Source organism: Camelus bactrianus, chromosome 30 (assembly GCF_048773025.1).
Source record: "Camelus bactrianus isolate YW-2024 breed Bactrian camel chromosome 30, ASM4877302v1, whole genome shotgun sequence".
In the NCBI taxonomy this organism is placed as follows: domain Eukaryota; kingdom Metazoa; phylum Chordata; class Mammalia; order Artiodactyla; family Camelidae; genus Camelus; species Camelus bactrianus.
This window is the reverse complement of record NC_133568.1, coordinates 29,886,753-30,155,321: the sequence shown is the minus strand read 5'-3', so window position 1 is coordinate 30,155,321 and position 268,569 is coordinate 29,886,753. Positions and strand designations below refer to the sequence as shown.

General features: G+C 51.3%; 8 protein-coding genes and 2 long non-coding RNA genes across 40 annotated transcripts; 4 read left to right on the top strand and 6 right to left on the bottom strand.

Moving 5' to 3' along the window:
* Positions 1 to 5,030: 5,030 nt before the first annotated feature.
* On the bottom strand, positions 5,031 to 24,615 carry ADNP2 (ADNP homeobox 2). Of its 10 annotated transcripts, none has more exons than XM_074355425.1 (5): positions 24,465 to 24,615; positions 20,076 to 20,196; positions 13,588 to 13,677; positions 12,960 to 13,097; positions 5,031 to 9,758 (listed from the first exon to the last, which is right to left on the bottom strand). In XM_074355425.1, exons 2-5 carry the CDS (start codon positions 20,181 to 20,183, stop codon positions 6,483 to 6,485), a joined length of 3,612 nt encoding a protein of 1,203 aa, XP_074211526.1. In that variant the 5' UTR covers positions 20,184 to 20,196; positions 24,465 to 24,615; the 3' UTR covers positions 5,031 to 6,482. The 10 variants fall into 10 exon arrangements, with proteins under 10 accessions (XP_074211526.1, XP_045377949.1, XP_045377952.1 ...); XM_045521993.2 differs by lacking the exon at positions 24,465 to 24,615 and adding an exon at positions 22,611 to 24,179; XM_045521996.2 differs by lacking the exon at positions 24,465 to 24,615 and adding an exon at positions 23,855 to 24,179.
* Positions 24,616 to 52,322: 27,707 nt separating this feature from the next.
* RBFA (ribosome binding factor A) lies at positions 52,323 to 63,284 on the bottom strand. The gene is made up of 7 exons (XM_074355455.1): positions 63,071 to 63,284; positions 60,511 to 60,553; positions 59,597 to 59,773; positions 58,901 to 59,013; positions 56,602 to 56,686; positions 54,477 to 54,550; positions 52,323 to 53,541 (listed from the first exon to the last, which is right to left on the bottom strand). The coding sequence occupies exons 1-7, from the start codon at positions 63,223 to 63,225 to the stop codon at positions 53,166 to 53,168; spliced, it is 1,023 nt and encodes a 340-aa protein (XP_074211556.1). The 5' UTR covers positions 63,226 to 63,284; the 3' UTR covers positions 52,323 to 53,165.
* A 1,052-nt stretch (positions 63,285 to 64,336) lies between these two features.
* On the bottom strand, positions 64,337 to 81,033 carry LOC105074099 (ribosome binding factor A). 8 transcript variants are annotated; one of them, XM_074355459.1, is made up of 9 exons: positions 80,773 to 81,033; positions 76,260 to 76,333; positions 75,244 to 75,373; positions 74,774 to 74,838; positions 72,361 to 72,745; positions 71,397 to 71,568; positions 69,868 to 70,046; positions 68,593 to 68,689; positions 64,337 to 64,807 (listed from the first exon to the last, which is right to left on the bottom strand). In XM_074355459.1, exons 5-9 carry the CDS (start codon positions 72,740 to 72,742, stop codon positions 64,651 to 64,653), a joined length of 987 nt encoding a protein of 328 aa, XP_074211560.1. In that variant the 5' UTR covers positions 72,743 to 72,745; positions 74,774 to 74,838; positions 75,244 to 75,373; positions 76,260 to 76,333; positions 80,773 to 81,033; the 3' UTR covers positions 64,337 to 64,650. The 8 variants fall into 8 exon arrangements, with proteins under 8 accessions (XP_074211560.1, XP_074211557.1, XP_074211559.1 ...); XM_074355456.1 differs by lacking the exon at positions 75,244 to 75,373; XM_074355458.1 differs by lacking the exon at positions 80,773 to 81,033 and having other exon boundaries at positions 76,260 to 76,445.
* A 30-nt stretch (positions 81,034 to 81,063) lies between these two features.
* Positions 81,064 to 89,752, top strand: TXNL4A (thioredoxin like 4A). 6 transcript variants are annotated; one of them, XM_074355474.1, is made up of 4 exons: positions 81,064 to 81,214; positions 81,581 to 81,749; positions 87,403 to 87,506; positions 89,319 to 89,752. In XM_074355474.1, exons 2-4 carry the CDS (start codon positions 81,597 to 81,599, stop codon positions 89,431 to 89,433), a joined length of 372 nt encoding a protein of 123 aa, XP_074211575.1. In that variant the 5' UTR covers positions 81,064 to 81,214; positions 81,581 to 81,596; the 3' UTR covers positions 89,434 to 89,752. The 6 variants fall into 6 exon arrangements, with proteins under 6 accessions (XP_074211575.1, XP_074211571.1, XP_074211574.1 ...); XM_074355470.1 differs by having other exon boundaries at positions 81,065 to 81,214; positions 89,260 to 89,752; XM_074355473.1 differs by having other exon boundaries at positions 81,070 to 81,214; positions 89,350 to 89,752.
* On the bottom strand, positions 89,343 to 104,234 carry HSBP1L1 (heat shock factor binding protein 1 like 1). Its single transcript, XM_074355475.1, has 4 exons — positions 95,631 to 104,234; positions 94,617 to 94,683; positions 93,537 to 93,631; positions 89,343 to 91,508 (listed from the first exon to the last, which is right to left on the bottom strand). The coding sequence occupies exons 1-4, from the start codon at positions 95,679 to 95,681 to the stop codon at positions 91,503 to 91,505; spliced, it is 219 nt and encodes a 72-aa protein (XP_074211576.1). The 5' UTR covers positions 95,682 to 104,234; the 3' UTR covers positions 89,343 to 91,502.
* A 333-nt stretch (positions 104,235 to 104,567) lies between these two features.
* On the top strand, positions 104,568 to 146,628 carry SLC66A2 (solute carrier family 66 member 2). 7 transcript variants are annotated; one of them, XM_074355463.1, is made up of 9 exons: positions 104,568 to 104,811; positions 104,948 to 105,075; positions 105,478 to 105,816; positions 110,794 to 110,927; positions 117,739 to 117,792; positions 125,937 to 125,982; positions 126,332 to 126,426; positions 131,506 to 131,722; positions 144,116 to 145,897. In XM_074355463.1, the coding sequence occupies exons 3-9, from the start codon at positions 105,614 to 105,616 to the stop codon at positions 144,321 to 144,323; spliced, it is 957 nt and encodes a 318-aa protein (XP_074211564.1). In that variant the 5' UTR covers positions 104,568 to 104,811; positions 104,948 to 105,075; positions 105,478 to 105,613; the 3' UTR covers positions 144,324 to 145,897. The 7 variants fall into 7 exon arrangements, with proteins under 7 accessions (XP_074211564.1, XP_074211567.1, XP_074211569.1 ...); XM_074355464.1 differs by lacking the exon at positions 104,568 to 104,811 and adding an exon at positions 146,313 to 146,628 and having other exon boundaries at positions 104,940 to 105,075; positions 144,116 to 144,218; XM_074355466.1 differs by lacking the exons at positions 104,568 to 104,811; positions 144,116 to 145,897 and adding an exon at positions 146,313 to 146,628 and having other exon boundaries at positions 104,939 to 105,075.
* On the top strand, positions 131,729 to 142,464 carry LOC141575671 (uncharacterized). The gene is made up of 2 exons (XR_012503371.1): positions 131,729 to 134,090; positions 141,273 to 142,464. It is a non-coding gene; the product is annotated as an uncharacterized LOC141575671 (long non-coding RNA).
* A 2,347-nt stretch (positions 146,629 to 148,975) lies between the features above and the next one.
* LOC123618810 (voltage-gated potassium channel regulatory subunit KCNG2) lies at positions 148,976 to 197,708 on the bottom strand. Of its 2 annotated transcripts, none has more exons than XM_074355453.1 (4): positions 197,586 to 197,708; positions 180,931 to 181,023; positions 170,933 to 171,631; positions 148,976 to 149,950 (listed from the first exon to the last, which is right to left on the bottom strand). In XM_074355453.1, exons 3-4 carry the CDS (start codon positions 171,593 to 171,595, stop codon positions 149,159 to 149,161), a joined length of 1,455 nt encoding a protein of 484 aa, XP_074211554.1. In that variant the 5' UTR covers positions 171,596 to 171,631; positions 180,931 to 181,023; positions 197,586 to 197,708; the 3' UTR covers positions 148,976 to 149,158. The 2 variants fall into 2 exon arrangements, with proteins under 2 accessions (XP_074211554.1, XP_074211555.1); XM_074355454.1 differs by lacking the exon at positions 197,586 to 197,708 and adding an exon at positions 196,890 to 197,244.
* A 26,755-nt stretch (positions 197,709 to 224,463) lies between these two features.
* CTDP1 (CTD phosphatase subunit 1) lies at positions 224,464 to 255,093 on the bottom strand. Of its 3 annotated transcripts, none has more exons than XM_074355438.1 (13): positions 254,500 to 255,093; positions 249,140 to 249,223; positions 248,400 to 248,493; positions 246,815 to 246,943; positions 245,085 to 245,235; positions 242,706 to 242,796; positions 240,917 to 241,083; positions 239,038 to 240,015; positions 237,868 to 238,009; positions 236,956 to 237,159; positions 229,354 to 229,516; positions 225,435 to 225,619; positions 224,464 to 225,339 (listed from the first exon to the last, which is right to left on the bottom strand). In XM_074355438.1, exons 1-13 carry the CDS (start codon positions 254,949 to 254,951, stop codon positions 225,195 to 225,197), a joined length of 2,985 nt encoding a protein of 994 aa, XP_074211539.1. In that variant the 5' UTR covers positions 254,952 to 255,093; the 3' UTR covers positions 224,464 to 225,194. The 3 variants fall into 3 exon arrangements, with proteins under 3 accessions (XP_074211539.1, XP_010953354.2, XP_074211540.1); XM_010955052.3 differs by having other exon boundaries at positions 254,255 to 254,713; XM_074355439.1 differs by lacking the exons at positions 224,464 to 225,339; positions 225,435 to 225,619; positions 229,354 to 229,516 and adding an exon at positions 233,582 to 236,436.
* A 401-nt stretch (positions 255,094 to 255,494) lies between these two features.
* LOC123616883 (uncharacterized) lies at positions 255,495 to 267,735 on the top strand. Its single transcript, XR_006724904.2, has 2 exons — positions 255,495 to 255,842; positions 267,369 to 267,735. It is a non-coding gene; the product is annotated as an uncharacterized LOC123616883 (long non-coding RNA).
* The last annotated feature ends 834 nt before the right edge of the window (positions 267,736 to 268,569 follow it).

Sequence of the window (268,569 nt, the reverse complement as noted above, 5' to 3'; positions counted from 1 at the left end):
TACTGAAACGAGGCAGGTGCAGCCCCCTCACATGTTCTAAAGTATTCAGATGAACTCAGGATGATACAAATAACTCAGCAATTGAAGCACTTCACTGGGACATAAGTTGCCCTTTTCCATTAGCATCTTCGTACTGCTGCACATGACATCCAAACTGATATGAGCTCAGACAGGCAGACAAGCGTGTGTAGCACAAACCCAGGGAAGTCTGGTCCAGGGACCCTCGACTGCTTTCAGAAGAGAGGTCTGCAGCATCATCCCTGCAGAGAAGTACTTAGGAAATGGTGTCGCTGCTGCTGCTGCTGCAGGCACACACACAGCGGTTCAGCAGTGAGAGGTCAGTGCTGGGAGGTCACAACAGCACCACTTGTAGGGAGCAGCTTAATCTTTCTAATAAATGAATATTAACTTCTAACTCACAGAAAACTAGTCATGCCAGCACCGTCTTCCCACACACCGCTTACCCCCATCTGACTACCGAGGGTGCGTGGAAGGGGCTAGGGAGAGACGATCTCAAGACTTGTACGATAATCTAAGCAGTCTGAGTTGCACATCCAAACGATCTGGATTGAGGCAGACTTTATATTAGGAAGCAGAAAGACCGTTGTGGTCACCTGCAGGAATATACTATTTTCTGAATGCTTTGAATCTGTCCAGTTTTCTTTTTAATTGATGTATAGTTGATTTACAACATTGTGTTAGTGTCAGGTGTACAGCATAGTGATCAGGGTTTTTTTGCAGATTATATTCCATTGCAGGTTATTACAAGATGCTGGGTGTCTAGCCTCTCTTTTGTAGCCACTGTGGCAACCCTGTAGGAGAGCAGACCTGTTCTTACACAGGTCACTGCCAGTAGGCCACTTGCCAGCTAACCGTTCAGGAAGTGGCAAAGATCCACCTCTGTTTCTAGTGCACTGAAGGTAAAACACGTGATTACACTGAGGCCACTTCTGATGATGCACAGAAGGGATCTCCTCTCCCCACTCCCCACATTGCAAGTGGAAAAACCGGCAGAGCAAGACCAGAGCTTGGTGGCGGTTCTCAGATGGCACAGAGCAAGGTTAAACAGTTCGTATGCAGAACCTCTCAAGTGTTGAGAAAGCAGATTAGGGATAACCTTTAAATCACACCTCACCCCTGATATTATGGGTCAGCTTTTTTTTTTTTAATACAGGTAGATTTATTTAGAGAGATACATACTGCATAAAGTGTAGCCTTTTTCAGAGGGCTGTAAGTATTTTGATCCTGGAAATAAGATGTTTCATTTGGACAACAGTGTGCAGTTCCAAACAGCTAAAGATGTACTTAAAAGATTCATTTCTACGTGGGACTCAAATAGGTAAGAACTTGTAGACAGGGTAACATCCCCAGTCAATCTAATCTGTTACCTAATAGACCTTGAATTTACCAAGTTTTTCATTTTCATTTCTAAAATACTTAATTGGCGGGGAGGGTATAGCTCAGTGGCAGAGTACGTGCCTAGCATGCACAAGGTCCTGGGTTCAGTCCTCAGTACTGCCCATTTAAATAAATAAACAAACAAACAAACCTGATTACCTCCCCCACAAAATAAAAAAAAAATTTTACATAAAATACTGAATTGATGCCATGTTGTCAGTAAAAACACACCTATTTTTAGTATCTCAGCTTCACCTTTAGTCATCAAATCATTTAACACAGAATGTTATATAGAAGCAAAAAAATTGGCAACGTCCACAGCTAGGAGACAGAAAATTCTGCGGTACTGGGTGTTGGGACATGTCTGTTCTTCTTACTTCTAAGTTATTGGACCAAGATGGTCACCACCACCACTTGTGAATAAAAACAAGGTCAGTCGTGAAATATGGTGACAAGGAAACAGGGCACCAAGAACCATGTGGCGGCATGTGAGTTCTGGTGTGGGGCTGTTGCTTCTCTAGCGAGTGAGGCGAAGAGCACTCACCTTAAAGCCGGATACAGTTCAAAGGGCTCTGTTAGCATCCTTGGAGTGCGGTGACTGGAGTGGGGAGCCAGCCACCTGCAGGGGCTGAGTTGGGTCTCCCCGGCGCATTTCGGAAGTCCCTGCATCAGTTCTGCACCCCCTTCTTTGGTGTAAGTTGTCTGGTTGATGTACATAGTCACTCCAGTTAGTTACTTGAAAGCAGGTTGGCAACTTTAACTTTCATCAATGTTTAGAAACTCCTGAGTTTAGAATATGAAAGAAAGTAACTACTGGGCACTGTTACAAGTATTATGTTCTTAGGGCACATTCACTTAATATGAAGCATTTCCCTCTGTAACATCTTTATTGCTAAAATGATTTTTAAACTTAAAATTTTTAAAGACTAGTAATTAGGACAAATTACCAAAAATCAGAAAAATTCTAAAGCTGAGCTCTAATAACTACGTAACAGAAAATACAAATTCCAGAACAAATTCCAGAACATGTTTAGATATTTCCTCTCATCACCCACGAAAAGATAATTGGTTTGAGAACATTAAAATTATAATCAATAAGAGAATGAAATAAAGCTTAAGTTTTAAAACTAAAGAAAACTTTTCTTGCAGTACATGATGGATGAAACTTTTATTCCAGTTGATAGAAGTTTAGTAGGGACTCTGTTTAGTAGCATGGGGAGACATCCGAAAATATCTAAATAGCACATCTGTATTTCTTTTATTGTTGTTCTAACTCAACCAGGACGCCAAGTGAACTCTGAGCAGGGTGACCAACTTGCCTGGATGTTCCTAGCATTAAAAGTTCAGAGAAATCCCTCAGTCCTGAGCAAATTGGGGCAGCTGGTCACTCTATCTTGGAACCCATTTCGTCATCTGTAAAATGCAGGTTAAAATGTACCCACATCACGGGATTATTACAAGGCTTAAATAGGGACCTACACGAACAGAGGAAGGTATCAGATCAGCTAAAAGCATGAAGCTAGGCCCCCGTTACCACCCCAGCTCTTTCCACCTCCCCAGCTCCCTGCCGTGGGCAGCTTACTAACCTCTCCACGTCTGTTTCCTTGTAGGCAAAGGGAACACTACCATTCACTTTGTAAGACTGTTGAGTTAAAATGTACGTCAGCTCCCAGTGCAGACAGAGTAAGCACTAAGTCAATCACCAAATGTAAAGGGCTGTTGGTAAAGGGTAACAAGAGGTGGGCGCCTGCCCTCCCTGGACCCGCAGCCCTGGGTGCACTTCCTATGCTGACCGGCCTCAGGGAACACCTGTGTCCTGCAAGCCAAATCGAAGGTGGGAGATACCAACTACAGCACAGCATGGAATTCCCAGAGGTCTCACTTCAGCACTGAATGAAGAACCAGAAACACACAGCCTGAGCTTGAGGGAGAGGATGCTAGGTCCCCAACACCTGGGAGGCCAGCTGACAGGTCTTGTGTGAGCAGCAGCCCTTTCCCCACAGCCACCTGGACCAGCGGCTCCTGGAGGAGCCCCTCTGCCGGGGTGGCGACACAGTGAGCGTCACGGTCTCCTGGTGGCATGTGGATAAGGGTCTTCTGGCCCTTGTCCTTTTCGGGGCTGGTCTGGCTTCTTCACTGACCAGCTGTTTTGCTTGATCTCATTGATGAGCAGGAAGGACGGAAGGGTGGGGACACCATCTACACTGCAGCCTCCTGCCACCGTGGTGCCGGAACTGTCGTGGGACCCATGCTGTCCCTGCAGCACCTGCCTGCTATCAGCCTGGCCTCGCGCCGGCCCCATGGCCCAGACAGACCCTGGAGGCTGGTACTCCCGCTGCCCCGAGGAGTCACCTGCTTCCCACACTTCTGGTCTGGTGCTGTGGGGGCCACACCCTGCCCTTCTACCTACCTCACCTGCAGCTCCTCAGAGAAAATATTCACGGGCCTTAGGATGACGTGAAATCAAAGACATGCTTCTCAGCTAAGTTACCAAGGCTCCAGGACAGACTGTGATCTGAAGGAGTCGTCCCCTCTGGAAGCAGCGTGCTGCACGGGTAGGGGAGCAATGATCAAAAGGGAAATGAGCGAAGGTGGGGGTGGCCACGTGCTCATCCCGTCACTCTGAACAGGCAGCTTTCTGGGGCTCCTGAATTATCATCTCACTCATTGTTCACTGTCAATGAAGTGGGTTCTAGTCATTAAAAAATAACACATCCCGAAAAAGAGTAACAGCACTCAAGCTAAAATAGTAAGTTCCATTCTCATTTGTCTTCAACCAAACAGACCTCGAATATGTAGTATTTTTAAAGTTGTTGCTAACTAGGTAAACATTTTCCAAGCACACTTTTTGCAGCCACCATAAAAGCCTCCTCCCCTTCTCAACTTCTAATCATCTTTTAAATGATAGCTTAAAAACGTCCACCACTCAACTATTAATCTGTAGTTTTTCATTTTCAAATAAGTTTACTCATTCTTTACAAGAACACCCACATGTACATTTTGACGCTTCAATTTATATCAAATTTTGATCTTTAAGCCTAAAACAGTTTTGTTTAGTAACTAGAGTAACCAGCATAATATAAAAGGGTTTGACATCAAAAGCTGAACTACTGCTGAAATACAATTAGGAATCAGAGCTCCTGCATCACAGTGGTTCTCCTCAGGGCTGACTTGCCCCCAGGACACGTGGCCGGGGACATCTGGTTGCAGCACTGGGTCAGGGTGGAGGTGCCAATGACGTGGAGGGTAGAGACCCGAGATGCTGCTCCAGTCCTGCAGTGGACAGGATGGTCACCCCAACAAAGAACAATCAGGCCCCAAACGCCAGCAGAACCCCTAGTTCAGTGCATGACAAGAGCAAGTGGACAGCGGCAGGTGCGCTGGTGGGACAGACACAGCCTGGAGAAAGGCCACTTCCAGCCATCCGACCTCTCTTTGATGGCCGGGGCCACCGTTAGACATGACAAGTCCAGCTACATCTATTTTGTGACCCTGTAATTAGTCAGCCCTTTGGGGTTATGCTTATTTTCACAATGACAATGTTTTTTAGAAAATAAACATGATTATTTCCACGTTTATATTCTTGAATCACTGTGACATTTTAACCGTTAAAAAAATTAAACAGTTCTACATGCAGTGGTATAACAAATTTTAATTCAAAATAGACACTCTGAAAACAATAGGTAAAAAAAAAAAAAGTGAACAAGCTCTGAATTTACAGGAGAGCACACCAACAATCACACACCAGCTTCACGACTGCCTCAGAAATGCACATTACAGCAACGACATGCAAGTGTTATATTTTAAAAGCCCATATGGTAACATTATCTTACTTCCCAGAGACGGTCCTATCTGCTGAGGAGGCTGCACAGAGGCCCTGCTCTCAGTCACCGGCAATACGACTTAACAACTTCAGGTATAAACTGGCTGGTCTCCCTTAGCGGTTCTGGTGCTTTCAGTTATTTTATACTGTGTGAAAAGGCCAAGGCTTAGGCTGTCCAAAGGACAGTAATACACTTGAGTTCCTTAGCAATATCTCATCCCACTAACCTGGACAACTGGGCTATGGGAAAGCCCACAGGAAACTGTCTAGGACACTGTCAGAGTTATTAATACACCGACCACGAGATTAGCTCTTGGTCTGGTCATTTCACCTCATCCCCTGAACACCTGTGTTTAAATTCCAGTTAGTATCCACACTCAGGGGTCAATACTTTATTCCTGAGCAACACAGTCCTTCCCTTGTACTGGTTTATGAACAGTTAGGTTAGGGGAAGAGCTTGTGTGTGTGTTTTCAGTTCTAAAGGCACTAAAGATTCATTGTTTTCTTTGAATGGAGAAAAGACTTACCACCGTATCAAAAAGAGGGGGAAAGTTTACACTGAAACGTATTTCTGCACCTACAGAATTACTTTAGTTGCAAAATGACTTTTGACTTATGAGCTTAAATACCAGACTTCAGGTCTGGTGTATTTTTAACAAATGAAAACATTTGGTTTTCTGAGTTATAATCAAAAACAGCTGTCAGGACAAACCTGAAAAGCTGTAAATCAAAATTACAATCTAATAAGCAAATACTTTACAAAGAAGAAATCAGCTTAAGTTAATGCAGTGCATCTTTAAGGAACCACACATCACAGGGGTTTATACTCACATCTCTAAACTTTTACTGTATCATTTGCTGTTAACTGAGGGAGGTTAATGTTTTAATTTGCAATTAATCAAGTATTCTGAAACAAGCTGAAACTTCCTTAAATGAAAAACAAACATATAGATTTCAGTTTTTCTCGTACGATACTGACAGTACTGAGAAAACAAGGCGTGCATGAAATATTAAAAGATTTAATTTACATGACAAAAATAACGAAAAATAATTGTTATAAAATCAAACTGCAGGAAACAACAAATTTGAAAGAACTATTCACTTCTTTATACAGAAGTCTTTCCGAGCACCTGAAATAAATCTGAAGAGCAGCATAAAGACCACTGAATTGATTAGTTCAACATACAGTGAAGAAAATAAGTTTTTTAAATCTCAATTGAAAAAACTACTAATTATCAGTACTTTAATTTCCTATTTTTTTTTACAAGTTTTGTGGTTCATACTCAAAGTTCAATCTGTGTTTAACATTTTTAAGTTCAGACATATCAAAGCCTAAAAGTACAGAAGGCTTGTGATTTTTTATTGCTTTCATGCAAATGTATCTTCTTTTTCCAAAGAATGAAGCCACATCAATTTTCCACACCCATAAGAGTGAGGATAACAGCTCTATTTCCTTTCTACTAGGATATGGTCTCTTGTGAAAATAATCTCTAAGAAACTGCTTTTTTTCTTCATAAGAACGGTCTTCATATTTCTTAGGGTCTAATGCTAAAATCTGAAGAGCATCGTCACTAACAAGTGGCCCCTCCGTCCGGCTTTCATTCCTCTGTCTTTTACAAGGCACAACACTCGTCCCCTTTTCTGGAGCCGGGTCTGTGGCAGCGTGTGTGACAGGAGGCCTCTCCTCGCCGTCCCTCTGGTCTTCTGCCCCAAAGTGGCCATCAGGCAGCTTTCTCTTCACAGAAAAACTGGAGTCCTGGATCACCTCACCGTTGACTAAAAGCAGCTCACTGTTCTCGATGAAGCTCGGCTGGACCTGGACATCGGAGCTGCTGTCCTTCGGAGCACTCCGACAGCGCAGCAGGTGGATGGCGATGGCGGCCAGGGTCATGTTGCCCGTGTAGACCCCACAGCAGTGGATGCACTTGAACGCCGGCGACTTCAGAAGCGTGTGGACTGTGGGCGTGATGTGGTGCCTCTCCTTCAGGTGCAGCTCGTACGCTTCTGCCGTCACAAAGGTGCCAAAGCAAAAGGGGCAGGTCAGGGCCTGTCTGCCGGGCCTCCCAGAGGCGCCCTCGGTCTGGGGCCGCACCTTGATGTATACAGGCACCAGCGACTTGGAGTGTATCCCAGCCAGGACTGCCAAGTAGACTTCCCGCTCCCCCAGCTCCTCCTTGGGCAAGATGGTAATGAAGTCGAGGTGGGGGAACAGCAGGTTGCCGTTGGCATCAATATCCAGCTGAAAGCCTTTGTTACTGTAATCCACGGGCAATTTCTTCTTCCCCAGGTGCATGGTCCTACTGTGCTCCGAAAGGCCTCTGATGTCATGGAAGGTGGACGGGCAGAACAAGCAGCCCAGGCCGTGCATCAGCAGGTGGTGGATGAGCTCCTCCTCCGAGACTAAGCACTTGCAGGACAGACACCGCACCGTCTTCTCCCGCATCCACTTCAGAAATGGTGCGCACGCCGCCAGCTTCTCCGGCTCCAGTTTTTCAGCAGACTTGGACTCACTGTGCTTGTGCGCCACTTCCATGTGGACCTGGTAGACATTGGAAGGGAAGAGCTCGTTGCACACTGGGCAGGTCTTCCACTGCTTCGCCTGCTTGAGTGCCTGATTTGACTCTGACACTGATGAAGAGGCCTGAACCAACACATTCTGAGCGGCATTCACCACCACTGGCGGGGAGGGCATGCTGGCCACGGAACTGGCCATCTGTGCAGCTGTGCCCGACTGCAGCAGCTGGATGGGCATCTGGGGAGGGGCAACAGTGGCAACACCCCCAGGTGGCACAGGCAAAGTGACAGAAACCGGGGCGAGTGTGTACGTGGGAATCCCATTCACTTGTTTTCCTGTGGGTATCAGTTGTCTGAGGATGGAGCCTGATGTCAGGAAAGTGGTGTTTTGTGAAGCACCGGGTCTGACAGGCTGATTTGCAGGCAGAATGCTGGTGTTCACAGCCTGATTAAGCTGCAGGACCCCTGGCCTCACTGGCTGGCCCACAGGAAGAACCCCTGACACAACAGGCTGGCTGAGCTGAAGAACACCAGAGTTAACACCCTGGGTCACCGGGAGAACACCTGATGAGACCGTCTGGTTGGGAGGAAGGAGCCCTGGTGGGACCACCTGGCCGGCAGGGAGAACCCTCAGGGGAACTGTCTGGCCAGGAGGGAGAACCCGTGGTGGGACCGTCAGCCCAGTGGGGAGCATCCCTGATGGAGCCGTCTGGCCGATGGGGAGAACCCCCGACTGAACCATCTGGCCAGCAGGGAGGACCCCGGAAGTTGCTGCCTGTCCCGAAGGGATGACCCCAGCAGGGGTCATCTGTCCTGCAGGAAGCACTCCTGATGGGACCGTCCGACTCACAGAAATCACCCCTGGTGAGACCGCCTGAAGCACCCCAGGGGTGACAGAGGGATTGACAGGAAGGACACCAGACCCAACGGGCCTATTTACCGAAAGAACTCCAGGCCCCACTGGTCTGCTTACAGGCCCAACAGGCTGGTTGAGGGGCAAAACCCCTGGGCGGATGGTCTGGTTTATGGGAAGGACACCAGTTCCAACAGACTTATTTATGGGTCCAACTGGCTTACTCAAGGGCAACACAGGAGAGTTTGCTGCTTGACTAAGCGGGACTCCGTGGGAGAGAAAGACAGGCTGTGGCGTCGAGGGTGGCAGAGCGAGGCTGTTCTGGCCCACGGGCAGAGGACTGGAGACCAGAGTCACGTGGGACTGGGCAACGGCTGGCGGAGAGTGGGTGAGGCTTCCAGAAGCACCCGAGGCCACGGTCGCCGGCGGGGCTGCACCCTGAACTGGCTGTCCTGAGGTCTGGCTCTGACTGGCCTGCGGCAAGGCAAGGCGGAAGCACGGAGGCGTGGCCGAGGCGCCCACAGCGCTGCCGCTGGCAGGGGCAGCCGTGTGTGCAGCTGGCTTGGGCGCAATGTGCATCTGCTTCAGAAGCCCAGGCTTCTTGATGTGCTCTGAGATCACGGACCTGAGCTTGTTCTCCAAATCCCTGTGCACATCCGAGGTCAGAATGTGATACATTAAAGCATCCTGGCTGCTGGCGTTGGCACTGCATTTTTTACAGTAATATCTGTCAGAAGGGGGCATCTTCTCCGTACAAAGGGTATCGTCAGCTTTCGGTTGCTCACCCAATTCCTCAGTTCTCAGGCCAAAGTAGGAGTTAATTAAATAGTGAAAATGGGCTACCAGCACATGCTTCTTCATGCTGTAGTACAGAGTGTTTGAAAAGTTACATTTTAAACACGTAAAACTTATCACATCACTCCTAGACGATTTAGTTTCACCTAAAATATTCACTGTGTAGTTCTGGACTTTCCGAACAGGTGCATGAAACATTCTGAAGTGTCTTCCCACAACTTTGGGTTGAGAGGAAAACACACAGTTTGGGCAAGGGATCACCAGCTCTTGGTCAATTTCATCTTCGTGATAACGATGTAAATGATTTTTGAATGAAGTAAGCACTTTTGTGGAATATTTACAGAGGCTACAACAGTATGGTTTTGTTCGGTATCTCTGTTAAAAGAAAAGAAAATCAAGCATGGTTTAACAGAACTATCAGATGCCACACCTTCTACAGCTCACAAGTACGCAATTCTTTTTCTTCTAACTTGCTAGATTATTTAACGCTGTCACTCCTCAGAGAACAATGTTTTTTAAAGCCAAAATACGTTTTTCCTTAAAGGGCCAGAGAATAAATATTTTAGGGTTTGTGGACAACCAGCAGCCTCTGTGGCCACTAGCACTGTGCTTGCTGGAAGGGAAAAGCACCCACAGATAATGGGTAAACAACACTATAAATCCTAATTCAAATGTTCACATGTCATAAAGCAGGATTTTCATTTTTTTCCTTCTCTAATGTTTAAAAATTTAACAACTGTTCTCAGAATGAAGGCTATACAAACACAGAGTTTGGTCTGAATATCGAGTTTCCTGAACTCTGTTCCCAAGCCATTCATTAAACCACAAATCGCATTACTTAGTCCTACACTTTCAATTAACTGCATCAATTAAAATAAACTCACTTAATTCTCTGGATGAGAACTTTATTTTCTCCCTTTCCCATCCCATTTCTCTTAGCTCCAATGTTGTTTTTACTCCAAATTCTAAAGCTTCTGGAATGTATCTACATATAACCAAACTTGCAAATTAAACCCATCACAGCTGTCTTTTATTTCCCAGACTCCTGGAGAAGGCAGGAGACATGGACAGTGCTCAGCACATTCAAGTGTTCAATAAACCACGTGGTAGGCAGCGAAGAAAGAGGGACTGTGCCTAAACTTACTGGGAATAATCCTGAGTAAGTTTCAGGCCACAGGCTACAACTCTGACAACATAGTGTTTCGCTGTCAGGCAAACGTGGGAATTCAACAAGCTGGGGCCCAGGAACACCACGGACACAGCAGCAGGTCAACTGAGGATTAAAATCTGCCTGATTCCCAGAACTCTTGCCGGTCGGTGATGACCTGAAAGCAGAGAAGCTCTGGTCCTGGGGCAGCCTCCAGAGCCCAGAGCTGGTGCAGCAGAAAACACAGGCCCAGTTTCACAAAGGAGGGAGGCAGGCCCAGACAGAGGATACGCGGACAGACATCTGCTCACTCTGCAACACCCCTTCCGACTGCGCCCGCCCCGGGCTGCACCCCCATGTCACTCTCCTCACACGCACACACACACGCTCCCCGCCTGTGGGTTCTGTCGCCCTTTCTCTCTCCTGGTCATGCACAGGTCACAGAAATCACCTGAGCACACTCAACAACATGCTACCACTGGCTTCTCAGCAATTAGAAATCCCAGGTTCTGGCACTTCTGGGAGGGTCTACAATAAACCTAGGGGAACAGCCAACCACCGATCATAGATTTAAAAAAAAAAAAATTTTTTTCACTGACTCCGACACACTTTTTAACATGTATTTTAGCATCTCTGAAATCTGGGAACAACTTACAACTGACAGTTCAATGGTACAACACAGTTTAAGGAAAGTATTGCTTTAGTTTCATTAGTGGTTCATTTTAAAATGGTGCATGTTATACTCAATGAAATACTGCATTGGAAAACCAGATCCTTAATGAAAACTACACTCAAGAGAGTCAACATCACTTACTAACAACTGCATGTTACTATCTGTTAGTACTGAACAGATCTCTGTGTTAAGGAAAAGATTTTTTACCCATGACACCATAACAGAAAAAAATGATAAACTGGATTTCATCAATGTAAGAAATCTTCTTCTCTTTGAAAGGCACCGTTAAAAAGTAAAAAGACCAGGAGACAATATTTGCAAACCACGTATCTAGTAAAGGACTTGTGTCCAGAATACATGTTGTGGACATGTTCATGTCTCAGTAAGAAAACAAGTGACCCAGTTTTTTAGAGAATGGGCACAACATCTGAGCACTGAGTACTTTAAATAAGGGACCCAAATGCCAAATAAACACACGGAAAGGTGCTCAACACCATCAGTCATTGGGGAAACACAAACAAAGCCAGAGAAGACACCACTACACGCCTATTAAAATGGAAAACAAGCAGTAAGTCCATAAACAAAAAAACCCTGACAATATCAAGCCTGGTGAGGACACAGGGCAGCCAGGACTCACATCCCTGGTGGGGAAGTGCAAGGGTGCAGCCACTCTGGAAACCAGGCTGGCAGTCTGTTGCAGAGATAAATCCGTCCTTATTTACCATCTACGACCCAGCTATCCCACATCTAGGCACATGCCCAGAAGTGCAAGCCAAGGGTCACACAAAACCCTGTCATGGAAGTCCTAAGACAGTGATCAGTCAGAAACAATCCTAGTGAGACGCTGGTTCCCTGTATCAGAAGAAGAAAAAATAACCAAGGAGAGAAGCAGAAAAGAAGTGGAGTCACGGTTCTGGGTGCTGGTAGAATTCCTGTCCCCCCAGCCGTCTGCCGTCTCCCCTGCAGACCAAGGCTGCATCCTCCGGTCCCACAGCCACTGGGCTCCACCACCTGACCTAGCTGAACCATCTCCATCCCAAACCCGCAAGTCCAACACACCTTGCTTCTCCGCAGCAGAAGCACACGTTTCTGCCACAGGGCCTGAAACTGTCCCGTTCATACACCCTGTCTCCCACAGACAAATTAGAGCAGGAGGGCTACCTACTGGAAGAAGAGCAGTAAGGTACTAAAACTAGCAGACAACACAGCCTCCACCACACCAGACAACAGCGAGTTTCTTTCTGAATATGGTCTCTATTTCACAACCTCAATCTCTGCTATTTCATATTGTTATTTAACATTTTATGCCAGGCTTATTCACCCCAACAAAAACATAAACTCCATGAGTAAAGGAACTCTAACTTTCACCTCTTTTTATCAACTACTCTGAAAGTTTTACCTACGTTGAAGCAGGAATTCAAAAAATGTTTCTTGATGTAAAGCACATAATTACATATTATAGTGCATATTACATTACAGGATCTTTTAAGAATTCAGATGAGAAAAATCAGTGAAGCCCAAGAAACTATTCATGAAGCCAAGGTCTTCAGAACAAGGCATATTTGAAAAGCCATCAGCTGTTCTGAGGAGAATCACTAAATCGAAGCAGTTTTAAGGAATCTCGTGTCTGTTGGTAGAGAGGGGCATGCCAGGTCAAGGAGGGTAAGAGACGCAGAACAGTGGGGCTCAGGAGGACGAGCTGACAATAGAAATGCTTTTAAATAAAATTTTAACAAAAAAACGACTGAGTAGTTACAGGAATCTTCTTTAAAGTCAAAATTCCCAAGGCCAACGTATTTTGGACAAACGCAGTGGAGGCCGAAGCATGGTGGTGCAGGGAGACAGTGTCATCAAATCTGGGACCCGGCGAGTCTGATGTGATGAATGTGCTAATCTAGTGGCAGGGCGGGAGGAAAGGTTTTCCAGAAGAAAGCATTTCAGTAAGGAGAATTTGGCAGTGTGTCACATATTTTAGCTTGAATCTGCTTAAGCTTAAGATTTCAAATTATTATAAATAGCACTTGATTCAAAGACCCATACTTTTTATTTCAGTTTCTGAAAGCAGGATGTACTTCCATTGTATCAACTTAGCAACATAACATTTCTTTATACTCAGAAGAGTCATATAAACCAGAGGCCCTTCTTACATCAATTTCACTACATCAATTTACCAACTTCATGTGCAGAAAACACTCAAAGCATCAATAACCCTACATTACAAACATTTATCTTTGTTTTTCCTTCTCCTCCCCTGAACATTGACACCACACCTCCTCTCCCACTCACTCTCTGCAGCTCAAATACATATCACGTTCCTCAGAACTAAACTGACCCTTACCCCCAACTTGTGAGTAAACATGAAAATCAAAATTAAAAATTCATACCACTTTCTTTCCAGAAGGTTCCCAGAGAGAAATATCTCCCCATGATGTGTTATAAAAGTACTTCTCTCCTGGATCAAAGCCTTTAAGGTCCTTTTAAAAATAAAGAAAACAAGAGAAATCATTATGTAATTTCAGAAGACACAAATATTTAACTGGAACCTGAAGATACAGAAATATTTAACTGGAACCTGATGGGGTTACTTGGTACCTAAGAAATCTATGCAGGAAAAGCGAAATGAAAACTCAGTCCAGGGCAAACTAGGACAGAGCTCCTTCCCAGCAGCAGACCTGGGAAAACAGCTGCAACAGTCCACGCTAACATCACAGTTTTACACGAGACTCCCACAAATAACTTCTCCAAGAGAGAAACTGCAGGAGCAGAACCTATCTTCCACCAGCAGTGAGCACTGTGGAGCAGAGGGCTGGGAGGCAGGCCACAAATTGGGGGCTTTAGCTGTGGGGCTCACACAGCAGGGAGGGGCAGGAAGACAGAGAGGGAGGCAGAACGAGACCCCACAACCAGATGGAATGGGTCCAAACAGAATCCTGGTTCCGACAAAGTGAGTGTGAAAAATATTGGGGGGAGACAGGAGAAATCAGAATATGGACTGGGTATTAGAGAAGACGAACATTTAATGACACAGAAAGATGAAGATAACTGAAAAGAGCAGGAGCAGTATGAGCTCACTGCAGAGACTTATGGTTATGGAGGAGGGAGTGGGGAGGGATGAACCGGGAGTGCGAGATGTGTGGATACTAACTACTACACATAAAACAGATAAGCAACAAGTTCATACTGCACAGCACAGGGAACAATATTCAATACCCTGCAGTAGCCTACAGTGAAAAGGAATATGGAAACGAACATATGTATGTTCACGTATGACTGACGCACTATGCTGTGTGCCAGAAATCTGCACAACATGGTAAACTGACAGCACCTCAAAAAATGCAAATAAATATACGGTGCCTAGACAACTGGATTTCCACATGCAGAAGAATGAAGCTGGACCCCTGCCTCATACCACATACAAAATTAACCCCAAAACAGATCAATAATCTAAACAAAAAGAACTACAACCATAAAACTCTTAGAAGAAAACACAGATCTTCTTGACTTGGATTTGGCAACGGGTTCTTAGATATGACATAAAAAGCACTGCAAACACAAAAACAGATAAATTGGATACCATCAAAATTTTAAACTTTAGTGCACTGAAAGATATTAAGAAAGTAAAAAGAAACCTACAGAATGGGAGAAGATACCTACAAATCTAATCAGAGTTTAACATCCAGAAATATAAAAACTACAACTCAACAACAGAAAGACAAACAACCCAGTTTAAAAGTGGGCAAAAGACTTGAATATAAATCTCTAAAGACGTACGAACAGCCAATGAGCACATGAAAAGATGCTCTCCACCACAGCGGCCTCAGTGGCAGGAGAAGGAGGGAAAGGAAGAGAGAGAAGGAGAGAAAAGAGGACAGTGGAGGAAAAGAATGGGCCTGGGCACGGCTGTGGGTAAACTGGGTCCCGCAGGCCTGGCTGGTGGGAACAGACAAGGTGCAGCCACTGTGGAAACCGTTTGGTGGTTGCTCAAAAAGCTAAACAACTGCTACATGACCCAGCAATGCTCTGAGGCAAATATCCCAAAATTGAAAACAGGGGCCCAAACAGATACTTGTAAGCCAAGTTCACTACAGCATGATTCACAACAGCCACAAGGTAGAATCAGCCCAAGCGTGTCTCAGCAGACGAACTGATAAAATGTGGTATATTCGTGTAATGGAATATTATTTAGCCATAAAAAGGAACAACATTTTGACATGGGGTACAACATGGATGAACCCTGAAACCATTAATCTAAGTGAAACAAGCCAGTCACAAAAGGACCAACATTACATGATTCCGCTCATATGAAGTATCTTTAACTAGCAAATCTGCAGAGACAGAAAGCAGAGGCTCTCAGGGGCCGAGGTGAGGGATGGGGAGTTATTACTTAATGGCGACAGTGTTCTGTTTGAGGTGATGAATATCTAGGTGCAAAACAGTATGAATGTAATTAATGCTACCAAAATGTACACTTAAAAATGCTTAAAATGGCAAATTTTGTCTATGCCCATTTTACTGTAACTAAAAAATTCTAAATACACTTGAAAGATTTAAAAGAGGATAAAACATTTCATTACTTACTTTATATCGATTATATACTGAAATAATATTTCTAACATATGAAGTTAAATACACTGAATTATTTCGGAAAAAAAAAACCAAAAAACTGGGAGGCTCTTAGAAAAGACCGATGAAGGCACTGCAACCAACCAAGGCGGCTGCCCAGAGCCCTGTGCTAGGAAGGGCTGGTGCTGGGGTTTAGCCTCCATTGTAACTATACTGAAAGCGTTAATAATTTAATCTTTGAATTTGTTTTATACAGTGAAGTCTGACAGGACACTGGGGCATGTGTCAGGGGCTTTCCTGCTCATGCCCGGGACAGTGCTTCTGGGACAGATTCTGTTCCTGCTCTGTCCCCCACAGCCACCAACCTCCCCTTGCATGCTACAAGCAACCCTACTCTTGTCTACCACCTGCGAAAGTAACCAAGTTGTCAGGGGTCCACATTCCTTAGCTGCCCTGGTGGGAGACTGGCACAGAGTCAGGGAGAGGAAGAGGCAAGGTGCTAACCTGCCCAGCGCTGTGTTGGCAGCACACCTCAGGCCTTAAACCCACCCTGGATCCAGGTACCACAAGCATCCTGGCAGAGAGGTAGCAACCTCTTGGGAGTCACCCATCTCCTGTGGGTTGGGACAGCGGGCCTATGGGGCCTGCCCAGGGCCCCATATTTTCATTTTGTACAGAGCCCTGCAAATGATGCAGCCAGTTCTTAATTTACCTGATGAAATGTTAACTTCTTAAAAAAAACTCCTTAAGAGACTATGAGGAGTAGCAGGGTTTAGATCTATTTTTAGAAAAGGAGATAAGGTTCTTAGAAGAGCCTCTTTTCCCTAAGGTTCACTTCTCAGCCAGGCTTTTGACAAGAACTGTAGGGTCTACGATTTGAGGTCCTAACTCTTAGGATGAGTGGAATCATACACACTCTGGAAATCAGAGAAGGCAGAGTGAGTTATCCTGTGAAATCAGAACCGCTGGGAGAGGAAACGGAAGGACCACAGACAGGTGTTCCCAGCACGGACTCTCTGTAAGCCCCCAGACTTCCAAGAAATTCCCTCTTGCTTGACTTGGTCAGTGTTGGTTTTCCTTGCCTGAAACCAAGGAACTCTAGATACTACGATGGATTAAGAATAAATGCATTTGACATGGAAAAAAGTTCTTAATATGAGATTCAGTGACAAGACAAAGCAAAGCTAGTACAGTATCTTATAGTTACATCATGTCCCATTTCCAAAAATCCGGAAAGCTATAACAAGGTTAATGATGGATATTCTGCAGTAATGGCTTAAAAACAAGTCATTTTGTTCTCTATGTTTCTGTGTATATTTTCTAATTTTTCTATAATGATTGTTACATGGCTTGAATTTTTGAAAGTTTTGCAAAATATAGGACCAACTATATATTGATAAAAACAAAAATTCCCCCACCAAAAAATTATTAAAGTTTAACCCGATACTTAATCTAACTTAATAGCTGTATGCCATTCTAATCTCTTAATTCTCCCTTGTGAAGTATGTGCGTATCTGTGTCAGTATAGTCTCAGAAAGAAAAAGTGAAGTCTTGAACAAATTCAGATGAGTAAACACATTCTCAGGCTGACTAAGACAGCAAGTTACTGAGAAATGTTCAGTTCTATGCCATGTCAAAAACACGACCCCAGGATGAAAAGTTTTAGTTACTGACATTTCATCTAAAAATAAAACAAAACACATTTTATAACAGAATTTCATTTAAAAACTGAATTCACATTAAAGGAGACCAAAGGACATGATAACCAAAGGCAATACCTGATCCTAGACTGGGTCCACACTGACAGGAAAAACGCTATAAATGACCTAAGCTGGTAACCATCCTGCGGCAATAGAAGAGACTATTGTTATTCTTAGAAAACACACTTGAAGTATTTAGGTGATGAGGGTCATGAGATATGCAACTTATTCTTAAGTGGCTCAGGGAAAAATACACAGCACAAGCAAGAGCAGGCAAATGTTAAAGTAAACGGGAGAAAATGTTAACAGTTGGTAAATCTGGGTAAAGGGTGAAGGGTGTCCCCTGTACTACTTTCATTCTTGTAACTTTTCTGTGAGTTATTATTTCCAAGCAGAATAATTTTTTTTAAGCACTGAATTCACTCAGCCTGGTTTGATGGGGGTTAATCAACTGGGTTGTGGTTCTGAATTCCATGTTACTAGAACACTCTAATTCCACTGTTGAGTCCTAGCCTATCTTTAAAAACAAAAACAGTTCAAATCTCACCTCCTCCACAGAGGCTGCTTTAGCCTGCCCAGCTAGAGGTGGTCTTTCCCTCTTCCTCACGATGATGTTCCAAGTCTGTCTCAGCCCCAGCAGTGGTCATTCCCTCTCTCTGACCAGCATGAGGACACTGAGGCCCAGGGAGAAACGATCTGCCCGAGGTCACCCCACTGGCACCAGCCAGTACAAAACTGAAAGTTGCCCCCAGGACCCGAGAGTCTCAGGGTCCTCGCTTAGGGCACTGCTGCTCCTTCAGGGTGACCGCGTGTCAGGAACTATCCCAAAAGTTTCCCATACATTATCATTTGAAATTTCCTCAGTCTACACATACTGTGCTCTTAGTCTCTTATTTTTACATTCTCTACAAATAGTACTTAAACTCACATACTTATCTATTATTAACGGACTGTGGGTTTGCAATCTACCTTCTCAAACTTGTCTCCAAATAACTACCCTGGGAGGGCAGCGGGGGGAGGGCATAGCTCAGTGGTAGAGTGCGTGTTTAGCATGCATGAGGGCTTGGGCTCAAGCCCCTGCACCCCCAGCAAAAACAACAACAAATAATCACCCTGCTTCCCTCCTCGTGCGTCAACCATGACTTAAAGACAGAACTACAAGAACACTGAGGGGCCTCGGTCTTGAATACGGTTCTTGAGCATCTAAGGGTTTCCACTTCAGTATCTCCCTCATCCTATTTCCAAACAGACTTTCAGGCACAGTCTATTATTAAAATTATTTCTATATTTGGGTTTTACTTTCATTCATTCATTTAAAAAATATTTGTTAAAAAACACGTGTATTTGTTAAGCACGTACAGGTAATAGAGTAGACAACAAAACAATGTGGCCCATGCCTTCTTACATTCCAGTGAGGGACACAGATAAACAAGTAACACCAGCCTTGTGGTCGAAACCTTGAAGAAAAACAGAGCAGGTAAGAGAACAGAAATATAGTGGAGAGGGCAGCATTTTAGAGGGAAGATCTCTCTGGGGTGGTAACATCTGAGCAAAGAACTATCTGAAGTCTTCCAGAAATTTTACTTTAGAGCAAAAATCAGTTCTGACTATTAATGAGAATCCTAGTAATTATTAATCTTTCAGTATCAGAATGCCTTTTTATAAATAGTCAATCTAGTTCAAAGTCTGAGATTTGAAAATTAAGAAACTAAACTCTTCCCAGGCCAATAATATTTTGAATCGAATTCTTCACAAGTCTGAAAAATTCAAAGCAGACACGGTCCCTATTTCGACAGTTATGCATCAAACATGCACAGAATTGTAAGTGGTTATAAAACTTCAGAGCAAACCTTATCTAACAATTTTTATTTCTCTCCTACATATGCCAGCCATATATTCTCAAGTTACAAGAAAAGATAAAATTACATGAGAACATAACTTATCAATAGTGTGACTGTGACCATAATTTTTAAACGTCTGTAAGACAGCAAGTGTTAAATGCACAAATCAGAAAAAAAAAAAACAAACAACCCTATCATATCAAGTACGCATCCCCGTTTACTGATTACTTTAACACCACCGGGAAATTGAGTTAGGATCTTCTGCTAAAATAATATAAATAATTCAACACGGTCTCCTCAAAGATCAAAAACAAATACATTTTGCAATTAATTACTATAAAAATTCCCTCCTAAAAGTAACTTTAACAACTGGACCAGATTAAAGCATCCCATTTAAGTCAGAAAGACATGAATAAAAACAAATTCTGCAAATGGCATTATTTTGTTCTTTTTTATGGCCAAGTAGTATTCCATTGTTTAAATATACCACAACTTCTTTATCCAGTCATCTGTCGATAGATATGAAAATGAATATATGTATGTATACGCATGACTGGGACATTGTGCTGTACACCAGAAATTGACACATTGTAACTGACTGTACTTCAATTCAAAAAAAAAATTCTTCTCTCCTGCCTCATTTCAAGTGTCAGCAATTTCCATTCTGAGGCATCTCACCCATTCTTCAAAACTCCCAGTTCAAATCTCACCAACCCAGCATCTCCAGGATTACTGTCTTCTCTTAATCTGTTACTTACGCCCTCTTACCTTCAGCAACTCCTTGCAGCTGTCAAGTCCAATATCCACAAGAATGCTTTTCACCTTTTTTCGTACCTTCCTGATGTTGTCAAGATTCTCCACAGGAATTTGAAACATTTTTGAAATTGTTCTTAAAAGGGAAGAAAACAAAACTGTAATAAGTGCATATATATATATATATATATAATATATGTATAGACATAAAATTTTTTAAACAGGGTTGGTAAAACAGAGTAATTTTCAACAAATTATTCTGAAACAATTAGATATCCACATGCAAAAGAATTAAGTTGGACTCTTTCCTTATAACAGACATAAAAATTAACTCGAAGTGGATTATACACCTCCATACATAACTAAAACTTTATAACTATTAGAACAGGCATAAATCTTCATGACCTCAGATTTGGCAATGGATTCTTAGATATGACACCAAAAAGCAATAGCAAGAAAAGAAAAAAACAGGGAAGCTGGACTTCATCAAAATGAAAAACCTATGTGGCTTCAAAGAAAAACATCCAAAAAGCGAAAAAAGAATCCACAAAATGAAAGTATTTGCAAACTGTATTTCTGATAAGAAATTCATACCCAGAATACATAAAGAACTCTTGTAAGTCAATAATCAAAAGAAATAACCTAACTTAAAAACGGGCAAAGGATCTGGATACTTCTCCAAAGACATATACAAATGGCCATTAAGCACATAAAAAGATGTTAAACAACATGAGTCACGGAGAAATACAAATCAAAACCACCATGAGATACTACTTCACAGCTATTAGCATGGCTATAACTGAAAAAAAACAAAAACAAACAAACAAGTGCTGGCAGTGATGGGGAGAAACTGGATCTCTTACCCATTGCTGACAGCAATGTAAAATGGTAGAGCAGTTTGAGAAAGTCTGGTAGGTCCTCAACAGACTAAACATGTAAGTACCATATGAACCAGAGATTCTATCCTAGACACATTAAAAACATGCTTCCAAACAAAACCCTGTACAAGAATGTTCACAGCAGCATTACTCATAATAGCCAAAAAGTGGAAACAACTCAAATGTCCACCAACTGACAGAAAAATAAAACGTGGCAGAAAATAAACTTAAGTCCATGGTAACAAATGATTAAATAAATTGAAAGTTTAGTGAGGAATGGTGTATTTTACATGGTTTCCAAGCACCTCCCCACAAACTACTCATTAATAACCAAGGGGAAAAGAGTAATCCACAAAAGTCTGGCAGACAAGTTCAATTAAGAGACACTGTAATAATAACTAAGCTATAATATAACACAGTAGTAGTATAATATAACCTAACAGAGGAGCTGTCGAACCACATGATGGCATTCCTAAAAATTAAGCATAAGGTCACTTTCAAGCCCAGATTGGCTTCTTTGGCCAGACCAAGTCCAACAAAAATGTGTTTGATGTTTGATGCCCTCCAGCACTTTGCTGTCATTTCCTCCTTGAAGTTCCACTACCCTCTCCATCCTTTGGGGGTCTTTCCCCACAGCTGGCTGATAAACAGAATCATCCAAGGTTAAGACCATCAGACCATGATCCACATACATCTAAAACAAAGACGCTAAATTTGTTGCTTGCAATGAAATCTAGCCTCACACAGCAAGTGCAGATCTTATCAAAGAGATTTGAGAAGCATGGAGAAAAAGGGAATGGTGGCCTCTCGGAAGCAGGTTAGGGACTGGCTGATTGTCACAGGCTGGTTCCTGGAGGCTGCTACTAACTGGCTGACTGCAGGAGGGAGGCGCTGAAAAAGAGGCTGCCAGTGACTGGGCAAGTCTGAAAGGGCTCTGGAGTCACCAGTTTAAGGCTTGGAAGGAGGGTCAAGGAGGTTATCTTTTTGAATTCGGAGAAGAGGAGCTTTTTATTCTCAAATCTAAGTGCTCCCATTCTCTCATCATTGTTATTGTGCCCCTCCCCTAAAAAAACAAGATCCATTCTTAATTTTTTTTAAGTTTCCCTTTTTTTTTTTTTAATAGTTTGCAAGCTGTTTTCCAGAAGTAAAGATAACAAAAAATAAAACATAGGTAAATCACAGACATTCCATAACCTTAAAACAATTCTTTCAAGACCTTTGGTCTACTGTTGCCAATCACTTTTGGGGAAAGAAGCTGACTTTTACCATAATTTATGCATTCTAAGAGATGGAGGATTCCATACAAAAGGCCCAGTAGATTAACTAGGAAAGATACCTGTCAATGTTCTCACACTTAAGAGATCTTCTACTGATGCCATTCTCCATATACTCCCAGTACTCAGTTAAATCTGTATTTTCACCATTAGGAAACAGGATGCTAACACAGCTGCACTGATTTATCAACCTCAGTTCACAGTAAATTTCAGTGTGTGGAACTACCAAAAATTCCACTGATATGCACAAGAAAATATTATCTCCCAAGGGGCACTTAAAGGGTTTCTTTTGTTGCTTTTTAGTATCATGATCAGTTAAGAACATTCCATTAATATAAAAATACACTACAAAAAAGAAAGTCATTCAAGTAATAAATAATACTTTTAAAGCCACAGACCTTTCTTTTGAGTTTCAGTGAAACCTAAGTCCTACAAAGGTTTCACATGAGAAGCAACCCTGCACAGTCCTCACAAGCAAGGATTCTGGAGCTGCAAGGCCTCGGTTCACATCAGCTCCAGTTTATTAGCCGTGTGATCGTTGATAAATTACTTAATCCCGGAGCCTCAGTTCCTTCCAGTAAAACAGAGAGCACAGGGAGCCTCCTCTGTGAAGCAGCTTTGAGGATGAACAGTTTAATACAAGAAAAGCACTTAGAACATAAGACAGTGACTCTGCTATTATCTAACTCTAAAAACCTAAATGAAATGTCCCATTTATTGGAATACAGGATTTTTTAAAGCAACTTTAAAAACACATAATATTTGTATAATGCACGAAAGAAAGATTCAAGAGGGTCTGGGTTCAAACACAAAAAGGTCGCTTCCCAGACGTGTGGCCTTCAGCAACTCACCGCCTTTCAGTCTTCTCACCTGTAACACACTGCCCTAACAGGTGAGTGCCAGTCAGAGTGGAGGCCACAGCAGAATGCTGGGGTGCAGCCCCTGGAAGTGACCATCGCCGTAAATTCACCGATAGCATATTGAAAACCTGGATTCAAACTAGAAAGGTGTCCAGGATCTCTTTAGCTTAGTATCTTGCCACACCTCTACCCTCATCTCGCACAACCGTCAATTCCTAACCCTAAATCCAGCTCCCACACCCTAACCGCTGCTCAGACGACTGAACGTGTCCCTCCCACTCCAGTTCATCCTCCAAGACAAGCAGCAGGTCCCTTCCTACATACAGATTTGTCACTTCCATGCCTGAAGACCACTGGCTCAACAAAATCTCAACTCCAACCGAAATACCAAAGTTCGTTCATAATACGACCAACTCTCCAGTAACAGTGCTAAATAAGCGCATTACTTGACTTCCAACCAAAGGCGAGCATGCATTTTCCACAACTACTTTTTACGTGGTCCTCTCCCCCAAAATGCCCGCCACAACCCCAACTGCCGCCCAGACTCCACGCCCTCCTCGGCGGGTCTAGGGTCTTCCGCCTCCGGTCTATCTGCATTGTAAATCAGCTCCGCACAGAAGAGCCCTTCAGGTCTCAAGAGGCTGCGACTACCCATTCTATTCAATTATAAGGAGCTTGAAGAGTATTCAGACAAGTATCCAATTGAAATTCAAAGAAAATATACTTTAAGTACTGAATTATTTATCATTCTGCAACTGTGCACTGTAGGAACTGGTAGTTACAGTTTCTGCCGTTCTGGGGCCAATGGTTAGCAGAAACGTTGCACACAATCCGTCAACGCAGTAAGCAATGGCGAAGGAAAGTTAAAATCTTCACGTCACATCAAAAGCTCGATGATGGAAGAACAGGGGTTTGCTATCTGCTGTCCTCTCCTCCGGAAAAATACCCGCCACGGGCAGAGAAGGGGGCGCTCATCCGCCCGGCCCGCGTCGCTCGGGGCGGCTCGGGGAGCAGCGCGGGGCCGCGGGCGGCCCTCCGGTCCCTGTCCCGCCCCGTCCCGTCCCGTCCCCCGGCCCTCGCCCGACTGCCCTCCGCGGCCCGGCCTGCCCCGTCCCACATCGTCGCCGTCCCGCCCCGGACTCCCCTCCCGCGCCGCCCGCCCCGCCCCCGGGCCCCTTCCCCGCCCCTCCCCACCCCCGGCCCCCACGTGACGCGGAGGGACGACGGGCACCCTCGGGCCGCGAACCCCGCGCCCCGAGAACGTCGCGGGATTCGTGAGGCGGCCGCGGGGTGTGGGGTGTGGGCGGGGCGGGGCGGGGCCGCCGACACTTGGCGGGCCGGGCCGGGCCGGGCCGGGGGCGTCGCCGCGGGCCGGGCCGGGGTCTTACCTACCTCTGGGCGCCCACAGCGCCGCCCCGTCCCCGCCGCTCTCGCCGCGCCCGCCGGGGCCCCGCGTCCTCCCACCTCCGCCCCGCGCGGCGGGACCCCCGCTCGGCGCGCGCCCACCCCGCACGACCCCGTCCCCTCCTCCCAGCTCGGCCAGAAAGAGAAAATGGCGCTCGATTGGCCTCCGGAAGTGACGCGCGCCCTCATTTGCATGCCAGTGCAGACAGCCAATGGGGGGAGAGTGTGCATGGGACCCCTGGGCACTGCCCCACAGGTCCCCTGGGGCCCCTGACTTAAGCTGGACTGGAGACTCAGCAATGGGAATGGGGGTCCAGTGTTAGAGCCCCTACCCGACCCCCTCCTGCCACAGTGGACTGGCCTGCTAACCTCTGACCAGCATCTGTGCAAACTCTCGTGAGAGTTTGAGTAGGTGATGACGTCAATGGAGGGGGTGGAGCGAGTTGTCGCACCCCCACGTGACCAATCACGTGGATTCACCAAAGCTTTGACTTCATTTGCATGGGATGGGGTGGAGCTAGTGGCAGAACCAGAAATGGCTGACCCCGCCCACATCTCAGAGCCAATAGGAAACCAGCTATGAGGAGAATCCTGCCCCGCCATTGGAGGATAGAACTTGGACTATCAAAACTTTGACAAGTATGCCCTTGATTGACACATCTTGAAGAACTAATTGTATAGGGTCTCCTGACTTCAAAATTATTTTCTAAAATTAATGTCACACCTTTTCTTGAGAATTCTAATTTTTTGTAAAAACTCTTAAATGGCCTAAAAGTTCACTTTTGCCCACGTTTTTTAAAATGGTGAGTCAATAATATATAGTTCTCAAAATGAATAGAAACATCAAGTAGGAGCTTTCAAAATGCCTTCCGGTCTTCATCCCTTGAGTCAAGTGCCCAAGAGGGCAGAGAAGGACCACATTGCCCTCAGGGAGCTTGCGCTTTGATGAGAAGCCTGTTGCGTGTGTGCAAACAACGACTAATTCATCAGGTTCCTGCCCTGTTCCCGCTCCTCAGTGACTATTCCAGACCTTTTTCACTTTGTTGGAGCTGCCGGAGCAACACCTGCCCCTAATCAACTTCCTTTCCCGCAAAAGACCACGTCTCCTCTTTATTGCTGGACCCCGACAATTGGTCTCCCTTGATCTCCTCGCCCCGATGCGCGCCCCGTTTTCCTCAGCAGCCATGGTGATGTTTCTGCTCACGCTCACGGCCAGTCCCTTCTTCCTGGGGCCTTGTTTGCCCTGCCAGCCATCTGATTGTCCAGGCATCCTTCTCCAATGGTTTCAGCTTCTCTCTTTCTACTGGTACCTTCTGCTCAGGCTAGCCCAGCGACTAAAAACATAGCAGTCATTAAATAAATGTCTGAATTAATTTAAAAATTGTGTTAAACGCTGGGCTGGTGTTACTTGACCACAGGAATACAGTCATAATTGAAGTAGTGTTTGCTCCCTCTATTTATTTATGAACTGTGATTTAATTTGATAACAAATCACAGCAGTAAGTATGTATCATTTTTCAAGAAATTATGGGTGTGATAAAAAGTTAAAGCCCTCCCGTTGTCCTTGATCCAGACCAAGGTGTTCCAGTGAGGGCAGTGTGTCACATTCCCTCAAATCTCTCTGCTGCCTCCACTCCTCACCCTTGTGCCATCTTGTCCCGTGATACTCACCACTCTGCAGAAGTGCCTTGGTCACCAATGACCTCCCAACTGTTTTCTAAAAAAAATTTTATTGAAGGGTAGTTGATTTACAATGTTAGTTTCAGGCATACAGCAAAGCGATTCAGTTATACATATACATACTTTTTTTTTTCAGATTCTTTTCCATTATATATTATTACAAGAAATTGAATACAGTTCCCTGTGCCATACAGTACATCCTTATTTATTTCACACATAGTAGTATGTGTCTGTTAATCCCCAGCTCCTAATTTATTCCTCCCCTGCCCTTTACCTTTCAGTAACCATAGTTTGTTTTCTATGTTTGTGAATCTGTTTTTGGTGTGTAAATAAGATTTGTATTTTTTTTTAGATTCCACATATAAGTGATATTATATGATATTTTTCTCTGTCTGACTTACTTCACTTAGTATGATGATCTCCAGATCCACCTATGTTGCTGTAAATGGCATTATTTCATTCTTTTTTATGACTGAGTAATATTCCTCTGTGTGTGTGTGTGTGTGTGTGTGTGTGTGTGTGTGTGTGTGTGTGTACACACCACATCTTTTTTATCCAGTCATCTGTTGACAGACATTTGGATTACTTCCATGTCTTGGCTATTGTAAATAGTGCTGCTGTGAACATTGGGGTGCATGTGTCTTTTTGAATTATAGTTTTCTCCAGATATATGCCCACGAGTGGGATTGCTGGGTCATAGGGTAAGTCTGTTTTTAGTTTTTTAAGGACCTCCATACTGTCCTCCATAGTGGCTGCACCTACACCTGTTGAACCCAAGAACAAATTTTAGTCCCCATCTTTTATTTGTACCCTCCTCCCTTTCCTGAAGCCCTTCCCTGTCAAACATGCCCTTTAATCTTCTCTACACTCTGGTTGGTCCTGGCACCTGTATCAGCTTCCCTTCCTCAGCCCATCCTTGAATGTCTGTCCCAGGGTTCTGCCCACTTTCATTCACATTCATCACTACTTCCTGTGAGGCAAACACTGTTCCAGGTATTGGAAACCCCGTGCCTTTGGTTACGTACTCTGCATACTCTCCCTTGTTAATCTCAACTGCAGACTCAAAGTCCATTATTTTAATGCCAAATCAGCCTATGCACCTCTTTCCTAAATTTCAGTTTTATTCTTCTGGCTGCCAATTGGGCAGCTCCTCTTGGGTGTCCCACAGACACCTCACATTCAAAATGTTCAAGCTGAGTCCATCATCCCTCCTGCACAACCCCTCTAGCAGTGAGCAATGTGCTTGCCTGTCCTTCATGTTTCCCACCTCCAGTTCCCCAACTCTACGTAAAATGCCCCTCAGATCTGTTCCCTCACCTGCAGCCCTCCTACCATGTGTGCAGCTTCTGACCAGAACACCTGCACAGGTGCCCACCTGACCTCCAGGTCTGGCCCCGCAGGTGCACTCTCCAGTCAGCCATCTAGAGGTCCAGCTAAAAGCAAATCGCACCCTGTCAATCACCTTGTTACCTTCAGCTATTTCTACCCCTATAGGAGCAAGCCCAGCTTGTCAGCAAGGAACACAAGCTCTCCAGAGCTGACTGGTCCCAGCCCATCTCCTGCCCCGGCAAATGCTACAGGTTTGTTCATGGAATTCTTTCCTTCCTCACTACCTGAACTAATTTCTATTCTGTTGCCATTCAAGACTGAGTTCTGCTGACCTCTCTTCCAGGAAGACCTCCCTGACCACCACCACTACCACCACACACAAAAACATGGCCAAATGTGGCAGGTTCTTCTTGATGTTCCCAAAGCATCTGTGTGTAGCTATCGCTGCACTCACTGTGCTGTTTTGTCCTTATCTGATAACATATCTGCCTCTCAGGGAGTGCTGCACCAACAGGGACCGTGTCTTCTTATCAGCAGTGTAACCCTGATGTCTAGGTTACTTCAGTAAATATACTATAATAAATATTTTGACAAATATAATAAAATTTTAATAAATGTTGAATGAATTAAGTTTTCTCCCAACATCTTATTATGAAAAATTTTGAACATACAGGAAAGTTGAAATAAATACACAGTGAACGCCATCACCTAGATCGTGCAGTAAACGATTGTGCTCTATTTGCTGGGTCACCCAGCTCTCCAACAATTCATCTCTCGATCCACCTTTTTTTTAATGCATTCAAAGGAAACTGCAGACATTGGTCTACTATGTCCCTAAACACTTCAGCATAGGTATGTGACAAATGACATTTAAAACCACCACAACAGTTTTGCTGTTGAAAGGACTGTCCCACACCCCCGACAGGAGGAACAAGCAATAACCCAATGGGACTCAGTCATCACATCACTCAGACTCATAGGTTAGGCCTGAGGACGTACACGCTGGGCACGTCACAGCACACCTGATGTCACTGGGAGAACAGGCGCTCAGTTTTAGTCGTTCTGTTGGGTTAAAGACACTGTGCTGAACCGTTCCTGCTCTCTCATCTGGTTCCTCCTGTAATCGGCATCAGCTTTTGTAAAATAATTGTCCACCCTAAAGAGAGCAACCTGGGCGACCGCAGAACCGGGAAAAGTCTTAGCCTGGCCCCACAACCAGCTGTGTCAGCCCACAGGAGGAGGAGCCCTTCCGGTGCATGCAGCTTCCAGATAAAAGTGACTTCTGTGTTTAAAAAAAAGCGTCCCTTCCTTCGGGCAGACAAAGCTCCACAGCAGGGAGCAGACTAGGCGAGGAGAGTGGGCTGGAGTTCAGCTCCCACCTTCCCAGCTTCCTTCACTTCCAGGGCCCAAGGCAAGCTCTCCAGCTGTGTTTGGCAACCTTGATTGTTCTGCACACAGAGACAACAGTACACGTACATCTGTGATAAAAATTAACTGCTAAGGTTAATCCAGATCCACCGAAATTTCTACGTTAGGGGAGACAATATTCTCTGTGGACAACCATCGTGTGTTCTGGCCTCTCTTGCCTTTGTTCTGTGTTTATTTGTGTGTGTACTAGATGCCAGGGAGACAGTGATGAGCAGAAAACAGAAGAAACTCAATCCCTGCTTTCACAGAGCTTAGAGGACACTGAGGGAGAACGTCCTTGGTGGAGCAGGTACACAGTGAGTGTTACTATGAGCGACGAACGCTCCCGAGGAAGGTAGCCTTTCCAAGCGTCAACAGCCCAGAGCCCTGATCTTGGTCTCTTTCAGGTGGCAGACATTTGGCCCATTGCTCTATGATGGTTGTTAAATTCAAGTTCATAATTACCTAAAAGCTGGTCAATAGATTGTAATAATTGGTCTTTATTTGAGAGAGAGGCCCGTAAGCAAAGTCACAAGCAGATTTATTATGCGGAATGGGCTCACACAATTACGGAGGCTGAGAAGTCCCACAGTCTTCTGTCCATGGACTGGAAACCCAGGAAAGCCAGCATGGAACGTCCAGTCTAAGTCCCGCTGATGTCAATTCCCAGAGCAGGAGAAGGCAGGCACCCAGTTCAGCAGGCAGGCAGGAGGAAAAGGGGGCAAACACCTCCTTTCTTCTCCTTTTGTTCTGCTCAGCCACTCAGGGACTGGATGGTGCCCGCCCACAGCCGAGAGGGCAACCAGCTGTACTGAGTCTACCAATTCAAAGGCTGATACACTCACAGACACACCCAGAAATGACGTTTAATCTGACACTGTAGCCAGTCAGGTTCAGACATAAAGCTAACCATCCCAGCGGGACATGGCCGGGAACTGAGGCCTCCAGTGCCCTCTGAGTACCTTGGATGGACTCTGCAGGACTTCCTTGGGATTTGAGTATGTCTCAGTTATCATATGTGTATTTTCAGGATAGGTTGAAGCATTTCCTTGCCAAAAAGCTGCAGCCCTTACAGTTGCTAAAAAGTGATTGTTTCCAACCTGAAGTATCCCAACTTTCTTATCAAGCGATCAAGTCACACACTGTGCAGTGCATGTCAGTTGAAAAAAAAAAATTCACAATCTAAAAGTTGCAAGTGATACTTTATTTGGGGACTTTACTAAGGAATATAGCCTGGAAGACAGCCTTTCAGATAGCTCTGAGGAACTGTTCAGAAGAAGTGAGGAAAGAGCCAGGATATACAGAAGTTTTTGCTGAAAAAAAACCCATGTAGTTGAACATCAAAAAAATTACAGCTAATCACAAAAAACAGAAATCTCAAGTTTATGATTTTAGTGTTTTTGTGTACAAGGGAAGTTGCACGAGTCTGGGCTCATTAAAATTATTCCTTTGACATGCATTTTACCTGTGTAGGGCCATATCCTGTCTTCTCCGTCCTGAACTACCCTCAGGGCACACCAGTGGGGTAGCTGCAGTGGCTGAGGGCTGCCGCTGGCTGAGGATGGGCTTAGTGTTGTCAGGGCTGGTATGGAGCGGGAGAAGCCTGTGGACGTAAGGCCTTTAACCAGAGGTTGATCTCTTTCCTTCACTTCTGTCATCAAGGAATATTGGGGAAGTTTAGGAATGGTTTGGTAGGGTCTAGTTGAACTTTTAGAGGTTCTGGTCCAATTATTTTTCCTATGTCAGTGGAATTTTTACCCCTGTGGGGAACTGCATCAAGATCCTTACCCAGGGTCTGCATGCATGAACACCACGGAGGAGGCAAAGATATACCCAGGGCAGACACAACTCAACTTTGAGTAGAAGAGTCCCATGGGATGCAAGCCTCGTCCCCACGGTGTCCATTTCCTCTCCCAGTTCCATCAGCAGAGTAAGCCTTTCCCCAGTGCGTCTGCTGGCACAGTGCTGCAGAGCAGGGAGGATGCCTTCCTAGTCAGTGGCACAAACTTTACAATTAATGGCTGAGACATCTGGAAAACCTGGGGGCCACTTGAAATACTTCCCACCTGTGGTGGTGTGCCCTGAAGGTAGCAGAGTCTAACAGGGTGAGTAGCACCGTCTGGACCAGGAACTGGGACCAGGAACTGATGAGGCTGACCATCACCTCAAGGGACGGCAATTGAGTTAATTCACCTTGAGTGTTTAAGAGCACTGTTCCCTCCTTGGAGTGCCCTCAGTGATCTGAATCAGACATTTTCCTTTGTGTCTGTCTTTCTTTCTTAAGACGGGACAACCTGGGTACTAGTGGCCCCTCTGCGTACAGTATCTACACGTGTTCTTGTCACTAGATGGTTGGTGGGGGGCTAGCTGGCTGTTTGGTCTGCAGGGCCACAGGTCTGCTCGAGTCCTGTCTCATTTTTGTTCTAAAGCCAGGAGCTGCAGTTCAGGTGAAGGGCTATTTCCTGTCCTAACTTCTGGTTTTGAATTAGGCCTCCAGTCTCCAGTTTAACTCCGTCAACAGGACGAGATGAAAAGGGGTTGCTGTTATATCAGCACCTTCTTTAACTCCAGAATGTCCTTAACATCTCCTACGGTGTCATCTTTCCTTGTTTGTGTGATAAATTTAGTCCAATTAAGTTTTACAAGAAATGTTTTGTGTATGGCTTTTAGGAAACTTTGACTTACTTTTCTAGCCTTTTTTGGACCCTCAGGTTTGTTGTGGAAAGAGGCATCCTGTAGGTCCCTCTCCAGGTCAATCCAAACAGCTCTTGCCATCCAGGATTTAAAATCTGAGGCTCTGTTAGTATAGGTCAGGTAACCCTGGGTCATATGGATCCAAAAGAATCTAAATTCTATGAATTGTTGCTGGTCCTTTCTGGGCTCAGAGAAATCCTTAATTATAGTTCTTAATTTGGCTTGGGTCCACAGTTTAAATTCTATAGTTGTCTGAATATCTGGGTTATGGGAGGAAAAAATGTCCTTAGAGGTAACTGCCAATTTGAGGTTTTAGGAGAGTTGTTGCGAAAAGGCAGGGGCTTTGGACAGGGAGAGGGCAGGAGGAGTGGAGGAGGTGTGGGAGGAGAGTGACAGGAGGGAGGGGGTGGGGAGACCCCATGCGGAGACACTGCAGGGTAAGGTGGGAGTTTCCTAGGGAAGTGAGTCTAGTTGGTGTTGCTGAAGTGTGTTGAGTTGTTCATTAGCTTTGGCCAAATAATCTTTTGGTGAAATAATTTTTTATTAAGAATTTAATTTGGAAGGCTCTATGTACAAATCAACAATGCTGTCCATTTGGGCCTGGGAAATCTTATTCCCTTTCTTTTCTCAATGCCTCTCAAATGGACTTTTTTTTTTCCCAAGCCGGTGTTCCCCAGAGTGGCCACTGAAGGCCCAAATCATCCTTGGTGAAGTGATGCCACTGAGAGAGAGAGGCACATTGTAACTCATGTAGTTATAATGAGAGAACATATAAGAAGCAGGAATCCTCCTGGAGAGAAGGGAGTTTAGGACAACCCAGGAGGGCTGGTGGCATCAGGCAAGAGTGTGACCCTCATGCACTGGGGCCTCGAGCCCCTACATGACCGCTGACCCCAGCAGGTGGAAAACCAGAGAGAACGGTGTCTCTGGGTCAAAGCCAGACTCTCAGGACACAAGCTTGAGACAGAGGGACACTGGTGACCCAAAGCAGTCTGTCCAAGAGGGTGCCAGTCCATGGGAAACACAGACCCACGGTCTGTGAGGCCAGTTTGAGCCACAGGCTCAAGACTAACAGCCAATTCTCATCAGAAGCCAATGAAGCCAGTAGGCAGTGGGATGATATATTAAATTACTGGAAGAAAAACTTGTTAACTAAGAATTTTATGTCCAGCAAAATGAATGAATGAGAAATTAAGACATATTCATAGAAACAAAAGCTAAGAGAATCCATCACAAGTAGACCTGCCCTACAAGACATGTTTAAGAGAATTCATGGTGAAACGAAAGGAACCTAGACGGTAACATAAAGGCATACAAAGAAATAAAAATCTCTGCTAAAGGTAAATGTATAAATAAATATAAAAGCTAGTATCGTCCTGTTGTCTGGTTACAACTCCTTTTTGTTTCCTATATGATTTAGGAGATACACACGTAAAACATTCATTATAAATCCGTGTTAATGGGCACACAATATACATAGATATAATTAGTGACAACAACAACATAAGGGGGCAGATGACATTGTACAGAAGCAGAGGTAATATTCACTGTTGACGCAGTGTGTCTCTATTCAATCTAGCATCATACAAATTTAGAATTTACCTCTAATCCCCATAGTAACCACCAAGAAAATAACTAAAAATTATTTAGAAAAAAAAAAGAGGAAACCAGAATCAATCCAATATAAAAGGAGGCAGTATTGGAGGAATTAAAGGACAATAATAATACTAAATATAGAAAACAAATAGCAAATTGGCAGAAGTCCTTCATTGTCAGTAATCACTTTAAATGTAAATAGATTAAATTCATCAGTTAAAAGGCAGAGACTGGTAGAATGGATTTTAAAACATAATCTAACTATGTGCTGTTTACAGGAGACTCACTTTAGACCCAAAGATAAAAATAAGTTGAAAGTGAAATGATGGAAAAAGATATTCCATGCAAATAGTTACCAAAAAGCCAGGGTGGCTATATTAATATCAGATAGTAGATTTAAGTCAAAAATTGTTACAAGAGAGGAAAAGGGCATTACATCTTGATAAAAAGATCTATTCACCAAGAAGATACAAGTTATAAATATACGTGCACTAAAAAGGTGGAGTGTCAAAACATATGAAGCAAACATTGATGGAATTAGAGGTGAAAAGAGACAGTTCTACAATAGCAGTTGGAGACTTCAACACTCTACTTTCAATAAAGGATAGGACATCTAAACAGGAGATCAATAGGGAAACAGAGGACTTGAGCAATGTTAAAAACCAATTAACCCTGACAGACATATACAGAACACCCACTCAACAATAGCAGAATACACGTGCTAAAGATCACATGGGTCATTAAATTTTGAACAATGACTGTCTGGGACATCACAAATCTCCTAGAAGAGAACATAGACAAAATATTCTCTGACAAAAATTGCAGCAAAGTTTTCCTAGATCAGTCTACCAAGACAATAGAAATAAAAGTAAAAATAAACAAACAGGACCTAATTAAACTCCTAAGTTTTTGCACAGCAAAGGAAACCATAAACAAAACAAAAAGACAACCTACAGACTGGGAGAAGATATTTGCAAATGACACAACTGACAAGGGCTTAACTTCCAGAATATAAAAACAGTGCATACAACTCAAAAACAAAAAAACAAGCAACCAAATGAAAAAAAAAAAAAAATGGGCAAAAGACCTAAACAGGCATTTGTCCAATGAAGATACACAGATGATAAACAGGCACATGAAAAGATGCTTGATACTGCTAATTATCAGAGAAATGCAAATCAAAACTACAATGAAGCATCACCTCACGCAGGTCAGAATGGCCTTCGTTAAAAAGTCTATAAACGATAAATGCTGGTGTGGGTGTGGAGAAAAGGGAACACTCCTACACTGCTGGTGGGAATGTAATTTGTTACAGTATGGAGATTCCTTAAAAAACTAAAAATAGACTTACCATATGATCCAGCAATCCCACTCCAGAGCATATATCTGGAGAAAACTCTAATTGGAAAAGATACATGCACCCCAATGTTCAGAGCAGCACTATTTACAATAGCCAAGACATGGAAACAACCTAAATGTCCATTGACAGATGACTGGATAATGAAGATGTGGTATATTTATACAATGGAATACTACTCAGCCATAAAAAAGAAATGAAATAATGCCACTTGGTGGCATTATTCATGGATGGACCTAGAGATTGTCATTCTAAGTGAAGTAAGCCAGAAAGAGAAAGACAAATATATGATCTCACTTACATGTGGAATCTAAAAAATGACATAAGTGAACTTACTTATAAAATAGAAACAGACTCACATACATAGAAGGAAGCGGGGAAGGTGGGGAGGGATACCAAGGGGGAAGGTGGGGAGGGATAAATTAGGAGTTTGGGATTAGCAGATAATATATACAAAATAGGTAAATAATAAGGTCCTACTGTAGAGCTCAAGGATCTATATTCAATATCTTGTAAAAACATATAATGAAAGAGAATATATACATACATATATATATAAAGCTGAATCACTATGCTGTGCACCAGAAACTAAAACAATACTGCAAATCAACTATACTTCAATTTAAAAAAAGTATACAGGGGACAACAGGGGCTTGGTCCTGAAACCGAGTTCCCCTAGAACAGAGTTCCCTGCCAAGTTTATGACTAACTCCTCTATCCAAAAGTTTATTCTCTTTCTTGTCCTGCCCACATTCCCTTCAGAATTGAGGCTTAGCAAAGAAAAGGGGTGACTGAAACTGACTAGGACCCTGTGGGGCCCTCCTGGGTACAAAAGCCCCTCCACATCCCCCGTTTTTGTTTATAGAAAAAGCTTTCATCTCTAGGCCTTCCCTGAGTTCCAAAGGGCAGGCACAAGATGTTTAACAATTAGAGAAGCGAGAGAATGCAGAAACAAAGGAAAAACAGTCAATCCAGAAAAGTAAAGTTAGCTTAAACAATCGTTCAGCAATAAAACAGAGTCCTAGCTCTTCCTCAAGGGGTACACATAACAGTCTCACCCCCCAACTGAGTTGTCCTGAGAAGCTAAGACTCGCCCCCACCCAGGTGGAGCATGGTGACTGTATGCTGACCAGAAGCACCAGAACCCAGGCTGGTGGGAACCAGAAGGCCGATGACTGAGGTTCCTGAAACATCTCCCTGTTACCTCCCCGCCAGCCAGTAAGAAGAAAGTCCACAAACTGATCACAGAAACACTCCTCTGTTTAAAAATAATAAACAAACAAACGAACGAACCAATGAAACCTAATTGCCTCATACCCACCAAAAAAAGTATAAAAAAACAATTACTGCCTGTTCTTTGGATCAGTTGGCTACTGGTAAGAGAAAACAGAATCATCCACGTGTGCCTTTGTTGCTACATGCCGTGCTTGTTTCTAACGTTCCAACACGCTTTGCACACTCAGCTTCCAAGACAGTTTCAAGCACAAACAAGGACTTTCTTAGGTCTACAGTTTCCTGATGTGCATGAAGCCCATGTAGAATGATTACTGATAAATTAAAAACTGTATTTGAACTAAAATTATGCTGTTGCTCCCCAACTTGCCAATTTTTTCAGGAGGAGGAGACACCGCTCACATGAGGGGCAGGGAAAGTCAGTCTTTAACAAGTTCTCTGTCTCAACTGATGCCAGAAATTTTACCACAGAAGTTAACATGACAATAGGAAGGAGGCTAAGTTACTTCTATGTTGCTCGTGTTTTCTACTCTATAAGCGCAAATTCAGACTTTGGTCTGCTTCTCTTTATGCAAAGTCTGCATTAGTAGAAAGCAGGTCACAGGGACAAAACAGGGTTTGTTATTCCTTTATTCTCTTTTTATTGCCTTTGCAGTCATCCCTGTTTATTAGTTTCCAATAAATCTATTTCGGACACGTCATATCTGAAACTTTTGCCCAAATAGTAAAGTAAACCCCCCCAAAAAACAGCATTTTGCTGAATTATTCACCTCTTTGTAGCAGTGACTTGTTATGTCTTGGTAAGCTTTCACCAGCAGCTATTGAGCATAGTTCTTGTCTTTGAGAAGGCAGTCAGCTGGAGGGATAGGCAAGAGACTCCGTGTTATTGACACACAACAGTCATGTTCTGACAGGTGCTTGTACACATCTTCTGGGAGGAGGGTGGACAACGGATGCATAGGAAAATTTATTGGAGAAGATGAGGCCGACTTGAACCTTGAAAAAGACGTGGCACTTCAGACCATCAGAGAGGAAGGTACAGGTCTTCTAGGCAGAGGATTAGCGTGTGTAGAGACGCATGGGCTGCTGGTTGTCAGTGACCACACACATGCACATGCATGCACACACCATCACTATGGTGTCCGCTCCCTAGATTTACAAGGCATTCACCTGCATCTTAAAGAAACTTTCATCTTTTCTCCATTTAGTGTGTGCAGAAAAGTGTCACTACCGTCTCCAGAGTTCCTGCTTCTCAAGGACAAAGCACGCACTGGGCTTGGCTCTGGGATGCCAGCCAAGAGACACTTGCCCTGGGCCCACGGGCTGGGACAAGATAGGCATCAAATTGGGCGTGTGCGGCAGCACCCCCTCATCAAGCACCAGTGGGCAGGTGAGCTCTTCAGGGATATTGGTATTCCCTCAACTGATGTGTTTCTCCATGCTTGGGGAAAAAGACCGTCTCAGTGCCTTCCTAGCAGAACCCAGGGAGAAAACATGTAAATGGGTCTTACTGGACTTGTCCATTCCATTATTTTTAACTCCTTAATCCTAGAGATTCCTTACCATACATTAAATCAAGGAACTTATGGATCTCAGATTTACTTAATGTGGCCACCAATTACTCCAGCTGTCAGTAAACCAACTAAGCACATTGTGACAGTCACTCCCAGCTGCTCATGCTAACACACTGAACCTGGAATATCTGCTTAAGTCCACTGTGTTAATAAATTCAGGTCAGTCCAACATTGTTTTCCTCCCTGTATAATATCAGCAAAATCCATTAGCAAACATTTTACACAGATACCTGTTGATCACAACTAGCACAGATCTTTGTGTACCCTCTCTCCCTGGCCACCTGCTGGCCACCGTCCCATGGTGTGCAGGGTCTGACTGTGGTAGTGGGTCTGGAGGGTCTTGAGAACGGTATTCTCTTGAGAGCTAATTGCCTCACTGAGAACATTACGAAGTCTTCAACGAGGGGAGGCTGGTCTCCTCAGGTGGGAGTGAGACAGGAAGGGGGCAGGGCACAGCCGTTCAAGGAATGCTGCTACGGCAATTAACATCAAAATGGTGAAAGATTCAACCCGCAGTGGGCCTTGAGGCTCAAGATGATGTGAGATTTAACTTCTAGCAGATCTGGAGCTTCATTATACAGCCATTGTAATATAATAACATGATGAATAACACCCCCACAGGCACCACGGCAGTCCCAAGGCTGGCCACAAAAGGTCAAAGAGTGGGATATGGCCAACTTCCTGGGAATCCCAGCCCCTTCCCCAGGCTAGCTAGACTGCTCCTTCCTCTTGTTTACATATGAAACTACCAAAGCCCATAAAAATGGGCAACACTGCCCCTCACTGCCTCTCTCTCTCCCTCCCCCCCTCTTTGGAGACAGCCCACATTCTGTCTATGCAGTGTGTACCTACTTTTAATCTGAGCACCCAACCCCCACACTTCGTGGCCTTTCTCTTGCCTTGCAATGTAGCTCTCTGAATAAATCTGCTTTACTCAACTGTGGCTCGCTCTTAAATTCTTTCCTGCGCGAAGCCAAGGACCCACACTTGGCGGGGTATATCCCAGGGGCTCAACCGAAGTCTGAGACACAGCCCTTCTCACACCCCACATCTGTTTTCCTGCATCAGGAGGAGGGTGCTGGATTCTGGCAGCAGGTACAGTGGGGCCAGAGGTTCAAGCTTTTCATATTCGTCAGAACCCACCCAAGATTCCCACTCCAATACTTAGGGCTCCACCCTTCTCCAGTCAAAGTCCTGACTTTGGGGAGAGTGCCTGGAGAGGCTATGACATCAACCTGTGTTGTTCTTCAACAACTTGAAGGCTAAGCTTTGGATCAAACACAGAGAATGGGTTCCTTTATAGCTTGGGGTCCAGCCCACTTACTTTTGACTCTAAATCAGAACAACTGATGGAAACTTAACAAACCTGGTGTCCTTGGGCTCTGTGTGCAGGAGGCCCATACCCAGCCCATCGGCATGTCCGGGCTTAGCTCCTTATTGCCGACCAACCATTGGCTCCCAGGTTCCTAAGAATTACTTCACCTCAGCCACCTCACCGCCTGGTCCCAATGCACCTGTGGGCCCTCTACACCCCACTCTTCCTAGGCCGCTGTTTCTCCCATGTGGCTCGGGAGGGAGGGGTCCTTTCCCCGGGAATTGGCGGAGGAGAAGCCGAGAGCACAGAGCATCTCCCGAAGATGCAAAATCAGCGCAGGCACGCCCTCTTCCCAGAGGAGCGAAGCCTTCCGGGGGGGGGGGGGGGACCCAGGCCGCTATGGAAGCCGCCACGGGCCTGCAGAAGAACCTGAACCGGGCTCTTTCGGATTTGCCTGCCCTGAATTCTGCCCTCAGACCCCACCTCTGTGACTTCCTGGGGAATCTCTTCCTGGAGAGGAAGTGAGACTCATCAGGAAGATGGGCAACCACCTGTGCAGACCAGCTGTTCCCCGGCTGGGCTGGGCCAGCATATTTCTGAAGGGCTCACTCTCAAGCATCTCTAGGAGCCTCTGAAGCGCAGTGGCCACGAGCAGCCCCTCTGGGTCCCCCTGGTGTCAGGGCTTCTGCCTGAAGTCTCTCTCTGCAGCCACTAGGCAGCTGTTTAACCACCCAGGAGCCCTCTCTACAGCCTCAAACCAAATGGAAACAACACAGCTTTTTGCAGCAAAATAACGTAAATAAGTAAAAGATAAAAATTAAAATTGCTTTACACACATGATTCCCAAATTAAAAAACAAACACAATTATTATATAAGGTAGGAGAGGAGAATTAATACTTAATTCTCAAAAATCATAGAGCTGTTATTGTCTCATTTACAGATGAGGAAAACTGCAGCTCAGCAAGATTAAGGGGGGGCCGAGTCCACACCAGCAGCGCGCAGACAGGCCATCCGACTGCCCGCCCCTGGCCTTCCACTCTCCCGCACGAGTGCCCACGGGCCTCCCAGCCACCCTCCAACACCCCGCAGGGCCTGGCACCACGCGTGCACACCCGGTGCTACCCAGGAGGGAGTCGGAGAGAGATGTTAACTACCCAAACCAGTGTCAGCCAAGTTCGCGCTGAAGCCTTCCGAATCTCATTCTTGGTCCTCTTCCTCCATATCTAATTTAGCTTCGTTTTCTGGGTTCCTTACAAGTTCACAGGCACCACTGAACGACCCTGGAATTTTGTCTACCAAATCTTTTCTCTGTGTTCTCCCCACTGTGATTGAAACAACGTTACTTCCTGGACACCTGCGTCTCGACCCAGGCTCAGGGCTTAGAGACCTGGGCGACCCCTTCCCCTGGCGAACCTCTCGTCCGGTTCGGGGGCAGAGGTAGACTGGAGGAGCTCACGCCCCGGCCCCGCCGCTCCCAACTGCAGTCCCAGCCCCGGGAACACCTGTTGCGCGCACACGCACACGCACACGCACACGCACACGCTGTGTGTGGCCTTGGGGTCCGCATCCCCCTGCCCCTCTTACCTCCCCCACCCCTCCTTCCCGCCTCCCACACCCTTCCCTCTCTCCCTCCGGGCCGGGGAGCAGCCCGCGTCCCTCGAGCCCGCGGTCCTCGGCGCCCCGGTCCCACCGCTCCGTCTCCGCCCGCCCTTGAGATGGTGGGCTTCCCCCGGCTCCGCAGCTGCAATTTTGGAATAAATAGCCGGAACCCTGAAGCCTTGCCAGCTCCGAGGTCTGGAGCAGCCGAGCCCAGTGGACGACCTTCGCTCCAGCCCTTCGTCCCCGCCCTTTTCACCTGCAGCGCAGACCCTGGAGGTCGCGCAGGTGCCGGACACAGAGGGTGCGCCTGGGCGGCGGGTGCGCGGTTGCGAGGTTAGTGCGGGACGTGGCGGAGGCTGGGTTCAGTGGCAGCTGTGGGGAGATGTGTGCGGGATGCAGCCTCTCGCCAGGCCGAGTGAGCGCAGCTATCGGCCCCGCCCGATCCCCGGGCTGTCCCCCTCCCGCAGCCACTGGCGGGTACCACCGAGCGCGACACGCGCGTACCGGGTGGGTGCCGGCGGGAGCGAAGGTCTCCAGCTGTTTGCAAGCACCTTCCACCTGCTTTGAGCCGAGGAGCTGACCTTCCCTTTAGCTTGGATGGGGTGTTGGAGGGCGGGGGTCGTGAACAAGAGTCTCTGACCCGCGACAGTGAGGGCTGACGGCGGGGAACCTTCTCTCGGGGTTTCCTGCCCGCGAGGTCGCAGCTCCCGCCCAGGTGCGTCTGGCTTCAGCAGCTCTGGGTGGGAAAACCGCTCAACGTTGTTCCGCAAGTTGGTAAAGCCGAACATGGTGGCAAGGTTGACGGGAAAAAACATAAATTACTTGTTTAAAAGAAAATCTAGCAAATGGTTTTCTCCTGCCTTTTGTGACAGTAAAGGGAGTCAACCCTGGACCACCTGCTAGAAACCCGCAGGCGTGAAGCTGGGTCTGTGGTGCTTTGGCCGGATTCTGCTGTCTTCTCTGAACTGACGACTGCAAACAAAACATCCGTTTGCGGACTCCGTCTGAGAACCAAGAACCAGGAGCCCTCTGCCCGGCTCTTTCTGAATCCCACGAAATGGTCAATCCTCAGACCCAATCAAAAAAAAATTTTTTTTCCTTTTTAGTTTTGCCTAATTTTTTCAACTGAAAAATAACTGACCCACAACATTATGTTAGTTCCAGGTGCACAGCACAAAATTATCACCATGACAAGTGTAGTTACCATCTGCCACCATACAAAGTTATTTCAGTTAACACTGGCTGTGCTCCCACTGCTGCACATTTCATCACCTTGACTCACCTACTTTGTAACTGAAAGTTTCTGGCTCTTAATCTCTCTCACCTATTCCCTGCAACCCCTCCTCCCGCTGGCAACACCAGTTTGGTCTCTGTGTCTATGAATCTGTTTCTGTTTAGTTACGTTTGTTCATTTGTGTTGTTTTTTAGATTCCACATAGAAGTGAAATCATACTATACTTGTCTTCCTCTGTCTGACTCATTTCACTTAGCATAATACCTTCTAGGTCCATCCATGTTGTCAAAAAAGGCAGGACTTCATTTTTTAAATGGCTAATATTGCCTTGTATGTATCGCCACATCTTCTTTATCCACTTAGCCATTGATGGGCATTTACATTGCTTCTATATTTTGGCTGTTGTAAATAGTGCTGCAGTGAACACAGGGTGCATATACTTTTTCAAATTAGTGTTTTTTGTTTTCTTCAGGTAAATACCCAGAAATGACTGCTGAATCTTACGGTAGTTCCATTTCCAGTTTTTAAAGGAATTTTATAGTGGCGGTACTAATTTACATTCCCACCAACAGTGCACAGGGGTTCCCTTTTCTCTACATACTCACCAGAACTTGTTATTTGTTGTCTCCTTGATGAGAGCCATCCTGACAGATGTAAGGAGACATCTCATTGCGGGGCTTTTTCCACTGTGGGTTTAATTTGCGTTTCCCTAATGAATAGTGATGTTGAGCATCTTTTCATGTGTCTGTTGGCCATCGGTACACCTTCTTTAGAAAAATGTCTATTCAGGTCCTCTGTCTGTTTTTTAACTGGGCTGTTTTTTGCTGTGACGTTGTGTACGGTCTCTCTGTATGTTGTGTGTTAGCCCCTTATCAGATCCACCGTTTGCAGGTGTCTCCTCCCTCTCAGTAGGTGGCTGTTTCATCTTGATGCTTTCCTCCCCTCACGATTACTGATTTTAACATTATAATTTACATCTCATTGTTCTGTGCATCCCTTAGCTGCTTATTGTGGATACAGATGATTTTACTACTTTTGTCTTTTAGCCTTCCTACTAGATTTTGTGTATATGACTTACTGTCTTAAGTATATATTTGCCTTTACTGATGAGGTTTTTCTTTATATTTTTCACATTTCTCGTTGTGGCCCTTTCTTTTTTGCTTAAAGAAGTCCCTTTAACATTTATTGTAAAACTGGTTTAGTGGTGCTGAATACAACACAATATTAAACTTCATCCAGTAGCAATATAGATGGCAAGATGTTGACAGCTGCTGAAGCTAGGTGGTGAGGCTTCCTTATGCTATTTGCTATTATAGTATTTTCTCTATTTTTGTATATGATTGAAAATATCCGTAATTTTTAAAAACTAAGTTTCAACTCCCCCCCAAAAGCAAAAGATATATGCAGCTTGGCTACCTAAACAATTTGGTACTGATACTGCTCAGAGCCAGGTATCCTCACAGCAGCTGTCCTAGTGTGGGATGTCAGACCCAAGTTGGGTAAGGAGGGTGTCCGTGTGTGGAGCAGTTCAGCATGCGGTGAACTGAGGCTCCTGTGGAAAAGGAGGCAGCCGTGATGGGAGACTGGCCACATGTAGTGGGATTGGAAACAGGAGTCAGCTTCTCAGGGAGGAAGGCGGCCACATTTCTCACTGTCAGAGAATGGAGTTAGAAATATGGAAAGGGAGAAACTGGAACGTTGGACTGGAATTGGATGTATCATGGGTGTGGACCCATGGGTTTCAATAAAGAGATACCATCCCAGCCTCCCCTCTCCCCAGTGCTACTTCCTGCTCTTCCTTTCAGAGACTGACCCCTGTGCACCTCTTTCCCCACAGGACAAGCATCTCAGCACCTGCCTCCAAAGACACGCACTGTCTGTCGTGGTAACTCCGCAGAACATCAGACAGAGTCAGTGTGTCTGTGTGCAGCGTCTACAGTGGAACTTCAGTCAAATGGCGGACACTTCAGACCTCCCGGTTTCTAGCAGTAGTTCCGGGGGTGGGGAGGGGTGTGACTGAAGCACCCAGAGCTGTAGCAGCTTCTTCTGCTGCGTGGGGCTGCCAGCACCAGCATCCTCAGGCTGAGGTAGGAGCACCGAGATTGTTCACAGGAGGCCCGAGGTGAAAGTAGCTGTTACAACCATCATTGCCTCCTTTGTGTCCCAGGGGCCTTCCTCTACCTAAGCTACTTAGTGTGAATATTTCAATAATTAACTGCAGAGATGCTACTGTTTTGATATGGTGTGTTGCCTTAAACATTAAGGGTTTCAGACAAGGGATCAGGGACCTGCAGGTATTTTTCAGAGGTGTTTTACATATAAATAAGATAAAAATGTATGTCTTTCTTGAATCTTTGTATGTGAGCTATTTTACTTTTTCCATGTTTTTTTCTCAGTTTTTTTTTTATTATGGTAACATACACATAACATCAAAAATGCCATTTTAACCATTTTTAAGTGTACAGTTTAGTGGGATTAAATAATTCACATTGTTGTGGAACTATCACCACCATCCATTTCCATGTCTCTTCATCTTGTAAAACTGAAATTCTGTAAGAATTAAGAACTAAATCCCCAGCTCCCTGCCCTTGTCTCCTGGCAATCACTATTCTACTCTGCCTCTGAGATTTTGACGACTAAATACCATATGTAAGTGGAATCATACAGTACTTGTGTTTTTGTCACTAGCTTATCTTACTTAGCACACTGTCCTCAAGGTTCATCAGTGCTGTAGCATATTGCAAAGTTCCCTTCCCTTCTAAGGCTGAATAATATTCCACTGTATGGGCATACCACCTTTTGCTTATCCATTCATCTACCGATGGACATTTGAGTTCCCTCCTTATTTTAGATACTGTGGATAATGTTACTATGATTTTGAGACTTTGCTTTAAATTCCTTTGGGTCTATGCCCCAAAGTGGAACTGCTGCATCATACAGTAATTCTAGTTTTAAAAACTGTTTGAGGAACTGTCATACTGTTTTCCATAGTGGTACCATTTTACATTCCCACCAACAGTGCACAAGGGTTCAGATTTCTCCATATCCTCACCAACCCTTGTACTTTTCTGTTACTTTTAAAATAGCACCTAATGGTTGTGAGTTGGTGTCTCATAGTTTTGATCTCCGTTTCCCTAATGATTAGTGATGTTGAGCATCCTTTCATGTAGTTACCGGCCATTTGTACACCTTCTTTGGAGAGGTTTCTATTCAAGTCCTTGGCCTGTTTTTGGATTTTTGTTTTGTTATTGAGTTGTAGGCATTCTTTACATAATCTAGCTATTGATTTCTTATTAGATTTATGATTTGCAAATGTTACCTCCCATTCTGTGGACTGACTGCCTTTTTACTTTGTTGTGTCTGTTGACTGAAATAAATGCACAACCTAAAAGTTGAGAGTTATGCTTTATTCAGTGAACAATTCTGAGGACTCAAGCCTGGGATGACAGCCTCTCTGATGGCTCTGAGGGACTGCTCAGAAGAGGTAGGGGAGGAGCCAGGATATATAGGAGTTTTACAACAAATACCAGGTAGTTGGAACATTAAGAGATTACTTGTTAACTAAAGAAAACCACACACCTCAAGTTAAAGAGTTTATCTCTTTTCTATGTATGGGAGGAAGCAAACATTTGGGCTCCTTGAATTCATTCCTTTGACAAGCACCTAGCTATCTAGGGCCAGTGTCTTGTCCTTTCTTACTCTGAGTCCCCTCAGAGTGCACCATTGTGAGTGGCTGCAGAGGCCGCGCTGCAGGCTTGTCTTCACTGGGGGGTGACGGCAGCCGCTGATGACTTGATGGCTTCAGCATTCTTTGTTAACTGACATGGCTTGCAGTAATTTTTGCTCACATGTCTTTGCACAAAACTTTAAGATTTTTGTGAAGTCCAATTTGTCTACTTGTTCTTTTGCTGCCTGTGCCTTCTGTGTCATAGCCAAGAAACCACTGCCAAATCCTGGGTTCTGACACTTTAGTCCTGTTTTAAGTTTATAATAAGTGTTAAGTCTTACATTTAGGTCTTTGATATCTTTTGAGTTAATATTTATATTCGGTGCTAGGTCATACTTTTGCACGTGCATATCTAGTTTCCCTGCATCAGTTATCTCCTTCCCCTCTGAGTGGTCTTGGCGCCTTTGTCAGAAATCATCCAGCCACATAGATGAGGGTTCATTTCTAGGCTCTCTATTCTGTTTCATTGGTCTATATGTCTGTCTTTAAGCCAGCAGCACAGTTTTGATTACTAAAGTTTTATACTTTGTTTTGAAACTAGTTTTATACTAACGTTTTGAAATTTGGAACTTTAAGACCTTTGGTTTTTTCCTTCTTTTTCTGGAATGTGTTGGCCATTCAGGATCCCTTGAGATTCCTTATGAAATTTAGGATGAGTTTTATTACTTCTGCAAAAAATTTCATTGGGATTTTGATAGAGGTTGCATCTCTATCAACCTGTAGATAGAGTGCTTTGACTAATATTGATGTTTTAATAACAGTAAATCTTCCAATCAGTGAATACAGGATGTTTCCATTTATTTAGGTCTTTTTAAAGTTTTTTCAGCATGTTTTGTAGTTTTCATTGCACAAGTCTTTCTCCTTCTTTGGTTAATTCCTAAACATTTTGTTCTTTTTGATACTATTGTAAATGTAATTGTTATCGTAATATCCTTTTCAGATCATTCATTGTTCATATATAGAAATGCAACTTTTTTGTGTGTGTGTTGACTTTGAATCCTGCTACTTTGCTGAATTCATTTATTAGAGGTAACAGCTTTTTTGTGGTGTCTGTAGGATATTCTACACATAAGATCGTATCATCTGCAAACAGATCATTTTGCTTTTTCCTTTCTAATTTGGAAGACTCGTTTCTTTTTCTTGCCTAACTGCTCTGGCTAGAACTTCCAGTACTATGTTGAATAGAAATGGTGAAAGCAGGCATACTTGTCTTGTTCCTGATCTTTGAGGAAAAGCTTTCAGTCTTTCACCGTTTAACATTGTTTGAGGTGCGTTTTTCATATATAGATTTTATTATATTAAGGTAATCTTCTATTCCTATTTTGTTAAGTGTTTTTTCATGAAAGGGTGTTGAATTTTATCAAATGCTTTTTCCACATCATTTGAGATGATCATGTGGTTTCTCCCATCATTCTGTTGATGGGAAAAAGACTGACTGACTTTGTGTTGAACCACATTTGCATTCCAGGAATAAATCCCACTTAACTATGGTGTATAATCCTTTTAATATGCTGCTGACTCATGTTTGTTAGTATCTTGTTGAGGATTTTTACATCAATGTTCATAAAGGATATTGGTCTTTAGCGTTTTTCTTTTTTTTCCTTGTAGTGTCTTTGTGTGGCTTTGGTATCTGGGTTGTGCTGGCCCCCTACAACAAACTGGGAAGTGTTCCCTCTTCATTTTGGGGGGGAAAGTCTGAGAAGGGTTGGTATTAGTTTTCTTTAAATGTTTTGTAGAATTAACCAGTGAAGCCATCAGGTCCAGGGCTTTTCTTTGTGGGAAGGTTTTTCATTATTCAGTCAATCTTCTTACTAGTTACAGGTCTAGATAGATTTTCTAATTCCTTTGTGATTTAGTCTTGGTAGGTTTTGTTTCTAGGAATTTGTCCATATCAGCAGCGTTGTCCAATCTGCTGGTGTGAAACTGCTCATAGTACTCTCATAAATCCTCTTTGTTTCTGTAGAATCAGTAGTAATTTCTCCATTTTCATTTCTGATTTTAGTAATTTGAGTCTTTTGTCCTTCATCTAGCTCAGTTTGTCAATTTTGCTAACCTTTTTGAAGAACCAACATTTAGTTTCATTGATATTGTCTACTGTTTTTTTATTCTCTATTTCCTTTATCTCTGCTCTAATCCTTCTTTCTTTTCTTCTGCTAACATTGGGTTGTTTGTTCTTTATTTTTCTAATTCCTTACATTGTAAAGCTACATTGTTGATTTGCAAAAAAAATTTTTTTACATCTTTTTTTAACAACGGAGGTATTGGGGATTGAACCTAGGACCTCCTGTATCCTAAGCATGAACTCTAGCACTGAGCTATTCCCCAACTCCAAGAACTTTTTTATTTTTTAATGTAAGCGTTTATAGCTATAAAGTGAAACAGTGTCCCGTAAGCTTTGGCATGTTGTGTTTTCATTCATCACTAAGAATCTTCAAATTTCCCTTATAGTCTCCTTTGATGCATTGGTTTTTTTTTTAAGAGTGTGTTTAGTTTCCAATTGGTGAATTTTCCAATTTTGTCATTGATTTCTTACTTGATCTCATTTGGTTTTAGAAGATACGCTGTATGATAGCTATGTTTTTTAATCTATTGAGACTTAATTTGTGGCCCAACATATGGTCTATCCTGTAAAATGTCCCACATGCACTGGAGACTGTGTGTGTCCTGTTGGGTGGAGTGTTCCGCGTATGTCTTTTAGATCTATTTGGTTTAGTGTGTTAAGCCCTCTATTTCCTTATCTTCTGTCTGGCTGTTCTAACCACTACTGAGAGAGGGTATTGAGGTCTCCAACTCTTATTTTGGGACTACTTCTTCCTTCAATTCTGTCAGTTTTTGCTTCATATATGTTTAAGGTCATTAGGTAACTAAATATTCATAATTGTTATATATCTTATTTCATTGAAACTTTTATATAATTGCTTCCCTTGTCTCTTGTAATCTTTTTTTTTTTTAAGATAAGTTTTTATCTGATATTATTATACTCACCCCTGCTACCCTTTGGTTACCGTTTGCATGGAGTATTTTTTTTTACATCTTTTCACTTTCAATCTATTTATGTATTTGGATATAAAGTTAATCTCTTGAGACAGCATATAGTTTGATAATGTTTTTTATTCATTGTTTCAATCTCTGTCTTTTCACTGAGGAATTTAATCCATTTACATTTAAAGTAACTACAGACAGGGAGAGACTTCTGTCATTTTGCTGTTTGTTTTCTATATGCCCTGTAGCTTTTTTTGTCCTTCATTTCCTGCATCAGTATCTTTTGTGTTTAAGTTGATTTTTTAATAGCAAAACATCTAAATTCCTTTCTCATTTCTTTTTATATATATTCTATAGCTATTTTCTTTGCAGATTTTATCTGACACTCCACAGTTATAACACTCTAATCTGAATTTATACTAGCTTAATTTCAGTAACACAAAAACATTCATTTAACAGCTCCACCCCACCCCTTCTGGCTGTTGGTCAACATCACAAAAATACATCTTTATACACTGTGTGCCCCTAAGCATACACTAGTAATTCTTTTAAATGCATTAGTCTCTTAAATTATGTAGAAAACAAAATGTGGAGTTACACTAATACTAGCCTTTAGACTAATAATTTTTTTAATGTATTAGTCTTTTAAATAATATAGAAAACAAAAAGTGCACCTAAGAACCATTGTTTTTGCCTTAAAAAGTTATACTTGCCCCGTGTTAACAACCCTGACTGAGGTCTTCATTCCTCCACACAGCTTCAAGTTACTGTCTCCTGGCCTTTCATCTCGCTTGCAGGACTCTTAGAGCATCTCTTGCAGGACAGGTCTAGTGAGTTCAAGTTTTCTGGATGTTTCATCAAATTTGGGCAAGTTTCAGACATTATTTCTTCAAATATTCTCTCTAGCCCTTTCTCTCTCTTCAACCTCTGGAACTCTCAGAATGCGTATGTTGCTTCTCTTCATGGAGTCCCACAGGTCCCTTAGGCCCTATTAACTTTTCTTCAATCTTTTTTGTGTTCCTCAGACTTAATAATTTCCATTATCTTCAAGTCTTCTGATTCTTCTGCCTCCTCACACCTGCCTTTGAATCCTACTATTGCATCTCGGTTAATTTACCTTTAGGCTCCAGATTTCTTTATGGTTTCTTTTTATGGATATTTCCATTTTGTTCACCTATCACTTTCTCGGCTTTCTCTGTATCTTCCTTTAGTTCTTTGAACATCTTTAAGACAGCTGTTTTCAAGTCTGTCTAATTTTTCTACCATTAGATCTTTTTTCAGGAACAGTTTCTGTTGATTTTTTTTTCTTTTGAAAAGGCCATACTCTCCTGTTTCTGTGTATGCCTTGTGATTTTGTTGTTGTTGTTGAAAACTGTACATATGAATCCAGAAACATGTAACTCTGGAAATCAGATTCTCTCCCTTTCCCAGAGTTTGCCATTTTGTGGAGGTTTTATCCCCTTGTTGTAGGTTGTCTCTGCTGAAGATCAGCAAAATCCTTCTCCCAATTCTCAGACACCCTTCACACCCACCACCTTATCACAAATGGACAAGGGCCAGATCCTCATGAGACCCAGGGGCCAGGGTAGCCATTCTGTCTAGGTCTGGATCCTAGTTGTTACCACAGCCCCAGAGAGGGATCCAGACACTGCTGCTCACCAGGACATTCTTGAAAGTTATTATTTTGTTATGGAAGAGTAGAAGCCTCCAGTGTGTTTCTACAGTTTTGCAACAATATAGGACCCCACCTTCAAGCCCTGTTTTCTCCGACTTTTATGGGTTAGGGTCTGAGGCTTCCTGAGATGGAGCCAAACCCACTAGACAAATACTGGTGGCAATGGCGAGGCAAGGATGCCTGTTATGAAAGTTGTGCCATAAGACCTTGGTTGTGCACAGGCACTCCCACAAGCACACACAAAGGCACACAGACACACACACATGCTTGCATATGGGCACTCACACAGACATGAACACCCAAGCACCCAACAGAGGTTATATGTAGCACAGTGTCAGGCTCTGCAAGTTTACACAGGTAGCATTCAGGAAGACTCTGCAGTGCATCTTTTGTCATTTCTCACTGGGTCTTCCTCTGCGGTTCCCTTTCTGGTAACCAAGATACACTCAGACACAATTACTCCTTGCTTTGTGACCGACATTAACGTACTCTAATAAAACTGGCCTAGAAGACCCAGTAGTTGAGTGTGGGAGCTGCAGGGGGTGCTGACTCCCCTGAACCCTCTTTCCCCAATGACATGTGATGCAGGCAACCAGCCCAGTGCCAATCTGCAAGTCATGGGCCTGAGCAGGGACTGACATCCGGAATTCAACTCATTCAGATGGAAAGACCAGCCTATCCAGCGCGGTTGCCACCATCATGCCAGTCACCATGATACGAACACAGTCGGCTGCTCTTCTGATGAGGTTCTCAGCCCCTGGAAGGTGTGCCAGCTGCAGAGGCATCTCCCTGCTGCATTTCTCTGACTTACCTCTGCAGAGCCTGCATCAAGCACTTCTCCAGAGCCAGTGAACAAGCCATCTGCATGCAGAGTGGAGGCACACAGGGGAATTTCATGTTTACGGCTGATTGAAGAGGCTTTAATGGACATTTGAAAGTCCCTTCTATATGCATTCTTCCTTTCAAACCCCGTACCTAATAACCTCATGCTCTGTGTTGAGATGCGCTATGCATAATGGAATCTGAAAATCCTTACAGAAATCAGTGTTGCAGGGACACTCATTCTATAAAACTGGGGAGTGTTATCCAGAACTAAATGAAATACTATAGGCTACAATTTTCTCCCTTCAGTCACTGAAAACTTATTTTTAAAAAACAGATGGAAACTAGATTGCTTCCTTATTTACCAGAACACTTGGGTTCTGATCTCAGCAGCAGCCTCACAATGACTGCACATCACTGGGGTTAAGTGGCAGGAGGTGTCCCCATCCAGCTTCCACCAAAGGTTCCTCAGAGCTGTGAAGGCAAGTGCAGTCTCCTACCTGGCCTGATCACCTGCATGCACCTTGTGGAGGGTAAAGTGAGGTGCCCAAAGGCCGTGAGTCAGAACCGCTTCCTGCGCCAGCATGTCCTGCAAAGTGCCTGTTTTTCCAGGGAAAGAAGCTGAGTACAAGCTGCTGCTGCTTGGATGTTTCTAGAGGAGAGGCCTCAGGCACCTGCAGCACCCAGGGGACCTGACACTGCCTCCCATCTGCCCTCTGCACCTGGCAAATGGACTATCACTCCTGATATCATGTGTGGCCAAAATCTTGGAAGGAGATGGGCCAATCTGCAGAGTTCCTGCCCCCAACCCTTGTCTCACCAAGATTCAAAGTTTCAGAAACCAAGGTCCAGTGGCAGGGGAGGCTATCGAGACAGCTGCACTCACACACTGCACGGGGGTGGAGGGGGAGGTTACAATGGGAAGGAAGGTGCCCTGAGATCTTGGAGAGCTGGAATTCTGCTCCTCCCAATGGAAGCAGCAGAAGATACACGTTTGGGGGAGGGTAAAGCTCAAGTGGTGGAGTGCGTGCTTGGCATGCACAGGGTCCTGGGTTCAACCCCTAGTACCTCCTCTGAAAATAAATAAATAAATAAACCTAATTACTTCCCCCCCAACAAACTTTTTTTTAAAAAATAGAAGACATATGCTTTCTTTAACATGAATGCCACTGCAGTGCTATGAATTTTCACGTAGAACTGAGACGTCTTTTCTTCAGACTCTAAGGGCGTGTGTGTGAGTTTTGATTTCAGCCTGGCAAGACAGGAGAACCAGAAACACCCAGGAGGCATCCAGAAAAACAAGGCACTGTATCTGAGCATGTGGGGCTGGAGGACTGCAAGTGAGACTTGCTGGGGAGGGGTGCTTGGAGACTAAAAAGTCCTTAGTGGGACCTGATGGGTCTTCTGTTGGCCGCTGGCCTTAGGCTGTGTGACGATTTGCTGCCTCTTTCCATCTCCTCCATACCCCAACCCCAGGGTACCTGAGCCCCATCTCCCCCTAGATCCTACAGCCCTCGGGACAAGTGGCAGCTCGGGACTCTCAGCACAGGAGGTTAAAAGGAGCCTGCTCTGTACAATCACACTAGGCTTCACGTTTCAGGATGAAAACCATTTGTGTCTCTTCAGGTTCCTGTTCAAGTTTTATTCAAATCCAGAGCCATCTGGTACCCACAGTAATGCAGACAGCCACACAGGTGTGCTCAACCCTAAGAGTGGAGGACTGCCTACTCTGCCTTCCCAACAGGACTTACTTCTGGACGCAGAGCTGTCCGCACGTAACCTCTTCAGGTTTACCGCTGGCACCCCAGGGTACTGATGAACACATTCTACCTCAAACAGGCAGGACTCTGATCTGCTCCTGTCGTCTGGGACGTCACGGGACATGAAAACCCAGCCATGTGCACAATTCTGCCACGTCTGCAGGGCCACCAGCTTCAAACAGGAGCACCTGCGTCCGGCTCTGCATGGCCTCACAAAGCAGGTTATGCGCACATCCACCAACGAGTCAATTACCCCTCCTTCCCTTAGCTTGTCACAGAAACCAAATTCCTAGGAAGGCGGCGTCAAGATGAGGGCCCTCTGCATGCAAGGCTCTGCTAAGTGCTTTCACACACGTCACCCTGCAACCCTCCCAGCAACCCCTGAACAGATGCCATTAGTATCCAGACCACCAGGAAATGGAGCAGAGAGGTCATTCAGCTCCAGCATGGCGGGGTAGGGCCGGGTGGCTGCAAAGCCCTGCTCTGTCACACGTAAGCAGACAAACCTTCAAATACAAAGCCCGGATAATGAGGACTGACTGCACTGCGTGGATCCAAGAGCTATTTACACTTTCCACAGCCCATGCATCTTCTCACAGTAACACAAGGAAAAGGGCTCAGACCACCCCTACATGAGGGCTTCCAGGCCAGTTCCTGCCCTGTGCACACGGGCATCTGGTCAAGACCCTCTCCCTCCATGACCCCTAACAGTCACCTCGATCTTTTCCCTTTGCCTCCAGTTCCTGCTCCGCTCCCGGGAGCCCCCACTCGCACCCCAGGCCGTGCTCCTCAGGAAGGGCCCTTCTGCCGTCCAGGGGCTCCTCACCCTCCAGCCCCAACAGGAAGCTCTTGGGAGAAAGGTCATCGTCCACAGGGGGGTGGGCCCTCCTCTTTCTCACTTGCTTCATCAGCACAGCCACATGCTCTGGCCGTGCTGGGCTGGTGCCCCCCCGGCCCCGGCCCCTCTTGTACTCCAGGATCTGCTGGTTGAGGGCCTCGTGGTCAATTCCACACAGACTGGAGGGCACGGCAGGGCCCGGGGTATCACACGGCGATGCTGCATCCAAGGCCTTGGGGTCCCTGCAGGGGAACAATGGTCTTCACACCAAGCACAAACACCCCTACACCCCAACATCTGTCCAGGGAGACTGGGGAGATGGACGAGCTGGCTTGGCTGGGTGCTGCAGTCTAGAACCACTCGCCAGCAGACTTCCAGTGCAGCCGTTCTGTGCTGTCATTAAACACACTGTCCTTTTTTCCCACTGGAATGTGGCCAGTGCACCAGGCCAGTTAAACAGAGGTATGGGTGGGGTCTTTTAGATCCATCACACAGGCTACTTGATGAGTTAGAGGTATTCTGAGAGCAAAACCAGAGCAATCCTTTTAAAACCCAAACCTGGCCACATCATACCTCTGAGTCCTCTAACTCTGCTCCGGGAGGGGTCTCCACCTGCCCCTTACCACTGACCAGTGCCTTTGCTCCAGCTCAGAGGTACCAGGCAGGCCGGCTCCTGTGGGACCTCCCTGAGGCCCTGATGGAACACAGGCCAAGAACCCGCCACAGCTGTTCCCTCTGCGGGAGCAGGCCCTTACACACATGCCCCAGATCCTCACGTCATCGTCTGAGAGGCCGACGCTGATGTTTGCTGCTTCCAAGCAGAAAACAGGTTTCAGAGACTCTGCCATGTGCTCACAGAGGTGCCCAGTGGTGAGGACGCAGCCCGGCTCCCAGCAGGAGCCCAAGACAAGCATGCCGAGTGGACGGCGAGGGTGAGCAGCTACGGCCAGCACTTGGAAGTCAAGGCTCAGCCCTGCTGGGGGGCCCACTGAGGCCACCCGACAGCCTCCTGGGGTGCTGGGTGTGCCACCAGGCTGCCACTGGGGCCTGCTGATGCCAGCACCGGCGGGGCTCCAGGGCAAGACCCAAGGGCACAGTGCGGCCCCCACCCCAACCAGCAATCCCACACCTGGGTGTCTGTCCGAGAGAATCAGAAACATAAATCCACATGTGTTACCTAAAGTCATCTTGCACCAACTCTTCTTTTTCATCACGGGGTCCAAAATCAGCAACTGCCAGTAACCGATCAACCTGAAAAGGAACAGAGGGTAATCTGGCAAGCCATGCCTCTCCACACCTACGTCCAAGCCTGGGGCCAGTGAGCATGGGCATCATGCCACCTGTGCCAGCGACTGCAGGCCTCACCCTGCTTCACATGGGTCCTTCCACTGATGCTCCGACACCTGTCACCTTAATCACATTTGCTCTGATAATGAATTGAGGCTTTTTGAAAACTACCCTTAAAACTTGTAAATGTCAAACTTCAAACTTACAAAGAAACCAGTTAAATATTAGTTGAATTACTAGCACTTACTCGTTAGTAAGATGCTTTAATTTTGCCACAGAATTTGTCTGGGTTAAAAAGCCTCCCAGCATGGCAACATGAGAGTCACAAAGTCTGGCGTGTGAATCCAGCTCCACGGTGGCTGATGGACCCAGGCTGGAAATGACTGCTGCTCCTTAGCGGGGCCACCACGGGCCTCTCCACCCCCACCTGCCTGTACTGACTGCCTGCGGATCGTCCTGCCCGGCTGTGCACTGAGACCCAATGTCGCAGCAGGGGCCACTTCTCTGCAAGCCCAGGAGAGCCTGGACCAGAAACAGGACCCGTCGCTCCCAGCAACTGAAGCATCATCACCAACCACTGAGGTACCAAAAAAAACTACAAAGGTGAAAAGCAGCAGAAGCAGAGAAAAACCAGTCCACAGAAACTATTCACAACGCATATTTTGCCAAGGGCCCTGTACCAGGCACGGAATGAACCTGCATGGCTCGATGATAAGCAAACCTTATAAAAAACGGGCAAAGGTCTGAACTGGCCACAAAAGAGGGACCAACCATGGGCACAAGGAAGACGCCCGGCGTCACTAGTTGTCGAGAAGATGCAAGTCTGAATCCCAGAACGGCAACCCTGAGTGTTTACTGGCGGTAACATCAACATTGCTGAGTTACTCAGGGCTCAGTCTGGACAGAGCTTATTACTGCTCCTGCTTCCCATGTCCAGTCACCTGACCTGAAGACTATCCTGAGGCTGCAAAGTAAGCTGAAAGTACCGTCACAACTCCCTGTGATTATTCAGTACGGTGCTGACCCTGACTACGTGGCAGGGCAGACGCCGGGTGGGCCTGAGGGAGCTTCCAATGGCATGATCTCCAGAGAGAGAGCCACCCAAACCCACAGAGCCAGGCAGGAACTTTCGGCTATTAATTCTTCCTCTACAGAGACAGGGACAAGTCACAGCACAGTGAAACCAGAGGGCGCACTGCTGGACAGATGGGACTCCATCTGCCAGCTACCCCATATGCTCACGGGTGAATTCCATGCCGAGTACCCGCACGGCACATGCCTGACCTAAACTCCACCTGAACTGGAAAGCACCAGTGTACTGTCACCCCTCTGTTCCCCGTTCTAGCAAGGAAAACCAGACACCTACAAATGTTATTATCTGCATAATGTTTTTGGTATTGCTTGTATAATAAATGACAAAAGACAACAATGTAATTAGATTCTTTCCCCTCTGTGGAGCTAAAGACTACCTAGTCCTACAGTGAATAACAGCCCCCTCATCATAATCTTGTAAACGCCACTTTCTGGGTTTTCAGTACACTTTTTAAAGGTATAACGTACCTTAATAACCACCAAGTAACCATCACCTAGATTAAAAAATACGTATTTTTTAACAGGTTTTAACTTTTGTAATTAACCTACAGCTAAAACAAGGAACATAATCATGACAATTGCAGCTACAGGACAGAAGGTAAGTGTCAGCCTTGTTGGTGTGAAGCAGCCACAGACAGGGGGAAACCCGGGAGGTGGGAGGAGCAGGCAAGCACAGGAGAGACTGAGGGCTGGTTCACTCGTTAGGGCTCTACTGACAAGCCCTCAAAAGTTAAAGCCACAGAAGTGGTTACCAGGGAATCAGGCAAAGAACAGGGCAAGGGAGCCTAACTCTTCATTTGCACCCTGCCGAGTGTTACCTGCAAACACTGTGTACATCATCTTTTGAATATTCAGAAATTAAATTTAAAATCTTACTCATGTGAAAGTTTACATCATAAAAAGGTCATAATGTGAAAGCTCACCTCGGCTACTGCTGCGTATTTTTTGTCCTGAACAAACACAATCGGCGGCATGTTCCTCAGGATCTGCTGGGACATCACAAGATGCCTGGGGAGACAGAGGTCACAGGTGACACTCAGTGGAGGGTGACAGTGACAGAAACGTCACCTCACAAGGAGGCATGAGATCTGCTCATCACATCAGAAAGTCTTCTTTAGCCAATGCCATGTTATGAAGGGGATACAAAAATGTATCACCAAATCCTTGTAAGTAGTCTTATCCGAATCTGGACACACCCTTGAGCATAACATGGCCGTGGACTCCGTGGTCCGGGCACCAGCAACAAGCCAGGGCTCCGTCCCTCTGTTCAGAGGACACTCACCAGTCAAGTGTGACTGACAGTCCTCAACTACCCAGGTGCCAGATGCAGAAATGAACTTTGTGTCCTTCAGTCATGCAGTACATGCAAGTTCAGGTGCCAGAGGTATCCAGTGAAAAGACTGCTGTGACACGTGGCATGTCTGCTCAGTGACAGCGGACCTTGGTGCAAAGTTATGGAAAAACCTTTACACTAAACCTTGGGGAGAAAAAGAGTTGGGAAAGGGACATTCTGTTCAACTGAATTTTCTGACTAGCTAAAAACTGATCAGAAAACAATACTGTCACCTCAATACCTGTTGGAAATCTCTCATTTTATTTCCGTTAAATATCAAAAATGAAATTAATTGCCCATTCTTCAATATACAACTTTAGAGACTCAGGGTTAGTGTGATGTGTCAGTGATCGCCAGCAGGTGGGGAAGGAGATGGCTTATGAAAATGCCACACCTGTCCCTTCCAAAGGGAAGGATGGCGACAGGGAGGCCAAGGAGGGACAGAACGGAGGGAGGTGGGAAGGGGGAACCCAACGTGAGCGCTCGTCAGTTGGGTCTCTGCATTTTAAAGACTGACAAGAAAACCGAGTAACCTCTTTAATATCACCCAGCTCGGTGGTTCTCAAAATTCTTGGTCTTAGGACTGCCTTTACACTCTTAAAAGTGACTGAGAACAACAAAGACCTTCTGTTTATGTGGGTTCTATCCATCAATATCTACTGCAGTAAAAGTTACAGCTGAGAATTTAAAAAATACATACATATTAATTCACTTAAAATAACAAACCCACTACATGTTCACAGATACTGAGTAATCAGTAAAAAATAACCACTACGTTATTTTAAAACTAAGCAGAGTCGCACTGCTTATGTAGTTCCAAACTTCTTCAACACCCAGCATAACAAAGACAGCTGGGTTCTTATCTCTGTCTGCGTGTAATCTGATCTATCACTTTGTTTAAAACATAAGAAGATCGGGCCTCACATAGACCTGTAACTGAAAAGGGGGCATATGAACAGCCCTTGAGAAAAGTGTGGATTTTTGACGCTACACAAAAACCCAACAAATAGTCATTTATTAAAAGTCAGCAGCAAAGTGAGATCTGCAGGCAGATCACTGAACATGTCACTCTCTGCACGCTGGAACCCACTGGTCGGCTTCCCTTTGAGCCGCCCTCTCCCCGTGCATGACTCTGTAACCTCACCAAGTCACACAGATTCTCAGAATGAAGCCAAATGTTACATCACCACCACCCGCATCAAAGAGGTCTTCTCTGCCGCAAGACTGTCAAATTCACGGTGCTGGATACACGTTTTCCAAAACCCTGATGTTCACTGAAAGCTTAAATTTTATCACTGGCAACAAACACGGTTTCCCTGACGTGACAGGTTTTTTGCTAATTTTGGAGAAAATGTCAAATCCCACATCTGAGTAACGGTGGTCATTTCACTTGTTCTTTCAAGTGAAGAAGTGTCCATTTTGGTTCACGATCCACAACTGCAGTGTTTTTCCAAGACAATCATCAGTTTCATGCATACTTCCCACCACACAGAATAATAAATAGATGTGCCCAAGGGTCGAGACTTAGTAAAATTAGTAACTTCTGCTTATTCATCAAGGATGTTCTTAAACAAAGCTGACAGCTTTTTACTGAGAGCACATGGCTGAAGCTACAACGACCACCAGGACATCTGACACAGCCCGCCCCGCCCCTGTGGCTTCAGTGCAAACGGAAGACAACACCTCACCATAAGAACTTTAACTCACAACCTCCCCGCACAAAGGACGTGGGACCCAGGACCAAACCCTGAGAACTGCTGACCTAGATTATGGCCGACAGAAAAATGTAAATTCTGCTCTGAAATCCAAGAAAACGCTCCCCAAATTTTCCTTAAAGGCAGAAATACTGGACAAACAGGCTGAGGGTCAGGGTCAAGTGGAGGCCTCACCTCATGTGTGCAGCGCTCCTCTGCAGCACGGCCTCTGTGTGCGCATTCTGAGCTGCAGAGAGACTGGCCTTCCAGGACACTCGGCAGGCGGAGAAGTCTGCAGTCAGAGAGACCTGAGCCCCAACCCCACCCGTATCACTCTCCACTCACGTGGGCTTTCCGGGGACAGGTCCGCAGAGAAGCACTAACTCCTGGGCTGTTGTGGCTTTGGGCACCCACCGCCAGGGATAGTGACCCAGCGCAAGAGCCACAGGCCACCTGCTGCCCAAGCTTGCATGGTGAAGAAAGCAGCTCCCAACCAGACCCCAGCCCCGCTCACAGAAATGTCTCAACCTGGGCTGCTCCCACTCTGGGGGCAGCAGCAGCAGAAGCTGCCGCCTCTGTCTTCACACGAGGCAAGGGCAGACATGTCCACCGCCCATCTGACCCCCAAGACTTCGGACGCCCTATTTTGGCACTCACGGCTCTGGCGCTCTGGGTGCTGTCTGGGCAAGGAACCCCCCACCACCTCATCACCCCCCCCAACCGCTGTGCACAGCGAGACCTCTGCTCTGGCATCCCAAGTGCACCCTCCTCTCCTCAGGACCTAAATGGCCACACCCAGCATCCTTTCTGCTTTTAGGTGACACAAAGGACCGTGGACCGTGACTGAGGCCTCAGCAAGGCTGTCCGTCCTCTCTGGCCCCAGCGGGCTACCTTGGAGAGCTCCACATTCAGGTCGCAGACCTCCTGGCTCACTTCAGGGGTACACAGCAACCCCGTCAGCGCTTTGTGGAGGAGGCCGTTCAGGGCCCTCAGGCGCACGTGATCTTCCTTCCTGGCTCTCTTGGAGGTACTCTTCACTAGGGATTCCAGCTGGGATGGCTTGTAAGTCTCCAAGAAGCAGAAAAGCAGACAGAAAGACCAAGCACTAGAGACACTGCAGGTTCACTTTCAGACCACCATAATAAAGCAAACACTGCAATCAAGTGAGTCACATGAATTTTTTGGTTTCTCAATGTACATAAAAGCTATGGTCACCCTGTGGTTACCCTATACTGTAGTCTATTACACATGCAATAGAAATACATCTAAAAAACAATGTATATACCTTAATTAAAAATACTATATTCCTGGGGGGGGAGGGTACAGGTCAGCATAAGAGTGTGTGCTTAGCATGCATGAGGTCCTGGGTTCAATCCCCAGTACCTCCATTAAAAAATAATAATAATTTTAAAAAATACTTTATTGCTAAAAAACACTAACCATTACCTGCCAATGCAGGGCAGCCATCAAGCTTCAATTTATAAAAACCAGAGCTTCTGGGAGACGCAACAAAACAAGCTGCGTCTATGTACCCACACATTCACACGTACTGTACACACACCACAGCGAAAGCTGAATGAACATCACCACGTTAGGGTTTGATGATACATGTGACATTCTGGGAAGCCTGACTGTAATTTTTCTTAAAGATAAAAATTCCATGTTACTAGTGCATCCAGTCCCACCCACAGACCCTGTGCCCCCCAGTCCTGAAGTGGAAGGCTGGCCAGGCCAGGTGTGGCCGACTCTTGGAGCCTCAAGCCCATCAAGGCTCTAAAGGCCTGTGGCTGCTTCTGTATACGTACCAAGTGAGAGCCCAGGGAAGGACCTTCATACCAGAACTTCTTCCTAGGGGGAGAAAGTGAGAGTGACGCTGAACAATGATGGCAGATCAAGTAAGAAAAAGTTACAAAAGCTAACTCGAGGTTGTCATAACATAACTGTTTCTAAGGAGCTCAACCTGGACATAGAAATGGTGTTACTGGGGGTCTAAAAGATTCAGATGTCCAGACAGCACAGGTTGTGGGAGAGAGACAGAAGAGAGTCTTAATTCAAGCTCGTAATTTTGACTAAGGTCTACTTCTACTCCCAAAGGGAGAGAAGGAGAATCTTAAAAATACAGCTACCAAACTGCCCTCTACTTGATAAAGCCGTTTCCCGGGGTATAGGGACCGACACCACCACACGTCAACACTGGGATGGAACAACCACGCAACAGAGGGCAAGTGGGGAGCCAGGCTCCTCTCTGTGCAGACAAGCCAGGGCAGGAAGGGAGGATGGCCCGTGTGCCAGTGGGTAAGAGACGAAGCCTAGTGGCTTCACAGCTGCAGTGGTGACAGGTTGAGTGTGTACGGATAAGCACACACAGAAACCAGCGTCAACACGCTTCTGTGCCTGGTCAGCTGAAAGGGCCTCCGAAACAGACAGACACCAGCAGCAATGACAGAAGCTCTCAGATTGTGGTTTCTAATGTCACTTTCCAATCAAAGGAACAAGAGCTCCTTGGAGAAATGGCTGATTCAAGGCTAAGGCATGCTGTAGTGCCAGAAAGCAAGGCAGTGCTGAAGAGCATTTCAATTTAAAAACCACTTCAAAACTCCATAGTGATGAGGTGTGTCAAAGGGACAGAGGAGCCACCTGAAAGTGCTCCCAGTGGCCAAAGCTGGAACAATCTGAGCAAAATTATAACCAGGAGTCCACACTGATAGGAATTAATTAATAAATGGAGAAAAGACACATCTCCCATGCAGAATTCCAGGTAATTCATAAATATAACTCCCCACTCCCTAGGTGTGGGCTGCATATGGTGACTTCCCCTGCAAAGAAGACAGAATGGAATGGGGAAGGGGGACTTTACAGTGGATAAACCTGAGACACAGATGACCTCAGACAGTGATTAAGACTGACACCAAGACTGAAAAGCCATGTTGACAGCATGCCCCTTGGATATAAGACAAAAACGGCACTTCACAGGGGTGGACTTCCTCCCCAAAACCAAGACCGCAATATAATCACACAAATCCCAACACAGGGGCAACCTACAAAATAGCTAACCAGTACCCCTCAAGCTGTCACGGTCATCAAAAACAGGGACAATCTGAGAAACTGCCATAGTCAAGAGGAACCTAAAAAGATGACAACTAAATGTAATGTGGTCCCCGGATGGGATCCTGGAACAGAAAAGGACATGAGGGCAAGACTAAGTAAACATAAATAAAGCACGGACTTTAATTAATAATAAGGTATCAATATCCATTCAGCAATTGTAACAAACACGCCACACTAACCTAAGATGCTAACATCGGGGAAACTGAGTGTAGTTAATGGGAACTCGGTACTGTCTTGCTAATCTTTCGGTAAATCTAAAACTATTTTTAAAAGGTCTATTAAAAACATACCTACAATAGAACTAACAATGATATGGAAATCAACTTATTTCACTATACTTTTCTCTCATCATTAAAAAACCTATCCTGACATGCCTTCTTTACTCTTCAAGTTAACCCCAAATAGAAAACGTTAATATACAAAGAAACACTTTACATATTTCCCTTCTTTCTCTCTTTACTTGATGAGAACTACTCTCCTTAGAAACCCTTCTAAGTAACAAGAATCAACATACAGTCTCCCCTCCGTATCTGCAGGGAATTGGTTCCAATCCCACAGATACCAAGATGTGAGGACACCTGAGGCATACAGTGTTTGCATATGATCTACACACATCCTCTGGTACACTTTAAAATCTAAATGCTATATAAGTAGCTGCTAGCATAAATTCAGGTTTTGCTTTTTAGAACTTCCTGGAATGTTTTCCAAATAGTTTCAATCCAAGGTTGGCTGAATCTGAGGTTGTGGAACCTCGGACCCAGGGTGGACTACAAATGTACACAGCACTTTGCTTCACACGTTCACGATATCCGTTTAGGACATGATGACAACTTTTAGGACACTTAACACTTAAAACTTTAACATCACAACTGGATGAAAAAACAGAAAAACGGCTGGGTGGGAAAAACGGCAAACGTTGACGTGACGGGTGGAATTACAGGTGATCTTTCAACAACCATAATCTAACAGGCAAAGACTGCCCTTACGGACTCGGCTGGAAGCTTGAGCTCCAGGGTAACGCCCAGGCGGAGTACCTGCCCCGCGCTGCCCCTCGTCCCGCACAGCCCTCGCCCCGGGGAGCATCCCCGCCCCGCGCAGCCCCTGCCTCGGGGCCCCCAGTCCAGTGGAGCTACCCGGTCCCAGGGAACCCCCCCCCGCCCCCGCAGCCCCCAACTCCGGGGCACCCCGTCCCGCGCAGCAACCTGTCCCACGGAGCCTCCACCCCGGCGCCCCCAACCCCCACTCAGGGAGCATTACTTGGTCTTGGAAGCAAATTTCTTGAGCAGGTTCTTGCGGCAGGAGACCGGCGAGCTATGCAAGCCTCGGGCGCCGCCCAAAACGAGCCCCGCGTGGACCCTCAACAGTTCTTGGAGAACCGCCCACATGTCCGCCAGCGACCAGCGACCGGACATTACCGGGAGGCGTCCGCGGGGCGACGTGACGTGGGGGCGGGCGACGTGGAGCGACGGGGGCGGGGCGATGTTAGCGTACCGACGTGGCGCGGGGGGGACATGCGGCGGGGCGACGTGGGCGGAGCAACGTTAGTGGGAGATCGAGGTGGGACGGTTGGGGGCGGGGCGACACGATGGGACTTGAGGCGACGTGCACTCGGGGAGACACAGGGGTCTACGGGACGGACGAGAGGACCAGTGCCTAGAGGACTGGTAGGCGAGACGTGAAGCGGCGGGGCGGAGCGATGTGCGGGAAAGGCCGGAGCGGGGCCGGGCGACACGCAACACGTGGGGGGATAGGCGGGGCCGATGGCTCGGAATCGGACGCCTGTGGGCGGGGCCAGGCAAGTGAGACGAGCCTGGTGACGTACTGAGGGCGGGGCCTGATGGCGTCTGGGCGGGCGGGCCACGCCTCCGTCACTCTCCCAGAGCTAGCCGGGCTCAGCCAGGGGCTAGGGGGCGCAAGGTGTGTGGGACTCGGTGGTGAAGCGCACGCACCCCCTAGATGTGGCGATTGCAGAGCGAGGAACACAGTTTACGCTAACGTACGAAGCTAGGAGAGAAGCGTGCGCTGCAGCTCCCTAACTACAAAATATCAGATGAAGAAAGCAAGGGGTGAGAGGTCTAAACCGGGCAGTTTATGTGAAAGGTGGGTGTCCTGGAGCAGAGCCCCTGCTGCCTGCACGACTGGGAGGGACTCGGGTTTTTCTGTCTGCACTGCCAGTTCGTTTGCTCACTTCCTCACCGGGCCACCTGGGGAAAGACAGCGGCTTCGAAACTACTCCAGAAAGGAGGCGTGCGCACCCCCGAACCCTCTTCTATCCCGCACTGGCGCACACAGCTCCTGGCCGTGTTCGGCCTTCTCCCCAGTAGGAAGTAAACCCCTTGAGGGTGGGGACTTTTTTCCTGTAGCAGCCCCAGCTCTTAGAACAGGGCTTGGCACATCGAAGGTGCACAAAAATCTTTTTTTTTTTTTTTTAATGATAGAAACAAATAGTGATTAGGGTACTAGCGGACTATGTAATCCAGTAAAAGATCGGAATTTAACAGGATTTATAGCAACATAGCTCACTGGAAAATCCACAGGGTTTTAATACAGAATCAAGTATTTGCAGACTTTTGGGCTCTACAGAAGTAATTCTCTGTGCTCAGTTTCATCGTGAATAACAATAGAACTTCCTTCATACAGCTGCCTTGAGGATGAAAAGAAGGAAAGCATTTAGCAATCTCTCAACAAGTGGTAACAATTATTACTATTCCTCAAGTTTTTCATCGAAATAGTATTAATCCAATCTATATAAGGGACTCTAATATATATAAAGTACATGTTCTTTTCCCATTTATTCTGCCATGTTTTCATCCCACTGACTTCTCAGCCCACAAAAATCATTCAAGTAGCACTTCATTAGGAATAGGAAGGCCATTGAGAGAAGCCAGGATGCTTTCAACCAGACTCTCCATCATCTGTCGTCTGGCTTGATGAGTTGCACTTCCAATGTGAGGTGTCAGAGTGACGTTCTTCAACTTGAGCAAAGGGTGATCTCTGAAACGCAGATTATTTGGGAAGACTATTCAGAATCGTTTGGCCTCTTTAATTTCATATTCTGGTTTCATACCCCTACCCTGAGATGGTGAAGGTCTTGTAGCGAAGTCTAGATTACACCTAGGTGTGACCACTGCTTATCTGACCCTGGTACAGGTGACCCAACATTTCTGGGTGTAAAACACATACCCTAACTGCACCCAGGCCATTAGTACACAGTGGCATAACATGCCTGCTGGACTAAACGACACTGACCCACAAGACAAAAGGGCCTCGGGGAGACAGGCCCCATGGGACAAGCTGAATATGCCTTTAATGGGAGTGGCCTTCAGAGGGAAAAGACTGATTAATTAGAGTTGGCAGATTAGAGGGAGATCCCGTCCAGGAAGAAGGCCAAGGATGGGAGTCAGCCTGGAAAGATAATGAAGTTTCAGTGAAGTGGCAGACTCAGAATGACGGATGATACTGAAACCCAGGGTTGGGGAAGTGCTGTCACCTGGCCCAAGAGGGCTCTTTAGCATTTTAATACAGACAGAAGCCAAAGTAGCCATGCAGCAGCCATCCTCCAACCTAGCTACTGAGGCTCAAGGGACACACCTTTGGGAATCTTGTGGACAACCCCCAAGCCTATGGAAGCTCTCTGGAGGCACCTGTAATTCCTATCAATGCACTACACCTGCCCTCACCTCCAGGAATGACTGAAATAAGACACATCCTGGGGCACAATTAGGGATAGGAACTGTTCTGAACAACACTTGTCCTCCCCACATGAAGGAGGTGGGACCCACTTTATAACAGCATGTGATGGAAACCAGTCTCAGTACAAGTGTGTGAACTGAGACAGGGTGACTGGCTTTGTCCTGACTCGGAACCCAAAAGGAGCTGAATCATGGCCAGTTGTACCAACACCTGGCCGTAATGTCATCTGGTACACAGGCTAGATACAGTTCTGTTGAGAAGGCATAGCAAATACTTCTGTAACTGCTACTGATTTGTCATGTGATGAAACCGAATTGTGCCATGACCTTGCTGCAATACGGTGCAATGCTGGAATTGTTCGTAAGACGCCTCCTGTAAGTACAGCATATGATAATACTGATGTTGAAGATCAGTGGTGCTGAGAGACTGAGTTAAAGCCTCCTTGGGATGTTAAACCAATGGGAAATGACTGGCCTGAGGGAAAACTGGATTTAGCTAAATAGCGAATTTATATACTAAATAGTGCTACACAAGTTCATCATAAGGTACAAATAGTAGTATATCAAGGGGTGTGGGGAACAATCAAACTAGCGCAAAAACACAATGGTTTAGTTGTTTCTTTAAATCTATCCCTGCTCCACATTGGCTGCTCTGAATGTCAGGCATACTGATATTATTGCTGCATCTGTCACAAAAATACTGTAGTAAATGTAGGTGTTCCAAGAAATATGATCATTTTGCCATAAGACAGCCTAGGCCCAGGGCCAGGGGGTGGCCTGTGTAGTAAATAATTAATTTACAGGCAGGCTTAGAGCTCTAGAACCCTGCACATTCCAAGATAAGGCTGGCCTTTGGTCTCTGGGAGATAACCTGGGAGCCCTGGAGACATACTGCCTGATAAGAGTGTCTTCTTATACCTGGGGCCTTGGGCAGAGCTGGGTAGTTTACACTACAGTGTAATTTGTGGTGAATGCCTGTTTTGGTTTGCCTAGGCTCTAGTCCACCTGTAGCCAGTTTGACCTCTGCAGCAGCTAGAGACTAAGAAGCCAGTGTCAGAAATGTGGGCACTCCATGCCTGCATACCTGACCCTTGCTCCCAAGGCTCGGGTGAGTGTCCCTGGTTGGAGATACTTCACATGTGTTGTCACTCATCATTGCTGGAGGCAGTAAGTGCTGCCCACGCAGCTCCACTGGGAGGACACCTGGAAGTTCAGGCCTGGTTCTCCTGGACACCACCCTATCAGTTTTCTGCTTTTGCTGATTTTAAACTATGTCTTTTCACGTAATAAGCTAATTGTGAGTATGAAAACTTTTCTGAGTTCTGCACACCTTTCTAGCAAACCATTATGCCTGAAGGTGATCTTGGGGACTCCTGGCACTATTGGCAAATAAACTTTTTCTTTTGAAAATAATCTGTAGTGAATCCTTTTGTAAAGCAAAGAATATTTATGTAGTGTGACTAATATAACCCTAGATTTCCTACTTTTTAAATAATTTTTTTCATAGTAAGCAGAATCAGAATGTCTCCCTGAAAAACCAAGATGAAACCTGAAACATATCTGATAAGTACAGAGATTAGAAATTAATATAGATATCTAAAGATTGTTATTCTTGAGAAAATTGCTAAAGCTCTTGGCCACAGAAATGATTTCATGTGGGACATGGGGAGTGCATCACCTGTTAGGATAAACTAGACTTCGGGATGTGACCCTGGTATTTGCCCTGTGACATGTGAGTAAAAGGCAACAGGGGTGATCACATGACTTCTAGGTGTCTGAGTAAGTTGATGGCTGTCAGAAATGGTCATGCTTCTTAATTTATATCGTGATTATTTTTTCATCGTAGATTAGTGGCTCTCGTATATCTATCAACACTTTTTGTATTAGAAAACTGGAATTTGACACAACATTGTAAAATGATTATAAATCAATAAGAAATGCTAAAAAAAATTAATACAGCACAGGAGCACATTCCCTTAGCTGTCAGGGTGTCCAGAAGACTCCAGTGTGCACTTGTGACAAAACTTGAGTGGAAATAAGTGACATCTTACAGTATCATGAAAATAGTTTTGACTTGTAAGTTCCTCTCTACCTGCTAGAGTACTGCCTGATTCATGAATTATTAAATAAAGCCAATTAGATCTTTAAAATGAAAAGAAAGAAAATAGTTTTGACTTCACAGACCCCCTGAAAGGGTCTCCAGACCACATTATGAGAAACTCTGTTCTGAATAAATTGCTGTTTTTCTCAGAAATGTCTGTAAGTTCTATGGTCAATCTTGATACACTTAGATAGTAAATTTGGCTATAATGTCAAGCATTCTGCTGACAGTAATTTGCTCAGTGGATAGAAATCAAAGTTGGGGGAATCAAAGGTCAGAACAGCTGGTGTAATGAGTGGCCGGATCCAGATGTCCCAACAGGCTGGATCACTGGGTCAAAACACACAAGCAAATGAAATTAAATACAAGTAAATGTAAAATTCTACACATGCACTTAAAAACAATTGAGGGACTAACAATTCCAGTTTTAGCTGACTAAAAACTCAATGAGCTACGGTGCAATGACCCTCTAGATACAGGCTGTGGCCACAGCTCTGTCCCCCTCTCCCCAGGGCTCCAGCCACAGCACGGGTCCTGGATGCCAGTCTCACGGGCACACTTTCAAAGGACCTGAAAATCTAAGTGCTGAAACACAGTAATAATGATGAGGTGTCTGTAAATGATATCAGTCAGGCTACAAGTAAAGGATGTGAAGATATTTAGCCTCAAAAAAAAAAAAAGACCAAGATAAAATGTAGTGATTAAAATAATGCAGGTCTGTAGAAGAATGATCAAAGTCGGCCTTCGATGCTCCATAGAGCAGACTGGGGCCAGTGGGTAACCGGAGGACGTGAAAAAGACGGTTCTGTGCAGCCTCCATCCTTGCGATCTGGGCCCCAGGGCCCCAAGCACCCTGTCCATGGAGGTGTTGAGGCAGACGCCTGACACCTGCAGAACTGGACAACACCAGACCCTGCACGATCACAACATGTGACTCTGAGACCTGCCCCCTGGAGCCGGAGAACTGCAACTGTCGGCTTCCTTACCTGGGTAGGGGTTCGGGGGACGTCACATCCAGCGCTGCCGCTTTAATGACCCCGGTCTGAAGGGCTTCCACCAGGGCGTCCTGATCCACTAACGGACCTGGATGGATGAGACACCTCCTCTGTAGGAACCACGGGAAGGATGCTCTGGTCGCATGAGCTACTGTTCAGACACATCCTGATCTCATCAGAAGTCTGACAGAGCACGTGAACTTTGTCCTGTCAAGCGCCTGCCACATGCCCAGAGAGGCTCAGCCCTTCATAGACACTGTCTTGCTGAATCGTCCACTTACCCAGGAAAAGGAAACACTCATTTTACAGATAAGAAAACTGAGGCTCACAGGTTACAAGCTCCCCAAAGTCACACTTTCCTACCACATTCCCCCGGATCCGAGCCCAGGTCTGTCTGACACCAGCCTGGGCCTTCTCACTGCACTGCACCACCTCCCAAACCACCAAAGGGTCCCAGCTAAGGAATGTGTAGTTTTAAATACACATTAAAAACTGGAACAGTCACAAACACGATCCACAACTGCATTTCAAATACAAGACATCAGGGTGAGCAGCAGCAGCTGAGAAGGAGACACTCTCCTTCCAGCAGAGACCTACGAGGAGCCTACTTCCAGCTGACAGGCTGTGAGCGGCCGCCCACCTGGCAGGACAGGGAGCACCCACGGCAAGCATTCCTCTCCTTGTTTTACAGATGAGAGACACAGGTGGATGTTGTCACCTATTGTTGGTCATGCCAGGTGCTCCAGCCCGAGACCCCCAAAGGCAAACCGCCTGCATGTCTGATGTCAGCACAAACCCTCCCATGTGTGTCGAGGGCTCTGCCTGTCTTCTTATAGATGCCACAGCAACCCACCAACGCTGGTTATAGCACAGGGCCTACTGCCTCCTGCACACATGCACAAAGCTCTACACCAGTGTCAAATGACCAAATAATAAAGTGAAGGCTCAGAAAATTCATCCCCATAAATTCTGCTTAATTACCTGGGAGATCAAACTGTGATGCCCCCCACAAGAAGACATCCAAACTTGGATGTGAGACCTGCCACAGTGGAATGTTACCCTCTGTTGCTAACTTGAGGTTCAAAAGGATGTGGAGATAAAAATCAGAAATATCCCTAAATAGAAAGTAAAATCCCTTTAACTCAACACCCCCCAGTCTACGTGGACCCTTCAGGCCATGCAGGGGAACGGCTGACTGGAAATGATGAGGGGTATTGGGGGGGGGTTCTCCTGCAGGGTCCTCAGCACACAGCAGGGGGCAGGTACCTCTGCCGATGTTGATGAGAGTGGCGCTGGGCTTCATCAGACTCAGCTCCCGCCTCCCAACCAGCCCCTGGGTCTGGGGTGTCAGGCTCACAGCCAGCATCACAAAGTCTGACCACTGAAGCAGGTCATCCAGCCTCGCACAGTAAGTGGCCCCAACAGCTCCCTCCTCCTCCAATTTCCTATTAAGAGAATAAGGAAGAAAAACCACATTCTCCAGTTAGAAATTCATCAAGTTGCCCCAGGAGGAGTTTCTGAGGGCCCAGAGGACAGGGGTCACCCAAGATACCCTGTGGACGCCTCTGGGTTCTCCAAGGTGAGACCTCAGCATCTGCGTGGCTTCACCCCAGTCTGAGAGCCCCCTGAGGTCATGAGCTTCCTGTCGCTCATCTGTGAACCCCCAGGGTCTGCTACAAGCCCACTTGTGTGTCAGACATGCTTTCAATGATGTCAAGTATTGCTGAATGTGGGCAAACACATCAAAGTTTCCAGAAAAAACAGAGAAACAGGAGAGGGCCTAGGAGTGCCGTCTGCTCAACAGAGAGGACGGATCCAAGGGTCCAGTGCTGGCAGGATTGTGTGCTTTATTCTGGGTCCAATCTTACCTCCTGCTCTGGCCACACCAGAAAGCTGATTATTTAACAGAAATTCCAAGCTCCAGGAGGTCACAGTATCCCTGGTAGCCACTACTGCCCTCCAGATAAGGAATATAAAACTATATGAATTCTCTCCTAACATGTCTTGGCCAGGGGATGGCCTGGAGGAACAAGGAACGGCCATGTGCTGGCCGCTGTGAATGCCCCGCCCACATCACACACCTAGAGCCCTGGCCGCTGCGTCTGCCTTCCTCGCACTGAGAGCTGTGACAACTACCCGAGTCTCTCCACTGTCCACTGAGCAAACACAGTGACTGTAAGGGAGACAGCCTCCCAGCTCACCACGCCTCCATGAATGGAAATCTACACTACGGCAACAGAAGCCACTGAAAGGCTGTGAACCATGCCATCCTCTGGCTGGTCTGCAGATGGGGCTGGAAGTCTGGGAGTGGGTGTGTGTTTCAAGTGAGGAAGGACGGGGCCTGAGGTGTGATGGGTGGCGACGGTGAAGTGAGAGAGAACAGGAGGTTTGAGAGTCGTTGTTTGGATGGAATCAACAGGACCAGGTGTTGGGCTGAGTGCTGCTGGCAGTGCCAGCGGAAGGGGGCCTCAGCCTGAGTACCATGGGGGGGGGGAGCGGACACCTCAGTGTGTTGTGTGTAGTAGAGTGTGGACAGCATCTCCCAAGAGCAAAAAATCACTTTACAAATAAAAAAGCACAATTGTAGGTGAGCCAAAAATCTCTTTTCTTTCTGGTGAAATTTTTTCAAGGTAATCATAAAAAACCACAGTGCCTTGATCATCAGTCCTACTCTTTGGAGAGAAAGAACAGGGGAAGTGTATGAAAAGTGGAGGCATAATACCTCTAAGCCGTGTTTAAGGCAGGGATGGTGTAAGTGCTGCTCGTTAATTTCAAGTCCATTTTCTGAATTTTACCTCCGTTTCCTATTGTGGTACAAAATCTTCATTTCAAACGCTCTGGCCCTCTGGGCAATCTTATAGCCGATGCTGCCCATGCCGATAATTCCCAGAGTGGCCCCGGTCACTCCCTGACCCATCCAGTTTATAGAAAATTTCTCCGTATCTGGTGAAACAGCCAACTGATGACCTGAAATTAAAAAGGTGCAGATTGGGCAGTGGGCAGTGTGCACAGCACACACGGAAACCCCACAACCCGCCCTGTGACATCGGGGCAGTGATGTAACAAACCAGAGCCTCCTGGTGGAAGGCTTTAAAATAACAACTTCTTTCGCATTCAGGGAGGATTTTTGGTAAAAATTTGGTTTTGCAGTGTGTGTGTGTCTGTGTATGTGTGAGTGTGTGTGCATGTGTATGTTTGCATGTCTGAGCATGTGACTGTGTGTGTGTGTGTGCATGTGTGACTGTGCAAGTGTGAACCAGCAGCAGCGGGAACAGCACTGGCCTGGTTCCCGCTGCCTCCTTCCTCAAGCCGCTTCACCCCGGGGCTCCGTCAGGACAGTGTGAAGCACTGCATCACTTTGCTGCCTTCCTGGAGATGCTCCCAGCGATGATGTCCAGTGTGTGGAGAGGTGGGATTCCGCCACTCGCTTGTAGGCCTCCACCCCGGTAGCGTGGCATGCTGAGTGGCCAATGAATCACCCCAGGGGCCTTTTCACAGTGGTGCTGAAGTTACTTCATGCACACAGTTACCCACTGCTGCGTAGTGAGTGGAGCTCGGTGGGGAGAAACAGGGCATCAGACAGAGGCCACGTGCCCCAGACACTGAGCTTGGCACTGAGGGGGCTATAATCCACTAAGAGTGGCTCCGATCCGCAGGGCAGTATGAGGAACTCAGAGCCAGAAGATAAAATTGTACCATGCGTGGCATTGAACATGTCACCTGATCTCCGGAAAACCAGCATCTCCAATGGCTGCTTACCTTCCACTACTCTCCGGGCTGCAGCCAGCAGCAAGGCCATCCCCAGGTCTGCCGTGGGGCTGGAAACAGCATGTGGTGTGCTGGCCACCTTCACGCCAGAGCTGGCAATGAGCGCCAGGTCCAGGTGGTCCAGCCCGGCCCCCGCGCTGGCAACGATCCTCAGGGAGGGCAGGCTACGCAGGAGCTCCCGGTCAACAGCTGGCCTCCCGCCCCAGACGAACACAGCGCGGATCTTCGGAGCTAGTTGTGTTTTATTCTCCAAAAATTCTTCCATGGTGATGAGGTGAAAGTGTTTCTGCAGATCTCTCACGTGATCTTCACATATACCATGCGGTCCTTTAAACCCAGACACCAAAACTCCAGGTAGGTCCTGATCGCCCATGGCCTGCAGAAAGTTGAAAGCGGTGTCTGCTGTCAAAGAGTCTTCATGAGAATAACCGCTACGTTATTCTATCACTCTTTAGATTTTCTAAATGGCAACAGGGCAAATTCACTTTACTTCCTGGATACATTCCCATAAAAACTGAACACAACAGACCCAGAGCTCTGCGGGTACCAATGTTGGCACCGTGCCCACTTTCCTCCCTACCTCACCTGGGTCCTTACTTCTGCCCTGCGGCGGGGGTGTGTGTGTGTGTGTGAGGGGGGCGGGGGAGGGAAGCCTCCCAGCCCCACTCAGGTCCTCATGCCTTTGTGTGACCCCCCCACCCTGGAGTCTGCGTCTAGTGAAGGGAACACAGTGGAGCGAGGGAGTTCACTGCCCTCTCCCACTGTCCCCTCTCCTAGGGCAGCCCAGTGCCAAGCTGGGGTGCAGCCCTGTGCCCAGGCCCAAGTGAGTGAGAAGTAAAACTCAGAGGCCAGCTAACGGCCTGGTGAGCCCTGCAATGACCGTGGCCCTGGCCAATGCCTTAACTAAAGTTTCCTAAGACCCTGAGCCAGAACCACCCAGGGAAGCCACATCTGGATTCCTGGCTTGAAGACCTAGGAGATAACAGATGTTTGTTCTTTTCAGCCACTAAAATAAAACTGACCATTTTTTACTGTGAAAGTAAAAGACATTTGTTATTGTCTGTCAAATGATTAAATAATGTTTTATGTTCCTTGTTCCAAATTAAAAATAAGATATTTTTAACATTTTATAGCTTTCCTCCAAAAAGAAAACCGGTTGCTTTTCAAGAGTTGAGGCTAATGAATGCATTTTATCTTTGGGTCATGAACTTAGCTGGAAATGTTTAAAATATGTTCAAAGCTCAGAGCATAATTGGCTAAAAAACAATTTGTGTTTACGTTTTGGACATTGAATAAAAGATTAAAAGAGCTTCATTCCAAATAAGATCTTATTTTTCCAGAGAGGAGGCTCAATTTCTGACTGCTTTAATACTGGTTACAGAGCAAGGACACACACTGATTACACCGTTCCTGTCCGTGGTTGTATGTGGAAAAGATCCAAGACCCTCCAAGTGAGTCATGGCTGTTCCAACTGTGAAGAGGGTGGAGAGTCCCAGGTGGGAGAAGTGGGTGTAGCAGGGATGGGAGCACCGGGAAGATTCAGGAGATCACTCCATCCTTGGTCTCTGTCTTCTGCTCTGGCATAGACCCTGACCATCTCCAGTCACAGCCAAGAATCCAGCAAAGGAGCTTGAGACAGGAAGGGGGACCAACCATCAACAACTTCCTGAGAAGGGAGCCTGAGCCCAGTGGACTGCTGGGGCTGAGCCCAGTGCTCAGTGGTGGGAGGGTCGAAAGATGAGGACTTTGGCTCTGGCACAGCTCTGTGGCTGATCAGAGGTCCCCAGCCTTCCTGGGTTCTTGGTGAAGCTTGAGTGATAACAGGTAGTGTTTTATAATTGCAGCCTAAGGTCACATTGCCTTTTCCTCCCCTAATTTCTGTGAAAAGAGAGCTCAGTGGACATGTCTCTGCAGGTGTCCATGGATGGACAGCATTAACGTGATGGTTAGGCTGGGAACATTCTGACAACAAAGGAACATGCCACAAAGTATTACTGGGTGTGTTATTAGACACTGGCAGTTTGTCCAAGTCAGAGGATAAACCCACGTGTGAAATTTGGAAAAATCAAAAATTTTACAGCTTTTGAGGGGGAGGGTATAACTCAAGTGGTAGATAGCACGCTTAGCATGCATAAGGCCCTGGGTTTAATCCCCAGTACCTACACTGAAAGACTAACTAAATAAATAAATACTTCCCCCGGCAAAAAAAGAAATAAAAAATTTTTAAATTAAAAAAAATTTCACAGCTGTTTTTGTTAACAGAGTGATAGTTCAGACATGTACCTTTTCCAAATGCTATGTGCATTCTCCTCATGCTGTTTAATTTGAACAGCTAAACATAAATTAAAAGTCAGCTTCCTCCTTGCAAAATGATTGCTTAATTAAAAAAAAAAACTCATATTACCTTTGTTGAAATCGCCTTCAACAGATCCAAGGCTATAAAGTCAGGATTTTTTTCTTGTAAAGCCCCTGTAAAATCGATACCCAGAAAGAAAAGTAAAGGAGAATGAACTTCCAACTTCTTCCTTCAAAGGCAAATAAGACCGACGCCTGTGCAGTACTCAGGAGGGTGAGGTGAGGAGGGAGGCATGCAGACCCTGACCTGGCCCTGAGGCGGCGGGGCAGGAGGAGCGAGGAGATAACACAAGTACACAAGAGCTAATTCAGTTCGCAGAAGTGAGGGCAGGCAAGGGAGTGGGGAGTAAAGAAAATATTTTCAACTTAAAAAGCAAAAACGAGAAACAAAAACCAAATGCAATCAATACAAATGTTTGGTTTTGGGGACAGAGAGAAAGAGACAAAAAAGGTGGGGAGAGGGCAGGAAAGAGGACAAAGCGGGGCCAGGTGCAAAGGAGGAGCTGGCGCTGGCCTCACGCTGCTCTGCAGGCGGCGCTTCCCTCGGAAACTCGCTCTCTTCCAGCACAAGGGGAGGGAGGCAGACAGCCGTGCCCGGCGGCCCTGACGGTAGAAGGGAACCTGCAGGGCCTGGAGCGCCAACTGCAAGCTTTCAGCGAACAGGAGTTATTAACGTTTAAATCTGAACAACAATTTAGATATTTACCCAAGTGTCTAGAAACAAGCTTACACCAAAGAGGGAGGCTGAATTCATACAATGCAATAAAACTTCTTAAAATCCTATTTCCTCATGACAGTTCCTCTCTTAATATTTGACAGGTGAGCCCAACACTCCCACATCATCCTGCCAAGTCCCCCTGCCACCCTGTCCTCTTGTCCTCCAACACCTTCTGAAGTTTCGCCGCCCACAGTAGCCCTCTGCCTCTTCGTGAGTATAAAACCAAAGCTGCTTGTCCTCTGTCATCTACAGATCCCTGTACAGATTCTGTGCCAAAGAGGCTCAAAAAACAACCTGGAAAAAAGATTCCTCCTTTACAGGAGGTAGATGATGCCATGTTTAGCCCCTCTGATCACTTATCACCCTCAGCATGACATTCTGGACTTGATGGAAGTGACCTAAGCACTCATGACTACATGAGGCCACCTAAAAGATAAAGATACACCAAAGGGCGTGCCCGTGAGGATGGGTTTGCTGCTTTGGGATTAATGAAAACTGCACTGTTTACACCCTTTATGTGAGGTTTCTCCAGGCACCAGGTGTCAATTAAAAAAATTGCGTTCATATAAGAGATTAAACCATAAACTATAAAATCTAATGTTGGTACCTGAATCTTATCCATTTAAAGCTTAATCTGCCACTGCCTGAAGCTTAGAAAAAGAGTGAATACCTTTAGGTTCTGGCAGTCTCTGAAGCCGCCTTAAGTCTTCTCTTCAACAAGGCAGGTATAAATAGTAACACTGGACTTTCCTTGTTAAATCCTTTAGGATCGTGCCCTGCAGGCCCACATGACTTTCAGAATTCTGATGCTACCCACCTGTCCCAGGTAAGGCCGGAGGTCAGTCACACCCACGCGGCAGAGGTCCAGTCTCCCGCCCACAAAGCAACATCCTAGGGACACATTGACCTTTTTAAAAAGACTCAAGATTTAAGGACCTGACCCAGCCTCCCAGGCACGAACCTGACCAGGAAGGCGGGAGGTCAAAGGGCGCGGCCACGCCCCCTGCCAGGCCACACCCCAGCCATGCCCCCAGCCCCAGCAGCCTCTGCGAGCCCCGCCTGCGGGACCAGGCCCCGCCTGCCGGCCCACCCCCCGCTGCTCTGCAGGACTGCGGACGGAGCCTCTCTCAGAGCCGAGCTGGGTGGTGGACTTGGGGACCTGGGTGGTGGGGAAGGTTGCTGGCCTCAGCCTCAGTGTGGGGGTGAAAAAAACAAACAGAAACCTCATTTAAGAGGGAATGAGGAGTGTATATATGTATAACTGAGTCACCATGCTGTACACCAGAAACTAACACGACATTGTAAATCGACTATACTATAATTCAAAAAATAACAGGTTAGAAAAAAAAGATGGATCTGTGGCCAGAAGGGGAAGGTCTCACCTGCCCCCTCTGCCTCCACTGGAGGCCCACCCTTACTGTTAGGTAGGCAGATAGCTAGTTATGAGCAGAGAAAGGGGGACACAGACCAAATGGCAGGAATTGGGCAGAAAGGAGGGGCACAAGCCAAATACTGGAAACCATACATCATGTAAGCACCAGGGGTCCCTTGGGCAGAGAAAGAAAAGCAGGAACATTTGGGCTGATAGGCGGCCACACCTTTTGGCCTGGAGACCAACAAATAAAGGCGAAAAAAAGGCTGGAATTTTCAGTGTCCAAATGTAACCTTTTGCACATTATTCCCTCATTTCAATAAAATTAGCCTTGCAGATCAGAAGTCCCCATCATGCACCGACGCCATGACACTTCTGATCCAGACTAAAAAAGGACAAAAATCCCTCCTCCCTTTGGGAAAGTGGAGTTGGGATGATAATCAGGAAATACGACCCCAAGCCCTTCCCTCCACAATGAATATTCCACCCATTCATTTTTACACCCTATGTAACTACCTTGCCAAAGAAACTGAGGGCAGCGTCACCTGAGCCTGCCCGCTCTCCCCTTGAGAGTGTATTATCCATCCTTTAATAAAACCTCACTCTACTTTTTTAACCGCTACGTCTTGTCTCTGAATTCTTTCTGGGACGGGACAAGAACCTGGAACACCGGTTGCATCCACTGGCAACATTACTATCAACTCAGTAATGGAAGGAGGAATTCCTCCGTCAGGCAACAGCCGGCCTGTGGGGAGCCAGTACTCTCCCAAAGCCCCCTTGCCCTCTCTGAAGTTTCTCCTCTGTTCTCTGGACTTGCCAGTGGTTTGCCATAGATGGCATGTCCTACATTGCAACTTTTTGCTGTTCTCGAATAAACCCATTTTGCTTATAAAACAATTGGCTGTTTTATTGTTTTAAGTCAAGGGGGTGGGGGAAGGTGTGGGGGACTACACTGGTGGGCAGGGTCTCCATGCTGGCACCTGGTAAAAAGCAAGTCTCACCCTGAGGTCAGGACTGCTTTTGTCTGGGAAGGTGGGAGGTAGGTGACACAGGCCCTCCCTGTAGGACAGTGGCACTGCCCCACCATGCTCTAAGTCACCCCCCAAGGGTTCACTCCCCCACTTTGTCTCTCTTCTGTTCTGGGTGCACGTGTTACAAATTCAGTCATTTTGAGGCAGTAGGGAAGGGGGCAGGGTATAGCCATTAAAGAATGACACAGCCATTAGCACCAAGATAGTGGAAGACTCAACCCCCAGTAGGCCTTGAGCTTCAACATAGGCTTCTTGAAATACAGTAGCTGCTAAATGGCACTCCCATAGGTGCCACAGCAGTTTCAAGGCTGACCATACAAAGTCAGAAAGTGGGTGATGGCCCAATTCCTGGGAATCCCAGCCCCTTCCCCAAAGTAACTAGAATAATCCCCCCACTTGTTAGCATATGAAGTTACCAAGCGCATAAAAGCTAACAACCCCCACAATTCCTCACCGATCTCATTTTTCCTAGCCAACCCCGTGCTCTCCCTTCTGAGTAAGATGACCTGCATTGTGCCTATGGAACGTGTATCTCCTAGGTCTTTCTTCTTTCTTTCTTCTGAGACAGCCTGCACTCCGTCTATGGAGCGTGTATTTCTTTGAACAAAATCCACCTTTGGTCTACTGTGGCTCACTCTTGAATTCTCTCCTGTGTGAAGCCAAGGACCCTCGATTGATGGGGTGTGTCCCAGGGATTCGACTGAGATGTGCGACACAGCCATCCTCTCATGCCCCACATTTTTTCTGCATCAACTTTTCATAGTCATACACCACCTATGTTGTTACTTACTCGTTTTTCCCCTAAATAAATTAAAAATCAACCCTGTGTTTACTTACCTAGTCAAAAATATTATCTGGGGAAACCTCTGGTCTTATTATTGTCTTTCAAGCAGACTAAACGGCACTACCGACCCAAACAGCTCTCCAGTGTTCATCTCCAGCCCAGACCTCTCTGCAGAGCTCACGCAGCAGCTTTTCTTACTCTGGTGCTAATCTCCCAACTCCCCTCTCTCTACACACTCCCTCTGCAATCCTCTCCTGTCCATGGCAGCCTAGGGGCTCGAAGGGGTTAAATCTGACCTGTTAACCCCCAGCGTGAAGGCCTCAGCAGCTTGTCTCATGCATGTGGTGAAGTCTGAAATCCTAACTGAGTACAGCCTCAGAGGCCCCATTTTCCGGCCTGTCCATCCTGCAAACCCCTCATATGCTCATTTCCACTGCAAATTGTCCCAAACTGCCACACTCTTAGCCCTGGACTTGTTCCCACGCTGCCAGGACTCGACCCCAGCTCTTCCCCAAGTTCTCACTCATCTTGCAGGTCCCCATTTAAGTATCACATCCATAGGGAAGCCTTTTCTGAACTCAAAGTCAGAGGATTCAGACTAACTGATTTCAAAACTTACTACAAAGCTACTAATCAAGACAGGGTGGTATAAACATAAGGCTAGACTTACAGATCAGTGGGATAAAGTTGAGACTACAGAAATAAATGCTTATATTTAAATTAAGTTGATTTTCTTATAAATCCAACACGTAACCAGTTTTAAATACATATGTACAAAAAAGAGGAGAAAATGAAGTCAATTGATTTTCAACAAGGGTGCCAAAGCAATTTGATAAGGAAAGAATAATCTTTCCAATAAGTAGTGCTGGGGCATCTGGATAACCACATACAAAAGAATAAAGTCGGACACCTACCAAACACCATACACAAAAATTAACTTGAAATTATCATAGATCTAAAAGTAAGAGTTAAAACTATAAAACCCTTAGAAGAAAACAGGAGTAAATATTCATGACTCTGAGTCAGGCAATGATTCTTAGATATGACACCAAAAGCACAAACAACACAAGGAAAAAGATACATGGGATTCAATCAAAATTTAAAAGTTTTATGCTGAAATGATTATCAATAAAAAATAAGAAGTCAGTCCACAAAACTGGAGGAAATATTTCATATCATGTATTTGATGATGGATTTCTATCCAGAAAAATAAAGAACTCTTACAACTCACAAATAAAAAGACAACTAATTCATTTTTAAGTGGCCAAGGAACTGAACAGACATTTTCCAAATGGCCAATAAGGACATTAAAAGCTCTGTATCACTAGCCATTAGGGAAATGCAAGTCAAAAATCATAAGACATCACTTCACACCTACCAGGATATCTTTTTAAAAAGACAACAAATAAGTGTAGGCAAAGAAGTGGAGAAATTCAACCCCACTACATGGCTGTCGGAATCGTACTACTTCTGAAAAGTTTGGCAATTCCTCAAAATGTCAAACAGTTACCGTATGATTCTGCCATTCCACCTGTATATGTACCCAAGAGAAATGAAAACTTGAATCTATACAAAAACTTGTACATAAATGTTCATAGCAGCATTATTAATGATAGCCAAAAGGTGGAAACAACCCTAATGTTAGTCAACTGATGGACAGATAAAATGCAGTATATCCACATAATAGAATATTAGTGACCAATAAAAAGGAACTAAGTACAGTTGATCCTTGAACAATGACCCTCCACGCACTCAAAATCCACGCACAATTTTACAGTGGGCCTTCATATTCCCGTTCCCTCCTGTAGACTCTACCACCTGCAGGCCACGTGGTCCCCGTGTAAGTGGCTGCATCGATCAAACCCCGTTGTCCCAGGTCAACTGTACTGATGAGTCTACAGTGCAGGTGAGCCCCGAGAAGAGCATGCTCAGTGGGAGGTCGGGAACAGAGGACTTAAAGTGTCTGGCATAGGCGGGGGTTGCCAGCGCCAAAGGATGGAGGGAAACGGGGCTGAACGCTTATAAGCAGGGGGTTTGGGGGCTATGAAAGTCTTCTACAATCGGACTGTGGCGTTGGTTCCACGACTCTGTGAGAAACTACCTCACTGTAACGGGTGAGTCACTTCACGGTATGTGAACGTACCTCGACAAAGCTTCCCACGGAAGAACCACCTGGAGCGCGGGCGGCAGCACGACCACGTGGGAGCACCGAGCTGGACCGTTCACGTGGGAGCTTTACCACAACAAAACACGTTTAAAAATACTAATTTCAATACACTATTTGTGGGCATCTGAGTCTTACCGGTACCCTCCTGCCCACCCCCACCCCGGGTCCCGGGGCACCGATCGGGGAGCAGTTCTGAGGCGGCGCAGCCCCGCCGCCGCTCGCACCGCAGACGTCCAGCCGCGGCCCCGACTCCACCACCCCTGCCGGGCGCGCGCACGCACCTGCCACCTCCCACGCACTGCCGACGGCGCGCGTACAGGCCGGCGCTCACGCACTGCGGACGCGCGCACGCACACGCCGGCGCGCGTCCTCGCCCGGAAGGACGGCTACGCGGGAGGGCCCAGTGTGGGCGGAGGAGGTACGTGCAGGGCTCCCGGTGAGAGGAGGGGACAGCGGGTGTGGGAGCCCGGGGGTCCTTTCGCCCTGGGTTCTGGGCCGGGGGCGGGGGCGTGCCGGGGGCGGGGGCGGAGTCGGGAGGACAAGGTGGACCCGGGCCTGGCCCCTCTCCCTGGCACACCGACTGGTGAGGCCCGGGACGGGTGGGGTCCCCGTGGGGTGAGGCCCGGGACGGGTGGGGTCCCCGTGGGGTGAGGCCCGGGAGGGGTGGGGTCACCGTGGGGTGAGGCCCAGGAGGGATGGGGTCTCCGTAGGGTGAGGCCCCGCCGGTGCGCTGCAGTGGAGCTGGATGGAACTGACTCTTGGGTTCCCGCCACCCCGCTCGCAGACCCTTCGGCCTCAAGATGTCGTACATGCTCCCGCACCTGCACAATGGATGGCAGGTGGATCAGGCCATCCTTTCAGAAGAAGACCGCGTGGTCGTCATTCGGTTTGGACACGACTGGGACCCTACTTGTATGAAGATGGACGAGGTTTTGTACAGCATAGCTGAAAAGGTAGCGCAGCCCCGCTTCACGTCGCGTCATGACCTCCGCTTGGTCTTTTCATGACGTTGGATTGCTTTTGCTTTGCCATTTGACAGTGAGATTTAGACGTGTGCGCTGTACTCATTCTTCTTAAATGATTTTAAGTCTTAAACGACTGTTAGGCAACACGTTTACCAGTTAAAGAGAAGCGGCAGGGTTCACAAAGGGACAGAGATGTGAGGACGTGCTCCCTGAAATTGGTCAGAATAGCTTATGGCTTTTTCTGGGAGAAGTTTCCATAGATTTTCAAATTTTTAAGAGGTTCATGGTCGCTCTCCCTAAATAAGTTAGTAATTTCTATTGACAGGATGTTTTTCAGAATTTATCTCTATAGTGCCAAGAGCAAAACACATTTGCAGACTGGCAGGAGCATTGGAGCTTACTTTGAGTAGCTTAATTTAAAAGGATGATCCTTTCTTCGGGTACATGTTTGTTTGTTGTATTCGTAAAGCGGAACATTTATGTTGGTAGCATAGTAAATCTATTCCTTTTTCTTTTGGTTGGTTTTCTTTTTTTCTTTACCCCACCGTACTTTTTATGAGTGACTTTGATTTATATCTTAGAGCGACTCAAATGCAGGAAACATTGAGAGGAATTGGAATTGCACTTGTTAGAGCTAGTTTTCCCAACTCTTAACATTAGTACACCACGTTGTCTGTGGCTTTTGTTTGCTGACAGTGAAGTGCAACTGGAGGGCACTTGAATAACCAGGGCTTAATTCTTTTTATGTAATTTCTTCATAGGGACTTTAAGATAACTTTGATTTGGATTTTTGCAATTGTAGCATTAGGGCAAAAGGCAAACATATTAGGGTGTTAATAAGGTATTTAACTTATTAATATCCTATACTAATTTGAGAGGTCATTTATTTTGATGAAGAGTAAAAATAAGGAAACTGAGCCATCTTTTCTTTGGCAGGAATGTGAGATGTTAATATCGGCTGGATTAAAATAGCAACTTGAGTAAAGAGTAGCAGGTATAAGGATGTGCTTTGTGTTTAGGAAAGGAAACGCTGTCCGGTCTGCCGTCAGTAGCTTTCACTGTCTCCTACTTGGCGGGCGAGGCGGAGTGAGGTGGGGGTGGTTTCACTGTGAACGCTGGGGGCCGTCCTCTGTCAGCAGAAGGGTCACTTGGAACCTTACCAAGGTGCATCTCAGAGGTTCTGATTCTACAGGTCTGGGGTGAGGTCCAGGTAGCTTTCTAAAGAAGTGCCCGTGGAATTCTCGTGTGACTTTCAGAATCCTGTCCACGAGGTCAGGGTCAGAGTAGGAGTGCTGTGATTGTGGCCATTTCCCTCCTCTTCCTCTTGGACAGCAAGTTATTGAAGGAGCTTGAGGAGGTGCCTGTGGAACTCAGGAGAGTGGGGCTCTCACATGGGGGTCCTCCCAGTCGGGGAGTCGTTTCTGCGTGGCCTAGGCTGCAGTGTCCAGGTGGACGAACTCTGTTCTGGCAAGTGAATCACTGCTGTGTCCACTCTGGAGCCATGAAGGGTGTGTGTCCTGGATTCTGCCTTGCAGGGGGAGCATCAGCACCGGGTGATGTGCAGACCCTGTCGCCCTCAGCATGGGGCTAGGGTGGCTGGAGGTGTGAGGGTCGTTTGCTCTTCATGTCTGAGCAAACTCAGCAAGATGCTCTCGGCTAGGAGACAGATTTTGTGTTAACGTGAGTTTTTAGGGACTTTTACCCGAATACTTCTTTTCGAATACCTCTGTATCCGTCAGAGACCAAATCTCTGTCGAACCAGCAGGCATGCTCTTTTTGGTATTGAACCTGTCGGTAAGAACAGTTCAATTGGACTCACTTTGGTCTTTTAAGTTACTCCTTTTCTTTTGTCCAAAACTTGGATTTCTATTTAATAAACTTTAATACTATAGTATAGTATAGTTAGTCAAAATGGAAACTTGATATACATTACAAAACAATGTTTTATTTTCTTCTTAGTATAAGGGCAAAATATGGGTCTGTGATTCTGGAAGCCCTTTTTGGGGTTGCTCAACAGGAATTTTTGAAATTGAAGGTTTCAGTATCAAGAACAACTTAACTGTTTATTAAAAATCTCCCTCTGCAGAAATGGCAGATAGTGGGGGATCTTCCTCATCTTGTTACGAGCCCTGTTTGGATTCCCCAGCTGTTTTAAAGTGAGTAAAAGTTCCAATGTTGAGGCTGGACTTGATTCTACTGCTTCTCCTAGAAGGTGGTTCATGGACTTGATGCTTCGACAGCACCAACCCCCTCCTCACGGTCAATCAGTTTTGAGCTGTACTGAAAACAGAGTTATGCTTGAAGATTTTACAGATGTCTGGAGTTCGATAGAGTGATCATAAAAACAGAGTTCCCTGCTTGGTGGCTGGTCCTGTGCACAGCCTTGAAGAGACTATTTTGTGTGCTTCTCAGCTGCCTTGCCATTTTGTAGGAACACACTCTGCCGCGGTTCACTGTTACCTGAATCCCACTGTGGGTGAGAACAAGTGGGGTGTTCAATTTCTGTGTGTTTAAAAAGCCCATACAGATAGAGTTCAAAATAAGCAAACTCAGTGATACTGTCTCATAGTAATGCATTCTAATACAGTTGTATATAATGTAAATGTATTCATGGAGCTAATTGGGAATGACTTCAGGGTGTCATTCTTCAGGATCACGTAAAGTCGGTTAAACCAGCAGAAATTTATGCTCAAATGTGGAATCTCATAGAAACCAACAGCCAATCTGAGCAAACAGTTGAGACGTTATCATGCAGTTTTTTGATGGGTTTGAAATGAATTACCTAAAAATGTAAAAATTGACCCTTCAGAAATACATGGTGCCAATTGACAGTCAAGAATATTTTTTCCAGGAGTTCAAGTGGGTTTTTAGCTGATGGAGGAGCTCCATGCAGGGGGTGGGGCCTCCAGTCTCATGCTGTACGCTGCACTGACCTGCAGGAGGGCCGCTGGGCTGCATGGATGCTGACTTGCTGAAGAAGCGACGTGCTTGTACAATGTGCGGCAGCAGAGTTGGAAAGGATATTTACTATTTTAGACAATCGAACTTGAGAATAGAAGTGAAATTTGTACATGTGGTTCTTGCTTTAAAAAAATACTTTCCAACAAGCAGTTAAAATTACTGCAAACATAGAAGGCAAATGTTATTGTAGATGCAATAAACATCTGCAGGTAAGTTTAAAGTACCATTTAAAAAAATAAGACTCCCGCGGGTAAATGGGCAAAGAACTTGAAAAATGAGGAAATTCCAATGGGTAAATAAACTCCAAAGACCCACACAGTAAAGTAGTGTACTGTCATTTTGTAGACATAGCAGAGATAAAAAGGTTTGCCTATTAGTGGATGCAGAAGCTCAGAGTAATATTCAGCTAGGAGTAAACTGATATCCTTCCGGAGAGCCGCTTGACATCGTATGCAAAGCATTAAGCGTAGTCGTACTTTATGCTCAGTAACCATGCCTCTTCAGTGGCCAGAGTTTTAGGCCCTCTGAGACTTTTGCTGTGATTGATGGCAAAATTGGAAATAACCACAATGTGCAGTGAAAGGAGAACATGGTAATGACTGTACTCTCTGGCTTTTGAGCACGCAGGCCAGCCATGACGACCGGATGCCCGGTGTGGGCCTCATGACAGCCCCCTGAGGCAGGTGCTTCCACGTAGTTTGCTCGGAAATGGAGATTTGGAATTTAAAGTGGAACGTTCTCTCCACTGGATGGAAGATTGTTTGGCTGTTAGAGATGATTTTCTAAGAGCTTTATTTGACAATCTGGGGAGAGCTGGAGAAAAGCAGAACGTATGAAATTTCCTCACGAGGGCACGTGGATCTGGGGAGAGGGGAACGTTTACTTTCACTTTGAAACACTGATACACTGTTGATTTTATTTGACTGTCATATTCTTTTTAATTATATAGCTTTTAAAAAATACTGGGTTGGAAACAAAGCAATGGTGTTTCTACTCCATTTCTATGTTTCCAAAATGAACATTTTTTAAATAGAGAAAAGATTGTAGACACCTATCTTGTTTCAGTTTTATATAAAAAATACACAGGGGTTTTAGTTAACTGCAGATTCATTAATGGATGTGAAACACTCAGGAGAAATAGTTGAGACCATGTGGAAGGCATCATGGCAGAATCCACGCCACCCCTTTAGGAGAATCCATGCCACCCCTTTAGGAGGAAAGGGGCTGGGAGGGTTCCCAGAATTAGAAGAAGGCAGGTTGGTGCTGTGTGCGCAGTGCTCCCAAATGGGGTGAACCATGGCTGAGGTCATGACCTGTCCCCACTGCAAGCATCTGGCTGCAGGGGCAGGAGCACCCTTGTCCAGGCGCTTCCTCCGAGGAGGATGTCGACCAGCCCATTTCCTAATGCAGGTCTCTTTGAACTTGGGATTATATAATTAAGTCCATACTGTCCACAAACACATTTTTAGTGACAACAGTACATTTTTTGAGTTCTGAAATACAGGTTTATTGTTAAAATTCACTCGTTCAATAAATACTTACTGGTGCCTTGTGTGTGTTGGGTACTGTGTGGGCTCTGAGGACACATCAGTAAAGACAGCACCTGTGGCCTCAGCCTTGGGAGGCTTCACAACTGCCTGAAGAATCATGATGTAACTTATACGGAGGGGAAGAAAAATTAAGCCCTGTAGTGTCAGTTGTTTGTTTCACTTCTAAGTGAGCTACGGTTCTCTTACTCATCATTGACAGCAACAGAGAACATTTAGAAGACTGTATAGTGATCACAGTACAGCACTTTGTATCTTGCTGTAATTATGAGCATTCTTACATCAACTGCATACTGCCCAAACATACATTTTATGGCTGTGTAATAGTTCATCAAATGGCAGTGCCACTACTCTACCATTCTTCTGTTATTTTCTTTGAGTTTTCATGAATATAAATGATTAAAATTTTTATTAGTATCAATTCAGCTAATGAAGTATATATATAAATGTAAGGGTAATAATGTTCATAGGTGAATAACTGATATCACTGTACAACTGCATTTTGTTAAAAAACAGTATAAACAGATTTTACACCCCCCCCCAAATGGGAAAGAATATAGTAAAAATGTCATTCTTAGCAATAACCTCTGGGTGTTGGGATTGGAGGTTTTGTTTTATTTATAGTTTTCTAGGTTTTCCAAATGTCCTGTGATGAACTTGTAACTAAGGGAAGAAATGGAAGAACATGTGCTATACACAGTACGACTTGGGTGCTGGTCCACTGGTATGTGCAGGTGTTCAGACCTAAACGACGGAGGGGTGAGGCTGTGTTTTAAAGCAGTTATTTAATGCACGTAACTCAGTGTTTGTGAAAGTGCAAGTTGGAAAAGTCCATGTGGGGTATTCCTGGTTCAGAGTGAATAGTCTAACTGTGGACGTTTTATGCAGGGTTCTCATAAATGGCTATTCTGAACGATGTTGAATGAGGTGTTACTGGCCAGTAGTTTAGGACCCTGATCGTATTGAATTATCTTCCAAATGTCAGCTCTGCTGAGAAAAAACGTTGGAGAGTTAGTTTGGAAATTGTCCTGTTATACACAGATTCTTTCGTTTCTGTGTTCTAATGTGTTTTTACAGAGTAAAAAAGTTGATATGTTATTTTAGTTTTTTCTCCCAATCTCTTTTACTTGTAGGTTAAAAATTTCGCAGTAATTTATCTTGTGGATATTACAGAAGTACCTGACTTCAACAAAATGTATGAGTTATACGATCCGTGTACTGTCATGTTTTTCTTCAGGTATGTGCCCTTATCTTAAAGTTGTTATTTAAATTAAGTAGGTGATCTGGAGGTTTCATGTAATCAAAATAGCTTCAGATTTTTTTATTTAGAAGGAAGTTAATTATAGTCTTATCATAATATGGTTTGTATTACCAGGCAATCGATATTATCTTTTAAATAATTTTCAAAGTAACAATTCCAGTTTAGCATTTACTCAGTAACAAATTACTCCTTTGAATTGAATTTGAATTTGAAACTGCCCAAAAACCTAGGTGGAGTGTAAATAAATGGAAGACATCCTTATTGACTTGTAAGATACCTCTAAATATAATGTTGATGAAAATGTGTTTTAAAGTCACTCACTTTTAAAATGTGACATCAGTGTCGTGACTTAGTGTCCTTTTGTGATACCCAAGAGGGAAACCTGTACTGAAGCAGTTTGCTTGTAAATGCAAGATTATGGTATCAGCCGAAAAATCCTGTTGTGGACCCTAGTCAGTCAGTCATTGGTTTCAGGAATAGAATTTCCCTCGTTGCCTTAAATTAGCTTGTACTCCTGATTTGCAGGCTTTGCATGGCAGGGAAACGTGGAGTGGCTGCTGGTTAGGCACACGGGGGTCTGATGGAGATGCAAATACGCTTGATGATATTTGTGTAATAAAGTTAAGTGACATCATGAGTGAAAGGAAATTCTGTTGTGGAGATTTAATTTGGAAAGAAATCACATTTGATGTTTTTACTTGTCATATTTTCTTACTGTTTATCATTATTACAAAAGTGAGTAAACAGCAGTGTAGACATTAGGCCGTACTCCAGAAGTGGAGCTTCTCGGCTGGTGAGGACAGTCTGGGTGGAGTGAGTGCACAGGGTATGTAACAGTGTGCACAACCTGGTGGCAAGACACCACCACTTAGGAGTCAAGGCCTGTAGGTCAGAATCTGGCGGCTCGGTGGGTTCTGTCTCGGGGCCTCATTAGGCCAGCGTTGCAGGCTGGGCTCTTCTCTGGGCAGTCAGTCGGGGAAGGATCCACTTCGTGTAGGGGGGGCAGGCATGGGCGGGGCACAGGGGCAGAAGAGCTTGCTTTTGGGGGGACCTGGGAGGACATGAGGGGACTGACAGGTGAGGGGTGGAGTGGCAGGTGGTGAGAGGTGAGTGGGAGGGTCCAGGTGCACCGATTTCTGGGCCAGTGAGAACTTGGAACAATGCCTAGAAGTGCACCTGCAGCAGGAGGGTAATATCACATTTGCCCTTTGGAAGCTCTTCTGGCTGAAAGGAGGCCAGGGCTCGACCTCAGGATGGAGCACTTCCCAGGGAGTAGCAGCTGGGAGCCAGACGTACAACCTTGCAGAAGCGAAACGTTAAATTGATAAAAATCAGTGCAGCCAGTACAACATGGGTTAATATCTTTATTTTTATAAAGTGTACATATAAATTTATCTTAAAAAGTAGCCTCTTGAAAGATAAGTTTGTGAAGAATCATGGAAATACAAAGTATCATTCATTTCAGTCAGTTGGAGTTTTAGTAGAATTTACACTAAGTGCTCATAAGAACAGCACAACAAACTCATACATTGCTTTCTTCAGGTAAATTAGGAAAACAGTTCGGCTTTCCCAGGGGCTAAAACTGTGTGCTTTGACGCTTCGATTACCCTGTGGGTCAAATGCAGAAGGACCTTTGTGTATTTCTTTAAATAGCACTTAGCTTGTTTCCTGTCTCCTCCTAAATGCTGTGCTCTCTAGATCACATGTCCTTGTCTTCACTGAGGTGCAGCGGGAGCTCTAACGGTGGAAAACCCAAGGCGCTTTTTCGTGGGATTCTTTTTGGGCCAGGCTTTCACAGCGCGGGCGTCTCCCTCTGCAGGAACAAGCACATCATGATCGACCTGGGCACCGGCAACAACAACAAGATCAACTGGGCCATGGAGGACAAGCAGGAGATGATTGACATCATCGAGACGGTGTACCGGGGCGCCCGCAAGGGCCGTGGCCTGGTTGTGTCCCCCAAGGACTACTCGACAAAGTACAGATACTGAGCTGCCCTGGCCCCGCACATGGACGCTGTGTGCTTGTGCTCACGTGGAAGTGTTTACACTCTTTAAGCCTTTGAGGAAGCGTTTGGAAAAGCACGCGGCGCTCACGGCGCTGGAGGGTTTGCAGTGAGGGTGGCATTGCTTTGACTTTCAGTCCACCTGGTCGTTGTATTTTTGTATCAGCAACTCTCTGTAAATATCCAGCTGAAATAAATAAAACAGATGGTGCTGGAACAGTCATAATCATTTATTTCTTAGGAAACGTGATGTTTGGGCCAGTGAGCCTGGCAGTCAAGAACTGACTCAGCCGTTGGAGTGAAGGTCAGGTGAGCATCTTTTGCGGCCCCTGTGCTTTGCACACTTGTGGGTGGGAGTCTGTCTGAGTTTCCTGGGGCCGCCATAATCAAGGGCCACAGATGGTGCCTTGGCGGAGATGTGTTGTCTCAGTGCTGGAGGTTGGGGTCAGGTCCAGGTGTAGGCAGGGCTGGTCCTCAGGCTATGATGAGACGCTTCCTCTCCTCCCCGGCCCTTTGTGTCCCTTGGGTTTGATGTTTCCCCCAGTCTAGGCCTTGGTGTTCCCGTGGTGTTCTCCCTATGTGCGTCTGTCCAGATGTCCACACTGCATGAGGGCCACCCACTCCAGCATGACCTCATCTCAGCGTTACATCTGCACCAGCCCCATCACCAAATAAGGGCACATGCTGAGGTCTTGGGGTTAGGACTCCCAACCCACAACAGAAAGGCTTCAGAAAGATTACACACCTAAGGAAAAAATCTTTTGTCCTTCTAGTTAACAACAACAACAACAAAAAGTCAAATAATGATTTCTGGAGCCTTTCTTTTAAATATAAACAGTAAGAGCTGTTTCTTATTCCTTCTAAGATTGTACCTTATGTACTTAAATCCTGTACTTAAATTCTGGAGAGTCTGTAGAAACCATGACCCTTCAGTGCATGTAGCTAAGTCGTTTCCTTATCACAGCCTTGGGTTTCTCTCCTAAATCTCCTCCCAGCAGCAGGTTATTGGCATTATGTACAATAGCACAAAACTGGGAAATAACCTCAAAATCCAAGGAATGGTTAAAGGGATGGTTAAGTTACTTCAGCCACACGATAGAACATTAAAAAGTATGAAACTTTCACATGGGGAGAAGTGTTCATGACATGAGAACATAAATTATAAACAATATGACCAACTATATAAAATCGCCTGCACAGAAGAAAGTGTTGACGGTGGTTAATTCTAAACTGTAGAATCGTGAGTTATTTTGACTTTTGTATAAAGCGTCTGATTTATGTTACATGCAGGAATAATGTTATTTTTTACAATGAGACCTAGAACTGACTCACTCTTTAGGTGGTCGTAGCTCTGTTTGACTTCGGCTGAGAGGGAGCTGAAATGGACAATAGTTTGAAAGCATCTCCAACAAAATAAACTTACATGTGATCTTTGTGTGCCTTCTTGGTGACTGCCTACACATCACGGAGCTCCTGCATCACCTGTTTCTTTGGTTTTCCTTTGATTTGGTTTTGTTTGGTTTGGAGAATGTACTGTCAGAATATGCTTGTTCTGGGCAGATTAAAACGAGTCTTCCCCAAAACTGTGACTGGAGTTGTTGAATTGGAATGCAGTTATTAAAAAAGCAACTTCTATCAGAAAACTGCTTATGATATTTTAAAGAAAGAGCTATAAAGAACTTAATTCAGGAAAAAAATTGACCTAATATAGTGTATGCTTTTCTTCCATGATTTATAAGTATTAGGTATGCATTGAAAAATACTTTTCCATTTTACAACCATCTTTGCTAAGTGGTTAATGATCTGAATCACATCCTTATTGCATTGCCTTTGTTCTTTTAATCTTTCATTTTACTAAAATGAATTTTTAAATTAAATACTAAAAATCAGAATCGTATTATGTAGATTATTACTCAAAAAGTACAGTTTTCGTTTTCTCACATTTTCAAGTGACTGGTCCACTGTCTTCAGGTCTGTAAGAAAAAAATAAGTAATGGTTGCTTTATGTATCAATTACTGTACAGTTAAATACACTGGAATCCAAAGCTTTCAATAAAAGTACCTTAATTTTCTATAATTCCTAGAAGAGTTTTGTATAGGAAAAGTTCAGTAGGTACAAAAACATGAACGTTAGGTGATTTTCAGTTAAGTCGGATGGAGTCAGATGGATTCGTGGCTGAAGGTGAACAGACCGTGGGGTTGCTTCACGCCACCAAGGCGAGGTTCTCCTCTCACAGCAGCCCGTCTGCCTCCCCACACGCGGGGAAGGTGCTCAGATGCCACAGAAGCCAAATCTGCCTAGTTTTTACCATCTTGGGGTCATGGACTCCCCTCCCCATGGCAGCGACGCAGGTTAGGGGTTTTGCCGAATCCCCTGAAATCCACCGGCACAAGCCCTATGTTAGGATGCACTGACCCAGCACAACCAACAGGCACAGAGGGAGCCGAGCAGACCTAAGCCGGTCTGTTAATTTAAAAGGCACCAGCAGCCTTAAGCAGACTTTAAGATACCTGACCTCTCATGCAGCTTTAAATAATGGCTGTAAGTGCATCAAAATAGTGACATTTTAAAACCTACTTCACCATTTAAAACAACCAACTGGAGTCTGGGTGCTGATGGGAAGGAACTGAGTTACCAGCCGGCATCCCCTCCCTGGCAGCATGTGCAGCACTGGAGCAGGTGCCCTGGGAACCTGGCCCTGGGGGTAGGGCGTGGTCGAGGCTCTAGGGCAGGCGGGCTGTCTGCTGCGACCTCCCTGGGTAGAGCTAATCGTTCACAGAGGTGGGGCGCCCTCCCCAAGACTGCAGCTCATGTGTGCAGGATACAGATTCCAGTTATCCTTTGACCAGAACACCGGAGGTAGAAACAGAAATGTAAAGGTAAGTCACTGACAGGTGGACTCACTCTCATTCATTCAGCAGGATAAGCATGGACGATCTGCCTGCTGACCTGGACGACTGACCAGGAAATGGGAAAGCAGGGAAACAGCGGCATCTAATTGTTCAGCTAAAATCAGGAACAGCCTAGTGTCCATCCACAGATGGCTATGTAAAGATGACGAGGTGTGTGCAGAATACTACTCAGCCGTAAAAAAAAGAATTAAATTTTGCTGCTTGCAGCAATGAGGATGGACTTGCAGGCTCTGATGCTGAGTGAAATAAGTCAGACAGAGAAAGAAATACTGTATGATATCACTTGTATGTGGAATCTAAGAAATACAGCAAAGTAATGAATATTTTTAAAAAGAAGCAGACTTATGGATATAGAGAACAAACTAGTGTTATGAGTGTGGAGAGGGAAGGGGGAGGGGCAGTATGAGGGTGGAGGATTAAGAGGAACAAACTATTAGGTATAAAATAAGCTACCAGGATGTATTGTACAATACAGGAATACAGCCAACATTCAGTAATAACTATAAATAGAGTGTAACCTTTAAATACTGTGACACTATATTGTACACCTGGAGCTTATGTGATATTGTACATTGATTATACTTCAATAAAGATAAAAATTAAAAAATTAAATGATAAAGATTAAGTGTGAAATTCTGCTGGAGAAGAAATGTTTGCATCCTGGGGCGGGGGGTGGGGTGGTATCCTCAGGAACCACTCAGGAAATGGGGTGAGAGCCTCATGTGTCTTTTTCAGTTACGTGCACACACTGTCTCACACAGAAGCCACCAGTCGTAATTCCCAATCTCTCATTCATCATGACTTGTGTTTTGATTGAAGACTAATTTGAGAGATGAGGGTGAAAATTCAATTTAAAACAGTAGTTTCTCATTTAAAATGTGTACCTTTTAAGGACCTATGACAAAGAATGTTTCTGGTCTATTTAGAAAAGAGCATTTGTAAATTCTTTTCTTATTCCTGAAGATTTTTCACGTAGTGCAGAGGCAGTGGTTCCCTTAGTGAACAATCATGGGATTAACATTTTCAAGATGAAAGCATGCAGAAGATATGCAAAAGGCAAACATATTAGTGTCCTGATAAGGCCTTACCATTTGCTCTGCGACAGAACTTTCGATCCCAGCTTGCACCATCAAGTCATTTACGTTCTTCTGTAGGTCCTCAATCCAACCTCCCATCTCTTCCAGTACAATGTCAAGGAGAATAGCACAGGGGAGAGAGGCACCTCCACGTCAAACTGCATCAGTGGGACCTTGAAGATGCCCTGCAGTGCATTTAAAATGAGGGCATGAAAGACAGCAAGTACCGAACTTAAGGTCGGTGCAAGCGAACAGTGGCCCTCAGGGTTTTGTAGCGTGTCCTTTGCACTCTGCACCCAGTTCTGAAATCTTGGCTCCCTCTGCGTGGACATGAGTTTGGGGATAAGAGGTTGTCTGGTACGTTTAACTGTTTTAACCAAGCTCTAATCAGTATGTAAATAAAACGGGAATTAACTCTGTTTAAAACAAATTTTGCTGTTGTGTAATTTTTATCATGTTTAAGAATCCTCTTTTCCCTGATCACCTACAGGATCAAAACTTGCAAGTAAGTGGTTCCCTCTGCAAATACTTTGCACACATTTTTAAGGAAGGAGTTTCATTGAGTGAAGTGAATTCGCTTGGGCAAGTCTTAGGGCAGGTTTCCCCTTATCTGGATTTTCTTAAACAGGAAACATTCTATCCTAACTCTGAATTCATGTCTTACCAAACAGTGATCTGCTGAAGTTACAAAACGAAACAACATAAGGAGAACCCTGCAACAGACCCAGTGTTGGAGACCCTCCCTGGTCCATCCGCAGGGTTCTGCTTGCTTGGGGGAGTGTGGGTGCCATTGAGCAGACTATCCAGATGCATCCAGAGCTTGCTGGAAGAGCCCCACTGGGTCGTGTCTACTGTGTGTGTGTCCCTGGGTTTGATCCTTACCATGCAAAGTGCCCTGTGTTACCAGTCAAGCAGGAAGTAACTACCTGTGAGTGATGATTAACACATCTGGATGCCAGGTAAAGACAAATGTAAACACCAGGAAATCCCAGGCCAACAATTACCCACAATAGCAGACAGCAAAAAGATATTCCATGGCAGCTCAATATTCCAGAAGCATTGCAGAATTTATTATAAGATAGAAAAGGATATTTCTGAGGTTTAATGTTGCAGCCAGAGCTTGAAAATGTTCTTGAAGTTCCTTAAATAGATTTTCTGCCTGAAAAAAATGAACCATGAGAAAACCGAAAAGCATTTACTTTTGATGCAGGGTAGAACCACCCATATGTGTAGTTAGTGGATTTCTGATAAGGTCTGAGGCCTTCCCACTCAAGGGGTGAGGAAGATCTTGTCAACCAACAGTGCTGGCGCGCTGACAGCCAATGCACAGCTGAAAAACAAGCCGGCCCAAACCTTACCTCACGCCATACTTGAAGAGTACCTCAAAACGATCAGACACTTAATGTAAGCATTAAAACTATCAAATGTCTAGAAGCTAACACAGGAGAAAAGCTTACTAACCTTGCGTTCCTCAAAGAATTCCTAAGAGTAGCTGAAACCCTCGGCCGGAGCACAGCCACAGCGGGCATCTTGCCTTCCCTGCACTTTGGGGTATTTATTAGCTGGTGTTAGGTTTCAGAAATTGTTTACAAGGCAACACAGAAACAGCAACTGTTACTACTGGCCGTGTTCTATGTTGCCTTATAGTTTACAAATTGAAATCTCGTACCATTTATGACATAACTCTCTCCTCACACCCGTGTAATGCCTCCATTTCAGAGACGACGAGGATGGACGCGGATCTCCAGCCTGAGCCCACATCTGTGTGCGAAAGCGGCCCTCTACCCCGAGTTCCTCGCCTTGCATCAGAAGTTTTTCACTTTGTCAGGAAAATGTGGGTTTAAGTATGTGCATCTAACCGATTTCTTTCACCAAGACAAACTCATCAGCCTTTAAGTGCCGCCCCCGCTCGCCGGCTCTCTTCTCCGGCGGAGGGCCTCCTGGCGCAGGGCCTCCCGGCGCAGGGCTGGTGTCTCCGCGACCCGGGTGGCGAGGTGCTGCCGCCCCGAACAGAGCGCCCGCGCCGGGTCCGCCCGGGAGGGACGCGGTGCCGGTGAGGGTCGGGCGGGGAGGGAGGGGTGGAGGGCCGCGGGGGTCCCCACTCACCGCGTCCCGCAGCGCGCGCCCGCCGGAGGCTTCGGGTCCCCGCGCGTCCATGTGGACCGGCGCCGGCAGGGACTCGGGCGCAGGGATGCGCCCGACAGGTCCGGGGTGGTGGGCCCGGCGGATGTGTTGGTTCGGCTCCGCCGCCACCCGCAGCTCCCAGCAACGATGGCCGCCCAGGCTGCGGAGGCAGAATCCGAGGGCCGGGAGATGCTCCCGACGCCGGCGGAGCCGCTGAGGAGCCCAGGAAGCAGTTCCAGGGCGGGGTGCGGACGTGAGCGTGGGGAACGCGGGGCCGAAGAGGTGCGCGCGCGGTGCTGTCCCTGGCAGGGGGGACCTCCTTGGGCTCAGGCCGTCCGCAGCTCGCCCGGCGACGCTCCACTGTTTGCTTTGTTTTCATTGCGCTGGAGCCCAGAGTTGGCACGCTCTTTTTATTATCATTGTGGCCAAGAACACACAACATAAAAGTTGCCATTTTCAGTTTTAAGTGCGCAGTGCAGTGGCTTTAAGTACACTCACGTGGTTGTGCATCCATCACCATCATCCACCCATGCAACTTTCTAATTTTCCCAAACCGGCGTTCTGCACCCATGAGACATCAATTCTCTAGGCTCCCAGCCGCTGGTACCCGCCCTTCCACTCTCTGTGCCCGTGGTTTTTATGCGATGTTGTCACCTCTCTAATGGGGGGATGGGGGGAATCTGGCTGCAGCACATACACAGCCCAAACTCCCATCAACGTCAGGGCCCTGGAATCATCCATCTCTCTGATGAGAGACTCGGCCATCTCTCGGAATCATTGCCATGTCTGCAGTCAACTTTAAGATTAAGAGTTATGTTCTGTGACCAACTCCCGACACACAGCCAACGTTTGCATCTTGATTTTAATTTTATGGAAGATCGGAAGGAAGACCTCACAGCGACTTTCTCTGCCTCAAGTGTCCTTTAGCCTGGCTGGATTGTGGCTCGGGGTCACTTTGTGGTTGAAGTCCCAGGACCCTGTTCTTAGCAGGTATCTTTGTTTACACGTCTGCCCCCCACCGACTCAAAGCTCTGTGGGGCAGGACTGTCTGTCCCAGTCAGCCCAACACCCGAACGTCCCAGAGGCCTAGACGAGTGACTTATGGAGACCTGGTTGCTGAAAGTGTGTGAAACACAGCCACGTATGCAAAGACGCCCAACAACCTTAGTCATAAGGAGAATGCAAATAAAACCACCAGATCACCTCACACCCACTGCAACGGCTGGAATGAAAAGACAGAAGGTAACAAGCGTGGGCAAGGGTGTGGCAGAGTTGGGTCCTCACACTGGTGGGAACTTAAAATGGTGCAGCCAGTGTGCCTATAAAAAGTTAAACATGAAGTCACCATGTCACCCCAGCTCCACCTCTGGACGTGTACCAAGGGGCATGACAGCATGTGTCCACACAGAAGCATGCATGCAAGTGTTCACAGCAGCACCGTCAACAATAGTCAAAAGGCGGCCCAGATCTCCATCAGCAGACAAATGGGTCCACAAAGAGTGGTCCCTCCATACAACAGAACAGCATTCAGGCACAAGGAGGAATGAAGCCCCGACGCACACACAACACAGATGCACCTCAGGAACACGGTGCTCAGGGAGAGAAGCGGGTCCCAGGGGATCGAAATCCACTCACCTGACGGGTCCAGGTGGGCAAATCCCCAAAGACAGGAAGTGGAGGAGGGAAGGGGGGACCGTGCCGAACTTTAGGGGTTTCCTCTTGGGGGGCAGAGATATCCAGATCTATTTCAGATATTTAATCAGATTGTGGTGACGGTTGCACAACCCTTCAAATATACTAAAAATCATTGAATTGTACACATTAAATGGGTGGATTGTACCTCATATATGTGAATTATATCTCACTAGAGGTGTTAAAACAGTAACTTAAAAACTGAAGTGTAGTTGATTTACAGTATTGTGTTAGTTTCAGGTGTACAGCAAAGTGATTCAGTTACACATGTATTTTTTAGATTATTTTCAATTATAGGTTATTACAAGATATTGAACACAGTTCCCTGTGTTATGAAGTAAATACTTGTTGCTCACTAGTTTATATGTAGTAATGTGTATCTGTTAATCCCGAAATCCTAATTTATCCCTCCCCTTTCCCCGCCTTTTCCTTTGGTGAACAAAAATTTTGTTTTCCATGTGTGTGTCTGTTTTCTGTATGGATTCATTCATATTATACTTTAGATACCACATATCAGTGATGTATATTTGTCTTTCTCTGTCTGACTTACTTCACTTAGCATGATGATCTTCACTTAGTATGATGATCTCCAGGTCCATCCACGCTGCTGCAGATGGCAACATTTCATTCTTTTTCATGACCTGGTAGCATTCCATGGTGTGTATAAACACCCACATTTTTATCCAGCCATCTGTTGGTGGATGCAGGTTGCTTCCATGTCGTGGCTATTGAGTAGTGCTGCTGCGAACACTGGGGTGCTTGTATCTGTTTGAATTAGGGTTTTTGTCTTTTCTGGATTATGCCCAGGACTGGGATTGCTGGATCATATGGCAGTTCTATTTTTAGTTTTCTTTCTTTCTTTTTTGGTTAGAGAAATGCCATACAGTTTTCCACAGTGGCTGCACCACTTTACATTTCCACTAAAAGGGTAGGAGGGTTCCCTTTTCCCCACACCCTTTCCAGCATTTGTTATTTGCAGACTTTTTGATGATGGCCATTCTGACCACTGTGAGGTGATAACCCATTGTGGTTTTGATTTGCATTTCTCTAATAATTAGCCATAATGAGCATCTTTTTATGTGTCCGTTGGCCATCTGTATGCCTTCTTCAGAGAAATACAATAACTTTTAAAAAGCATGGCTATTTGTGTGCAAGAAGCTAAAAGAGCACCTTCCTCTTTTTCTCCCAGGAGAGTCTGAGGATGCAGGGAGCGCAGTGTGAGCAGCCCCTGCAGTGGCTGGGGGGGGGGGGGTCTTCCGTCTGGCTAGTTAGGGAAAGAGGGGGCTGGGGAGGGTCACTGGCCCCTTTGAGGAATCCCATCAGATAGCTTCTGACTTCTCTTTGAAGGAGGTGCCAGGTGCCAAGTGCCAAGGAGGAGGAGGAGGGGGTGGGCCAGGCAGGAGGCCCCCAGGAAAGGCCACTCTCACAGCAGGGTGGGGCAGTCTCTGTGTTCTCTGTCTCCCAAGTTGCATCCAAAGCGGCCAGTGCCCCCGGGGGTGGGCCCGCACCCAGGAGGTGGCCCCTGAGGACACAGCGGGAAAGCCTCCTTGGAGAGAGGGGCGATGGCCGAACAGGGCCTAGCCAAGCCCTGGAGGGTTCCTGGGGAATGTTCTAGTCTTTGGGGGTGGCGGGTGCAGGGCACCGGAGCCCCTCACATTCCGCAGGCTGGAAGCAGCCTGTTCTGGAACCTCTGCCCTCACCCTCCTCTGCGGCCCGCCGATCTGAGGGTTTCACCAAGTCGCGGCAGGACCCACCTCCACCTGCCGTGCTTAGGGCGCGCCCCTGTGGAACCAAACAGCTTTCCGGACACTGTGCAGAGCTGTGACTGAGGTAGGGGCCTGCAGAGCCAGAGCTAACGGCGGGCCTGGGCCCCGGGCGCAGCTTCCTCCACGCTGCACAGACCGACCCCACACCCGTCCATCTGCCTGGTGTTTAATGGCCCGCAGGGAGCTGGGCCAGCCAGGGCCTGGAAGGAGACACGCTGGAGGGGGCCACCCGCCTGTCTCTCTGCTCCTCCCAGGCCACTGGGCTGTCTCTCACTGGCCTGGGTTCCTCTCTTCTCCAAAGGGCCTGTCTGTGAGGCTGCCCACTGGGCCTGAGGTTGTCTTCCAAGACAAGCTTCCAGAAAAGCCTGACCAGGGGGATTAGCAAATGATGTGTGCAAACAAAGGGCAGGCCTCAGCCCAGAAAGCGGTGGGGGTCTGAGTGGCTGGTCAGGGTCCCCGGGGTGGATCTGGTGGGCATGGCCCAGGACCAGCCTTCTGGATCAGAGCCCCAGGAGCTCCCGTCAGATTCTGAGGCAAGCAGGCTCTCTGAGGAGAGCGGGGACCAGGACAGTCCTCATGGCGAGCTGGGAACGTAGGGAAAGCAGAGGCATCGCAAGGGGTGGGGGGCTCATGGGATCACCAGGAGAGAGAAATGGAAGCTTCCAGCAGTGGAGCTGTGGGGGTGGGGCAAAGTGCCTGATGGCCTTGGTGACCCTGGTTGGCCTGGAAAAGAGGCAGAGTCACCCAGGAGTAGTGGTCAAGTCTGGAGGTTAAAGCAGAGTGGTTTTCAAGCTACAGCCTCTGAGTCACATACAGGGGCTGGGGGTGGGGAGGTTGAGAGACAAGGAGTTAGCCTTTAATGAGAACAGAGTTTCAGTTTGGGAAGATGAAATGTTCTGGAGATGGTGGCGATGGTCACACAGCAGTGTGTATGTGCTTAATGCCCCTGAACGCTGCACTTAAAATGGTTAAAATTACACCTGAAACTAACACAATACTGTAAATCAACTATGCTTCAATTAAAAAATGGTTAAAATGATAAATTTCGTGTTACATATATTTTATCACTATATATATTTTTTATCACTATATATATATATATATATAGTACATTTTCCCAGCTTCAAACCCTAGGCTAAGAATTCCAGGACCTAGGAAACTTGTGACTCTCTTTCCATAAGCTTTCATATTTTTAAATATATATTTTATCTTTCTCAATTGGAATCTCTCTGGTCTGATGGGAACCTACTCAGAAACTCTCTGATAACCCTGAGAACCTGGTCTCTACTGGAGAAACAGGATCTGTCATTCTACACCTAGCACCTGAGTGATTTTTCACCTATACTGCCTAATTAGGGGTCAAATTCTTAGTTCTGCATCCATGGGAAATAAATTCATTAATATGGAAGCAAGAATCACTGAAGAGAAACTCATTTTGTTAAGAATATTAAATTTCAGGAACTAAGTTCAGGGGAAAAATTCCTCAAATGCAACTGACTGCAAATCTACAGGAGGAGAGTCTTGAAGTGTGCTGTGAGGGTGTAGAAATCAGATGGCGTTTCACTGGTGCAGATGTAGATCGGGGAAGACAGCAGAGTCTGGTAAGGAGTACATATTTATGAAATCAAACACACAGACCACAAAAGCAGCAGCTAAACACGAAACAAAACTTTCAATTAGTCTGAGGCTGGCAAGCAGGGGTGGGGGCTCTGCCCCATGCTGCCAGTCAAGAGTCAGATCCGTCCAGCCAGGAACTGGGCTACCTCCTGCTGGAGTTCTCCACTACCTTGTTTGCACCTGGCCAGCAGGTGAGAGTGAGCAAGAGGGGTGGCCAGAGCTCAGACACATGGCTGCACCAATGCAAGAGGTGGGACTGGAGGCCAGCAGAGAGCCCAGCCTCCAGCAGTAAAGGCACAAGCTCAGAACACATGAAAATGGACGGACATTCTCCACACTTGAGTCACCAGGCAGAGGCCAAAGCCAGGTCCACGAAGGCCTCTGGTGCCTGGGGCCACTCTTCCCAGCTGCCCAGCTTCACTGCCCTCTAACAATCTCCGCTGGGTGCTTTGTCCACAGTCCCTGGATTCCATTTCAGCTATGTTCAGAGTCAGAATGAATTCTCTAAGACAAGCAGACATGGGGGGCATGGACTCTCAGGTGACTCTCACCCAAGTGTCCTCATGCTGGCTCTGCACAAGCCATCAGCTTAGCGGGTCCAGTGACTTCAGTGAGAGTTTGCCTTTCTTGGTGTCATTTCCATATTCTCAGCTAGTTCCAAAAATAGCACCTGTAAGCTGGAAAGAAAGTTCACACCTGGTGCCCATCTGTCCCAGCTAGAGCCTTGGAGCACTGAATCCACAGGTGTCCAAGAAGAGGTGTGTGCTGGGCTCAGGGATGAAGGGGGGACACATTCGGACACCACACAACTCAAGCACAGTCCTTCATTTCTGGGGAGAACAAGCAATGCAGGAACTCACTTTTTCTTTTGGTAAAGTGGAGATGTATATTTTTTTCAATTGGAAAAGTCATATATACTCACTGTAAAAAATTTAAACCACAGACAAGTGTATAAAATACAGAGTCACATTAGAGACAACTATTAAGAATTTATATTTTATCTGTCTAGACTCATTTCCTATGTACTTACTCAAATACATATGAATAAATCACTACATGGTCTTGCTGATGCTCTGCAACTTTTGCAGCACAGAAGCAGCTCCCTCGGGAGGGCAAAGGGCCAGCATCACTACCTGGAACAGCTGTTCCTGTCACCCATGTGCTCACTGACCTCCATGGTCCTCTTCCTTGTGTTCCTACTGCACAGAACATCAAATACCCCAGGGACAGTGGCACTTGCAGAGGTTTATTTCTGAATTTCATACACTCTGACAGTCTTTGACTTTCAATTGGTGTGTTTAGACCATTCACATTTAAAGTGATTATTGATACAGTTGGATTAAAATTTACCAAGTTATAACTCTTTTCTATTCATTGCATTTATTCTTTGTTTCTTTTTCCTCTTGTTCTGCTTTCTTTGGTTTTAACTGTATACTTTATATGATTCCATTTTATCTCCTGTCTTTATTTGTGCTTAATAAAAACCTTTTTAGTGGTTGCCCTAGGGTTTATAATATACATTTTGAAATTATCTAAGTTCAGTTTCAAATAACATTTACGGCTTCATGTGTAGTGCTTGTACCTTATAAGGGAATATTCCCATTTCCTCCCTTACATCCCTTGTCATTCATTTCATTTATTCATGTGCTATAATCACCCAGTACATTGTTACTTTATTGCTTTAAGTAAACAGTAGTCTTTTAGATTAAGAATAAGAAAAAAAAGATTTACCTTCACTTATTCCTTCTCCTGGCCGCTTCTTTTCATTATGTAAATCCAAGTTTCTGCCCGATATAATTTTCCTTTTGCCTAAATAACTCCTTTGAACATTTCTTACGGGGTTGGTCTGCTGGCAATAAATTCCCTTGGTTTTGTTTTTTCCTGAGGAAGAGTTTCTCCATCACTTTAAGTATTCCATATTAGTTTCTGGTGGCTGCTGTGACAAATTACCACAAGCTGGGTGGCAAAAAACTGCAGAAATCGTTCTCCCCAGAAATGAAAGACTGTGCCCCGTGCTTGGGTTGTGTGGCAGAAATTTATCCTCTCACAGTTCTGGAAGCCAGAAGTCTGAGATCAGTTTACTGGGGCTGAAATCAAGGTGGTGGCAGGACTGTGCTCCTTCCAGAGGCTCCTGGGAAAATTCATTCTGTGGTTTTCCAGCTTCTGGTGGCTGCCACCATTCCTTGCTGGTAGCTGCATTCCCTCCAACTTCAGGCGGCGTCTTCAATCTCTCTGCTCCATCTTTACGCAGCCTCTGTGTGTCTCAAGTCTCTTTCTGCCTTCCTCTTATAAAGATATGTGTGATGGCACTGATGTCTGGGGCTGTGTCAATCCAGGGCCCCCTCCTCATCTCCAGATCCTTAACTTAATCACTTGTGCAATTTTTTCCTTTTCACATAAGGTAGCATTCACAGGTTCTGGGGTTAGTAGATGATGGTTGGCTATTTTTGAGCCTAGCACAGCTTGGTTGGCTTTTTTCTTTTTTCTGTTTGGGGATGCAGGCAGCCAGGGAACATGCAGCATTGCAGATGAGCCATGTTTCCTTCTGCTTGACTGATGGTTCTGGACCAGCAGGTGCCCCTCTGATTCCAGACAGGTTTGAAAGGATTACAAGCCACTTCTGTGAGGTGAAGCCTTGGACCAAGAATGCAAGACTGCATGCCCTTGGCTGGACTCTGGAGGTGCTCGCTAGTGTGGGTCCTCCACCTAGCACACCTGATGGATCCAGAGTGGCATCTGGCCAGGGGCTGGCACCTGTTTGTCCACATCTGCCAGGACAAACAGGGCCAGATGCCGTGACCCCAGTGCTCTAGTGAGATGGGATGGAAGCCTGTATTCTTACTCTGTTGCTTACAGAAGAGAGAAAGTAGACCATTCTGGAGGCCCCAGAGCTTGGGGGACAATCTGGCTGAGGAGGAGCATCCATGTTTCTTAGCCCAGCTTGGCCTGGATGTCCTTCTGTGTGTGTGTGTGTGTGTTTCATTTCCCTAGACATTGCTGGTGCTGTGTTCTCAGTCTTTCTGGTGGATACTTTGAATAGTGATGACTCAGAAATACACTGGCATCAGCGGCTGGAGAGTGAGAGATACTCTTTGTCTGATCAAGGGCCTGCCTTATCGCCAGGTTTGTTTGCGAGTTGCTCTTAGTGAGGTTGTAACTGTTCTTATGATTTCCCACGAAACTGTCCAGGTAGGAGGCTGGCTGATTAGTTATCTCCCCACCCCCACCCTGGGGCCCTCCTCTCTCCTCTACCAGGCCTTCCCTTTTGGGGTGCTTTGGGTTTGCTGTGGTGGAGATGGAAGCCGGGAGGGGAGCTATTCTGTAGACAGAATCTAGGGCCTGCAATTGGTTTTCTCTGTCTTGAGCCCCGCCCGCACAAGGTCCTGGGTCGGGGGCGGGGCGGGGGGAGGTCTTCTCACAGGGTCCTCCCTGCCCCCGCCCACCTGACCTGGGCTTCAGGTCCACCCCTCCCCCAGAACCGGTGTCCTGAGCACCTCCCTCTCCCTCCCTCGAGCCCGAGCCCCTGGGGGCTCACCTTGGTCAGGTGACAAACAGCAATTCCTATTTCTGTGTAAACGGGCACATATTGACGCACCTCACAGAAAGTGCGGTTGAGCTAAAGCTATGAAACAGCAGATTAGAGTCCAATGTCCAGCACTTTCTTCAGTATCTCACGCACCTGGGGAGGCCAGTCCTGGCTGCTGCTGGCCTGGGCCGGAAGAGACAGGTGGACCTTCAGAGGCTCCAGGCGGCAAGGTGGGCTTTCGTTTCCCCAGAGGAGAGAGCCCCCGGCCCCCAGCCTGGCCTGAACTCCCCGGCCCTCTGCATACTTCTGAGCGCCGCTGGTCAGGTATCCCCTGGGTCGAGGTAGGGAGCCCCACAGGCCCGGTCAGACAATGGACGGTGGAAAGACTCCTGGAAACACCGGACGCCAGACCCCCAAGAGGGGCCGTCCCCGGGGCGGCGTCAGGACCCCATCCTCCGCTCTCGGGGGCGGCGCGCCGCGTCTACACGACCACTCGCCGCGGGACAGGTGGAGCCGCGGCCACGTGGGCGCCTGGCCGAGAAGGAGCGGCCCCGCCAGGCAGGTATTGCCTAACCCAGGCCGGTTGGGCCCGTGGGGCAGCGCGCACAGGGAGGGCGGAGCGGCCTCGCCGCGACCCTCGACCCCTTACCTCATCCCTGCGCCCGCCTCCACTTTCACCACTTGTCGGCGCTCTTTAGGACCCAGCGGTGCCCGCCCGGCCGCCCGGCGTGGGAGGGGCCACGCATTGTGACGTCACGCCGAGGCGGGGCAGGCGCTCGGACGGACAGACAGACGGGGGACGGACGGCGGGGAGCACTGCGCACGGGTGAGGCTGGGCGGGGTCGGCGGAGCGCGTGGATGCCGGCGCCGCGCTGGGTCCGCCGGGCTTGGGGTCGGGGTGCGGGCGGACGTTCCCCGACTGAGCGTCCACCTCGGTCCGGGCCCCCTGGGGCAGGGGGTTCCCCCATCCCCCCGGCCTGTGCGACCCCTCCCCCAAAACCGAGCCCGCACCCCGGGACTTGGTGTTCACCCCGGGCCGGCCCCGCCCCCAACCCCGAGCGGAGGCCGGTGTGCGCGCCAAGGGCTCCCGGAGCCGTGCGTGTCCGGGGAGGGGTTGGCCCCCCAGCCGTGAGCCCCGCGGTGCGCCCGGGGCGCGTCCTGCCGAGCGCGGCCCCACTCGGCCTCCAGGAGGGTTCCGAGTCCTTCACCGCTTTCCCTCTCTTGCCAGACTCCTAAGGAGGAGGACTGCGCCGGGCAGCAGCGGCATGTTGGGTGACAGCGCGCGTGCCGGGAGCCTGTGAGCGCGGAGGGCGCTTGGCCCAGGTGGACGTCAGCCTGCCAGCAGGGCCACACAGGCGTTCGGGATGGAAGCAGAAGGCTTGGACTGGCTTTTGGTCCCGCTGCACCAGCTGGTTTCCTGGGGGGCGGCTGGGGCCATGGTCTTCGGAGGGGTGGTGCCGTACATCCCGCAGTACAGGGACATCCGGAGGACTCAGAACGCCGAGGGCTTCTCCACCTACGTGTGTCTGGTGCTCCTGGTGGCCAATATTTTACGGATACTCTTCTGGTAAGTTGGGGGCTTTCTTGCGGGGGTGCTCCCGGAGAGATGGCCTTTTCCTTTTCTGAGTGAGGCCAGCGGGGCGGAAGTGTCTGTACTTCCTAGGAAGGAGCTGGTGAACTGGGTGAGATTATTTCCCAGGGAAAATGGTGGGACTGGAGTGAAGAAGCTCACGTAATCTCAGATCTGCTTCTTCATTTCGTGGGGCTCATACGTTCATCGGAGACTTTCCCAGGGCCTTCTCTGCGGGGCTTTGTCCCAGGACGGGGTCCCTGCCCTCAGGAATTCACATGGGGGCTGGGCGGGAGAACGGAGTGATCAGATGGACGCCAGTGATTATCAGCATGGGAAGGACATCCCACTGGCCAGCGAGGCCCCTCGGGAGGGGACCCCTGAGCCCGACAGGAAGGCGAGCTCAGGGGTTGCTGTAAAGGGCTGTCCTTCCTGCCGTCTCTGTCGTGTGTGCTGTTTTCTTTTTAAGTAGGAAGTCAACTTTCTGGATAATACTTGAGACTATTTTTTCTTCCTCCTCCCAGCCCAACTTCCGCTTATTACTATTTGCATTCTGGTAAGGAACTCGGAGGTAATTTTAACAATTGTTGAAGCCAGACATAATTGGAAGGGTGTATTTTAAGAGGAAATGAGAAGAGGTCTCGTAGCCTCATTCTGAGGCCAGAAAAGTCTAGACCTTTCCTTCCTTTCAGACAGTCCCAGCATGACAGGACAGCCTGGGCAGGGGCGAGGACAAGGGCTCTGGGCAGCTGGTGTCCAGAGCACTGCTTCTGGCTCCTCCTTTTGATTTTTTGGTCACTATTTGAGTAATTGTGCTTTTTTGCTAACTGATTTTGTCAGCTTTACTGAGGTATGATTTACATTAAATAAAGCCACCCAATCTAAGTGTGCAGTTTGATGAATTTGTGTAGATGTCTCCACTGAGGTCGTCAGGGTGTGAGTCCTCTGAGTCCAGAAGTTCTCGACTCCTTCACATTCGGTCTGCTCAGTGCCAGGCAGCCCTTGATCACTTTCTCGGGGTTTTTGCCTGGTTTGGGGTTTTAGAAAGTGAGCTGGTGAGTCGACTGACTCCCCGCCCAGGAGAACTTGTCCTCTGAGCCCTGTCTCTGGGCTGGTCTACTTCTGAGGGAGGGGTCGGAGGGCACTTTTTTTTGTTTGGCACAAGTTGAAAAATAGCATACTGAAGATTTCTCCTTTCCCGGGCCACTTCCCTTTTCTCAGATGGCTGTAATTAAGCCTCAGGTTGAACAGAAGCAGGTCACAAACTATAATTGGTGTGCAACACCGCTGTTAACCCTGAGCATGCTAGGGTGTGGTGAGCACGCAGGTGAAGGGTGGGGGTTGCCCCAGGAGCTCCCAGCCCAGGCTCAGGGTATTAGGTTGGGAAGCACGTCTCCTTTAGGCTGTGGGAAGTTTTCTGTTGGAGGAGGATTGCCTGAGGTTGGATTACTTTATGGGAAAATAGCTCCTTTGAGAGATCTTTTCCCTCCAATATGCTTATCATTTAAAATTGCAAAAAGAAAATAGAATATCTAATTTACATGTAAATATCTGATGAGAAATTAAACCAGTTTCTTGAGTGCCATCGCATCAGTGCTTCTGGGCTGAACTGGCACTTAAGGCGTTTGGACCCAGAGTTCTCTCTCTACTGCAGGGCCTGAGACTTTGAGAAAGGGCCTTTGGTGGAATTCTAAACTGTGTCCACTGGCACGCCTGTGTCTGCATATCCGATTGCTCCTTTCCCGTGGAGTTGGTGTTCAGTGGCTACCGTGTGAAGACACAGGGCTTCAGCCAGGATTCCAGAAGCCTGTGGAATTTTGGGGATGAAGGGAGGGCTGGCGGAGGGTGCTGGCCTCTTCTCGAGGGTCTCTCTGACCTGGGATGCACTTTCCCCTCACTTCACACCTGGCAGGGCTTGCGTGGTAAAGCCCAGCAGAAATCAGGGCTCCGTCTATGACTTGTGACAAATGTGCACCTCTCTGCCCAGCTGGTCCTCAAATCCCACTGCTCTGAGGCTGATGCACTGCTCCCCTTTCTTCCTCTCTCTGGAGCTTCTGAAGCCCCTACTCCTGGGTCCCTCCAGGCTTCATAGATTAGCAGCCCACTTGATTTAATAGGTTTTTGAAGGTTTCCCATGAGACAAACACTGGGCCACACGCTGCAGGGTTAATACTTTAGCAGAAGTGCTGTATGGAACGTACCAGATGAATATACATGGGTTGTGGTGGGTGAGGGGGTGCTGTGGTGGGTTTCAGGTGGGATGGGATCTGGATCTGCACTAGAACAGTGCTGGAGTTGGAAGAAATGAAGAGTTTGTTTCCCAAGGCTGGCCAGCAATGCAGTCCTCAGGACCCCAGCCTGCCTGGGGAGCCCCGTGGAGAGTTGGGGTGTAAGGCACATAAGTGGCTCTGCAGGACTGCAGGAGGGGCTGATCAATCTGTGGAAATCCCAGGTTTTCTGAAACTTGTGAAACTAATGTCTTTGTTTCTTACAGTCCTTACCATCCTTTTGCAGAATCAGCATTCAGCAGATCATATAAATGCTGATGTGCAGGATTTGGCCTTTGTGGGGCCAGGAGGAGGGCTAAGCGATTTTGTTAAGGAGAAGCAGAGGGGGCCAGGGTGTGAGGACAGTGCCACAGGGTATTCTGACCCAGAGCCTCATGCATTCACTGAGTTCCCGTCCCTGTATGATGAAAACAGCGGATCAGAGATATGGTAACTTTGTACTAGAGATGTGGCAACACTGTATCAGAAGTACAGTGACATTGTATCTGAGATGTGGCGACATTGTACTGGAGACATAGTAAAGTTGTATCCAGGATATAGTGACACTGTGTCACCAGGGAAGGGCCATCATTCACAAGGAAATGGATGCACAGCTTCTCTTCCATGTGAGCTTTGAAGAGGTGGAGAAGGTGGTCCCTGTAGAAACTTTGGTTCAGGCTTGGTGGAACACAGCACATTCTCTGTAGTGTGCATCTCCCTGGGAGCCAGACAGTGCGCTGCCACCAAGGGAGAATCTCTTAGACTGGCCCTTCTGAGCCCGAGGCCCCATGTTGTCCAGGGGGCTGCTCCATCGTTTGCAGCAGAAGAGCTTTGCCAACCGTGTTCTCAGGGCAGGAAAGAAAGTGCTCTGTGACATCCATGCCAGTGCAGACTGTTAGCATTGAAGGAAGAAGCTGAACTAATATAAGTAAAAAATAGTATCTTTTTAAGTTAATTAGCTTTTAAAAATTACTAGTGACATTGAACTTTGTTTCCTATTTATCTTGTCACTTGTATATCTTTCGTGAAAAGTGCTTTTTGGAATATCTTGTTTAACCTGTCTTTACCCTAAAGGCAGTTAAACATTCACCTGTCCTCTCTCACTTCACTTTAAATGTCTTTTTTCCTGTAAATACTGAGTTCACCTAGATTTGACTTTTGGTGCACAGTATAAGGGAAGCACAAACCTTGATACTTTTTCCCATAGTTTTTCTGGTCACTCATTGTTTCTATTGAACATTTAAGATGCCAGAAGTGGCATTTGTTACACAATGGCCAAAACTGCGTGTCTTCAGCCTTGCAACTAACTGGTGTGAGCATGGTGTGGGGACCCGTAGAGTAATTTGTTATTGTCATGCCCACCTGCTCCAGTCTCCCCAACCTGACATGGAACCTTCTCTGTCTCCTCTGACTTTTACCTGTGGATAAGTCAGCCCCTAAGGTCAGCTAGGTACCAGTGGGGACCAGTTTCTAGAATTGGCTAGAAATGTCCTCAGACAGCCATAGGGGTTTTAGCTGCACGTTATAGAAGAGATGAAGCTGGGAGGTGGTGGGTCACAGCGCAGCCTGTGGCAGAGCACGTGCGTGGCCCCAGTGGCCAACTCTCTCTCAGTGACCCTCTCCTTGGAGGGACAGGTGTGAGAGAGAGGCAAGCAGGGAGGGGAGCTGGGTGGTTGTTTCCATGTCTCCTGTCCAGGAGAAGCTGGGAGATCAGACTGCCATCCAGGGCCTCCCGACTTTGACCTTTCGGCCACCAGCTCAGGTTTGGGAAACATGTGTCAGACCACACTGCAGCTCGTCCGGGGGTCTCTGCTCTAGAACTGCCAGGCTAGAATTGAGACCTGGGCTTTGACGGGCGCTGTGCTTGTGGCTGGCCTGGATTGCATGTCACAGCCCCACAGCCGGTGTGTGCAAGATGGTGGGTGCTGCTGTCAGACCCTGGAGTCTGGGGTCTGGGGTCTGCTGATGAGCCCAGCTGGTGCCAGTCACTGGATTGTGGTTCTGGCCTCCAGAAGCTTTTCGTTGAGTCGGTGAGATGCTCAACACACTGGAAAAAAGTCAGCTGGAAGGCCTGGGGGCCTGAGGGCCTGGAGCTCAGAGAGGCAGGTGGGGCAGGCCTCGGAGAAGAGGCCTGGGTGGGGGTCAGGGATGTAGGCTCAGGGTGGGGGCTGCTGCCTTCTCGGCTAAGGGGTAAGTGGAAATTTGGTGCCTGGCCCTGCTCCCCTGCTCACACTTTGGGCTGTTCTGGCCCAGAGACCCCTCTCCCCGCAGGCAGGAGGCAGGGCTGCTGCTGTTCCCTGAACTCTGGAACAGGGCTTCCTGGTAAACAGATGGTCTAGAACCTGGCTGTGGCTGGGCCTCTGCAGGAGGGTGCTGGACACCTGGCCATGCTGGAGGTGGCTCAGGAGACCCTCTCACACGCTGTCAGTGTCCCTGGGAGAGTCCCAGCAGCATTGGGGGAAGCTCTGCACGTGATTCCCAGGGCTCTCTGGGCCGAGGCGGTGCTTGCCCCCATCTGGCCATCCAGGGGTGCCCCCAGCCCCTCCCATTCCAGCTCTGTCCCACTGCAGATTTGTCCACAGGGAAGAGAGGAAAGGCCTGGGAGGCCAGGGGCTGCATTCCTGGGAGCTGCTCAGGATGTGGTTGTGGGGGCCTGGCTGAGGCCTGAGCAGGCACCTTCCTGACGCTGCGATTTCTTCCCTCACAGGTTTGGGAGGCACTTTGAGTCGCCGCTGCTCTGGCAGAGCGTGATCATGATCCTGACCATGCTGCTGATGCTGAAGCTCTGCACTGAGGTCCGCACGGCCAACGAGCTGAACCTGAAACGCCGCGTCTTTGCAGGTGGGCGAGAGAGCTTTGGCAGTAAAGGCCAGTGACTCAGCAGGAGAGCTCTGCCAGGCTTCCCAGGAGCCGGCGTGGCCTCAGTCCAACGTCAACTGGGTGGTTTTTGTTTCACTAAGTGGTGCTGGCGTCTGTCACCGATGCTGGTGTTTTCAGTGCATTCAGTGACTTGAACTCAACACTGTATTTTGTGAGACACTTGCAGGTGATAGTTTTTCACTGGAACTTGGGCGAGCTATTAACTGTTCATGACGTAGCCTTCCCTGTGACCGCTGTCACGGTGGGTGCTGAGTCGCGGTGGGAGGTGCATCTGCTGGTCGCTGTCTGGCTGGACGAGGCGGAGTCGGTGCATCCTGCCGGGGCAGCTTTATCTCTGACCTTGTCACACACAACACAGCCTTCCCGTTTTCCACTCCCCTGAGGCTGAGTTATCTGGGGTCTTTCTCACATACCTGGTTAAACATTCACCTGCAGTCATGCTTTGTGGGCCCTGGATGGGCATGTGGGGTCCACGAGCAACGGTGGGATGCATCCCGTGCTCAGCCCACGCTGCTTTTTGGAGGCTCAGAAGGTAGAAATACTTGTCCTGTTTTTGCCTTTTCTTCTGAAACACTCCCTCCAAGCTGAGACTGTCGGAGGTGCAGGCTGGTAGCTTCTCTGGCTGGGGGGCTGGTGCTGCACTTCTGGGTCTTCTAGTCACTAGATCTGAGCTCTCACCTTGACTTCGTCTGAGCGTGTGTGTTCAGTCTCCGCTGTTGCTTAGAGAAGCGTTTTCTCCAGAGTCTGTTTAGATCTGGGACCCATGCGGACTTGAGGCCTTGCCCCGCTCTTTTTATTCCTGATGGTTATTCTCTTTCCCTGAGCAAGTCCTCTTGTGTGGCTTCTGTTTTCAGAGTGACACGAGTGTATGCTGATTTCAGTCTTTCTAGAAAATAGGCCAGCCTCTGGCTCTGATGAGCAGCCGAGACCAGTCAGTGTCACTCAGACTGCAGAGTGTTGTCCACTGTCTGCTTCTGGTGTGTTTTTGTTTTTTCTCCCCATTGAGGCCGTCCTCCCAGCTGTCATTTGGGCGATCACACCAGAGGTCGTGCTGGTTCTGTCGCCTGGACAGCAGGGCTTCTGTGACCTGGATCCCTTACAAGGGGATGAGCTGGCTCTTAATTTTCTCCAAGTTGAGAGCTTTCTGCTCGACAGCCTCTGCCCCTGTCCTCTGCGATCTGTACCCTTTGAACCTCACCTTTAATTTGGTGCAGAATCTCGTAGGCGCCTGCAGAGTGGGCAGCATGGGGTGATTGGTGACTTTCATCCCCCCCCAGGGAAGGAAGAAAGGCCTGGAGAGGACTCCATGGCCTGGTTGCTTCCTGTTCCTCTGCCTTGGGCCCGGCAACATGAGACGGGGCTGGTGACCTTGTCTGAAATCGTGTGGGCAGTGATGATGTGTGATGCCAGATATAGCAGGTATGGGGCCTCCAGGTCATGCAGCAGACTAGGGTTAATATTTAACATTTAATATTTAATGGCCGCTCATGGCGGTGGCCCTCCTCAGCCTACACCGCTCTGTGCTGTTGCTCTGGTGTTGGATGCAGGACTCTGTAGGGCCCCCTGCGCTGTGGCCTCGGGGAGAATCCTCTCTAAACTATCCCCGCTCCCAGCCCCCTCACACCAGCTGAGAGTTTGAGAATTCTTGAGATTCTCATAGTTGGCACTTTTAATACTTGAGTCCAGATCAGATTTATTTATTTTTGCGTTTGCTATGTTTGAGATACCCAGGGTCCGGCATCTTCGCAGGGGAAGGTGTTAATGACACATGTGGGTTTGTTTCCTCTCATGTGCCAGCAGTGGGCAGGTGGGCTGTGGAAAGCCCAGCAGCGCAGGCCAGGAAGCTCTGAGAGCCCCGGGCAGGTGGCCGGCCTCCGCTCCCTGGAGGTTTGCGCTGAGCCCCTGGGGAGGATGCCCGGCCTCTGGAGGCAGACTTTCTGGCAAACTGGCCATGTACGTTAAGATAACTCATGAAGAAACTTTTGAATAGCCCTGTTCTCAGTTTTCTCGTAGGACGGTCAGGCAGCCTGGAGAAAGAGCTCAAGTGTTCTCCCCCATGTTTTATAGAGGTTTTCAGTTTTGAAGGTCATCAAGCTTGAAAGTTAAGGTTAAAGAAACGTAGATGGTATTAAGAAGGAAAAGCAGGTTACTTACAAAGTTACATATCCAGTTTGTTATCTTACTATGAGGAGCAGCACACCCTCATCGCAGACGTTGTGGGGAAGACAGAGGGGTGTAGAGAGAACTGAAAGCTTCTGTCCCACTGCCTGGAGGTGACTGCTCTGAACTTCTTGGTGTATTTTTCCAGTTTTTTCTTTTCCAGGCAGTCTCCTATCACAAAACTTGGATCACTTTCAAAGTTAGGATCTGGTGTTTTAAAACCTCTCATTCCACTGAAGCTTGTGTGCCCTTGTATCTGTGGAGGCGGGGCTGGGGGCGGGTCCCTCCTCAGATGCCCAGGTGGGTAGCGCTGTGGAGACCAGGGGGATGGGCTGTGGACCAGGAGTGAGGTCAGGTGCCTGCCTTGAAGGGGCTGCATCTCCGTTTCACCTTTCACTGCGGAGAGTTTCTAACACACAGAAGTAGGCAGAGCGGAACGGAGCTCCATGTGTGCCCAGGACCCCCCCGCAGTTACCCCGGACCCCGCTCACATCCTCTTTCTGCTGTTTCTGAAGCAAATCCCAGACATTTTCTATTTGTAGATAGTTTATAATGTATCTGTAAAAGATAAGGCTTTATACCATCACCACCCATAAGAAATCCATGGTTCTGTGTGAGTTTCTAACTGTATCATCCATTTCCTAGCCTTTTGGCTAGTTTGTTTCCTTAAATTAGGATCCTGTTACAGGTCGCACTCCATGACTTTTTGCTATTGTTGACTTGTCTTTTTAGTCCAAAGGCTCTCAACTTCTTTTTCCTCGGAATGTATCTGTTGTTGAAACTGTGTTGTTTGCACTGTGGTCAGTGGGCCAGGAGCAGCATGTGCAGGGTGAGTCAGAGATGCAGAATCTAGACGTAATCAGGCTGCTGAGCCGCTTTTGTCTGGGACGCTCTGTAGAGAACATTTTAAAAAGATAATCGGATCCAGGTTTGGTCTTTTGTTTTCACAGGACAGCTGTGTTCTTCTTCCAGGAGGCACGGCTGTGAGCTGGCCTCTGGATGGTAGCAGCCATGGTACCTGCTGCTGGGCCCATCAGTCACGGCCACAGAGCACTGATGCCCTGTCCGCCTTTGCTTCTCTGCAGAGACTTCCCCACAGATGCTGCTCGGTTACCCAGCACTAAGGTTTGGAAGGGATAGGCAGGTAAACCCTTGCTTATTTCTCTTTATTTGCTAATTTTCAGGATTGGTTCCCAGCATCTTGCGGCAGTGAGCACGTTTGTTTCTATGTCGTCCTGAGCACATGCATGTGAGCTTTGCTGTGCTCACTTGGTTGGGGCCCCATTGTCCCTTTGGCTGGCAGGAGCCCCTTCAGTCGGCTCTTGACCTCCTGGCTCAGCACAGCGGCCTCACTGGCCCTTGACCCTGGTGTGGTGAGGAGCTCTGAGCTTTCCATCGAGTCCCTGCTGTCCAGTTCCTGCCCCAAACCTGGAATCAGCCATTGCTCCGAGGAACCTGGCCAGTCCATGGCATCTGGAGGACCCAGTCTGGGCCCGGGCATGGCTGTTGGGTCGGATGTTGTTTGTAGTTTTCCTTGTGGGCGGAGCAGGGAGGTTTTATGGGAGATGACCCTTCATGGTGCCCTTATCAAGGCTCTGATCCACCCCCAGCCCCGCTGCTAAGGACCGAAGAATAACAGAACATTGTCACCACCTGCTTCCCTTACCGCTCACAGCAGGTTCTAGATGAGGCCAGTGCCAACCGCAAGGCTACTGAGAAGCTGTTTTGTTGGGGGTCCTCAGGGTCACACAGTCCTCCCATCAGATGCTGTGCTGCACAGCCACCACCTGGATACACGTGTGGGTTCATTTGTCCCATTTTATTTGGTAAAAAAATAATTGTCTGAGCCTCAAGCTCAGGTGGTTGAATTTATTTGACATTTGTGCCAAATCTCAGTAAACACTCTGACAGAATTGGCTGGGGAGGTGGGTGACTGCTGCCGGGGGTCAGTTTCTTTGCAGGGTGATGAAAATGTTCTGAAATTCCACGGTGGTAGTGGTTGCATTTCAGTACATTTACAGAGCCATTTACAGTGGCTCTGTAAATGTACTGAAAACCATGAAAAGGGTGAACTTTCTGTGGTATGTGTTTGCATCTCAGTAAAGCTGTAAAGAATGTTGGGCGGGGGGGGTCACGCAGTCACATGCCATCCTGAGAATGAACGCAGAGGACCCCCCTCCCCAGGAACCATTCCAGAAACCATTCTGCATCTCCAGGGATCACTGGTGTCCTCGGACGTCAGGTTATGAACCCTGTATCAGTCCTGCCTACTGCCTGGCAGTGGCGTAGGGTCTCCTATGTCCATGTTGCCTGGACCACTGTAATCATGCCTCCTGTCCCCTGCTCGTCCTCCGTCCCACCTGTAACAATCGTCCCCTCCACCACCCTCATGCACTGTTGCCCCCAGGTGGTCTCTCTAAGGCAAACTTTTCTTTAGGTGCCCACAGTAGTGAATCTCAACCACTGGAGAGGATTGAAAGCCCCCAGGAGCAGTTGACAGTCTGCCTCTTGTCACCAGCCAGCCCTCTCTCCTGGCCCTATCCTGGCCTCTGGCCACCCAGAGGGACTGACCCTCCTGTCTCAGCTCTGCTGAAACTTCTACCTTGTTATCTGTGGTCCCAGTCTCTGTGGCTGCTCAGCAAGTGACCCCAAAACATGGTGGCTTGAAAGGACATTTTTGCTTGTGAATCTGCAGTCTGGGCCATTTGCTTGAGCACCCCCACTGCCCCTCACTCCTTGCTTATGTGTCTGGGCTGGAGCTGACTGTTGGCTGGACCTCAGCCGGCTTTGCCAGCACGTCCTCATGTGGCCTCCTCACATGGCCTGGGCTTCCTCACGACGTGGCACCAGGATTCAGGGGAGGGAGACCTGGGTGGAGCTGTATCTTTTTAAAGACCTAGCCTTGAAATCATGTAGCATTGCTTCTGTAGGCTGGAGCCCCCACAGGCCCCCACAGTCCAGGGGACAGAGACACTACCTACAGGTGGCAGGGAGGGGAGGTTCTGAGGACAACGTGGGCCTGGAAATGTTGCTAGGGCCATTTTTGAGCGTTAGTGCCTAGCCAGGAGTACGTGCGCAGCACAGACCTATCAAGGACATGGTTGTTGAAAGCACTTCTTGTGTCTCTTGGCTTCAGAACTCACCTTCCTCCAGTCAGCCCTGCAGGAAGCTGTCTTTCTAAAATGTAGATCTGAGCATGTTGCTTTCCAGCCAGGAGCCCTTGGGCGCCTTGGCGCTGTGCACAGAGGAGGGCCCGCTATGAGATGTAATCTTCCCACCTGGAACCTACTTACCTGGCCTGCTGACTGCCGCGCCCACCAGAATGTGTGTCTGCTGACCCCGCGGGGCTGCAGCCTCACCTGCGTGCCTGGAGGTCTGGCTCGGAAGTCTGGCTCGTGTCGGCTTAGCAGGATGAGCCCACCGAAGTGGAGGGGACCTGTGCCTGAGCTGCACTGGGAGCTGAGCTGAGTGCCCCCTGTGCACCTCACTTCCCCACCTCTCCTCTGGTGCCCCCTCCCCTCCCCCGCCTTCCCTCCCTCCCCTCCCCCACCCTCCCTCCTTTGGGACCTTGGTCTTTAGAGGAGGTGCCAATGAATGGTGAAATTGGTCTGGATCAAATAGAAGCAAAAACCTGAGGAAATCTGACCAAGTCTGGGTAGCCAGAACCTAGATGCTCCAGGATGTTGCTGGGGAGGGAGGGGGTGTGGAGAGGAGACTGCAGTTTGTTGGTTTTAAAGCCTACCCAGCCCCTCCTGAGCAGCATCCGCTGTCCCCAGGTCCAGGCAGCAGCTCTGGTATTTGCTTTTAGCTGTTTACTTGCAAAATTTCCCTTTTTGGAGTAGAGTCTACATTGCCCAGGGCAGGTGGCACACGACCTTTGATTCCACCCTGCTTCCTGACCTCAGTCACTTCTTTGTAGCTGCCCTCCACCCGAGACCCCACCGGCAGGCAGATGCCACCTGAGACACTCTGGCTGTGTCTTCCAGGGCCTCGGGCCGCTGTCCCAGGGGCCCAGACTAGGGAGGTCTCAGGTGGGGGTGGGGTGCTGGGTGGGTGGTGAAGTGGGGCAGGGGAAGGTGCCTGGGAATCACATTGTCACACAGAGACAGCTGCCAGACATGCTCCCTGACTCAGTGTGATGTGGCCTTGCCTCGGCCACGTGCTGTCAAGTTCATGTGCTGCGCTGGCTCTCCTTTTACGGTGGGTGTTCCATTGAGTGCCCTCTGGAAACCGCTTTATCGAGCAACCTTGTGAAGAGTTGTGAGCCCGGGACAGCTGTATTGCAACCAGGACTTGCACACAGAGTTTCCAGGGGGACGCAGAGGCAGGGTCTGCTGTATCTCTGTCAGCACAGCGCCTCTGACCTTAGAAAGTCAATGAAAATGTGGTAACTTTTCCTTTTTACCCCTGCCCCGAGCACCTACTTTGGAGGAGGGTTGGTTTGGAGAAAGATGGTTCAGAAAGTCCTAACACACAGAAGCCAAAATCCTGTGGTCTTTCTGTCCCAGTGGTCTTTTAAAAGAGAAACACAACAAGGACTTACCATGTTAAAACCAGTCTGTTTTTGTCTCTTCTTCCTTTCTGTTTTTTCTCTATGTCTTTTTAAATGTAGCTGCAGATAATAAAGATGAAGAAGTCAAAGCCCCCCCCAGGCGATCATATCTGGGTAGGTACCACGCTGCATGAGGTTGCCCACTGGCACGTTTGGCCCTTTCATTCTTTGCAGCTCTGTCTCCCTTGTCATCGCTTCCATCTGTGTCCGCATCTCCCTCGTGCACGTGCACCATTCACCCAGTGTGGCCACGTCTCCTGCGAGCTAACCAGCCACAGCCTGCTGTTTCCAAGCATGAAGTAGCGCCTAGAAACCTGCCCTTTTTACTGTGTGTGTGTGTGTGTGTGTGTGTGTGTGTGTGTGTGTGTGTAGGGGTGAGGTGGGGGAGGGGAGGGAGGGACGCAGACAGGCAGAAAGAAAGAAGGAAAGAAATGATCAAAACACAAGTTTTGAAATTCTTTTGTTAAATTTATTCCAAAGTATTTTATTCTTTTTGCTTCTATGGTAAATGGAATTGTTTTCTTAATTTCACTGTGGATTCTTCATTGATTCTTTGTAGAAATAAAATTGATTTTCGCATATTGATCTTGTGTCCTGCAACTTTGCTGATCTCATTTATCCTAATAGCGTTTTAGTGGACACTTGAAGCTTTTCTATATGCAAGATGTGTCGTCTGCGGGTAGGCAGTTTTACTTCTTGCTTTCCAGTCTGGATGTGTTCGTTTCTTTTTCTTGCCTCGTTCCCCTGGCAGGAGTGGTGGAGTCGGTGTGCTTGTCTCGCCCCTGCTCATAGTGAGAAGGCATTTAGTCCCATTAAGTACGATGTCAGCGTGGGTGTTACGCAGGTGCCCCTTTTTAGGTTAAGCAAGTGCCCTTCTGTTCTGAATTTGAGAGTTTTCTTTTTATCTTGAAAGGATATTTGTTTGTCAAGTGCTTTTTGTGTGTGTTGAGATGATCATGTTGTTTTTGTGCTTTATTCTACTATTATGGTGTATTGCGTTGATGATGGATTTTTGTGTGTTGAACCAACCTTGCATTTTTGGGATCGGTCTCATCTGATCATGCTGTAGAACCGTTTTTATCAGGTGCTAATACTCTGCTGAGGCTTTCGTGTCCATATTCATGAGGAATTTGGTCTGTGTTTCTCCTTGCGATGACTGGTTTCAGTACCAGGATAGTGCTATAGCCTTAGAAGTGGGGCATGGGAAGTGTTCCTCTTCTGGTTTTTTGGGAAGAGCTTGTGAAGGATTGCTATCAATTCTTTATTAATTAAAATTTTTTAAATTGAAATGTATTTGACATACAACATTGTACAAGTTTACGGTGTACCACGTGTTAATTTGATACATGAATATTGTAGTATGATAACACAGAGCTAGCATGTGTCATGTTACATTATCCTTTTTTTTTAGTGGTTGGAATAATTACTTTTAGTCTCTCAGCAAGTTTGATGGTTATAATACAATATTGCTGTCTGTATTCTCTATATGGTGCATTAATCTCTGGGGCTTATTTACCACTTGTTGCGAGTTTATCAGTTCTTTACACGTTGGGCAGGATTGTCTGGTGAAGCCTTCCAAGCCTGAGCTTTTTGTGGGAAGTTTTAGAATTACTAATTCAGTCTTCTGCTTGTTATAAATCTATTCTGATTTTCTATTTCTTCTTGAGTTCGTTTCAATAGAAATTCTTTCTTGGAATTTGTCCAGTTAGTCTGTTGTTTAATTTGTTGGCACACAGTTCTTCTTGGTGTTCCCTTTCAATCCTTTTAATTTCTGTGGAGTTGGTAGTAACAGTCCCTCTTTAATTCTTTTTTATTTTTTAACTGAAGTACCATCAGTTACAGTGTGTCCGTTTCTGGTGTGCCGCACACTGTCCCAGCCACACGTATGTGTACGTATATTCTTGGCTTCAGTCATCTGAGTTTCCTCTCTTTTTCACCCTCCTTTTGGTTTTGGTTCTTCCAGGTAAGGGTTTGTCCAGTTAATTGATTTTTCTCAAAGAACCTACTTTTGGTTTTGATTTTCTCTATTGTTTTTCTATTCTCTAGTTTATTTATTTCCACTCTAGTATTTATTTCTTTCCTTCTGCCTATTTTGGGTTTAGTTTGCTCTTTTCTTAGTTTCTTATGCTAGAAAGTTAAGTTATTGATTTATTTTTTCTTTCTTCTTTTTTAATACAGCATTTACAGCCATAATTTCCTTCTAAGGAATGCTTTAGCTGCATCCTGTACATTTTGGTATGTTGTATATTGTTTTCATTGGTCTTAAAATATTTTTAAATTTCCTTCAGAATTTCTTCTTTGACTGATTTGCTGTTTGTGAGTGTTTGTTTAATTTCCACACATTTATGAATTCCCCAGATGTTCTTCTGTAATTGATTTCTGCTTTAATTCCACTGTAGTTGGAGAACATACTTTGTATTATTCCAGCCATTTTGAATGAAGGCTTGTTGGATGGTCTGGTGGAGGGGCTGTCCTGGAGAACGTCCCACGCGCACTTGAGAGAACGTGTGTTCTGCTGCTGCCTGCTGCAGGTGGAGGGCCATGTGTCTGATTTTGCAGAGCTGTGCGAGTCGTCCTTTCCCCAGTCCTCTGTCTCGCTGCCATGTGCATCACTAGAAGTGTGCACTGAAGTCTGCAGCTGTTTTTGGATTATTTGTTTCTCTTTTCACTCCTGTCAGTTTTTGCTTCCTGCATTTTGGGGCACTGTTGTTAGGTGTTTATATGTTTATAGTTTTAGCTTACAGGCAGATTGGTCCTCTTAGTATAAAGTTTCTCTTCATGTCTAGTCATTTTTTGTTGTTGTTTTAAAGTTTTTTTTTTCTGATAGTAGTGTAGCTACTGCAGATCTCCTATGGTCGCTGTTCGTATGATACATCTTTTTCTCTTTTACTTTTAAATTATTTGTATCTTTGAATCTAAAATACATCTCCTGTAGACAGCACAGAGTGGATCTTTAAAAAAAAATCCATTCTAGCAATTCTGCTCTTTGATTGGATTGTTTAATTCATTCACATTTAATGTTACTATGTTTGCCATTATGTCTGCCATTTCACTTGTTGTTTTCTATGCATCCTCATGTCTTTTTCCCCCCAACTCTTCCTTCTTTACTGGTTTCTACTGTATTAAGTGAATGTTTTCTAGTGTAATATTTCAGTTCCTTTAATGAACTTTAAATATATATATATCATTATATTATATTACATTCTATTATATTATATCATATCTCATTAAATTATATTATTCTCTTAGTGATTTATCTAAGGCTTACAGTATGCATCTTATTAGAACTTACTTCACATTTATAGAAACTTAAGTTCTTAATCAGTTAAGAGAGGGTAAGAGAAAATGTGCACTCACACTGTCTTATATAGTTACCTCTTTGTTTTCTCATGTGAGTTAGAATTAGTGCCTGATGTCCCTTGCTTTCAGCATGAGGAAGTTATTTTTAGTATTCCCTGTAAGCTGGGTCTGCTAACAAGGAATTCTCCCAGTCTTGTTTACCTGGGAATGTCTTTATCTTGCCCTCATTTTTAAAAAAGTTTTGCTGGATGTAAGAATCTTGGTTGGCAGTTTCTTTTCAGTGTTTTGAATTCGTGAGTCATTTTCTCTTGCTCGTTTTAAGAGTTGGTCTTTCTTTTGGCGTTCGACATTTGGACTAAAGTGAGGGAAGGTGTGGGTCTCTTTGTATTTATTCTTTTCGGAGGAGGTTGACCGTCCTGGGTGTGCAGATCATCAAGTCTGGGAAGCTTTCAGCCACCATTGCTTTGACAACTCTCCTGCTCCCTTCTCCCCTCCTTCAGGACGCCCCTCACACGTGCTGGTCCCTTGCTCCTCTGAGGCTCTGCTCGATTTTCTGAACTGTACTTCCTTACTGCCTTTCTGACCACATAATCTTTGTTGATCTGTCTTCAAGTTTACTGATTCTTCTGCCAGTTTGAACCTATTGTTGAGCCCCTAAAGTGCATTTTTATTTCAGTTATTGGGTTTTTCAATTACAGAATTTTCATTTGGCTCTTTTTAATAACTGCTATCTCTTTATTGATATTCTATATTTGATAAGACATTGTCAGTAAATTCTTTTACTTCTTTATGTACAGTTTCTGTTAGTTCTTTGAACATATTTATAATAGCTGCTTTGAAGTCTTTTCTGCTAAGTTAATGGCTGTGCCTTTTCAAAAGCAGTTTGTTTCCTTTTTTTCTTCTGTGTGTGGATCACTTTCCTGTTTCTTTCATCTCCCCAAATATTTTGTTGAAAACTGGCTATTTTAGGTAAAATATTGTAAGAACTCTGGATACTGCCCCCCCCCCCCCCGACTATGGTTGTGGGGCCTGTTTGCTTGTTTGTATATTTAGTGACTTGGCTAGATGGGTGCCCTCCTGGGACCACTCCTCCCTCTGGCTGTCTGTGGACGAGCTGTCTTGCCGGTGGCCTGTCACCACCGATTAGTAGCTGATTGCTCCACTGGTTTTGATAGCAGCCCAGGCCTGCCCAGCTCTGAGGTAAGGTCCTTACAGTCAGGCGGGGCAATCTGAGGCAGGTCCTGACAGCTGCTGGTCGCAGCAGGCTCGTCCAGCCGCCTCTCCCTGATAAGCTCTGGGTCTGTTCCCTGTTGTTATTGTGGGGCTGCCAACTTCCTCTCTGTTCGTCCACTGCCAGGTTACCCACTTTTTGTCTGTGTCTTTAGGCTTGAACCTGCCCATGCTCTGTTCCAAGCAAGGTACCCTCTTTAGGGAGGGCTGGAGGGCTCTCTGTTTGCACGTCCCCACTGCCAGGGTAGAGCCTTTGAACTCGCGCCCTGGAGCTGGAGGCCGGGCAGCAGTGGCCTTCCTTGGGACAACACCACTGCTTTAAGTGCAGGCACTGGGGATTGTAGCCCCTGGCCTTCTGTGCATTCCCTTCTGGTGTGGAGCCTCCACCCCATGAATGTGCTGAGGCAGGAATGGTGTTCTCTATCTGCTTGTCCTGGGGAGAAGCCATCACCCTGCACTGGGAGCTGGGGCGAGGGGTCCCTCTTGGCTCCCCCTTTGGAGGGGTGCTTTCATCACACTGGGGTTCGGGGAGGCATCAGGCCAGGTCTCAAGGCTCTTTTCCTAAATAGATGTTTCTTCATTGCTATATGCCCTTAGGACACGTCCCAGAAACTTTAAAATGGTCATTTTTTTATAATGCACAGCAGTGAGGCTCGCTTTGCTGGGGAGAGAGCGTGCAGAGAACCTCACATCGCCATCCCAGCAGTGCCCGGCCCTCTGCTGTTTTTAACCTGACTGAAACCCCACTGGCTGGATTACAGAGGATGTTTCAGGCCAGGAGAGCAGCTGGCTTTTTTGTTTTTATTTACTGATGGATGGACTCAGGGGCCTTGGGCGTTGCCTGTGGGTTTAGTGTCAAGTAGGTAATGAGGAAGGGTGTTCTCCTGACCAGAAGGCTGTGTCCTCCATGAGTCTTCAGAAGTAGCCTTAAAAGTTTAATTTTAAAGTGAAGGTACTGTTTTAATTGTAGGAAAACTATCCAGTCCATCTGGGCCTTTCTGTCCTCGTTCTGCTGAGCCCAGCCATGCGGGTGTGTCATGATTCAGTGCAGAAGCTGGTCCTGTCAGCCCGAGTGACCCAGCTTGCTGGGCAGAACAGCAGAACAGGAAACACAGGGCCTCAGCTTCTGGCCCCTTTCATTGTCCATTTGGGGGCCCCCACTGAGTGGAAACTAGCAGTGAGGGAGGGCCTGGAGGTGTGATAGGAGTCAGAGAGGCCAGCCAACCACTGAGCCTGCGGTGGAGCTCACCTCCCTGGCAGCATTTTTCAAAGAGGGGTCGTGTCCCCTCTCTCTGGTCAGTCTTGCCCAGCTAGGGGGTCAGTGGGGCATTTGGCTGCGTCTCTAGGTCTCTGGTTGTGGGACCTTCTTGTGCTGTGGCCTGCCTGCTTTGGGTGAGGGTGGTACTGGGGGTGCAAGGGATTAAAGGTGGGTCTGTAATGTGGACCAGGCTCTGAACACCGGGAGGGCACTTACACTTGCTGGCTATCCTTGCTGAGTCCTGTGTTGTCCCTGGTCATTTGGATTACGTAAAGCTGGGGCTGTGAAGGGCCTGAACCTGGGGGCTTCCCTCCAGGTCAGCCCCCATGTGGAGACCAGTCAAGCCCTGCTCTGGGCTTTCTCAGATGGCCCTGCACTCCTCTGGAGGTTGAGCCCAGGACGTGGGTGTGGGAGGTCAGGGCTGTGTCCCTGGACTGAGTAGGCACTTCAGAATCAGATGAATAGGTGAATGAGACAGAAGTGGGTTTAAGAGCTGGGTTTTGGGGGGGAGGGTATAGCTCAGAGATACGTGAGCTTAGCATGCTTGAGGTCCTGGGTTCAATCCCCAGTATCTTCATTAAAAACGTAATTTTAAAAAAAGGGGAGGGGGCTGGGTTTCAGTTGGAACCAGGGTTTTGAAGTGATGAGGTTAGTTTTGTTTTCATGGAGGGTTGATTTTTAAGCATTTGTGGGGGGGGGGCAACAACAGAGTTAAGGTGGGACATACAACACAGTTCATTTTGAACTATTGAGGATGTGTCTGACTCACAACTGACAATATCCGTTTCCTAGCAACTGGGATGCTCCCTGCTTCCCCACCATCCTGGTGGGTTAGCTGGTGGTCCCACCAGTTTTCTCAGTAGTTAGGGTCCCTCAGAATCACCCTCATGTTTGGGTGTCTTCAAGCCCCTCCAGTCAGGAGCAGGTCCTGTGTATGGGTCCAGACTGGTGGTTCCCCAGGGCGGCTGGTCCTCCAGGCTGTACCTGGCAGGGTCTTTCCCGCTTGTGATTAACACCTGCTTCTGGGGCGGCACTTGGAAAGGACACGTAGATCCCCTTCCTCCTCGGACTCTCCTGACTTTAAGGACTGCAGAAAGGCCCCCCCCCCACTTCATTCAGTGAACAAACTCGTGTCTGGTCAGCCCCTGTGTCCTGCTGATGGGCTGGCCATCATTTCTGGGGTGCCTCCTTACTTTCTGTCACTGGATGTACCCAGTGCATCTGGCGTGGCCTCTGTCTGGACCCTCTGAGGGGAGGGGAGTGATTGTGAGTTGGGGTGGAACAGGACGGGCTGACCGGGTTGGGGGACAGGCCAGGCCTGGCCTCACTGGGCTTGGATTTGTTTACCAGAAACTGGTAGTGATGCAGGTCCCTGCAGGGCTCGGTGGGACCTAGGGAGTGCGGACCTTCTCATCACAGTGGGGCCTAGCTGCAGCCGGCAGAGCCCAGCCATGGTGGGAGAGGCAGGCGTGGCACCAGCACATGGTCAGTGTTCTTAAACAGAGCTGAGGGTGGGTGCGCAGTGTGTGCTGGGCACTGGTTTCAGTTTTTTATATGAAGTTGCTCATTTAATTCCAACATTGGGCTCTGCGGAGGGTCCCCTGATTTTTCCCTGTTTTACAGATGAGGAAACTGAGGCACAGAGAGGTTGGGTAGACAAGCAGGAGGCCACAGAGCAGCAGGTGGCAGGCTGTGCTTTACCCACCACCCTCAGGGAGCCCTGCACCCTCCAATGGGGCGGGTTGGTTGACTTTTCTCTGAAGCTACATACAGCCCAGGGCTGTCAGGGTGGCACGGTGTGGTGGGGCAGATAAGCCTGGACTGGGCTGGCCTTGGCCTGGGCCACATCAAAGCTCTGCCTCGAGGAAATGAGCGCCAGCCAGAATTTGAGCCTCGTGGGTAATTTTAAATTTCCTAAGTAGCACATTAGAAAGGTAAAAAGAAATGGGCAAAATTAATGTTAACAATACACTTTTTACTAAAACTTTATCACTTCAGCGTGTAACACTGTATCAACTACTAATAGGATATTTTCTGTTCTGTTCTTCTCATCGAGGCTTTGGAATCAGGTGTGTGTTCTGCACTCAGGGCACAGTGTGCCCCAGCCTCGCTCAGGGCCGCACCAGCCCAGGCGGAGCTGCCGCCCCCGCGGGAGAGCAGCTGTCAGCATGGTCAGAGTGGGGTCTGGTGTTTGGGAGCGCTGTTTTTCCTCTAGTTCCAAGTGGCTGAAGCTTCCCCTGGCTGTGGCTTTGGAAAGAGGTGTTTCTGTTCGCAGGCTCCGGCCGCAGGTGAGCGTCTGCTGGCCTTTTCTGTGGTCTCGTGCTCTCTCCGCCTGGGTGTGGTCCCTTTATGTTGCCGCCGTCCCTCGGCACAGACCCTCCAGGGCTCTCTTGCTGCTGTAGCTGAGTTGCCCAACCAGGAGGTTTACAAGTTTTTAGTCACCTGTCTCTCCCTTGGTTTAAAAATACAGGAGAAGAAAATGGAGGTCCTTTGCTCTTGCTGTCACCCTGGAAGGGGTGAGTTATTTGGTGGCCCTGTCCCCCTGGAGGGTCTGATGTGACATCTCCCCAGATCACTGCGGACGGTCCTCCCGGCCCATCACTCTGGCCTTTCCGGGTTCCCTCTTCCCTCCCTTGCACTTGAACTTGTATCTCCGAGAAGTGAGCTTGAATTACTTCCTGCCGCGGGGCTCACCATCGGGAGTTCCCTATTTTACAGATGAGGATGGTACCGTGGCTCGTGGGGTCTTGTGAGAACAGGGGCCATCCGGAGGGTGGTCTCGCCCCTGGAGGTGGGTGCATGCAGGGTGCCTGTGGCTGTTCGTGTTCTCGCCGTGGGGCTCACGCCGCTCTTCTCCCCGGGCAGGACCGCTAGGGCCTTGCAGTCCTCAATCGCTTGTCCCCGGGAGCGGAGCCGGCGGGCCGGCCACACGGGGGCGTGCGTGGGCCACCAGGTCCTGGGTGAGTGTAAATTGCAGGCGCGGGAACCGAGGCGCGGACCCACCTGCGTGTAACGGGGTCTCGGCCTTAATGGGGGAGCCGGCCGCCACCCCCTGCCGGACTGGGTTTTCTCCGTCTCCGGCCGCGGGGCGGGTCTGGTGCTGGCCCTGACATCCTGACGGAGTGGCCTTGTCCCGGCGGCCCACAAGGCCTCGCATCCTCCGCAGGAGGCTGTGGGGCTGGTGTTCCGCAGGCCTCCTGGGTCTGCAGCCTCAGCTCTGGCCCTGCTCTGCGCCAGGCGCAGGCACCCAGAGGGCCCCGCGGCTTCCGGGGTGGGGGCGCACTCACACTCGCAGAAAGCCTCCCTTCTCTTTGAAACAGGACCTCGCCATTTCAGACAACGAAGAAGCTATTATACAGAGATTGGTGAGGGGTTTGTACATTTTAAAAGACCAACTGCAGGAGGTATGACTTACATACAACAAAGTGCCGCCCCCCACCCCCGCAGTGGGAATGCATTCTAGGACGGTCCCTAGGGGCGCTGGTGGGGGGGGTCCCCGTGCCCACCAGTCCCAGGAGGGTACTCCATGGGGCCTCCATTCCCGCCTGGGCAGGGCCCCAGTGCAGGCCAGAGTGGAGACCCTGGCAGGGCCCAGCCCAGGACATGGCTGGAGGATACCTGTGGCTGTACCTGGGGCACCCATCTGCTGTTATTGGTTTTCTCTAAGAGCGTCAGGGCTGTTCCTCTGACTCGTCTGCAGATGAAGGACTGGGATCCGAGGTTCTGGGGGTCTTGGGGAGCTCGTGCTCTGAGGCTGGGGGCTGATCTTGGGTCAGAGGGCCAGATGCTGAGGGCATGCACTGGGTGCTGCTGCATCTGTCCCACAGTCTCCTGCCTCAGACGTGGAGCCCGAGGTGGCCCGGTCAGGGTACAGAGGCTGTTCAGGCCCTACCATCAGCAAGAAGGGGCCAAGAGACCTCAGCCCAGGGTGAGGGTCTCATGGGCAGAAATGGAACTGCATTCATAGTTTGCCCTTCCTGAGCTGGGCCTCCACCCGGCCTCCCCCCACCCCTCACTTCTGTCATGACTTTGAAGCCCCCTGAGGCCTGAGGGGGGCCACTCTGTCCTCTCCTGCCCACACCTATGCGCCCTCTCCATAGCCTGTGTATCCAGGGCCCTCATGGATCCCCGGGCTTGGCTGCTGCTTGCTGACCCCACATGCAGATCTGGGAACTGGGTCAAAGAGTGGGACATGCGCCAGGAGGGTGGACGGAGGGCCTGTCCCCCCGCTGCGTGCTCACTCCTCGGGCCCCTCTGAACCCCCCTGCTGCAGGCAGCTCCATGTAACGTCAGCAGCTTTACTGAGGCGTGGCCAGCACACGGGGAGCATGCTTAAGGGTGCGATCTTGGTAGGCTGTGACATGTATACAACCATGGAGCCTTCACCCAAATTAAGACAGTAAACATGCCCATCAGCCCCAAGTTTCCTCTTTGTAACCCCTCCCCCACCCCAACCACTAATCTGCGTTCTGCACATTCATTTGCATTTTCTAGAACTTGATGTGAGTGGAATCATACAGTGTGTACCCTGTTTTGTCTGGTTTCTTTCGCTCGGCATAGTTACTTTGAGTTTTCCAGGCTGTAGAGCGTTCATTCCTTCTTATTGTTGAGTTACATGATTGTACTGCGATTTTTCTGTTTATTCACTGGTTGATAGATTTGGGTCATTTCCAGCTTTGGGCTGTTACAGGTAAAACTGCTGTGAATGAACCCTGGGTGCCGGTCTTTATATGAACATGTACTTTCTTTTCTCTTGGGTATATACCTAGGAGTGGACTGGCTGGACCGCATGGTAAGTGTGTGTTTAACTGTTTAAGAAACTGTCGCCCTGTCTCCCAAAGTGCCCTGCCATCCTGCAACCCACCAGCCGCGTGTGACTTCCAGTTGCTTTGCATCCTCATCAGTACTTTGTATGGACCTTTTTTTTTTTTTTAATTTTTAGCCCTTGGAGTAGGTTTGTGGCGGCATCTCACTGCAGTTTTCATTTGCGTTTCACTGACGATGCCCCTTTTCATGCACTCGTTTGCCATTCGTACATCTTCACTGCTGAAGTGTCCAATCTTCTGTCCATTTAAGAATTGTTTGTATTGAGTTTTTGAGTTTTTCTTTTGGATGCAGGGTCTTTCCTCAGACACAGAGCTTGCACGGTTTTCTCCCAGTCTGTGGTTTGTCTTTTTGTTCTTTTGATGGTACCTTCTGACAAGCAGAAGTTCCACATTTTTATGAAGTCCAATGTATCAGTTTGTTCTTTAATGGATTGTGCTTTTGGTGTCATATCTAAGGCATCTTTGTCTAACCCAAGGTCACAAAGGTTTTTTTCCTGGTAGTTTTGTAGTTATAGGCTTTACATCAGGTGGGTCTGAGAGTCCATTTTGGGTTAGTTTTTGTTTATGGTGTGAGGTATGGATCCAACTTCATTGTTTTTGCATATGGATGTCCAAAGACTTTCTTTTTTCCCACTAAATCACCTCTGCATCTTTGTTGAAAATCAGCTGTCTGTGCTTGGGGGATCCGTTTCTGGACTCTATTCTGTTACATTGATTTATTGCTCTATTCCTCTGCCAATAGCACACTGTCCTGATTACTGTAGCTTGGTAGTAAGTCTTGGAATCAGGTAGTTAGCGTTAGTCCCCCAGCTTTGTTCTTTGTCTACATCCTTTGCATTTCTTTCTGAATTTTAGGGTAATTTTGTCAGTTTCTACAAAAAGCATGCTAGGATTTTGACTGGGATTATTGTGAATCTGTGGATTAATTTGGGAAGAATTGATGTCTTTGTGATTGTGTCGAAAGTGTTAACACGGCAAGCCTGGGACTGCTGTCCTTAGAAAGGCCCACTTGCCAAGCTGGCCCCTGGCTGATGTCTAGGAACTTGGCTTTTGGGACACTTCCCACCATTCCCAGAACTGATGGCAGTTACTCTGTGCCTCAGCCGTCTGAATATCTGCTTTCCTTCTGGAAGTCTGGAATTTTGGTGTGTGTCAGGCAGGGGTGTCAACATGACCAGCCTCCAGTAAAGGCTCTGGGTGCTGAGTTCTTGGTGAGCCTCTGGTTCGCAGCCCGTTGCTGGAGGAATCAAGGCCATCCCGAGGGAGCCCCCGGGGGAGGCTCCTGGAAGCTCACAGCCGGTATCCCCTGGACACCATCGCCGTGGAAACACCGCTGCATGAGGCGGTGATTGTTTCACGTTGGGGCTGAGCTCCCATGAGACCCCAGGCGAGAGCATTTTCAGGAGGTTTCCTGAGGTGCCTGAGCGCCTTCACTTGGTCCTCAGTGGTGACTGTGGCTGTGGCTGTGGCTCTGGTGAGCGGCCCAAATCACCACTGTCACCGCCACCACAATAACAGATCTTCAGGTGGCTGGACTGTCAAGCGGTGACTTGACAGCTGTGGTGCCTGAGCTCAGTTCAGAACCTGGACTCCAACTCACATGGTCGAAGTTTATAGACTGAACACTCGGGAGTCTGCTCGTTACTGAAGGTCATCACAGTGAGTCACGGTAAAAAGATATGTGTCTCTCAGTTCTTGAAATGAATTGCTTGCATCTCATCCTTCGAGGGGGCAGTTTCCTGGGTGTCAGATCCTCTCAGCTGGCACAAACAGTGACGTGGGGCCTGCTGGCCTGCGGGGTCTCCACGCCAGTCCCAGGGGTGGAAGTGCTGGAGGCAGGGAAATGTGAGGTCCTTGCTTTGAGAAGGACTCCTTTACCGATGTGTCTGTGAGGCTGTACTTCTGCCACTAACGAGTTTAACTACATGAAATTCAGTTTTGTGGGTTTTGTGTGTGAACACAGGTCAGTTTGGTTTCCCTTTCTCACTGGTGGTCCTTTACAGACTTAGTACCATCGGGTGTTTGGGCAAATGTCCACCACAGAACTGCAGCCCAGCGTGCTCCCAGGAGGCCGGCCTCCTCTCGATTTGGCCTCGCGTTTTGGTTTCTCTCGTTCTTCCTGAGAGCCCGCGCTGGGAGCGCGGGGGTCGGGGGGGGGGGCTTGACGGGGCATCTGCTCTCCCGGTGACCTGACCCTCAGCACCCACCGTGCCTGGCAGTTTGTGTGGGCGATTTGCTTGGCTATGATGACTCCGCAGAACCTGCCTGTGACACATCGAGGTGTGACCAGCAGACACGGCCTAAGATGTACATACAACATATTTACAATATATAATGTTATGATTTAATACACATATATATTGCAAAATGATGACCACGATAAAATTAGTTAATACCTGCATCTCCTCAAATAATTACCTTTTTAAAAATTGTGGTGATAACATTTGAAATCTCCTCTTAACAACTTTTAAGTACATAATACAGTGTTATTAACTGTGGTCACCATGCTGTACACGAGGTTCCCAGGACTTGCTAGTCTTTTCCTGACGGGGTGCCCTGGCTCTGGACCCTGCCGCCTGCGGGCCGGGTCAGGCTGGGCACATCACACCCTTTCCATGCTCCCCTGGATTTATCCCTGTTCCCTGACATTCCCTGCAGCCACCGCTGTGCCAGGACCCCCGGGTTCCTCGGCCGGAGCCCACGAGGCTCTGTGGTTTGCTAATTTGCGTGAGTGCGTGAATTCGATTTCTGCAGGACGCGTCTGCCCAGCAAGTGGCAAGGTCAGGTCGCTGGGCGTGGGTGATCCTGTGCACTTCACCGGCTGTTGCTCCAGGCTGAGTCCTTGAGGGGGTTTCTGAGATAAACTCACGTAACCACAAGAACCACCTTACAAGACAAGTACTGTGATTCCTCTGTTAGGCCTGAAGAGATGCAGGCATGAGGTTAAGCCACCCACAGTTGCGGAGGGAAGGAGTGGGGTTCTAGCCCAGGAGAGAGGTCCCGGAGGCTCTGGAACAGTCCGGCACCGCCCTAACTGTCCATACTACTTGAGGTGGAATTGAAGAATGTTAGCATTTTTGTGTGGGTAATATCCGTGTCAAGGCTCCCTTAGAAATGCCTTGACGGAGGCAGATGGAGCCCACGGTTCACGTCCTGCTCCCCACACCATCCTTGGCCTGCACCCCAGTCACGTCTCTCTCCCTCTTGCCCTAGACTTCGACCCGCACCACTTCTGGCACTGGAGCAGCTTCGGGGACTACGTGCAGTGCGTCCTGGCCTTCACTGGGGTGGCAGGCTACGTCACGTACCTGTCCATCGACTCGGCCCTGTTTGTGGAGACCCTGGGCTTCCTGGCCGTGCTGACCGAGGCCATGCTGGGCCTGCCGCAGCTCTACCGCAACCAGCGCCTCCGCTCCACCGAAGGCATGAGGTAGGCGGCCGCTTTCCCCGGGCCTGCAGCATCTGCTGCTCACTCTCAGTCGTGTTTGGAAAACTGCCAGTTAAAGAGCAGTTTAGGGTTAAACACACTGGTCTTTGGCCTCCTGTTGCGCGAGCAGACCTGTTTGTGGCTGAAGGTGGGGCAGCTGAGACCCTCGTGAAGCTCCCACGGCGGGAGGCCAGGTCCACGGGCGTCTCCGAAGGCAGGAGGTTCGAGCCCTTGATGCAGGAAATGGCACAACAGCTTCCTCCCCTCAGCGCAGGTCTCAGGCACTCCCTGCTGAAGCGAAACAGCTTCATTTACAGTCTCATCAAACTGTAGAAAATGCTTAGGAATTAACTGAACCAAGTTGGTGAAAGGCCTGTACAATGAAAACTGCATGAGCGGCCACCTCACACCCACCTGGATGGCGACTATCAGGAAAAAGAAACCAGCAAGTGTTGGTGCGGATGTGGGAAAAGTGGAACGTTCTTATTCCATCGGTGGGAATGCAAAACGGTACAGCTGCTGTGGAAAACAGTATGGCGTTTCCTCACAAAGTACCAGCGATGGGATCACAGTGTGACCCAGCAAGTCTACTTCTGGGCTCGCACCGCACGGAACCGGAAGCGGGGTCTTGAACAGACTTTGTGCCTCTGTGTTCATGGCGGCGTGCTGGCAGTAGATGAAATGTGGAAGTGGCCCAAGGGTCCTTCAACGGGTGAGATAAGCAAAGCGTAGTCTGTACATACAGCGGCAAGTGCTTCAGCGTTAACGAGGAAGGAAGTTCTGACCCCCGCTACAGCACCGGTGAGCCTGGAGGACACTGTGCTCAGCGAAGTAAGCCCGTCACAGAAAGGACAAGCACTGTGCGATTCCACTCACATGAGGTGCTGAGAGTCATCAGATCACAGAGACAGGAGTAGAACGGTGATGCCGGGGTAGGGGGACAGGAGGGTGGGGAGTTATTGTCTGACGGGTGCAGAGTGATCCAGTTTCACAAGGTGAAGGGGTTCTGGGGGTGGATGGTGGTGACTGCTGCACAACAGTGTGAATGTGTTTAATGCCACCGAAAATGGTTACGATGGTAAATTTTCTGTTGCATATTTTGCCACAATGAAAAGATTAGAACTTCCTGGAAAAAGGCATAATACAGGGAGAGCCCATGGACCGCTACCCTGTTCGCACAGTGGTAACGCTCGGCAGAGCCACAGCACAGCCTCACGGCCAGGGGGCCGACACTGAGCTTGTGCAGACACAGAGAGCATCGTCCCAGCAGCACCCCCTCTGCATCCCTCCCAGGCGCCCCAGAGCTGACTGGGCAATCCACCTCCGTGCTCGGGCCCTGTGAGGAGTAGCGTCTGAATGGGGTCGCACAGTGTGTATTGCCTGTCTTCACTCAGCATACCTCTCCGGAGACTCAGGGTTGCTGCTGTACCCAGGGCCGTCCGCGGTCCTTCATGTGGGGGTGTGCATGATCTGTCAGCCTCTCACCTGTTGGAGGACATCTGGGTTATTTCCAGGTTCCTGCTATTACAAAAATGCTTCTGTAAACATTCATGCCCAGGTATCTGTGTTAACATAAATTTTCTTTCTCTTGGATAAATGCCCAGAATGCAATTGTTGGATTGTGTGGTAGTTTCGCATTCAGTCTTCAGAGAAATTGCCAGACTATTTCCAGGGTGGCTGAACCATGTTACCTTCCCACTAGCAGTCTCTGCACTTTCTGGCTGGCACTTGATGTACTGTTTTTCATGTAGACAGGTTGTCATGATATCACGTTGTGATTGTAACTGGTATTTCCCTGATGGCTAATGATGCTGAGCGTTTTTCATTTGCATATTTGCTGTCTGTATGTCTGTATTGGTAAACGTCTCTTCACGTCTTCTGCCCATTTTTCTAATTGGATTTTTTTAAACTGTTAACTTTTTATAGTTTTTGTTTTAAAAAGTATATTCTAGATACTGGTGTTTTGTTGTACATGTGGTTTGCGGGTACTTTGTCCTAGTATGTGTATCGTCTTTTCATACTCTTAACAGGATCTTTGATAGAGCAAATTTTAAAAATGTTGATGAAGTCCAGTTTACCAGCTTTACCTTTTATGTATCAGGATTTTGGTGTCACGCCTAAGTACCTGTGGCCTAACCCTAGACCCTGAAGACTTTGTCCTCTGTCTTCTGAATGTTTCATTGTTCTGCATTTTACATTTAAACCGTGATCCATTTGAGTTAATTATCTTCTAAGACATGAGACTTGGGTTGAAAGTTTTTTCACCTTTGTCAACAGTCAGTTGGGCACATCCGTGTGGATCTGCTTCTGGGTTCTCTTCTGCCCACTGACTGACGTGTCTGCCCCGCCGCTGACGCGTCTAGTACTGCAGGTACACGAGTCTCGGTACTGGGTGAGCTGATTCCTCCCACTGTCTTTTTTTGAAACCATTTTTGCTATTCTAATTCTTTTTCTTTTCCATATACATTTTAGAATAATCTTGTCTATACCACCAAAAATCTTGCTGAGATTTTGGTTGAAATTTTATTAAACATGTATATCAATTTAAGAAGTGACATCTTTACTCTGTTGTGTGTTTTAATCCATCAGTGTGGTACATCTCTCCATTTACTTAGATCTTCCTTGATTTCTGTCATCAACCTTTTGCAATTTTCAGGATACAAGTCTAGTACATGTTTTATTAAATTTACACCAAAGTATTTCATTTACTTCTTTTATTTTTTAATTTTTAAATTGAAATATAGTTAATTTACAACACTGTGTTAGATCCAGGTGTACAGCAAAGTGATTCACTTGTATATATATATATATTTTCGGATTATTTTCCACTATGTGTTATTACAAGATATTAAATATAGTTCCCTGTGCTGTACAGTAACCCCTCATTGCTTATTTTATGTATAGTAGCTTATATCTGTTAATCCCATGCTCCCAATTTATCCCTTCCTTTTTCCCTTTCCCCTAAGTTTGTTTTCTTATGACTGTGAGTCTGTTTCTGTCTTGCATATGGATTCATTTGTATTAGCTTTTAGATTCCACTGGATTAATTTCATATGTTTATCTTGTATCCAACAACCTTGTTCAACTCATTAGTTCCAGGAATTTTCTTATAGATCCTCTGAATTTTCTACGTGAACAGTCATGTAAGAATAGGGATGGTCTTAATTCTTCCTTTCTGATCTGCCTGTCCTTTATTTGCTTCTCTTGTCTTGTTGCACTAACTAGAACCTCCAGCACTGCACTGAATAATTGTAGTGACAGTGGATCGCTGCTTGTTCCTGACCGGTGAGGGCACTGAAGGCTTCACCACTAGGTGTAACGTTAGGTGTAGAAAGTTCTCTATTCCTGTTTTACTGGAAGTTTTCACAGTGAATGAGTTTTGAATATTGTCAAATGCTTTATCTGCACTGATTGACATGACTGTGTGATTTTTTTTTAAGCCACTGGTGATTCCATTGATGATTTTCAAGTATTGTACCAGTCTTGCATTATTGAAATAAACCACACTTTGTCGTGGTGTTTAAATTTATTTGTATGTATTTCTGAATCTGCTTGCTAATATTTTGAGGATTTTTGTGCCTGTATTCATGAGGGCATTGGTCTGTAGTTTCCTTTCTTTCTTTTTTCTTTTTCTTTTTGTACTACTTTGGTTTTGGTTTTAAGGAAATGACTAGCTTCATGAAGTGAATTGTCAAGTCTTCCTATTTTCTGGAAGAGATAGGACAGAATTTGTATTGACTCTTTTTAAAGCATTACTGGAATCTCTAATGAAACCATCTAGGCCTGAACATTTCTTTTTTGGGGGGAGGTTTTAAATTATGGATTCAATTTCCTTAATGGTTTCAGGATTCTTCACATTTTCGGATTCCTGCTGGGTGAGCTGTGATAGCTTAGGTCTTTGAAGAGCCGGCAGGGTTAGCAGGCTGCCGGATTCCAGTGTGTGGCGGTGTCCGTGGTGCTCCGGTGCTCGCTCGTGTCTTTCCAATGTCTGCAGGGGCTGCAGGGGCTGCAGCCACTTCCTCTGTTGCTTTATTGATGACTTGTATATTTTCTCTTCCTAGAAGTTTGTCAGTTTTACTGATCTTTTTGAAGAATCAGCTCTTTGTTTTGTTGACTTTTCTGTTTAAATTTCATTGGTATTTGGTCCTATCTTTATTTAGATTATTGATGTAAAACTTTTTCTTTCTTGGAATGTAAACACTTAGTTATAATTTTGCTTCAATCAACATAACGCACAAAACTGAAGAGGAAATGGAAAGTCCGTTGTATTTATTTTTGCTTATGATGATCCTTCTTCCCTCCCACTATTCCAGGACTCCTTTCGTTTATCTGTTTATCCCTGTTTTGAGAAACTCCTTTAAGCAGCCTTGAGGAGTGTGTCAGGTGGCGGCAGGCGCTGCTCCTGTGCTCCACCTGAGAGCGTCTTGGCAGCCCTTTCACCTGAGGCGTGTTTTTGCTGGTGTGGGATCCTGGGCTGACTGCTCTTCTTTTAGTGCTTGGAGAATCCTGTGCCACTTCCTTCCAGCCTCCGTGGTTCCTGAGACACCCACTGTCCTTCTAATTGTCTTTCCTGATAAATAAGATTCATTCCGCTCTACCTGCTTTTGAGATTTTTTTTGTGTTTAGTTTTTAGGAGTTTCACTGTGGTGTGTGTCTTCATATGGATTTATCCTATTTGGGATTCACTCAGCTTCCTGAATCTCTAGGGTTACACTTCTTGCTAATGTGGGGGCGTTTTCAGCCCAAGTTTCTTTGACTACTTTCCCAGTCCTGCCCTCTCCCCTCTTCTAGGTCTTTGATGATATGAATGTGAGATTGTTTGCTGTGGTTCTTTTGTTGTGATCATTTCTTATTTTTTGTTTTGTTATGTTTTCTTATGAGCATTTCTTAGCCAATTCATTAACTTGGTTAATGAATTTGATGTTTGTATTTTTCAATATAATAAAATTTACATTTGGTTCTTTATATGTTTTGCTTCTTTTGTGAAGCTTTCTGTTTCTTTGCTGAGGCTGTCTATTTTTTCATTTGTTTCAGATATGTTCATAATTGCTCACTGAAGCTCGTTTAAAGTGGCTATTCTTAATCTTTGGTTTTTCGCACATCACTGTCATCTCAGTTTTGGCATCTAAACATTGTCTTTTTTTCATTCCATTTGAGATCTTCCTGGTTCTTGGTACAAGTGATTTTCAGCTGAAACCTAGACATTTCCGTGTTACGAGACCCTGGATCTTATTTAAACCTTTGGATTTAGCTGATTTTCCTGACCCTACTCTGGTAGAGGGATTGGGGTGCCTGGCAGGGGTAAGAGTCTAGGGTCCCCCTCTCCTTTGCTGTCACCAATGGTGGCAGGGCTGTCGTTTCTTCTGTTTTGTTTGTCTGCAGTAGAGCAATTATTGTCTCAAAGTTGCCTGTTTTCCCAAGCTGCCCTGTCCTGGTCTTTCGCAGAGAGAGAGCAGCCGTTCTTGGGGCCTTTGGTCCTGCCTGTTGGCATTTCCTGCTCCTTCAGCTCCAAGTCTGTGACTCATGTGGCCTCCTGTCCACCTTTGAGAGTCTTCATGTGTTTATTTGTAACATCTAGGGCTGTTCGTTGTACTTTGTGGGAGGGGTGGGAAGAGTTCTGCCATTCCGAGATGTTGAAGTTTGTGTCTCACCTTGTTCTAACTGACCCTTTGTCTCTGTGAATGAGACTCTGACTGCAGCTGTCTTAGACTGACCTTCTGATCCTTCTTTTATTTGACCGCTGTCCCCATGTACCTCCAGAAACATCCTTGCCATCTGACAGCAATACATACTGGTATTTTCATTTGTCTGTCTTGTCTACTTGATGCAGGCCTTGAAGGCAAGAACTGTGTCCCATTTGTTTCTCTCACTAACATCTAATGGAGTGTTCAGAAAATTACAGCAGTTTAGTAAATATTTATTGAATGAGCTAGTGAAGGAATGAAATAGTTGATTCTCTAAATCACTTTTGGAAAATAGGAGAACACGTGAGGCAGGGTTCATGACTGTAGGAAGTTACCGGCATGGGCACCGGGCTGACGGTGCTGATTCCTGGAGAATTTGTGCACAAAGCAGAAGTGGCAGAAGGCCCCTCGGGGCTGCAGGGACTCATCCAGCAGAGGTGGTGTCGGGAAGGTCAATGTGCTCTGCACAAGGGCCACGGTGTGCGGCCAGTCCCTCTGCTCCACTTCCTGACCCAGAAGATTGTCGCCTGATGACACAAAATGCAGGAGGCCTGGCTCTCAGAGTGTTTGACTTGAAAAGGGTTTGGGGGCCACACACAGCAACTGAATCTTGACTTCAGGGCATAAAGGATGCTTGTGGTCGTCACCCTCAGTGACCAGAGGTCCTTCTCCTCCCACGCCCCTTCCCCTGACACCATCCACCTGCCTGCTCAATGTGTACTGGGTGCAAGGAGGCTGAAGCAGAAGGAGGAGCCCCCCCTCCCCAGGGAAGTCAGGTAGAGAAGGAGTTTGCAGTTGGTGCTGCGAGGAGTTTCGGCTGGAAGGCCCAGCAGGTGTTGGGGGGCCCAGCTGGGCAGGGACGAGACCTGCACCACATGAGCTGTCAGATTGCGAGATGGGCCTTGAGCCAGCGGAGGGAAGGCCAGTCTCTGTCACAGATGTGGGTCGCTAATTCAATCAGCTTTGAGCACAGGCCAGGTTAAGACTGTGTTCTTCCTCCTTAAGAAGGCTAACCTAATAACAGGCCACTGGCATCCCAGAGAACCGGCTATGGGGAGACATAATTAGGTTAGGTGCCTGTTCAACGTTGCTGTCCTGTCAGATGAGCTGCAGGACAGCCAGGCAGGCTTGCGGGGATGGCTGAGCCCATGGCCTGAGGTCCTGCCCTCTGCATGTGGGGGACCCAGAGGTGCCATCCGGCTCTGCAGCTGCCTGCACTCCACCTGACGAAGGGAGGGGACGTCCGGGCCCTGCAGGTGAAGGGAGGTGGCAGGAGGGTCACAGGTTCCCCCCTCAGGTGGGCGTTGCAGCACCTGCTCCTGGGAATTGAGCTGGAGTTAATGCAGGAGGTGACCTCACTCTGTGTAAAGGATCAACACTCGTACTGTGTTGTGAGCACAGACTGAGAACTCAGAGGGACTGTAGTGCAGGAGGGGAGCCTGATTATGGTTTTGTTGCCTATAAAACTTTATTCATCTTCAAAGAGGTCTGTGTAAGGGAAACTCCAGAGTGAAGGAGTTTTCCTGTGGAGATGGATTAATACGAAGCACATGCGTGAACCACGCGACCCCCTCCCTCCTCCTGGCAGGGACAGCGGGGACGGCACCCGCTTCTCCCAGCCCAGCTCCCGGGCACCTGCCCGCCGTGTTCCGCTATTGAGCGGTGGTAGCTGGGCCTCAGGGCTCTGCCCCCCCACAGTTGTTGAAGGTGCAGGTGACCTGACACATGTTGGGGGTAGGGTGGGCCTGGGCTGGGGCAGACGTCCGCAGGGCACCGCAGGGTCTTGGGGTAACCAGAGGGTGTGAGGCTCGACCTGGCTTGTTCAGAGCAGCCACTTGCTGCACGAGGGCTCCCGGCACTCAGGGTGGTTTCTGTCTCCTGCACAGACAGGGCGGAAACAACTTGATTGATACTTGACCTGACTGCAGGGCTCCCCAAACCCGCCTGGAGCCCTCAACATGTGGGGCTGGTTGTGGGGCCCCTAAGGCTGTCAGATTCCTGTCCCCATGCAAAAGCTGACTGAGGGCCAATGCCAGGTGAGGCATCTGGGCAGCTAAAAATGTTCCTGTGCGTCAGGCAGAGCCCAGCTCTCAGAGGTGACCTCACGTCTCCACTTGCCAGGGTCAAGGTGCACCTGTGCGTTCAGGGCCCAGAGGGGCACTGACTCAGGACAGGCTCCCGCTGAACCTCCTACTTCCCCCTTCCGTACCCCAGCCCTTCCTGCCGTGCAAGGGAGTTGCTGTGTGCCCTTGGGTGAATCACCTAACCTCTCTGTGCCTCAGCTTCTCCTCCACCAAAGGGGCTCCATGCAGGCCACCACGTGTTGTTTCGGCATGGGGCCTGGTTGGGCAGTGCTCAGCAAACCAGGCCCAGAGCTGCTCCTGTTCAGGTCTGGTTCAGGTCACATAGCATGTGCTGTCCTCACTGTGGCCACCGGCGCCTGTCCAACCAGGGCTGCATCCGGCCGGCTCTCAGGGGAGCTGGGACTTGAGAGCCCAGTGCCTGTTTCTATTTTTGTTGGTGGGCACAGGCGTGAGCTCAGCGGCTGTGGAATTCCTGTTGGGGTGACTGTCTCACGTGCTCTGGGCCCACCCACTGGATGGAGGGGCATCAGCCACCCCCAACACGGCCTCCTGGGGCTGGGTCTCCCCTGTGGCTCCAGCCTCTGTGTGGCTCCAGCCTCTGGGGGGGCCCCCACCCTTTCCCGGGCAGAGGTGAAGCTGCTCTCCTTGTGTCCACACATGGACCTGATGTGTGGATCCAGCCTGTGAGGAATTGTGAGCGGGCACCCTGGGGGCCCCAGAGGGGGAGGTGCCAGGTGCATCTTGGGGTTCTCAGTCTCTGGAGCACCAGCCTGACCCATGGCTGCATGGAACCTCCCCTGAATCAAGCAATCCCAGCTGTCACCTGTAAGTGTGCAGGCTGGCCCAGTTGCAGACGGGGGAAGGGAGTGCACTCCGCAGAGGAAGCTTTTATCCTGACTTTCCTGCTGGGGACTGGGCTTCGTGTCCTCACCTTCACTCTGATTCCAGCAGAGACACGAAGAGGCTGCAGGTGCTGTCCCGGCTCCTCCTGGAGCGTCTGATGCTGTGACGTGGGCCCAGTCACACGTGACCATTTCCTGCTTTTGTGCCTGGCCTTTTGTGCCCATGTTTGTGAAGAAAGGAGGTGACAAAGGGCCTGGGACAGGAGCCAAGATGGGACACCGGCAGGTGGCAGTGGGGAGGTTGGGGACACAGGGTGGTGATTTTGGGGGTTGGGGACACTGTGAGAAGTAGCTACGGGGAGATTGGGGACACAGTGGGAGGTGGCAGTGGGGAGGTTGGGGACACAGTGGGAGGTGACAGTTGTGTAGGACGGCTCCGTGGTGTCTCCACATGCTCTGTGGCCTGGCCTAGGCATGGAGTCCAACTTGGGAGGGGTTCTGGGCTGCCCCCTGACCCGGCTCCCTGGGCTCCTTAGGGGCTCTTTGTTTTTGGAGGGAGGGTCCTGAGTCTCCTGTTGAATTCGGTGTCTCTGCGGGGCCATGCCTTAGCTCCTAATTCTGTGAGATGTAACTTGACTCATTTGTGACACCTTGGTTTCCTTCCTGTCTCCACGCCTTTTCCTGAAATCGTAATTGCTTGTGGGAGCTGCTTGAGATGCCTGCTCTGTGCGTGTGGGCTTTCCTTTGAGATGGAAGTGACCTGAGCTGAGGGAGGTGGTGAGCAGCCTCGCTCTGGCGCGCCAGCGCCTCTGCAGCTCCAATGGGGGATCGGGCTCTGGTCTTCTGGGCGCGGCAGCCTCCTGGGCACTGGAGCAGGCAGAGGGCAGGGAGGAGGCCAGAGCTGAAGGATGAATGACGTGACCTGTTTTGCTTTTCCACAAAGGCCAGCCTGGACTCGAACGCAGCCTGAAGTCCAGACGGTGCGCCGGGCAGAAAGCTCCAACAGAAGCCCCTCTTGCTGGTCTGGGGAGAGGGAAGGGGGTGTGACGAAACGCCTCACATCTGTCGTCGATGCTCTGGCCTTGCTCACCCGTCGGAGCCCCCAGGCGAGCCCCCGTGCCAGCTCTAGTCTTCGCTGCTGGCGGCAGCAGCAGGGCGGCCGGGCAGGCCCCTGGCTCTGAGGGGTGTGTCCTCCTCTCTCACCAGCGGAAGGATGAACCCGAAGGGGTGGGGACCCCGGTGCTTTTCCCCTCCATCCTCCCTCCATTTGGCCGTGTAGGCAGATCCAGCCACATGCACAGCACGGACACTGAAGCCTTGGCTTTCCAGCCAGAGGACAAGGGAGAAGTGGGCAGGTCCCTGAGAGCACAGAGTTTCAGGGGACTGAAGAGAGGGCATGTGTGGAGAAAGCGGCCTCTAAGTTGTGTATGAAGTGCTGGGCTCACCCCCAAGCTCGGTGTGCATGCATGAGGCCCTGACTGCATCCCAGAGGCTTGGAGAGGGGTGCTGTGGGGTAGACCACCACCCAGTCCCGGGCCAGCCACCCAACACTGCCCATGCATGCAGGTCCAAAATGAGCTGAACTGAACCATGTCCACTGAAAGCCAGCCAGAACCTGCAGCTGGAACTTAACCATGTCAGTTCCCGGCGAGAACACACAAACGACGTTCTCCATAGAGCTGAAGCAAGACGGATCTCCTTACATAAGGTTAAAAGTGTCCAGGATACAAAGCAAAATTATTCAACATGAACAGTTAGGAAAATCTCAACAACTCTCAAAAGAAAAGACAACCAGTGGACAACGAAGACAACGAAGACAACCAGCCAAGGTGACACGCGCACTGGAATTACCAGACTGTAAAGTCACCGTTGTAACTGCTCTGAGGAGGAAGAGCAGACGCTCTTGAAACCGATGCGAAACTCAGCAAAGGAACAGAAGCTGCAAGAGAAATCAACAAGAAAATTTTAAATTGAAAAATATAATAGCTAAATAAAAAACACATTTCGTGAGTTCAGGAGTGGAGTGGAGACGACAGAGGAAGAGTCAGTGAACTTGAAGACAGATGGATAAAAATCATCCACTTTGAACAATAGGAAAAAATCTGGAAAAAAAAAAAAAGGAATAGACTCAGACAGCACCAGGAGGTCTAGCGTCGCCTCATCTGAGGCCACAGGCAGGATGTGGTGCAGGAAACGTAGCTAAAGAAATAATGGCTGAAAACTTCCAGCATCTGAGGCAAGATAAACACACAGATTTAAGAAGCTCAGTGAGTCCCACACATGCATCACATCGCAATCAAGCTGCCAGAAACCGAAGTCAAATGTTGAAAGCAGCCAGAGAGAAAGGGCTGACTAGGATGACTTGGACTTTTAATGAGGAATTCGTCACCAGCTAACTAGAAACAAAAGATCTTTAGACACTGCGTGAGCCAGCAAGACCAGCCAAGTACGCCGCCCTGGGCTGCGCAGTCGGGGAGCCCGGCCCAGAGTCCAGCGGGAGCCTGGCCTTCTGCGCCTCTCCTTCTCCCAGTGAGGACCCCGGGGGTGGGTGGAGGTCAGGAGAAGCGTCCACTTTCTGGCCTGGTTCTGCGTGCTCGGTTTGACCCTCCAGCGGGCACCCCTGCACTGACTGGGCAGAGGACACGGCTCCTTGCCCTGGTTTTATAAAGGATGAGAGCTGAACTGGGGCTCAGAGGCCTCCCAGAGCTGAGGCTCTGGAGTGGATGGGGCTCCTCCAGAAGCTCAGGTGCCCGCTGTGCCTGCGGCCCGGACGGCTCCTTGACCCAGTGTCTGCAGCTCCGACCTGCAGTCTGTCCTCTTGGGAGTCCCCTCCTCCCTGCCCCAGACTGGTGTAACTGGCCGTAAGAGGTCAGCCTGCTTGTGCAGCTGGGTCTGATTTACATTTTATGCAGGAAAACATGATGGTGCTAATGCTCATTACCTCGCAGGCCAAGCGTCAGATGCCACGTGTGGGAAGGTGTGTGTGGACATTAGTGATTGGTGACCAGGGTCCCCTCTGTGCCACAGGGACCAAGCTGAGGCTAGGGGGGCAGCGGCACCAGTGACTAGAAACAGACTCACCCTCAGGTTGTTCTGAGTAAGGGGCCTGGGCGGGGCGGGAGTTCCCAAGAGCAGCTGCTTCACTCTGCTTCGCCGGCCGCCCTGGTTTCCTCCTCAGCACCCCAGGTGCGGAGCGGGGAGGGGGCCACCACCTGGGGGCCGAGGGCCGCTGGGCAGGGAGGGGCATGAGGAGGTGATGGTCGTCCCTGCCCTGCCTGAGGCCACCGCGTGTCTCCTGAGGGCACACACCTGGAGGGCCTGCAGCCAGCAAGGACAGAGTGTGTGTGAGGCCATGGTGCTCAGCCCCTGTCCCTGCCCCTTCCCTGCCTTGGAGAGCTGGGGCTCCTCCAGCTGAAGGGCCTTGCTGTCCCTGTGGCCATGCACGCGGTGGCCTCGTGGCAGGGACAGGAGGGTGGGTCTGGCTGCCCTGACCACCTGGTGTGTCCCCTGACCCCTGGTTTACATCCCTGACCCCTGGTTTACGTCCTTGACCCCTGGTTTACATCCCTGACCCCTGGTTTACGTCCCTGACCCCTGGTTTACGTCGCTGACCCCTGGTTTACGTCTTTGACCCCTGGCTTATGTCTCTGACCCCTGGTTTATGTCTTTGACCCCAGCATGTCCCCTGACCCCTGGTTTACATCCTTGACCCCTGGTTTACATCCCTGACCCCTGGTTTATGTTTTTGACCTGGCATGTCGCTGACCCCCGCTTGTGTCTCCGTAGCATCAAGATGGTCCTCATGTGGACTAGTGGCGACACCTTCAAGACGGCGTACTTCCTGCTGAACGGGGCACCCCTGCAGTTCTCAGTGTGCGGCCTGCTGCAGGTGCTGGTGGACCTGGCCATCCTGGGGCAGGCCTACGCGTTCGCCCGCCATCCCCCAAAGCCGGCCCCCCACACGGCGCACCCTGCCAGCGCCAAGGCCCTCTGAGGCAGCCGGGGAGGATGAGGACATGGGACTGCTCGCTGCAGGCACCGGCCCAGCCACCTGTCCTCCCCGCGTGGGGCAGGCAGGCACCGCTGCGCCCTGAGATGGTGTCCTGGCTGTCGGGCTCGCGCTCGGCCTCTGGGCTCCCGGGGGGGCTGGTGGGGGCCCGGGCACTGATGTCTGTGCTTTCTCACCCCAGGACGCGTGCGAGCGGGTTGCACCCCTGGGCTCAAGGTGATGGGAAAGCAAGTCTTCTCGCCCATGTCCATGCAAAGCAGCCCCGGCCCGGAGCCTGGAAGAGGCAGACCCGGGCTCTGCAGGACCAAGGGTGTTGGGAAAACTCGTGTCTCAGCCGCAGTGGCCTGGACGTGGCTGGTGGAGCTTAGAAGGCCTGCAGCCTGGGCCCAGGGATCCCTGACTTGGGCCAGACTTGGTGGGGGTGGGGTCGGAGTGAGAAGTGGTGCCCGGAGAAGCCTGCATGCGGTTCCTGCTGTCTCAGAATGGCCTGGGGGTGGGGCCCTGGTGCCCACGGGTGGCAGAGGGTCAGTCATGGCAGGGATGGGGTTTTGTGTGCGCCTGGCCCACGTGGAGAAGTGCTGGAATATGCTAAAGTTGTCACGTGTGCTCCTGTGTGTGTGGCCAGAGGTGGCCTTTCCAGGGTCACCTTCAGCACAGCTGCCTCACAGGACTGAATCCCGGCTCAGCAGTGGGGCCCAGGGGCCTTGTTGCTACTCTGGGCTCCTCCTGCGAGATGCTGGTGTGGACCCCACTGGGTCGAGGGGCAAGCCCTCATCTGCCAATGGGCCCTGGCCAGAGTGAGTGCTGGGGTGTTGGAACCAGGGCCTGGAGTTCTCCATGAGTCCTGGGGGTGTCGGGGGGATGCAGCAGCCCCTGTGGGCTCCTGGGAAGGCCGGGGGCCCAGGTCTGGGGCTGGGCAGACGCACTGGCCATCCCTGTCATTTTGGGAATTGTGCACCTGCAGCACACAGCCTTAGACGTCCGCTTCTAGGACCAGGGGGGCAGTGAGGCAGTGTCCCTGTGCTGTGCGGGGTGTCCCTGCTTCTAATGTGGGTCCCCCCCAACCCACACACACTCTGAGCTCTCAGGCCTGCACGGGGGCCCTGCCGCCGTCCTCCCGTCTACACAGACCTCATGTCCGCTGCGTCTGGCTGTGGTGCGGCCGCTGTCTGACACTGGCCCCCCTCTTCAGTTACACGAGCATCTCGCCTGCGCAGCAGCCCTGGGCCAGCTCTGGACCCCACAGGGCGAGTGTTCTAGATGCTTCTGTGGGCTTCCCACAGGCAGTGCTTCCCCTTCTGCTGGGCGGAGGGTGGCTCTGCAGTGTCCACGCTGTCTGCGGCCAGCACCAAAGCTCTACCGTCTACGGTGGCCAGTGGAAAACCTGCAGAGCTGTTTCTTCCTCTTGAGTTTTCCTCAAAAACTCCTGAATGTTGGAGGGTCTTGCTCCATTCTCTGGCCTGCAGGATGCTTTGAAAACGTTTACTTTTTATAAATGAAGGGAGATGTCTGTAGCAGTAATTGCCTCCAAATTAAAACCTCACTGGCTTCCACCGTGACTGATGTGCCGCACATGGGAGTACCGGCCGTCTGCAATGTGAATGTCATTGAGCGAACCGCACGCGGACCCAGTGCAGCCTCGAGAGTGGAGGCGGCGTGGGGGCCCGGGACAGAGCAGGGAATCCATCTTGTCCTCATTTCACCCCCCAGGTCTCTGGGGAAGGGCTGGGCACGCGCCCCATCCCCGCAGTGCAGCTCTGGCCCCATGGGAGACCACCCTTGGTCAGTGACCACCTTGTGCCAGCACCCTGGTCTCAGCCAAGTCACACAGTTCCCTGGACTGCAGGTGCCTCACAAGGATGGAGAGTGTCTCCTTTAAAGGCCAAGAGGAAAGGAACACTGACAATTCGTATGGCATATAGGGGTGGAGCCATTTGTGCTGAGCGTTTTTTTTTTTTTTTTTTTTTCATGTAGGGTACACTGGAGGCAAGATTAAAAAAAAATCAGGAAGTCAAAATATGTGAAAGTGATATATTTTAAAATTTTTGGACGAGTCACCCCAGCCTCTGCACTGGCCCTGGAGCTGACGAAGGTGGTGACGCTGTGGCGTTCCCCAGGCGGCGGGAGCCTGAGTGTGGATCCTGGAGCCCGCGGCTGAATGAAGTGGGGCAGGGGTCCTGCTCTGGGCTGCATTTTTATTTTCGTCTAATGATGTGTTACTGAAATCGGCTACTTTAATTTAAAAATTAATATAGTAAGAATTCAGATAGTAAAAATCAAGATACACAGAGGTGCCTTTTTGGGGAACTCATCTTTGTTCCCGAGAACCTACCTGAAGCCTCTTTCTGTGACTTCACTGATGAGCAGAGAAATGGCCCAGAAAGGGCACCTGTGTTCCTCTTAGGGCTCCCTGGAACTTCATTCAGAGACAGGGCAGGAAGAGCTATTCCACAGGCCCAGCTGTTGCTCCGGCTGAGAGGAGCAGCTCTGTACCCTGAGCTCTGGACACAGCCATCCTCTGGGGAAAGGGCAGAAGTTTTTAATAGCCCCCCAAGAAGTGGGATTTCCAGCCCAAAAATACATGAGGGTCACTTTTCCCCCCAAGCCCTACATGCCCTGTTTATTTTTATGGGTCATCCTCTGAGCAAGGACAGCACTTTGGAAAGGGGGCAAAATGGTGGTCCTGGGCTGAGTGACAAAGTCCATTTCATTCAGCTGAGCCTCTGAAAGCTTAGAGTGGATAAGGAGCTGCAAACGGTGCTGTGACCCAGCCCACAGCTGCTCTTGCCGCCGCGGTCCCAGTGTCCACCTGGCTGAGAAGAAACTAGGGGCAGGGGGCGTGGGGGGTGTCCTCTCCCCTGCAATGAGGAACTGCCTACTGTGGTGGCATAAAACTTTAGACCCCCCAACATTGACAGTGGAGCATGCTCAGTCCTGGAGCTACCATGTTCAGTCTGAGTGGCCCCCCCAGGACCCCCAAAGCACACGTGGGTTAGCCAGGGTGGGCAGAGGGCCTGTCCAGGCACAAGGAAGAATGTATAGCATGTGCAGAAAGCAGCCCTGAGGGTTAGGGTAAGGGTAAGGATGTGTTTGATTAGGATTAGGGTGAGAGGGTGTTTGGTGGTTCCTGGAATGTCACAGACACAAATCACCCCCCTTAATGGCCTTATTGGCATTTTCAGGCAAACCAGAGACCTCTGGGAGGGACCAGAGTTCTGCATCTTGGGGATGTGGAGCCAGAAGGCTCTTTGTGGTCACTCTGGTTTTGCCGGTGGGGAACCTGAGGCACAGAGAAGTGTGCTCTGCCCCACTCAGCTGGCCCAGTGGTTTGGGGCAGGTTACTGGCCAGAGCAAGCACTCGCCAGTGCCCTCCAGAGTCAGCAAGTCTGCCAGGACTGCAGAGCACGTGTGTGTGTGTGTGTGTGCGTGTGCGCGTGCGCGTGCGCGTGCGCATGCATTTCCTGGCCTCCCTCCTGCAGTGCTTTGGAGCGCTTGAAGCAGCCTGCCAAAGAAGCAGCTGTGTGAACAGCACATCTTGCAGGAATCACACAGCTCCGTCCCATAGTAAGCGTTTTCAGTGTGGATTTACTTGGTGTGTGTGAGACACAGGCAGGTGTGGACCTGGAGAGTTCCTGGCCCCCTTACACGGATGGAGAAACCGAGACCACGGCCAGCAGAGCCCAGCGGGAGGACTATGCCCGTGTGGGAGGGGCAGGGTGGGTTAGGGGAAAAGGGGCAGGGAAGCCAGGGGCAGATGGGCACCTCATCACAGGACTTGAGGTGGCCTGTGGTCCTGCAGGGCTCTCTTGCACCCTTAGAACCAGTGCAGCAAGGTGGGAAGGTGGGGATGGAACAGCTCCCTTGGGTCACTGCATCACTGACCTGGCCCTTGGAGGGACAACTTTGAATATTTGTGAAGGTCCTGGTGGTGAGTCAGCAAGCTCCCCTGCACAGAAGGAAGCAGTTTCCTCCTGAAGGACCAGCCGTGCAGAACGAGGAGTGCGGCACTGGAGGGCTCTCCTGTCAGGGCCAGCTTGCAGCAGCTGCCCACCCAGGGGCAGAGAGGCGCCGCAAGGGATGACGTGGGGCTGGCTGACATGCAGGCCTCCAGCTTTGCTGCACATTTTCAGGGGAGAATGAGGAGGGGTCCAGGAAGATCCCCGTGGAGCTGGTGCCCTGAAGGAAGGTCAGAGGTCAGGGCTGGAACCCAGCAAGGAGCTGTGTCACACCTCCGTCCCTGTCACTTGGCAGGGACTTGGGCTTTGCCTACTGTGGGTGATGCTGCAGGAGCAGGAAGGGACTGCTCCAGGGACGATGACTGCACTGCTCCAGGGGGCTGCCCCTCCGCACTGTGCCCCACCCGCGCTGTGCTTCCCAACTGCCTGGGCTGAAGAGCAGGGGAGGGTCAGGGTGAGGCCTGGGGACAAGTGAGGCCTTCTGGCATTTGCTACAGGCTTGGAATTTCTGGGATGTGCTGAGTTTATTTTTAGCTAGCCGTGGAGTCAGAACTCCAAAGGGACGTAAGAGGAGAGTGAACAGGCTGGTGATGCTCACAGGACTTAGACTCTTTACTCAAAGCACAGGATGGCTCTGGCCCCCGAGTCAGGCTGGGGTCGGCCCTGGGCCGAGTGCCGCGCAGCGCGGGTCGAGCAGCATGCACGTGGACCGGACGCGCGGCCGCAGAAGCTGGGCCCCCGCGGTAGCCCCCGGCCCCTCCGCGCGCGGGGGAGGCGAGCACCGTGGTGCTGTTTCTAAAGCTTGCGAGGAGCCGAGTCCTCAGCCGAGTCCACGCCGAGTCACAGCCGGGCGGCCCCCCGGGGTCAGGCCGGCCCTGCCCGCGGCCACAGCCCGTCCGAGGAGTCCCCAGCCGGTCCGGCACCGTCGGGGCCCTGCGAGCTGTCCTCCGTTGCGGAGGCGGAGGCAGAGCGCGTGCTGTCCTCACGCAGGACCGGCTCGGGGCTGGCGGCGCGCTGCTGCTGCTCCTTGAGCTCCGAGTAGGAGCGCGAGAAGGTGTGGAAGATGGAGGTGACAGGGAAGGCCATGAGCAGGATGCCGCTGAGGATGCTGCTGAGCGCCACCACCTGGCCGGGCAGGCTGCGCGGCACCATGTCGCCGTACCCCACGGTGGTCATGGAGATGACGGCCCACCAGTAGCTGGCCGGCACGCTGGAGAAATCGCGGCGCGCGCCCAGCTCGCGCTCGGCCAGGTGCACGAGCGGCGCGAAGAGCGCCATGGCCACGCAGAGGAAGAGCAGCAGCAGCCCGAACTCGCGCGCGCAGCGCCGCACCGTCAGGCCGAGCGAGCGCAGCCCCAGCGAGTGGCGCGCCAGGCGCATGACGTAGAGCACGCGCAGCGCGCGCAGCAGCCGCAGCACCAGCCCCGCGCGCTCCAACAGCTTGTTGCCGCCCGCGCCCGGCCGCGCCGCCAGGCCCACGAGCAGCGACACGTAGAAGGGCAGGATGGCGACGATGTCGATGATGTTGAGTGGCGTCCGCAGGAAGGCGCACTTGCTCTCTGCCTGCAGCGAGCGCAGCAGGAACTCGAAAGAGAACCAGGCCACGCACACCGTCTCCAGCACGAACAGGTTGCGGCACTTGGGGGAGCACTCGCCCTGCGGGGAGAGGGGGTACACGTGTTGGGGGCAGGGTGGCCTGCTTCCTGGGTTCCCCAGGGAGGGATGTCACTCCCGGGCTACCCTTCCTCCCGACGCCCACCCAGGCACGTGTGCCCCTGCAGGGGCAAGGGTTGTAGCCAAAAAAGCCCAATTCTTGGTTTAAAAAAAAAAAAAAGATTTACCCCGAACTCGGCTTCCGGCATGAGAGCAGAAGCTCAGCTGACCTGCTTCTCAACAAAACTGGAGAAAATCGTTAAAAAGCAACCACGTAAAGTCTCTGGAAACGGTCCTAGGACTACAGCAAATGAAACGCCTATTCAAGGAAATCTACGGGAATTCGTTTAAAAAGGAGCGTCTTTGATATGTGAACCCAAACTCCTCCCCTTTCCCCAGCCTCTGGCTCAGTGAGGAGGGGGCTCCACCCCAGAGGCTGCAGCTGAGAGCTAGGGGCTCCCCGCCCGCCCCCTCCAAGTGGGCTGAGTCCCAGGGGGTGTGGCTGAGAAAGGTGGGTGTGGTCAGGGAAAGAGACCAAAGTCCCACCAGAACCAGTGACCTCCTGGGGTGACTGGGCGCCCAAGCTGTGCCTCCCGGAGGAGCGACAGCTAGGGCTGAACACTGTGTGTGGGTGTTTGTGCACCGGTGTGTGGGTGTTTGGGTGTGCAGGGGTGTGTGTGTAGGTGTGTATGGGGAGTGTGTAGGTATGTGGTGTGTGTGTGGCAGGTGCAGGGGCAAGAATAAACGTCACTAAAATAATCCAACCAATCACTAAACCAACAAGGCAATGGCAGGAACAGGCCCTGAGGGGGGCGGGCAGGAGAGGGCAGTATCATATGCAGCGTCCTAAACTGTCGCATCTAAAATGTCCACTTTCCAATAAAAAGTCATAGGGCAGGTAAAGAAACAGTAAAGTTGGCCTGGTACATGAGGGGAAATCAGGCAACAGAAACGGTCTATGTGAGTGACCAGATGTCAGAGTTGACAAAAATTTCAGAACAGCCATTATCAGTATGTTCACAGAACTAAGGAAGCTTGATTCGAGAAGTGGTAGACAGCATGGTGACAGTCCAGTGCAGCAGAGGGAGAAAATCAATCAAGGAAAATTTTAAAAGAACCAAATGGAAATTCTGAAGTTGAAAAGTACAAAAGCCAGAACCTCACTGGAGGAGCTCAGCAGTTGTTGCAAACCATCTGGAGACAGAACCAGTGAGCCTGCCGGCGGGTGGGCGGAGGGCACGGAGGCTGAGAACAGAGAGGAGGAGCCGGGGCCCCACCCAGCGGGCGGGCGCTCATGGTCAGCAAGTGTCAGCAGGACAGGGGAGAGAAGAAAGGAGACGGGCCTGGAGAAACAGTGGCAGGAAACTTCCCAAACCTACTGAAAACCCTGTACATCCCAGAGCTCGATGAACTCCAGGCAGATAAACAGAGAGAGATCAGAGAGACACACCCAGGAGGTGCTGAATGCGAAGACACGGAGAGAGTCTTGAAAGAGAGGCCCACAGAGAGACTGACGCGCCAGCATCTCAGCCAGAACACAGCGGGGCGACGCCTTCAAGGCGCCTGGGAAACGCGCGCCTGGCCGGGAACCCCACCCCAGCCAAGCTGTCATTAAAAGTCAGCGTGACATGAGGACTTTCCCAGGTAAACGAAAGCTGAGAATTCCTTTCTGGTAGAGCTGCCTTATGAAAAGTTCTAAAGGAAGCTCTCTAGGCTGGAAAGAAGTGATTCCACAATCTCTATGACCTTGGATTTGGCAGAGCCTTCTCAGATCTGATACCAAAGGCACAAGCAAACAAGATAAATTAGACAAATTAAACCTAATCACATCTAAAACTTGAAACTTACATGCTTCAAAGGACACTGTTATGGCCTGAACTTCTCTTCAAAATTCAAACGTTCCCTGATTCCCAGCACCTCAGGTGACTGTATTTGGAGACGGGGTCTCTAGAGAGGTAAGAAGTTACAGTGAAGTCACGTGGGTGGACCCTAATCCAACCGGACTGGTGTCCTTATAAGAAGAGGGGGTTAATGTGCACACACAGGTAGGTCCACGGGAGGACACAGGGAGAAGGCTGCTGTCCTCAGGAGAAACCAACCTGCCAACATGTGGATCTCAGCCTTCAGCCTCTGGAACCGTAAGAAAACAAATTTCTGTTGTTTACGTCACATAATCTGTGGTTTTTTGTTCTGGCAGCCCTAGCTGACTAACCCAGAGCATCTGGAAAGTGAAGGGCAGTCCACAGAATGGAAGGGTATATATGCAAATCATGTGTCTGATGAGGGACTTGGGTCTAGCATGTATAAACTCAACGATGGAAGAGACAACCCAGTGAACAAACGTGCAGGGAATCTGAACAGACATTTCTCTGAAGAAGATACATGAATGGCCAAGAAGCACATGAAAAGGAGACCCACACCACGAACCACTGGGGAAGGGAGATTAAAAGCACTTGAGGATCCCACCTCACAGCCACCAGGACGGCCAAGAGGAGGCAGTCGGGTGACAACAGGGTGGAGACGGTGCGGAGAAAACAGAGCCCTGTGCCCTGCTGATGCAGGCAGGAGTCCAGTCACTGGGGAAGGGAGTCCAACTGTTCCTCAGATGACTAAACACCGAGCGACCCCACGACCCAGCGAGTCCACTCCCAGGTGTGTGTCCGGAGCAGTGAACACACGTGTGCACAGAGAGGCCTGTACACGAATGTTCATGGCAGCCTGACCCACAGCAGCCAAAAAGTGGAGACCAGCCACATGTCCATCGCTGGTTAACGGATAAACCAGACTTGGTGGATCCGCACGGTGGGACTTTACTGGGAAGGAGTGAGTGCCGATTCCTGCTACAGCGCAGATGGACCCTGGAGAGAAAGAATCCAGTCACACGGGACACATGCTGGATGGTTCCAGCCCACTGATCTAGAACAAGGGAATGTACAGACAACGTGGACTCAGGTTGCTCCAGGTTGGCGGCAAGAGGGAAGGACCAGGGGTATGAGTGCTGAGGGCACAGGTCTCTTCTGGGTGACAGAAATGCTCTAAAATCAGACCGTGGTGATGGCTGCACAGCCCTGTAAAAGTACTAAAAACCACTGAATTGTCTGTCCTAAGTGGGCAAATTGCACGGTATGTGAATTATATATCAATAAAGCTATTTTTTTAAAAAAAAGACTTATTAATTAATCCCAGAGTGTGTGGCTGGCTGGGTGTGGGAGAGTGTGGATATAACTCGCCGGGGCCACAGAGGGACTCCCCGTGCAGGGGAGTCCAGAGGTATCTGCTGATGGAACTGAAGACAGAGAGCCTGCAGACCACTGCATGCTGCCCAGAGGCGGGCCCTGCCTGGCCATGTCTCACCTCTGACCTTGAGACCCCGCCAACCCAAATGCTGTGCCTAGGTGACCCCTGTCACTGTTGAGGGCCTGGAGGAAATGTCGGGAGACCCTCAGACTCAGCAGACGCCTCCCATGCTGTCTGCTCTGTGTTATGGGCCAAGCTCACGCTGGAGGTGCGAGGACCTGGGGCCAGGCCCGCTCAGCCCCCAGGGAGCCTTGCACTGTCCCCCCCAACCCCAGGTCGTGTACCTCCGAGCCCCGCCCAGCCAGAGTGTGAGCTTCCATCACCGCAGATGGCAGCTGAGGACCCGCCTGCTGGCTCCCCCGTAGTGGGTCTCGGTTCTGCAGACATTGTGGCGCCAGCTTTGGTGCTCTAGGGCTATGGAGTGAGTGGGACCCTTCAGGGCTGCCTCCTGAGCCAGGCGCCAGTTCATCGCTGGTCTACAAGGGAGCTGGGGCCCCCTGCGGACCTCGGCCCTGCACACGTGCTGCCCCGGCGACTCGTGCGTGTGGAGCGGAGCCGGCCAGCACTCCTGTTCCTGAGCCTTTGGAACCACGCCGGCACCTCTGCTCTCATCACCCTCATCGTCCTGTCTGGAGACACTGGCCACGTGCTGACTTCCCCACGTGGCCCCGGACACAAGGGTGGGCCCTAGGCGGGTCACAGCTTTGGTATAAATCCCTGGACGCGACTGGGCAGGTCTGTCCTCAAACAGATGGTGGCAGCTTGAGCCCGGATGAAGGGCCCCCACACCATCTGGGTCTCAGACCCTCTTATGGGGGCTGCTAGTGGAAAAGCTGAGTTCCCTCCTGAGCCTCATGGGGCTGGGGGGAGCTCCGAGCCCTGAGGGTGAGCCTGGGGGCTGCCCCTGTGTCGGGCTCAGGGAGGCTGGAGCACCGCCCCGGCAGCGCTGACACCTGGGCACAGGGCCTGGACAGGAACCAGCAGGGACTTCCTGCTAGGCCTGGGGCCTCAGGACACAGAAGCTCCAGCCTCACGGAACCAGCAGGAAAACAGGATTCAGGCACCAAGAGGCAGCTGTGGCCTTGGGACATGGTTAGAAAGCCCTGGCAGGAGGAAGGGCTCAGGAGGGGACCGGCCACACTGGGGGATGGAAGGTGATGGGGTGGAGGAGGGGTGGAGTTGGCTGCAGCCCCACCTGCCTCACCTGCTCAGCCCAAGGGACACTTGGGGGCCTGTGACCCACAGCCCCAGAGACACCTGACATGACACCCCCTTGTCTGGGTGACCTCAGGCTCCTGTTCCACAGCATCTCAGCAGGCAGGCAGCTCTCGGCCGAGTGTAGCTGGAAGCCCCATCCAGGAGGCTGCAGACACCACCGTGCAGGAAGAGGAGAGATGCAGACTCTGGGGGCGGCCAGGGAAGGTGGCCCCTCGCCCCGTGCATGAAGAGTGGCCCCTGTGCGCCCACCCAGAGACAGACTGGTCCCTGAGTGCTGTGAGCCACCCCCAACCCGCATGCTTAAGGACCAGCCACACAGGGTAACTGGAGGGAGCTATATCTGGAACTTTTAACCCAGAAAACGACCCTCACTTATCATAATTTGACACGTCTAGCCTATTTGGCCAAAACCGGGTCAGTGGCAGATCTACGTTCTGCTGGTTCATCGGGTTTGAAGGCTTTCTGCTGCCAGCTGGGCCCCCCGTAACCAGGCCACTGGTGCCCCCCATGAATTTCACACAGTTGTCACATGGCCTTGGTGGGGCTGGGGTCCCAGGGCGCTGGCCCCTCTGCTGAGCCGAGTGGCACCTTTTAAATTCTGCCCGTTTAGCCTGGTGCTGGCAGGTCCCTTTCGTCTCCTCCTCTGGTCACGCTGTTCCCATCTGGGACGGACCATGTGGCTGGATGGGGTATCCTGCTGACAGCTTCAGTCCATCTGCTGTCGGGGGTGGGAGGGAAGGGCTCTGGTCCTGGGGGCTTGAGGAGGACACAGAGATGGGGGCAGTTGCTTCTGGAAGGAGAGAGAGTGGACCCCCAACTCCTAGATGCCCGTGGGCAGTGGCAGACCTGTTTCTGTTCTTCAGCTGGGGGGGGGGGGTTGGTGCCCTCCACTGCCCTTCACTTTCCCTGTGCTGTTCCCACAGGAAATGCGGGGATATCTCCGACCAACAGTGTAACAACAGCCCCTGGAGCCCAGGAGAAGGGCTCCCCTCAGAATCCCAAGCAGCTGTCGGCTCCACAGAGGGAACAGGGAGTAACACCGGAGGAACCCCAGGACCCAGAGCCCCCTTCTGTGGCTGGGTTGCCCCACACTGGAGCCCCTACCCTCTACCTCCAGCTGCCGTTGGGCTAGGGGCTGAGGGCAGGCGTGCTCAACTTGAGGAACCCCCAGCTCCAGGCCCGCCACTCAAGCGGACCAGATGCCAATACCAAGCTGGCAGGAGGAGGAAGGCCCCTGGAAGGAGGGTCCCCCACAGACAAGGGGGTCCTGAGAGGTGGGGAGAAGAGGCAGGGACATGCAGGCAGCCCAGGACTGACCTGCAGTGCCCTCAGGAAAGATTTCTGGTGGATGGAGGCTGCGTGGGCGGAGACTGGAGGCAGGGAGGCTGAGAGGTGGGGCTGGAAGTGGAAGGTTAGGATGTGGGGACCCACAGACTGGGGTGGAGATGACCTCGACCAGGCGGAGATGAGGTTAAGGCGACGGCGGAGCTGTGCAGAGTGGAAGTTCCCACAGGGACTCCGGGTCCAGCCACGTGGAGGCCACAGCTGCCAGGAGGGCCCGGACAAGAGCTTGGACAACCTGGTGGAGAGGGCTGCATTGAGGCTGTGGATGGGGAACGACTTGAGGGGCTGAGGGCTGAAAAACAGCGGGCCCACCCCCAGGAGGCTGGGATGTTGGGAGGGGGCAGGGTGCCGGGGAAAGGTTCCAGCAAAGGCTTCCTCAGACTGCGGGGCCTGAGAGTCTGTAAACCTTGTGAAAGAGGTGAGGGGTCCTAGGCACAGAGGGGTCCACTGAACAGGAGGGGACCGCCTAGTCATCCTCTAGGGCAGGAGGCCAGGAGCACGTCTGAGGGGAGTGGCCCAGCCCCCACCCCCCACCGGCTCTTCAGACGGCAGGACCCCCGCCCCTTCCCAACCAACTAACTGGCTGCAGCTCCCACCACCGGGCACCAACCCCACCCCCCAGGCCTGCCTGACGCCCTCCCTGGGCTCCCCGGGACCTCCCCGCGGCACTGCCACCTCCCCGGGCACTGGGTCCCTGGCGGCCAAGACCTCAGCACCAGCCCGAGTCTGCACGTGATGCCCCAGCAGGTGGTGCCCCGGGACTGGGTCCTCCCCTCCCTTTAATGTGTTCTCTTTCTAGAAGAGGGACTGGGCGCTCCTCTACCACTTGTGGCTCAAGAACTGAAGGCCAGCTGCCCCCAAGGAAGCAGCTCTGTGACCATGTTGAGTCTGAGCTGATTACAGACGTGGACACAGGGTGCTGGGCTGTGTGGCCACGTGCCTTCCACGGCCCCGCATATCTGGGCATCGCAAGGCCGCATGTTGGGTTTGGTGCCTGCCTTTAAACCTTCGGTAAACGGTATTGTCCACCAGCGCCAAAAAAACCAACCAACTAACCAACCAACCCAAACTGCGAGCGTTTCTCCAGGGCCGTGACGGCTTCGGCCTGTCAGACAGGCGCGCTTTCACGTTTAGCAGAAGTCACTGAGTCGTTCCCTCAGGGAGCTACGCAGACTTAACCCCCTCCCCACCAGCACAGGGTCACCCGGGCCACCACCCCAGGCCGAGGACTGGAGGCCAGGGTGATTCCAAGAGTAAAAAATCTGCACAGACGCCTCACAAACACATGTAAGGGCCTTCACGGCAGGTGCACACTCACCCTGGAAATGCCGGTTTGGGGAGCGGCTCAGGGACCGTCAGAAATGTGCCCAAGCCTCAGGTGGAGGGTCACCTCTCCCGTGGGACAAGCAGGTGGAGCGCTGACCACCACTGCCATCCCCGAGGCCCCGTGCTGCCCCTCCCTAACTCCGCAACTGCCGACCCCCTCGCCCCGCTGTGAGCGCAACCCCACCCCAGGCGGCCTCTGAGCTGGGTCTCCCTCTTCGGGTCACCTGGGCCCCAGCAGCTTGCTCTCCTGTGCTGCTGGCCGGCTCGCTGTATGGATGGCCCCGTGTGTCCCTTCATCTGTGCTGCAGGAGTGAGTGGGTTCCGTCCAGTCCGGGGCTATTTCAAAGCCTGGCACGCAGGTCACATGCAGGTCTGCGTGTGGAGACGAGCTTTCTCCTCCCTGGGGAAACGACCGGGTGCTGATCGCAGGTAAGTGCCCTTATTTGCCCTACAGGCTTCTTCGTGGGTTTCCTGGGGTTTTTCGTGTTCATAGTTTTATTGCTTCCTTTCCCAGCGTGAATCTGTTCTTCCTGTCTCTTCTTCGTTGCCTGGTGAGGATCTCTGGTGCGATGCTGACGAGGCTTCACTCCCCATGGTGGGGGCGAGGCCACCGTTCGTCTCTCGTCTTCAGGAAAACCACCAGCTGCGGGTTCCCCATCAGGCTGCAAAATTCCCTTCTACTTCTAGACGGTAGAAGCGTTTTGTTTTAATCATGAATGGATATTGAATTTTGTCAAATGCTTTTTCTACGTCTACTGAGATGATCAGACAGCTTTTCTCTTTTTGTGTGTTAATATTATGAATTACACTGATTGATTTTCAAAAGTTGTGCCAGGCTTGCTTTCCTGGAAACCTCCACTTCGTCATGATGTGCCACCCCTTTATATATTGCCACGCTTGATTTACTAATATTTTGCTGGATTTGGTATCTATATTCATGAGAGACGCTGCTCCGAGCTGTTTCTTTTCTCGTACTGTCTTCGCCTGGTTTGGTGCCAGGATAATATTGGAAACGTTCTCTTCTGTTTTCTGGGAGAGATTGTGTAGAATTGGTATTATTTCTTCCTTAAACTTTTGGTAGAATTCGCCAGTGAAACCATCTGCGACTAGAGTTTTCTTTTTGGAAGCTTTTAAACTATGAATTATATGTCTGTAATAAGCTTATGTTTATTTACGTTAATTACTCCTTCTTGAGTGAGTTTTGGTGACTGGACATGTTTTTAATTTAATTTTCGTCTTACAAAAGTAGCAGATATATATAACTTTTAAAAAGTCACCTAGAAGACAAATAAAAACACAGCACCCCTACCCCTACTCCACCTCCCGGACAGTGATTTCCAGTTGTTCCCTCTGATGGTCACTTCCGCCCTATCTGGCTGTGTGCACCTGTGACTGCGCAGCTGAAGGTGTGGTTCTCACACAGCCCACCCCAGCACCCCCACACCCACGACCCCTTTCCTCCAAAAACAGCAGGACCACGTTTCGCGGTAACGCCTACAACGAGCGGGACAGTGTGGATACTGCTTGCGGCCGAGCCAAGCTGTGGTCTGCGTTACACTTTCTTTCCCTCATAAAATGCTTTGTTTTTCCTTAAGTTTTATGGCCTTGTTCTAAAATTTCTTAGCTTGCTATGAGTCATGGCGCATTTTCCTGAAATGTTCAAACACGTTGATGTTCTGCTTCCTGCCGGAGACCCGCCTGCCTCCCGGGGCCTCTGCCTCCTGCGGCAGCTGTGGCCTGGAGCTCTCTCTGCCCCTCTCCGTTTGCCTCCTTGGATCTGATAACCACGCCGTCTCCTTTTTGGTTTCTCCATGGTTCTGCTGAAGCGTATCCCCCAGCAGCCTCCGAGGAAAAGGTGCACAGCAGGTGAATTTCGGAGCCCTTGCCTGTCTGGAAAGTCTTTGTTCCACCCCCATGCTTGACGGCTACTGGGGCCAATGTAGACGGTGGGCAGAAAGCCATTTCCACTCGGAATTTTGCAGAGGCTGCCCACCACGTCCAGGCTGTCAGTGTTGCCAGTAAACTTTAACACTGACGTGGAAAAGTGCATAAATCTGAGTCAGTGCGTTTCCAAACCGAAGGGACCCATGTAAGGGCAGAGGTCAGAATCAGAGCACTGACCGCCGGGCTGCCTGGCCCGCCTCACCGAGGGCCACCCCAAGCCCGTCCACCCTGAGGCCCGGCACCACAGTGACCGTCCACCCTGAGGCCCAGCACCCCAGGCCCATCCACCCTGAGGCCCAGCACCACAGTGACCAACCACCCTGAGGCCCAGCACCCCAGGCCCATCCACCCTGTGGCCCAGCACCCCAGTCCCGTCCACCCTGAGGCCCGGCACCCTAGGCCCGTCCATCCTGAGGCCCGGTACCCCAGGTCCATCCACCCTGAGGCCCAGCACCACAGTGACCATCCACCCTGAGGCCCGGCACCCCAGGCCCGTCCACCCTGAGGTCCGGCACCCCAGGCCCGTCCACCCTGAGGTCCGGCACCCCAGGCCCGTCCACCCTGAGGTCTGGCACCCTAGGCCCGTCCACCCTGAGGCCCGGCACCCCAGGCCCGTCCACCCTTTGTATGTGCCCTCCTGGTTCCCTCCATCGCGGAAGCGCTCGGGTGCTCTCTGCCCCGGGACCCTGGTCCTCAACTCCGACACCAGAGGGCCATCAGGTCCTCCCTCCGTCGGCTCACCCGGGAACTCCTGCGGGTGAGGGGTCCTGCTGGACCAGGCTTCCAACTCCATGCTTGCTCTTCCAGCAGCTCCGTCCTGGCCGCTGCACGGCCTGCAGACGTGCGCCAACACCTCCCACCTGGGTGCCGCCGCTTTCCTCCCTGGGCTGCTCCTCGAGGTCTGGTCCGCCTGCGGACAAGCACTTCCTCCATGGTGTCCATGAGGCTCCCTGGGGTCCCCGGTTCCTCCAGGCTCCGCCTTCACCCTCTCTTCCCCGAAGTCTCCCCTCCGTTGCCGGGCCGACACGCACTGTCTGGAAGCTGCCTGAGCAGGTGGGCTCGTCGGCCCCTGGGCTTCGCAGATGAGAAGACAGGGCGGCCCCACACCAGCAGGTGGAACCTTCTGCTTTCAGGAGCTACGTTCCTCCAGAGAGGGGCCGTCCAGGCGCCTGTGGTGGGTGGTGGGGGTGACGGCTGTGGGTCGAGATACACAGCAGGTTCTCCCATGATGCCTGTGGCAGCCCCCCCCAATTGCACCCCCAAACCTGCTCAGGTCTCCTGGAGGCGGGCGGCCAGAGCTGCAGTCAGGGCTGTGGGAGCCAGGTGCCCTCCCGCTCTCATCCCGGTCTCCCCTGCAGCTGCGAGCTGCCCGAAGCTCCCGGGGTCTGGGTGTGGGGAAACGGGCAGGAGGACCCTGGGAGGTGGCTCAGGCACCGCGAGGTGCCGTCCACACCCACCGGGGCAGCAGGGAGCATGGATGGGGGTGGGTCAGGCTGCCTCCGACACCAGGGACTTTTGGAAACGAAGTGGTTTTAGAACCTTCTCGGAAGGCGCGGCCTCCACAGCGAGGCGCCCATTTGGCACTGACCCTGCTTTGATTTTCTAGTGAAAATAAATGGACGCACCAGGCCAAGTGTCTTTAGTAACAGAGGCTGGGGGGCGGTTGGCGGCCCGAGACCAGTCACAGGAGGCCTGGCACTGGCCGCGCTTCCGTACAGCTTTGTTCTCGTTTCAGAGCATCAGAAATGCAGGGACCTCAGTTCTGCCAAGGAGCCTGCTGAGTCTGTGCGATGACGTGCCGCTGCTCTTGCTGCACTGATGTGGAGGGGGAGGGAGAGGACACAGCATGGCGGCCAGCGTGACTCATAAACGCGAGGGTACCGCTGGGCTCTCAGCCTGGACGCCCCGCACGCCAGCCACGGGGTCCGCCCGCTGAGTGTCTCCCCAAAGATCCCAGGCTCACGGACGCCCCTGCACTCATCTGGGCTGTGATTAGACCCTCAGACATCCGTGCCCCTCTGCTGCCTGTGTGTTTTCTGGGCACTGACACCCACCAACCACGGGGGCCAAGAGAGCCGCCATCCGCAGCTGGGGGCCCGCCACAGACTGGACACCAGGAAGGGCACATGCTCTGTCCCTATGAGTTACTCACTCATTAATGCCCTTGTATGCAGGTTTTCTCTCTGCCACCCATACGTACTTAAAAGAAAACATTTATTAACTCATTTCACTAACTACAAACTTACAGTAACGACTGAACTGGGTTGAGGTTTGTTTTTTCCCATTTTCTGTGACAAAAGGCTCTGGTGGTGCTAACAGAAAAGTAGACGGGATATTAAATCCACTTGAGAGCAAACTGTTTAAAAACAGCAAACAGTCCTACATCTGGGAACAGTAAGTGTCCCCATTTCAGATGATCTGCACTGACGCAGGGCTGTCCACTCCCTTTCCTGTCAACAGCCGCTGACTGTTCTGTGCTGTCACAGGTGAACACACGAGGACAACTTTGTTACAAGGTTCCACACTCTGCCTCCCTAGTTGGAACGAGTTTGTCTTCCCATCGGCTGCAGCCCAACCTCCGCTGCCTCTCCCGTGAGGAGTGATGGGCAGGCCTGGATGCCGCGAGGGGCTCAGGACCGATTCGGAACCGCTCCTCCACTCACCAGCTCATGATCACGTGCCCTGGGCAGGACTCTGCGGGGGGCTGGGCTGGGGTCCCTCCCGTGGGGCCTGATGTCAGCCCATGAGTAACGAAGAGGGCGTCCGTCTCAGGAGAGGGTATTTCCAGTCGTGAGTCTGAATTCCATCTGAGTCGCAGACGATGGAACAAGGGTTGCAGCCACTGTTCTTGGTTTATTCGCCGACTTTAGTTGCTGTTCCCCGCGGGTGCCCTCTTTCCAAAGCCGGGCTCGGTCCTCCCGCCCATGCGGTGCCCTGACAGCACAGTGAGTGAACTTCCCTCAGAATCCTGGGCAGCAGCGACTTTACCACACCCACCGGCCACTGAGTTTCAGCTGTGCCCTTTCCACCAGGGCAGAGACGCCGGGAGGAGGGCGGCCGCCTGGTGCCAGTGCTTCCCCAGCGCCCACAACCTGGCCAGGAGGCGGCTCCCCATGCCAACAGGAAGGGCCCTGGCGTCCCCGCTTCTGTGCCACTTGACTGGATTCAGCAGGAGGCTGTTTTTCGAGGCAAAGCAGCGCCTCCCTGCCGTCTGCGTCAGCACAGCCAGCCGGCGGACGGAGGCACAGACACCCGGCCAGGCGCGGACACCGCACGGCACAACCACCTCACCGGCAAGCGCGCTGCAGACCCACAGGACCAGCGGATGTTTCCTGTAGGACCCACGGCCGCAGCCAACACTGTACGGACATCCTGGGGACAAGTTCGTGAACTAAGATCCACCTGCTTTAGACAAGGGTGTGGGCACATGGGCCGAGCAGAGTCTTGGAAAGAGGCTGGAGCCCCCCCAGGCCCCTCACACCTTGCGAGCCAGCGAGCAGACCTCCAGCCATCCCGGGCGAGACCTGGGGGCCCACGAGCCCTGCTGAAGCCTCACGGACAAGCCAGCTGCTCCAGCCCAGGTGCCACCCAGAGTCCCCAGCAAATACACAGCTGACACCGACCCCACAGGTTTGAGGTGGTTACACATTAAAGTGTCATCGATACTGGGGTAGGGGGGTATAGCTCAGCGGCAGAGAGCGTGCTTAGTGTGCACAAGGTCCCGGGTTCAATCCCCAGTGTCTCCATTAAAACAAATAAACCGATAAATAAACACCTAATTGCCTCCCTCCATGGAAAGAAGAGGCATCTCTTACACTGGTTCCCCTTGCTCTGCAGAACCCACAGGCTAGTCTTCTATATGCATTTCTCTAGGTTCTCAAGATTATTTTATGAGGTTCCAAAGCACTCACGGGGGTTTTGTTGAGAGTGTAACAAATTTATATTAATTTAGGGAGGGATTTTCGATAACACGGTGCTGCTCGCTAGTTAGTCATTGTTATGTGTCTCAGTAGAGTCACACATCTTTTTTCTCTTACAGATTTTGAATCTTTCTTGCTAAAATTATTTCTAGGCATTTCATGTTTTTATTATTAAGGTGACCAGAATAGTTTTCCCATTAAATTTTCTATTCCCAATTGTATATAGAAAAGTAACTGATCTTTGCATATTTATTTTGCAGCCAGCCACCTTACCAAATTCACCCATTTATAATAATTTTTCAGCAAACTCTCTTGGGTTTTCACTTGATCTGCAAATAATAAGGCAGATTAGATAATCAGTACAGAACACACAGAAAAGGCTCCCATAGGGGGACCTGGCAAAGGTGGCATCAGGGACTGTGCACTTTGCAGGGGGAGCTTGGTAGGAGAATCAGAGCTGGATAAAGGGTTTCAAGTGGACCTGGTGACCTTACACTTCAAATGATAATATAAAAGCAGGCATCCATGTATGGCTCATGATTTAAGGGCAGTCATTCTGTTTTACAATTTTGTTTTCAACAAAGCAGGTGCACAGAGGGTGGGGAGGGTCTGGGCAGGCTGGCGGCACCGAGGGAAAGCAGCAGGGGTCCCGCGGGGAGAGGGTCTTAGGTGCTGCAGGAAGTGTGAGTGGAGGAAGGAGGGAAGGCAGGAGGGACGGCTGGAGGGGAGCGACAGATGCGGTGTGGTCATGCTGCAGAGGTCTGCAGACCCAAGAGCAAGCAGCCCAGGGAAGGCGGATGAAGAAGAAAGGAAGACACAAGGGAACAAACAGCAGGTGAAGATGCAAAAAGATGTTAGCCTCGTAGTGTCGAAGGCCAGTTAAGAGGCCAGGAGGGCTTTTGAAAGACAGGCAAAGTGTTATCAGGTCACCAGCAGGGCCCAGCGGGCCGGGACTGGAACCCGCTGGGGGGCAACACTTGGGGGACGGGCTTGCGGCCCACAGGTAGGGGCACGGAGGAGGAAGGAGGGAGGGAGCACTCAAGTGACAAAACACCTCGACTGCTGGGATGCTACTCTGTACGGGAGCCAAGTGGCTACTAGACGTGCCCACGCCGATTCACAGTTTCCTGAAGAGGCATGAGGAACAGAGGCAGTAATCCAGGGGCCAGTAGTTACCTCCCGGTTTATTCGCACTTCGTTCTGTACACGGCTCTGTACCTGCCAAGCTTTCCGTAAGGAACGGGCATTCTGTTTCCAACCAGGAAACACTCTGAAGTTCCCTGTTTTTCAGGTGGGCAGGGAGGGGAGCAGCGGGACTGGCTGCCTGGGTGGGAGGCGGGTCTCAGGGGGCCCGGCCGACCACCCAGGACAGGACCTGAGGTTTGGTGGCTGTTTGCTCCCAGCTCTGCACCAAACTGCGCCGCGTAACAGTTCTCTGAAGTGCCGAGTTTCTCTCTCAGGATGTTCATTTTCAGGTCATATCAGAAAACAGCGACCCTCACAACCCCCCAGTCTTCACTGAAACCCACTCTCCCCCAGAGCACAGCCACCTCCTGGAGGACCGCTCGCCAAGGGAGGGATTCCACACATGGATTACCTGTAGGTAGGGTGCCTGGCAGGCACCACTCCATCTTCAAAACAACTAAAACGATGAACAGAGTTTTCCAACAACAACAGCTCTTCTTGGATCAGTAAGAGAGGGGAGGACACGGGGCAAACCACTGTCCCCAACTCTGGCTCTCCAGGTGAACACAGAGAGTCCAGCTTCTGGGGAAGACTCGAAACCGCCACAGGGTAGTGCTGGGGCAGGAAACCCGGAGACTTGAAGTGGACAAGTCTGAGAGGTATGAGCTCCAGGTGGACCTTCTCATGGTGGTAGTCTCAATACTGGGAGATTTACTTCCAAGACCTTGACCGGTTTTCACAGTAAATATAGGAGCAAAGAAGATACACGGATGGCAAAGAACCTATGAAAAGGTGCACCATCTCACAGGGCATGCAATTAAATCAACACTGTGACCTCACGTGGAAGAGGGAGTGAGGGAGCTCTGTGGGTCTCCGTTTTAGGGACACTAATCCCATCATGATGGCTCCACCCTCATGACCTCATCACCCCCAGAGGCCCCCTCTTCCAACACACAGTGGGTGAGGATTCTACATGTGAATTCTGGGGGCACAACACTCAGGTGGTAGCATTCTGCCCCGGCCCCAAATTCACATCCTTCTCACGAGCAAAATACATTCATTCCATGCCAATAGCCCAGAGTCTAAGTCATGCCAGCGTCAGCTCTGAAGTCTGAGGCCAGGTGCCATCTGCATCAGGCCTGGGGGCCCCAGGCTGACTCGTGTGGCAAAGCCTCTCCAGCTGTGTGCCTGTGCCCAGACCACACCGGCCAGGCACGGGCAGCCGTCCCACAAAGGAGAAAGGAGGGGAGCCAGCCCCCGGGGCTCGGTTCTGCTGCTCTGAGAACCCCGACAGACACAGTGCAGAGCGGCAAGTTCTCACTCCAGCTCAGAGCTGGGAGATTCGACGATGCGTCTGCCCACACGCAGTCGGAGCCTTGTCACCAGCCTCCGATGCTGTCGCCAAATGTCTTTGTGAATTCAACAGCTGAAATCCCAGTCATGAAATCCATAACTAATTATGCGGGTCTTGATTTAATCATATGAGCTTAAAGGAAAAAATCGACTGGCAGAGCCAAACCCCAGCCTCCGTGGAGAGGATGTGATGGCTCTGAGCACCGGCTCCGCCCGCGCCCTCCTTGGGGACGTGCTGTTCTCCCACAGGCTGGCGCACCGGCCCGTCCCCACCGCCAGCCGCCCGGTACCCAGCACCGTCGCCAAGCAACACCCGGCCGCCACCGCACAGAAGGAGCCCAGGAGCTGTTTGCCGGAACGAGTACTCTGTCCCACCCTCCCAGCAGCTTGGAAGGCTGCTCCTCCAGGCGCCCAATTGCTGAGGCCAGTGCGGTTCAGCGATGTCCAGCAAGGCCAACACTAGGCACATGGAGGGTGAGCTGGGCTCCAAAGTGCACTCTGTCCTGCGGTCCCCAAACTCCAGACATGCTCTCAGGAGAGTCCCTTGTTCTGAAGGAATCAGGTGCTCTGCCCACACCAGTGGGCACCTGGTGCCCCATCCCCAGGCCTGGCATGTTGCCCAACAGTGGGAGAAAGCTAGAAAAATGCTCTGTCTCATTCACAGACCCCCTGAAAGTGAGTCCAGAGGCCCACTGGAGACCCCCAAAGGCAGCGGGAAACGGGGGTCCCCTCCCCTCTGGCTTGGGGCTCCTACAGCATTGCAATTGGGAGGTTTGGGGTCACATCGCCATCCGCAGGAGCCTGGAGCCATCCCTTCAGCACTGAGGCTGGGTCTCCTTTGTAAACGGAGATGGTCCACGATGGAGCTGGAGTCATCACGGCCCCATGGCAAACAGCTCCCTGAGAAACTGAGTCTCCCGTAAGCCAGGCCCATCCGCAGGCAGCGTCGCCTTCAGGACGGTAGGCTGGTGGCCTGGGCTGAACCCCCGCCCTGAGTCAAAGGAGCCAGAGGAGCAGCCCGGGGTCTCTGAGGCTCTGGGGTCATGCAGGGCACACACCGAGGCTGAGCCCAGCCCCCAACTGCCCCTCAGGCCTGCCTGGGGTCCTTGTGGGGCTGGCTGGGTTCACTGCCCCCATCTGGGCACTGACACCTGGACACAAAGGGCCCACGGAGTCGTCGAGGCAGCTCTGCCCAGAGGCTCCCCTGCACCTTGTGGGAAGGAGGAGGAGGCAGGAGGAGGCAGAAGGGGGCTGTATGTCCCCACGGCCTTTCATCTGCCCAGCCTGGGCTCTGTGGTCTCCCTAAGCATTAGGAGGGATCCTGGCCGCCTTCTGGCCAGGCGTCCTCGGGCCTCCGTGTCAGGGAAGCCCGCCCCAGCTGGCTGGACTCAAGACAGTCTGCACCCTGCGGGCCGCCCTCCTTTCCATCGTGGCCAGGCACCGTCCCCCAAGCGGCCCTGTGGTGGTAGACAGACAGCACAGAGGCTTGTTCTGGAATAAGGGGTGTGGTGGCGCATCCCTGGATGGCTCCCTGGGCTGCACCCCAGGCAGCGCCAAGGGATGCCGGAGAGCGCGGGTCCACAGCCACGAGGGGAGGGACTGCACTGGGGCAAGGACTCCTCTGCCCCACGGCTTGGATTGTCTAGGCTCTCAGCACTCACCACCCACCACGGGCAGCAGCTCAGCCCTCAGCCTCCCACCCCGGCTGACCTGTGAGCACCCGTGGGCCAAGGGCAGACAGACGGATGGACGACTGTAAACAGAGTCTCGGGGGCAATGGGCAAGCCGCTGCCCCGGCCACTGCCAGGGCCTCTGCTCTGTTCTTCTATCCAAACACCCCTACAGGCAGCTACGTACATGGGTGTGAAACCCACTTAACACAAAATCCACCATTGACCATGTCTGAGTGCACAGCACTCACACAGCTGCGCAGCCGCCACCACCCCCTACCTCCACAACTCCTTCATCTTCCCAACCCAAGCTCTGCAGCCACGAGACACCAACTCGCCCAGCCCAGCCCTGCACCCCCCAGTCACTCTGGGTCTCTGCGGATTTGGTGACACTAAGTGCCTCACGTGAGTGGAATCAGAGGATCCGTCCTCTGGTCTCGTCAGCAGGACTCAGCACGATGTGCTCAAGGCTCATCCCACAAGGATGCTTTTACAGCCATCCTTCCCATAAACAGTGAAATGCAGAGAACACGCTCCGGTCAGTTAGATCTGTGAGCCCCATGTTCTGGACGGAGACACCGCTGTGGCTCTGGGCTAAGGAACTTACTGGGTGCCTCGGTGACAACCCTGGGAGGGGACGGCCCTGGGAGGAGACAGCCTTGGGTGGACAGTGAGTTCCTGGATTCTGGGGGACAGCAGACTGCAAGGAAATTGACCCACAGCAAGCACAGGGCTGAGGGGAGCAGCCACACGCCCTGCACAGCCGCATGGAGCACTGTGGACCTGCCATCCCTCACAGCAGCCCTGAGACCGAGGCTGAGACACCAGCTGGATGGGGCCCAGGCAGTCTGGCTGCAGAGTCCGTCCTGGGGCAGGGATGGGGACCCTGTGTAACAATTAAAGATCCCATGACAGCAGCAGTGGGCCAAGGGGCTAAGACTGAAGGCGGAGGGAGCCAGTCCCTGCTTCCAAAGGCCCTGTCTGGCCACCCCGGAGCCGAGGGCCGGGTTCTCTGTGCCAAGAGGGGCTGGGGTAGCCGGCAAGGGGCTCTCCCTCAGGTGGTGCTGGGCTTCTGTCCAGCCTGGGCAGGGAACCTGCTCACTCAGGGAGGCATTTCAGGCATTAGCAGCAGGAGCCACAGAGCCTCTTTCCTCTGATCCCTGAATAATGGAGGATAGTGATCTTTTCTCTCTCTATGCGTTCCTGCATCAACACACAAAAATTACCACCAACACTGCCGCTGCCAGAGACGGAGAGAGACCGTCATCAGACAGAGCTGCACCGGCCACTTCGAATTCTCGGGCACACTCCTCGATCCCCAAGATCGTTTTTCAGAAGAAAACTGGGTGCATCTGAGTGTGGACGAGAACAGGGGTGCACCGTGGAAGCCTCCAGCTTGTCACAGGTGGAGGACCCGGACTTGGGGCCCGAGAAGCCACTGGGGCTGCACCTCTCAGAGCCTTTGAAAGAGTACATGAAATTTTAAGAAGAAATCATCCAGCCACTTAATTAAAATCAGAGATCACATACAGCTAATACTTCAGCCCTGTGACTTTCAAGTTAAATTCCACTGGAAAAGCCCCGACAAACTAGAGCATAATGAAGAATCCAAAGTTTTTCTCTTCTCTGCCCTCCACCCCCAATGCCTCGTGCCCAGTAACTTCCGTGGTAAAAGGGTCAATGGCGTGGCCACAGGGGAAGACAGCAGGGAGGCTCCCTGAAGAAGTAAACACAGAATCACCACATAACCCAGGAAGCCCAGTCCTGGGACACACCCCAAAGAACAGAGAGCAGGGACACATCAGAGGTTTGCTCTGCCGTGTCCACAGCAGCACCAGTCACCGCGGTCAAAAGGAGGAGGCAGCCCATGTCCCCTGACGGGTGAAGAATAAACAAAGCGTGATGCATGCAGAGGAATGGCACTCAGCCTTAAGAAGGAAGGAGATTCTGACAGAGGCTGCAACATGGGTGGACCGTGAGAACGTGCGTTGTGCTCAGTGAAACGAGACAGTCACAAAAAGACAACCCCTGCCTGACTCCACTTGTAAAGACAGAAAGTAGACGGTGGGGGCCTGGGGCTGGGAGTTTGTGTTTGATGGGGACAGAGTTCAGTTTGGGAAGATGGAAGAATTCCAGGGATGGATGGTGGTGATGTGTGCACAACAGTGTGAATGCGCTTAATGCCACTGAATTGTGCATAAAAATGGTTCAGATGATGAATTTTCTGTATATTTTATCACACACACAGAGCTGATGAAACAATGCTTTTCCTTCCAGTGGCAGTGGCCACACCTACTGCGCGCAGTGGGTCGGGGGCTTGGTAGGCATCCCCTCACAAGCACAGGGACACATTCACCACGTGCCCACCAACACCGGGATCCTCACTTCTAATCTGGTAACTGATTTGGTAAGACAGTGCCTGCATAGAGTGAAGTGATGTTTCTGGAAATGGGGAAGAGGTGGGTGACATGGAGACCAGTGGACCCCAGAGAGGCTTCTCGAGGGCCAGCTCGACTGCTCGTGAGGCTGTCATCAGCCGAGGCAGCCCCAACTTATCCTGTTCCCTGAGTCTCGTGTAAATAATTTCCCTCCTCGATTGTATGGAGTTATTGCTACTCAGAAAATCCAAACACGTGGTGTCTTTTTAGAAGCAGAATCCCAAACTAGGGCCTAGTGAAGACAACTGGAAACGACAGTTCAGAAATCAGACACCCAAACCATGAAGGAAGCGAAACCAATGTCCTACAATTTACATTTAAATTTAGTCTGCAGTCGGGATGGTCAAGCCGGCTAACAGCTAGTGCTCCAGGAGGACACAGCTCTTCGCTGTGTCTGAATGATAAGCTGACCCCACCAGGTGAGCTCGGGCATAACCCGGCCGACCCGGGAAGGGCTCTGAGGGGCTCAGAGCTCTGCCCTGCTCTGCCTAAGGGGGTGTTCAAGGCAGAGGCGCTGCCAGGTCCCTAGCAGCTGGAGCTGGGGCTGGTGGAGAGGAGGGGCAGGCAGGATGCCCCAGCCACCCTGTGAGAAAGTGCAGGCAACACTCAGCCACATCCTTCAATAATGTAGAGCCCTCGCCAATCCGGACACAAACCCTGAGCCTCCCCTGACAGGACGCTCTGTGATGTGCTCAGTGCACAGACGCTGACAAGCTTTGGGTGACATCCTAACCCCCCGAGCATGACACTTGTCACAGGACACACAGAAGCGGCAGACTGCTCACAAAATGAGCCCCAGCATCTCAACAGAGCCAGCCCGGCTGTGCGTGAGCTGGGCACCTGCAAGGGTTCGGAGGTCACGTCCCTCCAGGAAGACAGGACTTGAGTTTGGAGCACACCTCTCCAGACTGAGCGTTTTGCTCCAAATCGTCCAAGCTTCCAGGGCCGGGCTGTCGGGGAGTCAGCAGAGAAGGCCTGCTGACCCAGAAGCCACGCTGAGTCCTTGAACTTGCCTGACATTTGGAGCAGCTGCTGCGGGCTCAGCAGGCAGCCTGATGTGTCCGCCTGGCTCAGGCCTTCTCTGCAGGCCAACCTGACCCGAGCGGGAGGGGAGCCTGTGGTTTCAACCACCAAGGGCGAGGAGTGTCTAAGACCACCACCCAGCGAGCGCTGCCTCGGCCCTGCTGCGTCCGGGCCGCGGTCTCAAGTCAGGTCCCCAACCAACCCGCTCGGCCCGTCCCGGCCGCCCGCGCCCAGCCCCGGCCCCGGCCCCGGCCCCGGCCTGCTCACCCGCTCCTCCTCCGCGCGGATGTCCGGCATGGTGCTGAGGCAGAGGCCGACGGCCGTGACGGCCACGAAGGCGACCGACACGCAGGCGAAGAGCTTGCCGGCCAGCCCTGAGTGCGGGTTGTCCACCACGTCGCGCAGGCGCCGCCGGCCGCGCGCCAGCCGCCCGCCGGGCCCCAGGCCGCAGTCCGGGCTCCCCGGCGGCCCGCGCTCCGCCGGCCCCGCGCGCGCCTCGGCTGCCTCCTCCTCGCGGCGGCGCAGGCGGCGCAGGCAGCAGCGCTCCAGGCGCGCCTCGTCGATGCCCCAGTAGGCCAGCTCGTCGCGGAAGGCGAGGGCGCACGGGCCGCGCAGCAGCCGCAGCTTGCCGGCGCGCAGCAGCGCCACGATGGCGCGGAAGGCGCAGGGACTGCGGTCGAAGAAGAACTCGTCGCGGCTCACGTCGTAGTCGTCGCACACGCGCAGCAGCTCGTCGTGGCCGCGGCAGGCCCGCAGGCGCTCGAGGCGCGCAAGGGGGCAGCGCGCCAAGGCCGCCCAGGCCAGGCGCACCCTGCAGCCGCCCACGTTGATGATGACGTGCCGGGCACGGGCCCCGCCGCCGCCGCCGCCGCCGCCGCCGCCCAGTAGCTCGGGGCCCGGCTGCTCCGCGTGCCCAGGGAGCAGGGCCATGGCCCCAGGAGCCGGGCCCGGGTCAAGAGGCTGGGCCTGCAAAGGAACGGAGCACGCGTTAGGTCAGGAGGGGAAGCCGAGGGCTCCGGGACACACGGCCGCGCGCACGACCCATGGGCCTGGGGACGGAGCCGAACCAAGGGTCGGTCCAGCCAATCTGCTTGGCTCTTCTCTCCTGCACACCTGACGTCTGCCCATGATCCAAACTGCCAACCCCTTGAGACTTCCTGCAGAGCCCTGTTAAGTGGAACCGCCTTCCTTTCTCTCTGAGAGAGGGGGAAGTGGCCCACACAGGGGTCTTGAACCAGGGACCAGTGGCCCGGAGATGCTGCCTCAAGAGAACTGGGCCAAGGTAGCCATCAGGGGTTACCTTGTGTGTGTGTGTGTGTGTGTGTGTGTGTGTGTGTGCGTGTGCGTGCGCGTGGTGGGGGAACGAGGGGGTACTGAGACAGATTCAAAAGCGCCTTAAGAAGCATCAGCCAAACTGCGGAATGCAGTGTGTGGACACTGTTTGGATTCAGATTTGAGGGAACCAGCTACAAAAAGCTATTTGAGAGTAAGTGAGAACACCCTGCACTGCACATGGTTTGAAGGCATTTTTAAAGGCATGAAAATAGCATGGCTCATGTGAAAAACGGGGTGTGTGTGTCCCTCAGAGGTCCGTAGTGCTGTATGCCTGTGAAACAATGTCTGGACTGTCATTAGGCGGGCCTCTCTGGAGGTGGCGTGCAGACACTAACCTGAATGTCACAGCTGATGGGGACACTAGGGCTCATCGTGCTTTCACTCTGCTTTTGTGCACATTTAAGTGCCCGTAATAAGAAAGGTTTTGTTTTGCTTTTTAAAAGCGTTCAGATAATTCTGCTGTACACCTGGGCATAAGAGGTGCTGATGCAGAGAAACTCATAGTGCTTCAGTCTGTCTTGATCCTCTAAACCAGAAGCTCGCTATTTGTTGTCCGCGAAAATTCTTCAGGGGGTCGAGCTACGAGCCTTCTAAAACCGCACACAAGCCTTTTGTGAGCGCACACTTTTCTAACAGAGGACGCTCAGATTCTCAAAGGGGCCTATGGCCCCCAGAGCTGACTTAAGTTCGCTGCTTTAAAAACATGAAAGAGGGAAATCTCTTTGGTAGCATGGGAATTGCTAACCCCCACACTAACTGGGGAGCATGTGTGCTCTGGCCGTCAGGTTGGCCGCCTTCTCAAGAACGCTTGGGCAAAGTTAAGATCCCCGATGGGCTTCTTATACGACTGCTTCTTTGTCTTCTTCTAAGACCAGGGTTCAAGAAACTCACAAAAGCAGTCACATTCCTCTTCATGAGTCCCTATCTTGCCATAGCATGTGCACAGACCAGCATCTGAAATTCCGAAATGTGTTGGTTTACTCAGCACTTGTTAAAAGGACCTTTCACAACATATGTTAATGAGACGAAATCATTTTTGGCCTGAGTATGGACATTTTTAAAGTCTGGCGATGTCTTTAGCCACAGCTTCATTTTACCTTCCTTCCTCTGCCCTGGGCTGGGTCATCCCTTTACGTCTAGGAACCTGTTTGGAAGCAGGGTCACTGATTCAGGAACCACATCGAAGAGGGTCCATGAGTGACACTGATGACTTTGTCCTTGGCAGAGACTCGTGGGTCCTTTTTCACACTGCTGAGGGCAATTCCGTTCCTCCCCCGAGTCTGCTGCTCAGGACGGTCCCCTCTGCTTCTTGACCTGGTGGGGCCAGTGCTTTGGCACTGGACATGTCTTTGCACTGTGACACAAGAAGAGAGGGCATGCCAACCCGGGGACATAAAAGGACCAGGACAGTTGCTAGGACAGACCCCATTTCCAGGGAGTAAATCTGGGATGTCAGCGAGGCAGTAATCTGGAGAGAGAGGCACAGTCCAGCAGTGTTCTCAAAGTGTGGACGTGGGCCAACAGCATCAGAATTATCAAGGGAACCTGTAAAAAGGGATATTCCTGGCTCTCCACTTAAAATTCTGAGGGACTGGAAAGCTGCAGAGAAGGACCTCCAAGTCTCATCCCTCCATTAAAGCACTGAGAAAACTGGTAAAAACCACCAGAACTGACTTTTTTGGGACTCTGGACACTAACCAAAAGCTGGCAGCAGCCAGGGGACACTTGAGAAAAAACAGCTGAATGTTAGTAACAACCATGAGCTCTCAGCATTTTAACATACCCGCTTCCCAGCTCAGCGGCACCCCTGAGAACAACAGCCTGCCTTCTGGGTACCAGGCCCGGGACTGGAGGGAGGAGAGTGGACCCAGTTCCTGGGAGAACAGGCAGGGGAATGAGACGCTCTGGGGAGTAAGGGCCGGGAAAAGCTCCAGCAGATTCCAGGAGCACGCTCACAAGCCTGGGGCCGGTGCACCTGGGGGGGCCTGCCTGCCCCTCCTCCGCGGCAAGAGCAGGGGATGCAGGTACGGCTGGGATGAGTGGGGGCTGGATGCTGCAGGGGCCCCGACACACAGTCCACCGGCGAAGACTGGCTTGTGTTTGGTTTTGTTCCTGGCATTTGAGAATCTCTGTCCATCTGCTGAGCATGAAGCTGATGGAACAGAGGTATCAGTGGCCGCACGAGACCAAAGGTACACTTCATGTAAATTGCTCAGAAAAGTCACCAAAACCCACAAGCAACAGCAGCTCCGACAGACCCTTGGGTGGAAGAGTCTGATCAGAAGACACAGGAGGACATCTTGGTGACCCTGAGGAGGCAATGGTTTCTGAAATACGACAAAAGCAAAAGCAGAAAAAAAAAAAAAAAAGATAAACTAGACTTCATCGAAATTAAACTCTTCTGTACACTGAAGGACATTTTGAAGAAAAGTAGTGACAGCTCACAGGAGGGAAAAAATGGCAAGTCATACATCTGGTGCAGGTCTAGCGTCCAGAATATACAAGGAGCTCGTACAGTTTAACAATAAAAAGGCAAACGGCCCAAAGGACTTGACATTTCTCCAAAGAAGACACAAAAATGGCTAATACACAAGCAATAATTCTCAGTGCGAGTGACCATCAGGGAAACGCAGATCAAAACTGCTGATACCACTTCGCATCCATTAAACACATGGAAATGAACATATGGAAAAAGCAGTGCTGGCGACGGTCCAGACGCAGAGCATCCGTCCCCACCAGGGCCGCCCCAGTAGGGCACCTACTGAGTCAGGACCCCCATTCACCGCTGGGGGGACTGTAAAATAGTGCAGCCGCTGCAGAAGACAGTTTGGCAGTTCCTCAAAAAGTTAAACAGACTTGCCATTGACCCAGCAGTGTCACTCCTGGGTGTACACACACCCAAGAGAAGCGAAGGCGTAGGCTCACGGAAAGGTGCACACATGAATATTCAAGCAGCGTTATTTCCAGTCGTCAAAACATGGAAACAACCTAACTGTGCATCCACCTCCTGGGGTACAGCCCAGCGTAAACAGGAGTGAGCACTGACGCAGGACACAGCTGGAGGGACCTTGGAAACGCCGTGCAAGTGACAGGAGGACAGAAAAGGTCACACTGTGTGCCCTGGGAAGTGTCCACTTGCAGAGACAGAAAGTAGGTTAGTGGCTGCGGGGGGAGTAACCGATTAGCAGGCACAGGTTTCTTTCAGGGTCATGAAAACACTCTGGCATTTGATAGTGGGGCCGGTTAATGCACTGAAAACACCAAATTGGACACGTTAAAGTGGCAAACATTATGCTGTCGGCTTTTCATCTCAATTTCTAAAAAATAAAACAGCTCTGGTTGAGTAGGCCTGGGGGGAAATCCAGGTCTGTGCACATGACTGAGCAGGTCTGTGCACTGAGCCTGGGAACCACTGCTCCGACCGCACCTTTAACCACCGCTGGCAAAGCTATAACCCACCCCCGGGGCGACTCGGGGAGGGCGTTCAGCGTGCAGCCCAGGTGCCCACCTGCCCACCTGCCCCACGGGTGGGACTGGCCTGAGGCTTGGGGAGTAGGGGGGAGGGTAGATGATCAAATAGACATGGGTGGGGGTGGGAGAGAAAGCCTCAACAAAGCGTGGTAGGTGCACGGACTCGGGGCAGGTCTCACCGCGTGCACGTGAGCAGCCTGGGGGTCGCTTCTGAGCAGGGGAAGGGCTGCCACAGGCGCTGGAGCCACAGTGCCGGGTGTGAGGGAGGGAGCCTTCGACAACCTTGCGCTGTGCTGGGACCCGCCACAGCCGCACTCACTGCACGACCGAGGGAGGAGGTGGTCAAGGTCCCCTTCGTGTGTGCTGACGCCCGGGTCACCTCGCTCACCCAGCAGGGTTAGTCCTGCCGGCCGCAGGCTGGACACAGGTACTCGCAGCTTCCGGGGGCAGGGGCCGGGGCAGCCCGGCCCCTCAACCCCGCAAGGGCAGTTCTGTACAGAGAAAGAGGGGGCGCCCTGGGATGCCTGCAGAGCTCGCCCCAGTGATGGGTAAACTAGGAAAAAACTGCAGGGACGGGAAGTTGGTAAGATTTCTCCGCCTGGCTCTAGGTTAAGAATGAGACCATGTGTCTAAAAGCCTACCTGCACGGTGGGTTTGAGGTTGAAACTTTTGTCTCTGAAATTCAAAGCTAAGAAATGTGCCCCCATGAAAGGTGTCTCCTGTTGGCAACATCCCGGAGACACGTTAGGACCATGCACATGATCAGCTGGGGCGACTCTGCTCCGAGGGCACCTGGCCAGGCCTGGGACGTTTCTGGTTGTCATGGCCGGCTGTGACTGGCATCTAGTGTGAAGAACCCAGGGGTGCCACAGTGCACGTGCAGGGCGCCCCAGGACAGAGGGCAGACCAGCCCCAAGGTCAACAGCACCTACTGAGTAAACGGCTCATTAAACAGCCGTGCAAGGAAGGAGTGACAGACACTAGAGATAATTTAGACGCTGGTGGACGTCACCAGGCTGTGGGGGGCCAGGAGGCTGGAGGCTGCCCCCGAAAGGTGGGCGTCAGAGCAAGGTTTGAGCTCAGCCTAAAAGCTTTAGCATCTAAACATTGTTCACACAGTAGGTGTTGCAAGGTAATTAATCCAGCAACTGAAGGCTCTGTTAATTTGTTCCCTGACTCAGTTTTGGTTCCCAGTCCTCATAAGTTTGGTTCAGACGCCACCTTTTCCCCCAGTTCTGTCACCATCAGCTACCCTGTGGCCAAAAGTGTCAGTTTGTGGGACAAAGGGGCCATGACCCGACCTTCCACAAGGACCACTCCAGTCTCTTGTCTTGTCTTTTTCCAGACACACACTTCGCTTTCCGGTCGGAACACTTAACCTCTGAGATGACGCAGGTGCACAAGAACGAGCAGGCCATGTGACCTTACAGAAAGAGTGATCTAAATAAGAAGGGCTTCCTCCCGTCAGCCCTCTGGCACGTGACTGGGCTGGGACGCGTGAACACACCCTCCAACCTCACGGCAACAGAGACGTGTCTGGTGAGCCCCTGCATTTGTTTCAGTTCTAACTGTCCCACCGAGACAAACATTACGTGAATTAAGACAATCATCTATGGAATAAAAACAAAAAGAGTTTAAAGAACCAAAGATAAGTAACTAATTCTAATAAAACATGACTTTTAGAGTATTTTCACATTCTTAAAATAAAGATAAATACTATTAAGGTCATTCCTATAATTGCTCTCTGACTGTTAAACTCATATGTGTTCAATTCTTCTGTTGAAATGCATTTATTTTCTGTACGTCAAAGTTACACAACTTACAAAAGGCTTCTGAAGTGTATCTGTGAACAGAACTGAAAACTTCTAATTAGATCCATTTTTAGCAGGTGGGTGACAGGAAGATTGATGATTGTTTTCAGTTATGATGTATGAAAACCACATATAATCTCCCAATCTGTAAGACACACAGAAATTCGGGAACTATCGACCTTGTCCACAAAGCTCAGTGTGTGCATCAGAGCTGACAGAATTGCCCCAGAGACTTTTTTAAACTGAACTTTCAATTTTGAGCTGGTGGAGATCCCTTTACCCCACTTGTCTGGTGGGAGCATCTTGCAGAACCGCAGTCCCGCCTCACAGCCGGGCGCTGACACTGACAGAGTCCAGACGCAGAGCATCCGTCCCCACCAGGGCCCCCCCAGGCCCATCTCCAAACCTAGTGTGGCAACCGCTGAAACCACTCGTCTGTTCTCCATCCCTGCGCCCCGCTGTTCCAGGAATGGTGTGCAAATGGGCCCACAGTTATGTAATGTTTCAGGGCTGGCTCTTTTCGTGCAGCATGACTCTCCGGAGCTCCCCTGGGCTGTCGCTGTGTCCGCGTTCCGTTCCGTGGTCCTGCACGGGGGGCTATGCGTGGTCTGATGACCCCACAAGCTGGGGCCTCTGGCTTACTTCCAGGGTTTGGCCTTTATGAGCAAAGCTGCTACTGACGTTCCACAGCGTTTTCCTGCCCCTTGGGGTTGAGTGCCCAGTGGAGCAGAGTTTTCGCTTTTGATAAAGTCTCGTTTACCACTTCTTCTCTTCCTGCCTGGGCTTTTGGCACCAGGAGTGACGTGCCTGGTCCAACATCCCCAGGATCTGCTGCTGCTACTTCTCTAAAGCTTATGGTTTCCTATTTTGCGTTTAAATCCGTGATACTTTTTGAGTTAATTTTTGCACAGGGTGTGGGACCGAGGGCAAGGCTCCGCGTTTTGTCCTGCGGGTGTCTCATTGCTCCAGCACCATGTGTTGAAAAGACCGTCTTCCCTCCACTGGGTCACCTCTGAGCCTCTGTCAGGAGCCAGGGGGGCATGCTGGAGCGGCTCCAGGCCCAGGCTTCTGTTCTGTTCCCTTGATCTGGCACTGCCTCCCCCAGCGCCACACGGCTCATGACCACGGCCATTTTAGCAAAAGTCTTGAAACTGGCTGGACTGATTCCTTCCACTTTGCTATGCTTTTCAAAGTAATTTTACCTCTTCTGGTTCCTTTGCCTTCCCATGTAAGCTTTAGAATAACTTTGTGTTTATCCAAAGTCCCCCCTGGGATTTGGCAGGACGCGTGCTGCACCTCAAGCTGCCTTCAGCTCCCCTCGCGGCACTTGGGGCCCTGCTGATGGCGCCACACCTGGCTGGTCGCGGCTGCCCTGGCTTCTCGGCGCAGTGAGGGCTTACTTTACTGCCGTGTCCTGTCGCTTTCTGGCCCGGTAGTCCTGTTTGCCCCAGTCTACTTTATCAGGTACAAAACTGCCACTCCGACTGTCTTTTGATTGACGTTTGCATGATACATCTTTATCTTTTCACTTTCAATCTGCTTCTGTTGTTAAATTTGAAGTGACTTTCTTGAAGACAACATATAATTGGGTCACATTCTTCAACCTCTCTGTCAATTTCTGCCATTTAATTGGTATTTGTTCACACCATTTATACCTAAGGTAATTATTGCTGCATAATAGAATGATTGATAATGTAATCACGTAATTACTGATAAAATCTCCCACTTATTTTTTGTTTTCTGTTCCTCCTTTCTGTTTTACTTTCCTTGTCTCCCTGTGGATTGCGTGAACGTATTTTAGAATCCATGCTGACCCGTCTAGAGCATTTCTGAGAGATTTTAGCAGTTGCTTCAGGTGTTGCGTCATACGTCTGCGCCGCACCATGGGTACTGGCGGTGTTAGTTCACCAGTTCAGTGGAGACCCCCGCTTTCCTTTCCATGCCTACACCAGACGCTGCTTATAACTGTCTTAAATAATTCGTCTTCCTGCCTTTAGCGTCACGTCAGGGAGTGCTGTAATTTTCGTTCCCACCATCAAACGTAATTTAGAAAACTCAAGAGGAAAAGCAAGCTCCATTTACTCCCGTTTTGCTCACGATGTTCTTCCTCCCTGATGCCTCGAGGTTCCCCCTTGTACCTTGTCTTCAGGGAACTTCCAGTTAGCCGATACTCAGGAGCAGGTCTGCTGCTGATAAATTTTCTGTTTTCCTTCATCTGAGAATGCCTTGATCTCACCTTCACTCCTGAAGGGTATTTTTGCTGCCCGTAAGACTCTGAGTTACAATTCTTCTCTTTCAGCACTTGGGAGACGTTTTGCCTCCTTCTGGGGTCCACGGTTTCTGATGAGAAAGCCACCGTCTGAATTGTTTCCCCTGTAGGTAAGGAGTCTCTTCTCTCTCGTGGCTTCAGCATGTTAAGCTTCTCTTTAGTTTTCAGAGGTTTGACTATGATGTGTCTTGGCTTGGATTTTTTGGTTTATACTATTTGGGATTCATTCACTTCTTGAATCTATAGACTTATTGTCTTTTGCCAGAAGTTTTAAGTCATTATTTCTTCATGAATCTTCATTCTTGCCACCTTCCTCCTCTCCTTCCGGACTCAGAGCCATGCGTGCAGGTTGCGGTGCAGCCCACAGTTCCCGAGGCTCTGTTCATCTTTCAGTCTAGTTCCTCTCTGTGTCCAGGCTGGGTAACGTCTGTGTCCGACCCTCCAGTTCACGGATTCTTCCATCTGTCCCTCCATCTGCTGCTGATTCCATCCAATGAGGTTTTAATTTCATTTTTCACACTTCTCAGCTCTAAGGCTTGCAGGTCGTTCTCATTTACATCTTCTATTCCTTCACTGAGACTTTCTAGTTCTTTGCTAAGATGCTCTATTTTTCTATTTGCCTGAAGTCTGTTTGTAATTGCTCACCGAAGTATTTTTGCAATGGCTGCTCTAAAACTCCTTTGCCGAATAATTCTAATCTCTCTGTCATCTTAGTGTTCTTGTCAGTGGTGGTCCACTTCCATTTGGTTTGAAATCTTCCTGGTTCTCGGTGTGATGACTGATTTCATAACAAAATCTGGACATTCTGGGTATTGTGTTAGGAGGCATATCTGAACCTCCTGTTGGCTTCCTCTGCCACTGATGGAGCAGGTGAGGAAGGTGCTTCACCTCACACTGGGCGGCTTCCCCACCTGGACTCTGTTGACCCTCCAGGAGGGCACTATTCATCATTGGTGGGGAGGGGTGGGGGTTCCTTCCCCGTCTCCACTGACGACAGCCCAGCGGGAGGGGGGACAGGACACAGGCTCTCTGGGGCCCAAGTTCGTGGTTTTGCTGCCAGCCAGAGTCCTCCACTCAGTGCTGCTCATGGCCACGTCTCCCTCTCCTTCTGTCTCTCTCTCTGTCTCTGTCTCACCCTCCTCCCCGGTGCAGCCTTGGGCTCCAGGGAGCCATCCTGTGGGGACGTGTGTCTGAGGTGCCCAGCCCTCGTGAAGGTCAGCTCACCCCTCTGGTTCTTTCTCCGAAGCCCCATCGTCCTCCCAACTGTGTGTTAACCTCTGAGGAAGGCGCTGGTTTTTAGGTGTCTTCATCGGAACTCTTTAAGCGACGGTTTAATTCAGAGACGCCTGTTCTCCCCGTGGGCAGCAGGGCCCTCTTACCTTCGGCCGGTGTCCTCGCGTCGGGGCTCATCCCAGGGGGCCCTTTTCAGCCGCTGCCGTCTCACGAGCCCTCTGCTGGTGCGTCTCCAAGCCCTGGAACAACATGTCAACCCCTCTTTAGGGCACAGCTTTTTGACCTTGCTTGGGTCATGGACTCAGAGGATCAGGAAATAATTCATCTCCTCATAAAATGCACAGCCAGGCTGGGGTTCCGCAGCCCCCTGAAATCTGCTGTGGCCACACGGACCACAGTCCCAGGTGGAGCACTTCCCTTCCAGGGGGGCGTTTCTGTTTATTCCAGTTACCAAATAAATGACCTTGCAATGGTGACTGCACTTTCCCCAAACAAAACGCACAGACTCTAAGGGCAGGGTTTTGACAAGACAAATGGAAACAGGATAGCTTTTCAGAAAAGCTCCTCTTTCCTGTCTCCTCTCTGCCTCTCATCAGTGAATCAGGCGCTCGGGGTGTCACCCTGAAAATGTAAGAACAACAGCCTCAAGGGTCCAACTAGAGGTCCCCACACACGGTCTCCTGTTTCAGGGAGAAAGGAGTCTTTCTGGAGGCCACTCTGTGTCCTGTGTTCTCACCCACCTCCCTAATGACTCCTTGTCCCCGTGGGCTCGTCCTAATCAGCCCAGAACGACACGTAAACACAAGAAGCCCCCCAGCACAGCCCACTCCTCAGGCTCCCACCTGGACGGGGGGCTCCACCATGTGCCCTGCCCCACAGCGGCCTTTCCTGGATGGTCAAGCAGCATCCCTTTGGAGCCCCCCTCCCTGTGCTTTGCCTGTCTGGGGCCCACTCGGGGCTCCTTCTGCCCCCCTGCCCCCTCCAGACCCGACCCCTCCTGGACACCTGCCAGCAAGGCCCTGGCCCACCCCTCCTTCCCTCCCCCAAGGCAGCTGCCCTCTGAGTCCACGGAGCCCAGGAGTCTCTGTGGCTCAGGCCACCTGTCCCGCCCTCGGCCGCCTGGAGCCCAGCTGACTCCATGTGCACCGTGGCCCTATAAGTGACTACACTGCTGGGCTCACTCTGGCCCTGGACTTCATTCCACGATTCACGGGGGACAGCCATTCCAGGGGCGGCCTGGGTCCCCTCAGCCATCGTCGGTCAGAGTCTGCAGACTCCACAGGCACCCCCACGGGGACCCAAGCACCTTTCCGCCTGTGTGCCTATGAGTTCTCGGAAGACTATTATGTTCCCACACAACTGTAGCTGCTAATTCTGTTTCAGTGTACAGGTAAGAGGATAATTAGTACATTCACGTGCAAATGTCTGTGAAATCCGTCCTTTCCTCTGAAATGGCTATTCATGTAAGTACTTCAGCTTCTGAAGCCCAGAGGAGAGAGACTCCCATCCACACTCCCTCTCTGTTAAGGCGCCTGGGGCTGTGGGGGGCTGGAGTCGCCCCTCGCTCACTTCGGGGCCTGTGGTCTGGAGGGAAGGAGGTCCGGGAAGGGGTGGTACGCCCCGGGACACCTGTCTTTCTCTGCAGAGTTTCCCAAACCCATCCTGAGTGTCTCTCACCTCCGACAACTGGAGGCAGTGGATGGGCCCCCAGCATGTCAAGGGACCCCAAGGCTTGGGGGGTTTCTAAACCCACATAAGAAAGCTCTTTGATGACCTGAATAGTTCTTAAGACCAAGAAGTTTGAGAGCCGCTGCCCTAAGCTACCGAGTCCCCTGCCCTGCATGGCTGGTGGGGGCCTGAGCCCTTGATGGGCCCGGGGGGCATCCTGGCCTAAGAGGCTGTAGCTCTGGTCCAGCCAGGCCCTGGATGCTGACCGTGGAGCAGATGTTTTTACCGGACAAGCTACTGAAACCGTGGGGAACATAAAGAAGATGGTTTGAAGTTCTTGCGGATCCCAGCCACCCCTTCCCCCCTCTGCCCATCCCCGCGTCCTGCATGAGCCGGTGCCCCTGCACCCAAGAGTAGGTGGGCTGCAGCCTCTCCACGTCCCTGTGGACTCCCCCGTGGCCTTAAGTGAGGGTCCCCAGGCTGGTCCCCAGAAGGAGGCCAGAGGCTTCCACCGTGTCCTCATAAAAGACCAGCAGAGGCCACCCCCACGGACCCAGTGAGAGCCTGCAGCCTCCTCGCAAGCACCGAAGAGGAAATCTGAGTTCCCTGAACAGAAAGTGAGCGTAAGCCAAAGCCAAGCCTCCAAATAGCTGAACTTCCACTTTTCAGTCATGACGATTCCTAATTGGTAATTTCTTTTTCAAATCAATTGTATTAAACAAGTGATTACTCATTCCTATACCTTCTGCAACAGAAAATAATGCATGTAATTTAACTTTGATATTATTCAACATTATGCTGGAAGTATTAACTAGTGCAATTAGGCAACAAAAATCAATTAGCCCCACAGTGTGGGCAAAGAGGTAGTAAAACCACATGCCCATGCAGATGAGATGACAGTGTCCTTGGAAAAACTCAGAGAGCCAGTGACAAAACTTTTACTCACTAAGCAGAAGAATTCAGAGAAGTAGCTACAAAAGAACAGCCTTTCTATGTACAGACAATACACAGAGGATGTAAGGATGGACAAGTTTATTTATCGGCAACAAAAAGGAATGCATTCCATGAGGAACGTGTACAATTTTTACAAGGAAAATTTTACAGCACTCTGGAAACACAAAAGTAGAGTTGAGCAAAAGGACAGCAGTCCCCTGTTCTTGGATAGCATAACATTATAAAGGCGTTTTTCTCCCAAAGGTAATTTATAGACTCAATTCAACCTCAGTGGAAAAGAGCAAGCTGTTTCATGGAGTGAAGTTCGTTTGTGCAGGAACAGCCAGGAGCACCTCGCGACGGAAAAGCTAGGAGGAGAAAGCTCAGATGTAAAGAACCGTTACAAACGGGGGCAAAGGACCAAAGACCCCGCAGAGAAACGGGAGAAACACCACGAACATGTATTTTTAATAAAAAAGAGATTAAAATGGCCCTCCAGCGTATGGGGACAGTGTTCAAGCACACTCACGATCAGAGAAGTGCGAGTCAGAACAACTCTGAGACGTCACTTCTCATCCACGAGCCCAGAGAAAGCCGAAGACCCAGCAACGCGTCGGCCGGCTGGGAGGAGGCCACGCCCACCTGGGGGCGGGCGGCGCGGGCACCGCCCGGCCCTGCGCGGGGAGCCGGCGCCACGCAGGCGCAGCCGGCGCGCTGTGCGGCTGCCGTCCCACCGCGCGGAGTCAGCCCTCAAGAAACGGAGGTACACGTGCGGCCCCCTTCGCCACCGCCAGACACAGGAACAGCCGACTGCCTGGGCAGAGGGGAGTCACTGGATGGACACGGTGGGCCACACAGTGGAGCGGTTGCCAGGGTGGCTGTTCAAAGGCACAGCCAGGGTGCGCCCTCCCCGGTGGGACGGGTGGCACACAGGGACACACAGGTGTCTGCCTGATGGTGACAACATGTCGGGAAGGAGAAACCAGAGAGCTCGGAGATGGTCCCCTACCGGGCAGGCAGGGAGGAAGGGGGCGGAGCTGGGACGAGGAGGAGTCCTCCCGGGCACCTTTCCGCGTGGCTGTGGCTCTCACACCCAGAGTTCCTGCCAAAGAAACCAAAATGCAGACGGGGCAGAGAGCCATGCGCTGTGCACGTAACACGTACCAGCCTCCCGGGGTGCGGGGCAGAACCAGCCTGAGAAGCTGGGGACCCGTCTGACAGCAGAGCTGAGCTGTGTCAAGCTGGTAATTCCCACAGGCTGAGCACATCCTTCTGACGTGTCAGCACCTCGAGAGGCAAAGGAAAACCGGAGGTCTCCTGCGCACTGCGGAGACCAGGAGAAACAGAAAGCGGATGTGGGGTAGGCTCCGAACCGCGTCCTGGAGTGTGACCGTGGTGGGAGACTGGTGACATCGGAGTCGGGCTCCAACCGCGTCAATGTATCAGACCAACGCAAGATGTTAACGCGAAGGGAAGCCGGGTGGGTCCCAGGAAAACTCGGTGCTAATTTTGCAGCTTCCCTGTAAGTTTAAAATAGCTCAAATAAAAAGCTTTTTAAAATCTAACTTTTCCTACTTAAGCCCTGAGGCACTGGAATGAAAAACCCCTGAGTTGGACTTGACAAGTTTTCCTGACGCCTTTACGCAACGCTCTCCCAGGTCAAATATTTGTGCTGGGACTTCCTCAAAGGCAAAGCCTACCAGAATGCTCAGCCCACTGCTAGGGTGGCCTACCAAATCCTAGCCATGTTCTTTCCAGAAGTGAGAAAAGCCATCCCAAAATCTTATAGAATACCAGAGACTCTGAATAGCCAAAACAATCCTATAAAAGAACAACAGATATGGAGGGCTCACCCTTCCCAGTTTCAAAACACACTACAAAACTACAGGAATTAACAGTGTGGTCCCGCACATGGACAGACACACGGGTCCACAGGACGTAGCTGACAGCCCAGAAACAAACTCTCACGTCTGGTGCCGAGACCACTCAACGTGGAAAGGACAGTCTTGTCAACAAATGGCGTTGGGAACGCTGGACAGCCACAGGCAAAAGGATGAACCTGACCCCCTAGCTCACACCACATGTAACACCTAACTCAAAATGGATCCATGATCTGAGTCTAAGAGCTAAAATGATACAACTTAGGGAAAAAACTTCACAAAGCTTCACAACCCTGGACTGCGATGCTTAAACATGACACCAAAAACACACACAACGGAATTTAAAAATAGATCAACTGGACTTGATTAAAATTGGATTTCTGTACCTTGAGAGACACTGTCCGCAGAGTGAAAAGACATCCCACAGGACAGAAGGAAAATCTGCAAATCACAGGTCTGATAAGGGTTTACCATCGAGAACGTATAAAAAGCTCCTGCCACTAAACAACAAAAAGGGAAACAACCCTGTTTAAAAGTCGACAAAGAAATTGAACAGACATCTCTCCACCAAAGGCAAACAAAAGGCCAAAATGCCCACGAGAAGATGCCCCGCATGACGAGTCACCCGGGAAACGCCAGCCAGGGCCCCGAGGCCGCAGGTCACAGGAGGCAGACGACAGACGCGGCAAGGGCTGCCGGGGGTGGAGGCGCCGGGTGCCCAGCGCCTCAAACGTGCAGCCTCTGGGGAAAGTTTGATGGTCCCTCAAAAAAGCAAACAGAATTACCACAGGACCCGGCCATCCCACTCCTGCGTATAAACCAGAATAACTGAAAGCAGGGACTCTAGTAAGTGCACGGAAGCCAGTGCTCACAGCAGCACCTTCACGAGCTGGAAGGTGGGGCCACCCTCAGGTGGTGATGAACTCGCGGTGGTCCATCCACATTGCGGGATGTTTTCAGTCACAGAAAGAAAAGCAGCACTGACACCTGCCGCACTGCCGACACCTGCCACACCGCCGACACCTGCCGCGCCGCCGACACCTGCCGCGCCGCCGACGGACACGCTGCGCCACGTGAAGTAAGCCGGTCACGAGAGGGCCGGTGCTGCGTGGGGCATCCAGTCAGCAGAAAGCAGACTGGAGGTACCAGGGCTGGGGGAGGGGGGGCAGGGAGTTACTGCCTCGTGGGGACAGGGTTTCTGTTTGGGGTGATGACAATGTTTTGGAAGCAGTGGTGGTGGCTGCACACGTGGTGAGTGTAGTTGACGCCACGATCACACAGGTCAAGGTGGTGTGAATGGCCAGCTGCGTGTTTTATGTGGTGGACAGCCTCTAGCTCTGGCCTCAAGCTCTGGCCTGGGCTGAGCTCTGAGCCCATCTGTAAAGTGCAGCTCACACAGAGACTCCTGACCCCGACCAGTGATGCAGCCCAACCAAAGCAGACGCCCGTGTAGACTGAGCGCCCAGTGCAGCACCCGGTGTGGACAGTGAGGGCACGGGGGGCTGCTCGGAGGAGCCCTCCCTGTCAGCTCCCAGCGCTGTGACTGGAGCCCCAGCTGCACCTGAACGGCCATCTGGAAGACTCCCAGGAGAGTGAGGCCGAGTGCCCTGCCCTGGGGAGACGCCTGGAGAGCCAGGCACTGGCGGAATAGGGGTGCTGGGGTCATCTCCCCATCACCCTCTGCAGGCTGCTCCCATGGCTGGCACTGGCGGCCCGTGGAATGGCCCCTCGCTGGTCACACAGGACCAAGGGGACCTCATCCCCACGCCCTCCTCAGCCGTCGCAGTGACTTCTCTGCTCTTCTCATTTTGCGTCTTTCATCGCTTGAGTGTTTGCAGGCACCTGACTTTCTCACCCGACACACTCCCCGGCCAGGCGCCGGGCTGGGCCCCGGGCCTGAGGGGCTGGCCTGTGAGTCATCGGTGATTCCAGCAGCCCGGCCAGACCACTTCGCAGCCGTCTGGGGCTGTTCTGCAAGGCAGGGCTGCAGAGGCCCTCCTCTGTGAGCTGGGAGCACCCCAGATGCTTCTTCCGGGAAGTTGCTCTGTCTTGGGGCCAGAGGCTCCGGCAGGTGGGCTGGGCCTTGAACACACAGAGCTGGGGCAGCATCGCACGTCTCCCAGAGGTGCTGCACTTAGTCGTGGCCAAAAGCATGCTCCATCTCATAATTAGGGCCCGGAGGAGATGCCTGCACACAGCCTCCAAGTAATTCGTGTGGGGGCTGCTGTGACTTCAGGCTTCAGAAAAAAATATTTTTAGAAGAAATGCTGTTTCCTGTCAGCAGTATGAAGTCTTTTTTCCTCTTCTCCTTTATCTACAGCTGCTACAGATAAACACAGGTCAAAATAAGTAAAACCTGACAGCCTGCTCCTGCAAAGTCATGAGGACCCTGCGGCAGGGAGTGACCTGCTGCCCCTGCCCCTCGTCAAGGGGCCTCCCGTCAGCCAAGGGAGAGCCCTTCCTGGGAACATCCGTGTCAGCTGCCTCTTCTCCTCCGGGAGTCAGTCCCACGGGTGCAGGGGCACCAGCGGCAGGAGAGGTCCCAGTCACTGCCCTTCACCGGACAGGGCTCACGGGGCCACAGCTGGACCAGAGGCAGAGGGGCTCCACCCACAGTTAGCGCCCAGAGGCCCTCCAGGCAGAGCAGTGGGAGGGAGCTCGGCAGCACAGCCCCGGGAAGGGGGAGGGTGTGGGAGCAGGGAAGGGGACAGTGCCTGAAGGGGCTGCTGGTGTGGCCCCTGCTTTACACGCTGGGCTGCATCAAGGCCCGGGCCATTGTAAACGGAAGATGAGCATTAAAGGGAACAAAACACATAGGAATCACCCACTCAAGGGGAGTCAGGCCCACCTCTGAGAACCACAACGGTTGCTTGAAAGAAACGAATGAAGGCACACAGAATTAGAATTGTCCCCACGTCCATGGATGGAAAGACAGAATTACTACGATGTCTACACCAGTCACGTCCTCTTGCAGGTTCAGTCTCTATGAAGATCCCAACATTTTGTGCAGAAATAGAAAAATCCATCCTAAAGTTTATCCGGAAACTCGGGGGTCCCTGAGGAGATAAAACAATCCTGAAAAAGTACAAAGTTGGAGGGTCTCACACTCCCTGATTTCAAAACTTACTACAAAACTGTGGTAAACCAAACAGTGCGTTACTGGCATAAAGACAGACTCGCAGAAAATGGGAGAGAATCAAGAGTCCAGGAAAGCACCCCTCAGCTACATGGTTAAACAGACGCCAGGACCTCTCAGTGTGGAAGACTGCTTTTTCAACAGATGGTCTTGGGAAAACTGGGTATCCACATACCAAAAACACCAAAAAACAAACAACAGAAAACAGCTGTACCCTTATCTTACACCATGTAAAAACAATTAATATGGATCGAAGACCTAAATATAAGTGCTAAAACCGTAAACTCTTAGAAGAAAACAGGACAGAAGCTTCATGACATTGGAATTGGTAATGATTTCTTGGCTATGGCACCAAAAGCACAAGTAACAAAACAAAAAGTAGATTAACTGAATTTCATCAGCACTAAATAATTCTGTTCACCAAAGAACGCAATCAATGGAGTGGAAAGGCAGCACACAGATCAGATCACAGGGAGAAAATATTCTCCAACCATGTATCTGATTGAGGATCAGTATCCAGGATACATAGAGAACTCCCACAACTCAGCAACACACCAGAAACGCATGCGGAGTGATAGAAGCCAGTCACAAAAGGAAAATGCTGTGTGAGGTTTCAACTGGGGAAGATGAGAAAGTTCTGGAGACAGAGGATGGTGATGGTTGCACAACAGTTCAAATATATCTAATGTCACTAAACTGTACACTTAAAAAGGGTTAAAATAGTAAATTTTATGTTATGTATAGTTTACTGCAATAAAATAATGCTTCCAAAACCATGCAGTTGCTTAGATCTTAACACTGACTAGTTTTTCAGGACAGGGATCATGAGGAAAGCATTCTTCATACACCCAGAACATGAAACTCACAGATGAGCTGACTTTCAACAGGGGAGCCAAGACCACCTGATGGGGAAAGAATAGTGTGTTAAACTAATGGATGAAACAATTGGATTCAACATGCAAAAGAATGAATGTCCAAAAATGTCCCTCATACAAAATAATAACAATAACAATCACTCGCTTTACCAAGAGCCAGGAAAATCAAAACCTGACTGAAAAACGACCATCCACAGACAATGAGATGAACCAGATGTCGGTGCTATCTGACTACTACTCCAAAGGACCCTTCATAAAAATGCTTCACCAAATGACTATGGGTTTCCTGAAACAAAAAAAAAAAAAAAAAAAAAAAAAAAGAAAAGAAAAAATTTCAGCAAAGAAATAGAAGTTATTAAAAGAATACACTAATGAAAATATGGAAATGAGAAATACAGTAATTGAATTTAAAACTTAGTGCATGGGGTCAAAGGAGATAGCAGAAGATAAAGTCAGTGAACTTGAGATTAATCAAAACAGAGAGAAAAAAAGATTGGAAAAAAATGAAGAGAGTCATAGGGGCCTATGTGACAACAACAAAAATATCAACATTCGTATCATCAAGTCTCAGGAGGAGAGAAGAAAGGGAATGTGGCTGAAAAAGTATTTGGATTAAGAAGGTCTGAAAACCTCTCAAATTCGGCAAAAAATATAAACCTACAGATTCAAGAAGCAGAGCAAGAAAACAAGAAAATCTCTAAATGCTTGGAAATCAGGTAACACACACAGAATCACATGTCATAGAGGAAGACTCAAAGGAAATTTTAAAACACATAGAACTGAAAGAAATGAAAACACGATAGATCAAAACATGGGATGCAGCCAAAGCACTGCTGAGGAAAATTCATAGCACTAAATGCTTACATTAGAAAAGAGGAAGGGTCTCTATATGACATCATATCAACAAAGTAACTTACAAAACTGAATTAATTCTTTAAGAACTCCTAAAAAATCTCCAGGTCCAGATGGTTTCACTGGAAAATTCTACCAAATATTAAAAAAAAAAAAAAAAAAAAAAAGAATTAATCCTACCAACCATTCAACAAAAATAAGGGAACACTTTGTAAATCACTTTGAGGTTAGTGTTACCTGAAGACCACACTAGACCAAGCACACAAAAAAAAGGGGGGGTAAAAAGAAAAGAAAACTATAGATCAATAACTTTCAGGAGCTTAGACACAAAATCCTAAACAAAATATTAGCATGTAGTGATGTGTAAAGTTGCTGGGTCAGGTGAGATTTAGTCCAGGTATGCAAGTCTGTTTCCACGTCCGAAAGTCAGTCAGTCTAACTCACCGAACCAACAGAGCAGACACGCAGCCACATCACTGGAAGCTCTCCCCGTTATCCCAGGGCCGGGCCCTGCAGTCGGGCAGGTGTGCGTTAGTAAGTTGGGGAACGGACCCAGAGAGGAAGTGTCCCCGAGACCAGTGCACAACCATTTGTTTTTGGAACTCTGGCTGTTCACGTCTAATTATATGAAGATGAAGTGAAACGGATGCGTGTGTGTGTAGGTGTGTCTAGTAGGTGTGCATGTGTGTGCGCGTGCGTGTGTGTGGAGGTGCATGTGTGTAGGTGTGTACACGTGGGTGTGTCTGGGTGTGTGTGTGCATGTGCACACATGCGGAGGTGCAGCTGTCCATCCATGTCTGTATATGCCTCCTCCTCCCGTCAACTAGACTCGGGGCTCTAGATGGTGAGATATATTTTGGGCTGCTGAGCATGGAATCCTGCTCGCTCTAAGACTCAAGAGCGTCTGCTGACCTCAGGCCCGCCTGGCCCTAGAGCCCCGTCACGGGTCTGCCACCCCGGCCCTGATGGGTGACCCAGAGCTGGGGCTCACCCGGCCAGGTGCCATGCTGCAGGGCTGGAGGCAAATCCAGACAGCACTGTGGAGGCAACCAGTGGCCCAGAGAGGAGCACTGGCCAAAAACGGGACAGACGAGGTCATCGTGAGACACAGAGGACAAGCTCAACCTTCCTGGGAGACAAACAGGACAACAGAAGCTGCAATGTTCTCAGAGACCGGGGTCTCCTGGCACGGGGACACGCATGACCAGGAGGACCCCGCCCGACGTGTTTACCACGACCACGTGGTACCTTCCAACAGGAAAACACTGACTTTGGAAACGTAAAAAGAGATTAAAGCGTTGATTCGAGATGTGCTGAGAGAAAGGGCACGGCAGGAGCCCCAGCTCGACTTTCCTGACTTTCCTGATAAACCGTCCAGCGTCACATCCGAATCAAAAGCCTTCAGAGCTCCTGCATTTGGACCAAATGCAAAGTTTTCTGAAGACTTATCCATAAAGATGCATTTATAGCAATATTTAGAATACTGAAAAATTAGAAATAACCCACATGGCCAGCAATAGAATGAAACAGAGTCTGACAAATCCATACGCGCAAATATTCTATATAACAAGTGAACGTGCGGACGCCAGCAACCCAAATGTTTCCGTGGGAGCATGCGTATGCGTGAAGCGGTGTGGCTCTGTAGGTAAATTCGGACCCAGGAGGGAGCAGTGCTGGTAAAGTCGGAGCTGGCGTCCCCGGAGGTGCAATCACGGGGGCGCACACAGACTTTTCTCCAGCTTATGCCTCTCGTTACTCTGTTACCAAGTCTTCGATGATAAAAAGGTACTTCTTTTATAACAAAGGAAAGGCAGTGGTCGGTATTTTTAATTGCCTTTGTTGTGTCTGGAAACGTAACAAGTTACCTTTCCGCGTGTTCCTCGGGCTGGGCACTGGCTTCTTAAAGTCACGTTCCCTTTGGTGTGAAACATTCTCTTCATGTGAAAGGGTGTCAGCCCAGAAGGCCCAGCTCCTGATTCTGCTGGCCCGGCCTCAGGCCCTGGGAGGCCCGCTGTGTGGCTCTCCCTCCTAACCACAGCCTGGCTGGGGACCAGGCCCCCTCGCCAGAGACCAGGGCTGGGGCTCAGGTCTGTCAGCCCCGCAGGCCCGCTGGAGCCCAGGGCTCCCCGCCGTTGACAAGCCCCTCGGAAGCCTCTTACTCAACAAGCCTTCCCCCCGACTCCCGTAGGTTTCTTCTTAAAACAACTTGTCACGATGGTAGGGGACCAAAATCCACCCTGTTCATCATGAGCACTGCCCAGCACACCTCTGCACTCTCCTGGCTCTAGAATTCCTCTGTTTCTAGTCTGATGGGTAGTAAAGAGCCTGACGATACACATCTCCCATTTTTCCTTATTTACAAGATGTCTGCTTTTTCTTTTGATGGAAAAAAAATCAAGGAAATTTGTTCACAGTCAGAAACGGTCATTTTCTTGAAGTAACTGTGAACCAGCTAAATGCTCCAGAAAGGAGACATGTAAGACAGGGGCCTTATAACATCACAGCATCACAGTCAAATGTCACAGAGGCCGAGAAGGAAGACTGTCCCCTTCCTGTGACTAAATAGCTAATCTGCATAACCAGCATTCATTTTTAATGCATTTTATTTCACTGAAGCATCTCACTCCATTGCACTAATTGCTATGATGTTAAATAAAATATACGGATGTAGAACTTGTCGCGCACTTTTTTCCATGTTAATGTACATGCTTCCTCGACCTCCAAAAAAAAAAGAACAGGAAGAGAACCCGCCTCCTGGCTGCTTCCAGACAGGGGTTTGTTCAGGAAGATGACAGAAGTCCACAGGGCCAGTGACCGGGCAGCTCAGACGGTGCACACGGTGACTCTGCTCGGAGGGGACGGCGGATGCTCCCGGAGCTCCAAACTGACCTGGGATGCGGGAGCCCACCAAGTGCCCACTTAGCAAGGGGCAGGGGCCTGAGCCAGTGCAGCACAGACAGGCCGAGACCCCCCAACCCCTGCCGCCTGCCCTGGGTGCCGTCGTGCCCTGGGCTCTGTTCTGAGCCCTGCCACTTGGCTTCTCAGCTAAGCTGAATTCAGAGAAGAGATCTAGACTCTAGGAACAGTCTGGGCAGGGCCTTCCCATCATTGAAACCGTTTTATGCCACCACCCAGAACACACAGAACTACACCTGTAGCGTGAACACACGGAGCTACGCCCGTAATGTGTGAAACGCTAATACTTTCTGTCCTATTCCTGCTGCAAAGATGCCAGTCACAGCCCACAAACCCGTGCTTCCACCTTCCCAGTGATGAGACACCAGGACTTGCGCTGAGACTCTGAACCCCAGGCCCCACCCCAACTGCCAGACTGAACCCGGATGCAGGCGTCCACTGGTGCTGGGAGCGCGGGGGGCACAGAGGCCCCTGGAAGCCACACCAGCTGCAGGCAGACCCCCCTGTCCACCCACCCGTCCCCAAGCCCTGCTAGGGCCAGGCGGCCACAGGTCAGTGAGGACTGAGTCAGGAACACAACAGCACAGACATTCCCACCGGAAAAGGCTAATCCTTTACAAAAATAAATGTGCCTCTCCAAGCTGGAATTCAGTACAAACTGCTGCGACATTCACCTCAGCCTGAGCGTTCCTGAGGCTCTGCTGGGCCCCATGATTCTGACCCTGATTGTCATGTGCCCAGCACTTCCCACGTCTAATCTAAGAATTAAGCCCCATCGTTCAAATATCTGAGAAGGTTAAAAATATCTGGGAAGGTCATTAAATTCTGGGAACTGCAGCCCAGGGCTCTGGCCGCCGCGGGAGCTGGTCTGCTTGTCCGAGGAGGCCGAGCAGCACCAAGGGTGTGGACAGAGCAGGTGTGGCCAGGGGGGCAGGTGCTCCCTGGGAGCAACTGCTATATCAAGAGAGGCCCATCCAGGGCTCGGGGGGAGGGCGGGGGGCCGTGCCGAGGGGACCGTCTGCCCCTGGCTGTGGGTAGTTCCCTGTCTTAGCTTCACTAATTTAAAAAGCAACATGAAGATTTTCTACACTGTTTATATGTGACATTTCAATTCATCTTTTTCTAAAGACACAACCAAACTAGATACTGGGTGCTTCCCTGTGAGCGAATGTACTACTGACTCCCTTTCACAAGTTTCTCCTCTGAAAGTCAGAGAGCAGACGTGGTTCAGCCCAGCTTCTCATCTGACAGGGGAGGCATCAGAAAATGTGAAGTATCAGCAGCCAAGATACTTGCCCACGTCTCGTAGCTGAGGGGCCCAGGCCGCGTGCCTCTGCCCTTGGTCACGGCCGAGGCTCCAAGCAGGGTCCCACTTCTCCCTCCCTCCCTCCCTCTCTCTCTCTCACTCTGCTCTGCTCTGGCCAAGAACTGCTGAAGCTCTCAGGAGAGTTGCTGGACAGTGAAAGGGACACGGCTTCTGTAGCACCCGAGTGGATCCCTTTAACCTAAAGGGCACAGTAATCACCACTGAGGCTGGGGGAAGGGGGCTGAGAGCCTGCACCCCTGACCATCCCTGGAGGTGATGCTGCAGGTTCCAGGCCGTCCTGGGTGCCGTCCGGAGGAGGGCCAGGGTGTGAGCCACTGCCTCCTGGCCCCTCGCTGCCCTGCCGCCCGAGACTACCAGTGACACCCTCTTCAGTCCAACCAGGAGTCAACTCTTAGGTGTTGGGGGGGCGCCACAGCTCAGCCCTAAAATGTCCCTCTTCCTCATGAAGCTGTCCAACAGGACAAAGGCACCCAGATATTCAGACACATGCAGCTGTCCTTCTCGGGCCCCGGACCTGTCTCACCAGCAGAGCTCACCGACCTCCTTTCTCAGGTCCCCCAGTGCCCCTCTCCTGGCTGGTCTGACCCTGGCACCCACAAGGCCTGGCCTGCTCCACCTGCTCCCCTCCACTCCCACCCTCCACATCTGTGCTTGCTGCCGATGCGGTGCAGGCCCACCTCCCACTCCAAATGCCCCTGCACCCGCCCTGCCCTCCTGGTACCTGGGCAGGAGGAGGGGCTGCCCAGCCTCCCAGGACACAGACCCCACCTGTTTTTGCCAGGACAAACCCCAACATTTGATCGCTTCCTACCAAACTGTATGTTCCACATGACCTATTAATCACGGCACATACACCTGTAATTATGATAATGCAGCTCCCAGCCATACCCTGGGTAGAAACTCTTAATTAAACTCAAACAATGAATCAACCAGCACATATTTTCTGAGCATCTGGCATGTTCAGGCCTCGGTGCCAGCCAAGCACTGGCTTCCCTCCTTTTCTTCCCATGCCCACAAAAACACCCAATTTTTTCCCTTAAATTATGGAAATCTCAAGGCATAAAAAAACTTTTGCAAAGTGGAATACACAAATTGTAAGAGGAAAGGGATCAGAACGCTTTGGCACCAGCCTCGGAAGGAACCAGAGTTGTTCTCACAACCTGTCTCCAGTGAAGTTGCAGCCCCTAGTCTCCGTTGGCAGTGCTGTGCAATCAGGCCCAGTGTGTGTGTGGTTGGTAAGCAGCAGGGACCCAGGCAAGAGGGTTCAACACCCAGATGTGGCACGATGCTCCCCCAGTTCAGCTTAAGAGAACCCAGAGAGATCCACCCGTTGACTAACTGGGCATCTTAGCTGGAGTGAAGCCTTCAGAGGCCGGCTGTATACACCGCCCAATCCTCAAGACTGGGAAGGGGTGAGGGTCTGGTGAACCCCATCTGGGTTTGTGGGATCCACCCCGGACTTCTTAGCAGAGATGGAGTCTGTGCTTACATCTCTTGTAGACAGGAAGACCTCGGGTTCACCTGACTGACCCCCCCCCCCCAGCACAGCTGCCCCTGAGCAGGGCTGAGGGGTGAACCAGCCCGACACTGCTGCCTCCTCAGAGTCACTGCCACATTCACCAACAGTCAGAACCCCTTTACAACAGCCACTTGCTCCAAACCTTGGCCTGGAGCACACACCTCAGTATCCAGCTGTCTCTGCAGCCGCGGGAGGGGGAGGAGACAGGGAGGCACAGGCAGACTGGAGCCCAAACCAAGCTCTGGGTGTGCTTTTTTACAAGGTGACAAGGGTGACAAAGGAAGTTCCAGAGCCTGGCTGGAAGAGTAGGAAACCAGAAACCAGAAAGGAACCTCCTGGAAAGAGGCAGGCTGGGAGAGGGGTCTACCAGGCACCCAAAACCCCTGGAGCGCAAACACCACAGAGTCCCCACGGACTCGCAGGTTTGGGGAAGCATTAGGGAGACCCCAGCTAGTCCTGCCAAAGCCCAGGACTCCTCGGTGCCGTACCCCCTCATTCCTGCGGCCACTGTTCGGACCCCGGGCTTCTCTCTCTGCCCTCAGCCCGAGCGTCCGTTCTGGGCTCGGTGGGCGAATTTGGGAGCCCCCTGGGCACAGCTAGGGCCTGGAGGGTGCAGGGCGGGCTTGGGCTCCGAGTTTGCAGAATTCCCGGCTGCCGGAGTGGGGCTTCCTCTCCCCTGTTCAGGTCCGCGCCCCGGCCAGAGAAGGACAAGCTGGGAGCGCGGACGTGCGTGGAGGGGGACGGCGCGGGGGGCTACGTGTTCGCGCAGCCGTGTGTGTACGGGGGAGACAGGCAGGGGCGAGGAAAGGGCACCCACGGGCTGTGGGCTCGTCCACGTCCCGCCCCCTCTTGGAGGGACCGGGTGCTCCACCAACCAAGCCAGAGCGGGCGCCGGGGAGATCCCCGGCCACCCCGCTCGGTTGCCCCCACCCTAATCTCCCACCCAGGTCACCCCCCTGGGTCGCGGACGCCGCTTTGCCCACCTGTCCTTCTTCTCACCTGTGCTCCAGCAGATCAGACGCGGGCAGACGGGGCGGAAGCGGGAACCAGGCTCCGGCCGCAGCCGCCCTGACCTCCATGAAAGCGCACGAAGCAGCGGGAACCCGCGCTCCCGTCCGGCCGGGCGCCCGTGCGCTGAGGACTCGGAGCCTTGCGGGGGGCTGGGGGCGGCGCCCAGCTCAGCCCCGCCCAGGCTCCAGGGGCGGAGGGGGGAGGGGCGCTTCAAACGTCCCTCCCGGAATTTTCTTTGCCCCCAGCCCTTCGCGCAACCCAGTGGAGACTGCGTGCGCCGCATTATCGCCGCTTCGGGACAGGTGCCTGCGCCCCTTGGCCCTGCTCCCGCCCCTGAGGCTCGAGTGTAGACCCCCACGCCCTTCCCGCCCTCTCCTCCATCGGGACCTTACAATGTAGACTCCCTGCCCTCTGTCCCCACTTCGGCCCCGAAAGACTCCAGCGTAGACGTCTTTCCCCGCCTCACCCCTTGTCGCCTCTCTGGCCTCAGGACCCTCGGGTGTAGATTCTACTGCGTCTTCTGTCCCTGCTCCTGCCCGGAACTCTCCGTGTAGACCCCGCGCCCGTCGCGCCCCCGCTCCTGCATCGGGATCCTCCAGTATAGAACCCCGCGCCCCCGGTGCCCACTCCAGCCCCGGGACGCTCCCGTATAAACCCCCGGCCCCATCGTGCGCTCAACTTTACCTCGGGGCTGGACTCCGCGGGCTACCGCTCCGCTCGCCCTGCTGGCGGCCTCCTCGGGGCGGAGCACGGCGTCTCCGGAGCCCGAAGCCCGCGGAGTCCGGCACCGCCCCGCGCGCCGCCCCCGGCCCGGCCCGGCCCTGGGGATCCGCCAGGCTGCGGTAGCGCGGCGCCCCCTCGCGCCGGCCGCGGGTCCCCAGGACGAGCGGACCCCTGGGCGCGGCTGCCCGGCTGGGAGCCGGGAGCGCAGGGCCATGTCCACTCGGAGCGAACTCTCGGGGGCGCACGAATCGCGGGCCCCGCTCTGCGCACCGCGCCCACCGATGCGACAGGCACACGCTCTCACACTCGCGTTCACACACACACAGTGGCGCCCCCTCCAATCCCCATTACCACACTGCAAAGCAGCCCTGAGGGTAGAGGGGCAGACGAGGGGCTCTCCACTTGGGCGCGGTCCCGAGCCCTGAGGAAGGCCAGTTGTGGGGTCTGGAGACGCTCGGCTGGTGACCAGGAGAGCCTGCTCTTGGGGGCCAGCATTGCCAGAGGTATGTGTGATGCATCGGATTACTGACATCCCTCATTTGCATTTACAAGGAGGAGATGTTCCTCTCCAGCCTGAACACTGAGACCTTGGAGAGAAGGTGTTTTCCTACACAGAAACACTCATTGAATATCAGAGCTAGAGAGGCTTGGCCACCCTATCCCTGAAAGGCCACCTCTCCCACTGGAAGTGATGGCTTGGGGGTGGGAGGCTGTCTGCGTTTTGGACAGCTCCATCTGTCAGCAGAGGAGCCGAGCAGGCGGAGCAGAATATGGTTTGGGGGGGGGGGCATTTGCCCAGGAGAATGGATATTTGTAGCTGCCGAGGCAGTAATGTTATTTCTAAATAACATTAAATTCATCGCTGGTTGACGCATTTGAGTTTTTGTGTAGCTTCTGTTTTACAAAATGAGCAAACGTTTATGAAATGTTTGGGAGGCGTAGTACCTGCTCATTGTGGGAAACCAGTAAACCCGTGAAAAATGCACAAGGGAGAGTCAGAAATCCCTGTAGCTGCACCTCCACCATTCAGACTTTGTCACTGTTACTATCCAGGACCTATTTTTGTACCAAAACATTTTGACCCTTTTAAATGCAAAAATGTATTTTTGTTAGTTTATACACAAAAATAGCATCATAATTTTTACTGGATTTTCACTGGATTTAACAGGGAATGAACATCCTCAGAGCTCTCCAGGCTCCAACATCTTTCTAAATGATCACACAGAACTCCATCTGTGGTCAGTACCAAACTTTAGCTGAAACTCTATTATTTGACACCCAAGTTTTCTCCAGTTTTTCGGTGTTACAAAATACTGCTACCAAAACAGCCTTGTAGGTGTAGCTTAACCCACTTTCTTGACGATAGTAACATATTGGCAAATACTGACTGGTATGTTATTAGTGGAAAATCCTTGTGGTGAATGTAGCTGAAACTTAATTTCTTTGAAGGAATGGGAAGTTTGCCCATGCATTTACTTGCCTCTCCATCTTTGCAGACAGCGAACCCTTGTGCAGGGCTGTTTTTACTTTTGCTTCTTTGTCCTCAATGTGGACAAGACCCGGCACCGAGGACGAGTGCTGTCAGTGCTCGCTGTGAACGTGTAAGTGAGGAAGGAATTGGATACTGTTGCAAATATAGATGTCTAATTACTTTCTTTGCCAATATTTTCCAAATTAGTAGTTTTCTTCTAGGTATTTTTAATTTTCATGAATTTTCATTTCTTGGCTCCTTTTCAAAATAAGGTGATACGTTTTCCCCCCTTTTTGGGGAATGGGCTTCCTTGAGAAAGAATTCAGATATTGTGCGATCCATCCCTCTGATGTCTGTGACCTGGTGGGTTTTAGGATGTTCACAGAGTCATCCAACCATCACAGCTGGTGGTAGAGCATTTTCACCTCCCCACAAAGACCCCCGGCCCCTGGTGTCATGAACTCGCTGTCTGTCCATCTGTCCATCTGCCCATCTGCCTGTCTGCCCCTTCTGGGTTCACAGGTGCTCAGAGCTCTGTTCTGCAGACGTCGCCTCTGCTGCTGGAGTCCGACGGCCTTTCAGACACTTGCGTTCTTTTATCTGCCTGTTCTTGGCTTTCCTTTTCTTTCTCGTCTTCTTCTTGGAAGAAGAGGTCTGTTTCAAGGTCTGCCACCCTCCCTCTCTGCAGACCAGCCCCTCTCCTTGCTGGTGGTTCCTCCTGCCAGAGTCACCGCAGGCCTTTTCCTGGTTCACTCAGCTGCTACTGGAAAACCTTTATCTTTCCGCGTTTCTCTTCTCTGGCTTTTCTTTCTCGAGTGTTGGCAGTATTTTATGTGTTCGGTCACCTCACAGTTCCGGCGAGTGCTGAGTGATCTGTTTCTCTCCCAGAGGCTGCTCTGTCCCTCCCGCTTTGATAGATCAAACCTCTCCCATCACAGGAGCGGTGGCTCCTTTGAGCTTTCTCAGAGCTCCTCCTTTGTTTGTCACCTTTCATCCTCAGCCCTAACTTCCCGAGCTCTACGTGTTTCTGGTACCCCATTTCCTTATCTTAATTTGACATCCTTGAGCTCTGCGTAGGGACGCAAGCTACTGAAATGTAACTAAAACAAACTCGGTGCGTTTGCCTCAGGAAGTCATCCCGATGGCCCTGGTCCTTCGCCTGGAGCCTTTGCTGTTCAAGGATTGGGCGACGTTTCACCCCGGAAACAGAGATGCTCCTGAAACGGGTGCAGCTGTAACTTTGTGAATCTGGTCAAACAAGAATCTTTAGGGTGAGCTCTGATGAAAGGTACCGTGGGAGGTAAGCAACCAGCGTCTCTTAGCTGTCCTCAGACAGCATCCGAGGCATGAGGGCACTTCCTGCGCCCCGGTCCTTCTCTCGTCCCGACGAACAGATGCTCATGGTGGAGGCCGGTGAGCCTGGCGGGGCTGCTGCGTGTCTGTGAACCTCAGAGCCTGTGCCTTAGCGAGCAATTCACGTGACGCTTCTCAGTGTTGCTCTTCTTGTTACGAAATGCTCCAGTAAGCACTGCAGCCCTTCCGCGGGAGCGGCTCGTCATTTACTCTAGATCTTCAGTGGAGCGGATGCAGGAGTCTTTTGCCCCCTCGATCAACTTCGTGCTTGTGAACTCAACATTCAGCTCCCCTTGTGTCGTGCTTCTCCGAAGCAGCCTCAAAGTTGATGCAGTAACATTTTGAATTATTTGAATTGCTTAACCCTGCAGAGCATACTGAGTAAGGTTTTGGGTGACTGCTTTTTTCCTGAATTGTTTGGCTTCGTGACCTCCGGAAGAGAAGCACTTCTCTTGTCTTTGTGAACGGAGTGGAGCTTGGCCACTCAAGCGTCGTGGGAGAGGCCGCGCGCCCTCACCCAGTTCGGTAAGAACTTGCTCGCGCCGGTGGGCGCTGCAGCCGGGAGGTGCTTCGAACTCAGCTGGAAAAGCCCTGCTGCGCAGCGGCGGATCTCAGACGGCAAAGGCCCAGATGCACGAGCCGGGACATTGCTACGCAGGGCTTATCTGTCTTGGCTCAGCCTTTAAATGAGCCTTGAATTCTTCCTCCCCAAACGTGAACCCCCCCACCATCTTCAGTCTGCAGAAAGTAGTGGCTCAGGTCACAGAGGCCAGGACAGCAGTGAGAGAAAGAGAGACACACGGAGAAAGCTGCAGTCCACCCTTCACAGCGCGCACACACAAACCAGAAAGAACGAGGAGCCGTTCTGGATGAGTAAGTGACAGACAACAGGTGTTTCCTAGCCTGTATGGGAGGCGGCTGCCTTCCTCGAAAAACAATGAATGAGTCAGAGCCATTGCACACAAAGACCAAGATTTTTCTGCAAGAAATGACAGGAGCAGTGTAGGAGACACACGGGAGAGAGTTATGGAATGGATGAGACAAAAATAAACCAGACACCAGAGCAGTCGCGTCCCCACTGCCCTTGACCTTGCCTCCCTCCCTCCCTCAGAGGGAGGTTGACTGTCACCGTCAGGTGCCCGGAGCAGAGCCGCATCCCCCTCCTCGCCCCCCCAGGCTCCCTCTCAGCGGCCCCGCAGCCTTCCTCCCCGGGATGGATGGCCGCTAGCGCCTCTAGCTAGAAACAAGCGAATGGGTGCTGAAGTCCAGCCTCCTTCAGGGTTCTGAGCCTGGCTGACTGCAGACGCTGCTCTCGGTGCCTGTTTCGCCTGAGCCGGTGTCCCCAGGTGCCCAGGTGGAGGCTCTGCGAGGTCAGATGTCCTCCGTCCTGCTGGTGTCCTGGCCACAGAACCCCGTCCGGGGGGCCAGGGCCCCTGCCCGCGACGCTCACTCCCTCCATCCCACGACTGACTGCAGTGTGTCCCATTCCTCCTGTCCTCGCCTCCCTCGATAAGCAGCACGACCATCGCTTGAGAGGAGGTGCAGCGCCTCGGGCAGAGGTGCCTTTTGTTGGGCTTTCTCCCTGGATATACCCTCAGCCTGACACCCTTGTTAACCGCTCCCCTGTGCAGACCCATCCTCGAGCCGTCCGGGGCCTGCCCTCTCATCACCATCCCGGTGATGTGGCTCCAGGGCGTCCACAAAGGCCTGGCAGGGATGCCAGCTACACGCTCCCACGTTGGCTTTGGGGTCGTTTTTCTCTGCTGAGGATTAACGAGGCCTGATGCTAATTACAAGGAGTTCCCGCAGTGCTGACAACACTTCAGTCTGGGGCCATCCTGCTCGCATCGGCCGAAGAGAGAACAGAGCCCCCGGTGGAGATGGGACAGGGAGAGCTGCTTCCTGGTACACGAAACACACCGAGTGATCCAGGATTTTCCGTGCCTCCTATGGGACCAGGAGGGGTCTGGTCACACCTTCCTTAGAATGTCAAGGGCAAGACGAAGCTCTGGGTAGACGGCACGTGTGAGGCATGTGCGAGCTTGCGTGTGCATGCGTGTGTGTGCTTGTGTCTGTGTTCACCTTGTGTGCATGTGTGAGGCGTGTGCGAGCATGTGTGTGCACGTGTGAGGCGTGTGCATGCATGCATGTGCGTGTGTGTGTGCGCACCTTGCCATGGTGGGTGCTGGGTTGCACACGTCCGGAGAACACAGACGGTGCTTCCCAGGGTGGGTGTTGGGGTTCCTTCCATCGTGGGTCTTAGCAGCTCTCTCTCTCCCTCCCTGGCATCTCCTCGCCCCATCCCTGCCCAAGAATTCAGAGATTCAGAGACGCTGAGCCCAGGGTCAGGGGCAGGCCTCTGGCACCATCACCCCGAAGACCTTGGGTCTGGGCGTGGCTGAGATGGGAGGGGCCCTATAGAAGGGTGCCCCAGGTGGACCCTTTCGGAAGCAGAGAAGGGCCAGACGGTTGGATGGGGGGCCCCCTCCTCTGGGGACGGGGCTCCACTGTTGTGGGGGCGGGCCAGGTGGGGAGGTCTTTGGCCCCACGTTTAACAGGAGAGGACGCCCCCACACAGGAGTGCCGCAACCTGTGCTCTGGACCCGGGCCCTGTCATTTACCCCAGTTGTAGCAGTTTTCTGAATAAAAAGTTTAGTTTTACATTTTGCTGGCCAATGGGCCATATTTCTTGTGCAAATACAACTAAATCAAAAAATGTTTGAACCAGGTGCAGGGGAAGTGATTGACTAAACCATCTTCTTCCATTTTGGAACTGACTGGCTGGAGGGCGGTCCATGGGGAAATGCGGTGGATGGAAAATCATGAGTCCTTCTCTTTCCCGCAGCAGCTTTGAGAGTCCCTGAGCAGGTCCAGGTGTGGTGTTTGGTGGCAGCAATGGGGCAGGTGGAGGTTAAAAGACATGGTGAAATGGCGTTGAACAGCCGGGGGTGGAGTAGAGGTGGCGTGTGCGGTGAGCCCGGGACGGCTCCTTTACTGGACAAAAGGGGCTTCACTAGAAATGCCACAGGAGAGACCTCGGGGCCAGCAGGTGAGGTCTGCACCAGTGTCGGGCCCGTGGGCACCTTCTGGGGGAAGAGCAGGGGGTGTGAAGGCTGCTTGGGCTGTGGCTGTAGAGCCGCGGTGGGGGCCGGCCCTTGGGGAGATTCATTCTGTCCTCCCTCGGTAGACAAGGGCGTCACCCGGAGGGTGACGTGGCAGCATCGGGCTGTCTGGGGGGCGAGTTTCCTGGCATCGGTTTGGTGGACTCTCCGGCCACGCGTGCCTCCTGCTGAGCCAGGCTCCCCGACGTGGCCCTGAAGCTGGTGCTCCACTCACGGCTCCTGCGAGAGTTGAGGTGGGGGCTCCTCACCCCTCTGCTTCCCACTGAAGACCAGTAAAACGGCACTCTGTTCGTCAGAAGGGCTGCATCATCCACATCTCAGAACAAACAGATTTTTAGTGTGAATTTCTAGACGTAGCGGGTCCCAACCCTCATGACTCATGAATGGCCTGATTGCAGCCTCGAGTCGCAGCTGGTTCTGGGGGAGAGAGAGACCTGCCAGCAGGAGGCTCGTCCCTGTCCTGGGTCCTCTCTGCAGGTGCGGGAGGGACGGAGCGCGCAGCTCAGCCCTGCCATGCCCTGCCGTGCCCTGTGGGGACTGTAATGGGGGCCCATGCAGCCTTGCGCTGGTCCCCCACTGGGGCTGCTGTCAGCTCTGGGCTCGGGATGTTTCAGCTCTGTTTGCCCTCAGAATATTCAAGGCTGGCACCTTGGGATGAAGATGAAAGCGACAAAAAATCGAAATATCAGCAAATATTTGGAAAAACTGTTCAAGTGCACTTGCAACTAAAGAATGCAAATTAAGAAGATGCCACTGTTCCTTGTGAAATGAGATGCTATGTTCCAACTGTCCAGTTGCCCTGTCCTGAAAACCTCTTTGAAGAAAAGAGTCGAGGATGGAAACACTGGGGTCTAAGCACGTTCACAGGAGATAATAGTGAAAGATGAGAAATCCCCTCAGCGTCCACCTCAGGTTGTCCCCAGGGCCGACCCGTGGGTCAGGTGTGGACACGAGGTCAGGTCGTGGGCAGGACAAGAGACTGTGTGTCATGTGTCAACGGAGAGTGTCTGAAGGTGCGTGAACCGGACGGGCTGGTTCAGATGCCCTGGGAACGGAAACGTGGGCGCCAGCGCCATGCCCCTTGTCTGCGGGCCTGAGTGATTTCAGCTCTTCTGTGTTCTCCACAAAGAACTTGGGCAACATTCATAGCCATAGAAGGCGGGGAGTGAGCGATGCGTGGGGCCTGCCCTCAGCCGCAGGCAGTCCTCGTGCCGGCTCCTGCGCTGTGACTGGAGAAGCTGAGGGCGCCCAGGAGGGGTCTGTGCCGGGAAGGCCCAGCCCTGCCCTGTGAGCCGGCTCTCACCACTCGGGGAGACACTGAGGATTGAAAGTGTTATTTCTAAGCACAGAACAAGTGAGCAGAGGAGAGTCGCAGAGAAAACCTAACGTGTCCGCCTGCCTCTCGTAAGATGGGAAGAAGGAAGGAGACGAGTTCTGGCAGAGAATCATGTGTGCAGTTGTGAATTAGACGAGGGAATGACTGGCTTGGCCAGAGCCCCCAGCCCCCGGAGTGCTGTTCAGCAGTGAACGATCTTCTGTTGTATTTCAGAAAGTTGCCTCTTACTGGGAGCACTTGCCACATAAAAGGAGGGCTGCTGGGACTTGAGACGAGCTAACCTACAGCTGGCCGGCTTGGGCCGGGGGCCTGGCTCCAGGGGGCCTTGAGCTGAGGCTCCAGGGCGTCACGGGGCCCAGGGTCCCGGTGCAGCCATCCTCTCCGGTCTCTTCTCAGCAGGTGCTGCATGTGGGCGAGGCCCCTTTGGCTCCAGAGAAAGTTCTGGCAACACTCCCAGGAGGGATCGGAATGGTTTAGCTCAGGCCCTGTGTCCATCCCTGAACGGGTCCCTGTGTCCAGAGGCATGAACTCCCAGCAAGTCAGGCTGGGGTCGTGCAGCGGTGGAGCGTCAGGGCCTTGGTTCACAGGGCTGAGTGACCAAAACTGTGCAGACATTGCCAAGTGTCCCCGGGGAGGGGCAGCAGAGTCACCAGGTGAGACCCACTGCAGAGCACACTGTCCTCACCCCGTGTCCCTCACCCCGTGTCCCTCAGCCCGTGTCTGCGAGACTGTTGTAGCGCTGAGACAGCTTCAGGTCACTCGGACTTCTCCCAGAGGTCGTCTGGGCCTGCTCTGGTTTTCAGGTGAGGGGAGTTTATTAATGTCTCAAATACAGTTTCGAGGAATAGAAAAAGCAAAACCGGTTTATTTTCATTATTTCAGGGCTGACAATTCATTGCCGTGAATGAAAATAGGAGACGGCCCTCAGCGCCCCCTCCTGACCGCTGACGGCCTCCAGTAGTCCTCTGAAGCCTCAAACCTCAAAAATGAGAATAGTAAGAGCTAAAAATAGTGACGTTGCAGGTGACAAATGCAGCCTGTCCTCCCTTCTCCTGGGGCTGAATGATTCCAGCTCGGTGACCATTTTCCTCAAGCCGGGTCTGCCAGCACTTGACCCATCAGTGTGGCCGCAGGTCAAATGCCCCGAGGCCTGAGGGGTCAGAGCTGAGCCGCATTTGTCGCAGGAGCAGAGTCAGCCTAGGAGGGCGTGGGAACAGTGCTGTGTGGTAGCTTCCCACCCGCCACGTGTCTCCGAGGAAATTGTCGTCTCTCGGGGTGGAGGGGACACGCAGTGCCTGCTTGCTCATCCCTGTGAGACCAAGCCCCCTGCCTGCCCCTTACCAGCAGGGGGCCTCCCACCCGGGGAGACTCATTCCCTGGGGGACTGGCGCCAGGTCCATGACGGAGACCCCCTGTCGCGTGCGTGGACTCTGCCCTCAGTGAATTTCACCTTCTTGTAAAACAATATATTCTCACTCATGCATGAACTTTCCTCAGGTACCCTCTAGGTGCTAAGTCTGTGCCAGACGCTTGTGACGCAAAGAGCTTCTGCCCTTGTAGGGGAGCCACGCCTATAAAGAGGCATCGGGTGTGACGTGCAGGCATTCAGGCCGTGGGGATGCACGCCCTTTGTCACATGCAGGTATCGGGTCAGTGACTCTCCTGGGGCTGGGGGTAACAACATGGCCCCACACCTGGGAGACCTGGCACCTGGCCAGACACCAAGTTCCTGCGGCGTGAGCGGATGGCGTTTGCATTTAGAAGCAGCGATGCAGTGGCGGCTTCAGTTCCCAGCTCTTCCGTGTGGGCAGGGCTGTGGCGGGAGGGAGGTTAGCTGGCTGGACACCCTCCCCTGGCTGGTCTCCTGTCCCCACCCTCAGGCTGCCTCACGCACAGTCTGCTGACTCTGCTCCGGCCTACTTTCCGAGGGCACCTTGCTCCGCACGTCTGCATCTTCCTGAGGATCCCTGATGATTCCCGACGGCCCTGACCCCTTGCTTCGCACTCTCCGGAAGCGCTGAGCGCTGTCCAGCATGGTGGCCTCTCTCAGAGGCATCAGCCTCTGCCCCAGTTTCGAGATGACAGCTCTCTGAGGAGCAAAACCTGGAGCGAGGCTCCTCCTGCCCCCTCTCCCTCCTGGCATCCAAGGAGATAGGCGTTAAAACCCTCACGGGATGGTGTTTGGACGCAGGCATGTTGTTCGGGGTGACCGGGCCTTGCTCGGTGTCTTCAGGGCCTCCTCGAGGGCACACGTGGTCGTGGGGCCTCCCCGGCCACTGTGTGCATGTCATCGAACTGGTCTCCATGGTGGTGGGTGGGCCGGGTTCCACAGGTCCCAAAACTGAAGTGCCCTTTCCCTTGAGGGTGGGGTAGAATCCCTATGTGAACTCCGATGTCTCTTAGCTCCGTGAACACAGTGAAACCAGTGACGCAGCATGTTCCCTCCCCCGTCCGTCCTCCCCTGCTCAGCCACAGTGGTCTGTGCAGACGCTCAGGCGCCTGTGGGGCCCTGGGGCTGCCCACCCGGCCTCCCCTCTCAGAGGCAGCGGGGGGCTCAGTCCACAGACCACAAAACCAAACAAAAACTATGGTTTTCTTCACTGCCAGCCCAGAAAGCAGAGTTGCTAGAATGTTCTTAGCTGACAGTGGACACAGACTCAGCCCCATGCCCACTGGTGGGGCTGGGCTGCGGACGGAGCTGTGTCAGAACCCTGATGCTCACAGGCCACACGTGCGGGATGCAGGGAGCAGGCAGGCGGGGCCCCGTTGTGGGGAGCAGAGCTGCACCCACAGGAGGGGTCCAGCCCCGCCCCAGGGATACCCCCAGCAGAGAGGCACAGGGAGGTGTGGGTACCGGGCCTGGGGAGCCTCCCGGGCACACGTGCTCTGCCCCGCCGCCCCGCACAGATGCGAGAGTGACATGGCCGCGCTCCGAGGACGGAGCCACGAAGGCCCCGAGTTTGGGGCCTCCTGCGTCTGCTATGTACTTCCCAGCTGCCGTGTTCTCTGGGATAAAGCACAAGGCAGAGCGTGGCAGCTTCTGTGTACTCACGTCCAATCTGAGGGTGATCTTCCATGCACGGTGTCTTCCGAGCTCTCAGCTGGGACACCCAGAGCTGGGGACCCCATCGGAGACAGAAAGGGCTCTGCTGGGCTGGTGTCCCGGCCGCTGGTCCCTGCCACATTTTATCTCACCCTCTCCCTCTCGTCCCGGCCCTCCCCATGGGGACACCTGCAGTGCACACCAGGGTGGGCCCTGTATTTGGGTGGAAAGAGAGAGGTGTCATTTCACGACAGGTCAGGACAGAGCCCAATGGGCCCAGGGACATCTGGAGTGCGGTGTGCACGGCAGGAGGCCGTGTCTGTAGGATGGGGCATTGGGGTGGGGGTATTTCCAAGAATGCTCTGGGACCCTCGCAGAAAGGACGCACTGGGTGACTCAGATGCTGAGGTCACATCCCCTCCTGCAGCTCTGAGGACCGCAGGGCTGGTGCTCTGAGGGACATCGTCCCGCGATGTCATCGGAGTGATGTCACCATCCCACGTGGCATCACAGGTGGACGGTCACGCCTGCGGATGAGCAGTGCTGCCTGGGGGGGCAAACTATCCTCCAGTTGGTTGCAGGCTGTTTTTACTGCCCTTAAACACCCCCCGCCCCTCCTCCCACCCACAGAGATGTGCTTTTCCCACTTGCTATCGGAGGTGGGAAGTGTAATTACCAGGTGAGGAGTCGTAAGAAAAAACCTCCCTTGGTAACCAGCAAGGATGCTGGTTCCAAGTTTGCGTCGGGTATAACATTTCTTTGTTTGATAACAAGATACCAAGCGCAGGCAGGAAGCAGCTTTGGGGAAAGGCCAGGCTATTTGAGAATGTTTTAAAGGCTTTCTTCTAAACACTTCCACCGTCTCTCAGCTGAAGCCTCCCTGACTCCTTGTCTGGCTCCGGACCGAGTGGGTCTGTGCTAACAGCCAAGTGAGTGACACCCTGGGGACACCTCGCTTCATGTGAAGGCATGTGTGTAACGGCATGTGACCCACTCTGCTGGAGAGGTGGAGGGGCTCAGCCTGCAGCTCCCAGGTGTCAGACGGAGCCCCAAGGTCCCCATTCACCCTGGCCAGCCGGCCCAATTGGCTGTGGTGGGGATTCAGGTCAGCATGACAGGTGGAGAGACAGAGACGCAGGCCAAGTGGGGTTGGGGAGGACGGCCTGCTCCCACCCCCGCAGCCGGTGCCGCCCCGGCGTGACTGAAAGCCGTGTTGTCCAACACATGGCAGTGTTTTGAAAAGGGGGCCTTTCAGGAAGCGTTGCTTTGCTAAGGCTGACCCTGAACACTTCAGTGTGCACTCATTTATTCTCTCGAAGGTGGTTTTCAGGGACCCGCCCAGTGCGGGCACTGTGCCCCTTGCTGGGAGTGATTCAGCAGCTGAAAGACGGACTTCCCACCTCCAGGGGGCCTGCAGCATCGGGGACCACCCCATGGTTGACCCCGTCCTTAGGTTAGCATGCAGTTCTGGAAACACCACCCAGGGAACTCTCTCAGCACTGCAGGGACTTGGAAGTCAGAGGCTGGAATTTGAATGGTTGCCCTGTTCACTTATTTTCCTATGTTTGCTGTGGAGTGACCGGAAAACTTCCCGTCCCTCAGCACCTACGTACCAGAGGTTACCAGAACCAAAAATAAAACGATGCTCCACAGCTTTCCAGACAGGTGCAGCTCAGCAAACGAAGGCTCTCCAGACGCCCTCAAATCACACTCCCAGAGACTCCAAGACAGCCAAGCAATTAGAGAAACAGTTGCTGTCAAGAGAAAAAATGCCAAATGGTGCTAGCTTTAAAATTTTCTTTTTTGTCAAACTGGACTCTGGCCAAGTTATAAAACAGGAAATTTAGATTTAGAAGGAGACGCACAGCCCACTGGTTCTAGAGTAACACCAGGTCTCCCGGGAGGCAGGTGTGGTCCTGAAGCACACACCGGGGAACAGGCCTGCCCCGCGCTCCGTCCAGGTACAACCTGTGTGTAACTGGAACCTTCCGGTGTCATCGTCTTCGTTACAGTGGCAGATGTGCCCAGGGTCTGCACCCCTGATGAGACGCAGAGCTGGGTGGGGGCAGGCCCTCTGCACCCAGAGGCCCACAGAGGTCTCCTCGGAGGATAGCTGGTCCAGTTCTCCTTGGCTGAGGCTTCTGAGGCAGGAAAGGCTTGTGGCCAGTTCCCTAAAGGAGGTGGGGACCGTGAGGGGCCTTGGCCTCCCCAGCGAACGGCACACATCTGGCTGGAGGCCTCTCTGCCCTGGGAGGGGGCAGAGCAGCAGCAGAGCCCGGGAAGGGCTGGTCAGCTGAAGATGCAAGTGAGCTTGGACCAGAGGCTGCCCGTGGGGAGAGGTCGCAGCGGAGGGCCCGGGACTAGAGGCGTGGGGCCCCCGGGCCAGGATGGAGCTGGTGGTCGTGGGGGGAGCCTGCGCTGTTCAGGTCTGCCGTGAACTGTGTCCAGCCGGGTGGTGTTTGCTCGGCTCTGGAACCAGGACATTTGCTATTTGATAAATGCAGGCCAGGCTCTTGCCTGGTGGTGAGTGTGAGAAAGGCCAGCCTGGTTGTGGCCGCCGCGCAGCCTGGAGCTGCAGATCGCACACCATGTGAGTGCACAGCTAAGGATCCCGGGGGCTCTGTTTGCAGAGGGGTTGCCCGTCATTCCTGAGATTTGCTTAATCTGTGTGTGCAGGTGAGTGTGCTGGAAACAGCTGAAAATCTGTAATAAATCGGTAAGAAGAAAGGCAAGCAGTTAATCTAAGGAACCAGCAGCATGATTCAGGGGAGTTACAGAAACTCTCTGGATCTTAAATGAGGGCCTGGGCCGCTCACAGTGTGGTCTGTACGGGCCTGCTGGAGGTGCCGGGCTCGGCCCCGCCCCAGACCATTTAACCGAATCTCTGTTTACGAGACTCCAGGCGATTCACCCGTGTGCAGACAAGTTCCAGAGGCTTGGCCACCCCACCTCCAAAGTCCGTCCAGCTCTGCATTTATTTGATTCTATGAAAAGAAGGGAGGCTCTGAAGGGGCTATAAAGGGACCAGCAGAGCAGAGAATCTCTCACGAAACAAGCAACGGAGCAACGCTGATGAAGGATTTTGCTGTTTAATGTTCGTGCGGGGCAGACACAGACGGGCCGTGCAGCTGTGCAGTTATTAAAAACCAACCTTTGCGAGCTGACCGCGAACTGAATGCATTACAGGATGAACCACTCGGTGCCTGTCTGCCTGTCCTGTCTCTCGGGTCATCTGGGTCATATCTGAAACTGGACCACGTGGGAAGATTTACAGTACGAAGTCGGCAGGGGCTGCAAACCAGCCCCAGTGGACCTGTGGCCCGTTCCAGCACCAGGCATCTGTCCATGGCACCGCCGTTAGTGGCTCTGGAGGAGAACTCTGCTTCCAGCAAGAAGTAGTGGCTCTGGAGGAGAACTCTGCTTCCAGCAAGAAGTGGTGACTCTGGGACCTGGTCTCAGACAGGGTCTTCCACTTCAGCTTCAGCTGGACATTCCCAGGCACGACCAGGCCCCGTTAGACGAAAAGGTCTTTCTGGAAAGGTGTCAGGAGTTTGCAGGGTCCCCGGGAGGTGGAGCTGGGCCACTGAGCAGGGCAGTGCCCGGCCATGGACAGGTCTGGCCTGAGCCCCATGCCAGCTGGCCACGCCAAGGTCACAAGTCACAACCTAGCCCCTCAACTGCCCCAGAGGGTGGTGGACCTCCTCCTGCTGGGCCACCGGGCTCCCCCGCGAGAAGATGGGCGTCTACGTGCCTCTGTGGGGCTATGCAGCCCCGGGCCCCGTCAGCCACCATGCCTGAGCCTCTTGGGGGGTGACACGTCCCTCACAGGGCCCCTCTGGGCATCGATGCCCTAGTGCACTCCCTCACCTGGTGCTCCAGCGAGCCCCCCACCCCTGGGACTGAGTCCAGCCCGACTGCAAGTGCCCCTCAGTCCTGTTTTGAGAACTGCCAGCTGGACCCTCCGATTCAACATTTACAACCAGATTCACGGTTAGTCCCACCACGAGGTCCCTCCGCAGCCCACCGCCAAATGCCCAACCTGCAGCCCCCTTTCCCTCGCGTCCGCCACCACCGAGTCGGCCACGTGGTGTCTGTCCGAATCCCCCGTGAGAAGCCAAGGAGGAGCAGACCCGCCCCAGGCCGCCAGGAGCTGGTAGCCCGGAACCAGGGTCACCACGGAGCGGGCGGGCCGCGAGGGGTTAGGCTTGGCCACGTCCGCAGGGGCTGCTCTGAGAGAATCATCCTCTGAGAGACGGGTCAGCTCCATGGCTGTGTGTCCTGTGCACCAAACAGACGCTGTTAAACGTCTGAATGAGCAAGAAAGCGCCTCCTCCAGCTGCCGCTGCTGCATGTACAGCCTGAACTTTCAGCACTTCGAGAGGCTGAGACTTTTTAAGTGACTAATGAGGATCCTGGTAAGGGACCCCCACCCCGAGTTAAGTGGCTCAGAGGACAGGGCCAGCAGGACGGCTCCCCAGTCGCACGCGGCCGAGAGCCCACCATTGCCGGCAGCTCCAATTCACTGATGGACTGGAAGTCGGAGCCAGGAGCTTCTGCACCTCAGCAGTATCTGCAGCTTGTTTCTCATCCTCGGCTGGAACAGCCACCCGCTGCAGCGTCGCTGTGTCCTGAGCTCGGGCCTCACCCCCGGCCCCAGTGCAGCAGGCCTCCTGGACCACCTCCGGGTCAGGACTCTGGTGCCCAGAGTGGCTGATCTAGCTGTGTTTTCGCCAGGCTGACTGCTGTCCTTGGTTAAGACCCACCGTGGTTTCCTCTCCCTCGGGGCGCCTCTGATCTCTGAGTCTGGGCCCCACGCATGGTGGACTTGACATCAGCTGTTTTCCTTGCCCTAAACGTCCCTTTCCTGCAGGGCGAGCACCTGCCCTTGGGGATCGCTTCTCTTCCCAGCAGACCGTATGTTTTCACTGGGAGCGGCCACTGCATCGTACGTGGCAGAAGGACATTGATGGGTTCAGGGGCGCGTGTGCTTCATGCGGAAGCCCCAGCCCAGGAAGCAGCTGGGGGTGAGACACGTGGGCTTGGGGCCTGTTTCTGTGGCTGGAGGAAGCCGGGATAGTGGGGAGGGAAGCAGAAAGGCAGACAGAACACCAGTAGCACTTGAGCACCTGGATTCAGCCATTCCTGAAGCTGACCTTCACCTTCAATCTCTTAGCTTGGTCTTTCAGCACTTCCTCGATGCTACGAGCTAACTAATCCCCGCTTGCCTCAACTAGTTAAAGTTGTGTTTCAGTTGATAGCTAAGTGTCCTTCTTTTGGGCCCGACAGTGCCTGAGCACGTGTGAGTCATTAGCCGTTGATATATTGTAATAAAACTACCCCTTCGTGCATCAAGGCTATCTCTCTAAAGGCAGAGCCTGCTCGTCTTTATTCTGTAGCTCCTAGATTGGAGACTGCCTCACAGCAGGGGTTCAACAGACATTCGTCAAACTAAGCTGAATGTGTAGAATTCTTGGCAGGCAGCTCCTTCCGTGTGTCCACCTCTCCCAGGAAATAGACTGGGGACCAGCGTCCCCAGTGAGGAGAGGAGTCTGGCTTCACATCACTGCGGGCTCCCAGCATTCATCCCACTTAGACAGTGAAGAGCCCGGCCGCCCCTCCTCCCGGCGCGGAGCCCACCTTCCTGCAGGGGCCACGTGGGAAGGCCCCTGGCACTGGGCGCCCCGGGCTGCTGAGGAGGGTGCCCCGGCTGGTGGCATCTCTGTGGAAGCCCCGTCAGCAGGCCACCCCCTCCCCAGGACAGAGCGGCCCATCTGGCACCTGATCACGTGTTGGGCTGGGCCATCCTGGTTTTGACACCCCAGAACTGCCCCCATGCCCAGCCCGCCCTCTGACAGTCCTTCCTGCTCTGAGGACGGACTTGTCCCTACCTCGCCTTGGGGGTCGGTTGTCCTGGCCCCACAGGTCAGCACTGCTCCTCGGGGCCCTGAGGCCCAGGAGGGCAGCACTGCGGGGCCAGGGACACGTTCAGCCGGGTGAGAGCTCCTGCCCGCTGGGAGGCTGCCCCACCCGTCACCCGGCTCAGCCTCATCCACTCACACAACACGTTCTAACCTTCCCATGTAGACAGCCCTGCGGTGGGCTCGGCCTGCTGGCGTTGGAGGAATTTCTGACGAGAGCACCAACCCTGCCTCACGCCCATTTTCAGGCCCACTTGTCCCCCCCAACCCCTAACGTGCCAGTGGAATGACCGGAGGGTCCAATGAGGCCCCCTTCAGACTGTGGGGGGACTCGTACCGTGAGGTGGGGGCAGGAGCCCACTGGGCTCTGCGTGTGGGTGGGCCCGGGCACATATGTGTTTACAGCGCAGGAGATGCAAACAAAATTCAAGTTCATGCACATGTGGGCTTCATGTTTATACTTTTCCTGTTGCTGAAATGGAAATCTGCTGCTAAATGTGTTACGGCACATTTATATAATGAATCGGCTATTCGTGCTGTCTTCTGCGTGCTTTATATTTTCTCTCTTTAACACACTTCAGGTGACACTGATGCTGGTAAACACTGGGCAGGGACCCCGTCGTCCCTCTGCAGGCAGGCGTCCTTTCCCCACGCACGCCGCGCATCGCGGGGGCTAGGCCCCCACTTCTGGACCACAGGCCGCCCCACCCAGGCTGCAGGATGTGAGCAGTGCTTCTGTCTGACCAGAACCCCACAAAGGCTGAGGTTAATTAAAGCTGCTCTCCGCACAAATCTCTTCCATGAGAAAACCCAGGCTCTGTATCAAGGGGACGGGAAAGCCCCCCTGGTCCCAGAGGGCGGCTGAGTGACCGCCAGCGGAAGCAAAGCAGAATCACAGTTCAGGACATGAGTGAGTGGGCCCCACAGAGACCCAGACCTCTCCCAGGCCCGGGCCCTCGCCCGTCGACTCCACACTCATGTCACACGTGTCCCCAGAAGTGTCATCCTGCCTGTGGTTCTGCTGAGGTGCCCACACCGTGGGGACTGTCCCCAGGAGGTGAGCCTGCGGGTGGAGGCCAAGGCGAAGAGACATTAGGGCCATCTGGAGTGGAGGTCGGCCAAGGGGGAGGGAACCCACAAGAGAGGTCAGGACGGAGAAGCCTTCGAGGGGACTCGACCTCTGGGCTGTGGACTGCACTGGCTTTTCTGTCTGCATCACACTGAGTACTTTTGTTTCCCCAGAACACGCCTTGAAGACAGGAGAGTGAAGACCGTCGTCACCAGGCGCTGGTCCAGCCCTGACCCCACCCCTGAGCCTCTCCTGGGAGCTTCAGGCCCCTCCTGTTACTCCTTTGATGATCTGATTTCCAGGGCCTGCTGCCGGCTGTGCAGGGGCCAGACTCCAAGGCTGCCGTGTCGGTCCTCCAGGAGGGGCGTCCACCAGGGCCGTGTCTGCCACCAGGGACAGGCTGTGTTCAGACCCTCACAAGCCTCGACCTCTTAGGCCCCAATCTTAATCCCCTTTAAACTCACTAAATGCTTTCTGCCCATTTTAGTCTCCACCACGAGGAATGTGGGGGAGAAGCCGGGACCCTGGGCGCAGAAGCTCGATGACAACCAGGGTGGCTGCAGGTCTTGGAGCCTCCCCGGCGCACCTCTGAAACAGCTGGGAGCGTGGCAGATGGCAGACCCTGGTACTGACGCAGGCTGAGTCCTGAGACGCTGCCCGGTGAGGCCGCTGTCTCTGCCGGTTCTTGGGACACGCACGGCGGGGACAGAGTGTGAGGGAGCACGAGGAAAGGCCACGTTGAGGGACAGTCTGTGAGACGTCCGGCCATGCACATCAGAAGGTCTGGGTCACAACAGACAAGGACAGACTGACGACCTGGAGGGACAAGGGGCCAGTTGCCCAAAGGTGGCACCCAGGAACATAGAAAGGACATCGGGGGGACGTCATGTCTCCGAGGATGTGGGTGAGTCAGCAGGCTTTTCCTTCTCAGCTGGGCTCCTGGCAACAAGGAACACCCACCCCCCCCGCCCCGATTTTAAACCTGAGACTTCGCAGCCCAGACTCGCCCCGGCGGGACCAGCCCCGTGTGGGTCCTGGCAGGAGTCTTGTTTTCTTCCTGAGATGCTCCTTGTGGACCTGCAGGGACGTGGGTGCCGACGAGGCTGGGGCTGTTTTCTCTCCATTCATTAAGTGTGTGTTGTGACACCCTGAATGGAGCTGTGTTTACCGCTTCCAAACATTGCCGAGGCGGCTTGTCAGGATGAACACCTGCTGTGCGGAGCGCTGGTCTCCCTGGGTTTGCATTTTCTCATCAAGCGACTTTTTCAGCAAGAGAAAACCTGTTGCCGCACATCTTTCGTTTGGTGCTGGAAGCACGTAGCAGGTTACTTAAGCCAGTGATGTTTCAACCTTACTATCACTGCTGTTGCCGTTCTGATCACTTTATTTAGCGGGAACCCTTTCTTCAAGCTGGACCCTGGGTGCAGACCCAGCGTGAGCACACGAAAGTGCAGCAGGCCCTTTTGAGAAGGGGTCCCTACAAGGCACTATCCAGGACCCATCAGCCCAGCCATCATCCTCCCCTGAAGCCCGAGGCTCCCTGGTGGTTACTGCCGTTATCCACGGTGAGCGAATAGATAGTAGGCACCTACTGTGTGCTGGGTCTGGTGTGCAGGCGGCCCTGAGGCAGCACAGAGCTCTTGGGGGAGGACTGGGACTTCAGGAAGGTGGTGGGAAAGCTCCCAGCAGCTGGGGGAGGCGGGCCGGGGAAACCTCCGTGGGGAATCTCTGATGCTGTTTTAGGACAGCAGCCACCAATGCAGACAAAGTTTGCTTCCAGTAAACCTGTTGGATTTGGAGCAGCAGCAGGTCATGGGGTCCTGCTGGCTGCCCGGCTGATGCCACAGACATTCGGGGCTCAGCTGGAGGCTCCAACCTCACTTCTCCATCCAGGGAGCATGGGGCGGGGACTGCTTCCGGAAGCCAGGGGCCCCTTTCACCCCGGAGGTCCCAGGGCTGCCTTCTGTGGGGTGGGGTGTCCTCCCCATGTGGCCCCAAGTTTGCATGTGACTCTTAGCAGGTGTTGGAGGAGGGCTGGGACCAGGCCCACGCAGCTGTCTCTGGTTCAGTCCCCCCATGGGGCCACGGCAGGGCGGGCAGTGGGATGCGCGGGGAGGCGGAGGCCTGGGCTCCGCAGGCTCCAGACGGCACGGGCTCGGGAGGAGTCTTTAACACTCACTGGGGATCTGGTTTTGAGAAGGACTGGAGGGACGTGATGGGGCGGGGGATGGGGTGCTGGGACGGCAGTGACCAAAGTTGGCTGAGGTGCCTTCTCCCCTGACTTCGGGTTCTGTGGTCGGGCCGGGCGGTTCCTCCCCAAACAGCCAAAAGCAGCATATCAGGCAGAATCAGGGCCACGTCCTCACACAGGGGCCAGCTCTGTGAGACCAGCAGGGCCACCGCCTGCCCGGGGGCTGCGTCCTCCCTCGAGCTAACGTTTGTTCCAGCAGATGAGTTCTGGGCCTGTGTGAACCGGGGCACTAGCAGGTGGCCTCTCTGTGACAGAGGACAGTTTGTAAGGAGCTACGTGGCTCGTGGATTCTCTGTTCCAGTCCTGTGGTCACTGAAAGGGAACAGAATTCACGACAAATCACCGCTCTTGGGATAAAATGCCACGTGTGGCGAAGTTTGGTGTTCCAGAGATTTAAAACCACTCCTGTCTGCAAATCAGTTTTATAGTCACCAGTGCCTATGAAAAATGCTACTTAAAGAAATCAGTCAGCTTCCTTGTGGTGACCCTGGGGGAAAAAATGTCTAAAAATTGAACAAAGCAGTGAAATCATAATTTATCTGTTTTTGTTCTCTGCTAGGACTGGAGTAGTGAAAGGCCCTTGTGGTCCAGTGTTCTGGGGGCACTGTCACGGGGCAGATCTAATGCACAGCAATGGAAAATGGGGTTTGGGGTGCGTTTGGGACTGTTTGGAGTAGAGGAGAAGAGGTGCGTGAAAGACGTTTAGGCTGAAATGCAACAATGTTACTTTATTAACAGCAGTGCATTCCCTTCAGTGAAGGACACAAGTTAATCCTCAACCCAGTGTGGGGAGCGCCAGCCTCCTCCCAGGAGAACCACGTGCACTGCAAATGCCTGGAGGAAACCCTTGTGGGTTTGGGAGAGCAGTACAGGCAGGCAGGACTTCTCGGCTCCATGGCCCCCAGCCCTTTAATCCAGGTCCTCAGAAGGTCGGAGGGCCCGCCAGAACCACTATTTCAAGGGCACCAGCTGAGCCCTCCCCTCCTGCCCTGCACCCTCGCCCCTAGCTGTGCCATCTGCCTGATGGGACCTGCGTGGTGCCGTGACCCCCCCCCCAACCCCTGTGACCTGCCCCAGGGCCAGACTCAGCAGGAGGCTCAGGCCAGCTGCATGGCTGTCTGCCCCCACTACCCACCGCCCACACCCCTAGCAAGGAGGAAGGTGCCCTTGGGCCTCAATCCATTTCATTCTCAGCAAAGGTGACGCTCACGGGCTGGGGGCCGAGGGCCAGGCAGCAGCTTCACCCCCAGGGATGCATCCTGACAAGACCTGCCCCCAAGCATCTCCCCACCAAGCTGCACTGGGTGGGGTGCGTCTCCCCCAGCGACCCGGTGCCTGGGAGGGGGCTCACCTGCAGGGAGGAAGGGAAAAGGCCAAGATCCCGCTGGGCTCTGGGCGGCAGATGCAGGTGCGCAGCTCAGGGCCTCCCCTGCTGGGCACCCAGACTTCTGGGGGGAGCCTTCTCGGCAGGGCTGACCAGGCGCATTGGGACCCCCAGGGCAGGGGCTCCCCGAGGCCTCTTGTCCCCCTCGGCATGAGCTGGGTGGCTCCTGACCCTCGGTCAGTCCTGACTGTGAGCCAGGCTCCCTCCCCACGGCACACACACGAATCCAGCACACCCCTAACCTCAAATCTGGGCGACTTTGCTGGGAGAGCCAGGAGCAGCTGCCCTGCAAATGTCCTGGAGCATGCTCAAGCCTCTCAGGCCACATCACGCAGTGACCTCGTCAGCTCGTGCTGCTGGGAGCAGCTCAGCCTCGAGGGCCAGATCCTCGGAGGACTTCTGTGCCCACACAGACTGCCTGTCTGGCCCGGCTCCGGGACATGGCCTGTCTCAGAGGTGTCAGAGGTTAGTGCCCACCGGAAGATCCTGTGTGAGCAGGACACCAGTCACCTCCAGGCGATGGCACGTGCGTGTACACGCGTGTGCACATGTGTGTGTGTCCAGAGGGTGGTTCACACGATCTACAGCAAGCACTACATCGTATCCTGTGTGGGTCACAGAGCTGCTGACCTCAGAGCCCAGGAGCCACGCGGGGAGGCAACGCTGACAGGCCGGGGACAACTGGCGCCCTACACAGCCTGGTGGCAGCGAGGCCATCCCGGTCTGCTCCCCTGTGGTCTGCAGACCTCTGCACTGGCCCATGCCGGGGATGGAGAAGCAGGCGTTTGGAGCAAACCCCCAGGCAGGTTCACCGAGGCTTCCCAGGATGCAGTCAGGGTTGTGCCGAGCAGGTGTGTACCTGGGACGCCGCTGGGCTCGCTGGGAGCTGCAGGCAACGTGAGCACACGTCCGCCAGGTGCCCAGATCACACGCGGGAACAGACTAGAAAGAAGCCACTGGGTCTCCACCACAGAGACTGCTTTGTATTTCTCTTGTCGTGAGGACGGCCATGTTTTGCTTTACTTTACATGTTTCCACACTGACTCCTCCAGAGTTTTGCTCCGAGGTGGGGACCACAACGTGGTGAGTACAGGCGACGTGCTGCCAGATTCCAGCAAAAACATCCCGCGCACGTCTTCCAAACAGGGTAGAGACTTGCATTTGAAGACAACCACCTTGGGGACCAGAATTTTGGCAGCAGTCAGGGGCTACTGAAGACAGCAGGTTGTCACCAAGCAGGCCAGGCCTGTGCCGCTTGGTGGTGGGAGCCCAGGATTCCCCAGCGTTGGCCCTCGTGGCCTTCCTCCCACGCGTGAGGCCCCTGGTGTCCTTAGCTCTTGTCTGTGGGAGGCGTCCCATGGTCCTATGGGGGGAGCCAGGGCCAGCTGGCGGCTGGTGCCCAGGATGGCTGGGCTCAGAGGAGACGAGCTGGTGCTGGAGAGAAACCTCAGGACATGCCGGGCAGTGGGCAGAGCGCCTGGGCTGGAAGGACGGTGCTGCCCTGGCTTCCCCACACCTCCTGAGGGCCTGTCTCCTCACCGCTCCCTCGGCCCGGCCCTGCCCGCCCCGCCCAGGGTCCTCCGTGTGGGCTGGCTCTCCTGCTCTGGCTCCTCCTTCCTGTGCGCCAGCCCGACTCATCCCCACGGGGGACCTGGGGCCCTGCTCTGTCCTGCTGGGCTGCAGCCAGCCCACTCACCTCACAGAACCTCAGTGCAACCAGAGTGGAGACAGTCTGTCTGAGTATTGGGGAAGGTGGCTGGCACTTAAGAGTCTCGAGAAACGTGTATTCTTGTGTCCACGGGTCTGCTGGCAGGTTCCACCTTAGGCACTCAGCTTCCTGTCCGCACTTCAAATGCAACCAGCAAAAATCCAGACAAAGCATCATCACGCTGTGTGGTTACTCCCGATGTTTCTGCCGTCCCGGTGGAGGGTTCCTGCCCGTTTTCCTGTGACCGGGGCGCCCCCCTGTGGTGCGGGGACCTTCCCCCTGGTCAATGGCCGGCCTGGTCACTCGCTGCATGGAGTGAACGTAAGGTACGTGGACCACCCCGCCAGTGGGGGGGTTTAGGACCATGACAGCCCTGCTGCTGCCCACGTCCCTCTGCCAGAGCCAAGCTCTCCTCCAGTCTCGCTCCTGCACTGGAAACGGGAGCAACGTCTCAGGACTGCTGCGTCGCGGCTAGAATGCCCAGGACAGGTCTCCCTAGGTGGGGCCGCACTGGGGTGGGTCCCACAGAGAGGGGGCAGCCGCGTCTCAGCACTCTGGTCCCAGCGCCGGGGAAGTGGCTCTCAGACAAGTGTGCGTAGAGCTTTTTTTCCAAGTGACCACCTGAAACTGGTGCTATTCCCATATTTGCTACAAATGACCCCCAATACCTTTCAGAAAGACAGCTGGACTTGGTGCCCAAAGCCTGGGGTGCGGGGACTGACAGAAGCATCCTGTTACTTCAGAGCGCTGGCTCATCCTGTGCACCTTTCAACTCAGACTGAGCCCCTTTACTCACGTGTTCCCGCTTCTTACTACGGAAAATTCCAAATGCAACAGAGTGGGCAGAACTGCGGCTTTCCAGGGAAGACCAGCCGACTGTGGTCCCACAGGGCCCCCGCCCTCCCCGCTGTGCCTGGGGGTGTTCTGACGCAAACCCCAGACACCACGTCATTTCATCCATAAACATTTCAGTACTGTACCTTAAAAAGGGGCTTTTAGAAAAGCTACACCTCACCTAAAATAAGAGAATATTCATTACTATCATATCATTCTGACCATGTCATGCCGTGTGCTTTCGCGTCTGCCTACCTTCAGTTTGTGTGAATTAGGAGCCAGACGAGCCCACGTTAGGACTGGACGACACGCCTCTGTCTTTAGCCAAAAGGCTCTCCTCTCTCTTCTGCTTTTCTTGCAAAGCACCCTTTGAAGACACCTCTGGAGTCCCCAGCAGCCCGCCTTCTGCATATTGGATACTGACGAAGCCCCTCTGAAAGGGCTGCATGATGTGCGATTCCAACTACATGATGTTCTGGAAAAGATAAAACCGAGGACACAGCGGACAGTCGGTGGGGCCGGAGGCCAGGGAAGATGAACGGCGCACAGAGGATTTCAGGCAGTGAAAATCCTCTGAATGACACGGTAACGCTGGATGTGTCCAAACCTACAGAACGTTCGACTCCAAGAGTGAATTTTACTCTAAGCTGTGGATTTGGGGTGATGATCCTGTGTCAGTGTAAGTCCATCAGTCGTAACAAAGGTGCCATCTGGGGGAGGTAACGGGGGCTGTGCGTGGAGGGGGCAGGGCTGTGCGGGAGTCTCTGTACCTTCCCCTCAATTTCGCTCTAAACTTAAGCTGTTCCAAAAATAAAATTTTTTAAACAATATGTGTAAGAAACTGAAACAACACACTGAAACGTTACCATGGTTAGACTTGGTGGCAGGGTCAGAGCATTTTTTCCTTCATCCCCGATGGTTTATGTTAAAAAGCTCACAATTAGACTCATTTTAAAAAGCCAGGCACATGACCACTGGAAAGTACAGTAAATGCTGGCTGTGACTGTCACCTCTGCGTGTGACGAGTGTACTTGAAACCAGGCTGCACCTCTGAACGAGCATGCGTGCGCGTACACACCCGGTGCACACAGCAGACTGTGCGTGGGCTGCATTGACTCTGATCTTGACAGTAACAGCTCCATGGACACAGCGCAGCACGAAGCGCCCCTCCAGGCATACAAGTGGGTGGCCGGTCGCTCTGAGCGTAGCCGCCCTCCAGCCTCTCCAGGGTCCTCACGGGGAGCACGGGGGCCCCCACCCAGACGCCTTGGCAGCCCGGCCCTGACTCCAGGTTCCCGTGGAGTGGGCCTGTGGACCAGGTTGGACCTAGCCGTCCATCCATGTTGGCACCTGCAGGTTACAGCTTCATGGTAGTTTTAAAAACGTAATGTGAAAAACTCAGGTGGGGCAGGAGTCCACTCACGTTTACACAAAATTTCAACCTCCCCTTTCTCAAGGAGGAAAGGAAACTTTCACCGAATCTCCAGTGTTACAGATTTTTGAATGTTGGTAAATAAATGGCCTAAGATTTATTATCGACTTGTGCCAACAAGACTTCTCTCTCTCAATTCTTGGTCATGAATTTCCTAACAGCCATTTTAAGCATAAGGGCTGACATTTAAGTTACGTTCAAGGAAGCAAGTTCCAAGTTTCCTATTAAAATTCTAAAAAAGACGTCATTTGGGAGAGCGGCACTGAATTCAGCATTTTCCCCGACCTCAGCGCGTTTCTCTCTGCACGACCATCAGGGCTGCTGGCCCCGGGCAGCCCTTACCTGAGAGGAGAGCTGGCCACGCTGGTGGCGGCTCCACAGGAGGACGAGGGGCCCCAGGGACCAGCAGCCTGACCCCCAACCCCGCTGGCCCCAGCCTCGGCTGAGCCAAGTTTTAAGTAACTGTGTGGTTTGCTCCGGCGCTGGACGCACCTGAAAGGTGTGCATCAACTACGGCACAAGGTGGGGGAGATGCCGCCCCGCCGCCCCTCCCGGGAGCCTTGCCCCTCTGCTTTGGCAGTGAAGGCCCCAACCCCCCCGGACAGTGGTGGTCCCTGCTGGCTCAGCGTCCACTGGCAACAAGGCTGCAAGCCGCCGCCAGCGCTGACCCATTCTAGAAGTACCCACCTAGAAGGCTGCTCTGTGTTTGCACTGAGGTTACTCAGAGTCACAATCCTGCCATCTCCATTTCTAGCCTAACAGACCACCTACCAGGGGGGCCCCCGTTTCTTTTCCATGGGAGCAGTTTTGACTGGAAGTCTTGGAGGGCCGCATTACTGCCGTCGTGGAGAGTGCTGAGTGCGTGCATTCACATCCACCTTGGTGGGGAGACGAGGCAAGGGCTGTGCCTGGACTCCTGCCTACCCACACACATCCCCATGTGCACTGTGGTACTGCCCCCACCCCACCGTTGGGAGAGTGGATGACACTGTGCAGAAGGCCTGCCCTGAGTGCAGCCAGCAGAGGGAGGCCAAACCCTGGGAGGAGGATTCAGGTTTCCAGCGACACCTAAGCATCTAACACCTGGATCCAGCCGAACTTGAAGCTGCCCCGTAACCTCTCAGACAAGCGCCAGCACAGGAGATGAGCTCATTGGAGCTGTGACTCTGTTCCTTGCAACAGAGAAAGTATGAAGAGCTCACAGCCTGAGCCGAACGGTCACTTTCAATTCAGTGATTAGCCCAGAAAACGGGAAGAAAAAGGTCCGCTGTGTCGGTGTCGCGTTGAAGCAGCTCACCTGCGACCTCTCAGCGAGTCGCACTGAAGTCTCTAATCAACGCCTCAGGCAGCTTAGCCGACACCCTCGCCCCAGGCTCCTTCTCCACGTGACCACCACAGGCCACAGACACAGGCTGGACTCCGGGTTCTGCCACCCAGCGGGGAGCACACAGGCAGGGCCCCGAGTGGCTGCCTCAAAGGGGCACAAAGGCGAATTTGCCCGCTGCCCACCCCAGGGCCGCGGCCTGAGGCCAGAGCCCAGAGGTCCCAGGGCAGCTCCAGCCCAGGCCGTCTGGTGCCACGTCGTGTACGAAGAGTCTCATTTCCTACCTTGTCAGGGGTGAGGACCTGCCAGCAAAGCTGCCTCAGTTTCCTTAGGTGCCTTAAATCTGACTTCCATAAATCTAGTAATTAGAAATGACACCTTTGAAAAGCTCCTCCCAGTAACGGGAAAACAGCCACGGAATGGCTTCAGAGAGAGCACCTGTTTTTGTTTAACCTTCCAAGGCCCCGGTAACCCAGCCAGGAATCTTCTGAGACACCTTCTGCCCCGTGAGCTCCCTGACAGGGTTGCGGTGTGGGGTGGCTCACCCACGCGGTGCGTGATGTGGATCCCGCACAGAGGGAGCGGGGCAGAGGAGAAGGCTTACAAAAAGGACTTTTATTAAATGAAAGAAAAAATCTGTGTGTCAAATACGAAATCGATATACAAAACTTTACATCCGATCTCGCAGGGGAGCCAGGCTGCCAGTGAGGGCAGCCCTCTGTCCAGACTCCAGGTGCCCATGGAGGAAGGGGGTGGTCTGGGCGTGTGGAGTGGACCCCGTGCTGGAACCCGGGTCGCTGCAGAGCTCCAGGGGCCTGGCTGCCTTGGTGCCGCTCCCTCGGGCCCCCCAGGCCTGTCCACCCGATGTCAGGTTTTGACGCACGTGACTGCTCTGCCTCAGCTAACATCCAACACGTTTGTTCGGTGGCTATAGTTGTGAAAAAGCACGAAAATGTGGGTTCTCATGACATCGTCCCCCACGTGGTGTTGGATCCCCAGTCTCCTCCCTAAATGAAGTGCGGTATTTAGGGAGCCCCCCCCCAGTCCCTCATTGCCTGACAGCAGACCACAAGCTCCAGCTCGCCAGGCGGCTCCGCTGAGCTCACCAGCATCTTTGGCATGAACCACGCTCCCCGTCACACGCTGTCACTTAAAAAAGTCGGCTTTCCTGTAGTAAAACTTATAAAAACACCTATTTTCTTCAAAATAATGTGTTTCTGTATGTGGAGCTGTGCTAAACAGACACGTCCCTCTGGAGAAAAGGCAACCCCATCGAGGGCGGCCTATGCAGACGGAGGTGGCCGTGTGCCAGCCCCGCCCGGCGGTCACATGAGGTCGCCCAGCTCGGCCTCCAGCGCAGCCGCCATCTCGTCCGCCTCCGAGCTGCCCCCCTCCTCGTCCTCGTCCTCCTCGTCCTCGCAGCTGGACCCGCTGGCAGCGTCCTCCTCGCTCAGCTTCCGCTTGTGGCCCCTGTGGGAGAAGCATGTGAGGCACTCGGCTCGCGGTGAGGCCCCCTCTCCTGGTGCTGCCCCCAACCTGACGGCCCCTCACCTGCCCGTGCTCACCTGGGCCCCCGGCCATCCGCTGCACTCCCCTCGCCGGATGGAGTGGACTTGAGCGCGTGTCCCCGCTGGGCCCCCGGGGCCTTGGGCTCGCGGGGCCTCGGTCCCCGCTCCTCCTCCTCCTGCTCTTCCGGCCGCCTCCTCTCACTGTCGCTGTCATCACTGCCTTCTCCTAGGATGTCGTCCACCTGACGAAGGGCCGAGGGCAGCACACTGTGAGACCGACGTCCCCGAGAGCCCAGCGATGTCCCTCGCCCAGGGATGAACCCACAGCAGCAGCACGGCCCCACCCGCCTCCCAGAACTCTGAAACGGGGCTGCAGTCAGGTGCTCGCAAGCAGCACCAAGGACTGTCAATGGGGCGTGTGGACGGACGATGGCCCAGGCTGTCCTCTCCTCTGTGCCCACCCCCCTGGGCCCTGCATCCCTGAGGGAGACCCGGGTGCAGGCCACGCAGAGCCTGACCCTGATGGGGCTCTGCCTCCAGCACACTTCAGGGCCCACGGTGAATGAGCAGGGCGTTCGTCTAAATCGAGGCTGAGGCGGGGAGGCTCCCATCAGGTGGAGAACCAGGCCAACCAGGTGGCACCCCCTCAGAGCCCCTCCTGGGGAGACGGAGCCGCAGGGGATGGCAGGGGCGCCTGGGGTGAAGCTCCGGAAATGCTCACTGAGGCTCCCCTGGGACACCGGCCCCGCCGCGCGGTGGCGAGATTTCTCAGAGGAAACCAGCGACCCGCTCACGGGACTGACGGCGCGTGTGCGGCGGCGGCCTTGCGGGGCCACAGGACAGCTTTTGGACACTTTGCTTAATTCGTACTGAAGCCTTAAGCTACCAGACAGCAAACCTGTGTCTGAGGCCTCAATTTCTCCAGTGAAACGCACTCATGTCCACACACAAACTCGCTCTGCGGACAGGTAGTGCTCACTGGTCCAAAGCTACCTTCACAGTCAGTGAAAACAAAGCACCCACGAAACACCACGAAACTAAGTCTACGTCCTCCTCCTTGACAGGAGCTGCCATGGAAGCGAGAGGAAACCGCCAGCAGGCTGCACCCTCGGGGGAGAGGCCAAGGTGGGCCTGCACCCTCGGCGGGGAGAGGCCAAGGCGGGCCTGCACACTCGGGGGAGAGGCCAAGGCGGGCCTGCACCCTCGGTGGGGAGAGGCCAAGGCGGGCCTGCACCCTCGGCGGGGAGAGGCCAAGGTGGGCCTGCATACTCAGTGGGGAGGCACATGCGAGGAAGCACTCGGGGGAGAGGCCAAGGTGGGCCTGCACCCTCGGCGGGGAGAGGCCAAGGTGGGCCTGCATACTCGGTGGGGAGGCACATGCAAGGAGGCACTCGGGGGAGAGGCCAAGGTGGGCCTGCACCCTCGGTGGGGAGAGGCCAAGGCGGGCCTGCACCCTCGGTGGGGAGAGGCCAAGGTGGGCCTGCACACTCGGTGGGGAGGCACATGCGAGGAGGCACTCGGGGGAGAGGCCAAGGTGGGCCTGCACCCTCGGCGGGGAGGCACACGCAGGCCCGCACACGTGGGGAAGCACACGAGGGGTGGCGTGCACAGGCCGGGCAGGCTCCCTCACTGCTTGTCTGCACCGTGGCACATGAGGCACGTGAGCCTGCACTCAGCACGAAGCTCTCTCACGTGAGCCAAGATACACGCGCATAACCGTCTGGCACCGACAGGACAAAGACCCGAGATGACCACACTAGGTGCACGTCTGCGTTCGTAATTCTTTTACAGAAGCAAGGAGGAGATTCTGTCCTGGACCTTGGGTTTGCAAAGACACTGACCTAAGATGCCAGCCTGTGCCTGGCGCATCCAAGGACAGCACACACTTAACCAACAGTCCAGGGGAAGCCACGCTACGCCGCCTCGTGACCTTCTGTGCTTTCCCCTGAGAGGAGCCGAGATTCTGGCCGCAGAACAAAGAGGGGCTGGACATGAAGGGAACGGGGATGGCTCGGGGGCTGAGGGGCTTGGAGAGGGGTCTGTGCTTCCAGATGCCCTGGCTGTGGGGCCCCCAGATGAGGTCTTAAACGTTCAGAGCAGGCAGGCTCACCCAAGAACCAAGCACCTGTTTGCTGGTCACAGCCTGTAGCAAGAGCCCCCTCTGGTGGATTGAAATACAACTGCACTGCAACGGGCTCAGAGTCACTGCACGGGGGGCGTGGGGCCCCAGGGACGGGGTGTGTGTGGCGTGTAGGGGGCCGTGGGGCACCAGGGATGAGGTGTGGGGTGGGCACGGGGCTCCAGGGACAGGGCGTTTGGGGGGGGCGACCTCGTATTTGATTCCATCACACCCCGCAGGACCCTCCACTCACGGAACAGAGGAAAGCACACCAACCTGACAGTCGTACAGAACGACGCCAGGTGACCTGAAGCAGATTTTGTGATTCCCAGAACGTAACTGTGTTTGAAACATGTTTTCAGCAGAAAGCCCATTGAAGGAACAATGTCATTCAATGGGAAAATAATCTGCTGATAAATCGAGAAACAGCACAAAAAGTAGGCCACCCAGTTAGGTCTCCACTGTACAGACGGCTCTACAGAGACCAGAAGGGAACTGAGAAGGCCCTGCCCTCAGCGGTCCCTAAAGAGCAGGAACCTCTACTTAGAAAACTGACCTTGACTCTGGCAGATGCACGGCAGTTTTCTGCCAGGGTCTATCTCAGTTCAAGGAGCCTTCTGGGGTTTTCTCCTAAAACTTACCTCAACACTGACCAGTGAGCCTGACCACTCCTGCCTCCTACTCTCCGGGGAGACCGAGCCGGCAGAACCGAGCCCCCGCCTTTGAGATTGGGACTCGCTCTGGGACCTGCCTGGGGAGGGAACGTTCGACGCCGACACATTCCCTACTGTATGAGGGGTTTTATTCACTCTCGCCCACTCTAAAGCCTAGTGAGCACAGACCCCTCATGGGATTCGATGATGCAGACGGAAGCATCCCCACCTCACGGGCAGGGCTCACGGCCAGCCCGCGCGGAGAACTCTGTCCGCCAGGCCTGCGGTCTCCCGGCTGCTAAGGCCAGAGCCCTGCTTTGGAGGCTCCCTAAGACTTTCTGAGGGCGGGCGCCTCCCAGGAGAAGCCGTGATACTGACCACCGGGGACAGATCATTGAAAGTGAACGGAATGTGCCTGCCGCCCCAGTGGTCCCCAGAGGTCCCGAGGACAATGCCCATCCACGCGGCACAGCGGGCAGCGGCTGTAGCTCCTCACATGCCTCTGAGGTGAAAGTCTGAGGGGCGTTGGGCAGCGTCCGTCCTGACCAGGGCCTGGCTGGGGACTCTGTTACACGTCGGTCCTTGCGAAGAACGGTCAGGCCAGGAGTGATGAGCACAAGCACCCGCAGGGCCTGGCCCTTCTCTGGAGGGGCCTGGCTGTGACAGCCCGGGGGCCGGGGGGGCTGGGGGGGTCCAGGGCAGGCCGACGTGAGGGCCCGAGGCTGCTCACGTGGGCAAGACACGGGCAACTGGTTGCAGAATCACTTCCAGTTCAGGCGTGTTTTGCTCCCAAGGAGAACCCCCTCTGCCTTTAACCTTCAGTTCGGAGGGGATTCCATCGCCCAAACCTTCTCAGTGGTGTAACAACAAAGTACCAGTCTTCTGAGTGTGTTTCAACAGTCCGTGTGCACCCGAGACGGCAGTGACTGGGGTTTCTCACCCTCAGCGCTGCTGACACTGCGGGGGCCGCCTGGCACCCCGGCCCCACCCACTGCACATCAGGAGCCCTCAGGAACGATGACCCACACGCTGCCAAGTGTGCCGGGTGGGGGGGCGGGGAGGGCGCGCGCAGTCAGGCCCCACGGTTGGAATCACAAACCCGACTTTGGAAGTGGACTCGGACTGCACGCTGACGGGCCCCCCGGTGCTGCCGTCCACCTCCTCACACGTGCCCTGGGGAGTGGAGGGGACGGGCCGGCCTCACCTCTCTGTCCATGCTCTCCAGGTCCTCCCGGCACAGCGTGTACAGCGGCATTGTCTCCGACAGGCTGGGCTGGCGCTTCCTGCGAGGGGGGCCGGGCGGCTCCCCATCCTGGTGGTCCGGCACGTCCTCACCAAACATCGGCGGTGGATGTGGCTGAACAGCCCTGAAACGAATTTCACAGGCCCCACTTGAGGAGTCGGTCTGAGCTCACTTCCAGCCCCGATGCAGACTCCTGACCCTGGGGACAGGTGTGCGAACGTGCAAGACACGCTGTCTTGTCAGCAGTGCCCGCCCGGGCTGCATCAGTTTGCTTACGAACTGCAGCCTTGGCGGGTCCAGCCTGGCCACGGGCAGCCCAGGCGCACGCCTCCTCCAGCGAAAGCGAGCATCTACCTTCCCCCGCCAGCACGCTGAGGCTCACAGCCCGGCCGCCCTCATCTCAGAGCAAAGGGCAAGTGTGGGGAGACGGTGAACAGAGGCCCTGCTCTTGACCTGGTGCAAGTCTGCGCCCACCTGGCCCCACGTCCTGGCTCCACATTTCATGCTCCAGTCCGTGACCCACTGCAGCCAGTGGAGCCCACCCCCTGCAGTAACCAGGGGGCACCAGAGTCAGACACTCACAGACACGTCCCCCCACACGCCCGTGGTGACCGCGGGAAGCTGGGACCCCGACAGCCACCCAGCAGTGACGATGGCCCCACAGGGGTCAGCAGCGCCTGCAAGGGACCTCGACTCCCCCCCAGCAGAGTCGAGGTGAGCTGTGCCCCTACTTCTGCTGCTGAAGCAGAGCAGTGAACGCAGCCACACAGAGCATCACAGGAGGTCCCGACTGTCACGAGAGATGGGAGACTGTTCAGGGTTCAACCAAAAATCTCTGAGAAGCAGGGAGATCGCAAACTGAACGAAAAAGGCAACCAGGAGATGTCAACTCTGAGGTGACAGCAATGACGGAATTACCTGATGAAGATTCTCAAGTATCCATGATAAAAAAATGCTTCAACAGGCGATTACAAGCACACTCGAGGTCTGTGTTATTTCTCCTAACTGTCTGTGAATCTACAATTTACCTCAAAATAAAACCTTCAAGAAAATAAAATGTTCACAACTTACACAACACAGCTGATGACAGATAAATTAAAAGGGGTTTAGAATTTCAGATGTTGTCCGAGCAGGGAAGTATGTTTGATTTCCAACTCTGTGAACCCAGGACTCCTTCCCAGCCCTGCGTCTCCTTGTGGGATGCCACTCCACTCCCCCGCACAGGCACCTGTCACCTCCACCTGCAGACACCCCTGAGGGAGGCCCAAGGCTTAGGCCCAGTGACCACCCCTCGGAGCCTCGCACATCCCACGGACGGCCCCTGCCCTGGTCCTGGCTCGGGGTGGGCTCCAAACTGCACCTGCCAACCGCTCCCATGTCCAACGCTCTCCCTAAGCGCTCCACACAGAGGAACCTTGTGCGAGAGCACCTTCACGCCCGCTGACCACAGCCAGGGAGAGCGTCACCCCACACCACGAGGACCTCTGCTCCCAACCCCCCAAGGTGCCAGCAGCCTAGCCCGCAACCAAAGCATCAAAGCAAAAATCACAGAAACTGAGCATCCTCAGGGCTTTCGCCCGGGAGAGCCCGCGGAAGAGCCGCAGCTGCCCGGAAGCCTGGCACCTGTCGCAATAGGGACCACGCGGGCCCCAGGCTTAGAACACGGCTGAGTCACGAGCCTGGGAGGCGAAGGGAGGGGGCCCCCCGCCCTGGGCACACGGGTGTGGGGCAGCTTCCGGAGGCAGGAGCAGCAGAGCCAAGGGCTGACTGCACAAACGGAGGCAGACGGACCAGGCACAGACGTGTCGGGCACAGCACGCCATCGGATAAACGGGAGGCTCTCGGTCTGCTCGGGCGCTGCTGCTCTCCTGCGGAGATGGGCCACTTCACCAGCTTCGGAGGCAGAACCACCCACAAGCCGTCGACCGCCTGCCAGTCTTAGGAGAACGTACGGTCTCCTGCACACGTGAGTGGGGCGAGGACGGAGCGTAACTCGCAAGACGAGGGCTATCTAGAAGACGTCTCCGGCCTCCTCCGAGGCGATGGTCTCCATCGGGGCAGCGTGCTGGTGCAGCTGGAGCAACGCTGCCCCCTCACAGAGCTCACGGAATAACCGGACAGTGAACCATGTTACTGTCCCTCTGTGTACCTAAGTGGCTGGACGAGAACTAACAAAAATCAGTGCTTTGGTGGGAATCACACTTCCAAGTTAAAAAAAAGAAAAACTTTCACCGAAAGTCAACTCATTAGAATAAACCCCAGCCCAACGCGTGTGTTTTCCTCAGGAAAGACAGGCAGAGCTGAAGCCTCTCCTTTCTGCACCATGTGGGACTGAACTGCCGCTGTTCATGTAAATCACACACATTTCAGGACAAGTCCGGGCCCTCCGCGCCTCACCGACAGCGCCGTCACACAAGTGGGAGGAAGCCCCTCACGTCTGCACGGTTGTTTCCAGACAGCACTTAACTGCTCCCTCTCATCTCAGAAACTCCTCGCCTGCCGCCACTGACTTCCAGCGAGGCTGAGCGGTTGAAAACCCATTGCTGTACGTAATTTTTAAATATGCCAAACAGTTTAATATGCCTTTGTTCTTTACATTTAAGAGAAACGAGTCAAATGTTTGTCATTTTATTTTCAGCATGAAGCAGATCTAAAGCCAGGACTCACTCGGGTAAACGTCAGCACAGGACTGACTCTGGGGCTGCATTAAGCTATGCAAACGTTATTGTAAAACTGCAATTTAAGAACTGTCATTTCTGTGTCATTTTAACACACAGATCCTTCCTGGCGTCTCCTGCATACTTCTAATTCAAATTACAGTATCTGTAGGCCGTACCCTGGAACAGAAGCCTGAACCACGCTGCCGAGAAGACCCTGGTGAACACAGTGCTCTGAAGGGGGACCCATGCTGCCACTGAGACAGCCCGTGCTCCACCGTCCCTCATTTCCAGTGTCGTGAACCACGGTGTCGTTTTACTCCTGGGGGGGGTCATTTGAGCTAATCTGGGCAGTGACCATCGCCGGGCAGCCCAGGGAGGTTGTCAACTGCCCAGAGGCCGGAAGTGTTCAGGTCAAATCAAGACTCACACAGACGGAAGATTAAGGCCACAACAGCACCTCCTCCTGAAATCAGAGACGTGCTCATCTCCGTGTCTGTGCCACCACTGCCACCTGAGTTGGAAACCCCAGACTCGCCATAGGCCCCCAGGGCCGCCCACACGGGGACACGGTACTCTCGGAGCCCAGTCCCTGGCCACTGGCCTCCCCGTCCCATCACGACAGCCACCACAAGATCATGGCCTGGGAGCCTGGGAGGCACCCCAGGGCACTTCCTGAAGGAGCCGTGGCTGTTCAGGGAGCCGCCAGCACCTGCCTGCCTTGTTCCTGCCCATTGACACCCCCTCTTCCACGAGCCACAGGCCAAGGGCGGGAGGCCACCCCACTGCGAAGGGCAGGGCTGCTCGTGGGGCTGGGGCTCCAGACACAAGGGCATGCATCCCCGTCCTTGGTGAACCATGGCGTCTCAGTCCAGCACCGATCCCCGCAGTAAACCCAACACCAGGCGTTTTGGGGACTGCTCGCCCCTACGAGTGAAACTTAGCAGCACCCCCGCCCGCCAGCCCAGGAAACCAGGAGCAGCAGGTACAGAGCGCACAGAGGCGGGGCGCTGTCAGGTGCTGTCGGGGGTCTCCAGGCAAGACAGGTGGCAGGGAGCAAACTGGGGAGAGTGCAGCCCCGTGCCTGCTAGGGGAGTGTCGGGGCTCCTCCCAGGACACCACCAAAGGAGCCTCGTTCTCTTCTGCTTAACAGATAGCTGTCTCTTCGAAGGCTGACGGTGCCCCCAGATCTGGAGACGGTGTAACCACTGTGTGAACGCCCAGCTCCCTCCGTGCCTGGTCCAGCTCCCGTGCGCTGGCAGCCCCTCGGCTCTGGCACCGCGGGTGGCCCGGCCATCCAGACGGGCCTGGAGGTCTGGAAGGGGCTGTGCTAGCGTGTCCGCCCCCAGGAGAGCTGGCCCCACCAGCACCCCTCACCGCCTGTGCCTCCCGAGCATGCGAGGCCCCGAAGACGAGCATCTCCCTTTTCCCATTCACAGCATCTCATGATCTACTAATGTTACTACCCAAATGAACTGGTGGCGACTACAAAAGCAGCTCTTAACTTTCTTGCTACATAGAAACATTAAACCTTAAGAGATAAAAATCCATTCTTTAATTGTACACGTTACAAACATACGTTGTGGTACCACTTAACGGTGTATCGTGGCATGAACACACCACTGACGTGTAACATACACACGATTACAGGACAGATGCGTGAAACAGGCTTTCTCTCATCTCTGGTCTTTAAAAAGCTGAACCACGCCGTGCTCATCCTGGTTTCTCCCTTGTCCAGCCCGTAGCCGGGAGTCCTGACGGCTGGGGCCTTCCCTGCTGACCCCCGTGCGGGCGCATCCCAGGTCTCCTCCTCCCGCGTCGTCTTTCACGCGCCTGGTTTCCGTCTCTCCAGTCACCCTGAGATCCTGCACTTGTCAGTCTGGGCGCCTGTCTGCCTGTCATCACGGGTTGCAATTCTCTGCGGAGATGGCTCCACCTTCCCGCCCGGCCTGCTGTCCTCCCAGCGCATCGACGCAGTGACACCGTCTCTAAGGCCCCTCCACCCTCCCATCGGGGGTCTGCTCCGATGGCCTCTAATCCCAACCTTGCCTCAGAGCCCTGGGGGCACCACCATGGGCATGGCTTCATCCACACTGGACACACGAGACACGCCCTCAGGAAGGGCTCTGCCGGCTCGCTCCTCTCAGGCGTAGGAGAAGCCCCGCCGTGCAGGGTGCTGGCCGATACCATCCATGGCTGGTGTGCCCACTCGTGTGAGTTCCTGGCCATCTGCAGCGGGAGGACCAATCCAATCAGAGCAGTGCCCTCTCACCAGGACCAGAACCCTTCCACCTCAGGCCTCGTGCCCTCAGTCTGCGGGCGACTCCTGCAGCGAGAGCCGGTCACCGTACAAGCGGGCTCGGGCTGAGAATTAACATCGGCACTGGACCATCACTGTTTCCTGCTGTGGAAGGTGTGAGAAGTGGTGGTGGGATTGGCTCTCCCCACCTGTTCCCCGGCCCGGCCCCTCCCTGAGTGCGAGCTCACACCCTCCTCCACCAGGAGGGCAACTCCAGTGAGGGTGGAGGTAAGGCTCTCCCTGCCGTCCCGCAGGCTAACTGACCGTGGCCTGTGTCCCCGACAGCCTCAAGGCTGCAGGCTCCTCAGCTGCGACCCTGGGAGCAGTAAGCCAGCAGGGCCTGCACCCACGGCCCCCGCACTCGGAACCTGTGAGCTCAGGGGCCTGGGTCCACGTCCCTGAAGGCCCCTGCAGGCAGCACCCACAGTCCTGCCTGGGGAGGGTTCCCCCTTGGAGGTGTGTCCTGCACACCCACCGGGTTTACTTTCAAACGGAGGAGCCTCAGAAACAAGCGTGATGTCCCATTTAAAATGCTTCAGTGGAGCAATGACTGCACGACAGATGAACACTGCGTGGTGACAAATGGACCATCCTGACCCGCAGGTCTGCACGTGTGAGGAGTCTGAGGAAGGGGCGACAGGCCTCGGTTTCGGGTGCCGATGTCCTCAGGGACAGTAAAATACAGAGCTATAAGCCCAAACCCGAATCTCCTGCGGGAGCTCCCTCAGGCACTGAGGCGCTTCTGCCCTGAAGGCAAGGTCCCCGCAGCAGGAGTGTGGCGTCACGGGCCTGGGCTGGGACTTCCCTCAGCCGCCTGCCACCCGCTCGGCGCCAGTGACAGAAAACGCCCAAATGTCTACTCTGTCCTGGGGCCTCAGATAAGCTATGACTCAAAAAACACGGACTTGAAATAATGCCAGATCAACGTAACATGTTTAAAAAGAAGGCGGAGGACAGGAGGAGCTCAAAGTGAGAAACTCCTCGAGAAGACCCGACGGTGAAAACCGCAGCTGTAACCGGGACTACAGAGAGAACCCCAGCCCCGGCGGCTCGGCGAGAGCCATGAGGTGCCCCCCCACACCTCGGCGGGTGGCGTCATCTTCGGAACACGCTTCTACCCACAACAAACATTTCCCCGACGACACAGCCACAAGGTGTCAGACCCAGTAAGAAAAAGGGAGTCCATCCAGGATGTAAGCAGCCGCCCGACGTGAGATCCAAAAGACCGACCGGTGTGCGTGGGGGGCCCCCCGGCAGCTGGAGACGACCGCTGGGGACGTCTGCCTCCACTCCCCACCGGGCGGGCGGGTGTGAGGGGCCAGCACTGGACGGAGGGCGAGGGCGGGGCCGGGTCCTCCGGGTGGGGCCACGGACCCTAGTGAGTTTTTGGAAAACAACTGACCCCGTTTATTAAAGACAAGGGTACATGTGCCCTTCAGCCCAGCAGCCCGCTCTCGGGAAGGAACTCGCGGGCACGTAAACAGAAGCACAGACGTCGCCACGTGTCTCTTCAAATGACTAACCGTCACTGGGAGAAGATGGAAGCTTCATCAGTGACGATGCCTTTGCTTGAAAATAACAGGACAAACCACCAATCAAGCAGTCCAAGTCAAACTGGCCTAACAGGCCGAACAGGGCATCTGTCTGCTCATGTGTGGAGCCCAGCAGCAGGGCCAGCAGACACCCACTGGCCTCCGGGGGCCCTGCGCCCATGTCCACTCTGCACACACCAGCCCTGGTTCGCAGCGGCCCCGCAGCGTCGCTGTGGCCAGAGGGTGTGGAGTCACTGCTCATCCACAGAGAGCACTCTGGTGGGGCCCCGCCGGTCAGTGCAGCCAGGTCAGCGTAGGCCCGAGGAGTGAAGGCAGAAGGAACCGGCTGCCACACATGGGCTGGCTCTCGGGAAGGGCTCCAGGCTCCAGAAAGCAGGGGGACCCAGAAGCAAGATGACACGTGTCCATCACACACATTTCACAGCAATGGCCACTCACGGAAAACAAGACAGAACTTCGGACCCTCGTTTAAACCTCACAGTGTCCTAAGGTGCTTCACCAAGTGGTGTGTAAGGTCCTCAGTCCAGCAGAGTTCCTTCACACACAGGGAGGAAACAGACACTCGTGGAGACACGGGTGGAGACCACTGGCCATGTTCCTCTCAGGGCAGTGCCATCCCCACCCACCTGCACTCCTGCTCACAAACTGCCCCAGCCGCCACGACCCTCAGTCTGACCCGAGTCAGAAGTGGGACAGGGAGGCTGGGCCTACTGAGGGTGGGAGCTGCAGAGCAGAGCTGCTCCCGATGGCCCGAGCAGGACCCTCCTCCCTCGTAACAGTTCTCTCCGTCCTGCAGAGGGGACAGGCCTGCAAGGGCGAGGCAGGAGGGTCAGATCCCGCCGCCCAAGGCCTGCCTCCGCTGGGAGGGCTGGCACCCCGACACTGAGCAAAGGCTAAACCACGGACTTGCCTGCCCAGTTCTGGGACCCAAGGCAGGACAGGGAATGTGGAGAAAGGCCCCACGTGGACATGAGTGAGGAGCGTGCCCTAGTCCGACCCTCACGTGCGGACCACCAGCGCCCCAGCGCACTACCTGCTGGCTGAGCCCACGTACCTGAAGGAGGAGAGCTCTGCGTGGACGGGCAGGGAGCCGGGGGGCCCGGGGCCCGCAGCGCCCTTCCGAATGAGCCTGCCCGTGCTGGCGTCGTACACCCGAGCCTCGGGGCCGGGCGGGGCCCTGGGATGGACCGGCGTCGGGTGGAACAGGGTGGTGGGAAGCACGCCCTGCCTGTCGGGAAAGGCTGCCGGGCCGTCCTCCCTGCGGGATGAGAATGAGGGCCATGAGGAGGGGCTGGCACTGATGCGGGACCCAGGAACCTCTGCCCAGGCTGGGAGCTGAGCCCTCCTGCCTGCGGTTCCTCCCTCCACATCTGCACGTGAGGACACGGTTCTTCCTAAGTAAGCCTTGGCCCCCCGAGAGGTGGGCATGGGGGCCACCCTGCTGTCTCCAAGCACAGAATCGACTCTGCCCAGACAGGAGCCCTGTCCAAGTTGCCTCAACAGAAACAGGCCTGCACGGTGCACTCCCACCCCCGGCTGCCCCTGGGGACTCACAACCTGCCAACCGGTCTTCTGCCCCGCCCCAGTCCTGGTCACCACCTCCCTCCACGTCAGACCCCACAAAGGCTTTGTGACTTGTTACAACCACATCCTAGCCACAAAGGAAAGACACACAAACTAAGCTTTGTTGCTAAAAGCCACACTGTGTCTCAGAAAAAGCAATTTTGTTCCTTCCCCAGGAAGCAATGCTCAGAGGTGCTTTTCAAGATGACCTGCTTGGAGCCTGCAGCACCTGCGGCGAGGGTGGCAGGGGACAGATGAGCGGCCTCTGGAGGAGGGAGCAGCAGACCCCCACCCCAAGCCTCTCCTTCCCTGCCCGCATGCCGGGGGCCAGGGGCCGGCCTGGCTGGCTGTGGCAATGCCGTGCTGGGAGTCCTGGGCAGGGAGGCTGGGGGCTGGTGCTCACCTCTGCGCCCTGCCATGGTCATCTCTCAGTGGGAACAGCTGCTCCTCCACCTTGTCCCACCGCTCCAGGCAGCTCCACAGCCAGTCGGGGTTGACCACGTGCAGCTGCCCACACTCCTGGGCCTGGCGCACCTTCTCCGTGCCTGCAAGCAAACACCCGTCAGTGCAGTGCTGCCGTCAGGGCAAAGTGCGCAGGCTGGGGTCCTGGAGGGGTGACCTCACAGCAGGGCGGAAGGCCAGGCTTGCAGGGACACCGTTTCGTGATGGCTCAGGAAGGGTCTCGAGCCCCTGCTGGTCCAACCTCTCTCTCAATGTCCACCGCAGAGCCTGCAGCTCTCTCTCTTCCCGAGAACACACGTGCCACGTCCCCAAGTCCAGCTCCACCGCCCCGATCAGGAACCCGCCGCAAGCCCCTCTCCTTGCTGCACGGAGTCTCAGCTCCTCCGCTGGCCGTTCAAGGTCACAACCCTAGTCCCCCTCTGCTGGGACCCCTCCACCCCTGGAGCCCGCCGTCTCCCACCATCTCCCAGAACAGTAACAGGCCACTCTGGATGCAGGCGGGGCAGATACACGACAGCACCCGACGTCCTGGGAAGGTCTCCTCCACCGTCGGGGAGGGCCTGTCCCACCCGTGAGCTCACAGAGGACCCTGCAGATCATGCTCTGTTGGGGGCAGGTGTTCAGAAGCCCTGACTCAGTGGCTGCAGATGAGGGAGGGGCAGTGACCGGAGAGGCCGGCCTGCAGCAGGCTTTGTTTGGAAAACACCAAACTGCTTCAAGGAAGTAATGAGGTTCTTCTAACTTTCTTTAAAGGAAAAGGGCGTGAGCATGCCTTCACAGTGTGCCAATCACTGAGGGGCCGTCCGCTCGATGAGGAACCATCCACTCGGCTGAGACCAGCGGTGCCTGAGCGTCTGAGGGAGGCTCCGCCGTAACCCTCACTTCCCACCTACACTCAACCAGGGTGCACATGGGTCCCGACCAATCTGCGCCTCCCCTGTTCAACCTCGACACATGTTGGGGCCCCAGCTCCACCCCGACCCAGGCACAACCCGCTCATTTCGCACACAGCACGGGGGCACGCGGGGACAGCCGCTGAGTCAGAGTTGGGGCTGTCCCCAGGGAGAGGCTGCACCAGGACCCCACTCCCAACATGGAAGGCCCGACTCACCGGCCCGCGCCGCGATCAGGTGGGTGGCCCTGTCGGGGGCGTCGGGGTCCAGCACCAGCTGGGTGAGGATGCGCGCGCCGAGCGCCGTGGCGTGGTAGTGCTCCCGTGTCTTCTCCACCGGGAAGTCTGTGGGGTGCAGCCCACTGAAGATGATGGCGACGTCGGCCAGCACCTTGCTCCTGAGCTCGGGCACAATCTTCCGGATGTCGGGGGGCTCCCGAGCCTCCCCGCGGAGGAAGCGGTCGTACTTGGCGTAGTAGTCAGAGTGCACACGGGCCAGGATCTCCTCCAGGTGCACCAGGTGGTCATCGTCGTCGGCGTCCTCCTCCTCCTCCTCCTCCTCCACGCTCTGGTCCAGGGACTCGCCCACCGTGATGCCTGACTGCTCGCTGTTCTGTGACTCCGTCTCGGCCTCCTTCCTGTCAGCACAGCCGCTGCCCAGCCCGCAGAGGCCGTCCCGCTCGCCCTCCTCCTGGCCGTCCAGGTGGACACCGGGCGTGGGCTCCCCGCAGTGGTTGGCACCCGCAGGCCTGTCCGCTGCTGCGCCGGGAGGGCCGCCCTTGCCGGCGTCCCGGGGGGCCTTGGTCTTCTTCCGGGCCCTCTTCTCCCCGCTCTCGCAGTCAGAGGCGGCGGGGGACGGCCGGCCTTCAGACTCGCTGCTGCTCCCGCTGTCACTGGGGACGTCCAGCTCCAGGTCGGGGCCTGTGGGGCCCCACATGGGCCGCTTCTCGGGCTGTGTCCGCCCCCGCTGCTGTGCACACGATGGGGGCCCCCTGCCATCGGCCCCAGGGGTGCGGGCGGCGGGCCGGGCGCCCCTGTCCTCCTCCTGCCCAGGCCAGGGCCAGCCCCCCCGTGGAGCAGCACCTCCGTTTAGCTCCCTCGCTGGTTTCCCGAGGCCGTTGCTCTGCTCAACCCCAGACACCTGCCTTCCTTCCTCGGGGTCCCTGACGGATGGAGGCTGTTCCGGGATGTCGGCACCTTTTAGAAGAAGGATTTACTACACGTGTGCACGAGAGAAAAAAGTGTGTCACTTAGCATCTAACAGGGACTTCCCGCTCAAGCAGACCTGGTCGCCTCCCACGGCTGTGGGTTTGAACCCCACTCTGGCCCAGGGTTGGCAAACCTCTGCTGGGAGGAGCTGGAGAGAAAACACTCAGGTCTGGGGACCTCACACGCTCACTCTGCTTTGGTTTCCACAACAACACAAAACATGCCGCATGCTTAGTGCCCAGGCTGCGGTCAGGCTGGGCCTGGGAACAGCGGCCTCCACGAGCTGTGCTGTCCAGCCTGGTCCTCCGTGGGGACGCTCTTGGGTCCCACTCCTCCTGGCCTACACCTCAGAGTCATTTCAGTGACTGCAGCAATAACCGTATGCCTTGAAATATTTCATTTAAAAACTAAAGATCATCAGAAAAACTTCATTTAAACCAAAACTTTAAATTTTCTCCAGATTTTGGGTTCAGGGTTGCCTGGCAGGTGCAGCCGCACGCCTCCCCGCTGACTCTGGGCCAGGGCACGGCGTCGGCCTCCCGTGTGCACACAGTGCAGCGGCCAGATTCCCAGAGTCATGTTTGTCCTTCAAGGAAAGCTGGGAATGAAAGGCAGTATTCACATGCATTAAATTAAGTTGTATTCTTTAATCTTCACTCAACTCAAAAAACGTTTAGGTTAGTACTGTCAAAAAAAAAAAAATAACTGAAACCAAGTAATATTGTGCTTTTCAGCATAAATAAATAAACCCAACAACCTGTGTAACTAAAATAATATAAATAAATAAAATCAAACTGAATTCTGAATTTACAGCAGCCGTGACAGACACGAGAGAGGAGAAAAACAGGGGCAAACACTTGTCCTCTGACGCCCCGGAGGAGTGGCCCACCTCTCTTCCTGGCCTGAGGCTCTCGGGACCCAGGCGGGGCGTTGACGTCCCCCGTGCCCTGGAAGTACACGTACTTCTTCACAGTGATCAGGTTGGGGGCAAACTTCCAGACGTCTTCTCGGTCATCGATGATGCAAACCATTGAGTCTCCACAAGGGAAGAGATTTCTGGGAGTAAGAACCCATCAAAATTACTAGCACAGTTTATAAAATAATCCTCAATCAGAAGTTAAGAGTGTGTCTTATATGAAACCAGCAGAGAGCAAATTCCCCAGAAACGGACACACTGAGAGCCTTCGTTCAGCTCACGTGTAGAATCTCCCCAAGTTTCCGCAGAAAGCAACACTAAGACAGGCTTCTTCGCTTCCGAGATCCCTCAAAGCGGGAGTCAGAACACTTCCTCTAAAGGGCCAGAGGGACGGGGTTGGTGTCCGGGGGCCTCGGGAGCCCTCGTCCACGGAAAGCTGGTGTGGACCAGTGGCGCTGGCCGCACCCCAACACGACTTCATCTACACACACAGGCGTCCAGCCCACGGCCAGGGGAGAGCTCTCAGTTACAGGGGGAGGGCAAGCCCTTACTCGAATCTCAGCTGTCTGGAACAACCAACCGTTCCCTGCAGGGCACCTACTTGACATCGAGTCCAGAAAGGGATTACAGTTCTCCCCGAAGCTGTCAGGGTGCATGGGGTGAGCAGAAATATGAACAAGGGTCCAAAAAGCCACTTAACAAAAGCAGACCTGCCCTGTGGGCTTTTAACTTGATTTCTGCCCAGGACTGAGACCCAGGGAGGGAGGTGCAGAGAGCCAGCCTTCAGAGGGTGCGAGCCCTGTGCCTGCCTTCTGGGTCGAAAAGCAAACCCAGGAGGGGCGCCTGCCACTGTTCAGGTTCTCCAGCAGCCGATTAAGGCTGTGACTGCCCAGAAAAAGTGTTCACGCGTCCGAAGTTAATGTTATTTCCTGAGTCTGTTTTCCTCGTGGCAGGTGAAACACAAAAGGCAGCTCAAGTACCTGGCACATTTAACTCCAGATGAGGGAGGTAAAAACCACACCAAATCCAGCCCGGGGAGCAGACCCAGCGGCCCAGACCTGCACCAGCCAAGCGCCCACCACCCGAGGGCCCTGGAGCCCGCTTTCCCCCACAACACCCACAAAAAGTGGTGTCTGATGTAGTATAATGGGGCGGGCTACCTTTCTGGGTAGAAATGGGGAAATTCTTTGTACAGGGGAAGCAAAAAACTCTCAAAATATAAAACAGCCCTTTGTCAATGCCTGGCCACCCCTGTGGTGAAAGCAGAGGCCAGGACAGGGAGGGGAGGGGTGGGAGCAGGCACTGTCGGACTCAGGACTGTATCACGTCCTGAGGGACAACAGCACACGAGAGTCTAAGGGACACAAACCCCAGACGCCAACACCCCTGCCAGCAACCCCTCGAGACTCCTGACCCGGCAAAGCCACTGCCTTGCCAGCGGGGAGCCCTGGGCACCCCGCCCCCACCACCTCCACTCGTCCCCTTCCACCTGCTACGACCCCACTGCTCTCGAGGCCTCTCCCCACACCTGTTGCCCTGGGCTCCGGCCCCAGGTTCCCCAGAACCACCAGTGCCTGGACATCCATAGAGACACAGGGATGGGAGGGTCTGGGGAGAAGACAGCCGGCATGCTAAGTGCCGGAAAACCAACAGCGGGAACTGGGAGAATCAAGGCAGAACCGCTGTCTGATGCTCCAAGTGCAGTCTCGACAGCGGGGACGGCACGGGCGCCGCAGCGAGGACACACCAACCAGGTACATACCTCAGATTCCCTGTTTTAGAAAACGGGTCAATACATTCGTCCCTTGATAATATTCGGTGAGAAAAAAGCTTCTTCTCAGGATCTAAGAACCCTACGAAAGGAGAACAGGACAAGGTCACATGTGTGGGATGCACGAGGTCCCACTGTGCACGTGGCGAGGCCGTTCCAAACGCGGGAAGCGCCGCAGCAGGACTGGCTCCAGCGCCCTCCTCACTCAGGCGGGACCACCGGCCACTCCCCGCCTTCCACTCTTAGTTTAACCACGTCAGGCCACCCGTGCAGCCAACGCTGGCTGCATTTCACACCCCCTGGGGTCTCACTAGGCTGGAAGGCGGGAGCATGAGCTCCATGCCCAGGAAGCTCAGGGCCTCCAGGGCAATACACCCAGGCACGCCCAGCTCCACCTGCACACAGGGTGCTTGGGGCACCAGAGAGGGGCCCAGACATGGGAGAAGTGGCGGTCCCGACTGGGGGCTCAAATCTTCCTGAGCCTTCATCGTTCACAGGACAAAGCGGGCGGCAGCACCTCTAACCTCGCACCCCGCCTGCAGACTCCACCCACAACCGGGCCTGCTGCAGACCTCTCACCCAGACAGGGAAGCCCTGCGTAGCTCCAAGTGCATCCTGTCCCCCCAGTCACCCTCTTCTCCAGCCTGGCTTCCAGCCCACCCTCCCCATGCCGCCCAGATCCCGCCTCATCCCTGACGCCGGATGACATCGTGAATCTGACACTGTATCTCAATCCCTGCCTTCACTGAGTCATCAGTGTCTCGTTAACAGAAAACTCGCTCTTACAGGAGAAACGTGACACTACTTTCCAACACAGAAAGAACGCTGTCCCTCCTATATGGACGCTGATGGTCCTCAGCAGCTAAACCAAAAACTGATGAACAGAATTATTAAGTCTCTACAATGAATAAACGAAAAGCAAGCAAAGCCTCAATGAACATACTTCCACCCTAGTTACACTGAAGGTGCACGTTCTGTGGAAGTAGTAACTTTCACAATTAAAAGCTGACAGAAAGAGAAAGTTACAGAAACCATCGTTGTTAAAAGCCACTCAGGCATCAGAATGAACATCTGGCCTCTTGCTGTCACCTGTGAATAATCACACTGACACAGGTGACCAGCTGACTCCTATCAGCTAAAGGTGCCCTGGTCACGTGTGGACACACTCAGTCCCCAAACCCTCGGGGCCCATCGCTCTCAGCAGCCCCCACCCCGACCCCGTGAGCCATGAGCTTCCTCCCAGGTCCTGTCCTTGAGCGAGCACTGTCAGTCTCAATGTCACCCCCACCACAAGGTGCTGCCGGAGGGTGTCTGCACCCCTCTCCTGGGACACTGCCCACAGTTTCCCTGTGATGTCCTTGTTGGACCCATGCGGGATTGCGGGAATTCCCCTGGGAGGCAGGTGGGCTGAGCTGGCGCGCACAGGAGAGGCCTCCCCAGGGACCCGCCGCTGGGGTCCCATGGGCCTCTCTGACCCCTAGAGAGGACAGGCTCTGGGTGGAAGGCCACAAGGGGAAGCTGAGGGCGCACGCGGGTGCTGCACTCACTGCACGAGGAGTCCCGGAAGGACTGTGTCCATCTCCAGTTAGGTGCCCCGGGGCTGCACAGCAGCCACATGCTGGGCAAATGAGCTGAATTTAGTTACAAGACGCTCCCGTGTCTGTGACGAACCTTTCCTACAAAGGCACTAAACAGTAGAGGGGGTTCAAAACCTATTTCCTGTAGACAAGAACAGACCAAGACCGACCTGTAAAAATGTCTGAATTGAAAGTACTTAACTTAACCTCCTTGTAACTAACACCAAGGAGCTGTGACCACGCCATCACGCAGGTACTCAACGTCCACTGACGGGTCCCTGTGGGCTGGACCTAGCTGTGCCCCTGCTAGCGAAGCTAGCAACCTGCCCGCTGTCCCCAGCCAGGGCGGCCCAGGGACTGCTGTACACACGCACAGGCATGGCCGGCGCAGAAGCACGAGGCCCCAGGCCCAACCACCACACCACTCCCTTCCCAGGAGGACACAGCCTCGTCTACACCGGGAGTGCTACCTGCAGACAAACACAAGCAACGTAGTTGCAGCGTCATTTCCAAACCAGTTATAAAATGTATTTTTAAAGACCCTTAAGAGTTTCTACTTTTCCACATATCTGTGGCCCTGACCAACTTCCAAAGTGGCCAGTGACTGTGGCCTGCAGCCCAGCAGTGTGGGTGGCGCCCGCCCAGTGACCAAGGATGCAGCGCTCTCATCCCCGTCAGCCGCGGATCGACTCAACGGCGCCCCTCACAAGCCAGCCAGAGGCTGGACTTGAGCCTGGCAGCGCTTCTCAGTCTTCTCATTTCAGGAACCTCTGCAGCAAGCAAGCAGCCTCACCCGCAATGGTGTGTGCATACAGCCGGCTGCCGAAGGTGAAGACGTGCAGCTCGTACAGCCGGGCGATCTTCTCCAGGAACTCCTTGCAGTGCGGACGCAGGCGGGTGTGCAGCATCGGCTCGCCCCGGCCCAGCTGGAAGTGGAATATGCCCTGCAGAGGAGAGGCCAGGTCAGGGCGGGCACTGGGGTGGCAGGCGCACTCTCCTTCCCGCGCTCCACGAGCGGCTCGGCTCCTCTGCCGCAGGGACCGCCCCTGGGACACCTGGGACAAGCACGGAACCGCCCAGAGCAGCCCTGGCAACTACCTGCAGGAGTCAGCTCCCTGTGACGGCTGTGGCACCGTAGCCATCTGCAGGCCAGGAGCCACGGCCGTTGCTCAAGGGCTCTTGGGACCTGGACACAGCCTCACACATCCTGGCCACCCTTCTCTGACAGCGCTGAAACCGAGTACCCTAAGTGAGGCCATGCGTGTTTTTGTTTCTCCAAACGTCCTGTGTGTCCAGCAGGAGAGTCCCGCTGTGTTGCTGGGAACAGATCCCTAGTGACCTAGCGACGGTCAGGGGGTCAGTGACAGTCTCACTAACACAGTCTGACTCCCAGACATCAGATGCAGCTTCACTCACTCACAGACACAACTCGGAAGCTGAACCAGCGTTCTCAACCATTTTGAGGAGCCGTGAGATTAATAATCCCAGCCTGCCTACACACGATTAGCATGCAAGTAAGTCACTCTCCTAGGAAGGTCAATTTTGACGCTCCTAGTCTTGCTCATCATTAATTATCTCAGCAGTGATAAACAATCAGAAAAGAAGAGTAAACAACTCAAGGCCTAGTTACCTTTTTACCGGCTCTGACTTACCCACACCCCTCACGATGGGGCTGTTCTGTTAAAACCTCTGGGAGTTCAATTGTGTGAACTTTCACCGTACTCAGTACTTAAGAACTCCAAAAGTTGCAACAGAAATATCCTTAAAAACCCAAGTTTGGATCTTCAAGGTTAAAGATTAAATACGCCTTTCTAGCTGTCGCTGACAGGTGTCCCACAGACTCAGGCACTGTGGCGGGTGGGTGGCCATGGATCACGGACGTTGTCACTGAGTTGGCAGAGGAACCCGGCCAGCAGGCAGGGTGTGGGCAGAGGCAAAGTCAAGCCACCACCAGCAGCCAAGGACTGTCCATGTGGCCGTGAGGACACATCCCAGACCTCAAAAATCGAGAACAGGCATGTTGTAATTCGTTCAAACTGTTTTATAAAATGAATTAAAATGCCCGACTTCAAAAGCAGGATAAGCCCTGGGCCGGGGGCGGCGGGGCTGCCAAGGCGCAGGCGCAGGGCTACACACAGCCCTGCAGCTCTGCTTGGCCTGGTGTCGGTGCAGCGGCTGCGGTGCACGAGGCAACCTGGAGATGTCTGCCCACAGCTGCCGTTACACAAAGGAACTGGTGCCCACGATGCGAAAAGATGACTGACATAACTGAGAAAACACAGTTTGTGGCGAGAGGACTGAAATCCAGCTACAAGAAGCCATTTGCCGCTCACCAGGTGCTCAGCGCCCTCCACCTCGGACCCGCGCCCCGAGGGCAGTGGCCCCCCGTGAGGACGTGGTCCGTGCGCCTGTCCCGTCGCCCGGTCACTCACCGAGCCGAAACTGAGCGAGCTCTTTCAGGTGAAGGCCCCACCTCTGAGCTGTCCTGACCCCCCGCCCCGGAGCCGCCGGAGGACCGCTCACTTTGTTGGACATCTGTGGGCAGTGCTGCTCTGTCGTGTGGATCAGGGTCTGGTCCAAGTCCACCATGAGCACCAGTTTCCTGTTGCGATGCAGCCGCTGCTGGTCCTCCCGTCCGAGCTTCTCGGCCTGCTGCAGGTAGAAAGGACAAAGAGAAATGGCAGAGTATGTCTGGAGCCAACGCAAAATTCAGTCTTCTCAGGAAACACGAGAGGGAGCTGAGAAGTCCCTCGCCACCCCTGCACCCGCCAGCCAAGCCCCCTGAGCGTCCACACACCCGGGGGATGGGGGGCCCCTCTGACGTGTGCTCGACTTTAATGAACTACGTGGACCGGTGACGAGAAGGGGTGAGAAGAAAGCCCTGTGTCCACAGGTTCAGCTGAATGCGCGGAGCAGCTTAGTGCAAGCGAGTGGTACAACGGGCCAGCCGCGCCACCTGGGAGGGGACCCGCAGGGTCCGGAGCCGGCGCAGCACGGCTGTCACCCACAGGCCAAGGTGGGGCTCTGCTCCGGGAAGGAGCCCTGGCCCCACCTCGCATCAGCCAAAGGGTAGGGTGGTGGTGACGCTCGCTTTGGGGCTGCACATCTTATCATCTCTCAGTGTGACTGGTCCTCACTGACCACTGTTAACAGCCCTGGCCTGGTCAGACTGGGGGAGTCTACTGTCTGCTCCTGAAGAGGTTATGCAGAAAGGCCAGCAGGTATGGTTACAGCAGGAGCAATGGGGGGATGCTTTTTCTTCTTTTTATCCCCAGACTTCCCAGTTTTGTTTTAAACACACACCTACATATTTGTATTTGTTTAAATTCCAGTAACTCAGGAAACCCAGAATCATGGATCTAGCATTTTGTCTTTCCCAGGAAAAATGAAGTAGGTAAATATCATTTAAAAGCACTAATCTAATAAAATTCTAACAGCGCAGAGAAGAAGATATTTACCTACCCACTCACAAAAATGTGCAGCTCTGAAACTGCCTCACAATTAAGATAAGAGTTTCTGCAGGGCCCTGTGGGGTGGGCATGTGCCTGGTCCCGGGTCCCAGCGACGCTCACTCAACTCACCGTCCAGACCTGGCCCAGGCACCGGGATGCCTGACCTCAGGCAGCTCTTTCTCCTCTTCAGGCCTCTCATCAGTGCTCGTGCACATGGCATGTGCCAGCACGTGAACGCTCAGGGATCACCCGTGGGGACCGGCACTGGGCCATCCCCTCCACCCCATGCCCATGCGGCCAGCGCCACTCAGACCCAACACCTCTCACCTCCGGCTCAGCCTGGCTTCCCCCTGCTTGAGGTCAGCCTCTGCTCCCGGGCAGGAGTCCCGACAAAGCCCCTCCCCTGACAATGTGCTCCCGTGGCATCCAGAGGTACGCCCCTCCCACACCGGGGCCTCCAAGCCCGGGATGCAGCTGCAGCTGCAGCTCCTTGATAGCTCCGGACTCAAAGCAGTGGAGCCGCGGACCTTCCCGCGAGTGGACTCCCCTGGGGAACAGCCTTCACCCTCAGGCAGGCCACCCGTCCCTGGCGCAGTGTGACTCTGCACATGGGAGAGCCCGCAGGCGCGCTCACTGCGCTCGGGAGCCGCACTCACCTCGGAGCTCACCATCAGCTCCGGGACACTGTGCACCATCGACACGGTGGCCGTGGACAGCGGCACCTGCTGCCTGCCGTTCTTACTCTGCAACCTGCGGAGGGAGAGGGGCTGCTGAGAGGGCGCCCTCAGCTGATCAGCGCCTGGAAATCTCAACGGATGCTCTAGCTGAGGCACGCTGCTAGCTCTGTGCAAAATTTCATTCTGTTGACAACTGCTGAAAGGTCCTCCACTGTCTGAAAACAGACAGGAAAACTGGTGAAAAGTTAACAGTCACACTCACAAAGTTCTCTTCGAAAATACAATGTGACAGGCACACTGAAACCTAGAGGCCCACACCGCTCCACGCGCATAAATGCAGCAGCCCGGGTGTGTGGCGGGGGCCTGGGGTTGGGAAGGTACAGGCCGCCTTCAGGGAGAGCCAGTCCCACCAGGAAGGGACACGCAGTTTGCTCGGCTGGGATGAGAACGCAAATCTCAACCCACCAGCTGTTTTCTACCATACTGGGAGCGAGCATCAGACGTGCTTTCGTGTTTCCAGAACTCCGAGAAACAAAACCAGAAAGGACTACCTCCTGAGGAAGCTGACTGACCTCGCATGGGCAGATAAAGGGACGGGAGCGCCTGCCACCTGCTCTCAGAGTTGGACTCCTTACCTCCCATGCCAGGCACCCCGAACACTCATCTCTTGGCACCCACAGTTCACTGTGTCTCAAACACAGAGGTCTGCTGGCACTTACTGGGTCAGGTCTTGGCCACATTCAGCACACAAGCCCTTCATGACAACTGGGTGGCTACATCCTTCCAATCGCACCAGAACCGCCCTAGAAACAGGATGAAAAAAACACACATTAGAAAGAACTTACTCTCAATTTATCAAACTGCTCTAGAAAGAGCATCTGAGGGGTAAGGACACCTGATCTCACAAGACTTTAAGGAAGTCACAACACCCTCTAGGGTCCCATTTCTCCGGGTGTAAAACGAAGTTCTTTTCCATCTGCACATCTCTCTTGTGTAAAGCAGAACAAAACCACACACAGGACAACTGAAAGAACTAAGGCTGTCCCATCAGGAGAGGAAACTCGGCGATAACATGAAAACTGTCTCAAAATACATTAAATATTTATATGCAATTCTCTTACATTTCTGATAAACAACTTAAAAAAACCGAAACTGTTAACACAATAAGGAACAGTTTGGTATAACAACTATATTCTTCCCAGTCTAGAAAAAGGCTATGAGGAACCTAAATTTTTCTGATAGAACTACTGTAATATTCCTGGATTTACAAACACAGAAATTCTCATTTTCTTTGCACGCCCACATCAAACCCTGGGTGCCTGGCAGTGGTCTCCGAAGGGGGCTTTCAGCTCATGAACCTGAAGGCTGTGTGATCAGAGTGCCTGATGGCGCAGGGCCCCAGGGACCCATGTCGTGGCCCTGCCCCGACCCGGCTGAGCCCCTCCTGGGCCCTGGGCCGCATGCCAATGTCTGTGAGTGTGGCCCTGCTAGGTGATTCCCTACAGGACAGAGAGCTCTCTGAGGTCCAAACAGCCCTCTGGTCAGGGCCTCGTGCATGAGAACAGATAGTTACACGTCCCTCCTTCCTCATTCACTTTTATCCGAGGCTTGTGGACTGTCATGGGCAGACAGAGCTGCCAAATGGGCCCTCAAAGCCGGGGGTGGGGGCAACACCCCCCCTTCTAAGTAGGGCCTCTTCTTCCCCACCCTTCTGTCCCTTCCGCTCACAACCTGTCACCTGGTACCTGGGCACTAATGTCCACCGTGTGCATGCAGCCTCACTGCGCCCACCTGACCCCAGACCACGAACATCACCACTGTACAATCCTCATAAAAACAGCAGGTCCAATCAGGAACCATCAATAGATGCAAAAAATGTTACACAGTATGGTGAGAGTTAAGGTGTCTACTGAGTAATGAAGTATCTCTCACACGATACTTAATTACAAGAGGAACTTTTCACTACGGACACTGGCCTAAACAAGTAACCTACACTCAAAAAACTGGAAAGGGACAGACTGCCTGACGGGCCTGCTCAGAACACGCAGGGTGTTCTGGACAGCAGGCTGGTCTGCAAAACCCCTGGAGAAGACAAAGGAGGGAAAGATGCAGGGACTGTCTGGGTTACAGGACCACCGAGCTGACAGCTGAACACACTATTACTGGCCCATCAGGGAAATCTGCAGAGAAGAAACTGGTCCCGTGTCATCTTCATTTCTAATGCTAACTGTACACGGCTAGGTAAGAGGGTGTCTCTGTTCTTCTTAGGAAATTGAAGTATTTAGAGTTAAAGTGACACCATGCCTGCAACTTACTCAGCTTCAGGAAAAAAAAAAAATGAGTGGAAGGGGAACGAAAGATAAAGTAAATATGGTAAAATGTGAACATTTGGGAAATCTGGGTGAAGCTTATGAGAATTCTTGGTAATATTCCTACAATTTTTCCTTATGTCTTAAGTTATGCACAAAAAGGAGCTGAAATGCGTACTTGTTTTATAAGTACCGCAGGGGTGGGTGAGGGGTGCCGGTGGCCAGGAGCAGGGCAGTGCCATCAGCAGCAGTATCCCACATCACTCAAGCAGGGCCAGAAGTCACCCAAGCCAGGACACAGCCACCTGGGAGCACCCCGGCCAGCTCTGGCCTGGTGACTGAATCCACGGTCATAAGAGACAAAGTCTAAAGCGTCTGAAGAAGAAACTAAACTAAGAGCGGACTCCCCATTCCCAGTGCCATCAAAATTCTACAGTTACACAGGGAAAGCACCAGGGCTTACTGCAGAGCACAGGGAACTACGTTCAATGCCCTGTAATAACCTGCAATGGAAAACAACCTGAAAAAGAATACCTGAGTGCAAGCATTTTTGTGTGTATATGTATATACACACTTCTCTGTACGTTTGTTTGAAACATATGTAAAATTGCAGATTCGCTCATTCCTTCGTAACCAGATGCTTAATTTCATAGACTCCACTTTAAAATTAACTTTAAAGAAAACAAGAAAATGAAGATCAATCTGATAAGGACACTACAGTTTCTCAAAACCCACACATTGTTTCTTAGGCAGACATGCTTCAAAGCCCACTTGGTTGAAAGGGCTTTATTTAAAAGATTAGACAAGATATCTAAAAATTAGAACTGTAGGAAAAATAAGTCACGGGTGCACATAAAACTACGAGAATGCAAAGGCCGATACTTTTCTGTTAAGCAAACTGGAAAACAAAACAAAAATCCACCTTAAGTACAGACTGAGTATAACGGGTCCAATTAAAGCAACAATTTCTCAAATTTCAGACATAAACGTGTCTCTAAATGAGCAATCTTTTAAATAGTGCAGGTGTCAACAGGGAAGGATAAACTGATTTAACCAAAAGAATCTACTAGTTCATCAATATTTTGATGCCAGGATGAACAAGTAATTCCCTTACTTCCAAGGTAAGACTTCTGCAGATGATTTTTTTAGTGCACTGACTGAACTGTTTAGAATCTTAAAAAACCCTCACTCGCTAGTTTTAGAACACTAACACTGGGTGATAATCTCAGGTTGTACTCCAAGTTTCCTTCATGGGTTTCTCAAGATTCTGCGGACGTTCTCCCTGCAGACAGACAAGCTACCGGGCACGGGTGAGGCTCGGCAGACATCAATGAAAGACGCAAACACACCTCCACAGCCTCCTCCTGTCGGTCTCACCCTTCACCAGACTTATTCTCTGATGGTTTTCTGCATGTACCTCCCTTTTCTTTGGGGACTTAAATGTTTCCCCGAGAATAACAGAAGAAAGCTGATAGGTGGGGAGGAAGGACATCATCGGGTAAACAAATAATTAACACCTTTGGTTTCTGGCCAGTGATGCCTTGTCAGAATACTTCCAAACCAAAATAGTTTCAATCCACACACAGGTTATGAAGACAGAAATACACACCCATTCTACCCACTTCCCCTGCACTGGGGTGCTTGGGACAAAATACGGCCCAAGGAGAGAGCAGTGGGGAGGAAGCCAAGGGGGAGCCTCAGCAGGGGGCGGCGCTGGCCCGCCCAAACCTCGTGGAACCTCAGTCCCGTTCCTCTGAGGAGCGACGGCAGCCCCCACCTACCCCTGACCACAGGGAGCAGGACACAACATACAGCTGTACTGGAGGTTCTGGCAATAACCTACTTTATTCCAGCCACACCCAGAGGCAGGGTTTCTAAGTTCCTAGAACTGTTCATTGTCTGAGAACCACCTGTGACGTGGTCAGCACGAGTCCTGCTGATAAGAGCAATGCTGGGGATGAGGCAGTTCCGGCCAGGTGAGCCCGCTCTGCGTCAGTGCTTTACACAAGCCCTTCGCCTGCATTCCAGGAGGACCGCTACCACTCTGCAGTCTCCAAAACCCTGTGACGAATCAGTGCAGTCAGACACCCTGGGATCTCAAATGCCGAAAAACTACCCACAGCTGTGCACTTGGCTCCAGATTGGTTACTTGGTTCACTGGTGAGATTAACACCCTGGGTCACTCAGATTCGCAGGGCTGGCTGACTAGATCAAAGCGCTGCATCCGAAGCCTCCCACTACCTAGTGCGACCAGTCACTGGCCCATCGGCCTTGGAGGTCCTTCCTGTGAGGTCAGAGGGACAGAACAACATGGAGAAAGGCTCCCTCCCTCAGGGGTTTTCCACCCAGTGAAACACCTGTATTGGGCCTTACCTCCACCATTCAGTGGGTTTACAGGCTCATTAGGGCCCAAGCAATGGTCCGGTAAGACCTGACTTCAAAGTAATGCCGACTGCGTACCTGTGTGTCACACACCCAGCACTGTGAGCCCCTCCCTTCTAAAGGAGGCCAGGCAGATGGCCCCACTGGAGGGTGCAGCCTATCCACCTCACCTGCATTCAGTGGGCAGCATGGATGCCTGAACAGAACGCTGAGGACACGGGCTCCACCTCCAAGGATGAGAGAGGAGAACTGGCGGAGAATGAGGCTCCTGGGATTGGGAGGGAGGCCAGTTCTAACCAGGCAGAAGATGCTCCACAACTGGAGGCTCAGTGCAAGCCACAGGGATAGGAGCAGGGGTCAGTGGTCCACCAGAAGGGCCAGCGTGGACAGACGGGGAACCGAGCACCCAGGGCCCCCTGTGGCCCCACAGAGGGAAGATGCACACAGTCACTTCAGCAGGAGGCAGGGACGCTCAGCTGCCCTAGGGTTCTGTCTCTGACAATGAAAACCACCACACAACTTTGTGCACATCTCAGACAGGACATGGAAACTGACAGGCTCACCCACTTCAAATAAAGAAAAGTCCCTTCAGGAAGTTAAAACAGAGGTACCACCAGCGAGAGCTTACTACAGGAGGCTGGATGACCTACCTGTGCCAAAGCCGCCCCCACTCCCCTTCCTGAGCCATGATGCAGAACCCACCAGGCTTTACAATCAGACGTTTCACACGGTTTACTAGGATCTATAGAAGTGCACACCTCTCAACAGTACTACGACAAGCATGGAGCATGCCTGATTCGTCCGGTACTCGCTATGGCCCCAAGTTTTCCTCATTTACAATCATGAAGTCTTGGTGGGAGGTACCCACCACAAAAAAAGAGGAAGGAGTGCACCAGTTTTCTGAAGAGTGCAATTTCGATGACCGAGGACTTTAAAAAAAAAAAGTCAGCTGCCTCCGATTAGTAAAGTCACAAGTAGTGACTGTGGATTAGCCTTGAACAGACTCGCAGACGCGAAGCTGTGGGCCCACGTTCCAAGGTCCTCCGCGAGCACAGCCTCGTCAGCTGCCACCCTGGAGACGTCTTCCTACCCAGTGCCTGGGCCAGGACCCCCGCCCGTCGCTGTTCCCATCGCCCCACTCACCCGGGGGCCACCACCTGGCCCGGCTGCGCACACAGCTCCCGCACCACACCGGCTCGCTCCGACCTCAGCCGGCGCTCCGCGCGCACGCAGCCCCCGGAACCGGCGCGGGCAGGGGCGGGCCCGGCGGGCTGCGCGGAGGCGGCGGTGGCCTCGCACACCGCCAGCACCGAGCCGATGCGCACCGCCGCGCCCGCCGCCACCCTCCACTCGAGCAGACGCAGCGGCCCGGGGCCCGGGCAGCGCACCTCTGCCACGGCCGGCGGCGGGGGGCCCTCGGCGGGAACGCGGCCGGCGGGCGGCGCCTCCATCGCGGCCGCGCGGAGTCGCTGCGGAAAGGCAGCCGTGGGCGCTCAGGGCCAGGAGCCCATCGCAGGTTGGAGGGCGAGCCCGCCCGGGCAAAGGAGGCGGTGGCGGCGGCGCTGCGATTCCTGCCCCGGCACCGGCTTCCACCCGCCGCCCGTTCCGCGCCGACTTCCGGGACAGCGTGCAACGTCATGTGCCGCAGCGTGCGTGCGTGCGCCGAGAGCCGCGCGTAAACACACGCCCACGCGGGCCCGAGAGGCCTTGTGCCAGCCTCGGGAAGGGGCGGGTCCCGGGACCACATCTGCGGGGTCGGCCTAGCCCGGCCGGGTGGGAACAGCGTTCCGACGGCCCGTGCCGCCGCGAGCTCGGCGTCCGGGACTGCGGATCCTGGCATGCTGCGCGGGAAGCCCCGTCAGGCGCTGAAGCCGGGCGTCGAGCGACTAAGAGTCCCGGTGTGCAGCGCGCCCCTCTGTACCACGAACCCCCGTCAGGCGCTGCGAATCACATCGCGGAACGAAGGTCTCTGTTCTGCTGAGGCCCGGCGTCGTGAGAACTACGAGTCCCGGCATGCAACGCGCTCTGCTGCCCCGGCACCCTTTATGCGCGGACGGCCAACCGGCGTCGTGAGATGGCGAAACCGGAATCCCGGCATGCAGCGCGCGCCTCTGCTCCCCCCTCCCTCCCCAAATCCCGTTAGGCGCCGCGGCTCCCGGCGTGCAGCGCGGGGCTGCCCTCCTACCACTCCTCCCATCGCGCGCTGGGGCTGCCGTCCTCGTTGGACTACGAGGCCCGGCGTGCAGCGCGCGCCTCTGTCCCGTGAATCCCAGTCAGGCGTTTGGACTCCCAGCGTGCCACGCGGGCGTCGTGCGGCTCTGGTCCCGCTGGGCGCCGGCGCCCCTCGTTGCGCTGGCGTGTGTTTGGGGTCTTCCGGGTTCTGGTCCTCCGCGCGCTCTCGGAGCTGCCGCGGGGGCAGCAGATCCGGAGGAGTGGCGTGGTGTTCCGCGGCTCCCTCAGGGCCTTTCCGGGTTCAATTTCTGAAGGGCTGCGCTTTCTCTGGGCGCCCTGGGACAGCACCTGCGCCCACAGTGAGCCCCCGGGGGCATGAGGCAGAAACTGGCAGAACTTGAGGGGGGCAGACAGGCCAGCAGTAGTACCTGCAGGGTGTGCGGCACTTTGCCCTACCACGCTTCGCAGGGTCCGAGTTTTCACCAGTTGGAGCTTTGTGGCAACTCGGGTGGAGCACGTCCGTCGGCACCATTTCTCCCAACAGCGTTTGCTCACCTCGGTATCTGTCACGTTTTGGTAATCTTTCAGATATTTTGGTAATATTTCAAACTTTTCCACTGTTACTATGTTTGTCACAATGATCTGTGCTTGGTGGTCTTTGATGTTACTATTGTAACTGTTTTGGGGCATCGCAAACCACGCCTGGGTAAGCCAGTGGACTTAATGGATAAATGTGTGTGTTCTGACTCATCCACGGACCAGCTGTTTCTTTGCCCTGCTTCCTCTCCAGGGACCTCCCTATCCCCTGAGACACAACAATATTGAAATCAGGCCAGTTAGTAGCCCTACAATGGCCTCTAAGGGTTCAAGTGAAAGGAAGAGCCGCACGTCTCTCACTTTAAATCAGAAGCTAGAAATGATTAAGCTTAGCGAGGAAGGCTTGTCGAAAGCAGAGATAGGCCGAAAGCTAGGCCTCTTGCGCCAAACAGTTAGCCAAGTTGTGAATGCAAAGGAAAAATTCTTGAAGGAAATTAAAAGTGCTACTCCAGTGAACACACGAATGATAAGGAAGCGAAACAGCCTTATTGCTGATATGGAGAAAGTTTTAGTTGTCTGGATAGAAGATCAAACCAGCCACAACATTCCCTTAAGTCAAAGCCTAATTCGGAGCAAGGCCCTAACTCTCTTCAACTCGATGAAGGCTGAGAGGGGTAAGGAAGCTGCGGAAGAAAAATTTGAAGCCAGCAGAGGCTGGTTCATGAGATTTAAGGAAAGAAGCCGTCTCCATAATGTAAAAGTGCAAGGTGAAGCAGCAGGTGCTGATGGAGAAGCTGCAGCGAGTTATCCAGAAGATCTAGCTCAGATCATTAAGGAAGGAGGCTACACTAAACAACAAATTTTCAATGTGGATGAAACAGCCTTATATTGGAAGAAGATGCCATCTAGGACTTTCATAGCTAGAGAAGAGAAGTCAATGCTTGGCTTCAAAGCTTCAAAGGACAGGCTGACTCTCTTGTTAGGAGCTAATGCAGCTGGTGACTTAAAGTTGAAGCCAATGCTCATTTATCATTCTGAAAATCCTAGGGCCCTTAAGAATTATGCGAAATCTACTCTGCCTGTGCTCTATAAATGGAACCACAAAGCCTGGATGACAGCACATCTGTTTACAGCATGGTTTACTGAATATTTTAAGCCCACAGTTGAAACCTTCTGCTCAGAAAAAAAGATTCCTTTCAAAATATTACTGCTCATTGACAATGCACCTGGTCACCCAAGAGCTTTGATGGAGATGTACGATGAGATTAATGTTGTTTTTGTGCCTACTAATACAGCATCCATTCTGCAGCCCATGGATCAAGGAGTCATTTCAACTTTCAAGTCTTATTATTTAAGAAATACATTTCGTAAAGCTATAGCTGCCATAGACAGTGATTCCTCGGATGGATCTGGGCAAAGTAAACTGAAAACCTTCTGGAAAGGATTCACCATTCTAGATGCCATTAAGAACATTCGTGATTCATGGGAAGAGGTCCAAACATCAACATTAACAGGTGTTTGGAAGAAGTTGATTCCAACCCTCATGAATGAATTGGAGGGGTTCAAGACTTCAGTGGAGGAAGTCACTGCAGATGTGGTGGAAATAGCAAGAGAACTAGAATTAGACGTGGAGCCTGAAGATGTGACTGAATTGCTTCAATCTCATGACAAAACTTTAACGGATGAGGAGTTGCTTCTTATGGATGAGCAGAGAAAGTGGTTCCTTGAGACGGAATCTACTGGTGAAGATGCTGTGAAGGTTGTTGAAATGACAACAAAGGATTTAGAATATTACATAGATTTAGTTGATAAAGCAGCAGCAGGGTTTGAGAGGATTGACTCTAATTTTGAAAGAAGTTCTACTGTGGGTAAACTGCTATCAAACAGCATTGCCTGCTACAGAGAAATTGTTCATGAAAGGAAGAGTCACTTGATGTGGCAAACTTCATTGTTGTCTTATTTTAAGAAATTGCCAGAATCACCCCAGCCTCCAGCAACCACCACGCTGGTCAGTCAACAGCCAACAACCTCAAGGCCAGATACACCACCAGCAAAAAGATTACGACTCACTGAAGGCTCAGATGATGGTTAGTGCTTTTTTAGCAATAAAGTATTTTTAAGTTAGGATACGTACACTTTTCAGAGACATAATGCTATTACACATTTAATGGACTGCGGTACAGTACAATGTAGGCATAACTTTTATATGCACTGGGTAACCAAAAAACTTGTGAGCCTTGTGATATTCACTTTATTGCAGTAGTCTGGAACCAAACCCTTAAAATATCTCCGTGTAGACGTGTCATTGTCTTTAGTTGGATCGCTCTCTCCCTTTGTTCTTCTTTCCCTCCATTTAAAAACGATATAAATTATGTACATACCAAAGGCTGTGTAATCCTAAAATGAGCCTTTCTGCTGACCTAAAATCTTGAATATTACCCATATTGTTAGAACAACCTATGTGCTGCTTACCATCCATCTTATCTCCTTGATCTCCAACCAGGGGTATCTGCCATCCTCAGTCTCATGCTTGTCTCTCCTTTTATTTGGTGTCTTGCTGCATTTGTACATATGTATGAACAAAGGTACTGTTTACCATGCTTGTTTTTGAGGTTTATAAAAGTGAATCACGTTATGTTTTTTAATGTGTCTTGGCTTTTTTATTCATCACTATGTATGCAAATTTTATTATTTTATATGGCTATAGTTTATTGTGACTTCTATATAATAGCTCACTGTGTGAATGTAACAGGATATATTTATCCATTATCTTGTCAGTGGACATTTAGATTGTTTTCACTTTTTGGTATTATGAAAATTGCTGCAGTGAACATCCTGCATGTTTCTTGGTGCACGAGTTAAAAAGTCTGAGGGTATATACCTAAATGTGGAACTGCTGAATTAGAATATTGCAAATGCCCAGATTTATGAAATAATGCCCAAATGGTTGTCTCAGTTTATACTCCCACTGCATCATTAACAACTTGGTGTTACCAGACTTACTAATCTCTGCCAATGTGAATGAAAATCTGTGTTAAAATTAAATTGTGGCTTTAATTTGCACTCTTCTAATAGCCATTTTGGCTTAGTATGTTTTCCTATTTTTTATTTACCTTTTGTGTTTTCTGTGAAAAGCCTATTCAAGTTTGTTTCTCAAATTTCTGTTGGGCTGTTTGTCTTTTTCTTTTTGAGCAATGATAGTTCCTTATGGTTTCTGAATATAGATTCTTTATTGTCTATATGTTACCCACATTACCAATTTTTGGCTGGTCTTTTTCATGATATTTTGAGAATAAAGTCCTTAATTTTAAGAAAGCATTTCCTAATCTGAGGTTATTAAGCTAGCTTCCTTTTTACTTCCAAAACTTGTAGAAGTTTGCATTTCACAACTAAGTCTTTGAATAATAAGAAATGGATGTTTTGTATATGATGTGAGGCAGGGGTCTGATTTCTTCCCCATGTGGGTAACCGTTGTCCAAGCACTACATACTGAAAAGTGTATCTCGTTCTCCCTGAGCTGTGGTGCCACCTCTGATACACAGTAAATCTCTATAGATATACGAGCCCATTTTGGACTTTCTACTCTGGTTTGTTCTTGCATTAATTGCTATAGCTTCATAATAAGGCATGATATTTGGGATGGCATGTGCCACCCCCCCCCCCCCAATAGTTCACTTCTTTAGAAGTTTCTTTAGAAGCTTTGTGGCTAGTCTTGGCCTTTGTTGTTTAACAAATTTTAGAATTAGAGTGTCAAATTTATTGATTAAACCTGTTAAGAGTTTTGAGCAGAACTATATGGAATCTATAGTTCAGTTTGAGAAGTGACTTTTTTTTGTGATTTGAATTTTCTCATTCATGAACACAGTATAGCACTCCATTTATTTAGGGACCTTTCAAAATCTTCTAAGATTTTATAACATTCTGCTTATAGGACCTGCACATTTTTTGTTAGATTTATTTCTAATTACTTCATTTTTTTGGTTACTGATACCTTTGTTGATATATGACACTTTTTAAAAATTAACATTTTCTAATTGGTGGTGGTATATTAAAATGCAATTGATTTTTGTGAACTGACTTTATAACCACTTACCTTAATAAGTTCTTTTATTTCAAATAGCATACCAGTAGATGCTTTGGAGTTTCCTATGTAGAACTTTATATCATTTACAAATAATTTTTATTACTTCCTTTCCAAGTGTGATGAACAGGATCAGTTATCGGGGATCCTTGTCTTGTTCCAGATTTTAAAGGGAATGTTTCTAACATTTCCCCATCAGGAGAGATGTTTGATGTACATCTGTTATCAGGTTAAAGAAACTTCGATCTATTCTTCATCTCTCAAGAGAGTCTTACAGCTATTTTAGAGTTTACCAGATGTTTTCTGCATCTTTTGCGGTGATCATACAGCCTTTCTCTTGTTAAAACCATACATATTCATACACATACACACATGCACATACACACGTACATACATATGAGTTCTATGTATATAATTAAATTAAATTATGCATTCCTGGGATAAACCCAATACAGTCACTAGATTTAATTAGCTAATATTTTACTTAATATTTTCACATCCATGTTTATGAGTGAGAACAGGCCATAAGCTTCCTCTTCTGTATTAGCCTTATTTAATTTGGTATCAAGGCCAATATGTTTCTTGAGATGAGCTGGGGAGCTTTCCCTCTTTTGTGTTTCTATTTTCATTTTTGAAAGAGTTTGTATTAAGTGTGGAATGATCTATTTCTTGAAAAATGTGTGTAAGTAGCCTTTATCACCTCTGGCCTTGGTGTTTCTTTGTGGGAAGGTTTTACCCTGATGATTAAATTTCTGCCCTAGTTACAGGTCTTTTCAAACCTTCTATTTCATCTTGAGTCATTTTTGGAAATTGCATTTTCTAGGAATTTTGTCAATTTATTTGCATTCATTGTTTCTTTCCACCATCTTAAGTTGGATGTTTAAGGCATTAATTTTAGCCTATCTTCTTTTTAAGTAAAACTTTAATGCCATAAGTAGCACCAAGTATCACGTTTGCTTCATCTCACTAGTTTTGATATGTAGTTTTTTCATTATCAGTCATTTGATTATTCATTTATATCCATTATGACCTTTTTCTTTGAAAAATGAGGTACTTCAGTATATTTTAAAATGTCCAAATGCATGGGAACTTTTCTCCATCTTTTTATTGTTGATTTCTAAGTTAATTCCATTATGGCTAGATAACATCATCTGAATGACACTAGTTCTCTGAAATTTAATGCAATTAGCATAATCCAGTATGTGGTTAATATGTGCTTCAAAAGAATGCGTCTTCTTTCCTTATTTGATTCAGGGTTTTAGATCTACCCAATAAATTAAGCTTGTTGAATGTGTTACTAAAATTTCCCATGTTTACTTTTTTTCTGATTGACCAGTGATCGAGAGAAAGATGTCTAAATCTCAACCGTTAGTGGATTTGCCAATTTTTCCCCTGTAGTTTTATTAGTTGTGTGTGTGTACATAACACACAAACACATATAATTGTACAATATATCCATAAATGGGGGGCAGAGATTGTTATTAAAGGCATACACATGAAAAATTTTTGTGTCCTCGGTGAATTGAAACTTTTTTGTCATGTAGAGCTCTTTGTATCCTGAATAATGCTTATTTCTTAAAATGTATCTTAAAATGTATTTTGTTTGAAGTATCACTATCTTAACTTTTAATAAGTGCTTGCCTGGTATATATGTCACCTTTACTTTTAAATCTTTTTTTTTTTTTTTTAATGGCATTACTGGGAATTGAACCCAGGAGCATGCACTCCTCTGAGCTATACCCACCCATTACTTTTAGTTTTCCTATACCTTAAGTTTAGATATTCTTCTCATAAATGACATATAACTAGACTCTGATGATTCATTGTGACAATCCCTGATGTTTCGCTGGAAAGTTCAGTGCGGTTAGAGTTAATCTTCCAGTTTTCCTATGGGTATCTTTTCTCCTTTATCATCTTTTTTTTTACCTTTGGAGATATGAGATCTGCTTTTCTGTTTATCTTCCTATTTTATTTTTTCTTATTCCATTTTTTTTCTATTGGTGATCACGTTGAAATTTTACCTTTGTGACATTGTGATTTATAGGACAAATATATATTTAGTCTTCATCCACAGTTCCTGGACCACAGCCCCCAAAACCTTTGGAATTTCCTGAGTGATATGGGGTAATACTTGGTCCCTTGTCCTCAGTTTCTGAAACCACTCTCAGGAAGGGACTGTCCCTTTTATTCTGATGAGTGGGGCGGACGAAAAGGGGGTGCTAGGGAAGGTTTCTGCTGGGGGAAGAGCACTGTTGACATGTCTAGGAAGAGACCCTTGTGACATTCGAATTCTAAGTCAATCGAAGGAGAAGGCTCCGTAAGACACGGTTTCTACAAACACCCAGCGCATCTGCGTATAGGATGTTCCTGTGGGATGGCTCACTTTAGAACAGAGGTCCTGTTCAGCGCGATGCACACACCAGTTAAGTCTGTCCTACACGGCGTGTAAGCACTGGGACTGGTGTGGCTTAATCGGCTGCTGACTGTTCACCCCTCCCGGGGGCTTGGCTGCACAGCACTGCACTTTCATTCAGAGGGCTCCTTGAGAAGAGAGGAATAATGAAAACAAATGTATTTTGGCTAAAAGGAACATTCTACCACTTCTTAAATGGGGAAGTTGTACCCATGGTATGCACTTTGGACAGGAAAAGACAGCTGGGAAAGCTGAAAGGTGCATGTGCTCTCTGGGGAAGGGAGAGTCCTGGGGGACAGAGCCGACATCTGTGGCTTTGCTACTCGTGGGAGCAGCTGGTGTGCTATGCAGGCGGCTGATTGCTAACTGTCAATCAGAAATATTCCCTTTAAATAATCCCACAAATCTACCAGAATAGAGGCTTTACGTAAGAACCCCTCACGCCCCCTGAGGAGATCTTCTAGGATGGTCTTGTCCCAACAGCGACTTTCCCAGGAACACCTCCGCACTTTGGAGCAGCTGGGTAACCGTGGAGGCGAAACAGACTGTAATTCCTCCCACACTCTGTTGTGCTTCCTGGTGAAGGGAACGCTGTGACATCTGGGATTGGCTCCACTGGAATTTCCTGATTATGTCTCTGGTGACAGGACACAGAATGCTTTGATATGTCTCAGAATTTTCACTGGGCAAATTGCTAACACACAGAGATGACATGAAGCCTTGACTACCTGAGCCTTCCCAAATGGTTTGGGTTTAACTTTTTAAGTCAGTATTTCAAGTCAGGTGTGGAGGAAACGTATTTTAGAGTAAATCTGATTCCCATCTCCAAGCTGAAAGTTTTCATTTGAAAATTCGCTTCATCAGGTTCAGGACTGGACAGCGAGCCTTTCTCCGGGGCTCGGGGTCAGCTCTTCCAGGTCTGAGGCTGTCACAGGAGAAGCACCCGTGCGTCCCAGGGGACTGGTGAGTTCATGGGTGCCGCCGTGTCATTTCACCTCAGGTTCCCTCTGGCACAGCAGGACAGCAGACCCCTGACCACTGCAAATTATGATGTTTGTTTTGCTGCTGGGAAGATGAAATTAAAAACAATAATAAGCATGAGATTCATTTACTTTTACATCATCAGATGGCGTAAAAAGGGTTTTAAAAGAGAATGCTCAGCTTTATAGGCTGAAAGCAGAGTCCGTGCAGCTTACAGACTATTTCTGCTGTTTATTTGTTTTAGTTCCTCTAGGAGATTACTGATGAGTCTTTGACTATCGGTTTAAGAAGAATCGTCACTGTTTAAAGATGTGTGCTGAAATATTTGCAGACGAAGCAGTGTGATACCTGGGGTTTGTTTCTTAGTAGTTGGGTTTGGGAATGGCAGGTGTGACTGGAGCAGGACAGCTTCTGTGCTGGTAGTTGCTGGAGAGGGGTGCCGGGGACATCTGTATTTTTGCAGATGTTTGGAAACCTTCATGATGAAAAAAGGTTAAGGGTTGTGTTGTAGGGAATAATCTTCCTGCATAAATTCCACGTGTAATTTATGTACAAATTACCTTCTATTCTGCCTTTCATCTTACGACTGACCAAGTTTCCATTACAGCCCTGGGGAGGGAGTGTATAACCAGCAGGTCCCGAGATGACCATCACAGCAAAATTCAGAGCAGAGGGTAGTTTGGTGTCACTGCCGTCAGCCCGCTCTCTGCTTGGTTCCTGCACAAGGCGGATGCAAGAATATGCCATGGGGCTGAGAGAGCCCCTAACAGAAAGAAGTCTCTCTATGATGGCTCTTTAAAATGCTGTTTGTGTTAGACTTTACGACATAGACCACGAACATCCTAGAAGTTCTGCTCCATTGATCTTTGTGTCTGTCCTCACGCCCACACCGGATGACCTTGACCACTGTAGCTTCACGGCAAGTTTGAAATCCAGTGGTGTAAATTCTCCAGCTTTGTTCTTTTTCAAAATTGTTTTGGCTATTCTAGGCCCTTTTCATGTCCATATAATTAATAGGATCAGTTTGTCAACTTCTACACAAACATGCTGGGATGTTGATCATGATTGTGTTGAATCTCTAGCAATTTGGGGGGATCGACGTATAAATGATGTTGAGTCAATCTATGAGCATGGACTGTCTCTCCATTTCCTTGAATTTTCTAGAATTTCTCTCAGCAGTGTTTTATAGTTCTCAGTGAACAAATCTTTTTACTTTAATACCAAGTATTTTTTTATTCTTGATGCTATCATAAACGGAATTGTTTTCTCAGTTTCATATTCGGGTTGTTTGATGACAGTGCAGTTGACCCCTGAACAACACAGGGGTTAGGGTCACAACCCCCGTACAGTCAAAAATCTGCATACAGCTTGTGACGCCCCAGAACCTTGATTACTGATCGCCTACTGTTGACTGGAGTCCTTCCTGATAACATCAGCAGTTGGTTAACACATATTTTGTATGTTACATGTATTATATATTGAATTCTTACAAAAAGTGAGCTAGAGAAAAGAAAATGTTTAAAATATATAAGGAAGAGAAGATGCACCACAGTACACATATGTATTTATTGACAACAATTAGCGTGTAAGTGGACTTGCACAGTTCAAACCCGTGTTGTTCAAGCATCACCTGTGTGTGAAAATAGAATTGATTTTTGCACAAAGATCTTGCAATCTGCAATCATGATAAGCTCATTTATTAGTTCTAATGGTTTTTTTGTGTATTTCTCAGAACTTTCTATATATAGGATCAGGTCATGTGTAAATAGACAGCTTTGTTTCTTCTTTTCAGTATTGATGCTTCAGTTTATTTTCCTTTCTCTCACTCTCTTCCCTCCTTTTTTGGGTTGAGAGCATTGCACCCTCGAACTTCCCGCACCGTGTTGAGCAGATGCAGCAGGAACAGCTGTCCTTCCTCGTTCCTGGCCTTGGAAGGAAGGCGCGCAGCTCACTAGGGCTCCCGCCTGTCCCTGACAGGGTGCGGGTGCTCCTTTCTTCTCCTTTTCCCCGACTTACTTGTTTTGTCATGCAGAGGTGCTGGATTTTGTTGGTGATATTTTTCCACATCTATTGATTGATTGATTTTCGGATGTTAATCCAACCTGAATTCCTGGGGTAAACTCCAGTTGTCATGGTTTGTAACCCTTCTCATATGCTGTTGGATTCAGTTTGCTAATATTTTGTCAAGGGTTCTTATGTCAATGTTCACGAAAGATCCTGATGTGAAGTTTTCTTGCAATGTTTCATCTGGCGTTGGTGCCAGGGTGCCGCTGCCTCCTAGAACAAGTCGGGAAGTGTCACTGCCTCCTGTGACTCCTTTCTGAAAGGGCTTCCTTTAAACATCCAGCGTCACTCCCCACTGCAGCTGCCAGGGACCGAGCTTTCCTTTGTGGGAAGGTTTAAGGCCACCAGTTGGACTTCTTTACTGGCTGCAGGGCCATTCAGGGTTTCTGTTTCTTCTTGAGTCAGTTTTGATCACTTGTGTCTTCCCAGGAGCTTGTCCATCTCATCTTCATGGGTATAAAGTTCTTCATGTTTCCTTAAAATCCTTTTAATTTTACCGTGGTTGGCAGTGATACCCGCTTTCACTGCCAGCGTTGCTAATTGTGTCCCCTCTCCTTCCTGTAGTCAGCCCAGTTCAGGGCCTCTCAGCTTCAGAACCACTGACGTTTCGGGCTGAATAGGTCTCTGTTGTGAAGGGCTGTCCTGTGCATGACAGACTGGCTGACATGCAGACGGACTTGGAGGTGGGATGGGTTTAGGACCAGCAGCTGTGGGAGGTGAGGTGCCGCAGAAGGAGACGTAGAGCTCAGAGCTGGCCCTGCTGCAGGGCACGCGGCCACCAGGGCTGCCCCGGGAAGCTGCTCGGGCTCTCCCTCCGGCCTTGCTCAGGCCCCGCTGTGGCCCTCGCCGAGGCCCTGAGGGTGGACAGCCGGGCAGCAAGGCCCTCCTGGGGGCGGGTCGGGGCTGGTGCTGCTGCCCTCAGAAGGCACTGCCTCCCAGGCTTCAGGCGAGGAAGACTAGCGCAGGGCTCTGAAGACAAGAGCGGTGGCAGTGGCAGACCTGAGGGTCACGCCGGGTTCTCTGCAGGTCTCGGGGCCACATTTCTAGTGCACTCCTTGCAGACTCCAGCTTCTTGCAGGGTGAGAGGCCTCGCTCAGTGTTCTCCCTCCCAGGAAATGTACTGCACACAGAAGGCTTTGTTTTCTGCTTCATCCACACCTGTAGCTGCGTGAGGCTGAGGCTGCATCTCAGCTGGAAAATTAACAGTTGAATCCTAAATAATAATAATTACTGTTTCTGGTTATTTTGAATCCACTGACAAAGACCTTTACAAGATAATTGCACTGATCAGCCCCTGTGAGTTACGGGGCGGATTCCTGAGTTGGCGTGTGCTGAGAGCACTAGTGGGACTCTGTGGCGCGTTCTGTTTGGTAAGTGTGTCTGTGAGGAGCACATTGTGCTGAAGTGCCTGGTGCAGGGTCTTGTGGTGACACACAGTTTCCATCAAGCAGCCGGTGTGTCTTGGCCTCCCCCTCAAATGAAACATCGTCATCTAACCACACCCACAAACTCCACCGCGAAGCGCCGGCGAAGGCACATGCTGCACATTTCAGATCCGTTTAATTGCAGCTTGAAAACACTTGTTGGGGTGAAATGGCCCTAAAAAGAAGCAACTTTTTAGAGTATCAAATAAAGGACTCCTGGGAAAATGGTGTCTAATAGGAAGTGTAGCTGTGGTTCACAAACAAACAAATAAAAGAATAGGTTTTGTGTTTAAGACTTCTGGCCCCTGGATGTAAACGTCATGTCTCCAAGCCAGATGTCCCCAAAGGAAAGGGCACCCCACCGTGCTTTAGGTGATTTCATTTCACTAAGAGGCACAGACAATATTTTCTCTTTCTGTTCATTTTGAATCCTTTCACAGTAGTTCTTTCTTGAAAATTGTGATGTAGCTTCTACCGTGTAACTCATCCCTTTAAAGTGTACAATCCAGTGGTTTTTAGTGTATTCAAAAAGGTATGCAACCGTCAGTACGGTCTAATTCAAGAGTTTTTTCTCTCCCCCCAAAGGAAACACGGTGCCCACTGCTGGGGCAGGAGCTTGCTTCTCGGTGTAACAGGAGGTCACGGCCACTAGATGGAGACATCCCTTCGTAGACTCCATCCGCCCAAGTCTCATCCCAGAGTCGTGCACGACACGGCCGGCGGGGGCTGATTCCAGGACTATGGCTCCCACCGCTGCCGCCGAGAGCCAGGCCCGCTCCTCTGAGCTTCTGCAAAGGCCAGCGTTGTTTCCTCAAGCACGCTCCCCAAACTGCTACACTGCATCCTTTGGCGCAAAAGATGGCAAATGGACAAGCGTGTTTTCTTTCACTCGTTATACAGTTATTAGGTATTTGTTCGAATGTGTAAAGAAAAAATATAACAAATACATTCAGCCCGTGACATTAGTAGTTTTACTTAAGGATACTTCTTTTTGAAAAGGATCACACTTAAAACTAGATTAAAGAAAATCGTTAAGTAGCTAGCACGCACAAGGGCTGTGTGAAAACGGCAAGGCTGCGGGGCGCTGGGCCTCGGCTGAGGTCTGGGAAGGGGGCTGGCTGAACTGCTGCAGGGAGAGTTGGTAAAAGTCCCTGCACCGCGGCCGTGCTGGAAACTCCATTTCCAGTAACGAACTGTCATCTCACGAATGGATTGGAGGCCTCCGCCTGCTGATCGGCAGAGAGTGATCCCAGCCCGCTTGTCTTCCCCCGGCCTCTGAAGCAGGAGGCCTCTGATTTTGCTCTGCGCTCGTGGGTGGCTGTGTAGGTTGAAGAACCTGGAACCCTCTCATGCTGGAGATGCAGCCAGGAAGCCACCCTCTGTGGAGTCAGAGGCCCACGGTGTGCATGCTGCGTTGTCTGTTCCATGCACCCAGTAGGAGCAGATGGGCTGGGGGACCGGGAGGATCTTTGGGGGCAAACGGCGATTTGTGGGGCTTAGCTAACAATTTTGAAGCCCAGAAATCAGGATTTGGGGAATAAACTTGAGTAGGGAGTCACTCCGTGTCCTCCACCCTCTCCCTGCTCCTGGTCCCACCTTCCCCTCCACTGTCCTCAAGGAATGCTCACCTCAGTGTCTTACTTTATTTAGTGACAAGCCTGTGAGGGGAGAGGTCGTATTGCCCTGTTTTCTAGGTGAGGAACCTGACATTCAGAGCGGCTGAGTAACTAGTTGGTTACTGGAGAAAAGGCATCTGAATTCTGGTTTCCTAACTCCAGGTCTTCTC

Excerpts from the sequence above, each read along its gene's own strand:
- ADNP2 (XM_074355422.1), bottom strand. The coding sequence starts at position 22,537 with ATGTTCTTAACTGATCATGATACTAAAAAGCAACAAAAGAAACCCTTT. Across the intron at positions 13,098-13,587 it reads AACCTTCTGGAAAGAAAGTG|ATTAGCACATTCATCACATC; the intron begins GTATGAATTTTT and ends CCCTGCCACTAG. Across the intron at positions 9,759-12,959 it reads TGACTTTAAAGAAGATTCCT|AGATACCGAACAAAACCATA; the intron begins GTAACTACTCAG and ends TTCTTTTAACAG.
- RBFA (XM_074355455.1), bottom strand. The coding sequence starts at position 63,225 with ATGTCCGGTCGCTGGTCGCTGGCGGACATGTGGGCGGTTCTCCAAGAA. Across the intron at positions 59,774-60,510 it reads CTTCCCTGGGCTCTCACTTG|ACTTACAAGCCATCCCAGCT; the intron begins GTACGTATACAG and ends TGCTTCTTGGAG. Across the intron at positions 53,542-54,476 it reads TTGGTGCAAGATGACTTTAG|GGACCCCAAGGCCTTGGATG; the intron begins GTAACACATGTG and ends GTTCCCCTGCAG.
- LOC105074099 (XM_074355459.1), bottom strand. The coding sequence starts at position 72,742 with ATGGGCGATCAGGACCTACCTGGAGTTTTGGTGTCTGGGTTTAAAGGA. Across the intron at positions 70,047-71,396 it reads TACCACAATAGGAAACGGAG|GAAATTGGAGGAGGAGGGAG; the intron begins GTAAAATTCAGA and ends TTCTCTTAATAG. Across the intron at positions 68,690-69,867 it reads TCTCATCAACATCGGCAGAG|GTCCGTTAGTGGATCAGGAC; the intron begins GTACCTGCCCCC and ends TCATCCATCCAG.
- TXNL4A (XM_074355470.1), top strand. The coding sequence starts at position 81,597 with ATGTCGTACATGCTCCCGCACCTGCACAATGGATGGCAGGTGGATCAG. Across the intron at positions 81,750-87,402 it reads TGTACAGCATAGCTGAAAAG|GTTAAAAATTTCGCAGTAAT; the intron begins GTAGCGCAGCCC and ends TTTTACTTGTAG. Across the intron at positions 87,507-89,259 it reads ACTGTCATGTTTTTCTTCAG|CGGGAGCTCTAACGGTGGAA; the intron begins GTATGTGCCCTT and ends ACTGAGGTGCAG.
- HSBP1L1 (XM_074355475.1), bottom strand. The coding sequence starts at position 95,681 with ATGGACGCGCGGGGACCCGAAGCCTCCGGCGGGCGCGCGCTGCGGGAC. Across the intron at positions 94,684-95,630 it reads GGCGCGCGCTGCGGGACGCG|GCAGAAAATCTATTTAAGGA; the intron begins GTGAGTGGGGAC and ends CATTTTTTTCAG. Across the intron at positions 93,632-94,616 it reads TGCAACATTAAACCTCAGAA|TGGAAGAGATGGGAGGTTGG; the intron begins ATATCCTTTTCT and ends TTGACATTGTAC.
- SLC66A2 (XM_074355463.1), top strand. The coding sequence starts at position 105,614 with ATGGAAGCAGAAGGCTTGGACTGGCTTTTGGTCCCGCTGCACCAGCTG. Across the intron at positions 125,983-126,331 it reads TTGCTGTCACCCTGGAAGGG|GACCGCTAGGGCCTTGCAGT; the intron begins GTGAGTTATTTG and ends CTCCCCGGGCAG. Across the intron at positions 131,723-144,115 it reads CGCTCCACCGAAGGCATGAG|CATCAAGATGGTCCTCATGT; the intron begins GTAGGCGGCCGC and ends GTGTCTCCGTAG.
- LOC123618810 (XM_074355453.1), bottom strand. The coding sequence starts at position 171,595 with ATGGCCCTGCTCCCTGGGCACGCGGAGCAGCCGGGCCCCGAGCTACTG. Across the intron at positions 149,951-170,932 it reads TCCGCGCGGAGGAGGAGCGG|GGCGAGTGCTCCCCCAAGTG; the intron begins GTGAGCAGGCCG and ends CTCTCCCCGCAG.
- CTDP1 (XM_074355438.1), bottom strand. The coding sequence starts at position 254,951 with ATGCCAGGATCCGCAGTCCCGGACGCCGAGCTCGCGGCGGCACGGGCC. Across the intron at positions 248,494-249,139 it reads TGTGGCCAAGACCTGACCCA|GTTGCAGAGTAAGAACGGCA; the intron begins GTAAGTGCCAGC and ends CTCCCTCCGCAG. Across the intron at positions 225,620-229,353 it reads TGGAGAGCATGGACAGAGAG|GTGGACGACATCCTAGGAGA; the intron begins GTGAGGCCGGCC and ends GCCCTTCGTCAG.